Source organism: Siphateles boraxobius, unplaced genomic scaffold (genome assembly GCF_051911475.1).
Source record: "Siphateles boraxobius isolate OS27281-9 unplaced genomic scaffold, OSU_SipBor_1 31, whole genome shotgun sequence".
In the NCBI taxonomy this organism is placed as follows: domain Eukaryota; kingdom Metazoa; phylum Chordata; class Actinopteri; order Cypriniformes; family Leuciscidae; genus Siphateles; species Siphateles boraxobius.
The window spans coordinates 41,798-297,560 of record NW_027508931.1 but is presented as its reverse complement, the minus strand read 5'-3'; the positions used below and the strand labels follow the sequence as shown (position 1 = coordinate 297,560).

Here is a 255,763-nt window from a genome sequence, read left to right as displayed (position 1 = left end):
ATTTATATAGTATACAATACTCCTGATTGATCCATTAAGCAGATCCATGGACTAGACATGGCTCTTCAGATATTTATAGAGTCTATTTTGTCCTGTTCTATTTGATTCACTATAGCATTTTGTTACCCAACAGCAAAGTGACAGTCCTAGGACAGGAGAAGATAACTGCTCTGTCACTCTCCATCTGTCCATCTGATTCTTTCTCCTTTTCTCTATGAATAATCCTCAGTTATTATCTGTATATATTCATACTATGTTCAGTGTAATATATCAGTAGTCCCCTCAACATTCAGTGATAAAACAAGCATGCATTTAGTGCAAAGACATACATTTTCATAAATCTTATCACCTATTCTTTTATATCCATCATGTTTTGTTGATTTTATTTTATGATTATTTCAGGTCGGGAGGTCTCGATCCCGGTCATTCCTGTATATGCACAGAGTCTCGTCTATACCGCCTCCAAAGGCCTAAAAGACAAGGCTGTCTTACCTGTAGGTAGTGAGTGTTTGTATGGGAAGTGAAGAAGTATTGATTTGCACTGAAGAGAGCCGCCCACACACACCGAGAGAGATACAGAGAAAGAACGAGATGAGCGGGAACTTGTATTCAGCTCTTTGGGAATAAAAGGGTCATAGCCTCATTTTTCAACCAGACCTCCACCTTATATAATGACCATGAACTGTATTCATTTGGCTGAATGGTAATGAGGTCCACTTATTGTTACTTGTTGGCGTGTAGATGTGTGTATGTCAGTGTCAAAGTTTAGACTCCTCTGTAAGAGGGGGCATTTTTGCTGTCAATGAATGCTGTTTACTTCAGTGTGTTTGGCTTAGAAATATTTATGAAAGCACTCAAATTAGTGTCCTTAGAAATAAAATAGCTAAATTAGTTTGTCTGCTTATCATAAATACTTTAATATTCAAATGTCAGGCTAGTCTGTGACCAACTCTAGCTCTTTGTCTTGTTATAATGACCGTCCTTGACAGTGGAAAAGGTGTTCATTAAAGAGCAGCATACTTGTTTGTTTGTTCTGGTTGGTCTTTTGGCCAGGATATCCTGGAGCTTTGCTTGGCCTTCGTTCCTGCAGGGCTCTTGTTTCGGAGAGCTCTAAGTGGCTCTTGATGCTGGTGGCTGGGCTGGCAAGGCCCTCAGCAGACCCTGCTTATTCTCCTCTTGGCAGACACCCATAGTCTCGCTCACTGGCTTCCTAATTTAGTAACGGCGGGTAAAAATATGCGCTAACGAACAGGGTCTGGTATGTCAGGCTGCCGTCCAAAAGGGGTGAGTGGGAGAGAGAGAGAGAGAGAGAGAGAGAGAGAGGAGGGAGGGGGGTGGGGGTTGGTTCGGAGGAGGAGGGGGTTTGAGATCAGGCATTCCAGAAGATGGCAATGCACAGCAAAACCACAGCACAGCACTGGAGTTCTATAGCACATCTGTTGTTATAGTCATAAAACAGTTTGAATCGAATTATTAAACAACAATATGTAACTACCTCACTACCAGTGTTGGGTGTAACACATTACAAGTAATGCGAGTAATCAGATTAAAGAAAGTACTAGTAGCGCATTACTTTTAAATTCATAACAAAAGCTATGAAAGCTGAGCTACTTTTTCAAATAAGTAACGTAATTTATTTTGTTTTCCCATTTGACTGACAGCTCTCCTGTCCCCATGTTGAAATCAGGAGTAATCAGGAGTAAATGTACATGCATGCACTAAATCTCACTTACACAAAAAGAGTGAAATAAAAAGTCAGAATATTATAAAAACCTGCAATAATTAAATATGCTAAATTACACAAACATACTTAATGTATTTAATCTCACCTTATTAACCATGCTGACCTCACGCATGAGCAAAAATTACTTTACATTTGGTTTCACTTTTTTATTTTTGTTTTTGCTAACGAAAGAGTGTTGAACTCCTATTTTTCTGCAATCCAGAAAGGCAGCACCGCTGAAAGGTTTTTTTGAGCTGCACCCTCTGCTGTACAGATGTGAATTTGTATTTCCTTCAGCATGAGGCTTATTCATAGCACATTACTTTCTATAAAATGTATTTAAGTGACACAATTAGTGTTACTAGGGAGTAACGCAATACTGTAATGCATTACTTTTAAAAGTAACTTTCCCCAACACTATTAGCTTACACTAATGGAACTCATTCATAAAGGTCTGAAAATTCCAATTTAAACTTGAAAAGTTGTATAGGATTCTGAAACATTAAACAAAGAAACATTATGATGTGAAATAAATCAATATTGAAGAGTCCTGGTGTCATTAAAGCAAAATTGGACACACCAAATACTGACAAATCCAGAATTTGAATTATATTATTAAATTAATTATGTATTCATAACAATTTAAAATGTTTAAAAAAATATTTTATATACACTACCGTTCAAAATTATATATATTTTTTAAATAAATCTCTTATGCTACAAAAAATACAATAAAAACAAATATTGTGAATTATTATAACAATTTAAAATAACCTTTTTTCTTTTGTAATATATTTTAAAATGCATTTATTCATGTGATGGCAAAACTGATTTTTTTAAAAACAATTTAAAAGTGTTTATTGTATTTAATGCATCCTTGCTAAATAAAATTATTTTTTATCAATCTTTTTCTAAATATTTTGTAATACATTTTAGTGACCACAATTTATATGTATATATCTGTAGAGAAGGAACAAAACACATATAAACTGTAACAGGAGAATTCTTCCTCCTTAATGCGCGACAGCTTTGTGTTCCTCACACCTAACAGTTCTTGTCTCATTTCACACTCCTGTCACATGTTAGGGGCCTCTGTCTGTCTCTGTCCCAAACCTGTCCTTACTAATGAAGACAACATGAGGAGCAAAACATGTGCATGCAGTTCACCTTATTATTGCAAATAGCCTTTTTTGCATAAATGTGTTCTTCAGATGAAAGTGAACAAATCAGCCTTAATCTTTCTGAGCTGATCTTTCGTGCAGATGTTTAGTTACGTGTCGATCAATAGCTGCTGTTAGAAAATGGAGATTGTCAGGAGAATTGAAGAGATGCATTTAAATTCAGCAGCTTTGCACAATGTGAAATCCACATGTATAGAGGTGCTTTTGTGCGTCATGTTTTTAAAGGCAGCACCAGATATACAAAGACTAAAAAAAGGGCAAGGGGTGATGTTGTGGGCCAGAGCGTGTGCATGCATACACGCACATGCCTATTTGTCCAACCTTGAATTCACAAATGTGTGTGTGTGTACAGGTCTTTCTCAGGAAGGATGTGTGTTGGTTGGTCTGTCTGAGACCTCAGGCTTGGCTGTGTCTGGGGGCTCTGAGTCATCTGTTCATGTCTGCACAGCCGTGAGACGATGGAGGAGACCAGCAGCTGACACAGGCTCTCAGGAGCCCCCTTCATACCTCAAGACTCTTGACTGTGCTTAAGAGGTGTACCGCTTGGAATCCAGACAACTTGAACCATGCATCTTATGAGGAGCAGACAACAATTAATTTATTCTTTGTGTGCTTTTTGCTGGATACCATCATCTTGACCTTTGACCTGCAACCTTATTTGTTTGCAACTATGGAAGATGCTCTGTCAGATCAGAGGGTGCTTTCGTTAATTCATTAGTATTTTGCCTCTTCTATCGTTTTGTCAGTGTGTTGTTGCCTTGATATATGATAATTGATTCATTGACCTGGGCAGCTAGTGTGAGTGGGGTGAGGTCATCTTCAAGAGTGGGTGATCATGATGTAATCTCACTGAACTAAATGGCCTTCTGTGTTGTTTATCTTTTAAGAAATAGTTTGTCCTTAAATTAATGGTAACACTTTAGTTTAGGGTCCAATAATCGCTATTAACTAGATGTTATTATCATGCATATTAGGATATTTGCCGTTTATTAGTATTAGTATAAAGCCCATATTAATGCCTTATTCTGCATGACCATATTCTACATCCTTAATCCTACCCAATACCTAAATTTAACAACTACTTTACTAACTATTAATAAGCAGTATAGGAGTTTATTGTGGGAAAAGTAATAGTCAATAGTTAATTAAAAGTGAGAACTGGAAGCTAATCTAAATCTAAAGTGTGACCAAATTAATGACTTACTCTCTCTCATATATTATCCTCATTTTGTTCGACATCTGTATGGCTGACTTATTTCTGTGGAACATAATGAAGAATATTGTGTCTGTTGAGCTCCAAAAAGGATGCAAAAGCACCAGAAAAGTATCTTAAAAGTTTTCTGTTCACTCCTAAAGCTATATTATAATTTGTTGTTACTTGCAATCATAACCTCCATTGATTGACCAGATCACTGAGTAATTGAGTTCTTAAAAATCGTGATGTAAACTAATCTTTTATACTTGTTTTATGAACTGGATCAGCCAATTCATTTAAATATACCAGCTCAAAAGAATGATTTGTTCAAGAACTTTGTTCATGAATGCTCTAAATTAAGAGGGATGTCATGATTTTCTGTGAGCAATGACTGAAATTTCAGTGTGTTTGTCACACAAACCTATTTTGTGGTTTCAAAATATTTTAAGGTAACACTTTATAATAAGGTTTCCTTTGTTAACATTAGTTATCAATATTAGTTAACATGAACTAACAGTGAACAATACTTTGACAGTATTTATCAGTCAATGGTAATTTCAACATCAATTAATACATTTTTAAAATCCAAATTTGTATTTGTTCGCATTTGTTAATGCACTGTGAACTAACATGAACAAACAATGAGCAATTTGATTTTGCCAACAACAAAGATTAATAAATGCTTAAAAAATATATTGCTCATTGTTAGTTCGTCTAATGCATTAAATAATGGTTGCAAATGAGACCTTATTGTAAGTGTTACCGATTTAAAATATGGTGCAAACTTTGTCGGCTGAAGACCAAGTTTGGTTTGAATGCATGGGCTTGGGTCTTCAACCAACAAAGTTGAAATCCGGTCTGGATAGCGCACTTCCCAGAATAAATACGCTGCAGGTCAATAGTTGGAGAGTAGGAGGTCTTTTGTGGCTGTTTGAACGCATTCGACCACAAGAGTGTTTATACTACGAAAGCAATCAGGTTGAATGCATTTTCGACTACCTCTGGAAGTGTTCAAACGTGAACACGCTCAAAACGTTTTAGACCCCATTTACACCTGTATTTATCGTTGTCCACTTGTGATCCAATTGACCAAATCTCATCTTAATACAGGTGTATAAGAGGCCTTAATAACAGGTACCAAGTCACCAAGACATTCTTCCAAAACCATTTTCACATTTTCAAGAAAGACTTAAAGATGAGTAAATAATGACAGAATTTTTTCTTTAACAAATGCCACTTTGATAACAGGGCCAAGGGGAAAAAAGCATTTCTGGCTTTTTCTGACATTATGACATTACAGAAACTATGAGGACTGTGGAGAAGTGTTGATGCTTTATGTAGCTTCATGTGGCTGTGAGCTCATTAAGGGGAAATTTCTACAGACTCCAAAGTCTCACACACTGCCTACCTAAGTTACACATATTTTACCTACATCTTTAGTTTCAAATTGAAACCTTTACATGATGACTTTGATCGAGGCAGAGATTGTGATAAACGTGTGGTTTGACATGCCACACCGTAGTCTAGTCACAGTCTCAAATTTGCCCCAGCATGCATGTGAAAGTGCTAAAAAACATGACAAAGGCTAACTAACCTACCTAACAAAGACATGAAATGCTACTTTAGATGATGTTCATAAACCATACATATGGATGTAACAACATAGCCGTGTTTAATTTCTAATATTGGAAATATTATATATACTAGAAATGCATTGGGCCTAGGATGGTGGATGGCTTTTCTCGAGTTTGTTTAAACAGAAGTACTCTGTGTAAATTATCCACATTTATGTTCTTAAGTAATTGGCCCGATATTATGTGGCTAAAGATTATTTGTGTTTCAACAGTTCACCTTAGTAATATAATAGTAATCACTGATCTGTTCATAATTTTCACAAGGGCTCAAACATTTAATAGACAAATAACAAGGAACTTGATACCGAAATGTGAAATATAGAGCCTAGAAGTACAATATACTGTACATAGACATGTAATAAACAGCAAGACTGTAAAGAGGCGTAAACTGAAGCATACTTTCTAAATTTTATTTCATTTATTTGCATTATATTTCTATATTATTAGTATTATGTACATCAAGACTGTAAAGAGGCTTACTGTATATTGAAGCTTTATGTCTGTTTAAAATGAAAATTTTAATTTGTATTCATTTTATTGCAGTTCTATATGTTGTTGTTATTATTAATTAGAAATATTTAGGTTTATATTGCTGAATGTACTGTATAGCAGTATGCTTTTATGAGAAGAAATTTCTAGTCTTCTAAGATTTTAGTGTTCTCAGTCATATTGTAAACATCATAGATGGTGTTGTAATTAATCTTATTGAAATGTAACATGCTATTTTATTTAGCCCTCATGAGGCTGATTAGTTTTACAAAATGTATGGAATTTAGAATATCAAGAGAAGCAAAGCCATCCACACTACAGAAAATATTTTCTGGCCTAAAGCGAAACAAAAGCGAGGGCAGGAAACTCCAGCTCTTCTAAATGCACTGACCTCGTATCACTCCACGATCCCTCGATCTCAATCTTATGATTATTCATAATGAACTGCAACCAAATTTTGGAACGAGAGCACAGTTAGTTGGCTGTAAAAATTGCATAAGTGGTTTAACACTTCAACAAAGGTGGCTTATTCTGACTCACAGCACGTATGCTAATGCATTCACAGCTGCTGCACTTCTGATAAAGACTGCTATTCACAGAGCAAGCGTGCAACATTTTACCCTATGTTTTAAACAAGGTGTTTGTGCAAGTGAGGAGGTAGTTAAGAGGAACAAAATCAGCCAAACACTTTAGCCATGGGCTGTCACCAACCCTGCCACGCTGCTCGCAGAAATGGTTGTGATAGCTACAATGAGATAAGCTGTGTTTTTCTCTACGCAAAGCCAGAATTCCATTCCAGCTTTAAAGCTTTGCAATAGTTCAACATTCAAACTCCATTTGTTTTAGTTTTTTTTTGTTGCATTTCTCGAGTCTTAGATTGCTTACAGTTCTGTTTATCTCCTAAAACCATATCCTAAATTTTGAAACATAAGCAGAGAACAAATACCCAATTGTTTCCAAACCAAAGCTCCAAACTCCATCTCTTGGTTCGTGTCAGAATGGAAGATTAGCACAAGCTTTCAAGGTGCCATTGTCTTCCTGTACGGCAACAATGGCGCAATAAACCAGCCACTGTGTTTTGTTTTCTCTCTGTATGTAAATGCTTTTGTGAAAAATACTTTTAACATGCTTGGAGAAGTGCACATGTGAACGTCTTGTCAGCAAGTAGACGCTTGTTTACTGAAGCAGGGCTTTGTTGAGAGAGCCAGCCCGCTGATTCTACACCTCAGGCAAGTCTAACAGCAACATCAGCAGAGCAAGGAGCTCTTCGTCTTTGAGTGTTTGTTCTATCTGAATCCCTGTCGAGGCAGACGTCCAGGACCGGGCCGGTGAGTTCTGTGTCCATGTGTCCTCATGGCCTTGTGTCGTTGTGGTGTTAGCCACAGACAAATGTGAGTGATGCTGAACCAGGAATTTGCAGTTTATTGTACTTGTGCCACACCATCAGGCTGGCTCATAGAACTTTGTTTGTTTTGCCTCGGCCATGGAAATGTGCTGGAATTCTCTTAGGCGCAAAAAAAGATTTTTCTTCTCCCCTCATTTCTTTTTGGAAAACATTCAGCAACTGGTTTAGTTTTACAGTCAGTTTGTTTAACAAGATCTGAGGGAAAGGTGAGATTAGGACCTCCTATGCATGGCAACAGAGCAGAGTCGCAACTGCATGGTGTTACCAAGGAAATTGAGCGTTCTCAAGAGGCTGGGTTAATTTGTTACCTTGGCGAAAACTGCATGCTTTTTTTTTCACCTAATATGCCAGATTGAAAAATGCAGATGCCATTTTTGAAGTAGCATCATTTGTGGAGCACACCTTTAGGGCTTAGAATCAAAGACAAATATGAGTGTACATGATAAGGAAAAGAAAATCTTTTAAGGCTGGTATAACATATGTGTCACATTCACAGCAATGTAATCCTTGTATTCACTTGGTTTCATATGTGTTTTGAAAAAACTATTTCAAGAAAAGTTGGTGTAGCCATCAGGTTTTTTGAAAAATGTTGGTAACCAAACAGTTTTGATGACCATTGACTGCCATTGTATGATAAAGGAGTGTGTTGTGATGTAATTGGTGCTTTATTGACCTAAACAATCACTAAACAATCCATCCTTTTTAGTACAAAAATGCATTTCCATTTTTAAGAGATACTTCTCTTTGAGTAGACAATGTGCAGATATGACAGATATGTTTTCGTCTGATTCTCGTAGGTCACATGGCCAATAGGCGAGACTTTCAGACTAAAAGTCTGCATGGGGTTCTCTGACCTTTGAGACTCCTCTGCTGTGGTGCTGGAGGTACGCTGGAGTTGTGTGATGCAGAGGTATCAATAATAGAAAAAAGGGGCCTCCCTGCTGTAGGGCTGCTATGTGGGTCAGGAGAGGCTCTCTACGGACGGGAAGAGATTGATGAGGAGCACCAGGGAGAGCGCCCGAGCACCAGACCCAGCGTCACACATTCACAGCCAGGCTCCCCGCACACACTCCCCCTGCTCCCCTCCAGCACCACACAGCCTGGCGCTCTTTAAACGACCTTCACGTTACCCTTGTTTTCCTGGGCATGACAAACCTGCAGGGCCTTCCTAGAGAGACGCTTGTTGATCCTTCTGTTGGCCGGTTCCTTTGCGCTGATTTTTCCTTATATGTGCTATGCTCTATTTTGATTTGCATTTGGCTTTCTGCTGTGGGGTTTGTTAACCATCTGATTGTCTGATACAGGACCGACTGGGGATCAGCCTGCGGCAAACCATGAAACTTCCATGTAAAGTATTTTTGGTGTCTGTATCTGATATGGTTTCATCGCATTGTATAAGTGAGTTAACATCTAAAGATCCAGAGGTGCATTGTAATGGTATAGTCTGCAAACAAGTTTTTCTAAAATAATGTGTAGTTGCAGAAAATCATTTCTGCCTTTATTGCCTTCAAATTTGTAAAGATGTGTATGTTGAACACTTGGGGTTTCAGACTTATTTTTTCTTAAATAATAAATAGTCTAAATTTCCATTCACAGACAATACATATACAGATGAGCCAAAACATTATGAACACCTGCCTAACGTGCTGCCAAAACAGTGCTGACCCACCGAGGCATGGACTCTGAAGACCCCTGAAGCTGTGCTGTGGTGCCTGGCACAAAGACGTTAGTAGCAGATCCTTCAAGTCCTGTAGGTTGCAAGGTGGAGCCGCCTTGGATCGAACTTGTTGGTCCAGCATATTTATATTGAGATCTGGGGAATTTGGAGGCCAGAGCAACACATTGAACTCTGTATCATGTTCCTCAAACCATTCCTGAACAATGTGTGCACTGTGGAAGGGTGCATTGCCCTTCTGAAAGAGGCCCCTTCCACCAGGGAACACCATTGTCATGAAGGGGTGTACCTGGTCTACAACAATGTTTAGGTAGGAGGAATGTGTCAAATTTACTACCCCATGAATGGGTGATCCCAGGGTTTGCCACCAGAACATTGCCCATTCCCATCACTTCCCCAGGTCAATGGGGCACACATACATGGCCTTCCACGTGATGTAAAACAAAACGGGACTCATTGGACCAGGCGACCTTCTTTCACTGCTCCAAGGTCCAGTTCCAATGCTTGCATGCCCATTGTAGGCCCTTTCAATGGTGGACAGGGGTCATCATAGGCACTCTGATTGGTTTGCAGTTATGCAGCCCCATTCGCAGCAGATTGCGAAGCATTGTTGTTGTGATACATTCCTCCTGTAACCATTATTAAAATTGTGTGTGACTTGTGCCACAGCAGACCTTCTGTTGGCTCAGAGTAGAGAGGATCGATGAGCCTTGGGCTCCCAACACCCAGTCGCCAGTTTGTGATTTGTCCCTCCTTGGACCACTGTTGGTAAATACTCACCACTGTTGACCAGGAGCAATCCACAAGCCTTGCCGTTTCAGAGATACCCAGTTGCCTTGCCATATCAATTAGGCTCTTGTCAAAGTCGCTTAGATCTTTATCCCTTTCCATGTCTCCTGCATCCAACATATTTATTATGAGTTATTATTTATTGTTTACTTACCATCTAATCTACCCAGACCTTAATATGTGGCCTTGTTAGAAGGTGATCAATGATATTCGTTTCACCTGCGACTGGTCATAATTGTCACGTAACAGAAAATAAAAACTCGAATAGAAACGAGTTTACTAATCAACGACAGGGAGACTAGGTCACAGAGGGCAGAACTAAAAACACAATAAAAACACAGGAAAGACCAGATATGTTACAGTTCGCCCCCTCCCGGGAAGACACGTCCTCGCAGCGCAAAAACTAAGTCCAAATGAGGAGGGAGGGCAGGGGCTCTCTCACAACTTCTCCATCATGTCACTCGCTGGTGTTGGAAGGCTGGTCTCTGGGGGTGATGGAGTGGGGCTGGTTGCGGAGTCATCCTCCGCGGGGCCAATGGTGAAAGGTGAGTTGTTTACCAGCACCCACTCCACAAAAACGGCGAAATCTTTAGGTCCCTTTAGACCCGTCCACTAGAAGGAGTGCCTTCGATCACTCGCTCAAGCTGGCATGGTAAAAAACACAGAGCGATCAGGGTAGTGCATAAGGCACGCCAGATGGATCAAGTGTTCTTCCAGTGAACGGTCTCCCTTCTCCAAGCAGTGAAGCTGAACTGCGGGAAGGTCCATGACAAAACAAAAATTGAAACAAAGCAAAAAGGAAAGACTCCGCAAAGAAACTGTTTTAAGTCCGTTCTTCTGTCACGTACTGATAATAGAAACTCTCACGACGATTTAACTAATCGACAACAGTGAAACTAGGTCACAGAGGGCAGAACTAAAAACACAATGGAAACACAGAAAAGACATGTTACAGTAATGTTTTGGCAGATTGTATATAATCTTGAAATAAAGTAGTTAGCATATTTAATGTAAATTATTATTTAAATAAGAAAGATACAAGAAAGGTATCTAAAAATAAAAATGTTGAAAAACTGGAAATTGTTTATTTGTATTATTTTCATTTAGTTTTACTTAATATGTGGTACTTATGCTCATGAAGCCTGGTTCACACCGCAGGATAATTAGGCTGATTTACCCCTTCCGACAATCTTAAGGATGCTCCGATTATCGTAAAATAATCTGATCAGATATTCCTGCCGTGTGTGGTGTGTTAAGACTGCTCTCGTCTGCTCCGAAGGACGTCGAGACGCTCCGATCTCAAATCGGGGATATCCAACATGTTGGATTTTTTTGGCCCGATTTCTCCACGTGTGTGGTGCCCCCCGGGGCCAAACGAGCACGCACCCTGTGGACTCTGGCGTGTGGCCAATAAGAAAGCGAGGCGCGGAGGAAGCACCGGGAAACAAAATCAAAACAGCCGTCCATGCTCGCGTTGTCTCCACTTCTTTGACCATCGTCTTTTCTTTTGATAACGTTTTTTTTCGGTTAAAAACAAACTACAAACTATCTTCACTGCATCCTCTTCGTCCGCCATGATTGATTACTCTGAAGTCACGTTTGATCTCAGGGATTTTGCAAGATTTTCCGTCTGACCTGGGAATGCTCGGGAGTCAAATCGGTTTGTGTGTGATGTGTTGATTTTGCCGTGTGGCTGCGCACCACACACTGTACGAACAAAACTGTTAGACCCGTGATTTTTTATCGCCGTGTGTGGGGTCTCTTAGGTTTGGAAAATCGGCCGACAATTTTAAAATCGTCCCGTGTGAACCAGGGATTAGTTGAATCGTTTTTATTTAATCGTTTAATAATGAAATTAAAAATGTTAGATATAATAAAACAATTTATGATAATTATTTGGTTGTAAAAATCCACAAGTATTTCGTTTAGATGTATATGAGTTACGTTTATTTAATGGTGCAATGCTCAAATATTTAGTTGTGTCTACATTGTAACTATGTAGAGTAACTTACACATCAACACACCTTTCTTCAGCCTGCACTAACATGCCTGCCTGTAATTTTGTTTTAATGAATGATTGTTTGATTAAGGTGGGATCGAAAAATGTACAAAACAGAAGATCTCCAGGAACAAGATTGATCTTATGGACCTTTCGCGTTCCACCTTTCTTTTTTTTTTTCCACGGCGCAGGCTTTGTCGGTTCACCATCCAGATCAGAGCTTGAAATTTGCCCTGTTGAGTATAAGGTAACTTTTTGTAAACACATGACTCACTAGTATTTTCACTAGTCTCTTATCATCACTGTTTTGTTCTTTTGTTCCCACGCAAAATGTTCAGATAAATGACTGAACCACATGTCTGCATATCCCAGTATGCATCAGAATAAGATTAATACACATCATCAACCAGGCGATACAGACGTGAAATCTGATTCTCCAAGGAAACGACGTGAACTCTGTGGTTTGTACTGTTTGCTTTTAAAAAATGTTTTGTTATGCTCTTACTACTATCTCTCAGTAGTAAAGTATCTTCTCACCATCATTGTAATATTACCTCTGTTCCTTTTGCACATCTTAGACAGCAGTCGCTGTCTTTGCTCAAGCATGCCTCACAGTTTTTGGACGGATAATTGTGTGTGAAACCGCTGAGAAGTGCCTTTCCTCACCCACTGTTAGCTTCAACAAAAACACCCTTGAATGTAACTGATTCCTCCATCTCTAGAGGTGTTTTGATGAGGCAGATGTTTTTCTGTCAGGATGAATATTACGGAAGAGGCCTATTGGGGGGAGAAATTAGGATTAAACGCCCTCTGTGTGCCGAGCTCTTGAGGTTTCTTTGCCGGTTGAGTCTATGCCAGAGATTTGGAGCTCATTCTCCAGCTATTGAGATGGAAAAATCAGAGAGAAGGCTATCGTTACTCTCCATCAAGAAGAGGGAAAGTGAAAACAACGAGAAGGGGGAAATCGAGCTGGTGGAAAACATAATAAGTCATCATGTAGCGGAGGAGTAAGAGAAATGGTGTGAAAAGAGCCAAGTAGACAAGCAGAGGCTGTCTGTGACGGATGAGTGCAGGGAAACTGGGCTTGTCTTTCCAGAAGGGCAAACCCAGTCTGATTGATTAGGGCGCCTCTTGAAAAAGGCCTGGTACCCAATAGTGTTTCTGAGGCATCTTACAAATGCTCTCTTGCGCTTTTGAGAAGCTTTCAGTATGAAATAATAACTGCAATGGTGGAGACCAAGGGATGGTTGTAACACTTTTATAATATATCTCTAAATAGTGTGAATTTTTGTGTGGTTCAAAGAGTCCCGTTGTTAACATTTTGTACATGCATTCATTTTGTGAATGAATCTTCCTTTTTTTATTTTTATATAATCTTTTTACAAACCACCATTAAAGGCAGGGTAGGCAATTTGTTTCTAAAAAACTTTTTGCCAATTTTTTTTTTTGCCAACTGTCTTTATATACTAATACATATATAAAATGTAAGTACTCTGAAAAAAGAGTATAACTATAAAAATAGTGTCTATAGTCCTCTCAGGGCTGCAATAAACACAGCTCATTATTCCATTCGGACCGAATGCAATGATTGACTAGGCGACTGTCACTCTCCCTCCCTCACTGCTATGGCTACCAGCCCTGCTGCAACAGGAGCTGCCCACATGCGCGCACTCGGTTGACTCGCTCATTTCGGAAGAGGAGAGGCGCGTACCGACCGCAAGCCACAAAGTCTCACAATTATGGCAGAGAAAGAGCAGTCAAAATTCACAGTACCGCCTGTACCTGCATCTACAGTGAACGCAGGCAAACAAGAGTGTAGTCCTCATCAGAGCCTACAGTGCATTCATCATGGACGCTCTAACATACAAAACACCGTATACGTCCTGAATCTTACACGAAATTCACTTTCGTCACAGTTAGCTAGCTAGCTCGTTACAGAATCAAACTCAATATATTTTACACTTTACCAGTATCGATATGATAGCTTGATAGTGAGAACTAACAGCCATGTTGGTTGTTTATATTCATAATGATAAAGTTAAGTATTTTATTACCTGTGATTCTGACATGATGTCACTCCATCGCACTGCACTCCCCTCCACTCCGCACTGGTAAACGCGTACTCCAGCTGAGCGGTTGGCATTGCGCGTTCAAGTGTTTTGGGGGTGTGGCTTTGGAATGAGCTCAGTAGGAAGGGGGTGGGAGTTTCTCTGTTGGATACTTTCAAAATCCAGCAGCTTTCTGCTAGTTTCTCCAACTTACCTACCCTGCCTTTAATCCCTCCCCAACTTTTCCAACTAGTTTGCTGTTTTAGATTATTTAATTTTTTACATTTTAATTGAAAAAAATGGTTAAATACTTGAATCTTTGTCCTGCAGAAGTGAATACAGAAAGTAGTGTTACATCCTTCCCTTTTAGCATCAAGGTGAAAGGTTTGAGTAAATATTATATAATTGATAAAACCTATTCAGATGATTTCAGTTCTGCCATTTAATGTCCCTGAAGTGAAATTTTTATTTTCTTCTCTGAATTGTTTGTATTTGTACACAGAAACTTACTGTGGTCAAGCATAATGGCGATTTTATTCCTGTACCTAATTTTTAGGGGTGTCACGAGACAGTTAGCTCACGAGACGAGATACGAGATTGAGTACACGAGAGTGAGACGAGTTGAGATTTTACACAGTATTTTTAAGAAATCCTCAATGACGAAATACATGACTAGAAAAATAGTCTGCAGCTGCATTTTAAAAATTTTAACTAATCATATTGTAATGAGTGTCCTTTCAGTTCTACTTTCTGAGAATGATTTATCATATGCAGTAAAAGACAACAATATACAAGCACTGTAAAATGTTTTGCCACAAACCCAACTGACTGACTTCTCTCCTGTATGATTTCACATGAGTCTCTTCAGACCCTAGAACTGTACATGATTTATGAGCTTCTGCAACTTTTGACCTCCTAACTGACCTCCTTTCCACAAATTGATCATAGAAATAAAAACAGTATAAATAAAACTAAATAACAGTTTTCTCTAAGTCTTATTAATTGCAAACAATAATTGTAATCATAATCAAAGTACTCAAAATCTCAATATTCAAAGAGCAAATAGAGACCAAATTTTTTCTTCAAGCATGATACAGAGCAAAGAGATTGTTACAACTACACAGCCCAGCCCACGATAGCTTTCATATTGGAGATATTCCCATGCGTCAGGGAGCCGCTTTCCAAATGCGGGGTATTGAAATAGCGTTGGACTTCGCTCTCTCGTTTTCATGATCGCATGTACGTTGTGAATGGGGAGCGGCGGTGCTGAGTGCTCATTTAACAAGATAAGACAGTTGTCAGATGCGTAGGCTCTCTGTTGTACAACGAATCCTCCGCCATGTTCTTGTCAGTCATCTCGTTACTTACTCTCGTCACGTGATCAGTGAACTCCGATTCCTGCTGCACTATGTACGATTTGGATGTGTTAGATTAGCTGGATGGAATTGAAGCAACCGTTATCCAACTAAATTAAATGGTTCCCAGACATAGTGTCGGCCCAGATCCAGCCCATGCGTTGAGTCCACATGTACCAGATGTGGTCTGGATCTGGGCCAACAATATGTTGCTGTCTGGGTTTCTATTTCTATAAAAAGCAAAATGACAGTGGAAGCGTAATGTAAATGTAGCTGTGACATATTCTATCCTAACTTCACCCACACACTCCATCATGGCAATATCGCAAGACAGCTTTTCACCTTAACAAGAAATCTCGTCACATTTTAAACTCGTGAGATCTCGTGGCAAGAGATCTCGTCACACCCCTACTAATTTCTAAGTGGGTAAATTAAGAATGTGTTAAAACTTACCCATATTACAACCATCACCGTTGTCCCCTACTAAAAAAACAATCCTTCTAAAGTACTAAAGTTGTGTGTTGATGATTATAGAAAGTGATTTCCTCAGTTGGAAAGAGTAACCTGAAGAGACTTTTCCAAATTATCCTGTAACATAAGCATTTATGATCTTTGCTCAAAATTGGCAAAACGTAACAAATCTCCTTCCAATTCACTTACATTTTCTCTCAGTCTGCTCAAGGTGTAAATGTATTCAACTCTCTTCCCTTTCGAAACATGTGCATGGCTGCCCTTTGCTTGCCGTGAAGCTGCGAATCACATGTAGGTCTAGTTCTACCGAGGAGCTTGTAGCCTAAGATGATCTTATTGTAAGCTAAGCTGACATTAACACATGTGCCATAAGCCCCCAGTGTACGGACCTCTGCAGGGTCATGTCCAGATCTTGACTTCAAGCGGCTTCTCTCCACACAGGGAGAAACTGTTTGTGGCTGTGATCTCATCTTCATAGCGTTTCTGCTTCTGAAGACCTATTGATTAAGATGAGACCCTATTGATTTAGACAGCGCTCACTCATTTAAACGCCCACCTTTAGCCGCTCTCATTATTATACATCAGCATTGTAGTTATGTGCCCAAAAGGTTACCATTGAATGGCTCTTTCTTTCACTCATGATTACTATTTTTTCCCCCTCTTCTTTAGGTTCACGTTTAATCTCCCAAATCTGTCTTGATTTCTCTAAAGTTTTGCTCCAGGCTGATTATCTATGCGCTGGGCTATTTGTGACATCCTGGGAAAGCATTGCTGCCTTTTAAGAACCCACAACCACTTTTGCATTAGGCTAAGTGGGGTTTGCAGATTGTGAGATTACAGCAAAATCATTTTTGAGGTACATTTATTTAAGAAATGGAAAATAACTTTCTTTTCACATGGTTTTTGCATGCTACCCCGCACTTCCAAAGCATACACATTTGCATAATCATGAGCCAGCGCACTCTAATAAATCTATTTACTCTGAAGGTCTCTTCTGCGCACAGGGGTTAGGAGATTTTCGGGCTACGACGTTTTCCCCTTCTATTCTATTCTCAAGGGGAAGCTTGTTAAATGGGTTGCTTCCACATTGTACTCTAAATCCACACTCACTTCTTTTGAAGCAGCTTCAAACAAAAGTATGAGTCGACTACAGTGTGGTTTTTGTTCCCTGGCAGCCATGTGGATGGCATATGCTAATGGTATTGGGTGAAGAAGTAGTGTTTTGTAAGAATGGGTCCAGTAGTCGCTGGTCATAGCCCAGGGAAACGGCAGCTTTGAGTGGCATAGATGTCTGCAGTAGAAAGGGAAAATGAAAATGTTTCAGATGTGAGTGACGTTTTTCACAGTCACCACCACATGAAAAATAAGGCCATTTGTGGTTTGTGCTCCAAGTCGTCTCCACAGAGATGGACAGCTTCCGCCTGTTGTTAAATAATCACACCTCTTCCTGTCCAGATGTGCATCACAGGTTGTTTAACAGAGCACGGGTTGAATAGCAGCTTTGTAGATTTTGGTTTTCTCTATGCCACACAAAGTGTGTGTTACATATTAACAATTTTTTGTTGTTGTTGTTGTTATTATTACCCCACATGTTCACACAGCTCAAAAAAGCACGATGCAAGCTATAACCTATTCCTTTATACAGGAAGCCATATAGCCATAAGATACCAATTTGTTTTCCATAAATTCAGATTTGATGGCAGTGATGCCAAATGTCATTGGCTCTTACATGTCTTGTAAAAGATGCCGTGCCAAGTTTGAATATGCAAAAGCGGTAATATTTTCTGTGAATAATTATTATTTGGCGTGTTTCTCTTTAAGAAGTATTGTATAGCTTCAGATGACTTGGAATATACTGTCTCACAAGCAGGATTTTTATTGTTTTAAAGTTTTAATTTAGTTCTATTTAAAATGTCTTGTTGGTTTTTTTTTCTTCAATTTAAGCTCTCAAGCTTTTCCAATTTTGTAAGTTTTCACTGTTAGTTTTAGATTACTATTTTTTTTTTTTTTTTTTTAGGGCTGCCAAAGTTATTGTGCTAACTTTTATTATGTAAAAAAAAGAAAATGTAAAAAAATTGTAAAAATGGTAGTGCCATTTTCATTTTTAATGCCGGTGGGTCGTAAGATTTTGTTCTAGTTTTTGTTAACAATAATAACACAAAGATTGCCTAGAATATTTTTGGTGCATTTTTGAGCTTGAAAACCCTTGTTTATTTTTTATTGCTTGGAAATGAGCAACATGAACATTATTTTGTTTTCAACGGAATAACAGGAATTTTGGGATGATGTGAAGTTCATTTTGTGTGAACTATTCCCTTAATGTCTTACTTAGCAATTGGCAATACCCAGGTTTTAAGGGCAGACCTATAAGGGGAAGTGTGCTCCATTGCCATGGCACTAAATCTGACAGCCAAGTGATAATAGTTCAAAATGTCCCTATTATGGCCTTTCATTTTTATCCTCCTTAGATTTTATGTAACACCAGAAGCAATGAAGCATCTAATTGCCTTACCTTCTCTTCGTGAGAAATCACTTGGCCCGAGTACACATGCAGTTTCACGGCACCCTCCCCTCTCATTGCCCGTCCACCAAAGCATATCGTTTTCTCCGGCTCTGGATGAACCGCTGCCTCCCTGAGCCAGGATAATTGACTGTGTGGCTTAACAGCTTAATGGAAAGGGGGGCAGTTACTCATGCAAAACGCAGGGAGCTTTGCTCTGAAGCGTGCTACAGGTCGCCCTACTTTGTGCAGCTGAAGGGAAGGATATGGAGAGTGCGCTTAGATTGGGAGGATAAGATTTCACAGTAAGATGGCTTCATTTTCTCCCAGGGGTCTTTGCCTGTGGGATGCTAATGAGTCTGATATGCTAATAGGGGTGGAGCTTTTCAGCAGTTTCCCCCTCACTCTGCTTCCATCTTCCTGTCCTTGTCAACTATCCCTACAGCCCTGGACTTCAAAGACGTTCCTACACGTACTTTCCCGCAGCATTTGCATTTAGCCAACACCAGTTCTCGAGCGATATGAGACGCCTCGACAACAAATAAAGAGTCAGCAGTATACTGTTTGACATTTAGCGGAGCATTAGTGAATTTCACACTCCCTGTCCTCTCGCTCGTAATTAGCAGAGTGAGGCATTACACTTCACTGTATAGTGCTTGAGAGTGGCATCAAGGAGAACATCATTAATGGACACCTGGAGATGAACAGCTTGTGGTTGCTGCTTGGTGTGACCCTGAGCAGGGCGCAGGCTGCTTCGTAGAATCAAATGAGGTGACTGATGTAGGGGGATAATTTGTCAGATCTGGGGCAGTCCCAAGAGCTGCAGTTTGTCTCTGTTGACAACCGCGCTCACCTGAAGGGCTACTCATCCTGTGTATGCCGAAATGTGATCGCGCCGTAAAGGAGACTGATGCCCTCTACCACGTCTGCCCCGCTGTCCTCTAATGCGTCCTCTTTTCTGCCTTTCATCATGTTTCTGATTGGGCTTCTCTCTTCATTTGTGTCCTTTCTTGTCCTCCTCCACTTTTATACCTCGCAAAAGCCACATTTACTCATAAATGAAAAGATATTTTGAAAAGATCTTCTTTTGTGTTCCGCAGAAGAAAGAAAGTCTTATAGGTTTGGAAGAGGAATAATCATTTTCATCAATTCTCCCTGTATGCTCAGTGTTAATTTATCTTTAGCTTTTATCTTCAGTTATCATTTTAATTTTAGTTTAAGCAATTTTGTCATGTTTACTAGTTTAAATATATATATATATATTTCTATTTAGATTTATTTATTTTTAGTTTAAGTAATTAAACAAAAAGTTTACATTTACCATTGGCAACTAACTGAATAAGTTAACTTTTTTTAAGTTTAAGTTTTTCATCTAACTTGGTATATTTTATTTTATTTCAGTATGACAGTGAGGCACTTACTATTGAAGTAAATCGGGCCAATTTTGTGGGATAATTTATCAAATATTTAATTTTTAATGCATTGTCATGGTGACAAGGTCAAATTCTATATTTACAAAACTCTACATAAAATGTTCATCTTAAGAAGCATATATTTTCCATCTTGTGGCTAAACTATTTAAAATGGGTATTTGAATGTGTGCATATTGGCCCCATTTACTTCCATTGTTAATGCTTCATTCACTGTAACATGGATATCTGTGTACATGGAAATAAATTTGTGTTAATCAACATTAAGCCACACATTCTGTTGATTTGAGCTTAACTTGTACTGCACCCGTAATATTCCTTTAATTCCAATTGGATTCTCGTAAGTATTATTTTTTTGATGGATCTACAGATTTTGCTTTCATTACAAGCCAAAAGACTTGCCATTGTTCACCATTCTAAATTCACCGATGCTAAATAATTCCCCTATCCATTTCGCTCCTTCAACAGAGTCCAAGCAGGATATGAGAACCATCTCTCTGCTAACAGCTACAGTAATATTGAATGGATTGAACCTTGAATGCTATATCGACATTCAGTGGCTGGGGAACAAAGTGAATGAGAGATGATACGAAGGACACATGGATCCAACAGGATGCATATGGAACAAGACTGTGTTTTGGCTCGGACACACATCCTTTGGAAATGAACGGTGATCATATGTGTCCCGCTCATAACAACAATGGAATGATGTTATCCACTGAGGCTGGCCTCAGAACCCATAATAGTAGCTAAGTTGCCGTTTTGTGTTGCTCTATGACCTTCCTTTTTGTTTTCTCTGAAAGTTCCCCATTAGCGGTATGTTCATACTGTGTCCCCTAAAGTAAGCACAGATATATTATTTATATCATGTGTGGGAATCAAGCACAAAGGCTGTTTTCAGGGAATAATCACACCGAGGGACTGAGGAAAGAGCCTTAAATCACAAAGGGAATACTGCTTTTCGTGTAATGTTTATCATCCCTTCAGGCAACCATGGCGTGAAATGAAAAGTTGAGTTTTTGACCACATGTTGCTTCAATATGGGTTTTACAGGTGCAGATTGTAGATCTTTGGCCACAGTGCTGGTACAATTATCTTCTGTAGCCCAGTCAACCACGAGGAATTCGTTACAGTGGAACATCTCATGTTCTGTTGGAGAAAGGTTGTCTGGGAACAAACTGGAAAAGATTCTTTCTTTCTTTCTTTCTTTCTTTCTTTCTTTCTTTCTTTCTTTTCTTTATAGTCTCTGATTCTGTGCAAAGTGCACAGATTACAACATAGGGTCATTTCGTACTTGGTAGTTTATCCTAAAAAAATCCCTTTTTCCCTCCAGGGGTGTTATACAATATGGCACATATACAGTATGACTGTCTGATTATCCAACAAGCACAAGGACAAAGCAATATTTTTAAAATAATGTCTCTAAAAAGGAAATTTTGAGTCTCTAAAGCCAATACTAAAGTGTGAACATCATGATTGAAAATGTGCAAAATTCAAATCAGATGGCACATTGTATCTCCTTTTATTGTGTGGATCTAACTTTTCGTGAGTAACAATAAAGATTCTATATCATATATATTTTCCACCATGTCTGTGTAAAAGTTTTAAAGTGGTCATTTGCTTTCGAGCTCTCCTACAACCGGTTTACATGAATCAAAAATTCATAATATACATTGCACATTGCTGGCTGTACATTCTATTTTCAGAACAAACTAAACTTTTTTAACCCTTAAATGCATAACTTGGGTCTTTAGTGACCCGGGACGTCTTCATTACCCTGTGTAACAGTATATTTTTTCTGCACAACAATAATTAAATCTCTGATGACTGAATAAGTGCAATTCACCTTTATTCCACAAGGTGGCGATGTCTAATATAAAAGTATGAAGTAACGTTTCACTCATAGTTACAGAAAACAAAAGAATAGGAAGTATCAGCAAAACTTGAAATGATTTAGCGTGCAGAGCAAGTAATGAACGCAATCAAATATTAGTGTCACTGTCACTAGATGGTGGATCTGGTGAAGAAGTTGTCAGCGATCAAAATATTGACTTTGAAGAATTTGCAAATGATAGTTTTGAGAATAAGTTTTGAGATCGCGAATGTGAGTCAGATTCTGAATGTACTGAGACATTCATCCGTATATTGGATTGCGTATATTCATCCGTATAGAATATAGCACGGATGAATGCTATATTCTAGCATTTTATTCTAGCATTTATCCGTGCTAGAATATAATGATTGGCGAAACATTCGTTCATTTAAGGGTTAAAGCGTTTCTTTAGCTTTACATAATGATTTTACTAATTAGAAACAATCATTTTATGAAATTATAGTAGTCATATTTGAAAAAAATTATATCGTATTGTTACATCTAAATTGGATTTAGTATGTATATTTAGTAGTGGCAAGGCCACTGTTTAAGCCCTCATTCGATTCTATCTGAATAATTTTGTCATTACAACAGATAGGCCTATACTGTAATCAGACAATGACTGCACACCCCTAATATTTCCCCTGCCTTATTTTATGGAGCATATCAGTGATTCATATCAGTGATTCCACCCCCTAAAGAAGTAAGAAACAAACAAAAAAAAACTTTAGCTGTATCATGTTTTATGTCTGTTATACATGTTGAGAGTCTCTCAATAACACCATTGTTATCCACTGTCATCATCAGGTGTCTGTTGAAGCTCCTGTGGCGTCTGCTGGGATAGCCATGTTTACCAGCCTCCACCTCAGGCTCTTCCCCACTGAGAGCTTCATGCCCAACGAGGGTGTAGCACACCGAATCCCCCCTGATTCAGGAGCACACATAAACAACCTGCGGGCAGCACCTCCTCTCCCCAGACTGTCCCCTGTTACTAAGATCTCATACTGCTCCCCTGAAGAACACCTCCAGATTTCTCCAGAAGTCACCTCAAGAACTCAGCTGAAATGCATTGTGTCTTTACCTTTATTATAAACTAGGAGTGTGCAGTGAACAGTGTTGGGGAAAGTTACTTTTAAAAGTAATGCATTAAAAAAAAATTGCGTTACTCCCTAAAAAAGTAACTAATTCCCTTACTTACTTAGTATCTTTTTATGAAATGAATGTATTGCGTTACTTTTTCATTACCTTTTTTCCTGGGCTGGGCTTGTTTGTTTTTTAATAATTTTTTAAAATATATTTTTGGCAAGCGAAAAGTTCTCTTACGAGAGGTTCTCTCGTATTGCGTAAGTTTAGCTTACGCTACGGGAAAGATTCATCTTCTCGAGATATTGAAGCCAAAAAATTATCCTTAATTTTGTATTCATTGTCAACGCAGTGCAGCAGCTAGCAGACCTAGAGCAGAGGCCGGGATGAGAAGGGCCGGGATCCAGCTGCGGTTACAGACCTGAGAAGTGCGACGGATCTCTCTCTCCACATCACTAAAACCGCAGCTCAAGCCATTGGACGAGCCATGGCCGCGTTGACTGTAACAGAGAGGCACCTCTGGTTGGCGCTCGCGGATATGAGGGAAACTGAGCGAGCCACCTTCCTGAACGCGCCGCTCTCCCCCACTGGTCTCTTCGGCCCAGCAGTGAACGGGATCGTTGACCGTTTTTCTGAGGTACAGAAGACCACGCAGGCCATGAACCTCTTCCTGCTGCGACGCTCGAGCTCCGCTACAGGCCGCTCTCGCGAGAGACAATGCCAGCCTTCTGTGCGAGCCAGCGCCCAGCGTCCAGCACAGCCTCAGCCTTCGCAGCGACGTCAGGGCGGCCGCCCTAGGTCGCGTTCAGACAGCCGTCACAGACCGCCGCCCCCCAGGGGGCCTCGGCAGAAGATCACGCTGAAGTCTGAGCACGCGAAGCCCTCCTAACAAAGAGAGAGAAAAGACGCGTGTGTCCCGCTGCGGCCGGACCGCCGTCAAAGTTTATTTTCCTGTCAGTCCCCTTCCAACAAGCTACTGCAGTGCTTCATTTAGCAGCCAACGAGCCGGTTTGTTCACCCTCTCGCCTGCACACAAACGCCGTTTTCACGGCGACCCAGAGAAATCTCAAAAGAGTATAATGTCTGGTCCGGCTCACGCCGTCTGTGTTTTAAGTGTAGTTAAAGTGCCCACGCCCCAGTGTTCACCCCTACACACAAGCACTTCGAATCTCGTGTCACTCACAGAGCACACTCTCATAAAGCGCAGAAAAGCCGCTCGAGTGTTGAATGTAAGAAATGTGTCCAAAGGTCTGTGCCCACTATCTGCCCGCTCTGTTACACGATCAAAAAAGCAGGTTATGAATGTAAGTCTCGTGCCCGCCAGAGAGCGTTCACGCTTGCTAACACAAACCTCCCCCTGGACTCCGCCCGCGCGTTTAAGTGTTATCAAAAAACGCAGGGCAGTAATAAGACGCTCCCCATCCATTATGATCGGGGCGTCAAATACACTTGTAAGTCTTGTGCCTGCGCTCACGCTTACAGGAAGCTTTTTCGCCCGGAGCGCTGCTCGCGCGTCAAAAAGTGAAAAAAGAATGTTCCCCATCCCTTATGATTGGGACATCTCACATAAATCAGCCGGTTTCGGCTTTCAGCGAGCAGCCATTGCCCAGAACCGAGAGCGTGCACACCGCGCTTTCGGCTCCAGTTCAGTTTCACAAGCCCGCAAATGGCGGCGATCTGAACCCGGAGGCCATTTGCGCCCTAGCGGCTCACATAGCTGCGTAGGAAACTATCCCAGGGATTTCAGAATGGGTGCTGAGCACAATAAAGCAGGGCTATACACTTCAATTCATTCGCCGTCCCCTGCGCTTTCAAGCCCAGACCGCGACGATAGTGAATGCGGAAGTAGCACACCTATTTCACGCAGAAATAGCAAAGCTGCTGTGCAAAGGGGCTATAGAAAAGGTACCGCCTTCTCTGAGCGAGATTTTTACAGCCAATATTTTCTCGCGAAGTGCTTACGACCAGGAAAATCCTCGCACACGTTCGCCCGAGGGACTGGTTTATTTCTCTAGATCTGAAGGATGCCTATTTTCAGATTCAGATAATACCCCGTCACAGGCCATTTTGGAGATTCGCCTTCGACGGTCAGGTATATCAATACACCGTCCTGCCGTTCGGCCTGTCCCTAGCACCCCGTACATTTACAAAGTGCATGGACGCGGCGCTCGCCCCCCTGAGAAGTCAGGGGCTGCGAATAATGAACTATCTGGACGATTGGCTGATATTGGCACAGTCAGAGACAGAACTGCTATCTCACAGAACAGTGCTTCTCAGTCACCTGGAAAGCTTGGGTCTCACGGTCAACTGGACCAAGAGCTCATTACTACCCAGCCAGTCAATTTCCTTTTTAGGAATAGAACTGGACTCGGTGACCATGACGGCTCGTTTATCGACACAGCGCGCGCCGTGTTCGCCACCTAGCCGCATCTTTCCAGAAGGGCAGCTTTCTCCCTTTGAAAACATTTCAAAGGATGTTGGGCTGTATGGCATCAGCTGCAGCGGTGCTTCAGCTGGGCCTACTGCGCATGCGCCCGCTCCAACGCTGGTTGAATGCTCGCGCGTCCCGCCGAGCCTGGGTTTCTGGCGGCCAGAAAATCAGAGTGACTCAGACCTGCATAGCGGCTCTGCAGCCCTGGTTAGTAGCCGACTGGTACCAGCAGGGAGTGATGATGGGAATCATCACTTATCGGAAAGTCATTTCGAAGGACGCGTCCAACTCAGGTTGGGGCGCGCTGTTCGAGGGCAGACCGGTCTTCGGCCAGTGGTCTGACCAAGAGAAGTTTTTTCACATAAACTGTCTGGAAATGATAGCGGTCGAGAACGTGCTGAAGCGCTTCCTCCCATTCATACAGAACCAACATGTTCTTGTCCGCTCGGACAACATGTCAGTGGTATCCTATTTTAAACCGTCAGGGCGGTGTCAGATCCAGAAATCTCTGCAATCTGACGGAACGCCTCCTTATTTGGTCTCAGATGCACCTGCGTTTGCTGAGGGCGGCGCATGTGCCTGGCCATTTGAACGACGGCCCAGACAAACTGTCCAGGGACAATGTTCCCCCAGGGGAATAGTCCCTGCACCCCCAAACGGTCCAGAAGCTGTGGCGCCTATTCGGCAGAGCGGAAGTCGACCTATTTGCGTCAAAAGACAACGCTCAATGCCCGACGTTCTTTTCGAAGGACGAGGACGCGCTGGCCCAGGTTTGGCCCAGCCTCCCGCTATATTCTTTCCCTCCAGTCTCTCTGTTACCACAGGTGATCAAGAGATTCAGGGAAACGCGCCACTCTGTGCTCCTCATAGCCCCGCGTTGGGAGAATCAGATTTGGTTCCCGGAACTAGCCCGGCTGTCACTTACAGCTCCGTGGCCAATTCCGGTGAGGGCAGATCTCCTCTCTCAGGCTCGCGGCGCGATCTGGCATCCCCATCCAGAGCGCTGGTCTCTGCACCATGGTTGATCAACGGGTACTCGTTGCCCTGCCAGAAGGAGTGATGAACACAATCACGCAGTCTAGAGCTCCGTCCACGAGAAGGCTCTACGCGTCTAAATGGTCGGTGTTCTCCGGATGGTGCACCGACAGAGATCTGGACCCACGGACATGCGGGGCGGCGCATCTGCTCACCTTCCTACAAGAGCTGTTGGATAAGGGGAGGTCCCCATCCACGCTCAAAGTATACGTGGCGGCCGTGGCAGCGTTCGCAGAATCGACGCACGGCCAGTCACTGGGAAGACATGAGTTGGTCATCCGCTACCTTAGAGGAGCTAGAAGGATGAACCCGCCGCGCCCCCCGTCGGTTCCTATGTGGGATCTTTCATTGGTCCTCGAGGCCCTGAAAGCCTTTCCATTTGAACCACTAGACTCCGTGGGGTTGAAATATCTATCACTGAAAACCATCTTTCTGACTGCACTGTCGTCAGTAAAACGTGTGGGGGACCTGCATGAGCTGTCTGTCAGCGCATTGTGTCTTAAGTTGGGGCCGAATGACTCTAAAGTCATCCTCAGACCTAGACATGGCTATGTTCCTAAAGTGATGGGCACTCCATTCTGCCCTGTCAGGGCGCTGAGATTTTACATTACACGCTCCGCCTCCTTCAGGCGTTCAGAACAGCTTTTGTTTCATTTGATGGGCGCACCAAGGGTCTCGCCTTCTCGAAACAGAGCCTGTCCAGATGGATAGTGGACGCTATAGCAGCTGCTTACGCGTCAAAAGGTCTGCAATGCCCTCTGGGCATCAGGGCTCATTCCACGAGAGGCGTGGCCTCGTCGTGGGCGTGGTCCAGTGGGATATTTATCCATGACATATGTGTAGCGGCGGGCTGGAGCTCTCCGTCTACCTTTGTCAGGTTTTATAACCTAGAAGTTCCTGCCTTGCAGGCTAAACTTTTGTCAGTTTGAAGGAGAGGTGTATTCTGCCCAGATCTCCTGCTCAGATCACTCTCACGTGACTCAGCTCTCCTGGTTGAGCTGCACTAGTACGGTATGTGCCATGTGCCTATACAGACCGGCGCGCTGCTCTGTATTCCCTATGTGTGCATATGTACAAGTGATGGCCCGTGTGGCTGGCCACCTTATTTTTTCCACTTATGGGGTTCCCCTGAAAGTTCGGGGTCTCATGGTGGATGCTTGGCGCGCACGGCTTTGACAAAGTGTTCCCGTAGCGTAAGCTAAACTTACGCAATACGAGATAACCTCTCGTAAGAGAACTATACTCGGTTACTAAACGTAACCTTGGTTCTCTCTAGAGAGGGAACGAGTATTGCGTAACCGGCCGTGCTCGCGCCACGAGCGACTTCGCTTCAGTCGACGAAAAACCAGGGAAGTCAGGTTACAGCCCCTACTTTTATACGCTAAGCCACGCCCATTCTGGCGGGCTGTGAGGCTATGAAGGCGCGGGCGCCCTTCATTGGGCGTGGCATCACGCCGGGCTCACTGGTATGCTGCAGCAGTTGCCCGCAGGGCAGCCAATGAGCACGCGAGTTGGTCTGCTCTAGGTCTGCTAGCTGCTGCACTGCGTTGACAATGAATACAAAATTAAGGATAATTTTTTGGCTTCAATATCTCGAGAAGATGAATCTTTCCCGTAGCGTAAGCTAAACTTACGCAATACTCGTTCCCTCTCTAGAGAGAACCGAGGTTACGTTTAGTATATCATTTTTACCGAGTATCATTTTCTCACTTTCACACTAAAAGGGAAATGAAAAGGCTATTTGTTTACTACTGATTTCTCTCAACATGGGGACAGGAGAGCTGTCAGTCAATAAATGAGACAACAAAGTAACTTCTGTTACTTATTTGAAAAAGTAACTCAGATTTTTTGTTGTAAAATTAAAAGTAATGCATTACTTTACTAGTTATCTGTAATCTGATTACGTAACTCGCATTACTTGTAAGGTTTTACCCCCAACACTGGCACATCTAATACAGGGATGTACTGTGTGTGTCTAGTGTAGGGCTCCACAATATATCGAAATTATCGAAATAACGCAAATATATATATCGCGATATGCATATCGCAATGGCTTGCAATAACTGGGGTCATGAACAAAAGACAAAGAGAGATCACTCACTGCTCTTGGCTGAATAACTTTTGTAACTTTAATAACTATCTGTGTATAACTATCTGTGTATATATATATATATATATATATATATATATATATATATTTAATTCATACAGTGAAAACTAAGCAATTTTATTTTTATATTTCATTATTCAGTTTCTGTTGTTAAATAATCCTAATGTAGGCCTTCCTGAAACCATAAACCCCGTGGTTTACACTGATGTTAAAATAACACTTCCTATGCTACGGTAAAATGCTGCTGTTCACTTTCAGAAGTTGTAGGGATGTTGTCTTGTCACAAAATGAATGTGAAACGTATGTAGGTTATGTAATTGAAAATATATTTTAAAGATAATTTAAGTTTATTTTCCACACTTTAAGCATTATCGTATCGCATATCGAATATCGCATTATGTAATGAGTTATCACATATTGCATTTTTCTTCAATATCATGCAGTCCTAGTCTAGTGCAGTGATAGAATTATTTGTATAAAAATTCAGATAAAACAGGATGTTGGCAAGACTTTTTAATAAATTATTTAATTCAGCAATGATACATTATCAAAAGTGACAGTAAAGACTATTTAATATTGTTTCAACTTATTTGAACTTTTTATATTCTGAAATAACTGTATCACGGTTTCCATGAAAATAATGAAATTATGATTTTTTTAAAATTGAAAAAATTCTTACTGTACCAACCCCAAACTTTTGAATAGTAGAGTATTTTTTAATAAATGAAAGACAATAACTAAATATTTTATCAATTAATTTTTTTTCAATGTAAAGAATTTTAAAATATTTTATTTCATGTGCTTGTTGAATACCATTTATTTATATTTTATACATGTATTTTTTTTCTAAGTCATTCATGCCTGAAAAAGATATTCAGCCTCAGGCACATCATTAGAAACGGCTCTTTTTCAATATCCACTAAAATTCCTCTCTTCCCTCTATTACATCCAGGAGATTACATGCCTCATTGCTCCTGTCCTCCATCACAGCCTGAATTTAGCATATGCATGGTGTTGCGCTGTGTTTACCACAACCGAACCACAAGGCCTCTCCGTTACAGACGAACTCTGTGATGACAGGTATTTGAGTCCCTGTTATAACATCTCTCCTCCCTTCTCCACCCACCTGCTTCATAACGCCAGTCCTTGACTTAATGTGGCCGTCATGGTGACTGTCTAGGGCAGATGAGAGTTAATTGAAATAGAAGGCTGCTTCTCACTGATGGAGACTGACAGCACCCCCTCGCCAGAAGTGACTGTGCCACCCCATGCTGGCAGTTTTCACAGTGAAAGAAAAGTGTGCGGTGGTGAAAAAGGCAGGCTGTGCTGTGAGTGCTTGGGCTGCCTGCCAAAGCCGCCGGATGAGTTTATTAGAAACAAGAAGAGAGATGCATATATTTCCATTTTTTTCTTGTTTTTACCCTCAAAGAATTAGAATAAGGTTTCCAGCAACGTGCTTGCGAAGGACTGACCCTTGGCGACTTAAAATCAGAGATCAAGACGATGAGTCAGGGCACGGGGATGGCGTGAACAGCACAGCACACAGTCTAAATAATTTCACATGCCGAGCCTGTCAGGTTTGATGTAATGAGCTCTGGTTTTGTCATCCAGCGCTGTGCAGATAGGTTAATCATTTTCATTAACACCAGCTCCTCTGAGAGACCTCTTCCTCTCAGTGCTGTCAGTGGTACGTTGGCTTGGTGAGCGCTCAGACCCCTCAGATGTTTTAGTCTAGTGCCAAGAAAGACTGAATCGATGCACGCAGACAGGAATGGACCCCTCAGTGGGCCCTGAGTGGACGACTGTGATTACTGCTGACAATAATTTATGGGCCTTTCTGATTGAAAACATGAGAGATGTAGTTAGAGTTGCAAGGGTGATTAGGCAGCACCTTAAGATACAAAGATGGTGTCACAGCTGCTGCTGCTGGGAGAAAGTCTGCATCAGTTGGTAGAAAGATATTAGTATGTAGATGCAACATAATTCTATATCAGCTGCAGTCATGTGGGTTACTCATTGTAGTAACCATAAAGTCACAATGTAACGGAAATAGCGACATGTCTTTCATATTGTTACATACATCCAAACGAAACAAATTTTTGAAATGTTGGTTCTATATGCTTTGGCCTTTTTTTGGATAGATGCAGATCAAAGTCAAGTTTGCAGTCGATTGCTGAACAGTTGGTTTTCTGAGTGAAAAAAAAGCAATAGCAATCAGTATTACATCCAACTATAAGTAGTGTTTGCATGTTTGTTTGATTAATCTAGCTGTTGAATGCAGTATTGGAGCCTCTGTTTTTTTACGGTCAAATACGATACGGCACAAATACGGTCAAGGTGGGTCTGAATGACAAAGTAAACTAAGTTCCACCACATACAATATAAACAGCCACATAGCAGTTTCAGCGCAGTTCTTTATCATGCTCAGAGTATTGTTGCCCTGCAAAGTTTTCACGAAAACAAATGGCAAGTAATTGGGTCATTCATAGGGGCTATTCCCAAGGTGTTGGCAAGGGATGAGAGATGGTCCATGTACAAATCCCTCTTTATGGTGAAAATCTCTGGTGGCTTGGGGCAATATCAGCCCCCCCCCCCCCCCCCCCCCCCCCCTCCCTTTTTGTGCAAACAATGGATTGCATTAAGCTTGTACGATATAAAAAAAAAAAATTTAATGTCCCCTTTTATCCACCACAGTGGAAATCAGGTCAACAGCATAAAGCAAAATCACTGCTATCTGAAGATTTTGACTAAACTAGTTAGCAAAAAAGGATAATAAATTAAGTATGGAAGTCATTTTGAACTTTTGCTCCCTCCCATTACCACATGTAATAGCACATCCTTGTAGACCTGCTGATGGATCCCCCTTCTGTTCCTTGAATACCTGCAGGATTTCCGTCACCTAATCTCCCATGATTAGCCTTTGCCACTGGGTCCAGGTCATTAATCCCGTCTCCTACACTGAGTGACAATAATCTCTGCTCACTGGGCAGGAGAGCCAGCTCCATTTGTCACTCTGTCACCCAATGGCTCTCACATGGGAGAGGACAAGGACCATTTATCTGTGGAATGTGCTGCAGTAACTGCAGGGCGGCAAAAAAAAAAAAAAAATCCATCCTTCCTTAGGATTGTACGGTGATTTGGAGCGAAGATAAAAAGCTTGATTCTCAGGATATTTTCATGGTTTATTCTAAGCCTTTAAATACTGTACTTCAGTAATAACCCATTGTGATTTTTTTTTTCTTGTCTTTGAAAAAGCGATTGCTAAAAGTGTCTAAATGGGACTACAGAGATTATCGGGAACATTAAACGTCATCATGGCAAACAGGAAAACTCTTCCACTCACTAGTCTGCTATCACAGCCTAATCATTTTGTTGCAAAGTATTCAAACTCAAACTTTCAGGGAAAACGTTTTTTAAAATAAAGACTAAAAGAGTTGCCAGAAGCTTAATGGTGGTGACGTTGACGTCATACTACCACAGTGTAGTTTGTTTATCTTTTTACTTCTGGCGCAGAGCAGAGGTATAAAGCATTTGAGTAGATTATAATTAGTGGCTGTACATCAGTATCTTTTTGGATACTTTGTAGTTTTACTGAGTATCAAAGATATTAGCAACTTTTTCTCTCTACTTAACAACATATTTGAATAAGTAGGCTATGTACTCTTTACTCCAATACATTTGTGATGAGTAGAGCAATTACTTGTTACATTTTGCATGGCACCTAACTTTTTCTGCAGCAATTTATTTCTGCTGCAAAATAAGTGATATAGCCATCTACAGGCCATTGAAGGTACTATATGTATTCGTTTTGCCCTTACACCCAAACTTGTCAACAGGGCTACTTTACACGGATATGAGGTCATCAGCAGGCTGTAACTGAATCATAGGTGTTTCATATATGAGATGAGGACGAAACCAGCACATCCAATGCAAGTAGGCTTTGACTATTTGATTGTACTTATATTGAAGAGTCCTTTTTGAAGTATGTACGTTTACTTATGCCCATTTTGAGACTTAAGGGTTTGTAGACATTTAAGACCTTGATTTATTGCAATATTGAGGTGTTCAGTTTTATTTTGATTTTAGAAAATAAACATGAAGAGGGAAGATATTCTTCAACTTCCTGTCTCATGTCAGCTTTGCGATTGCTCTCCTCACAAATCAACTGTTTCTTGTGTTTTACTGGTGATGACTAGTGTGTCTTAGAGCCTACATTCAGTACGAGTAAATTTCATAAATACTGTTAAAATCTGATACTCTTAAGACTTTTACTCAAGTTGTATTGTAATTGGTAACTTGTAATTGAGTCATTTTCGCGTAAGGTATCTGTACTTTTACTCGAGTATGGTTTTCAGGTACTCTTTACACCTCTGTTTTGGCAATTGTATTTAAGCTTCACAATTCATAAGGTGCATTCCTTTGTGAAGATTAGGCTATCCTGATGAATGTGTGTTACAAAACCTGTAAGAATCATAAACTTTTGTTGGTCACACTGGAAAATGGATTCCAATGGAAAAATCATATCGAGTTTTTGCTAAGGGAACCTAGCCTGGCTAACGTCAGACCTCGTCTCATTGAGACGTGGGTCTTGGAACCACACGTTCATTTTCTCATATTTGAGGCATGGTTTACGAATGCCCAGAGCCATTTATTGGGTGCTACGAATGTCTATCAAATGCGCCTGTACGTAGCTCATAACCAATCGTTTCAATTATACCAGATGACATAAGTAGATCGACAGAAATTAGACGAGGAAGAAGACGATGGATCAGAGATTTATGTGTACACGATGGTGTTCAGCCACTATTGACTATAGGCTGCATCAAAAGGTAACTTTGCATCTGCTGCCATGTTGGATCCATAGGTATAACAAACTGCTTCGGTGTGTCGCATCGACGTCGTCATCGTCTTGCTGCTCCCTCCCCGTTCTCTGATTGGTCCCCTTGCTGAGGCGAAAATCTGGTCCATGGAATCCAGGCTGCCTAGTAGCGTGAATAAAATCGAGCTGCGCGCAAGGCAGCATGGGGAAACCCAGGCTAAAGGGAACCAGGGTTATGTTAACTTACAGGTTGGCCTACAAAAATGCATAATCCCTGCAGCACACTAATGGTTGTGTCAATGGTGCAATATCAACAGCAATGCTTTGATAGCGCCACAGAGGCAAAGCGTATATAGGCTACTTTTCAGGGAAATTGGCCTACTCGGCTTAGTTGTCTCTGCCTGTATAAGTAACTTTTCAACTGCATGTCAACTAACTCTCATTAGAATATTAGTTGACTGTCTGCTTAATATCTGCTAACTTTATTGTGATAGTCCTCCAACAGATATTCTATGGACTATTAGTAACTTTACAACTAAATGTCAACTAACCCTACCAGTCTACTAATACTATACTAACACTAATGAGAGTTTGTAGACATGTAGGTGCATTGTTACATTAAGTCAACAGAATGTGTAACATTAAGTCAACAGAATGTGTTAAAGGGACCATCAAAATAAAGTGAAACCGAAAATATTTTATCATTGAAAAAAATTACAAGCTTCAGCTTTAAGTAGTTGTCATTTCCCTTTGCACTAGTTGTTTACCAGTGCTGAGTCATTTGTGTGCATTTCGATCATTCAATTTACCTCAGACTGTGTGTCATACAAGGAAACAAATCATTGTAAGCATGATTGACTCAAGAGGTGTGAGAAGAGCTTGTTAGTTCTCCCTCTCTTGCGCTTCCTCTCTCTCTCCCACGTGCTACCTGAAGCCACAGAGCCTCGGTAGACTTTCAGATGAATAAATTTGTATATTTTAAAGCGTAGTCCTCTGTGCTGAAGAATTCTCTAGAGGCCTCTTCCCTTCTTTTCTCCCAAGTTTGCCTCACACCCTATGGAGTCATTAGTCTTCTTGCTGTATTGAATCTTTAATCATCTGTGTTTGAGGGAGATAAAAGAGGGAATATTGCTCTTTAAAATTCAAGTTCAGCCATTCCCACTTTGGCTTTTTTCTTTGAAGTGTGCAGACTGGTTGAACTATATATTTCTTGCTCCCTCTGAATTCAGCATCTGCAAATTGAGACATTACACAATTGCTGCTTAGAATGGTGTGTTCCCAAAGGTGAGTGGTGGTCTTGTTTGGGCATGTAGTTTTCCTTCATGCTCTGTACAGCCAAAAGCTCTGTGCTGTTTTTCTCCAGTCATTTATCTACAGATAGATATTGGCAGCGCTTCTGCAGAAGGACAGCTGGCAGCAATTGTTGAACTCCTCTGCCCAGATACTGGATACCACGGCACCCTTTCCAGTTCACCCTCATATCACCTTGGATTGGAAAAGGTATAGCACAGCTGACCTAGAAACAGTCTTTTAATTGTTCATATGGCCTTCTGACCAACCATACACGGCAACACACTGCAAAAAGTGAAATTGTGCAACTGTTGCCTAAAAGAAACAGTCTTCTGTGGGTGTAATTAGTTTGTTTTCAGTAGACTAGAACAGACTTGATGCTCTAAAGCCACCTTTCCACTGTCAGGAAAAACGATTCTCTTTGCTTCACCTCGAAATGAAAATTATGGCATCATTTACTCACCCTCATGTTGTTTCAAACTTGTATTGTATGAATTTCTTTCTTCTTCAGATGTTTTGAATAATATCGGTAACCAGACACTTGATGTACCCCATCGACTTCCATAATAGGAAAACAAATACTATGGAAGTCAATGGGGTATCAACTGTTTGGTTACTGACATTCTTCAAAATATCTGCTTTTGTGTTCAGCAGAAGAAAGAAATTAATACAAGTTTGAAATAACTTGAGGGCGAGTAAATGATGAAAGAGTTATCATTTTGAAGTGAACTAATCCTTTAACCGTTCCATTCCATGTCGATCTGGCCCAGTATATTCCTAGTACGGATATGGTTTCATTTTCCATTGTGGGACTGATAACAGTGCTGTTTGGAATGTAATAGTATGAATGCATCAGTTGTTGCCTTGGTAAAGCAAGAGTTTACTGACGATATGAGATGTAAATAGTAACTGTGTTATGGTGATTGGTGACATATGGTGACATTTTATTTTTAATTTGTTTTACATTGCTGAAATAGCAACAGACAAGTGGCCAATTCTGAGTTGCGATGTCATTATACCATTCTACCACATAGGGGTTGTTCACACAGAACGTGTTTTTCCATTCCACTGCGCTACTTTATCTACTTTATGCTCGAGTCGGTTCACTAGTGTGATAGCGTAAGCTTTTGTTGTTGTACGTCACACGCATCATACACATGATCAGCGTCGGCCAATAGTGAGCCTACGTGTGACGTAGCTCTACGCGATCACACTACGCTAACTGACTAGAGGCCCACAGAAAAGGAAATGAATAGTTGAAATAAAGTCGTTAATTTAGTTTTTTTGCGCACAAAAAGTATTCTTGTCGTTTGATAAACTTAAGATTGAGCCACTGTAGTCACTTGGACTATTTTAACGATATCTTTAATAACTTTTCGGGGCTGGCAAGTTTCAATCCCTAAAGAAGCCTATGGAGGAGTGATCCAGCTCTCAGATTTCATCAAAAATATCTTAATTCGTGTTCCGAAGATGAACGAAGTCTTACGAGGTTGGAACAACATGAGGGTGAGTAAATACTGACAGAATTTTAGTTTTTGGGTGAACTAACCCTTTAACTGTTGCGTTTGCGTCTCGCATCTTTTGCAGCATCTCACGAATAAGCGCCGTGTTTTTAGAATGCTGTTAAAGACGCATCTCAAGACCTTGCGATTTTTCCCCATTCCAATGCCCACGTTCTATGTTAACCAATTTACACATGCATAATCTTCCACTGAATTTTAGACAAACACTTTTAAACTGCCATAATCATCTGGAAAAATTACCAGAGATGCACTTTTTGTAATACTTAGAATTGACTAAAAAATCCCATGTTCACCATGACACTTCTGCCTGACAAAGCATTTTGTATCATGCACTCACACATACACAGACTCAAATATTTCCCTGCTTTTGTAATCACAGATGTCAGTGATACACAACAGTGTGACCTCATTGAGATTGTTCTTACAAAACAATGGCAGGCCAGCCCGTCAGACCTGCTCAAAACGTCACACACGCTTACAAATATACAATAGATTTGAGGTCACGAGCAGGAGCTGTGATGGGAATTCCCAGCTTACAGGAATAACCTGAAGACTGCAGCAGTTTGAAGTGGTTAACATATGATGTACATATGATGGTGTTTTGTTGACAGGTGCTCTCCTTTGCCTTATTCATATTCCTCACGATTAACAATCACAGGTCATTTGATTATTTAGCAACAACATCATTTATTAATGTTGTTACCTGGGAGGTCTGAAAGGAAAAGCTGTAATAATAGAAGATATTTTCCATGGAGAGATTAGAAATTTCTTCTTTGTTAAAAATAACTATGGATATTTGGCTGCGTATCCGGCCTTTTATATTGCAGAAGTGAATCGCATCAAGCCATGACAATCTTTGCCGTATAGACCCTGGCCCTTGTTTCTCAGTGCTATCTCTGTGCGGCCTGTTTGCCTCATCTGTTCTCCTCATTACAGAGAGCACGAGTGAGACAGAGGGAGCGCATCTGTTTTCAACACTTGTGTCAGAAGCTTATTGAGCATTATGCTCAACATTTCTACTTCTGATCAGAAATGTAATCTACCACAGCACATTTGCACAGTTTAAAAATCAGCAGGGGGCGGATGGGGAGGACAATTTCCATAGGCTCACATGCGGCGTTAAAACGCATGCAAAAGTTACAGAGATGTTGCAGAAATTAAGAAAACAACTCATAAGGCTGTTATTGTGTATGCAAGTCTCACTAATGGGGCCGTCTTAAATGCAGAAATGCGGTCAGCCAAACAACCCTGGTGGCAAACTCAAGACCCCACTTGCCCTCTGTGATAGTCCTAATTTAGCTTCCGAGTTTGATATAGCGCTGCAAATATTTGCCCGTGCACACATTAAATCTGTTTGCTCCGGATGTTTCAACAAACAAACCGCAATGGTACATTAAATGAAGTAAATGTTCAACAGTGTGTGCGATTATGCACTACATATATCTGACCCTCCACAGTGAAAGAGTGTCTTTGTGTTCTCTGGTCTTGTTTGGACAGATGGTTATTCTTCTAGTCTTGATGTTATGATAATTTTTCTTGCATTAGATGCCTTAAATGAATTATTTACACAGCGCTGTGCTAAACATTTGTCAGAAATGTTTTGAATACTTTGAACTGCTGCTGCGGCGTTTAGTAGGCTTTTCAGTCTTTCACCTATAGAAAATTAGTTTTATTGTTGTCAAAGACTTCCTTCCTGCTCATATTCATATTTACCTATATTAATTTATCTTCTGCTCAAGGGTCTGCTATCAGAATGTCCATGAAGTTCCTGTCCTCACCGGTGGACAAAGAAGAACAAGAGCAAGGAGGTACAATTCATCTAGATATTTGATAGATCTTTTATTTAATTTAGATCATATATCTTGGTATCCTTAGAAGTTTCAAGGTTCTCCCGGTTTTTTAATCTCTGTTGTGAGTATTTTGTGTTATGGTACTTTTTCACATCAGAATTGCAATAAGATAATGTCCTTTTTAATTTTAAACAAAGAATAACATGTTGTTTTTTATGTAAATTCGGGAGGAATATAACAAGCATTCTGTCAGGCGTTGAGATCTGCAAAATCCAGAAATGCCATTTAAAACATTTTAACCATTGTGCCACTGGCTGACACGTTTTATCTGAATATATTACAGGGATCTTTTGAAATGCAAGAGGGGCATGAAATGTGAACTGACACAGCAGTTTACATTCAAACTGCTGTTTTTGGTAAGATGTTGGATGAATAAAGACCTATACTGTATATTATTTAATTAGATTCATGCATGGCTTAAAGGTGAAACAAACAATAAATTTAATAGTAAATATGTAATATAATATAATTATTATAATATATTATAATATAATTATTATAATATATTATATAATATAATATATTAATATAATATAATAGATAACCAGGAGTAAATTTAGGCCTGGTTTCACAAACAGGGTTTAGATTAATCCAGGAATAGGCTTTAGCTCAATTAGTTTAAATAGCTACAATTTAAGTAGCTTTTATAAACGTGCCTTGGGTAAAACAAAAACATTACTGGTGTACATCTTGAGACAAAACAATGGCACTGCCATATTTGAAGATATGTCAGTGCAAGTTGCTTTTTGTAAAAACAGCTCAAATATGCATTTTAGTCTGGAACTAACCTTAAGCCTTGTCTGTGAAACCGAGGGTTATTGTATGGTTAAGTTGGGAGAAACACAAAGAAATACTGACTACAGCGATTTGCCAAGAAATTTGCCCTAATGCCCTTTAATGGCTTAAAACCTTAAATCTTTTTAGGAAATCTGCTATTAAACATGATTTGTCAAATCTAGTTTCAATAACAGAAACTGAATTCTGGACAACAGAAATCAAAATAAACTAAATAAGAGAAGTTAACTTTAACTCAGAATGACATAGCATTAAGTCCCGGGTGTTTGAGTGCTTACTTAAATTTTTACACATGAATAATTTAAAGTTATATGCAAGACAGAGTGAGAAGTGTTGGGCGTTTTAAAACACAAACCATTCATTATCTAAAAAGCATGCTCAATCATATTATAGTCATATGACGTTGGCCTCCTGGTTCCATGAACAATGTCAGCCTCAAGGACAACCTTCCAGCTTTGCAATCTCAGAAAACACAAGAGGGCATCTCGAAACACTCTAGAAAGACTAGCGGGCCAGAAATAAAAGTGGAACCAGATACTGACCAACTAGACTTGAGTTTACAATATGACATATCCAATTCTGATAAGATCCCATGCACAATGCTTTCATGGTGAGGTAGGAGGAAGACGTGTCTCTGTCTTCGACCAGCTCGAAAAATTAATTTGATAGACTGCAGTGATTGGATCGAATCACGGCTGATTAACTTTTCAGGCCTAATTTACTCTGCCATTCATTTGCTCAGGGTGACGAATACTGGCAGATCTTCAGAATGAAGAGTCGGGGAAAGACCAGAGGGAGAGTGTCCTTACCTCATGTCTGTTATTCTTTCAAACCTGGTGTGCGAAGAGAATATACTAACCGAAGTGAACCTCCCTGTCCTGAGGGAGCAGCACAGGGCTCCCAAACACCTAAAGAGGGCGAGACCAGACCGAAGACTTTGATGCAGTTTCCAGGCAACACGTAGTATGAGCCTGTGGAGAAAAGGTGGAGGAGGCGCACCACGGGCCGAGGCGGCTCACATGCACACAGGGCCCGGAGGCTTTGGTGTGATTAATGGCACAGGTATGCGCTACAGCAGGCATCCTCCGAGAACCTACAGATCAGTCTTCCTGTAATACAAATCCGACATTGGCTCCCCTCCCCTTTCTCCACCCCACCCCACCTGCTCCTGCAACACCATCATCAGAAGCTCAGCTCCTCACTGCCAAGTGCATCACCGGCATCACGCTCATAAATCATTCCCAAACAAAACACGCTTAATCTGTGACACGCAGGCCTGACACACAAATTTATTACCTGTGTGAGATGCACAACATGTCCCTAGCACCTTCTGTCTGTCTGGGAGAAGAAAAAATAATATGGACGGGAATGGGGAGGGAGGACAATTGCTAGTTAAAAACTTCACACTTGGTGCAGTGATGCTTGCTTCTGTTTGTTGAGTGTGAGAGACAAAGCATTTACGAGGCTGGTTGATTTCAAGCGCTTATTACAGCACAGAGAGTCCTTTCTTCTGCCGCCTCCCTCTTGCCAAAGGATTTTACTCAAGCACATTTGTAAGACATGAATACATAAGTCCTTTTCATGGATTAGGTTGGCAATGAGATGAATGGTCTGTGGTATGAGTCAAATTGCCTGATTGCAACTGGCTGTTTTGAATGTAGGAGGTTAATGAAACAAAAGCGTACCTCTCTAATCCCTCAACATGGAAAGAAACAAATGTAAACTTGCTTTATGAGCTTATCATAATTCATATTCTGCCCGTTCAGCAGCAAGGATGAGAAAAAATGGATAGGAAAGCATTGGTTTTAGATTTATTTATTTTTCTTTAAATTAAAGACACTGGTTAGTGTCATGATTCAGAAGAATGATATTTTTTTACATCACAAATATGATATGTGCATGTTTTTTTGCAACTCCAAAATGTTATGTCTGCTGACGTATTGTCTTTGGAAAAGTGTTACAATACCTCTATACTTTTTCTGCATGATTATTTGATGTATTACTTCTGGGTTTAATATTTGGAGAGCAGACAAGCGATTCCACAGATCTTTCCATCAGCAGACAAAGCCACAGTGATTACAGTCAGGTTATAAGAGCAAGTGAAAATCACATGGGAGTTTCCCCTGGGGATCTGACCCCCCTGCATTTTACACGACTTTCAGACTTGAATCAGAAACTTTGCTTTTGTTTGCGCTCAGAGTTTAGTTTGAAAGAAACATTGTAACTGTATTTTTGTGTGCTATGTGTTATACAGTATATAAATACATATACATACAGTACCGGTCAAAAGTTTGGAAACATTACTATTTTTCATGTTTTTGAAAGAAGTCTCTTATGCTCATCAAGCTTGCATGTTAGCAATCTGCATATTAGAATGATTCCTGAAGGATCATGTGAAACTGAAGACTGGAGTACTGATGCTGAAAATTCAGCTTTGCATCACAGAAATAAATTATATTTAAAGTATATTAAAGATAAAAAGCATTATTTAAAATTGTAATAATATGTTCTGTATTTTTGATCACATAAATGCAGGCTTGATGAGAATAAGAGACTTCTTTCAAAAACATTAAAATAGCAATGTTTCCAAACTTTTGACCGATACATACAGTAAACACGGAAACACACATATATACAGGTCCTTCTCAAAAAATTAGCATATTGTGATAAAGTTCATTATTTTCCATAATGTAATTATAAAAATTAAACTTTCATATATTTTAGATTCATTGCACACCAACTGAAATATTTCAGGTCTTTTATTGTTTTAATACTGATGATTTTGGCATACAGCTCATGAAAACCCAAAATTCCTGTCTAAAAAAATTAGCATATCATGAAAAGGGTCTCTAAACGAGCTATTAACCTAATCATCTGAATCAACTGATTAACTCTAAACACCTGCAAAAGATTCCTGAGGCTTTTAAAAACTCCCAGCCGGTTTCATTACTCAAAACCGCAATCATGGGTAAGACTGCTGACCTGACTGCTGACCAGAATGCCATCATTGACACCCTCAAGCAAGAGGGTAAGACACAGAAAGAAATTTCTGAACAAATAGGCTGTTCCCAGAGTGCTGTATCAAGGCACCTCAGTGGGAAGTCTGTGGGAAGGGAAAAGTGTGGCAAAAACCGCTGCACAACGAGAAGAGGTGACCGGACCCTGAGGAAGATTGTGGAGAAGGACCGATTCCAGACCTTGGGGGACCTGCGGAAGCAGTGGACTGAGTCTGGAGTAGAAACATCCAGAGCCACCGTGCACAGGCGTGTGTAGGAAATGGGCTACAGGTGCCGCATTCCCCAGGTCAAGCCACTTTTGAATCAGAAACAGCGGCAGAAGCGCCTGACCTGGGCTACAGAGAAGCAGCACTGGACTGTTGCTCAGTTTTGCATCTCATTCGGAAATCAAGGTGCCAGAGTCTGGAGGAAGACTGGGGAGAAGGAAATGCCAAAATGCCTGAAGTCCAGTGTCAAGTACCCACAGTCAGTGATGGTCTGGGGTGCCATGTCAGCTGCTGGTGTTGGTCCACTGTGTTTTATCAAGGGCAGGGTCAATGCAGCTAGCTATCAGGAGATTTTGGAGCACTTCATGCTTCCATCTGCTGAAAACAGGTGCGTGAAAACTGAAAACTGATGCGTGAGAAAAAGATGGCGGCATCGGCAGCAGTACAGGTAGCTAGCAGCAGCAGCTTGGCAGGCGCTGATTTTTCACCTATCCTAAAGACATCTGGGAAGCTGCCTGATATAAGAACTGCCGTAAAAACCAAGACTTTATGGCCATTGACAAAAGATACAAATGCCCGGGCCTTAAGTGTGCTAATTGTGGTGCTTTACTTGATGGCTCTCACTACTACACAAATGTTTGGGAGCTGGGTAGCTGCTTGTGAACGTTCAACTTCATCTGGCGGTGTGCCAAAGACGATCGCTGCTCCACTGGACTCGTGGAGCCAGTATATAATCTACTCTAACGTACTGGACGGTGGGCGAGCCGTTTATCAGGATAAACACAGCGGTCAGCTACGCGCACGGAGAGTAGCTCGTCATGCAAAGGTTCAGGAAGGATATGCGTTGATTCTTTGCATTATGCTACTACTATGCGGGGATGTTCATGCAAATCCGGGCCCTATGGTCGTACAACATTCACCGCAGCTGAATACATCCACGGCAACACCAGTGACCTCCATACTACAAGGTAACATATCAGCATGCTGTGCGTCCAAAACTGCAGAATTAATCTCGCTGCAGACTATTGTCACCTCCAAACAACAAAACACTAAACTCTTTCAAACAGTTAATCACGCATCGGTACTCTGGAATCCTAAAACAAAACCAAAAGGAATATTTGGCGGACATATAAACATACGCAGTGTGATTTCAAAAACGGAACAATTGGAACATCTACTTTTGGACTCAAATCTTGATTACCTGTGTCTTACAGAGACTTGGTTAACATCCATGACTCCTTTATCCGTGTTTTCAATTCCTGGATATAATGTTTACAGGCGGGACAGAGGGAAGGGGAAAGGAGGCGGAGTCTTAATCTTTGTGAAAGACAGCATCAATAGTCATCAAATAGACATTCCAGTGCAAACCTTGGAGTGCGTCGGTGTTACTATAACCCTTTCAGCACAAATGTCATTCATTTTATTTGCTGTATATCGACCACCAAATGCGACAAATGAATTTTATCTTGGCTTAGCTGAAATACTTAAAAAATATGAAAGAAAAGAAACTCTGTTAATGGGTGATCTGAATATAAACTGGCTTGATAAAATAAGAAAGAAAAAACTTAAGGATATTACAAACTCGGTACAAATGACTCAAATGATAAACAAGCCAACTAGACTAACAAAAAAAACTCAAACTTTGATTGATCTCATATTTACAAATAAACCAGATAGGGTTACCAAAACATATAATTTAATAACAGGTTTGTCAGATCACAACCTTACTCTAGTTGCTAGAAAAATAAATAAATCCAGGAATAGGGACAAACAGCAATTAAAAAATCAAAATAAAATTCTTCATATTCCTAAGAGAAATCAAATTGCACTGATGAATGATTTAAATGAAATTGATTGGGAGTGTAAAGTTGACAGTAAAGGCTGTGAGTATACATGTAATAATATTACCTTAACTTTACAGGAGACCGTTACAAAATATACAGAATTAAAGAGAAATAAAACTAATAAAAAGAAATTGCCATGGTTTGGTAACTCTCTCTGGGATCTAATGAAGCAGAGAGACCTGGCACTTAAAACCTTTCTTAAATCAAAATTGACCACTGATCATTATGTATATAAAAGTCTAAGGAACAAGGTTACCTCGCAGCTTCGAAAAGCCAAGGCAAACTTCTATCTAAATATGATTAAAGACGCAAAAGGCAATAGTAAACTTCTCTGGAAAAGTATGGACAAATTACTTGGTAAAGAAAAAACAAATTGTGATCATGTACAACTTAAAATAAATGGAGTTATTCAAAATGATAATATAGAGGTGGCAACACATTTTAATGATTATTTTTTAAATTCGGTGCGGGATCTGGCAGATATGTTCCCGAAACCAATTTGTATATATAACTTTAATTGTGATGAGTCATTCTTTAAATTGTCTCATGTAGATGAAAGGACAGTTTTGAAAGTAATATCACACATAAATAATAGTAAATCTAAAGACATTTTTTCCATTGATTCTGTGTTTTTAAAAGAGCACAAGGAAATTTTAACTCCAGTGTTAACTAAAGTTATAAATCAGTCTATAAATGAAAGTATCTTCCCCACATCTTTGAAAACAGCTATAGTAAAGCCTATACACAAGTCAGGAGACAAGCTCCAGGTCTCTAACTATCGACCTATAAGCATTCTTCCTACTATCTCCAAAGTCTTTGAAAAAGTAGTTGCAGCACAGTTAGTGGAACATCTTGATTGCAATACTGCATTACATCCTCTCCAGTTTGGTTTCAGAAAACGATACTCAACGGAGACAGCATGTTGCTACTTAATAGAAGAAATAAAATCAAGTTTGGATAGTGGAGGTGTTGTAGGGGCGATCTTTCTTGACTTGCGTAGGGCTTTCGATACAGTAAACCATGAACTACTAATGGATAAATTAACACATTTCTCTATTAGTATAAGTACAATAAATTGGATTAAATCTTTTCTTAGTGCAAGGCAACAGTGTGTATCAATAAATAATGTATCATCTCCCTTACAAGCATGCACTATGGGTGTGCCTCAGGGCTCTATATTAGGGCCCTTGTTGTTTTCTCTTTATATTAATGATTTTCCGTCTGTGTGTATTAATGCTAAAATGATAATGTATGCTGATGACACAGTGGTGTATATTCATGGCAAAACTGTTATGGATGTTGCTCGAAAGTTAACTGAGGAAATGAAAAATATCTCCATTTGGCTAAAAAAATCTCACTTAACTTTGAATGTTGACAAAACAGTTTCTATGTTTTTCACAAACCGCCGCAAGTCCTCGCTATGTAAAACTGAACCAAAAATTATTATTGAGGGTCAGGAAATTTCAAGGGTTGACCAAATTAAATATTTAGGAGTCATTCTTGACCCAAATTTAAATTTTAAAAAACATATTAAAAAGATAACCAACACGTTGAAAATGAACATAGCACATTTTAGATATATTAGGAACTCTTTGACCATAGATGCATCTAATTTATATCTGAATGCGATGATAATTCCGCACTTTCGATACTGCATGACGAGTTGGTCACAAGCATGTAAAACAGCACTAAGGTCCCTGGAATCATTGTACAAAAGATCTCTTAAGATTCATGACAAGAAATCTAGGTTGTTTCATCATTGTCATATTCTTAAAAAACATAGTATTTTAAGTTTTGAAAATACAGTCATATATTCAAATATCTGTCTTTTGTTTAAGATAATAAATGGTACTGCAGGCCCTCCGTTAAAAAGGTTTATTTCACTGAGCTCAGAAATTGCAACTAGAGTCACTCGATCCACTGTCCGGGGCGAGTGTAGGATTCCTCAGTGTAAAACAGCATTCGGCAGCTCAGCTTTCTCATGTGTGGCCATCAGACAATGGAATCAGTTGCCAACGGAGCTGACCACATGTGTACATTTTAGCACTTTTTCAGACCGGGCCAAAAAATGGCTTCTTTTAAAACAAACATGCTTGCATAATGTATTGTAATTGACGTGTATGTGAGAGGGTATTTGTAAATGAATGTTGAAGAATGAATGAAGGGTGTGACTCTTTTTCTTCTTCTTTTATTGTGTTTTTTTGTGCTGTTTTTGAGAGGAATGATTTTATTAATATGTGTATCTGTTGACATCAGCCTGCCCAGGGACTACAGGTGAAAATTAGCACAAGTGCTATAACCTGGTAAAATGCATCTCTCCTCTTAAGGTTAATGTATATTTTGCATTGTCCCTGTTTAAAAATAAATAAAGGAAAAAAAAAAAAAAAAAAAAAAAAAAAAAAAAAAAAGCTTTATGGAGATGAAGATTTCATTTTTCAGCACCTGCTCACAGTGCCAAAACCACTGGTAAATGGTTTACTGACCATGGTATTACTGTGCTCAATTGGCCTGCCAACTCTCCTGACCTGAACCCCATAGAGAATCTGTGGGATATTGAGAAGAGAAAGTTGAGAGACGCAAGACCCAACACTCTGGATGAGCTTAAGGCCACTATCGAAGCATCCTGGGCCTCCATAACACCTCAGCAGTGCCACAGGCTGATTGCCTCCATGCCACGCCGCATTGAAGCAGTCATTTCTGCAAAAGGATTCCCGACCAAGTATTGACTATTGAGTGCATAACTGAACATAATTATTTGAAGGTTGACTTTTTTTTTTGCATTAAAAACACTTCTTTTATTGGTCGGATGAAATATGCTAATTTTTTGAGACAGGAATTTTGGGTTTTCATGAGCTGTATGCCAAAATCATCAGTATTAAAACAATAAAAGACCTGAAATATTTCAGTTGGTGTGCAATGAATCTGAAATATATGAAAGTTTAATTTTTATCATTACATTATGGAAAATAATGAACTTTATCACAATATGCTAATTTTTTGAGAAGGACCTGTAGTGTTTGGGGTAACGCATTGCAAATTACATTGGTAACAAAATCAGATTTTATTTTTTAAGGAACAAATAAAGAATGCCATGTTAAACTGAAGGCTGGAGTAATGATGCCGAAAATTTAGTTTTGCTATAACAGTAATAAATTACATTTTAAAATATAAATAGAAAGTTATTTTAAATTGTTATTATTTGTATATGTTATTACAACATTATGGTTCTTGTAAATTCTTTACATTTAACACAAAAACTTCTATTGGTTACCTCAGCAGGGTGTTTGGTCATATAACTGTAATTTCACCTTGTAAATAATTTGGTTAAACTCGCCCGTATGGCAGTATCTATTCTTAGTGCCATATCACTTTTGCATTGAGTTTGAGCGGTAAGGGATGTACAGTATTCTGTCAGGTGTTCAATGAACATCTCTTCTGGTCTTGTGTTAATGATTTTAGTACAAGGTCTTTGTGAAGTGATAAAAGCTTCTGTGTTTTAGTTCTGTGTTTGGCCTTATTGATCAAATGCTTTTTATGTTGTCTACCTTTACCATCCTAACTTAAGGACCTGTAAAGTGCACAAGAATATTGATTGTTCCTATTACCCTTTTTGTTTTTCTTTTTAAATCAAGTTGTTCAATATTTTGGTTGATAAGAGACTGGATTAGATAGAGGGCACTTGAAAACAAGTAGAGGCCATCCGACCAAAACATTATCATGAAGGCTGCATCAAGGCAAACAGAAATGATTTATTATGTATTGTATATTGGAGATTAGATTGAATCTAAAAATAACAACAGCTGAAAGCATGTTTATGCAGAAATATCATTATTAGGTCTCATTTTGTTTTGTTTTATTACATTTAACTACTCTACAGTAAGTGAACAGTTTTGCATTATTAAGCTAATTTCTGATATTTGCTTCTGAGCTTCATAGATCATTGTGGGGATAAAAATCTCTGGAACCTTACTGTAGTTTAACAAGAGATAAGTTCTGTTGATGTGATTTAGTTTCAATCTTGTTTATCAAGTAGATCTCTAGTCATGTTACCCGACAGCTACGTGTCAAAGTGAATTAATTTGAGGCCATTTTCCAAGATTAATTAAATGATTCTTGATATTAAGGACTGAATGAAAAATGGGAGGAACAGTTTCATTTCTGACCTTGCTCAATTTTTAATGAACTCGCTATGGCTCGTACAAAATGGCTCTGTCTTATAAATGGTGCTGTACAGTAACTTCAATAAATGGTGTGCAAATTAAAGAGCTTTTATTGTCTCTGGAAGCAGCTGTCTGTAAATCTTGAAACCGAGATAATGTGAAGGATACAATAACCTACTGATTTTATCAGGTGTAGGGGAAAACATGGAAAATAAAAAGTTGTGAGAATGTCAGCTGTATAATTACAAGCTCAGGTATTAGTTACATTAGAATAAAAAAATAGTTCTTCTGAAAAAGTAAAACTTCTGAGGTTTTGATTAGATATGTTTCATAGAAGCATGAGCATGTGGCAGTTGTGTGCGCTGCTCAGTACTGGCAGGGCATGCTCAGTGTTAATTACGTGCGGTAATGAGAGAACAGAGTCAGACTGTGAGACACAGGGTATTTTTAGAGCCTCTGCAAAGTTATCCAATGCACAGACTCAATCTGTACCATACTTTTGCGCTATTCCAGTTCCTCTCTCTATTTTGTCATCCTACCTTTAGGCTCTGCCTGCTGTGGTAAAGATATTTTCGCCAAGTCCGTGGATGTAAAAAAAAAAAAAAAAACACTACATAAGGTTCAGTTCATTAGTTGTACCATTACCTGACCCACTGTATCGAAATCATCGTTTACACTAATACATAATACACTCTAAAAATAATCCAATATTTTTGGAAAGTCAGATTATACCAGAATCTACCTTTGAGGAACCATTTCTGTGCACAAGTTGGGAACTGTGGACAATGAGGGAGATATTTGAAGTGGTTTGGCTTGTCTAGTTCTGGATATAGATCTAACTGTAATGATGTGTTAATCAAGAATCTGGCGTCAAAACAAACCTTCAGTGTGTTTGAGTCCAATGAGTGTTGTTCAAAAAGACTCGAAGAAAGTTCAGAACTCTAACTGTAACCATTGTGCTCTAATAGTCTGTTATATGAGCGTTATTATAATATCCTTTATTTAATTGGTGGCATAGTATCTAAGCAGTCTGGAGCTATTTGTGGTCTGGTACAATGCTGAAAATGTCAGCTGTCTTCTATTTGAGTGTTTTATAAACCCTAGTGCAATTCTTTGGGTCTTTATGACCTATCAATACAACATTTTAACTTCAGCTGGCAGCCCTTGCAGGCACATATGAAGTGCTTCAGCTGGCTTATTTTGTTGAACCCATGGCCATTTGAAATTTTGCTATTTGGTATATTTAGACTTCTATTGGCAATTAAAATGATACTTGGAAATACTGGTGGTGGCACTGGCAAGGCTTTATTATGAGAAAGCGAACCATCTTTGATCTCTTGTGAACAGTCAGGCATTGTTGTTCTCCCATCGCTTTTATTAAGAATAATAAGAACACAAAACACATCTAACACCCTCAGTATTGGTGAGTGACAGCTGCGGCTGGTCCACCACTCCCCTGAGCCAAGCCCTGTCACATACACGCATGCCCAGCATGTCAGCGTCCATCTGGGATCCTACCCTTCAAACTTCTGTCGCCCAGCTCCCTTCCGGCAGAAAGACCCAGGAACAAGAGTGAGAAGTCAGGCCTCACAGGGGCAAGAAGAAAGCCGTCCAAAGCCAGCTGGTCTGGCTTTGAGGAAAGCAAGAGAGATAGAAAGCACAAGAGAGAAAGAGGAAAAGAGAGACAGAGAAAATTAAATAATAAAAGGGAAATTAAGAAAGTAAGAGTGGCACACCTGAGAAAGATACCTGAGGAAGGCCTTGGCAGCAGGTTCTGTGAAGGTAATCGATCATCTCAAGAAACGGGTGAGATACACAGAGGGGGAGGGGCAATGGGGCAGATGTATTGTATACAAAATATTAACACATGACTTGACTGCTTGTGATCGGTAAGTAATAGATAATGCAAGCAGAGAAATGATGCTGCTATATATATATATATGTATATATAGCCTATATATATTTAAACTTGCTGCAATATTTTCTGTTATTTTTACTCAGTCTCAAGAATTTTATTCATAATAATTACACTCAACGTCATCAAAAAAGCTCAACAAACGTTTCATTGCAGGTTGTGGCCTTTTTTTGCAGGATTGCACCACTTTCATTTTATTTGAATAACATTTTCAGAAATTGTAAACAGGAAACTAGGAGGATTTTTGGTTCAATTTTGTCAATGTCTACTGCTTTGCCTGCACCACACTGATTTTTTTTACACTGATTGCTTTAAACATATCAATTTTGCATTTCATTATAATCTTTTCACTACTTAACGGTTATTATACAAAATGTTCAGTTACAGCTGATTAAACACTAAAGTAGATGTAAGAAAAACAAAATGTGTTTCTTTCTAGCAAACCTCTTGATCACAGGTGGCTGGTGTTCATTGTGGTTAGGGTTCTGGTGTCAATGGGTGTTTGCACAGGGGATCCGGAGTATGCGCCTAGCCCTGATGGGACTATTTTTATGCACCGCTCCAGCTTTAAAGGGCTTCAAATAGAATGTGAAAAAATGTGAAGTCACAGAGGCCATAATCAAGGATTTCATCAATATCCATAGCCATTTGCAAGGGATTACTTACTACGCGAGTTTGCTGTGGATTCTGTTGCTATATATTATATTGTAGCTTAGTTATTTCAGATAGCACTGGCATAGGAATTTGAATTTATAGTTTTTTTCTTAAGAAATTGTTATAATGAAGTACTTTTACATTGACATCTGTGTTTGTCTGACTTGAGACTGTTAAACTTGTCATGCTGGTTGTGATTTTTTGTCATTGTGCATGTAATTGATGACGACAATAAGGCAAAAGTCAAATTGCACAGTTTGTAGTTTTTAAAATATAATTTAATTCAATTAATTTGATATGCATTAATATTCACATACTTTAGGTTAACTTATGGTAATGGTGACATAATAACCAGTGTTAAAAAAAACCAAGCATAAGGTTGATCTGTTCAGCGAGGACAATACTTTTTTATCTTAAAAAATGATATTCATGCTGCAAACATCTGTTTACACATGGTAGCTTGCAAAAAAAGTAAATTGTAATTGAAATTAAAATATATAATGACTCATCTGCCAGTTTTGATTTTTTTAACATCCATTATTTTTGTCAGCTTCAATTTGAAGCTCAAAGACAAACTCTGCTGTGGATTAGAAAGTTATAAAAGACTCACTGTAATAAGATAGGACTAGTAACAACACTGATTCCAAAGGAAAACAAACTGAGTTTTATAAATGTAAATCATTTATGAAGGGCCCAAACTAATTATTGTAATTTTTTTATCTATTTTTCTTTTTTTTGTTGTTGCATTGTTTTAACATATTGTAACCCATTTGATACCCTGCCTGTCCCATTTTACATGTGGCAAAACGGTGGTAAAACAAATTGCCTTCAAGTCCCAGTAAAAACAACTCATGTTCAGCACCACACCTCTTCCACAGATCTTACAACTACACGTGACTCCGACACATGTAACGTAAAACGCAGCCAGCCTCTTTTATCTGATTGGTCAGTGACAAGCCACTGAGGGATCGGATTGGATGAGAAACGTGTCACTTCAAATGTACTGACCCTATTGTTACTGTTGTTTTATAGAATTTACGTCAATCGTATCTAAGGTAGTGCCAGTAACCACCATACTAAATATTACATTGCTCGGCACATAATGGGCTTTTAGAAAGCAACCAACAATCGTTGCTGTGGCCTAATAGTGACTTCTTTTTTTGACTTTGTAACTTTTTTTTTTTGCGCGACAGTGCTTTAACTACCACTTCCTCGATTCGATGACATGAACATACTATTCGGGTTGTTTCCTCGCTTTCTCATACTGTTCAACATGGTGATGTCATGGTGTGGCGGTAGCCTAGTCTCCTTTCCTTCTCTCCTTAACTGGCGCGCTCACTTGTTTATCGCTTTAACTTTTGACAAAAACACAATGTATGAGTTTTTTCGTGATGTTTTCATTTAGCTTAAGTCGGAGTTCTTGACTTTTTCAAATTTGTTTTTAAACTAGAGATGAGACGAGTAGAGTAGGAGGTGGAGGATGAGGAGGCGGCGTTTTATGGCAAGCCAAGATATCAATTATTCCTTTAGAATAACAACAATCTATTGTATACTATGTATATTTAATTACTACGAAATAATCGAATAGTGACTAGTTTTACTAGTGGCTCTTCTACTTAAAAGATTGTATGCATTCCGCCATATTGCACATTGCAGATTCTCCCATTCATAAAATAGACAAGAGAAGCGGGCAGCCATCTTTAGATTGTTGTGTTTGAACTTCTGCTTTTGTGGTAGCTCTGCATATTTGTATGGCATGGCTGGTGAAGTGTAATTAGCTGGAGAAATGGATTTAGCTACTTATTGTGCAGTTAACGAAAGTTATCATGAGCATTGTAATATTTGAAGTGGATAATATTTGTTATTGGACATGTTTTATGTCAATTGTACCAGGAAGATTTTAAAATGAGCGGTTCATTCATAATGTGTAAGATTTTGCCTTCATGTGGTGTAAATACATAGCCTGGCTCTGCCCTCCTACGTTCTTCCACTCAATTTTCATTTTCCTTCAGTGGGCTACTATGTCTGCTGGGATTGTGCTGTAGTCTTTGGTTTTCTCTGGTCAATTTTTTACTGGGCCAATCAGCGAACAGATGGAGTGGCTGAGAACGATGACGTTGATGTTGTGCGTTATTTTGAGTTGTAGTTCAGTAGGCTAATGGCAGCGGAGAAAGATGTGAGCGAAGCCATTTGGTCCGCTGTGGCAACGCTGCCGAATATCAAGAGGTTAAAGCCGGAGCAAGAACAATCTTTGCTTAGTTTTGTTGTCGGCCATGATGTTGTGGCCCTCCTCCCCATAGGGTTTGACATGACATATGTCACGACCAAACGTCAGCGATTGGTTATGGCAGATCCAGAGTGACTCTGGGCAGATCCAATAGTTTTAGACTTCAATAGAGTACCCGCCTACAAGGAAGTTAACGCTTGCTGAGTCCGTCTATGGAGAGTCTTGGTACTTCCTATTAGCCCCGTTGTATATCATCTTGGTTGCAGTTCCATTAGAATTCCACTGGAGGTGATCGCGGGGGAGTGCAGAATGAATGGGAGTCTATGGAGCTAGACGGCTAAATGTATCCCTTTCTCCTGATTGTCGTTGAATCAACGTAGATTTTATTGTTGATTCCGCAAGTTCAATATAGATTATAGACCAAAAGTCGAATGAACGAGTACTTATGTCCTTTCGATTTCTTACAGGTTAGGTCGTTGTTGGCCGGAACACGCTAGCATTCTGCTATTATGTGACGTCATCACATTTTTTAACAGATTTTTAGAACAGATAAGTTCACTTAAAAATGCAATTTTCAGCTGAGTGCATTATCTTAGTCGTCCCCCCCCCTTTTGAATGCAACTTTCAAATTATTTGACAAAAAATTACATCATGAGAAAAGTGGATTTCTGGGGGTGAAACCCCACAGACTCCCATCCATTCGAGCGCCCCCACATGGACAGAGTCGTCTTACTGCAGCCAGTCCAGAAACCGGAAGTAACCAGACAGTGCCAATTCTCCCCTTATTAGACATTCTCTGACGCTTGTCAATGGAGCGGTGCCAGACTCTATGTACAAATGAAATGTACAAGAGTCTGGTGGGACCAGGCTAGTAAATACAAACCAGAAGACAGAACACAATGAGCGCAGCTCATGAAAAGGGGTGGGGCTACACAAGGTCTATAGAAGTGAACCTTCTTTCTATAGTCTAGTCTTTGCTAGTAGCCTGTGTATTTTTTTAAACTTTTTTAAGTTTTACTTGTAACTTCTTTAGGAGCTACTACTTATATTTTAGTTAGGACTATTCCAATAGGCCTACTAGTATTCCAGTTTTCTTAGTAGCCTACTAGTAAAATAAACATTAGTATTATAGATTAGACACTAATAGCCTATGCATGTCTGATAATAGTGATTTATAATATATTTAAGACTTTTAATCAAGCTATAAAGTAGGCCTAGTCATTATATAAAACAAAGCCTAATTAAAATACTATATTGTAAATCATGAGGGAAGAAATTGACTAGTAACAATTGGGATGTATAGGCCTACTAATGTATCAAAAATAGGTAGTATCTATTTAAGTAGGCCTACAAGAGCTGGAATCAGTTCTAACTTGAGCTTGTTAATAATTAAGTAGAGAGAATTAATAAGCACAATTTGGCCTATAAAGGATAGGAACCTCACTATTTAACCTTTTTAGTTCTAAAAGGAATGTATGTTAAAACGGCTTGCCGTAGGAGGTTGCCTCCGTCTAGTCTAGTGTTCGTCATATTGGGGGAGGAGCTTGTGTTGTGACAAGAGCGACTGCTGCTTCTTCTGAGTTTGTCAGCCCAGCTCCCGAAAATAGAAGCCGTGTGTCAATGTGACTGAAAATACATTTATGTCACAGTGTATCCACGGGAGTCACTGATACACAGTATCTATATACAGCGAGGGGGACCGCGAAGAAAAAAAGGTGAGTCGCAAAAATAGCAACAATGTTAGACAGCAGTCAGAGAGCGAGATAGAAAGAGGAGGGAGTCGTGGAGTGAGAATGGATGAGCACAAATTAAACGCGTTACAATTCGTTTGGGAAGCTAAACATGTTTGTCATGTGTGTCTAGGGGTCGGCAACACGCCTGGAAGAATTTGATGCCGAGTTGCGAGCACCTGATTAAAGGACAACAATATTTTTCGTGCTCGTAATTCTCTGTGAAGAGCTCGTGCGTGGTTTTGGGTTCAGTCCACTTTGACACTTGGCATAGTTGCGCTCTAGTCTCGCATCATTTTCCGGGCTGTGTTAAATATTTCTGGAGGGGCGATTCAAAATTGAAGATATTAGTCAGGAATTTTAAGCCAGCGGATTTTAAGTTATTTTTTTTTTACTGTAAGAGCAGAGTTTTGTGTGGATATTGTAGTTTGACAACCGTTAAGCTTTCGCTTCTGAATATCACTGGTTGAAGAGGGTCACCTGCAGAGATTCAGAACTTCAAAACCGGGCAAGTTCAACTTCAGAACTCGTGCGACATAATGTTTCTGGGCTTTGTTTTTGTCTCCTAACGTATCTGCAACTGGTTAAAGTTGCACGTCAAATAGTCAATTTATTCCATTCTAGCTGGCTTTTTGAAAGTAAAGGTTGTTTAAAGCACCCAAACTAGCACAGACCACTAAATATACTTATATGCCGTACTTTAGACAATATAATTTGTGATAATTCAATTGTTTTAGATTTTAAGACATTCTAACACGCACAGTCAACAGGGTTTAAATGTAAGACATAACCCCCGTATAGCCATCTTAACAACGCCCGACAACTTTATGAATATTATAAAAAGTTATTGATCTTTTGTTATGCATACCTTTGGAAGTCGTTGTAAATACTTTTCTGTCTGAAATCTAGATGGTGCTGGTCTCTTGCAGAGCTTTGGATAGTTGAAACTATAGGAACAGCACGAAGTGTCATATTGGTGAAGCGTCGCAGGGTTTATTGGAGACTCTCTGTACATACTGTATGTTAGTGAATAAACTGAGACAAGTGTAAATTGATGCCATCAATTATTTTATAATAGCATATTAATTTAACTTGTGATTTAATGTTATTCATGAGGTCACAATGTCTTGTTACAAACTAGTGAGAGGTCTAGCTATTGTGTGGTACATGATTGTGACTCATTTGCAAGGCCATACTGATGGAAAGTTATTCAATTAAATATAATTTCAATTTTATTTATTTTATTTTGAGCTTGTATTGCCACTAATCGACAATTGGGTAATTCCCTTTTTATTAGTTATAAAAAATGGCATGTTTTGTGTATTTTCTGCAAGAGCTGCTGACTTTGACATGCACAGTGAGGGAACAGCCAAATCACCAGAGAGTGTTGTGCTTGTAAGATTACACATGCCCTGTAGCCTGCCATTTAGTTATCAGTAAAGTGTATTAGACTTGCCTTAAACACAACATTACGAGATGACGAGATGACATGTAATTTTGACCTTCACAAATGTTTTAGGTGTATCAATTATAAATATTTCACATTGATAAAGATATAAAATTGACCAAACTAATACAAAAGTAAGCCGTGTTGTCTTGACCTGTAGTCCAAAGGCTAAATGAGGCTGTGTTCCTAGGGTTGCTCAGTGCTTGTGTCTGACAAGCATTGTAATTACGAGCCACACGAGGCAGGCAATCAGGTTACGGTATATCATCATGAAAATGACCTTAGGAAGAATGTTTGTCTGTCCCTCTGATTGTTTGGCTTTTAAGAGGCTAAAAAGCCTCAGTGGTCAATGCCCAACAAATAAGTTTATTGGTTAGTTCAATATTTCAAGCTGCTCAGAGAGATGGTATAGCCTTCTAGACAAAAAAACAAAAAAACAATGGTACTTTCTTGTGCATGTTTGTGATTTGGGCTGGAGCACATTTATTTGATGTGTCCAGGTATAACATAAGTAAATAAGAATTTAATAATAATAAAAAGAAAATCAAGCTTTGGACTTTAACTACTATGTACTAACATTTAAATTAATAATTTGATATGTATGTATCGTTTACATTTTTGTGATTTTATACTGTACACATACACATATTATGTTGCACGCACATCTGTAATTCATTTAATAAAAAACAAGTATTGTGTATATACTGTATATGTAAGTACATATTAGTTAAAACATCTAATATAAAGTCATACAGAAGCTTGACATAATACTATAATCATATATAAAGTATGTATTTGTGATGGACAGAGATTTATTCAGCCTTGGTGTTGGTTATCAGAATTGGTTATTGTTTGATTAGCCCATTAACAGTACGGATAACAGGCATTGAAAAAGTTTTGTTGCTAACCATGTTAAAATATGGTTTGAATAAATGTGTTATGCTGCCCTCGTTTTCATCTGAGGTGCATAGTAAAGATTTAATATCCCAGTCAAGTGTATAATATACCATCGCACTTTTTTCATCTGGCCTTCTGTGCGACTTCATTATAGTTTAATAAGCCCAAACTAAACATGGGTGCAAATTCAGCTCTGAAAACATCACACTGAAATTCAATAGCTTTTTGTTTACACACTTGACAATGAATTAGTTAGCGAAGAAATTCTTTTAATATTCTGATTGCTGTTCACCCGACATGCCCCTCTATAAATCCGATAAAGCACAACATCACACTTGAAATTGGTGTCCTGCTGTGCTCTGTTAATAAAGTGTCTTTTGTTTAATATGTTTTGTTTGTTTTTTTATCACTAGATACTGATACACCAGGGGGTATTTTTTATATGAAGCTTCTATTTCTGATATTTTATTGGGTTGTTTTCTTTTGTACATTAATTGTATATAAATCACTTCTCTTTTCGACTCCAGTTTCTGCTAATGTAGTTGAATAAAGTCCATGCAATCAGTATCTAATATGATTTCCAGGTTAGACTCAACAGCACTGGACCATGGTTAAATACATTCTGAAATGTGACTTCTTGTGTCTTACAGCTTGAGATCAGAGCGCACTTGGGCTGTAGAAGTTTTCTCAGGGCCACTTCTTAATATTTCTCCCATAGGCTTGCTGTAGACTGTAGTTTACACTTCATCTGGATTAATGCATCAAATTTATAGCGTATGCTATATGGTGCACTTGTACCTCTTCTGTCAGTATGCATCGTCCCATGGGCGTCAGTCCATGCCTGTCCTGTTCTTGTGAAAGAAAGTCAGCCGTGGTGAAGTTGAGCTCCAGAGGTGGTGATTGGTGTTGCCCAGGGTGGGGGTTAGAGCATCTCCCACTGTGCTGTTCATAGCACTCCAATCTCACAGCCTGCTCTCAGCTCCTTCCAGGAGAGAGCGAATAGAGAGAGTCTGGAGTGTGTGGGCGAGTCTGATCTGCAATTAACGCTGGTTGTCAGAAAGAGAAGGCTGGCGTTTACACCATGCTTCTGAATCACTGAGCGAAACACTTTTCCTCTCTTCCCTTCCCCCTCGAACAGGGCATTTTACCCGAGGAGGAGAAAGCACCAGGAAGCTCCAAGTAGAGAGAAGCATTGAAAGCAAAGGAGGAAAGAACGTAAATAAGACTTGAGCTGGATATTTTGGTTCCAGGGCTGAGGATTGTGCTGCTTCGTTTGTTAGGGTAAGCCCAGCTCTTCTTCTCTTCCTGTCAAACAATGCTGCATCTGTTTTAATTACACAGAGCCTCACTTTTATGTATTAAATCTAATGAGGTAACCATGATACAGTGCCATATGGTCAGTTGACATCAAATGTTGATTGCCTGCCATATACTCTACATGCACAATAAGATTTATATGGTGAAACTCAGTTGAAAACAAGTTGTTGGTCTTGTTTCAAATAGGAGTTTCATTGGCATTGCAGAAGTTGTAGCGTTTAATTTGAAGGTTAATTTCACGTTAGCTGAATTTAAAGTGAAACACCCTGTTCTTAAGTGTCGTATTTGCGTCCGCTGGATCTGGCAAAGGATGCATTGTTCAGTCTCAAAGTTAGCCACAAATGTTATTTAACAAGCAGAGGCTGGAACTTTTCAGAACAAGGGAACTGGTATGTAATTTTGTTAGTCTTTACATTTAAAAAAAAGAAGAAGAAAAAAGAAGAGAGATTTATTCATTTATTATTTGCTGCTGAAAATGTGATGCAGTTTATTATTTTGAGACCAAGATTGTGGAATTCTGTTAAATATGTATGTTTTGTAAAATAAAAATACTGCTTTTTAAACTATATTGTCAATTGAGCTTAAGGATCTTAAGTGAAATGTTTAATCTTTGCATCCATTCGCGATTTAAACCAAATTAAGTAACAACAAAACCACTCAATGAAATATTTAATAACACATTTGTGCAATACTTACTGGACGTTTTCAGGGGACGTCATTGCATTTTACGCGTCTTGCTCATTACTTGTTCGAACGCTCCTGTCGCAGGCCCGTTCTTTTTCCCAGAGTGTGAAGACTCTTTAGCAGTCCTGTTCTAAATATTTTTCAGATCAGGCCTATGGAATGTGCCATACTTCTGCACCATGTCCATTAAATCACGCTCGGTTTTCTTTTTATGCAACGGCTCTCTTTCACGCTTGCTCAGAGCAGCGTGATTCATTGTTTATTGGAACCCTATCATTGAGCTGGAGATTCCAGCATTCTCCCGTGAGACCTGGAGGCAGGATGCAGAATCTTGAGCCCAGCAGATAATGTTTGAGCCATAGTTTGCTTGTGTGGGCAATGCAGACCTTTTTCCCTCCTCTGGGAACATCTCGAAGGATTTTTTTTTGTTCAATAAAAGGTGTATAAATTGGCTGCTTTTATCACCATAAAGGGCAGAGTTATGAATATGCATCCACATGCATATATTCAGTTGATTTTAGTCTGCGCTGACTTCCCTCTCTATTATCTGTGGTGTTTGGATCAGCTCTCTAACCCTGTGGAATGTACGATGTCCCAGCGGGGTCACCCCATAAGTAGCAGCTCCAAAACCAGAAACCTTTGGCTGCCTTCTATCCCCACCACCACTCCACATTGCCACACTTTTGATTCTAAATATGTTACCAGAGGATATGGGGAACATGTTAGGCAAACAGAAAAACCATAATTTAGGACGTGTATCAAAATATTAGCTCCTCATTTAACTTGCATGCACACACAACTGCGTCTGTTGCAAGCTGTAAATAGGTTTCCATTTCACTTGCCAAATAAAACCATCTATCAGGTTCTTAGGCTCCTCAGTTTTAGCTTTATTAGGCAGCTTCTTAATATGTAGTGATGATGATTTCCAAACCATTGGCTTGAGGATTAGCATCCAAGTTGGCACAGGCGTCCTCACCACATGAAAATACAGCTCACTTTCTGACATGTGGATAAGATTTCAGAGTTAATATAGGTTAAATCGTATTTAAAGTGTATAGCCAGGGTTGCAGAATGGCTGGGGCAAAAAATCATGCACAAAAGTATAATTAAATAAGAGCATGTGAGAGGGACTTACAACTGAGAATTATCTGGCTAGACACACGTCAGCTGAATGTATTCCTGTTTCTCTATTTGTCACTCCCTAGAAAAGCCTTCGGGTCTGTCTGGGTCATCAAGAACTGAATTTAGGCAAGAATGGTGTGATATGTAGTCAGTGTTACCCAACCAAAATGTTTGTGAACACAAATACTTCCATCTTTGTAGTTTTAAACCTGTTGTAAATGTACAAGAACTTTATTCAATTTGTCAATAATCTCCATTTAACTTCTAACATTCATTACAGGATATTAAATATTAATGCCTGTCCATCTGAAGTTTAATGGAGACTCTGTAGTCCCAGAGTGCCATAGCCAAACTGTATCAAATATCTATTTAAACAATATCAATACCATTTTTAATACAGTAAGCATTTAACTGAGTGGGCAAAGTTTCCAGGGAACATTGTGTTGCTAGGTTGAAATTGAAAATTTACAATTTGGACCTTCCCTGCATAAAGACACAACTTAACCAATGAAACCCAGTGTTGTCTGACCACACTTGTTCGATGTAACAGCATTTTGAAAGCAAATGCCATCTGTTGTGAATGATCTACTTCTTTACTGCTGCACGATCGGAAGTCTACGCCTGCGTTGTCTAAAGAAACACTTAATGTTGACCTTTCAACTGCCCTGCCCTTGGCTTTGACCTCTGGTGTTAAGCCACGCCATACGGTCCACTCAGCACATGTGCTGCTGAACAGTAGAGAGCGGCTTAAGGATCGTCAACCTCTTTCCAGTCTCATTCGCCCTTCCCGAAGACGCGGTCTTGCGCGAGCACCTGGTTTTAGGTGTCCCCTCGGCTCTAGGCCATGGCTGGGTCCTCGGCATCACGGGTGTGAGACTGAAGCCAGAGCAGCCCAAAGCTGCTAATCCTCTTTCTCTACTGATCCTCTTCCTCTCTGCCTCCTCTCCCTGCCACCACGCCGCCCTCTCAGGGTTAAAAGGGCAGCATAGACAGAAGTCCCATGTTACTCGACACCAAACCAAAACAAAACAAAACCCCTCAAGTGCTGAACACTAATCCGTGTAGTCCATGGAGGGTAACTTACCGTAGATTATCTCATTTTGTGGGTCAGCGATTAGCCTTGACACAAGCTTCATTATGAACTCCTATGAGTGCCGGTTTATCTTGAAGTGTCACTGTGATCAGGATTATGTCTTTTATCTGTTGTTGCACTTGTCATCAGAGTGCCTCTTTATCCTCCTGGGACCCAGCAAATCATTTTTGTCCTCTGTTGGGGACATTTTTTTATGAATATCGCAGAGAACCCATATTTCAAATGTGTGGTGTATAAAAATCACATCCTGGGATTTTCAGAGAAACCAAATGTTTGAGGCTTTGGCCATAAAGTAAAACAATAGGTTATTATTATATAATTGTTTTAGTTTTGTAGGAAAATCAGTTGTATTTGATTTATTTATTCAACACTACTGTTCAAAAGTTTGGGATGATTTCTGAATAATATTTCACAATATTACTGTTTTGCTGTATTTTGATCAAATAAATGCAGCCTTGGTGAGCATTAAAGACAATAAAAAACAATATAAACAATAAAAAACAATATAAACAATAAGAATCGTACCAACCTCAATCTTTTGAATGGTGTATATAAATTGTTTATGCGTTGTAAATACTCTTTTATGATTACAATATTCTTTGTATAACAAGGTGCCCAAAAAGTATGTAAATATATGTTTGTGTGTTTCTGTGTATATATCAGGAACGACGTGTTTTTTCATTTTTCAATTAAGTTTAGTGGAATTTCGAATTTCAATAACTTTTTTTTTCTTTGCTGCATGGGCCAGAAAGTTAAAGTTCCACACTTGTCTCAGTTGTCTCTGAGTAGATAATTTTCAATTTCCCAATTATAATTATTCATTGGAAATACTTTGCACACTTTTGCTTGATTAATACTAATTTTGTTTAGGTAAAATGTCCTCTAGCAAAATTACTTTTGAAGGTGAGACTGAGCATATGGGAAAGAAAAGCGTTTAAAAGCTTGTGAAAGTCCTCTCTCTCAGCCCTCCATGCGTCACGTGATGTCACCGAGGGTGCGCTCAAGCAAGTGTGGCTTCTGAGGTGGGCTTGTGTGAACGTGTGGTAGTGACAGGCACTGCTGATGGCTCGGAGGAGTGATGCATTCTGCACCTGTGTTCTCTCATTACTGCTCTGTGGGCACTGATATGTGCTTCAAACTGCAGCCGTGTGTTGCTCCCTGTGCTTAGGATATCAGCATTGGATGTTATTGTGGATGCACCTTAAGAGAGAAACATGTCTCAGTGGAACCATAATGCCGCGCTTGTATCGTTTTTAGGCAACATGCCTTCTGGCTTGTTGTTTTTCTCCTATATCATAGTAGATGGTTTTTGAATGTGATGTTGTTTTCATGCCACATTATTGCTTTCTATCATCACTGTGTTTGTAGTTTTAAGGAACTGTTTTCGAATAATGACACATCGTCTGTCATTCATTAGTGTTGTATGCAATGTGTGCCTGTTATGCTTTCAGCTCTAAGACAAGCTCTTCTTAAGTGCAAGATACAACACCACCAATTTTTTTACTTCCTTCACAATCAGTGATGGAAAAACACAAACTCAAAATCGCTGTATTATATTGTAGTATAGTATATTAATGATATTATCTCATCTGTCTATCTGTCTGTCACAAATTAGATATTAAATGTCTAATGCAAAGTCAAATTCAGTGCATTTAGTTACACATACAATTTAGATAATATAAACAAGGCATATTTATCAAAATGTTCAATAATTGTGAAAAAGTAATTTATTTAAAATTAGTTTATTTAAAAACTTTAATTATTTTTTCAACAATATAACAATACATAATCATAAACAACAATAATTATCAACATACTTTTTTGGTAAAACAAAAAAATTAGTCACAGTCTGTCACAGAGACTATTTCTTTGGCACATTAATATAACTCGAATGCATTTGACATCAGAGGCTAAATAAAAGGTTCATTAAAATCATCACAATGTTTACAATGTTGCTTAATTTTATAGTGCCAGGAAAAGCATTGTGAATAAATTGTGAAAGTTCGATAAATTGCCCAGCCCTATGTGAACTGTGAACTGAAAGCATGTTTGGCATGTAAATCATAATAGCAAAAACATCTACTTGTCCTGGGTGTGTCTTTTTTTTAACAAGACTTTCCATATTGCCAGAAATGCAGTTCTCTCTTTAAACTCTCTTGAACTTTACAGAATGATAAAAAGATAATTCTAGTTAGAGTAATTCATTCACTTGTGAAGGAAATACAACTATGATTAATTACTGATGGAAAAAGATCATCCCAAAAGAATGTTGTTTTAATTTGTCACACTGTATCAGTTAATCATGAATGTGCATTGTTGCGGTTCAAGTCAAGTCAGAACCTGTGGCACAGTAGGAAATAATGCAGCTGTGCTCTACAAACAGGAAGAAAAGGGGCCCTCATCCGTGTTTTTCCCAGTTGTTGGAGAGATGTGGTGAGTTTGTGGCTGCAAAAGGTTGTAAAATATGATACATGGCAATCAGAAGGCCATACTGTAAATTGTTATTGGTTATTGACTTTCCTACTTTGTTTTTTTATGTTAGTTTACTCTTTTACTTAAGTTTAGGACTGACCTATTCTGACCACGAGCTACTGTGAGAAGAAAGAAAACATTGAGGAACCCATGCTGGTGATTAGGCATTTATATCATTGTAATGACAGGCAGATCTGTTCAGATTATAAAACGCTAAATTGCTGTCTTTTGTACGGCGTGATTCCTCCCTAACCCTAAACACATGTCCGATCTGGCTGTGAACCCTGCCGATATGCTTTTGGCACACTGTCTCATCTATCTGTGAGGGAGTTTTAAATTACCCTAATCCCCTGAATTTGCAAAGACGTAATTTCAGTAATATATGGCTCCAGTGATTTGTCAAGGCCACCTGGAATATTTTCCATCTTTCCACTGTCTGTAGAAGGACTGATAGCAGGATGTCCATGTAAAAAGCTCCATCCTGGATGTAAATGGAGCTCTTTGTCTTAACTGTGCTGAGAGGGAAATTGCCCATGCTTTTAGATCCATATTCAACACAACGCTATTTCAATGGGTCTTTTATTTTACTGGTGTTCAGCTGAAGAATTCGACTATAGCAGGGTCCTCTTCCATCTTGATTTTTATTCTGTTGCCGGATGGAAACAATCTCAAGCTTCAGATAAACATCAGCCTGCTTTCTCTCCATAAGGACCATTCAGTTAAGTTGAATTCGGCACTTTTCATTGCAGATCCTTATGATTTAAAACCAATATGTCATGACTTGGCTTAGAACATTATCTGAGAATTTCAGAGTTGCTTTGGCTGTAGTTGAGAATTTCTCTCAATAGTCTTGTACCCCATTCTGAGGCGAAACCGAATATTGTGAATTGTTAACCATATATCTTTGTAGCTTGTGCATGTTTTATTAGGTTTCCCCTTTCATTGATTTTGCACATTGATTAGATTAACGTTCACAGGTCAGCAGCGTCTGTCTATTTATCAATCGGCTTGCCATACCAATACCACGAAAACGTATTAAAGCAGAGAAAACATGGCGAGATGGATTCGGGCTGAGAGGCTCATTCGTTTGGGAGCTGATATGAAGTAGTTGACCTCTGCCATGTAAGGAGAAAGAAGTGGAAGCCAGGACAGGGAGGTATCAGTTTTACAGGCATGACATCACCCTCCCTCTAGTGCTGGCATTTTACGGTGAGGGAAAACATGACGCCACTCCCTTAGTAAAAGTCTGAGCAGTTAAAACGCAGCAAAGTACACAGGACAATAAGATGTACATGTCACTTTTTCTCGGTAAAGTGTTTTACGAATGTAGTGATATGGGTCAGTCTAGAAATACGGTCTCTGGCTAATGTTGAAATTGGTTGAATGTAAATTTTTCTGGTTTTAATGTTCATTTTAGTGGAGTATTTAAGTCAGAGAGGCTAGAAATTGAGGTCACTCTATACATTGATTGATTTCGCCAAGTGTACTATGTCATGTCACTGTGTTCTCAAACTCTTTGGTTGTACTACACCCGTAAGTGCATAAAGTTCTGCTTGTTGCCAGCTTTCTCTCTCTGCTGATCCAGGTGAAATAGTACTCGGGGCCTGGTATCTCAGCTGCTCTGTGGCCATACTTGGCCAGCATCTCTGACACCCGGGGTCTTATCTCTCACTCGGCCACCCCCCTCTCCCTCTTTGCCAATCATCTGTCTGTCAGTGGCTTAGCTGCTAGCCTGCTTCAGAGCACACATGGGAAGAGAGCTAGGCCGTCACTAACCACCCAGTCAGGCCACAGGCTATCAGAGAACAGTTGTGCTAAAAAGATTCCTGGGAAGGCAAACAGCAGGGCTTCATTCTCACTAGCGCAATGTCACACTAGACCCCTTTGTCTCTGTATTTTATTTTTAGAACCCTCTCTTTGTCTTTAGGTTAGTTTTATATAGGGCTGGGTATCGTATCAACATTTTCAATACCAATATCGATACGATACCTTAACTTCGATACCGGTTCCTGAACGATACTTTTATCGAAACCAATTTTATGAAATCCGTTTTAACAATATTACATTACCTAAAAAAAACTTTTTTCAGCTTGTTGACTTTTTTACACTCATATTTGGAGTCTGTAAAAAAGCACCAATGCTAAAGTTTCTTAATCATTTAACAACATGTATTCTTTACTTCAATGAGCTCAGTGTTTCTGCTTTAACTTAATGCATTGTTTAACAATGAAACTGAATGAAAATGAATTGAAATGCATTACACACAGTCACATCTGATAACAGATCACTCTAAATTGAAATTTAGACGCATGCATTTTCTGTAAAGCTGCTTAGAAACGATATGTGTTGTGAAAAATGCTATACAATAATGTGAATTAAATATAGGCTACTGGGGTGCGGGATATATGCCTCACGCTCAGCACACATAAAGCTTGCCGCAAAGCACTGGCAAAAGTAGCCTAATGATTATGGATGTGTCGGGAAAAAACAGCAAGGAGATATTTTAATTGTTAATTAATAAACAAGTGTTTTCTGAGTGTGTTAGCTGCAAAGATGATTATGGCGATGCTGACTCGTCATTCCTGCAGTAGTGAACACGCGCACGCCTATATGGATTACATAAACTATATATTTCTAATTGTTCCGTTTAAAAGTAGACATATTTTGACCATGTATAGGCCTATTTCTCATGTCTGTGAGGCAAGTATCCTATACGCTGAGTTTCGGTTTATTTGTGACGCGCTCCAGCTCTTGCAGTCGAAGACGGATAAACTTTCGACTCTCAAGTGTCTTCTATGCGCGTTTAAGTGCCTTATCAGATTTATCGTGTTGCCTGTCTTGGCAGCAATTATCTTGTCGAAAATATTGCATCGCGTGCTTCTGGCAAGTCTGGTTCATAGGTAGGTACACTTCTGATTCTTTTCCACATATTTTCTATCTATCTGGGTTAGGACGCTTACACTTACACACACACACTACAGCCTCACGTGCGACAAGCCACGTCTCTGGGCAACTGCGTAAACTAGCGTTTTTCCAGCATATCCAATCACGTTGCATGCTTATTGTTTCACTGACGTTGACGAGATGAACCCCTCAGGTATCGAAATTTGTTACAGAAAAACAAGACATGTTTCGATACTCGATAGTATCGAGGGTAACTAAAAAGTATCAAACTCGATACCCAGCCCTAGTTTTATTGACATTGGCGATGGAAACGGGATACGTCGCAGGTCAGATTCAAACCTGCATTTCCCATCAACCGATATGCCACATCTCTGGCCCCTTCTCTCACTCACTGTAGCATATGGAGTAGCGGTATGTAAATCCTGTCAGATTCAGTGATGAATTAGTTTATCAGCCACTCTCCGGAATAACAGTATCATCTCACTGACCCAATATTTGCACTTTGTTTCTTTGCATATTTGAGAGCTCATTAGAATAAAGCAACTAAAAGATTTGCCTTACTACAAGAAATCATTATTTGTTATGCTACACAGATGAGAATTCCCGCTAACCAAAAAGCACACATACACAGACAATGCATATCTGTGCACTTCTAACATTAGTTCATTGTGTAGAGTTAAGAGAGACTGCATTTAGAGTCCATTAGTTAAAGAGCAGCGTTTTCTAAAGAAGTGCCTCCATTGTACAGTACATTGCATAAACACTAGTGCAGCTGCAAGCAGACGTTTATATAAGAGCATATCTATATTTTAAAATTGTTTTTTTTGTGCTGAATGGAGGAAGTAAAAATCATCACGGCAGCCTCTCTGGAGCATGTATACTACAGCAACATTCTTTTCTCTCTTTTCATCTCCTCTATTTTCTCAAACCGTTTCTCATCAGGCGGTCTTGTACTGCAAAACAAAGAGTCAGTGGTTTGAACCGCCTGCAAAACTTAACAACAGACTCCAGCTAAATAACACAAAGTTGATTCTACTGTTTCAGCCCATAATGAAATTAAGAGAATAGTTTGACTTGGCAAATATGTTTTTTTGTTTTTTTTTGTTTTTGGTGACAGGCTCTCAAAATTGTAGGGTACTCTTCAATTGCATTTTTCTTCAAGGGCCCCAGAGAGACATGCAGCTTATCGGTCGGGTTGCCATCATGTCATTTTGAAAAATCACACAAGGGGAAGCATTTTTATCCCAAACAGCTTTTTGATGTAGATTTCAAACAAATGACATGTAGCTGGTTTGGTGCTGCCTTTTTTCTTTAATGGAATTTTTTTTTCCACGCTGTTTTATATATATATATATATAAAAAATTTCATCAGTTCACAACCTTTCCCAGTTTATGAGTCATTGGCATCCATGCTGCCCGGATTGCATAAACCTTTTACATAATGGAGTATTTTAGAACAGTGGGACTGAAGAGGATTGAAATGTCATAGGGAAAGAGCATAGTATCAAATATTTAGTGTAAGCCGTTCTAAAGTTTTCCTGTAAAAAGCTTGCAGGTCAAGCAGAGGAAGGCATTTGGTGTCTGCCGTGACAGCTGGAGTGCTAAAGATAGGATTTTTTTTGTTGTATTTGGGTGCAGAGATTACCTTAGTCATCGTAGATGGTTAGTTAAATACAGAATTCTAGTTTTTTTTAAATACATTTTAAATAAATTTTTAGATTTTAGATTTTCAGTACTGGTGCTTTAATTAGCATGCTGACATAGTCAGCCAATTCTTAGTCGTTTGCCAATTTGCAGGGTAAAAACCTCTTGGTTTTGTATTTAAATTCATCCCCTTTACGGGAACAATATTTACGATTTTTGGGTTAAAATATCTAAAAACCTTTAGAACAATGTTATATATTTTGTTGACATTATCCAAACTGTTTCCCACAATGTTTAAATCCAGAGAAATCAGCCATTTTTAACCAGTGTAACGGCTTGTGTCATTGTGTTGACTAATGATATCATATCTACATTACCCTCACATTCCAGTAATGCTTCCATAAAAACCATATTATGATTTATTAGACAGATGAGCAACTGTTAAAATGTCTTTATTGACCAAAAACGAATCATTGTTATATAGCTCAACACAGTTATTCATGTTGTTTGAATTTATAATATATTTTGTACCGTGCCTCAGAGACAACACTATTTTGTGGCTAACATAGCATAATCAGAATGAGCTTCACCATACAATACATTTTTTAATTAATTGCATACCATTTAACAACACAAGTCATCAGCTTTTATTAATATGAAATAATTCTAATATCGATCAGCAATGTGCAACAAGTGTCTCATACCAGCCACGAGCTAACGCACAGAGTAACGTTATTAACATAGCCTAACTTTCAACACACTCAAATGTATTTTTAGTATGATTGTATTGACTAAGTAAAACAGCGCTGCAATTTGTCAAGTTAAATAGAGACTCATACATTCTGTTTAACTCATTTGTGCCCCATTCAGCTGTTTTTGAACTCAAGAATTTAAATTAGGTTAATGCCTCCTAAGAAACACATCTGATGTGGACCAGCATAATTATATGATTTTCTTAGGACTACAGGTACTTGTTGTGGCAGTCTCCAAACTAATTGATTTTAAATAGTTTTGCAGATCCACATTAGAGAGCATTTCTGATGTGTGAAGTAACAATAGAAGGTTTGAATGTGGCTGTGATGCCCAAAAGTGTCGTCTAGGTAGACAGCTCACAAGGTTTTGAAACGCAAGTCACAGTATTGTGATTTTTCAATGATTTAGCTGTCTAGAAAATGTTACTGTGAGTTGTGTGCTCATGTTATGCATTAATGCATGGCATCTTTAATACTCATGAGCCACTGTTCCCTGAGGAGGAAAATCTGTTTATCATTTCTGAGCTGAGATCTGCGCAACATCAAAAGTCCGCAATGCCAGTTAACATAGCTTGAAGGGTGGTTGTGGGCAAACAGGGGGTAGTTCTGAGGGTAGGCAGACACTTCTATGTACATCAGTGAGGGATTAGTTATATCTGGTGATGACTCTCTTTCTTTCTGTGCTGATGGACAGTCATGCAAAGAGAGCCAGGAACACATGCCATCACTTCATACAGTCCGGAAGAATTCTTTTAATGCAAACATCTCATCTAGAGATCACACACACTGTGTGTGCGTATGTGTATAACGCTGTTAGTGTATGTGAGAGTGGGTGAGAGAAAGAGAGGAAAGTAAGAATAAATGTTTGTAAAAATCATACAATTGAAATGTTTCATTTATCAAAAGATTCATTAAAAAAAGCATCAAAGATCTGTGAAATATGAAAGTTTTTGTGCCAAATTTCACCCTTTGAATTGTTGCAATTTCACAACCTATCGCCTTTAAAAAAAAAAAAAGTCAAAAAGCCATTTGTAAAGTTTAATAATAACTACTCTTGAGGAACTCATCCAAGTGGGGGAAAAATCCTATGCTGACTTTTGTGTCAAGACATTCTCTCTGCGCATTGACATACTGTCATAATGAATCTCGGTGATGAAATTATTTTTCAGACAAGCTCACAGTTTTTTCTTTTTGATTTCACTTTTGATGGAGATGTTGACTGAGCTGGTGTAGATATGATGTCAAAGACGATCACACATCAGTCAAAGACCCTGGTATTATGGTGGTAAACTGTGCTTTAAGTTACATACCTAAAGACAACATGAAACTGCATTCGCAACTCATTTTACTCCTGCGATGTGACACTTTTCTGAGTGAAATATTATATTCAATTAGGGGAGGGGGAGGCTTAATTGTATGCATCAGAAAATGTTTGGGTCGCGACAAGTGGGCTTTCCAGAACTGATTGTGAGTTTGCAGTCTCTTTTTAATCTTAAAAGAATATTGTAAAAACATACTTGTTTTTTGTAATTTTTTCTATCTAAATGTAAGAACTTTCTCCAATTTATTGAAATGTATTGTCTGCGGATGTTACAAATGTCATTTGGATGAAAAAATACATTAAAAAATATTCTATTAAAAAAATATTTTTGATAAATTTCCCACTGATCTGATTCTGGTTAAATTCGAAAATGTCACATAATGGAAGCTAATATCAATCGAGTGTCATTTTGTGTTGTGTTTATTGTATCATGTTAAATAAACTATCATATCACTTTTTTGCTAGAAGTTGACCGATATATAGATAAATGTTGAACATCTAACCCTAACCCATCTGGTTCAAGGATTCAGTTGTTTAGTTGATAAAAGACATCTGGACTGGCTTGGAGTTCCATCACTTTTATTATAGACTCCAAAATCCCTGATTCCTGTCACAATTAGTCGCAAACGTTCATCCACCCAGCACAGTGGTCTTCCCACATGAAATATATCTAACTGTTCAGAGAGGGTCATCGCTTTATCCTTGAGAAACTGAGAATCCATTCATCGGCTCGGCTTGGAAACCTGACTGACGCAAATGGATCACTGGGAATATGAGTGTCCCTGCAGTAATTATGTTACAACGCTGCTACCGCACACGACCAGAGGGTGGGGGATGGAGGGGGCGGTAGGCGGTGGTGAAGAGTATAGTGATACTTCTCTTGTTTCATTACAAGTTTTTTTCCCCTCTTTTGTCCTTTTCTTATTGCCTGTCATATTCACACACACACACACACACACACACACACACACACACACACACACACACACACACACACACACACACACACACACACACACACACACACACACACACACACACACACACACACACACACACACACACACAGTGCACAACGAGTGTCTGCTTTAAATCAGTCATGACATTTACCATGTGCTGAAGAGTGAACTTCACAGTAGCACGTCTCACCTAACGACTGTGCAATCAAAGGGTAGTTTTGAGTGAGGCTAGTTGCACTACTTCTTTTTGATCTTTTCTGCTCATGACTTTCTACTTTTTCAGATGTCTTTGTCATAAAAAAAAAAAAAAAAAACATTTAGCAAAAGCTGAAAGAAAATGATGTAATTGATGATCAAGGAGGGGACAGTGGTGGGAACTAGAGCCATATTGAAGTTTTCTCCATGGCTTTTTCAGCACAGCCCCTAAGGCATCTTCTCACTCAAAGTCACCTTGTGTAGTTCGCCCCTCTCCCAGCTCTCGACCTTGCTTAAATCCTTGATTGATTGTGGGCATGTCGAGTGTGCACTTGGCATTCTCTCACTTTGAATGTAGCATATCTTTATTGCTTTTATAATTTGAAGCAATAGACATTATATTTGTGACAATAGCATGGTTTCTAGTGTAATTTTAGATGCAATATAGTGTATTATTTTGTATTTTGTGATATCAGTGGGTTTGAAAAATCATGTTGGAAACACGCGGCTTATATTTCGCGGAAAAATATAAAGGTTGATAAACGTCCATCCATCCCAATATTGGGTCGCAGTTAATTTTAGTTTTTTAGTTAATTAATTATTTGTTTTTTTAATTTATTCATTTATTATTTTTTTATGAACTATGAATTAAGTAATTGATTACATTTTAATAAAATAATCACAATGGTGTAACTCCAGTGGTTATGGTATTAATTTATATTTGTCTGCTTTTATTGCAAAGTCTAGTACATTTTGAAGCATTAAAGCCACAAAAATTGGATTTAAACAGATTAAGAAAGTTTAAAGCAGACAAAGCGACCGCAAATCGTTTAATTCAATGATAATTTGCGCTTTGAAATTACATGGATGATGGTGACCATATATACACCTATGTATTGATATGAATGAAAATTGTAACGATATATATATATATATATATATATAACGTATTAATCCGGCATTTTGTGAAGTTTAATCTCGTGGGGGCGTACCTGCTGTTATTACTTTCGTTCAAGCCTGAGAGAGTTTGGATGTGGTGATGGCATTTTGTTGGTGAGAAGTGGCTTTCTTGTCCTTACCTTCCCCCTCTGACGCCAAGTTCTCGCCTGTTATAGTTCTACACGAGCAGTACGGAAGATCGTCTCATCTGGCATTGATCCGAGCAGGGAATATAGCACGGTCAGAGGAGAGCCGTTGAATGGAGCATGCAGTCATTAGCAGAGATTAACCACCCAATGGCTGCCTGTTCAGCAGTGCCAGAGAGCTACCCATCAAACAAACAGTATATAAACATCTACATCACACTCTTAAATCCAAGCTCTCAGAGTATAATACATAGATAATGAGAGAGATCAGACTGATGAGAAGCAAAGCAAATTTAGACCTGGTAAACATATGCAGAGGGTTCAAATGAGGGTTTTGATATCCATTGGGTAAGGTTATATGCGTAATTTTCTTGGGAATGTCTTTTTTGGGGGTAACACATGCTTTTGTTTCTCATAACTGCGCTTGACAGTATCCAAATAAAGCTTTTTGAATGGGTCAGCCAAGGACAGACATGGTCTCCAGTCACAAATGTAGTAACCGTGAGCTCTAGGGACATCATATTTCACAAATAGTATAGTAGTAAGTCCCCTTTAAGGAAATATTTACCTACTCTCTCATTCTTTATGTGTGAAATGAAACTTGTTTATTTTTAATCACATCCTTCTTTGGTTGTGATGTAAGTGGCAAGTTTCCAGATTCAAGCATGACATCAGTTTCGAATGACAAAATTCAGTTCAGAATTAGTCACATGTTTAACATGTTTTCATTGACATATAGGCTTTAGCATGCCAATGTGGCCTTCTAATTTTTATTGTGTCAATATAAACCACGAAATATGTCAGATTGATCCCATAGCGCATAATTTAGTCATATTTCTCTGAGGGTGTGTGAGATTTTATATAGAATTCTTTAGTTTTACTCCAAGCATTATCTACACACCCTGCCCTATTCTTTTATTCTGTTCTCTTATTATATTTTGCATAATGAAGTGCTGAAATATAAATGTAGGAAATCTCACGCCTGCGTAAGATTCCTCATATTTCAGTCTTCCCTCCAGGGCCCTTTTTTTTGTTGACGTGAACATATGTACCATTTTCCTGAAACAGAGCTCATATCCTGATCATCTCAACTTGTGAAGAATGTATTTCGAAACTCATTTGTCCTGCCGCGTAACATCACCTTAAGCCATGTTTTAAAAAAGGAAGTTAACATGGTGTGAAAAGTTTGTTATGAGTGAGCGCGGGCAGCATTATTCCATCTGCGCTCGCACACTCTCCTTCTCCAAGCCTCATTTTCACTCATTTCTTCACGCACTCCCCTTTGCTGGATCTTATTAATTATATCTCATTAGTTGCCTTGGAAACAGAGGTGAGGGAATGTGGAGAGAGGAAACTGAGAGACTTAACAAGGGAAAGAATGAGAGGATGAGAGCCAGAGAAAAAAGAAGCAAAAAGGAAGCAAGACAGCAGAAAAAAAAGTGTGAGGAGGAAGAGGGGAAAATGGCATTGCCAGATTAGCATCGGGAGACATTAACAACGACGAAGCTGCCGGGACCGGACTCTTTACCCTGGGCTGCTGGAGAGGAAGATAAGCACACGCTCACAAAGGCAGACACCAGCACGCCTCTCCCCATCCAGGCCAGGTACACATCCACCTCTTAGAAGCCAGAGAACAAAAGCCCAGGCTCTCCGCCCTCCCCGTGTGTTCTTATGTCAATGCGTCGCTACAAATGAACCTTAAAGTTTCCCCGCCAGACCCGCAACTGTAACACCACACTAAATGGAGGCAAATCAGTTCCTTTGTGATTTTAATACGCTGGGCTTTTGTGGTCGACGGTCTGGTCATTTGTATTTGAAAGTTTTAGACGGTCTACTGCAGATTTGTCCCGTTTTATGGCTTTGTCCTTCTTTGGTGTGTTACCGATTGGTGATTCATAGTTATGTAAGCTGGGAAGGTTTGAGCTTCTTATCAGCGGAGGCCAAAAAAAGGGAAGCCTCGTGCTGCTTTTTTAAAAAACAAAAACAAAACAAAAAAGGAATGGAAAGAATAGAAAGTGAGCGAGAGCTTGGAAGAGCGTGCTTGAAATGGCCCTGGTTGTAAACATAATAAACATGCTGGGAGAATACACAGGAGATGGACTTGTGTAGTTGTTTAGTCTCCAACAGACAGGAAGATAACAAGGGGAAGGATCAGAGCAGATGCTTGTCCCAATGGCTCCTTTTTTCCCCTTTCTTCTTCTCTCTCTCTCTCTCTGTCTCTCTCTGTCTCTCTCTCTCTCTCTCTCTCTCTCTCTCTCTCTCTCTCTGTCTCTCTCTCTCTCTCTCTCTCTCTCTCTCTCTCTCTCTCTCTCTCTCTCTCTCTCTCTCTCTCTCTCTCTCTCTCTCTCTCTCTCTCTCTGTGTCTGGCTTTCTCTTTCCCACCCTGTCTAGCTCTTCCTCTAATGTCTGTCGCTGGCTGCTATTGGTCATCTGAAGGGGTTTGAAAAACAGGAAGTTGAGGAGCAGGATGTAGGGAGTGCGCTCTGCCCACAGCTTGTCCTGGTTTGTTGAGCTTTCAGGGTGGAAATGGCGCTGTCATGGTGGTGCCCGAGATTCTGGACACTGCCTGAAGTCGGAAAAGTAGTGACCCTCCCTATTTTTCCAAGTGCTATCACTAGGTTTCCCTTTACACCATTAATACCATCTTTGAAGTAAGGAATGGACACTTTCACACTTGTTGAGCCCTGTAAATATACAGCACGTAGAAGTCTCTTTGTAGTCCATGCAGTCGCTTATATTCTTAATATGTTTTCAATACAGCTGAGGAAACCTCAGTTTATACAGTTAAGGGATTAGAGGAACACTCTCCAAAATGACAGGTTTGTTTGAAAGAGAGGCAGTTAAAGGTTTGGCGGACAGATGAGGGAACGCAGTGTGCGAATGTGTGTATGTGTGCGGTAATTACAGTGGGAGTAGGGCATGTTTTATTGAGTGTGAAAAGGCCTGACCCCAGTACCAGCCCTCCCACACTCTCACATTGGCACGTTCCGAAGGGAGAGAGAACGAGGGGCCTATCACTAACACACGGCTTGTGTGCTCACACCCACTCGCACATGCACGCACAGCACAATCATTTACATTTATATAGACCCGCTCATCATGGGATCATCTCAGTTACAATACACAATCCTCCCAGGCAGTGTGAAGGACATGGGAGTTTACTTGTTTATAAGACAAGGGAGTGTCAGCATGTCAGGTGGGGCCTCTTCTCTCACATTTTGAGGTGTGTGCGATAAATGCATGTTTCATATCTCAAATGGAAACCAAATATATATTACGTTACACAAGAGAAGATTTTTTTTCTCTCTCTCTAGCTGTGTGCGAGTGTGCTTTGCCCTCCGTATATGCACCTGTGTTCGACCGTGTGTGAGTGAACGACCTCTGTGCAGCAGGGTCAGGGTCAGCACAGTGAGCACATGGACATGTCTCACTAGAGATCGGCTTTGCTGTGCACATTCTGTGGGTCATGTACTCCTATTGATTTTCATGTCAGGCTCCGACAGTTGCTCCTATAGAGACATATTCCCTGCTTATCGATCACAGTGGCTGCAAATGTTTAGTAAGCAGCTTTCAAAAATGCTGGACTGGTTTAAATCAAAGATAAACTTTTGACCAGGTGCATTACATCAAGGGAGCGCATTTGTAATGCATTTTTTGTGAATGCATTATTTAGTCAAGAACTGTATTCTTGCCACAAATTACATCACACGTCAGTTATCTTAATGTTCACTTAGTGTTATATTCTCTGCCGTTCATTTTTGGCTTGATAGCGTGCAGTGAAAGAGTGTGTAATATTTCGGAGAGCTGATGTAATCGGCAGTGGCTTTGGACTGCTGGCTCTTCTGTCCTGGAGCACTGGAGTGATCCAACAAGCTCTTAGTGGATCCCTCCCACAGCCAGCAAACCCCACTGCATCCACCCTACTTTCCTATAAACCCAGCTCAAAGAGATCTCTCTTTTTTTTCTTTTTGCAATTTTGCTCTGACATTTGCTTTGGAATTTACCTATGAGGGCAGTATGTACAGTATCTTTTCTCTTGCTCCGAGGTACATTTGCTCATAATTATTCACTTTTAGAAGAAAATGCTCTTTTATAGAACCTTAAAGGGTTCTGTCATGTGCTTCATATATAGAACATGTATGGTTTCCCATCATGGCATTGTTTTATTGATTTAGTTTTATTGATTTAGTTTGAAGTCATTTAGTCATTAGAAAATAAATAACCAGTTAAACATTAAAGTCTTGTGCAATCATTTAAGACATTTCTTATTATATAGATTCTTTTTTGTAAACCACACTAATCACCCTAATCACAAATTGCTAAAGACAAAAAATGTTTTGTTTCATGTAATATTTAATAGGGTTGATATTAAAGAATGCATTGATATTAAAGCTCTGGCCAGTACCGATAAACTGATAAACCGATACTCTCAAATTTTAATTATTTAACACTATTTTGTCTATATACTGCGAGTGAATTTATTCAGGCATCACAAAATTTTAATGTACAGTGTAGAAAATTGATATTCATTTGGAGATTTGCTAAAAAAAAAAATAGCCTGCATTGAACTTTAATAAATTATTTGTGTGTTTTTCTGTGGAACACAAACAATATTTTGAAAAATGTATTTTGCCCATATACAGTGGGGCCCAGTGTTGTTTGAACCCTAACATTATACTTTGTGTGTGTGCGTGTGCGTGTGTGTGTGTGTGTGTTCTTAAAAAGAAAGTTAGTCATACTGGATGAGAGTGAAAAGAAACAATTATTTTTAGCATGATTTTTGTCAGATTTTATTTTTAAATGAATGTGTATTTAATTAGTGATAGAAAGAAGGGCTTGAACACAAGACTCAACTCGAGCTTTAATACACTCTCCTAAACCTGATTAATGATAGGGAATAAAGGTGAAATGAGAGAGGAGAAGGAATGCCTGAAGTGTTGTCATTGGAATGAGGTTTAAGCAGACGTTTATTTATCATTAGCATTGTGATTGACAACATTAAATCATCATGCTCTTGGCACTCAATAAAGACCATAAAGAAACTCCCTTTTGTCAAGAAAGCTAGTATCTGTCACCAAGAACTGCTTGGAGGTGAGATTACTCACACGTGCACATTATGCCAGTTCACCATAAATGTGTAAAACAAACATTGTTTCTATCAGATACACTCACATAGCTGCTTTTGGTTAAATGTGACTGTAGCAGATAAGCTTTGTACAATATATCATCAACACAGTCATTACAGTGAGATAATTTGAGAACAAGTGTTCATAATGAACTAGAATGCACCAGACATTCATCACTGTTTGCATTTTTCAGCGTCCTGACAATTTCCATCGGTTAATTTCTGCACGGTAGTATCTATAAAGTCAGCCATCTTGTTTTTTTTCAATGTAATATTGCAGTAGCCTATTTTTTATAATTGATTTATACATGCACATCATTATTTGCTCATTATATCATTATTATATTCTCATCACTTTGACAATGATCCAATTAATTCCGAATGGACAACATCAAGTCCTGCCCTACATTTTTCCCTGTTGGAGAAACTTTTTAACCTGGACACAGATCACAATAGGGAAGAAAAGGCAACTTCTGTCTAATGCCGACTTGAACTTTTTTTAAAATATAAATCTGTCTATAATTCTATAAATTATAATGAATTCTGTAATTGTAACTGTCTTATAATTTTTCTGAACATGTCTCTAGGCTTAATATTCAACAATATTATTGATCTCATCTGACTGTACTGACGCTGTTGTATGAGAACTGAACTGAGCTGGACGATAACATACTTTTTTTTCAGAACTGCTTTATTGAAACTAATAATTGATGATCTTTACAACGGAACTGAATCAACACTGAACTGACTTCAGCTTAACAACAGCCGAAATGCATAATTTTCCTGTTAACTCTGTAAAGCTGCTTTGAACAATCTATATTGTTGGTAGGGATGCACCGATACCACTTTTTAAGGGTCGAGTACGAGTACCGATATTTTTTTCCTGGTACTCGCCGATACCGATACCGATGCCTGTTGTACTGGGGGGTTTTCTCGTTTTATGTGGCAATTTTCTAAGAACAACACAATGAGACTAATGAACAAATCAGCATCTTTATTTTCAACAACTTAAATAAACTTAAAAAAATAAATCATTCTTATTGTGCTTATCACAAATTTTCAAAGCCCAAATTTCACAGTGTCCAATAACCTCCAAAGGGCAAAACCAAGGACATAATGAATGTAATTTTTACCTGCCTGTCACAAAGTTGTCAAAGTTCTAAAGAAATCACAGACAACAAGACAATCAAATTTGTCATAAAGTGCCAAAGAAATCACAGAACAAATGTTTAACATAACACTGAGTAACAATGTAATCACAGCCGAAAGTGTAAAGTGAAATATTAGAGTGTACTATTAAATCTAGCAACACTATAACTGCAGGAAGAGTGCTCATAAGAATTAAGAAATATTTAAGCTAAGGATCTACGTGAGGTATCGGTCTTTGGTATCGGGGTATTTTTACGAGTACGAGTACAAGTACATGAGCTTGGTATCGGGCCCGATACCGATACTGGTATCGGTATCGGTGCATCCCTAATTGTTGGGGTGGGGGAAAAAATCGATTCTTAGATGCATCGCGATGCGGACGTGGACGATTCTGAATCGATTCACAAATGTCAAAAATCCATTTTCAAAAAAATATTTTTAATTTTTTTTTGATATGTAGTCTATTTATAATGATGTAATATTGACAGAACGCAAGAGACCGAACTCTGAAGCGCGGAAGTGCAGTGCCAAGACCGTCTGTCTGTGGCGTGTGCACATAACAGAGACGCGATGGCTGAGCGCGAAATCCAAACACCCTCCTCGTTAAAAGCTGACGTGTGGAAATATTTTGGCTTCTATGAAGTTGAAGGGGGAAAGGAGCTGGACAAGAGCCACACTAGTTGCAAGCTTTGTAGAATAAAACTAAAATATTTCGGCAACACGACAAATATGAGAAGCCATATGACACGTTTCCACCCAGAGGAGGAAAAACACTCGGCTGTACCAGAGCCGTTTCTCTCTATGGGTCTGGGCTGCACCGGTGTTCAGACGATTTCTGCTGCGTTGTCGAAAAATGCTACCCAAACGCGAATCGATCACAGATAATGTTGATTCATTCTCTATTGTTTCCATAATGGTGTAAATCTCACAATATTATGACATCGTTATTTCATTTTAATCAGGGTAAGTGTATGGGGAGCATATTTTGATATTTTAAATGAACTAGCAATTATCACATTTGATATAACAAGTAAAAATGATATTATTATAATAAATAAAATTATAATAAAATTTGAAGTTAAGAGTACAGTATAATGTACTGTTTTTATTTTTAAAACTGTGTGAAAATTAAAAATTATCATCAAATATTCATCTTTGACCTGTCAAAAGTTTCAGTACTAGTCTCCACAGCAAGGACGCATAGATTTATGGGCGTGGTAAGCAGAAGAAAAATGAGTCTGCACATGCGCATAACCTGTAAGTAGCACATCTCGATGGGTAGCATGAATCTTCAGAACACCTGTTGTTGTTATATTATTAATTTACTACAAGTATGCTGCTAGTTCAGGCACACATTTATTTTCCTGTTGGTTCTTTGCAATGTTAATAAAATATATTGTAAGTTAATTCTTTATGGGTCATTACTTTGTACTTTTAAAGCAAAGCATTTATATTCACACACACACACACACACACACACACACACACACACACACACACACACACACACACACACACACACACACACACACACACACACACACACACACACACACACACACACACACACACACACACAAAAAGATTCAGATAATCGATAATCGCTTTAGAATCGAATCGCAGGCCCCTGAATCGTAATCGAATCGAATCGTGAGGTGCCTAGAGATTCCCACCCCTACTATATTGTATAAAGCGCTATATAAAAAAGGTGACTCGACTTGGCTTATGGAGAAGCTGAGTTAAACCAGGCCTTGTGATACAGGGCCAAATGACATCCTTTCTTCTGTATTGCTGTACAAGAAACTACCACTCCACCAGTGTGCCAGACTGTCTCAGGGACATAAACAGAGACTCACGATCAACCAAACAATAGAGTCCCGTTCTGGCTTGTGCAATACAAGTCATTCAGAGCTTCACCCAGCTTGCCTGCACTGCAGGGCCGTAGCTTGTCTGTGTCTGTTAAGTTGACAGAAATGTCATGACACAATGCATTACGCTTTTGGACCCACAGTCTCCAAGACTGGCATGACAGCTCACAAATACGATTTAGAGAACAAGGATACATGCAATTATGTTTTGCTGTGTTTGAATAAGCAGAGCGGCATTGTTATGTGCACACAAACACAGATAAAGTCCCCAACTTCAACCATGTACATTTTCAATCACGAAGCTCGTAAGCTTCGAATGGTTAATCCAAATGTTTTCATTTCAGTTTGACTGATTGAAAAGCAAATAAATAAGAAACTGTTTGGTTTTAATCTCTCGAGTTTAAAAATTATTCATCGGCAGTGAATAGAACATGATTTTAGAGCACATGCATTTTCCGGGCGCATTGTAAATTAATAATCCCTCTGTCGATCCAGATTTTTGAGCACTCCGCATAGTTTCAGCCCAACGCAGATCATCTCGCAAAACTCCCATTGTTGCAGGTTTTCAAAACGCATTTCCATAATGAGGGTTTGAATATGGCACTCGAACCAGACAATATGCACATGTCGTGAGGGCGAGCGCCGAAGGAAGAGCCAACCATTTTTCCTTCCTGCTGGGGGACATGGTGACTGAGAAAGAACAGTGTCGGTCTCACAGCCCTGGCGTGATGCGGTATAGGGAAATGTCTGATTTTGCCTGCCTGTTGTCAGAGTTTCCTTCTGTGGACAGACAGCGTGATCTCACTCCTAATAGAGACCTGCAGACACCTAAACACCCGTTTCTGTTCAGCAAGTAATTATAGTGTTTATTTCCTGTGGGTCACTCGCAGCCTCCTGGTCATCAACTTCCACATCTTTTTGCTAGCATGGTGTGGCTACAAAGCACGCCGTGGTCTTTCTGCCTCTCTGGAGGAGAGAGTTTCTGCCCTCCCTCAGCGTCTCTCAGATGTGAGATGTGGTTACATAGGCATTTTCTATTTACGTGTTCATCTGTGTCCATGCTGGACGGAGATGATGAATGCTTCCTCTGAGAGCTAGCCGGCTCTTTGTGGGCAGGTTAGCAATGGGAGTCAGGGACAGAAGACGGAGCGGGGAGCGACTCGCGGGCTCCCCGGGGGCAAACTTTGCTCTGAACCTTCTTGACTTGGCTTCCACGCTCTCTCTCACGTGTGAATTGCCTCATCTGGCCCAGAGGATTTAAACTTATGTCAGCCTGAGACTGGGTGCACTCTTAATCATCTTAGAAGTGAGAGCTGGCAGCAGCCGGGGTTATGAGAGGGAGAATGAGGCCTGCTTGCTGTCTCCTGAGATGCTGTGCAGAGGCAGGGGGTGTGTGCTTGTGTCCTAGGTTGTGTCAGATAGAGATGCAGACAGAGAGATACGTGGGAAGGAGGGAAACAAGTCAAGAAAACGGAACGAGATGACCAAAGTGACATTATGCACTGTGTGCATTCTGAAACCAGACAGATGACTTTATGACCCGGCTATTGGTGTCATATTAGCTTATCTGCTAAGGCTCGCTTCTCTTTAAGCCTGAAGTCAGCAGGAAGCATACACATGTTTTTCGTCTTTACTTATTAGTCTGCTGCTTACTTTCATTCTGTTAACTGTCTGTCACATAGTTGTCAATCATTGTTAAACAGCTACAGTATGTAACTGCAGGGATGATACTTAGTAAAGCCTGTTTTAGGGTGTCTACACACTAGAGAAAGCTCTGATGGAGTGTTTGACAGATAGGATTTGTTTTATGAAGGGTATGCAAAAAGTAGCGCTGGAATTTAGAACGCAGCAATATTAAAATTCTATCCATTACCAATAATCAGGTATTTTCTTGTTATGGCTGATAACAGAGAAAAGTATATTGAAATTCTATAAGATTTGATCTGAATAAACACAAAACAAAACAGGATTACATTGTATTCATCATTATATTATAATATAAGACAATTATTATATTATACTATACTATACTATACTATACTATACTATCCTTAGGATGGTTAAAGATTAGGTCAGTGCTAGATGTCAACAAAGGTAATATAAATGTAAAAGTAGGGGGAATGAGCATAAAAAACACATATCCATTATCCAGTGTTTTAGCTTTTTAAACTAATTATAAATGTCACGAGTGGGCCAATCTCCAGCTGTTGAAGAAAAGCAGGTGTGAAGATAAGAAATCATTGTGTGTCTCAGTTTTATATCCTTCCTGCATGTATCAGGCAGTGGAACACGCTGTGTTCGGTCGCTTTCATCTCCATCAGACCTCCACTTTTGAGTTTTCAAATTACAACGGGTTTTCTCTCTTTTTTTCTCTTTCTGTCTCTGATCTTCCTTTCTTTTTCTCTTTCCTTCTCTAATTCTGTTTCACAGATCGTGGTGTGGACACCTCAGGAAAAAGACATAGAGAGAAAGAGAGTGAGAGAGAAAGACTCGAGAAGAAAGAGTGGAGTACAATGTGCTAGGGGAGTGAAGGCAGACAAACTCTCGTGTTTTTCTGATATTCTCGGGGTGTCAGAGAGACCAAGCAGGACGCCAAGATGGGACGGAAGAAGATACAGATCACACGGATCATGGATGAGAGGAACCGGCAGGTCAGTAGTTGTTATGCATATCATCCTTATCGTGCATGCTCCATTTCTTCTATTTTAACATTTTACGAAGACATTAATGCTTTTATTCAGCAAGGACTGATAAAGATGTTCATAAAGCTACAGAAAGATTATATTTCAAATAAATGCCGTTCTTTTGAAATTTCTATTCAACAAAGAATGAAAATTATTTTAAATTGTAATAATATTTCAGACTATTAATGTTTTTACTGTACTTATGATCAAATAAATGAAGCCTTGCTAAGCAAGAAAATCTCACCGACCCTAACATTTTGGTCTACATGTTATGGAAGAAAAATCTGAATCCCTTCATGATTTTGTACACAGCAAACACAACGGGCCTGAAAGACCCATTTGATTTTTGCTTAGTTTGGGCCATCTGTTCATTGGCTAAACATGTTGTCCCAGCATTCCTGGATAGACACACAGCCATAAAAAGGGACTGGGACACATTTCCAGTCATATTTACAGACGCAGCTCCCACACACCACCCTGCAATTTTGGTCCGGAGATGTTGATGAGGCAGACAGAGCTGGTGCAAGTCAGTTGGTGTGGCAGCGACACGCAGCAAGGGGTGGCGAGTGAATTGGGGCGACTATGGCCTCTCCCTTTTTCCCCTCTCTCTCTCTCTCTCTCTCTATCTCTATCTCTATCTCTATCTCTATCTCTATCTCTATCTCTATCTCTATCTCTATCTCTATCTCTATCTCTCTCTCTCTCTCTCTCTCTCTTCACACTGGTGGGCTTGTGCTGGGGCCGGCAGGGCCCGTTGCTCCTTGCGGTTGCAGCTGCTTGGTTGTAATTAGGAGCAGCCACTGCACCTCGACACCCTCTCATTACAAGGAGGGACCGTAGGATACACTGTGCCCATCTCTCTCTCCGTCTCCCTATTTCTGCTTCTGTCTCTCGCTATATATTCCTGTCCTTTCCCCAGAAAAGTGGCAATGATCTGGCCAGCGACAGAGACAGACTGGAATTCACCCTTGTCTACTCACGCTAAATATAAATAACATAACACAGCCCCGTCTGGTCGCTTTCTCTGACACAGTCATTTTAGAGAAGGGAAAATCCACGTAAAAAACAAATGTGAGGCACTGACAGATCTGCTCAAACATACATGGCATGTCTAATATCCATTTGAAAGAGGAAGTCACTCCATTTGTTATGTTTATAGATTTGATAATGAAAAAAAGTATGCATCAGTCTACGTCTCTCCAGCTAGACTTGATGCACCCATTCACACCCGCTCAAAATATCATTTGCACTGTCTCGTCGGTGAAATAACTTTCTTGCCATGCTCACGGAAAGCTAATTGAGGTTTTGCTCACTCTCCTGAGGGTGATAACATAACAGCCCGTGCCCTCCTCCCTCCCTCCTTGCCCCCAGCTCTCCTCCCACCTCTCTGACAGTTACTGTGGAGGTAGCAGTTCAGCCAAGTGAGAAACTCGAATTTACAGGACAGGCCAATTATCAGCATAACACCAGGTCCTGGGTGGGATCCAAATAGGAAGGCAGGCAAAGAGAAGATGTCTACTAGAAACATCAGCATCTGCACTATCCGCCCAAGTCTACAACATCAGCAAAAAGAAAAGGAAAAAGCAAAAGAGTGGGCAAAGAGAAAGTTACTGTAAAAACACTGTTTTTTTAGTTCAGTGTATTTAATTCTACCAATCTTAATGGGATAGTTCACCTCAAATTTTTTTGTTTGTTTATTTTTGGACATTTTTGTCTTTACTGGGACAAAAGTATCAGAAAACCAAGGCTATGACTATGAACAAGGTCTCGAAACTGATCACTCAAAGCCTATAAATGCCTCTTTCATTCAAAGCGTATCACTCATCTCCCAACAAAAAATTTAATTGTCATCATTTACTCACTCTCATGTCCAAGACAAAAAAGGTATTTTGAAAAATGTCTCAGGTGTTGTTTTGACCGTATAATTAAAGTCACTTTTATCTAATGTTGTTTTATACCCCATTGACTTTCATTGTAAGGACAAAAACAGTTTCACATTCTTTAGAAATTCTTCTATTATGTTCCACAAAAGAAAAAAAAGTCATATATTTTTGGAAGGACATGAGGGTGAGTAAATCATTTGAATGATCCCTTTTAGAATTTATTCACCCGCATTGACTTGCAACTTTAAACGTATCACAATACAGCTTTCTCTTTTCCCTGCTGTTATTACAGAGCTTGAGAGACAATATACCACACAGTAATTAATTGCACTCTTGTCTGTCCGAATCCGAATTTCATGGTGCTCTTCGGAGAGAGTGGTTATCAGTGGCACACAGGCTCAGCCATGAGTGTGGTCGACTTGCCCAGCAGAGAGTTCTTGGAGACAAATGGAGAACGATGTAAGACGTAAAGCCCTTTTATTAGCCACATCCCCCCCCCCCACTAGCATGAACCCGGTCTCCTGCTCGCTCTAGGGTGCTCCCCTCACCCTGGGGAGATGGCCATTAGCATACTGGGCCCGTTGAAAGAAGACAATTAAAATCCTTATCTGCGCGGCTGTGCCGGGAGCTATCTTTATTCATTGCATTAGAATGAGAGAATGCCTTAAGTGGCCTAATTAAATACAGTGGCGGTTCTGGACGCAGCACAGGCTTCGGCAGGGGCATCTCGAATCATTATGTGAAGGGATCTTGAAAGCCTGTTGACCTATCAGGATTTATTTAGGAGAGCTTAGCGGGGGTCGTGATGTCCACAATTGCAGTATCTGTCAAAACAATGGGTTCAGACGCAAGCCGCAGGACGTTCATTGTGCCGTTCCTGCACGTATCCTGCAATATTATTCACCCCCAAGAGGTTTGTAAGATCTTAGTGAGCGTCGGATCCTGCTCTTCGATCGATTCGCCATGAAATTTGCCAGGAAAAAAGACCGAAGGTATAACAGACGTCGATTCAAACATTGATTGAGTCCCATCAGTGGAAGAAAGAGGTATGAATTCATTATTTTATGAGAATGAAGGCAGAGCATCTCTGTTCTTACTCGGCAGCATGCTCAAACTCTATGAAATATAGAGGAGCTGGAGGTCCTGTCATGCATGCATCCCTGTCCTTCTGGGGCTTTCCACCAAAAGCCCCTTAAGTGCGGCCTGTAGGAGGAGGAAGGAGTGACAGCGAAAGGAGAAGAGGAGAGGATTTGGTGAGCCTCACTGAACAGCTCAGGCTGACATGCTAATTGCAAAGCTGTGTAAGGGGGACGACTGCCATAATAGCACAGGAGGACATAATGATCCCGAACCCCCCCTCCCTTTCGCAATCCACCTGTCCATCGTCCACTCAGTGCAAGTTCTGATTTCCTCTACGGCTCTTAAAACCTGTAATTATTTGTCCTGATAATGTCGTACACCTGTCTCATTTTCAGCGCATGTGATAGTGGTAGTAACATGCTTTTGAATTACTCCCCTAGTAGAAAACTTATAATTGCGGTGATGGTCTCAAAGGATCCTAATGAGAGCTACCTGTCACTGTGAAAACAGCATCACTCCATTGTAGCTCTGATTGTGTTGTGACTAGGGCTGTCGCGATAACTGCAATATTGCAGTACCGCGCTACTGACAGGCCAACCGCAGAGAAAGGCAAGTAACCGCAGCAACCGCGAACCGCGTTTTCTTTTTTCATCAGGCAACCCTTCGTAGTTCGTACCATGTGTATTGAATGTTAAATAAGTTAATAATGATAACAAGACTGTTTATCATGGTGATTTGTACAGAGGATTCGTGGATTTGGACTTGTGCCAGACAGTGAATGTGTTCGACTGAGCGCGTGCGATTACCTGCGTCTGTCTTTGAAGTCAAGTCATGTATATTCGTGAAAAGGTTGCCGTTCCCAAGGAAAGCGAAATATTTGTCGTAGGCTATTATCCTTTTAACGTGTAAGGGTATTTACCATGAATGGCGTAAGCGCTGGTCAGCATTGCACAGCTCGAGGAAGCCGTGGGGGGAAAGCAGCGAGTCACGCATTGAATCAATGCCATTGGTCTCTATTAAGTGAAGCATTGCTTCAGCTTTGCCCAAAAGTGAAGCATTGCTGGCCAGCTGAGCCTTGAAAAGTGGAGCTCAAAGTTAAAAAAATAATTAACACCTTGTTTCATTACATCTATCATTTAAGGAATCAGCTTTTTGAACTTTTTGTTGAATGAACGGTTTAATGACTCACTCAAAGACAGTCCGTTGGCATAACAACTGCGCGCTGAGTGACAGTCTTTCAATGCGTGGAGACGCTGTTTAGTTTCGGTTACATTGGTTACATTGTTTTTGTGTATGCTGACCACATCATAACACGTATTTATATAGCTAAAAAATATAAATAAATAAATGGCGGTAAAACCGCATATCGCGCTATTGAGCCACTCAAAATTATCGCAAGGGAAATTCCTTCACCGCGACAGCCCTAGTTGTGACAGCTCTTTGAATCAAAGAGGATGGAAAGTATTATTGTGAACACAAGAGTAAAGACTCAAGGGAAGAGTTCTGCTAAAGCACGCACAGGAAAAACACCTTGTTATGCAGAGAGAGAAAAATTGTCGCTCGCAATTTCATCAGGTATCTTTTGGCTTTGTTTCCATACAGTCGACATGCACTCTCTCTGCGTTTGTGTGCGAGTGTGTGCGTTTGGACCTCTGTGCCTAACGACGTCCGCTGTACGCCATTAAGCAGGCTCACTAGGGGTAATTACCCAAGTCATTAAAAGTTTGATGATTTCACTGCTGGGTGGAGTGTCACCCGCCCTTGCATTGGCTTACTTTTGCTTCCGCATGTCGCATGTTCAGGAGTGCTGAGCCTCTTGCTCTTTTTTCTTTTCTTTTTTTGTTGGCAGGAAAAAAGTGACGTGTATCCTTCCCTTTTATTAGACTCCTCTTCTTTCTCTCTCCTAAAAGGTTTTGAGAGAACACCATTATTCTTTAATGATAAAAAACATGGTTTAGAAACCAGGGAGTGGAAAAAAAGAAGATTTCAATAAAAGTGCCCTTTCTGATATTAGGTGTCCTTAAATGATTGTAATTGCAGCTAAAGTGGATTATTTAAAGCAAAGGGAGTTTTGTTTTTGGTTTAACTGCATTAGAGTTTAGCTCTAGGTTTGTAAGGGGAAATAGTGTGGGAGGTTTTCTGTCTGTAATTCATGTTTGATGACAACAACAATGAAATGCTCAGAACAATGAAAACCTGTCTTCAGTTATTCATCATGGTGGCAGAACATCAACAGAATGAAAAGTCATGGAAATACAAATGATCTTTATATCTGAAAGAATCTGTTCATTGATTTCTTTTTAGGTAATGTTTGTTGGCCTCATTATTCATTTAAGAAACTAAACAAGTACTCTGTTCTAACACCTAACATATTTCCTACACCTAGCATATAGCATAATCAACATTTGTCCACCATCTTTGATTTACATTTTTTTATAAATCAAACTGACCATGTTGCAGTGCAATTGCAGTACTGAATTACAATGAAATTGTACAGTATTATTTATTCAAATGATATACAGTATATTGAAAAATAACATTCATTATATTAAATAAACATATTAATAGATACATTTATTTCCTTCATTATTATTTCATTTAATAAACACCTGTATATTTCACCAAGTTTGTAATTTCTGAAGCATTTCATGGAATGTGATGCATTCTGTGTCTGCCTTCTTTTTGAATACAATTCAAATTTGGACAAATTTTATATTAGGTGTCAGCATAATAAAATTGCCTACCTATTAGAACAGCTTTAATGTCATGAGTATGCCTTAGAGATCTTTAAATTTAGTCTCCATTAGTCTCCATTGGCATCTCACTAGGTTATGGAATCACATTCTATCAGAATACTTCCTTTAAAAGTATAAACATTTTTTCCAGCTTGTTTTGCCTTAATTGCTTTGCTGTTTTTCAACAGAATATAAGAGACAAATTATCACAGGTGAAGTTCATGTTGTGAATGAGTGTGAGAGATAAATGCATAGAGATAAGTCTAATTACAAGGTCACACCGGCTCAGCCCCAGCTGGCTGACTCGAACGCTCAGAACCCAGCATTGAACTGTGGACCTGGGGCTTCCTCTGTGTCCTGTGAAAGCTGATCCAGCCGGACAGGAGGGAGGGACCGCTGCCTGTCTCCCAGGCCTGAGTGCTCTTTGCTGGGAAGCAGGAGCGCAGGAGCCAGGGGGCTTGGGTCACTCTGCCAGCTGGTGCTATGGCAGAGAGTCTCTCTGGACCACACAAACCCCCTGCTATTTGGTATCGAGATCATTGAAGCTGACATGCTGCTTTCAATTATATGTCACCACTGGTCCCTAACTATGCTCTCTATTCGATATAAGAGGCATCACCTTCAATGCCAGAGAACATTACAGGCCCACATGGCTTGTTTTTCCTGTTGACTCCCCTCCCTAAGGACAGCCTGTGATGAAGCCTTTGACTGATAAGCCAGACATTGTCATTTTTCTGAGGTGAAACACACACACACACACACAGATTTACATGTATTCACGTATACCCTTAAAATACTTGGGTACACTTCTTCATGATCTATTTCGTCTCACCACAATCCACAACAAGGAATTCCTCAAGATTCTGGTCACGTAAATGCATTACTCAACATTTTTCACCCACACATTAGCCCATTTCCTCTTTATGGGAGCAAGGATTTCTTTTTTACTTACATCCCCATTTGCTTTGATTCACTGGTATCTTGAAATTCTAAGAAGCCACAATAACCAACGGTATAGAAGTCAGCCCAGTGCGCTGCCAGCAAAAAGAGGACAGACTGAAAAGTAAGATACAAACATGGAAGAGATGATGGCAGAGCAGAATTAGTACCCCAGCAACTACCTGATATGCTGAAAAAGTTGTGAAAAGGTCAGCGTTCTTATTCCTGCTGTACAATTAGATGAGAAATGCTAATATAATTACTGGATGGCTGGGATAGAATGACCTTATCAGAGACTGCCACAAGTTGAAGAGAACAAAGGGAAGTTTGGAGCACAAAACATGACTCATAACATTACTTCCTCAAACTTTAGTTACTGTGGGTGCTGTGTTGAGGTGCTCCCAATATCGGTTTGTGGGATTATTCTTACCAATATGTTTTTGTGTTGACATTCTTTATAATATATTTATATTTTTGACTACTATTAGGGTTGCACGATTTGGGGAAAAATTCTAACTGCAATTTTTCTAATAAAAAGTTTGCTGCATTTCATTGTAGACCTGCACAGTTTGGCCCAAAGTTATGTCGTCGTACCTCTACAATGTGGCAGTTGATGACTATAAAATAATGATAAAATTACTATTTTAATTATTATATTTACAATTATTACACATATTAAAAAAAAATAATATTGTAAAATTTAACTGTAAAACAAAAATGGAGTAGGCTAGTTAAGGCGAGACACGGCAGGCAAAAACATTGTTTTTTTTCACTGGTCAATTTTGAGATTTTGGGATATTTTCTTCAATAACATGTCTTCTTTCAGACTTGTGGTGAAAAAAAGTCTGAAATACACATTTAGGTCTTTATTTTACTACACTTTGTCTGTTTGCGTCTGTACATTTCTCATAAATCCTTCATCATAAGTTGTCGTTATAAATCATCCCTCTGCTCCGCGATCACGATCTGCAACCTGTCATCACACACACCGTTAGAAAGCTCTCTCTCTCCTGTACAATACTGACGGATCCAAATATGGTCATTTCCTTTTTATCAGCAACCAATCGTGAAAGTAAAAGGGGGGATTTTACTCTAAATGCACAATTTCATTGGCTGATGCTAAATCTTTAAAGCCCGTTTTCTCAAAATGACTTTTCTCTCATACTCCCAAGTCCGAAATCTCCTCTTCAGTAGCACCTATATACACCATAATATAACCAGGTACACGACTGGAAAGTTTGAAGACATTTACTGAGGGATTTGTAAATATATATTATTTCTTTCTAGCCTGATTACATATATAACATTTTATTCCAAAATACATGGCGAAAATATTTTTTTTTAAGGCTATTGGCAGTATATTCTGATTTACAGGATAACAAAAGTAGATATCCATAAATCCCGCTGTAATTTTTTCCAATCTATGTGAACACAATGAAAAAATAATTTTGAACCTGGCTTTATCCAATACTCAGATTTTGTTTTTAAAATATATGCAAATTAGCGCATATTTAATTAAATAATGCCTCATTTGCATATTTAAAAATTAAATTACAGAAAACTTGTAATACATTTTTTTTCTCATCTTAATGTAGGTAATCAACTGGCAAAGTTTCATTGTGATATCTGCTAGTTAAAAAAATACTCTATTCACCTGTAGTGTCTCATCTTAAAAAAATGTATTTATAATAATCAAAATAACTTTTGTTAATTATTATTAAAAATATGGCTGTATTAATTTCTTAATTTTTAAACGCAAAACTATTGAGCTTTTATTTAGGTAAAAAGCTTCTCCTTTGTTGACAACAGCTGGTTTATAAGCACTTCTCATTACAACAACGGGAAGATGTTGGCATTCCCAAATCCACGTTATAAACAACCCAAACTCAGAGCAGATGCATAGATGAGTTTGTGTGGAGCAGCATTTGATGTGAATTGAGCCACTCTGTGACATTGAAAACACTGGATCATGAGCTGCCCACGTGTAAAAAAGCACAGTGCCGCACTTTACTCTGAAACTTGTAGTGTATATATACTTAATTAAATGGCAGACTTTGATAATCACATTAAGCCATATAGATTTCTGTTTTATTTCGATAAATTGTGCAGCCCTAACTCGCATGACAGTAACTAGATCAGTAAATTACAGTATGAAATCAGTCAACTACTGTGTGAGTGTGTTTCTCTGTGAGCTGGTAGGCTCCAATGATCTCCCACATGACCCTAGATTTCTCAATGGCTTTCCACTGTCTCAGTGACCCGGGAGACTGGGGTTGTTGTTTGGGGACTCACCCAAAAGCCCTTGTTGCAGCTAGAGCGCTTATTTGTGGCATTTTTAAACTGTGGCTAGTAGGCTGTACTTATCGTAAAGATAACAACTGCGTTTGACATCACTGCCGTCACAGGCGTGCATTGTGCTGCCCAAGGCTGAGAAGAGTATAATTGAAAATGTAATACAAAATGTTTAAAGAAGTTAAACATGAGTTAAAAGCTCTTGTTTGCATGCGGATGGTTTTATGCATGTCTATGCGAGTGTGTGTGTGTGTGACCGTGTCCTGCACTGCAGCTGGAATAAATCGTTACTCTGGGTCAGCAAGAAACTACTCTGAGTGCCCTTAACAGCAATTGAGTGGAACAATGTCACAGAACACACCATACAGCAGGGCCTGTCCCATACTAAAGGTGACATTTTCTTCTGCTGCCTCAGAGGTCAACTCCAACCTGAACTATGCCACCTACTTGGGCTATAGTTCCCATCTCTTTTTCCACTATTGAGTTGTACAATTAAATCTGCCATTTATGGTAGGATAGAGAATTTAATAATGATATACTTGGAAAAGGCTTGTCCAGGGAGATTTTGGAGGCTGCTTTGCCTGCGTTTGCTCTGCAAGAGAGGCAAGAGGAGTCTAATGACAGCTGGGAGGGAGTTGCTCTTTGTGGCTCTGGGAATTCACACTGCTGTCTTCCTGAGCTCAGCTTACTACTCTCTCTAGTCTGCTCAATTGTACAGTCCTGCTCCTCCAGCACACTCCATTCGCTTCCTGTTTATTGATAATGAAAGCCGCTGTGTGTCATTGCCTCATGTCATTGGAGGTTGAATGGATTTAGATTAATGTGTTATGTATGCCCTGTACAGATTTGATTTGGTTCAACAGTTCCTTGGGTAGCTGACATGGAATTTTAAGCAGTGTCTACAGTCTTGTGAAGTGTGGCATGCTTGTGTAATTATCTGAAGGAATTTGTTAATTGATTTTCATACATACATGCATATATATATATATATATATATATATATATATATATATATATATGCAAAATCTCCCTGGATATATATTTCTGAAGCATCATTTGACACTGAGGGCTGAGTAATTGCTGCTGAATATTCAGCTTTGCCATCACAGGAATACATTTTTTTTCTGCACGTTGTGTTATTCTAATTATTTTTAATGTTGCTTTAATTAATTCATTATATATTAATTATTTCATTTTAAATGAAAAAATATATCTATCTACCTCAATATGAGGTTTATCAATTGAAGAATATCAATATGATCTCTCTCTCTTTATATGCATAAATCGAGGGACCAGATGTATGTATTGTGTTCAACTGAAAACATAATTAAGCATTATAATCACCTGTAATGCAGAACATGTGAATCTCCACAGTTGGACAGAAATCAGTATATATTTAAAGATACTGTGCTGCTCATTGGATTATATTGCATTGTACCGTTTGAAATGAGGGTTTCTGCAAGCTGTGACCAATTAAAGTTGAACAAAGCCAGCTCATCTGCTCAGCTCTGCTTTGTAGGTCAGTGAAATTGGCGGAAGTAATCATACAGCTCTCTCTCTCCCTCTCTCTCTCCCTCGCATAGACACACTCTCTAACTTCTTTTCGCTCTAGGCACAGCTTTCCATGGCATCTCTGTAAGTTTTGCCATGTGCACGACACATCCTGTTCATCTTAAATGTTCATATGCTCATCCATGATGTCGTTCTGATGCTCCCATTTTATGAAAGTAAATCTGCTGCTATCTTCACTGTACAACACTTGTTAAACATGGGAGCTGAACAAATGCTTAATTCATTTTCAGGCTTTTGAAGGCTCCTGAATGCGCTTCTTGTGGATAATAGGACACATGCTTGGCTTGGCTTACTGTATAGCCAGATCTAAAGCCAAGCATATAGCTTGGTGCAAAATGGCCGGTCATCTCTTGAAAAGTCAGATAGTTATGGGTGTGTACGTGCGACCTGCAGAAGCACACATACTGGCTCGTGTTACAGCGATGGTCCTGCAGGAAGAGGCTGTCAGGGGATGCAGGCAGGAGTGATGGAGTCTGCTGTCTCCCTAATGGGCTGATTGCACTGGCTGTGGAGCCTCTGTTGTGTTCCTTGCACTGACCTTCTGTCTGACCTGCCATGACATCAGTGTGGCATCTCTGCTGTCTGCTCGACTCATTATCTCGCAGTAACATGGCCCAGGATAGATGAAGACCACTAAAACAATTAGACTTTTAGCAGATCTAAAATCAGTCCAAAACCATTGCAAGGATTCCCACCACCATAGTGAGAGAATTGTTTTTATTTATGATACAAAGTCAGATCTCAATTCCGGCAGGAAATGACTGAGGTGCCCTTGAGCAAGGTACCTAACCCCAAATCCCTCCCAGGGCACCACAGCAAAAATATCTGCCATCCATCCATCTATCCATAATAAACTAAGTGCAATGCGGTGTTGTCAAAAATATATATTTTTCGATATGTGTCGATACTGAAATATCTGAAATGCTTCCAATACTCATTTTCTGCATCATAGATGCACGATTCCAGCTGCGCTTTCTCGCTCTCTCATCTCTCTGACAGCGAGTTGACACACAAACCCACCTTCACTCACTTGTTTCATTTCACTCCGGATGAATATTGTTGGTGTTACAGGGCTTGAATTTCAGCATTGGATTACACATAATTTTACTCAATCCCACAGATTTTGTGCCCACACCCAAAGTGCGTGCATATAAATGTAGTTCTTTTTTGCTGAAAATGCATGTGTAACACTATAACGGGTCCGTGCGTCAGGTCGAATGTAAAGTGACAGCAGCCTAATACCTGCTGCAAAATTATGAGATAATATATATAAAAAAATCTATATGGCAGGTTTTCCCCATGATATCGATGTCAAAATTGTGGACAGTAAAAATGCTGAGTGGCTAATAACTTTGGAAAACCCCTAGCCACAGTGAATGTTGAGCAAAAAATTTAGTGTCAAGCTGTGTCTGTGTATAAAACAACATTTTACTGAACATGTCTTGTTATTTTCTCTGTTTCCTAACAGGTCACCTTCACAAAGCGGAAGTTTGGTTTGATGAAGAAAGCTTATGAGCTGAGCGTGTTGTGTGACTGTGAGATTGCCCTGATCATATTCAACAGTTCAAACAAACTCTTTCAGTATGCCAGCACTGACATGGACAAAGTCCTACTTAAGTACACAGAATACAACGAACCCCACGAGAGCAGAACCAACTCTGACATTGTAGAGGTGAGTTTGGCCTACTTCTGATTCCTGTAATGACCAGTCTTTGATGATTGAAGGATTTTTACATGTACTGTAAATGTCATTTTTGATGTACTAAGCCCCAAAAGGTAAATGGACTTTTGGACATTGACTTCAAAACATTAAGTTTAAAATGTTTGAATTTCACTGCATTAGAAAACACAATATAAAACCAAGTGGCTTTTGCAAATAAATTATGCTGGAGCTTTTCTCAGAAATATTTTCACTTCTTGTAGCCATTTTTCCCTTAATTTTTACTTTTAACCAACCAAGATAATATTTTTGTGAATGCATGAAGTAAGTTCCCCTCAATTTGAACTGCCAGTTGTTGTTTTTTACATTTTGTTATATAATGCAAATACTCTATATCAAAGAATGAGATATCATCTCAAACTATGTTGTCGTTTGTTAATGTCTAACACAGCAATCAGTTTTAAGGTGAAGTTTCGAAATTATCTATTCACAAATGTTCAGCATGTGTTGTTCCATAGTACCATGGGGGACAAACTGATGTCTGGACAGCATGTAACAGTTTCCTTCTCATTCGTGCTTAGATAGAGTTCAGGACGTCTGCAGTTACTGATAAGTCCAAACGTTTTTGAGTACCACAACTGACAAAGGGGCATAGATCATTTAACAGCCCCCTTACTGAACTGGGCACATGGCGTCTTTTATTTTGTCCACCATTCATGTTTGCCTCAATTAATGAGTGTGTAAAAAATGTCCCATTTATATAATTCGTAAAACTGTGTGCTCATCATAAAGCCTCCCCAGCTGGCCATATGAGTGCTGTGCAAACCAAAACCATACTACTGTAGTGTTCAGTTCACAGAAAGTGGGATTTGCCAAGCATGCACTGTCCTCATTTTTCAAAAGCAACATTTCAGTTTGATAGGTCGAGACCATAAGTGAGCTAAGAACAAAAATGCATTCGAAACGTCTCTTTGACGTCATTCTAGATTTTTTTGTATCAGTACTCACTTACTAAATAGAAATAAAAAATGTCAGTGTAGCATGCGTAATACAGACAAAAAATGTTTTGAAAGGTTTTATCATAAGTAAATACAAATACAAACTGGCATATTATGCATAAATAATATTTGTAGTCTTTCAAAAATTCTTAGTTGTCTGCATGGTACTTTTGAAAGCAATCTCATTCACTAGATATTTTCTGTTGTAAAGCAAGATTTGAATGGAATTCACAAAATCCTATGAATTGTTATTCAGTTTTAGACATTTAAAAAAAACATATATTTAGATTTTTTTTTTTTTTGAAAAAAATTTCATCATTTACTCACTCTCATGTCGTTCCATACAGTACCTGTATGGCTTTCTTTCTTCTGTGGAACACAAAAGAAGATGCTCTGAAAAATGTCTTTGTTTTTGTCCATATATTGAAAGTCAGTGTGGTTTCATTTTATGGTCAAAAAAGTTTTTTTTTTTGTTGTGTGTGTGTGTGTGTGTGTGTGTGTGTGTTCTGCAGAGGAAAGACATTTATACAGGTTTGGAATGACATAAGGGTGAGTAACAGAATTTATAACAGATTTTTTATTTTTGGGTAAAGTATTCCTTTAAAGTCTTTTACTTAAAAAAAAATGTCCAAAACTGCATAAAAGGAGTCAGCTGGGCCAAGTTATCTTTTATTCATGCTGATGACACTGCTGGTGAATTACCTGCATGGCAGAACTGCAGAAGAATGCACAGAGCCATCCACAAGGCCTGAGCTCTCCATCAGTGGCCCATCTGCTCTCTTTTCTGCAACGAGAGGGCCCTCACCTGCATTAAAAATGAATGGACACACTCTCCTCTTATGTAACAGCCACCCCATGTCAGCTTTACCTCTTTACAGCAGCTTTTAAAGAGGTTGCTGATGCTGTGCCCCCTCTCAATGGCTTTGTGCCTTTCCCTCTGTGAATTTAAAGAACGAGAAATCACTGTGTTCCGTGTTGCAAAACGTCCTCTTGCATGACTAAAGAGCCTCTTTGCTGTTGTAAATTACATTCGACACCTTTTTTTAAGTGAAAAAAGGTTAGTTTTATCCTGCAATTGTCTTGTAGGACATCAACAAACACATGCAGGACATGTATATCTGTACAATCAGGCGTCAGCAGATTTCTTTCTTACGCTTACTGATGTGGAACGCAAGCTGGTGGCAAGCTGCCGCATTTCCCACTTCGGCCCTCCGGCCCGCTGTGTTTGAGCCTGACCGAATGCATGAAGGGTCCCAACAAAGCAGCCTTGTCCCTGCTCAGTGGGCCAGCGTCTACTCGTAGCTGCAGAGATCGCCCACAGCCAGCTCTCTTTCTGAGGCCATGATTCAGCCGTAAAGAAGCAGAGCAGAAATAAGCTATTGAAGCCTCCACTCTCTTTTCCTGCCTGGCCATGTTTTATAGTGGTGGAGAAACCAGGAGCAGATATATGAGCCCTGGACTTCCATCAAAAGTGCTGTTGACTTTGATTTTGGATGAAGGCAGTATGTCTCCATAGAGACGCATGTAAAGATCTGTGCAGGAGTTATACAGTATACCAATATAACCAACGGATATCAGTACTCATCAGTATTGATTTTATCCATAACACAGGCCTGTGTTCTCATATTGTACGGTGTGCAGTTCTGAAAGAGGATACCATATAGTGATATTATTAATCGAATGGCTTGTACAAAGAGGAAGTAACCCAAAGCCATTTTAAGATATGTCAGTCCACTCTTCGGCCATCTTGGCAACACCCCGTAAAATAAAGGCACTCAAGTTCAGCTCCTGTTTTAGCTAAATGGTGGCAAAATGAAATCTCCAAATTTAAACCAAATTTGACCAAAAAAGGCATTGTAAAGTTTGCTGCTTTATTTGAAATCAAGCTACACTGAAAGCTGAAAACTGTATTTTTCTAGTGATGTATGATATATATTTTTTTGTCTTTAGTTATTAAATTAGTTATTTGTAAAAAAAAAAATATTATTATGTATTGGTATTGGCTGATATTAGATATTTTAATTGTGCAATTATTTCCTTTTTAACATATGGATGACTTAATGAATTGATCTTTTAAAAACACTACATTTATCAATAATAGTGTTAAATGTAATCTTTTTAAAAGACAATTTTACAACAAATATTTTTTTCATACTCTACATAATTTTCTGATGCTTAAATTTAATCTTTAGTTTTTAGTGTGTCATTTTTTTTACACAAAATAGTACACAATTTGTTAATATTAGATATTTATTAGTTTTCACCCAACATAGTATTAGCCTGAATTATAATTCCTGAAAATTAAAATTTTTATAAGCTACAAAAATTTGGTTCTAGAGAATCAAGACTGTTTAAAATGAAACAAGGCAAATTGTGGGAGTTTGATCCATTTCCTCCTCGTTGTACTGTTTCTGAAGTAACAGCTATATATTGTCCAGCTATATGGAAACTGTTAGCTTGTCAAAGAATAGGTGAAGAGTTAAACATTTATTTAACATCTCTAAACCTCCCATTTGTGTTTTTTTCTCTTTCTTCTTGACTTCTCTTGGTGAAATGGGTTTCACATGGAAGGCACTTACACCGCACGTATCTTAATAAATAAAGTGTGTTAAAGTGATAAATGCCACACAAACAATCACACATTTTTTTCCTCATTTGTCCTTTTTTCTGTCCTCTAGAACAAATGCATCCTTTGCTGCTTTTTCATTGATTTGCTTAAATTCCTGTTTCATGTAAAAAGTCAAATCAAAAGTCACATTCCTACTTGCCACCACCATCTGTAGCAAACGGCCTGGCCTTGCATAGTCAGGGGAACAGATGTATTGCTTTCCACAGATGGATGTGTGAGTGGGGCACAGTGTGACGACCAGGCTCAGGGCTATGGACTTTGTCTCAAGTCTGGCCCACAGTCAGTACCGGAGCGCTAGACCGAGATCACCATGCCTGAGCAAAGAGTAGCATGCGTATGTGTGTTTTCGGTGTGTGTACGACTGTGCGCCCGCCGCACCGTGGTTCAACTTCAATAACACTCCAGGCGACAGGTGAAGCGTTGCGTGAAATCTCCCTTTGTGGATCCTGTCCACTTCTCTGTCTGATTAAAAGTGGCCGCGATCCCATCTGTGTCTCCCTTTTCAAAGGCTTTGGGTCTGAAGCAAGCCCTTTTATTTACTGAGTAGCAGTGCAGGATTGATGGAGCGTTTCCTCAGAGCATGTCCATTCAGCATCTCACAGGGGTCTTTAAGGACCACTGGTGTTCCACGGTATTGGGTCTCCACTAGCACACTTTGTCCTTGTTCTCACCTTTTGCATTGCTCAGAGAATATGAAAGGAAGTAGAGTTGAAAGGACTTTTCATGTATGATGGACCTCAGTGTAGAAATTGTGTAACAGCCCCACACATTTCACTTGTATAAAGACCGTGGAAGTTCTCTGTCCTTTTGTGAAATAAGTCAGGTTATTGATGATATTTAAGGCATATTCACTGTTTATGGTTTCAGAATATGTCATGCTGTTAGCACATACAATTATTTGGTCTTTAATTATTTAATTTGTTAAACAAAAAGTGTTTTATTTTACTACAGGGGAGTCTACGCTGGAAAATATTTTCCATAGGGCTCATATTTTTATAAAATGTTTATATTAGTTACTGTACATCATAAATGCATGTATTTTTGAACATTTTTTGAACATGTATTCAGTGAACTCCATATTGTTCGTCTAATTATTAGTTCCCTTTCAGTCGATAACGTCGGACGTAGTCGACGCGACTGAAATGGGATCACGCTAGGGAGCCTATCATCTTCGAGTACTATTGAACGAGCCAATGTAATTGGCGTGCGTGATTCGCATCACACACTCCGCCCCCGCGGCGCGGGTATAAATACGGAAGTGGATGCACGCACTAGTTGCCTTTCGCTTCGGAGCCGATCGTTTGATGTCTCTGAGAGTGCTGTTGTCTACAACGAGCGAGTGTGTCGGTGTTCTTCAGGAAGACTCTCCCAGTGCTGGTGTTCTACAGCGCGAGTGCAGCGGTGATCGCGAGCTTTGAGCTCTCAACTGCTGTTTTAACAGCAACAAATTTCTAAATGTTTGTGTGTGTTGATGGCTGGTTAGAGGGCGGAAAAGTGAGTGCTTCACTGTTTCAGTTCTCTGTTCAGTGTTGCCGCGGTCATTTCCCTGTGTGCTCCGGCACTGGTGACGGTCCTATTTTCTGAAAGAGCAACACGGGTGCGTTTGCGTCTTTTTCAAGATGTCATTCCGCCCGTGCGTTTCTGGGTGCGGTCGTTCCCTGTCTCTCTCTGATGGTCACAACTGTTGTGTCACGTGTTTGGCTTACAGCACGCTGAGACAGCTTTTGTGGACAGCTCATGTTTTCACTGTGGGAACATGACTGTCGCAGTGTTGAGGGCGAGACTCGCCTTCGTTCGCGGAGAGCGAGTCCCCATTACCATGCCCCACCCTCGGGTGCTGTGTGGGATGGGTGACCGGAGGATAGTGTTGGATGTCCCGCCCGGTAACCATTCCCTGTGGGCTCCTCACTCCTCCCTTCCACTGCAACCACTGGAGCCTCCTGTGTTGTCTGCTGGTCCATCTGTAATGGGTGGGCCAGCGGTTTCACTCGGGGCTCCCCTGGAGGACAGGACGCCGATTGCAGCATCAGAGGGTGAGCTGACTTCTGGAGATGATGACTCGGCTGCATTGTCTCCCTCCGGGAGTTCAATGTTGCCCGAGCCGGATCCAGAATTATCAGCTATGCTGAAACGGGCCGCCGAGGCTGCCGGGCTCGAGTGGAACCTCCACCGTGTCCCGTTCAGTCTCGGTTGGAATCTGGAGTTTGGTATCTTGGGGCGGGCCGCGCTGGTTCTCAGCTCGCCGCCCCAGTGCCTTTCTTTCCTGAAATGCATGGAGAGCTTATCAGGTGGTGAACAGCATCTTTCTCTGCCAGAAACTGCCTGAATAGCTTTTCCCCCTCATTACCCTTGATGGAGGAACGGTGAAGGGTTGCGAGGTGTCCCTCCATTGGAGCGGTCTGTCGACACAGGTGCACCTGTGTCCGGCGGCCGCTGCCTTTTGGGGGGATCCTCGTCTCCCCCCTAAGGCCTGTGAGTTTCGTCCGTTCCGACGGGCAGAGCTTACAAAGCCTGTGGGCAAGCCCCTTCCTCTTGCGTGCCATGGCGTTGCTGCAGGCTAGGGCACCCATGGCATGCACGAGGGTAATCCAGACCGTGCGCTCATAGGTGAGCACCGCACTGCATCCGACCTCACCCTCCGGGGTACGGGTGTCGTAGCGTGCGTGATCGGTCTGGCGATGTCCACCTTGGTGGTCCAGTAGCGCCTTCGTTGGCTCAGCCTGGTTGGTATGGCGGATGCGGACAAGGTTCGGTTCCTGGTCTCCCCAATTTCCCAGGTTGGGCTGGTCGGCGACGCGGTGGAGAACTGCATCAAACAGTTCTCTGCCGCTCAAGCGCAGACGGAGGTCATCCGGCACATCCTGCCCCGGTGGCCAGCTGCTGCCTCCACCCGCCGCCGGTGGCAGCTCCTCCGCCTGCTCGTCGCCGTGGGCGTTCTCCGGCCGCCGCTCCTGCTGGGCCTCCGCAGCAGCCTCCACCCAGGCCTCAGCAGGGAGCCGGCCGCAGTAGAGACGCCCAGCCCGCTCCAGGCGCTGCCAAGCCAGGTGGCAAGCGACAGCGAAAGCATTCCGGAGCGGGCCGCCCAGGAATGGATGAGATGCTCTTGGAGTGGCACGATCACTCCCTCCCCCCGGGTGAGGGCCGGGTGGAGCCTTTGTTTGTGTGTGTGTCTGTTCCGCCGCTGGCTCCCTAAAAAAAAAAAAAAAAAAAAAGCGGAGCAAGCGGTACCCACACTTCAAAGAGAGAGCAATTTCATCTGTTCCTGGGTCCCAAGAGGGCCAGTCTGGCGGGTGTGACCCTGTATAGCCTTACACCCCTCAGCTCCCCCTTGACCGCCAGCAGGCAGCTTGGTGCGTTCGAGGACCCGGTCATCCGCCTTCTCACGCGCCCCCTGCCGCTTGTGGAGACAGGTAAGTGTTGCACAGCACACTAACACCACTCTCTCTACTTTGCTGCCCCACCTCAGGCTCGGCTACCCCGCTCAAGTCAGTGATAGTCATCACATTAGGTGTTGAGCAGACGTGCTCCTGAAAATTCAGTGATATTCATCACACCGAGTGTTGAGCAGTGCTCCTGACTTGTGCGTGCTTAGCTTATCCTGCTGGCGAAGGATTTGATATAGCCGCTCCTCCAGCCGGTACGAAGGCCAGTTGTAAACTCGTTCTTCGTGCTACTAGGTGGTGGGTCGTGACCATCTTGGCCCAAGATTGGTCTGCAGCTTTGACCTGAAAGACATGTGCTTCAGATCTCTACCTCCCGCACCGCAGGCCATCCTGTGTGTTGCGTCTAAGGGTGGAGTATCAGTACAGTGTCCTTCCCCTCGAGTGCTCCAGAGCCCGTTGGGTCTTCAGGTCAACTGGAAGAGAGTAATCTCGCCCACGGGCTGAGTATCTCTTTTCTAGTTTTGGAGAGGTACTCGGTCCAACATGTCTCTCCAATGAGAATGTGTTCAGCTGGTGTTGAAGTGAGAAAGGGTCCCACTGAAAGAACTTTCAGAGGCTCCTGGGGTATATGGTAGTCGCAGCCTTTGGCTCCCTCCATATGTGACCGCTTCAGCGCTAGCTTCACGATCGAGTCCCGAGGTGACCGTGGCAGAGCAGCTCACCCTGTGTGACTATAGTTCATCCCGGTCTGCTGCCAAACCCTCTTCAACAGAGCGGCCATGTACAAAGGGCGTGTTTTAACGGGGGCCTGGGCGACCCCCGACTACACGGGCATTCGTGCCTCGAGTTGTTAGACATTGCGACCGTTGCGCAAGCTTCCCCTGCATGTCACAAACTCACCCGTCACCTCCTCCTTGGAGTCAGACGCTTCTGAGGGCGCCTTATTCCACTCCTCCCGCTTACTCAATCGTGCCGCCATCGAGCCTCACGACAGTTATAGCCAGGGCAAGTGGAGACTCCATCCCCTGGGTCCGGCTGGGTCATGACCATTCCGGGGCCGCTCAGTTGCCCCCCCGGTTTTATTTTTCCGCCAGTGTTTGGGTAAAGCGAGCGGACTACCCTTGGACAAACACTGGGACTCAGCGGCCCCAGGGGGCCGCAGAAATGCGTTTAACCCCAGTGAGCCTTCTAAAAGTGACTGCGACTCATGGTCGCCTTGCGCCTGCAAGTCAGTGAAATCATCACTCTTCATGTTGAGCAGATTTGCTCCTGAAACTCAGTGAAGTTCATCGCACTCTGGTGTTGAGCAGCAATGCTCCTGTAGCTCAGTGAGTCCATCACAGGTAGCTCAGTGAATTCATCACACGCAGTGCTGAGCAGAAATGCTCCTGGTGCTCAGTGAAGTTCCTCGCACTCAAGTGTTGAGCAGAAATGCTCCTGAAGCTCAGTGAGTTTATCACACTCAGGTGTTGAGCAGTAATGCTCCTGAAGCTCAGTGAACTTGTCACACTCAAGTGCTGAGCAGAAATGCTCCTGTCGCTCAGTGAGGTTCTTCGTACTCAAGTGTTGAGCAGAAATGCTCCTGAAGCTCGGTGAGTTTATCACACTCAGGTGTTGAGCAGGAATGCTCCTGAAGCTCAGTGAACTTGTCACACCCAAGTGCTGAGCAGAAAATGCTCCTGAAGCCCAGTGATCTTCACATGTTGTGTTGAGCAATGCTCCTGTCTTTTGCGCCCGTCACTTGCACCTACGTGCCATGTCAGGAGAGGAACAGGTCTTCATAGTTGCCCCTCATTGGCCCAACTAGACCTGGTTCCCTTCAACAGCCTTCCTGACTTCCCCTGGATTCGGGGACGGGGCACGATGGCACACGCGTTCTTCCCCCGGAGATTCCGGGCGGTCTTACATCCGAACGCGGAGGTTCAGGTGGCTATCACAAGAACATGTGTTAGTTACCATCACTTTCTGCGAGCACCCCCTAGAATTGGGTAGCGTGCTTACGCCTTTAGAAGTGGAACCTAATCGTTGAGTGCGTCTTCTCCCCTGAGGAGATCCTGAAAGCTTTCGATCACTTCAGTGCTCTCTTTCCTGCAAAATGGGTTGCAGTAGGCTGTTTTCCTAAATCACCCTCAAAATGATGTTGCCTCGGTGTTTAAACGACGCTCATCGTGTTGCAGAAGTATGCAGAAGCACGTTCTGATCGTCAGGTTCCTGAGGAGCAAGGTCTTGTAAATCCTTGTGTCCCTCTTTATCCTCTTGGGCCTTGTCCCTGGTGCGACTGCACTGCAGAGACCGCCCCTGAGCCACTGCAGGTAGTGAGTTAAAAATTCTGTTATATCAGTTCTCCTGCTCGCGTGGTCTCTACTAGAGGGTAGGGACTTGCTCGCTTTCGGTCAACGTATTGTGCCTGGAGTCTGGGCCGGCTAACTCTCACAAGCTGAGACCCCGGCTCGGATTGTGCCCAAGGTTCCTACCTCTCCCGTAGTAGGAGCAGGTGGTGAGCCTGCAAGCGCTGCCCTGGAGGAGGCAGATCCAGCCCTGGCTTCTCTGTCCGATTCGCTTGGACGTGTACAGAATGCAAGTCATAGACCTCAGACCAGCTCTTCAAATATCTGTTGGAATTCAGCAGAGAGGGAAGGCTGTTTCCATGCAAAGTTGCACTTAGTGCTTGCCTTCATTTCGGCAAAGATCCGAGATGCAACATGTCCACTTAGGGTTGAGCTCCTCTATGATGAGTGTAAAGTGCTCCGCCTGGGCGTTGACGATATACTTTGCTAAACAGATTCTAGAGTTGGGGGCTGGACGACACCTAGTTGAACCGCTGCTTCCCGTGGGCTCCCTTCTCATGAAGCCAGTTTCACCGTGAGCCCGGTTCAAGTGTCGGCTTGCTGCGCCATTCCCCTCCTATGGACTGGATACGTGCGCCTTTCTACTCCAGTTGAGTTCCCTTAAAGTTGAACCCTGTTGAGTTCCTCCACACCCCTCCGACGTCGGACGTGCGGGACGTCTGGTGTTAGGCCTACCACTCGTAAGCAGTGTGGAACCTGTGTTAGGCTGGGTCCATATGTTGCGGTCCCTTCGGTGACCCCATATGTGTATTCTTCCACGATACGGCTCCCTGCGGTGAGCCCGTGTCTTCCCTCGGCAGAGTCTCTCTGCCGTCACTGTCCGGTGTGTCTCCCCCCGTCTTAGGCTGGAGCCACCCCAGTGACATTCCATATGTTAGACTGCCCGGTTTCCGCCCAGTTCATATGTGTATTCTCCACATTTCCTCCCTCGGGTTGGATGTGGCTTCCGCAGCGTCCCTTCCTTCCAACGTACGGGGAACGCTTTCCCAGTGGTCCTGTAGGAACAGCAGTGACTTCCCTGGCCTAAGCCCTGTCCTTCCCCGCCTTAAGTTTGCGGGGGCATCAGGAGGCTTTGGTTTAGGCACTGGAAGGTGGCAGCGTTAGTGGCGTGTTCAATGGTTGATCCCATTTCAGTCGCGTCGACTACGTCCGACGTTATCGACTGAAAGGGAACGTCCTGGTTGCGTATGCAACCCACCGTTCCCTGAAGGAGGGAACGGAGGACGTAGTCCCCTTGCCACTACCGCTGGACCACCGCTGACCCCGGGTTACTCTCGGCTCCTCAGCGAAAAGCAACTAGTGCGTGCATCCACTTCCGTATTTATACCCGCGCCGCGGGGGCGGAGTGTGTGATGCGAATCACGCACGCCAATTACATTGGCTCGTTCAATAGTACTCGAAGATGATAGGCTCCCTAGCGTGATCCCATTTCAGTCGCGTCGACTACGTCCTCCGTTCCCTCCTTCAGGGAACGGTGGGTTGCATACGCAACCAGGACGTTACTGAAGTAATTATTGTGGGTGGAACTAGGGATGCACCATATGTTAGTACCATATTGTTAAATTAGGATATTAGAGTTCTTTTTTAATTATTGGTATTGTCGATATTTATTTGTGCATGATTATTTCCTTTATTTTTATTAATCTCACAAAAAAATTATAATTAAAACACTACAAAATTAACAATACTGTAAAATATTATCTTTAGCGAATACTTTTTCATGCATATTATATTGTTGCGATGCCTAAATTCACTTGTAACATTTAAAATGAATTAAGTTTTTAGTGTGTTATTTTTTATTTATTAAGACAAGTAGTAGATTAATAATAATATAATTTTGATATTTTCCATTTATCAGTTATCACCAATGACATTAAAATAATAATTGGTCTCTTTCTGGTATCTATGCACTTTCAATGCGATATTTACCATTTTTTAGTGACTTTACATGATCATGACTGAAGTTCATGAGTTGTAAAAACTTTTCTATCACACTGATCTCAGTTGACATGCTCAACAGAAAGTTTATCCTGGCGCAATATTAGTGTATTATTCTACACGTGATATTTCCTTCTTTTGACAAACTGAGGAACAAGCTGAAATACTTCTCTGCGGTAATAGAGCTTAACAAATATCAATACATTCCTTTAATTCCTTTGAATTTGACTCGTTATTGAATTTCCTCTTACTGTACGTCAATTTCAATTAATAAAAAGGTGGACAAAGACTGAATGAGAGAAAATACTTAACAGTTGTCCTGTCTAAAGAAAGTCCTTATAGTTCCTGTTGTGTTTCAAATTGAATTCTGTTTGTGCTCCAAATGAAAAAGCTGCTGCAGGTAATTAAAATAATTAAATCATCCTTTCTCTTGTTCCTCTCTAACTGGAGGTAATGAAATCTCAGTAGCCCTTCGCTGGTATTCTGAATACAGGCTTCTCAGTGTGCACATATGATTCCTTGAAATCAGATATCAACTTCACAGCAGATATGTGGCGTCCATTTGTCCCTTTTTTTTACCCCCTCGCCTCTGTTAGATACTCCCGAGAGCATTACTCAGCCATGCTGATATCAGTCCATTCTCATTAGCCCATATTATCATGGTTTGAACACATTAGTGACTCCAGCTAACAGCCTTTCTGTTGAATGCTGGGAGAAGTTAGGCTGCAGACTTGCATTCACATGGCGTACTGTATGTTTGCTTTGAGATTTACATGTATGAATTTTTTTCCACCACTCTTCACCATGTTGCAAATAACCGAACCGGTGGGTGTGCTTTTGTGAACGGGCGGCTGACCTTTTGCAATACTCTGGTTGTTGTCTGAGTTGTCATTTACCTGGCTCAAATAGTAAGCAAATCAGGGAATGATTCAGGCAAATGTTTTAGGCCTCCATAAGAGGCTTGCATTGTTGTGTGTGGTTTTAAAAAGCAAATGCTTTTTTCTTTCCTGAAGAAATATTCAAAGGCCAACCAGTACAGTAGGCTGTATCACTGTAACATATCAACAAAGAAAGCATATCAAATATAATACAATCATTTTATAAGGGACCGTTCACCCAAAAAACGGAAATTCTCTCATCATTTAAATAATAAATGTTGAAACAATTTTCATATTGAGTGAACTGTCACTTTAATTAATTTACACTTAACATTTTTGAATGTTAAATATTTTGAATTAATTGAGACAAAGTTTTTGAATTAATTTTTGAAAATTGCCATCTTAGTCTCGAGAAATTCTTTTGAGAATTATTTCCTGGAAAAGGCAGGATATGTAAATCTTGACCATTCCCAAATGTCAGCCCTTCTGTCTTTTCTGCATGAGATTCCTGTTTTGTTCCGTGTGAATAACACCATTGTTTTATCACAAGCATGGGACCAAAAGCAGTCTCTCTTGCTTTTCATTTGAACCTTTGAAGCTGCAATCGGCATACAAGCGCCTCCAAAAAGCCATGCAACTGTATTAGCTATGCTAAGCATATTCATGTTCGTATAGAAACACTTGAGCTCGTAACAAGAGCTCGCTCACAGTTTCTATTGGCTCTGGATGTGGATGTAGTAAGGAGCCTGTGTCTGGGGAGGAGAGGAAGGAAATGAGGCTATGCTGTGGCACTGGGGGAGGGAGATATTTTTGATAAGGGACTTTTATTCAACACTCTGGTTGAAGGGGAAGGCTGATGTCATTGGGTCTGGGGATTTTTGGGACATTCAACACAACACACGACTCTGTGTTATATCAGTAATGTTGCCAAAGCTGTTAAATCAATCGTCATTTTATCCGAGCACTTTTGTACGAGTGCTGCAACGCCTCTGTAAGACTTGTGAAGTTTCTTCTGAAAATATGCACACTTTGCAAGATAATTACATTTATTTTTATAGCTGCTGAGCTGAATTTTACTGTTTTGTTGGGAGCTTTGCATTGAATTGTTTGTGCTGTCAATCAAAGCTTGTGCAGTGATTAAGACCCGACTCTGCCTTAATGAATGCAAATTGGCACATCTGCTTCTGTGAGCTAGCTGGCCAGACTGTTCAATTAGCATGATTGATCAATTATCCTCCTCCTGCTGATGTGAGGATGGAAGGAGTGTGGCAGAAAGAAATAAAAGCAACAGTGCGAGAAGGGAGAGATGGAGATGAACACTTCGGTCCAAATCCCTTAAGTCTGCCTATTATAATATGGTCTTTAGATTTGATTAGTCTAAATTGATAGTGATGGAATGATTTAAGTCATGCTTAGACTTTAAGCAACACAGATGTAAAATTGACTTTGACAAGACAAATAGTAATCATGGCATTTTTAAAGAAAACTAGTCTGCGATTTTTGTTATGAACTGTTGGGAAAAGTCCCTTGGATCCACCATTCATTGGCGTTGATGTCCATTGATGTGTAATTTAATTACACTAAATTTGGCCATTTTATACAGTGAATCAGCCCGTTTGTCTAATTTTAGAAATTAGCAGCTATACTGCCATTCAAAGGTTTGAGTTGGCCTAGATTTTTGAAAGATGTGTCCAATGTGTCCAATTTGATTTATCTAATCAAAAATACAGTAAAACCAGTGAAATTGCGAAATATTATTATATTTTAAAATAACATTTTGTTTTTGTTGCATGTCATTTGTCAACATTTAGCCTGCTCTAATGAAGAGAGAACTCAGTTGTCTCTCAGTATGTGTTGTTAATACCATGAAAATGACAAATTCATCCCTCTCTTAGCAGGCTTAGGTGGCAGTCTAATGGAAGAATTATTTATATGGCCCTGTTGATTAAGACTTAGCTGCTAAGCTCATTTTCCAAACATTAGCGGCAGCGTGTCTCAGAGGGGCCTGTCTGGGATGTTTCAGAGACAGATCAGGGCTGGAGTGCTGGTATCTTTAACGGTGACATATCCAGATAATAGAGCCCTGCTACCAGGCACCATATTCAGGCCTGAGTGTCCTTCCAATCACATTTGCCCTGCCTTACTAGGGGGGAAACCAGACTTAACAGAGCTCTTTCTGCTCTCTTGTTGTCAGGATGTTATCGTTTGATACTATTGGTAAGACGACTAAGGGACGAACAGGCATAATTTATCTCGTTTTGACCTAGTCCATGTTTTTAATTTGATTGTCATTGTTTTAACAAGTAAATGAAGTAACTTTGAGAGTTCATGCAGCGATCTCCAGCTGAAAGCAGGGGCATCCGAGTCCTTCTTTGAGATTTTGGCAGGCACTGCACTAAAGGATCACTCACTCGCACAATGACGCCACTCACCTCACGCTCTGGCGAGGCAGACGACCCCTACGGTTCTGGACTATTAACCTAGTCGGCAAGGATTAATCTAAAAAGGGGCTTAATTTGAGCTTGATATGCACAGACGACAACACGCAAGAAAAGATTGCATTTTAATTGGCTAGCGCTTAACTTAGTGGCTTGACTTTGGGCTGGCCAGGGGCCAGATTGACTGTGTGATCTGCTAAAGCCATGTTTGACATTTGAAAAGGCTGAAGGGGGATGCATGGTCAGTTACACTGCTCGGCACATCCTGGGTGGCTCTTTAAACCACACACTCAGTGTCCTCAGTTTTTCCAGAAATACATTGAGTAATTGCATTTTTTATTTATTTAACTTTTTTATAAGCAGCTCCATAGCATTTTATAAAAATAAAATAAAATATTACATTCTCAGGTCTTCCAAAAAGCTGTTTTTTTCAGTGAAATTAAATTGGTACTTTTTTTTAGTTAATAATTTTTGTTATATTCATTGTCCTTTTTTAGCAGCTGTCAGTCACGTCTGATTTTCACACTGTTTTGATAAACTACTTATTAAATCTAGTCTAATTTCCCTTATGATCTGTAACATATCACTTCATTTCAGTGATCTCCGTTTCTCTCTATTCTCAATTCCCAGTGCTCGGTCTTTAATGTCTCATCTACTGCCACTCTCTTCCTTTCCTTCCTTCTTTTTTATATTTTTACATTTTTTCCGTTATGCCGCTTACTCGTACATCGAGCAGTCTTCATATTAAAGTGCTTATTAAGTCAAACGAAAATGTCAGCTGTATTGACATAAAGGAAAGGTGTCTTCTTTAGGATATTCTGATATATGTGCAGTATCTCTCCAATATGATTCTTAATAATGAGCTGACACTCTACATTATAATTGTTGCATAGACTGAGGAGGAATTATTTTATTAGTCTGCCTTTTGTTTGATTTTCTCATCATTTCATATAGCAGCTCCATAGCATGATGCCATCACCACCAAACTTCGCTCAACGCGATTTTGAAGTGTGAACGTACACCACACATATCATTGTGAATTTTGGTGAATATGCTCTATCTTGGTCTCATCTGACCACAGAATCATTGCCCTCATTGCAACTGGGTCACTTTTTTTGTGCAAATTATAGTTGTGCTTTCCCACATTCTCAGTTGTATGCTGTAGATCCTTCAGAATGATCCTTGGCATGTTCATGCATGGATTTAGGGAGTGTTTTCTAGGTTGTGGATGATTTGATGTACTTTTAACTTGCTGATAATTGAATAGTCCTTCCATACTCTTTAGTCATTATTTTCCATATCCTTTAGACTTGCAACCTGAATAGTTAAGCTTTAACTCTTTCACCGCCAGCGGTTTTAAAAAAAGTTGCTAGTCACTGCCAGCATTTTTAATAATTTTCACAAAACTTTTATGGGCCCCAGAATATGTAGTTGTAGCAATATCTGAACATGCAATATATCAAAGGAAAGAACAGAGCCTCTTTTTTAAGCTTCATAAATTCTTTTTTGCATTCTTTATCAACATTTGAATGTGGGTAAGTTTCAAAAAATATTTTAATGATTCATAGGTAGAAGCAATTGTTATTTTATATAGATTTACATTAGAAAATTATCCACTATAATTTTAGGGTTGTTAGATATTTTTCTGTTTCAAAATGACACAACTCTGTTTGTGACAAGAAATGCCTTCTGCATTCGACCTTGTACATGAAGATTTTATAAGGAACTTTGACCTCATCTTAAAGAGGCGGTTTACCTAATAAATAGTTCAAGTAGAATTGTTTTCTTATCACTAGGGTAAATCAATGACCAAACTGTGGCAACACCTCCACCAATGCTTGCTTAAATAACGTGTTTTGTCAATCTGCAGACTAAAAACAAACACTCCTCTTCTCAGAGTCAGCATAGTTCTGGTAGTTTCTGAAGGAAAGTGTTGTCATTTCTGCTAATTTTAATAAGAGGAGTCAGGAATGTTAAATACCAGCATGTAAAAATATACATTTAGGACTAGAAGGAAGATAATATTACAGAGAAGATCTTAAAATATCAGTTGTTTCACCCAGCACTGAAATGACTCACAGAATAAAATGATAATATTGCGGTAGTCTCATGCCCCTCAGATTTTTTCTTTTCTAAATTTTAATATGTTTAGATTCTCCAAGATAACAACGTCTGTAATCAGAATTTAGTTTCAGTGTGAACTCAAATATGTCTGAACAAGTTCTTCTAAGACCACATAATCTTAGCTAATCTATCCACATCCATTTTATATCTATACAATCCTACTATATGTCACGTAGTATTGTGTTCGTTTCTGTTTTTTTATTTCTCCGATTTTTAAGAGAAACATCTGAGAAGGTGCTGAAACATAACTGAGAATTCCATTATAATTCTAAAAGAGCCACTTCTGAGCAATAAAACTTTTCTTTTGGATGCTAATGAACGAGAGTGTGATTTATTTAAGAGTTTGAATTTAACCAGATGATTTTAACATTAGTGTCATACAAAAAGAGTCAATTGTTCTTTGCAAACATATTTAATAAAATAAAAAGTACAACCTTATTATTTGTGCATAGTTTTCTGCAGTTTGTGCAACTAACTGTTCTCAGGTTGAAAGATATACATTTGAAATATTATGCATGGAAATAAACATCACACATTTGATGGCCTCATAAAAAAAGTCACATTTTGTAAATGAATGGCCTATTTTTACTGGAGTGAAGTGCACATGTCAGGTTAAAAAAGCACTGTCTTTATATTCCACACTAAGAGCTGCAACAATAATGGTGTTGAATCAAGCCTCCTGCAGCTTTTCAGAGTGCCCTTTTTTATAGGACAAGGACTCGCTTTCCTCTGGGTTTTCAGTCTACTCTAGAACAAGAGCACAGCCCCACTTTGGAACATGCCATTTTCTCTCTTTTCTGAAACAAAGAGCTACATGTGGTTCATTCTTCTGATAGCCACTCTATAAGACCCTGTCTCTCTGACAGCTCTCTAGGTTCAAGGTCTGAATTCGTGTAATTGTTGTTCTTTTCCCTCTCCCATGTAAAGTGTGACCAGGTTGCTGTGGAAACACAGTTTGGTGTTTACCTCACAACAGAGACCAGCAAGAATCAGTGGCAGCAGAATATTCTTCTTTCACTTAAAGTATCTCTCCCGGAAGCGAATATAAAGGACATGCAACGTTAAAGGATTTAAAGTAAGACTGCGCGCCACATCAAGCCAAACATTATGCTTCCAAGCAACCACATAAGTGGAAAATGGACTGTACACGGCCATATTATCTATGACGTATCAGTTAGGAGAGTGCATTTTAGACGACTAGGGGGTCCATGTGTGAACTATACATATTGATGAACTCTAGACACTGAAGCGAATGTCTTGTTCCCTCTCACTGTGCTCTTTGAGAACGTCCCTTTTTCCTTTGAGCATGATGCTTGTTACCTGGTTACTGCCAAGAGATTCTTGTTTTTAGCACGTGTCGTGCCTCATTGACGTCAGAACGACTTTTTTTAACCCCCACCCCTTCTTTTTATCTCTCTCTCCCTTTCACATTTTCTAGCAAAACTGATATTTTTCATTTAAAAACCAGGCCTTCTTCAAGAGGCTGAATTAAAAAAGAGACAAAGCAACAAAAGGCCCAGAGCGAGGTGGTTCTTTGGTAAACATTAGTCTCCAATGAGACTAATGAGCCAGGCTCTAATCTGAAGTGCTTGAACATAGATGCGCTGACTCTGAGCAAATAACCCTGGTGCTTATTCACAGAGGAAACAAGAGGGGGATGAAGCATGCTGCAAATGAATGACTAATTCTGAACTATCATTTTCACTCTCAGCTCACTCGATAAATACGCTGTTTCTCATCTGCGTATCGATACTGTTCAGTAAATCAGTACTTCATGTTTTATAAATGTTTAAAATGTGGTCGAATTTTTTTATTCTATTCTTTTCTATTGTAGTTGTCCCCCTCGCTAAAGTCATTTGTTACAATCTAGTAGTTCCTACAAAACACAAAGCTGAAACTGTTGTTTAGGCTTTCCAAGGAACATTAGGCAAATTGGTGCCCACAATATTTTCCTTGTACTGGCCTACAACCAGTTGCCTACATATTTTGACTATTGAACTGACTGAAAAGTGTTAACTAGTTTTGAGACAAATGATATATTTGGCCATTTTGAGATTATTGATTTGAAAACATTATGGAAATAGTTACTGTACTGTAGCGAGCAAGACGAGGCCGAGGGAAGCATAAAAGTAGGAGCGACGACAGTGGAGATCGAGAGAGGAACAGCCCTGATTTTATGTTGCGTTTTGTTTCTGTTTTGTGTGGCCAGCAGTCGTCCGTGAGGGGCTGCTGGCTTATACTTTTGTTTTTTTATTAGTTTTATTTTAGTATTTTTTTTTACCGGTTTGCGCTTCCTTCTTCCCTGAATCTTAAACATTGTTACAGTTACATAGAATCTCAACCTGGTTTTGGGATCGCAATGATTTCAACCTTGAATCAGAACTCCTACCATTTATTAAAGGCCAGTTTATCAACTGAACTAATCATTGAGTTTAATCTGCTGATAGCTCAGTGTAATGAACATAAATCAATAAAGCCATCCTTCCAGTCAAGCGAAATTAACTTAGAACAAAACTTTAATTTGGATAGTTAATCCTGCGTAAACTGTTGGATTCTTTCTTGATATTAATGTATTTAGTTATGAATATTTAATTATTAGTTCTTCTTACCAACAATGAGATTATATATACATATAAAGAAATATATAAATTATTCTCATATTTTTATTGGTTGTAATTTCAATAGATCTATATAATGTTTGGTCATGCCTTGCCAATAGATAGTAAACCATTTATATATACGGCGTATTTATTTATTTATTTATAATTTTTTTGAGTAATTTTAAAAAAAGAAAATTTTGTTTTTATTTATAACTGGGTGTTTTTGAGGTGTCCACTGTCTGCTTTTGCTTTTTTTGTTTAACTTCACATGTCAGATGGCTGAATGAAAAAGAGTACAAGAGCAGCCACATCTGGCGGCTGTCTTCACCCTTGTGCTCTCTGTCCTGTTAAGTCTTGATAGGTGTGTCTATGTCAGATCCATGCCTGCCCTCTCCTCTATGGGTTCTCTAGGTCCTCTAGGAAAAAAAATCATATTTACAGACAAATAGAAAATATTTCTGAGTGATACATCCCTGTATTCTCATAATATTTATGAGACTTTACAAACTTACTGTATGTTTTGAGAGAAATGGACATGACAACAATTTTTTCCGGGACCGGTATTGGAATCGATAGAACTTTGCTTTTCATGGTATTGGTGCTAGAATATCTCAATGGTCTCAATTAAGAGGCTTTCATTCATTTCCAATGCTTAGATGCAGAACATAGCAGTGTAATGAAAGCAAAAATGGAAACAATGAAGTGCCCAGTCTACTTGAACTTAACAAACCTCTCCCCTCCCTCCCTCCCTTCTTTTTCCTGGTTACCATCAGAACCATTCCCTAGATAGCAGGCACAAAAGCTAATGGAAGTGTCCTCTTTGACTATTGATTACTCTCCAGTTGGAGGGGGAAAAGCATCTCCGACGCAGGCAAACATGATTGAATGTAATTCAATAAGAGCAAGAATGGGGGATTCTCTCTCTCTTTCTCTCTCTACCTCAGATACTGTTCCATGGTTCCCAGCTCAACGATCTGGCACGTGTTTGCCAATTTCAGCCATGAATTATTCTCAGATGACGTAAGACCAAATAGCCTCTGTAATGATTTCAACACTGTTGATGTGAAAGATCATGTTTACTTACTCCGGCTCTTCTAATGTAGAGGGTGCAGGCAGTCCGGCAGTTTGGGGAAATTATTATTTGGCGTTCGAGAACTGGCACATGCAGCGATTGTTATGCTTTCAATTAAAATTCTTTCAGCGATGTATTGTTTGTTCTTTGCAGGAGTGGGTTGAATTGATCTCAGTGGTGATTTGGACCGCCTGAGGAAGGATTTTAAATCAGTTGACACTGCTTATGGTTTGGTTTTTGCATACGCTTTGATTCATTGTAAAAACTTGGCGGCTCACCATGGATTTGACTTCAAAGAAAGTTTGCTGTATAACACATTCCCAAATGTCTCAAAGGTGTTTATGTTGCATGTACAGTACATACCTTATTTTACTAAACTAATTTGCAATTGCAAAACAAGAAATGATTTGGAATGCAAGGAAAATGAAGAAGTAGACACCTACTCTGTTTCTTCCTTTCCACTTGAATTAGTGTTAGGACAGCAACACAGCACAGAACACCTGATTTACTGAAGAGTAAAGTGATAACCTCTCCCATAATGCCCTCCCTTTTCATGTAAACCAGTTTTTTTCTCTATCTGAGTCATGTGTAGGAGGCTTGTCTTCTTTCCACGAAAGACAAATGTGTACTCAAGGTAAAGTTTCATTGCTGTACTGCAGATCATCCCAAACAATCATTATAAGTATGTGCGCTTCACTTAAAGGCTTATCGAGATTACAGACACTTGTAGGTGTATTTACAGCATCTGTATCCAGTGTCTTTTTAATCAAACAAAGCGTACTTGGCGTTTTTGCGTGCGACTTGTCGACCTGAAACCACCGTGTTTTGAGAGTCCATGAAATTATTTTGTTAACAGTTGATGACCTGAAAAATGGTAAAACCACCGACCACCTTATATATAAATGCCTGTGTGAAACAGTCCACCACAAGCCCATTGGGCTGTTTGTTAAATATGTTTATCAGCCCATTCGTCACCTCTGTGTCCCTTCTTTTGACCTAACATACCACACAATGTGAGTATCAAGGCCGCGGTCAAGGCCGGTGGTTTTCATGAGGTGAGGTACCTGAGGAGAGGTGCGCTCTCACAGATTGATGAGGCCTGCTCTGTGGCAGGGGTATAGAGTGTTACAGAACAGACGTCCTGCTGGCACGACCTACCCTCTCTGCTTTCTCCTCTCTGCCTTATCGGAATTCCTAATTGACCTTATGAATATTTTAGAGGAGAGCAGGAACGGAGGGGTTCGGGGCGGGGCGGGGGTGGGGGGGGGCTCTATTGTTTCAAGGGCTCTGATGGCTAATGATCCAGTCTGTGGGTCAAGACGGGTGGGAATGAAAGACAGGTAGTGAGAAAGAGAAAGACTAACGGGCTCAGGAGGAAATGGGTATTGGGAAAGGATGAGGAAAACGATTAATTTGTCTCATCGAAATCTCTCACTTCTTTCCTCCCTTTGTTCGTCATTAACTGTAATAGTTTTACTGTAGATGAGACTGTTAAATAGATGAGATCATTTATTTAGGCCAGTGGGATTGGAGAGCAACATCGTTGCAAGGAAACTTGAGCGATGACTTTGATATGCCTTCACCTCACTTTTGGTTTCAATTCCCAATCTGCTCTCATGTCTCAAAATACCCTTGATTGTGAAAGCGTTCCTTCCCTCACTGTGGCTGCTAATAGCTTGATCAAACCCGCCAGCCTACAGTCTGCGAACATCTGCTTGTCTTTGTGGGAAACTATTGCTCCTGGAAGTGTAACACACTCTTACTAGCTAATAAGAATTGGTGTATTCATATAAAAGCAGCAATCTTAGCGGTATTTAACTATGGTATGGGGCGAAAGAGATGCACCCGACGTGAAAACGACTGTGGATTTTCTCGGGTGGGGAGGCGCATTTCACAGTATATTGTTTTTTTCTAAACAGCTGCGCAGAAATCATAATTACCGCTTACTGTAAACGAGCCCCTGCTGTCCAGCTTCCTCTGAGAGGAGCACTCAGACAATAGCACAGAGGCAGGAAGGACACGCATGAGGTCACATCCTGGTTTTTGACTCGATAGCCCATAGAATGAGATCTGAAGTGCAGCACACTGAGAAATTTCTTAGTATAGCTATTTTCTTAACCATATGCATTATTATAAGGGCCATTTATTCTATTATTGGTTTGTTACGTCATGTTGTTCTGATTGAATAGGCATTAGTGAGCATGTGAGGGACAAAGAAAGTGGAAGTGCAAGTTCCTTGTAATGATAGCTACTGACTATATAGAAAAATGGTGTAGGATTTACTTTGAAACCATTTTCACTCAGGAATTGCTAGTGTATTTCACAAACCACCTTTTCACAAAGTAATACACATGAATTTAGTATGAAATTTTTAAGTAGAAAAGACTGAAATAGTATTTCCCTTTCAAGGGAACTTCGAGCTGCGTCAAACGCTGCGGGAACGCCCCTGCGTTGTGCGTCATGAAGCACGTATGGAATCAGCCCAATGGAGAGATGAAACGTCATAGGCGGGTGACGTCATCGACCAGGAAACTATAAAGCACCCCAAAAACACAAGCGCATTAGCTTCTGTGCTTTCAGTCGCGCTACATGTGAATCTGTCCCTGTGTGATATTGTCTGTCTTACATACCCTGCACCACACAAACAATTTATCCCTATATATATATATATTGAGAGATTATGGCGGACGAACAGCAGTTTAGAAAGTGTGTTCCTCCCTGCTCGCGTTATTTAACGAGCGGGGATACACATGATCTTTGTGTTGTTTGTTTGGGAGTTCAGCATGCCCAGTTTGCTCTCGAGGGAGCAGACTGTGAGCATTGCGAGCGTTTGCCGTTAAGGACGCTCCGCTCCCGCCGGTCGCTCTTTGAGGAGAGCGGTTCGGTGCGCGCTCCCCGCGGTTCGGGTCCCGCTTCTGCCGAGGCAGAGCGGCGGCGCTTATCGTGGGGATCGCAGATGGATCTCACAGCGGGGTTTGAGACGGGCTCTGCCTTATCTCTCCCTTCACCTGTGAGATCCAGTGCCTCAGTCCCGGGTTCGGAAGCACGCGCTGCGGTTTCTTCCGCTCGGGCTGAGGCACCAATGCTATCCAGTTCTGAGGAACTTGATGTTGTTAGTGTTGAGGGAGATGTGGAGGATTCGCCACCCCACACTCCTGAGAGTGATGAGCTTTTGGAGGTGTTAACAAGAGCTGTTGAAAAACTTAATATTGAATGGCCAGTGACTAGACAGGAGTCTGTTTCTAAATCAAAGTTGGATGAGAGATTTTTGCCGTCACGTGTGCAGCCTCCACGCCGGTGCCTGCCGTTTTTCCATGATCTCCACACCGAGGTGTCGAAATCATGGAGAAAACCGGTGTCATATAGAGTGTTTAGTCCCCAGACTTCAACATACGCTAATATTATGGGAGCCAAGGCTCATGGTTATGGTGCGTTGCCTCGTGTGGAAGAGACGCTTGCGAGCCATCTCTCCCCCGAAGCAGCATCATCTTTTAAGGCACCGGCATTACCCACCAAGCCTTTAAGAAACACTTCGGCTTTGGTGGGTAAAGCATATTCGGCAGCAGGTCAGGCCGCGTCATGTCTGCATACTATGTCAATCTTGCAGGCATACCAGGCTGATCTGCTAAGGGACATGAGTGAGAGTGAGGAGGTCAGTACTGACGTAGTTCGCGAACTGCGTCAGGCTGCTGATTTATCCCTGCGTGCCACCAGAGAATCGGCCAAATTAATGGGTCGTTCTATGGCAGCTCTGGTGGCCGCAGAAAGACATTTGTGGTTAAATCAGACTAATATTAAAGAGAGAGAAAAAGCTTTTCTTTTAGATGCTCCTCTTTCTCCCATGGGGTTGTTTGGTGATGCTGTGAATTCAGTTATCGATAAATTCCAAGAAGAAAAGAAACAAACTGCAGCTTTTAAAAAGTTTCTTCCCCTTAAAGTTCATGTCCCTGGGGCTGCTGGGCGGGAGCAGCCCCGGCCGTCTTCGAGCTCATCACATAGAGCGCAGCAGAGGCAGAGTGTCGCGTCTCGTGCTCCCCCTGCTGGACAGTGGGCTCAGCCGCGACACTCTCAGCCGAAGCCTTCTCCCAGTAGAACTGATCTGAGGACAGTTATATTGGCTAAGAAGGCTTCGGCTAAGAAGAAGTCCTGACGCCAAGCCGTTCAGGATGCTGAGGGTGGTCCCCACCGAGGCGGAAAGGTGTTCACCTCTTTTTACGGTGCCCATTCCTCCTCGGTGCCCTCAGGGGCTCGTTCTGCCAACCCCGCCTTTATGCCGGGGCACAGACGATCCCAGCGAGCGCTTTCCCGAGGGACGCTCGCTCCCTCTGAGGAGGGTCTCAGAGCGGTCAGACCAGTTGTTCCCTGCCGGTGCGCCGTTACAGGGCGCTGCGTCTGCTGCTCAAGTTACACCAGAGGCCAGTCTCGAGAGGCTGGTACCCTTAGTAGAATTTCTGGCAGAGTGGAAAAGCCTTCCAAAAATATCTCATTGGGTCCTGCAGACAGTAGAAAAGGGTTATGCTATCCAGTTCAGGTGTCGTCCACCAAAATTCAGAGGGGTTCTGCACACAGTGGTGGGCCCCGAGCAGGCTCTGGTATTGGAACAAGAGGTGAAAACGCTCCTTCAAAAAGAGGCTATAGAACGGGTTCCTCCTCCCAGTTTGGAGTCAGGTTATTACAGCCGATATTTCATCGTTCCAAAGAAGGATGGGGGGTTGCGTCCAATTTTAGACCTGCGCATATTGAATCGCTCGGTAGGGAAGCTAAAATTCAAGATGCTCACTATCAAGCAGATCGTGTCTCAAATCAGGTCCGAGGACTGGTTTGTCACGATAGATCTGAAGGACGCATACTTCCATGTGTCCATCCTTCCACAACACAGGAAGTTCCTGAGGTTCGCCTTCGGGGGCGAGGCGTACCAGTACAGGGTTCTTCCGTTTGGCCTAGCTTTATCTCCCCGCACTTTCACGAAATGCATGGATGCAGCACTAGTGCCTCTGAGGCTTCAGGGCATTCGTATTCTCAATTACATCGACGATTGGTTGATTTTAGCTCAGACCGAGCAGATGGCGGTTCGGCATCGAGATGTCGTCCTCGCTCATATCAGAAAGTTGGGGTTGAGGCTGAACGCAAAGAAAAGTGTATTATCTCCTTCCCAGAAGACCACTTTTCTGGGTGTCGTTTGGGATTCGGTATCGATGCGGGCGCGACTCTCTCCGACCCGCATCGCTTCGATTCTCTCAGCTGTGAAACAAGTGAAGCTAGGCCAGCTACTCACTGTCAAGCAGTTTCAGAGACTGTTGGGTCTGATGGCAGCAGCGTCCAACGTTATACCTTGCGGCCTGTTGTACATGAGACCGCTACAGTGGTGGCTCAGGACCAAGGGATTCTCCCCGAGGGGAAATCCGCTCCGCACGTTCAAAGTCACGCGGCGCTGCCTTCGTGCTCTGGTCATGTGGAGAGAAACTTGGTTCCTATCCAAAGGTCCTGTGCTGGGGGCTCTTTGTCGTCGCATAACGCTAACGACGGATGCTTCCCTCACAGGGTGGGGGGCGGTCATGAGTGGTCGCCCAGCCCAAGGTCTGTGGCAGGATCATCATCTTTCGTGGCACATAAATTGTCTAGAGATGTTGGCTGTGTTTCAGGCTCTGAAACACTTCCTAACAGACCTGAGAGGCCATCATGTGTTAGTTCAATCAGACAACACGTCGGTGGTCTCTTATATAAATCATCAGGGGGGCCTGCGGTCTCGCCGGCTTTACAAGTTGGCCCGTCAGATCCTCCTGTGGTCCCAAGGGAAGCTACTATCTCTGAGAGCAATGTATCTCCCTGGGTATTTGAATGTGGTAGCAGACTCCCTGTCGAGGCAGGGGCCGAGGCCAGGGGAATGGAGACTCCACCCCGAGGTGGTGGAGCTCCTTTGGTTGAGTTTCGGTCGCGCCGAGGTGGACCTATTCGCTTCCAAGGAGACCACTCATTGTCATCGGTGGTTCTCCATCACTCTTCCAGCCCCCCTGGGGTTGGATGCTATGGTGCAGCCGTGGCCGAGGTCACGTCTGTACGCCTTTCCCCCGATTGCTCTGTTACCAGGAGTTCTGGAGAGGGTCCGCCGGGACGGGGTCAGTCTACTACTAGTAGCCCCGTTCTGGCCGGCCCGAGTATGGTTTGCGGACCTGATTTCTCTCCTGGACGGTTCTCCTTTGGAGCTCCCGGTCAGGAGGGATCTACTCTCCCAGGCGGGGGGCACGATACTTCACCCCCGCCCAGAATTGTGGAAACTGTGGGCTTGGCCTCTGAGGGGGCCCAGCTCATAGACTCCGGTCTCTCAACCGAGGTTGTTGAGACCATTCTTAACTCCAGAGCTCCATCCACGAGGAAGCTTTATGCCTTGAAGTGGAAACTTTTCACTTCTTGGTGTGGAGAACACCTGCAGGACCCAGTTAACTGCCCAGTGGGTGCAGTGCTGGAATTCCTGCAGGAGCGCTTCTCCACAGGGTTATCCCCCTCCACACTAAAGGTGTATGTGGCGGCACTAGCTGCTTACCACGTCCCTTTCAGTGGAGTTTCTCTTGGGAGACACCCGCTTATAACTCGTTTCCTCCGTGGCACTTTGAGGCTGAGGCCAGCAGTTCGTACGAGGGTGCCGACTTGGGATCTGGCCATTGTATTAGAAGGTCTTTCCCTAGCTCCTTTTGAACCTATCGAAGAAGTTCCCGAGAAGTTTCTCACTTTTAAGACTATCTTTTTGCTTGCTATCTCTTCACTAAAAAGAATCGGAGATTTGCAGGCTCTGTCGGTTTCACCCTCGTGCCTGGAATTTGCACCTGGCATGGTTAAAGCTTTTCTGCATCCTAGACCAGGTTACGTTCCTAAGGTTCCTACTAATATTGTTAGACCTACGGTTCTGCAGGCTTTCTGTCCTCCTCCATTTATGTCATCGGACCAGGAGAAACTTAATTCACTCTGCCCTGTTAGGGCATTAGACGCTTATGTCCACAGAGCTGCCCTGTGGAGGAAATCAGAACAACTTTTTATGTTTCGGGCCACCCAGGAAAGGGTGTCCGGCGTCTAAACAGAGAATGAGCAGGTGGGTGGTTGAGGCTATCTCACTTGCTTATGAGTCGGCTGGCCAGCCTTCACCTTTGGTTGTCCGAGCTCACTCTACCAGGAGTATGGCTGCTTCTAAAGCTCTTTTGTCGGGGGTTTCCCTGAGTGATGTTTGTGATGCGGCTGGATGGTCTTCACCGCATACTTTTATTAAGTTCTATGACCTAGACTTAAGCTCTACCCCTGGGGCACAGGTGCTCTCGTCCTCTGTGCGCTAGTCTCACATGACGGTCATTTGGTCCTATGGCGACGTGGGTATTCGCGTTCCCGCAGCGTTTGACGCAGCTCGAAGTTCCCTTGAAAGGGAACGTCTCGGTTACGTATGTAACCCTAGTTCCCTGATAGGGAACGAGACGCTGCGTCGCTCCGCCATACTCCCGGCACTCCCGTTAGCGCTTCCTTCAAGCCTATCAGAAGCTAATGCGCTTGTGTTTTTGGGGTGCTTTATAGTTTCCTGGTCGATGACGTCACCCGCCTATGACGTTTCATCTCTCCATTGGGCTGATTCCATACGTGCTTCATGACGCACAACGCAGGGGCGTTCCCGCAGCGTTTGACGCAGCGTCTCGTTCCCTATCAGGGAACTAGGGTTACATACGTAACCGAGACGTTTTCATGTAAAACATACTCCAGTAATCTTTGTTTTATTTACAACTTTAATTTTTTTTGTTCATTTTCCTATTGACTTCCTCTCTGCTCAAAGTTTTAAGAGTACTGCTCACTCTCCGCTTGGATAATCATGATAAACAAAATGCACTGGACACAGTGGTGATGTCATAAGGATTAGCATGCTGCTCAGTGTTGCTACAGGGACGACTCTGTAGGACCAAAGATATGGAGATGCCTGCTAGAAATGAGGTTAGGACAGATTACAGTATACCAGTCGCCCAGAGAGAAACCATGCCTCCATTTTGAATGCAACAATATATGATTGTTGAGCATGCAAACAACTTCCCTCTCTCATACGCTCTCTGACGAGTCACTGGAAAGATTACTGGAAAGAGAAATGCTGTGAAAAACTTACAACATCTTGAATAAGAAAGCAGAATTAGAGTCAAGTTTAACAAAAAAAGACGTGATTTGCAAGAAATGTCAAACAGGAGAAGGTGTTTACCGCTAGGGATGCTCCAATATTAAAATTCATAAAGCCATAAAGGTTATGTCAACTCATTTTTACTCTTTAAAGCACATGCACTCTTAAAGAGATAGTGCTCTTGAAGGGTTATATACTTAAGCTTACAAGTTAGCATGAAATGATTGCAAAGTAATCCGAATCTAAAATAAGAGGAAGCTACATTTCTAACTAGAAAATACCCGATATATCGAAAAAAAGCGGAATAAGTAAATAACTAATTTTGGTTGATAATCAACACACACACACACACACACACACACACACACACACACACACACACACACACACACACACACACACACACACACACACACACACACACACACACACACACACACACACACACACACAAACTATATATTCTATCCTGTAACCCTACCCCTGAACACAACCTCAAAGAACACTTTCTTACAGCAATAATTAATTTGAATATATTTTAATGTATTTATTGCAAATCAATTTATTTTGAAGTTTAAATATATTGTCTAAAATCACAAAGTTGATTGTAATAACGTAAATTAAAAATGCATCTTTGAATTTTACAGTATACCTCGAAAAAAACATTTCACTCATTCCCCTGTTCTGTCAAATGTCTTTTGTATTTGACTTATTCATGTGCTGCAAATGGATAAAAAGGAAGATTAAAATATAGACGTAAATTGTAGGCCTAGCATTCAAAATAAAGCAGAACCGCAAGAAAAACTGAAGAAAGAATGGAGGATGATGATAGAGTGCGAGCTGTGTAATGGGTGGAGTGAGGGTGGAGAGCTTATCCTCCATTTCTGATTAAATCATACAGTACGGTGACGCAGCTGTGTGTGTGTGTTGTGTGGAGAACAGACTGAAACAGAGGTCGCGTTAGACTTTCTCATTGTCCGTCATTTTGACGGACAGGGTCATACAAATTCTGTCATTATCACTTATCATTTCGTTTTTCATAGATTAATAATAAACTTTTAATAGCTTTTGTTTTCATACATATTTACATTTTTCAGATGAGCATAGACTGTGTGTCATTTTTCATGTTCAACACCACTCAAAGCAGATGAATGTTAGTTTTTTTTTTCTCCAGCAGTGACAGTGGAGGCCACTAATACACAACCTTTTGTGCCTGAACAGTCAAATATGAACAGCGCAATATATTACCAAATAAAATTCCGATTATATGAAAAAGACTTAAAAAAATTAACTGAAATAAACTCAATCGGAGCTCTGCTGCCTGAACACAAATCTTCCTCCTGGTCCGCATCAACTTAAACTGGATATCAAACTCATCAAGGGAGACTGATGCAGAGACAATTGTCATTAGAGTTTGCGTCTTTGAGACGACTTCTCGTGGCAATTTAAATTTAGTTTTGGAGGCTGAACCCAAGCTCTGCTGCCACACTGAAGCACATTCACCAACTGGACATGGGTATTACAGTTACAAGTTACAATATGCATCACCCTCAGTGTAAACTGTCAAAATGACGGGCAGCCTTCAGATTATTCTGTCACTGTGTGTTATAGAAGTTTTTTAATTGTTTGTTTTTTAAGTATGTCTCTCTTTCCCTCTCTTTCGTAATTTAGTTCTCCTTTTATCTCAAACACATACACACAAACATTGAAATCCCTCACTACATAGTTATGTCGTGCTGGCTTTATGCCAGTCTCTCATTTTTTGTGCTGATTGGCAAAGTTTATCAATACAGGTCTAGCGAGCGTTCTATTAAATAATAATAATAATAATGGTACTAATATTGGCAGGTGTCCCACTGACTCAGAGCTATACGGGACATGTTGAACAGATTACACAATATGAGTTTTCAGCTCCCTCTCCAGAACTGCTTACGCCAGCACTGCCCACTCTCCCTCTTTCACACTCACAATCCAGTCTCACACACACGTACCCCGAATAAGCCAGCCATCTCTAATAACAATATGAGTTCTTTCCCCCTGGCAAAATTTACCGTATTAGACAATATTAGAACATTAAATTAAGCAAATGTTTGTTCAGATGCTCAAAGCGCATCTTTAATACCCAGAAAAATGCTGTCTAGAGGCATCTCACTAGATTTTCAAACACAGCCATAATCTCATCTGATGCTGTCTTTACAAAGAATATTTTTTGCGAAGGTTGGAAGGATGCTGCATGCAGTCATCACTTTGGCCTGTTGATGAGAGATCATGACAGCCATACACTTAAAGGTGTATTTAAGAATGCAAATTATCCATCGTGATCAACCTCATGCCCCCATCTGTGCTTGTATTTAATGGATTCACTTGGATCGCTCACTGGCAGCATCTTTTATCTGCTGTAATGCAGCACTGACACGATGTGACCTTCTATGGCCATGCTGACATGCAGAGGCTCCTGATTGGCTGGATCGTAAGGTGAAGGGTCTGACAGGTGTTGGGGAGAGGGACACCTGTTTGGACATGTGCTGATTTAGTGATCCAATTACTAGAGCTGCGGGCAGTGTCTGTGGGACATCCAAAACATGCCAAGCCTTTTAAGAAGGACTTACCAGCGTGCCATCCCAGTCCTTTAGACTTTAAAGCACGGCATGGTGCAGTCTGGGAATGTGCAAATGTAGCTCTTTTGCAAGACAAAGGGTGTATAAAGTGCGATTGTGTTGCTTCCTTTTGTCAAACTGTTCATGATAGTGACCCAAGTACACACTGCATCTAAATTCGGTTGTCAGTTCACCTTTTATTGCTTAATCGTATTCTGTACACAGAGTTCAGTTCATGGGAGTGACAACTGCTTTCTACAACTGAATTAACTCCCGAAAAATTAAGGTAGTGACAACTGCGTTTACAAAAATGATGTGCAGTGTTTATGGAACAGTTGTTAATAACGTATTTAAACACACATCAGAGGTGCTTTCATCCGTGTACAATTTAATATTAGTGGTGGGGGAAAAATAGATTCTGTTCAATATCGCAATATTTTGCGCACGCAATTATATACAGTAGCGCAAAGTATTGCAATATTCAATTTTAAAATGATCTGTTTTACTTTAGGGTTTTCACTGATCATTTATATTTGCGTATTACATCCACAAGGTGGCGCTTGTTGAGGTGCTTTGTTGTCGTGCATTCAACCAGTAGCGGTTTTAGGCACGGGCGAACCAGGCAGTCGCCCGGGCCGGCATTTTTTCATGTCACATGGGGGGCGCGACGAGCAATAAAAAAAAAAAAAATCCTCTGCGCCGCAAAGCGGTTTTCTATCATCTATCATTTCCCCCACTGTGTGGGGAATTGGCGCCCCTGCTTGCTGAGAAGGTGCCGTCCATGACGTGTGTGACGCCGGTTTCACACATAGACAGTAAAGGTTTCACACTGCACGCGTTAGCAGCGCATATTTTTTTCGGCGCCCAGCATTCACACACCGCACGCAGAGGCGGCTTGGCAGCGCGTAGCAGGAGCACTGTATCAGCAATACTCTAATGGAATTAGTTGGCTAAAGTCAGTCACACCACCTCGACTTTCTTCCAAAATAACGCACATTTCATTCATAATATTATAATTACAGGCCTATAGTTCCTTTTTTTTAAATTGTTGAAATGGCTAATAAAAATAAGTAATACAAAACGATTATGTGGGTCACCTCACCAAGGTGAATTGGTTTAGTATTGACTCTGTAGGTAGTTTCAAGTCATATATACTTTTCTTGACCACAACTACAGTGGTACAATGACATTTTAATGACAAATTCAATTTTTACCTCTGTATTTGAGGTCAAAAAAAATATTCATGACACAGTTATAATGCCCTCATGATGACAGCGAATGTTCTGTTCTTAGTGCATTGGTGTAATAATTAGATTCTCTTTAGTGTGTTTTCACATTTGTGTGATTACGTATTTGTGCTATAGAATATTTATTCTATATTTTATTTGTATATTATTCTTAATGTTTTATATTATTGTTGCTTTCTGCTCTTGTTAATTTTTTATATACCTGATTGTATATATTTTTGGCACATTTATGTATAGTGTATATTTAAGTTCTGATAACTTACACTGTCATAGTTTGTGCAGAATTGTGTTCATTGTCTTTTGGCAATGTTGAATGTAATGAAGGATTTATGCAATTGAGAAATATAATTTTCTCTTTAACTTATGTTTTTATAATAAAATATGACTGTTTGTGGATCACCGCTCTAAGGTGATCTCGCCCAGGGTGTAATTCAATGTAGAACCGCCACTGCATTCAAAGGCAATTTCAAATTTCGGTTTTATGATTATCCTCAGGCTTATGTTACTCATTTATGTCTGCTTTATGTTACTCTATTGTATTGAAATAATTTTAAGTTATGTGCTGGGAGCTCACCATTCATGTGAGAGGTCTTCTATTCAGAGAATAATTACGTCCTCCTGTCCTGTGATAAGGTCCTGTGTCCTGAATGTTCAAGAACAAGTTTTCAAGTTTTTGCACTACCCTCCTAACTTTTTGCACTTCAGTTAATGTGTAGAAGATAATGATTACAGAATTAAATGTGACATTTGAAGTGAGTTGAGCAGTCTTATGTTCCTCCTTTTTTGTAATGCCTTTGAATAATATGGGGGACATGAATCACAATATATCGCAGAATAGAATCGCAATACTTGCTGTATCACAATATGTTAAGAATTGAAATAATATTGAATCTTGGCCCAAATATCGCAATACTATCGAATCGTCAAATGTTTTGCCAATTCCCACCCCGATTTGATATGACATCTACTCTGATTAAGGTCTACTCTATAATGTAGTTCCATCACATTCCTTTGTTTGGAAATGTTGTTTTGCTCATGAGCACTGTGTGCCCATGAGGAGGCTGGACTGGCGGCCAAGATATCCCCATGGGCCCCTCCCTGCAGACTCAGGCCCCAGCGGACGGGTGTGTCCCTAGGGTTACTGTGGAAGTCAGCGGCCCTGCCCTGCTCACACAGACCTCGCTGCCCAGCTCCAGCCACAGCGCTTGCCACATAATGAGCAGGTTGGGACAATAATTTGCAGGTCCTGGTGGAATCTGTGGCACTCTGGGGGAGAAAGTGCATAGTTTCACTGGTAAACACAGTGTTACAGAGATCCACATAGGGCCCTGTAAACAGGAAATGACCCGGGAGAGAGAGCGAGAGCCACCTTCGGCACCACAGTAAAAGGCTTTATGGTTACAGATGGTCCCAGAAAAGCCATATATCTGTAGATGTAAGTAGTATACCAATTGCATTTTGTTTTTTTGCTTCGACAGCGCAGAGCAGCGCTCATTGTGCACATGTATAGATTGTTTCTGTGCATCTGTACGAATGCGTTGTGATGTTTGACTTCACACAGTGCTGAGCTCGGTTGCACATGTTAGATAAAGTAGATAAGGATCAACAAAGATCTCACTCTACAGTCACAGAAATACCAGAGGACAGCAGCTGCACTCTAAAGGCACACTCACACACACCCACACGTACCTACACTCTCACACACATCGTGATAGATACAACGACTAAGGGGCTTGTTAGTGTAGGGGCTTCACTTCCTTCAAAACATGACTATTTCATCTGAAAGAACATGTGACCTCTGCTGCCAAATCACCCTGAGATAGTCTTATTACAGGAGATCTATCTAGTAAGAAACACATCAGGGCATAAAATGAAGATTTCCCTTTTTGGCAACCTTCGCTGTTATCTTGTTGATGCAACCGGTCTGATTGGTAATGGAGAGTTTGAAAAATAAAAGGTTAACAGTTTACTTAAAAACAATAATCAGTGCATTTTGCATTATGAAGGTATTCGTAATGCCATATAGTGTTATTGCAAATGCATTATAAATCGTTTCATTAAATATTAATTTATATTTAATTATATACATTTTATTTACACGGATAAGTTATGTAATATTACATTTATATTTTCCAAATCAATTATAATTCAGAATGGTGCATGAAATTGTGTGATGTATTTTATAGATGATCATTATCATTATGTTTTGTACATACTTATAACAGGCTACACTACAATACAATTTTCACCTATTAACACTTTTTCCTTTAAATGCAATAATGCATGATGGTATATTAAATTATGTATTGTGATGATGCATTTTAATGCATTACACTATTTTTAGGACCATCTATAAATAGATAATAAAAATCATTATACTAGCCTTAAGTAACATGTTACCAGTAGATGTTACCAGTAGATTCCCCTCTGACAAAAGAAATTATTCCGCTCCTTCAGGGTAAAAATGGCTATTTTTACATTAGGTGCTGTGCCCCTTGCAGTTTCCTCTTAAAATAATCAGTCCTCTTCACACTTAAATGCTAGTGACCGGATATGTTAATTCATTCAATTTGTACATTGCATTCATTCTGATAGGCTTCTGTGAGTGACAGGTGTGCTGAATTACAGTGAAAGAGCTTCTAAAGCGCTGCACTGTGGGATCCTCTTATGTGTGTGTGTCTTCCAGCTGGGTGGCTTATGATAACTGAAAGATAATGAAATATGAATCGCGACACACACATGCTGAGGGAAATGTATGTTCCTAAGGAAGAGAGCAAAGAGGAGAGAGGGAGAGAAACGCAGAGAGAGAAAAGACAATCTGTTTTTTTCCCAGCCTAATGTTTTTAAGGGAAAGGATAAGGAGTGACAATTCAATTTCCTCCCCAGGGGCTAATGCAATAGGTATGATGCAACCATCAGCGTATTACCTCTTAATGTATTTGCCGAATTATCCATTGAACTGTTACCAGTGCAATTTCAACATCCTGATCGCAGCTCCTCTGTGTTTTCTAAGCAGCATGCAATTGTAGTAAAGTTCAATAACTGTATTTCTTTATTAAATTCTGTGAATGCATTTTATCAAAATGTTCTGCCTCATATTATTTAAGTAGTTAATTATCATAATTACTAACCAGTCAATTGCTTTTACATTGTTTAAATAAACCCAACGATAAGAGCTAAACAGGGTTGACATATGTCTATGTATGTGTGAATTTTCCAATTTCATTTTCAGAAATTAAGAAACAAAGGCCATAATGACTGTCCCAGTCCTGATCCAGATGACTGTTTCGGTCACAGTCCCCTCATGGACGATCGTTTCGGCAAACTAAACGAAGAGAGTGATTTAATGTACAAGCGCTGTGGTGTAAGTACTGCTTTCTCCCTGCCTTTTTGTGTTGATCCCTCTTTTTATGTTGATGTTTACTACAGGCGCTTAACAAGAAAGAACACAGAGGCTGTGATAGCCCGGATCCTGACGCCTCATATGTCCTCACCCCTCACACAGAAGAAAAATATAAAAAAATTAATGAAGAGTTTGATAATATGATGCGAAATCATAAAATCGTAAGTAAATGCAATGTTTTTGCTTGGCTTTGTGGCAGAAAGGATACTCCCCCCTCTCCCCCTTTTTTCATTGCCTCACCCTGCAACCACTGTCAGCACCTAAGGACCTTTTTTTTTTAAAGCATACTCTTTTTTTTTTTTTTTTGTCCATTGGAAGTGCACTTTTTTTCTCTTTAATTTTGCAGCCCTTTTCTCTGACCCTAATAAGATCACATTGTTTGGAGTTATTAACCCCCCCACCCACCCCCACCTTTTTTTATACATTTCTAAAATAATAAGATACACTACATAAATACTATACAAGTGAAAAGTTGAATAAAAACACCCACGGATGTGCTTATTTGATTAGTGACCTGAAATACTGCAAAAACAAACAAACAGTAGAGGTGTGATGTATTTGTGGTATTTTTTGGGGGAGAGAATGCCTCGATGTCCAGGTAATTGATGTGTTCATCTCAGCACTCTCCCCAACAGATCTGGAAATTGAATCTTTTCTCTCTGTGCTGTGCTCTGTTCAAGTCATGTGATGGAAAAGATTTGCCATTGTATAAAGATGGAGCGACTTTCTCACCGTTTCTCCTCCACACATTAGAACTGATTTCTTTTTGTCTCACTCTTCTGGTGGGTGGCAAAACCTGGGTTTGTTTGTTCATCTCCCAGGACAATTTCTTCAGTCCTTCCAGAACCCAGAATCCAAGCACAATCAAAAAACTGAACCTTTTTCAAGTTCAAGCTAGTAATAATAGTGATCTTATTAGGTGATGACCATAAGATTCTGCACCTGATAGATGGTGTCAGACGATTATTTTCACTGCACCAAATGGACATTAACAAAGCTAGAGTTATTAACATACTAATATACTCACTAACTGGCTCGCTGCACTATTAAGTGAATTGAGTGGCCTCACACTGACCCTGCTCACACTCACTCTGAATAACTCTATGGATAGTCAGCAATGCACTGCCTGTTCCTTTGATTAAGGTGCCACTGTTGCTGTCGTATGATTTCCTTCTTGTTTGTTTTTGTATGTGATTTATTTGTTTTGTTCTGTGAAAACGGCCAAGTGCAGTGCTGGCTATAGCCATACTTGACTGGAGAGCTATTTCAAGAAATTTCCCAAATTTGCATGCCTTCGTAAAATATTTTATCTCAAGATGTTGTTTTATGTATTGAGCCTGGGTAAAAAATTGGTGTTCAGAGCACAGTGAAAATGACTCCCAATAGTAGAATTGTTTTCCAGGAGTATTTCTCACTTAATGCCGGGCTTTTTGGACAGCCCAAGGTGATCCGTAGATATTCCCTCCTGAGATTACATTTTTCCACCCAGCAATCTATCTCCTGTTTTCCTCCATTGTATGATAAAAGCACCAAAGCTCAGGGGTCATCTTTCACTTCTGGTAGAGGCCTGAAGATATGTGCAGTGCACCATTATGGCCCATTCTACCTGAAAATCCAGGCTAAATGATTATATCGTTTCTTGTTGAGATATGACTCTGCAGTTATCTGTCTGAATGTCAATATTGATACTGGGATACTTAGATCAAATATCAGTTTCTAATGCCTCTCACATAAAAGCCATGTGTGTGTCTCTCTTCCAGCCGACGGCCTTGCCCCCGCAGAACTTCTCCATGCATGTGGCTGTGCCAGTGACGAACCCCAATGCCATGTCCTACAACCCCGGGGCCTCTCTCAGCAGCCAGAGCCTGTCGGTCGCCACTGCCTCTCTGAGTGACGGTGCCATGCTGTCTCCTCCTCAGGGTTCTCTGCACAGAAACGTAGTGTCTGGCGGGCCCCCACAGAGGCCCCCCAGCACAGGCAACGCAGGTTAGTGTTATTCCCTCAACATTCTTTCATTACTCCCAGCAAAAGTGGGGCAGGCACAGATCGGTCATGGGATTCTGCTATTGTAATGACGTATATATCAAGAGATGTGGTTTCTGTCTTATTGCTTTGCTTTTAAAATTCACTACAGATTTTTTTTGTTTTTTTCTCACATTATAAGATATCTGTAATAATGGAGAAGTAATGTTGTTTCCCAGCTTCAATGCACAGACATCTATATATTTCTTGTTATGCTTTGTGTTTCACACCTTCTCAGCACTAACATGAGTGAAACGGAAGTGAGATCAATTAGTAGTCTCCTGGAAGTGGTCTCCATGACAACTGCAGGCTTTAATACCATCTGATCTTTAAGCTGGTCTGACAGCAGTGGGCTCTGTGACTGGGCCACACCAACCCAAGTGTGAAAAATGAAAGACAGACAGACGTACTGATAGTGAATACACTTGTGATGTGTTTCATAAACATTTTTCCTGTGACAATATATGAAAATGCAGCGAAAAGCTTTTTAGATTTACACTGAACTTTTATAAGGAACCTTGCAACCTGAAAATCCATAAATAGCTGTTTTGCATTTGGCCCTTGTGTGGCTTATACGTCCTCAAGATGTAACACAAGTGTTAAATGCATGTTTTTCTGCACTGGACACATTAGTCATCCTTTTATCTCTGTTGCTATGTAGGAGGGAGGCATGATGATAGTAGAGTGCAAAAACACTGTTGCGTTGCATCGCTGCAAAATAATGTTTGATGTTCCAACAACAGCCATTACTGACCTCAACACCACCCAAACAACACTAGTCCTCCACAGGCCAGCACACGCTCTCTGGAGGTTGTACTCGATAGTGCAAATGCTGTTTGAAATCATGATGGCAAAGGTTTGATTGAGAGTATCTTGTGTAGTTGACTTAGGGGAGATTCTGTGATTCAGATTTTTTATGTTTACATTACACTGAAAAAGTCTGGATTCACTGGGCCTATGCAGTCGTACCCGAAATGCAGAGAAGTGCAAGTTTATAATACTGTTTGAAAACAGAAAACGCTCTCAATTAGTCGTCATCTATCAAAGGGAGTTAGATACACACTTCGTTTGGGGTCGGCATAATTTTTTAAATGTTTTTGAAAGAAGTTTCATATGCTCACCAAGGCTGCATTTATTTAAACAAAAATACAATAAAGCAGCAATATTGTGAAATAATATTACAGTTTAATTTGTTCTATATTATTAAAATTTAAAAAGCAATACATTTTTGTGATGGCAAAGCTACATTTTCAACAGCTATTATTTTACATGATCCTTCAGAAATCATTATAATATGCAGATTTGGTGCTCAGGAAACATTTCTTATTATTATTAATGTTAAAAATGGTCGTTCTACTTAATATTTTTGTTGAAATTGTGATACATTTATTTTCAGGATTCTTTGATGAATAGAAAGGTTTTTTTTTAGCATTATAAACATATTTACTGTCATCTTTGATCAATTGAATGCATTCTTCCTAAATAAGGTTATTAATTTATTTAAAAAAAAAAAATATCTCACTGACCCCAAACTTTTGAACAGTATTATTTGTTATATATAATTAAGGTATACAGTTCAGAAAATGTTAGGTGCTAAAGAATAACTAGTACATTTTATTTCCTGCCAGGCGAAAGATGTCAGCTCACTTAGATAAGTAATACAATTTGCAAAAACATTCATGTCCGTAGCACAAACAGTGTATAATATACACTAAATCTTTATAGTTAGAAATAAGGGTTTGTTCAAAATCAAATCCCAAAGTATGAGATGAGCAATAGTTATTATTGCCTTCGCAAGCAGTTTCACTCCTTAAAATTCCGCAACATTGAAATTTGTTTGACACACTAAAGGGAGCAGAGCGCTGTGTGTGAAGGCTGGCCTGTCACACACATGTACCCACACACTTGGAGATAAAAGATGCAGATGGTTAATCATCTCATTTTGTGCATCTCATTAGGTGACATGCTGGGTACCCTCACAGAGCTCCCAGTGCCAAGCGGTGTCGGCTCCAGCCCTGCGGGCTAGTCCTCTGGGGTGACTGCACCAGCTCCTGTGTCAATAGATGTTTCGCTTTGCAGGGGTTTCTGAATCCGGTTTCTGTTTTTATGATTGATATGGTTGATTTGTAAGATAGGCTATCTTTTTTTCAGGAAGTATGTTACCCTCTTTCTTGGTCCTAACGGAGTAGCACCATCTTTACCCCTGTGATCAGATAAGCGGTTCACCCTCATTCGCTTCTCCTCTGCTAAGAGTATAACTGGCATGTTACAGTAGCACACCACCCCCTTCTCTCTTGATATTTGGAAATCTAGGCCAAATCGTTATGAGCCAGTGATGGATGTTGAAGTGACTCTGCCCTTTATGAGGACATCAGAAGGATATTGTCAAGGGTTTTTTCTATGGCTTCTCATGAAAAAAAGATATATATATATATATATATATATATATATATATATATATATATATATTAGCATATAACAATTATCATTCACAGTCAATTATCATTCACAGAAAACCGGTGCTGACTTGTGGGTTCAGGCGTTTGATAAAGCGGGTGTAAACAGTCATGTGATGATGTAAAATGGCGGCAGCTGTGAGAGTCTCTGCCCTGCTGCTTGTGTGTACACACACTTTCAAGTCACCAAGGACGCACACAAGGTCATGTGTCCAACTGTTTTTCTCTGACAGTTACAAATACAAGGGTTGCCTCCATTCTCTAGTGGGCCGCTCTGTCTATGTCAGCTGTAGACCAGGGCTACTTTTTCAACATTACAAAGCATCCGAGCACAAGAGCATGACTGCTGGAACAACAAGCTATGAGATTCATGCTCTCTCACATGATCTTGAAGATTCCTCCTGCCCTAATTTGCTGGGGTTTTTTTTTGTTTAGTTTATTTGCTGGAAAACTTAAGGCACTGATATACTTCAAGCTAAAACGAATTAACTGGTGTGTCATTTTAAACAAAATCAGGCCAAAACAAAGTTCATTTGGAGCTCATATCGGGTGTTCAAAACCGCCTGCCAAAGCAAACTTTCTGGAAAAGTTCACTCTGGCTGGTAAACACTTATATATTGTACAAAATGCTATATAAACAAGCATGACTTGACATATATATCCATGTCGCTATGATCAGATGCTTTCTTAACTGCTGTTTTCTAACCAGACATTTTTTTTTGTGTGTTTATTTTGTTATTGCGAGGAAATACGCAGCTTTCTAGCAGCATGGGTGGATTCGGTATATTCCCTATGGTTATACAGCTGCTCAGGTAATTATTTTTAGCCCTAATCGAAGAACAAAAAGGAATTTTGTTGTGAGTATATCGAGGTCTTAAAAGTAAACCGGAAACGTTAGATGTAGTGCAGGTGCAGCTTAGATGCATCTCAGCAAGAAGTTCCTATTTGTCTTTGTGTCTGTGTACGAAACGGTTAACTGTTCCAGCAGCTGATTCAGACAGGCAGGTAAATAAACTCAGCATTTCCTTTAAGTCCTCGACCCCCTGCCTCCATCCCTCCCGGCCCCCTCGAGTTTCCTTCCCCCTATTGACAGGTGCATCTGTTTTCCTGGTACTGTGGCAGTCCTTATACGGCTGGCGTAAGCCTGCTAAATGCCTGACCCAGCAGAACCCTGCAAGCATTCGGACCATGACATCCCTCTAAGACTGTTGTGCACAATGACCAGGCAACCTGTCTAAAGCATTCTGTGGCAATGAAAGGCAGAGACAGGTGGTATTTAACCATCTTTTTGCCAACTACACACACACTCACACACAGAAATGCTCTTACTGAGTGCTACTGCTAAGTGTCCGAGACTCTCTTGATTGAATGTACACAGTGGGAGATAATATTGGCTTTTGAGTCTCTTATGAGATCATGTACAGTATAGCATTTGGAGCCTTTTGGTAATGAATACCTCAGAGTACTTTTTCAGTTGCATGGTGCAGAATTCATTGCTATTATGCACCCGATGCCTCTCATCAGTCTTTGAATAATTGTCAGACATTACTGAGCCAGTCCCCACTAGCATAGTTCCTTTGCGACAGTGGTGCAGAGTATCTCTTTAGAATCAATATTTAGAGATTTGAAACAAGGATGTCGGTCCATATAATTGACGTCCGGGCTTAGCCTATTAGTGCTATATCATAATGCAAAAATACCTACATCATTTAAATCAGAATTCAATATTTTAAAGGAATTATAACATGTTTATTAATGTTGCCATAAAGGTATGGTATTTTCATAAACATTTAATTAAAAATATTATGAAATAATGAAACATATTATAATATAATACATTCTGACAGAATTGTGAAAATCATATATTTTAAATGTATAAATACATTTGTAAACAAAATTTTTATTAATAAATACATGTATTATCAAATGTTATAAAAATATAAATCAAATATAATAAAAACAATTGTATTATATTTGTATATGTTTGTATATATATTTAGGTGTATATATATTTATATAATAGTCACATGGTTCATTGGGACAGTTGTATTATTTTATTATGAGGTGACAAAGGTCATCAGTTTATATATACATTACATTTGAAATATTTTATTATTTTAATTGACAATTATTTTATTGACCTATACTGAACGTTTCTAATATAACCTAAATTTTTGCTCCGAGCGGGTGAAGAGACTGTTCCCATAGGTACACAGATAGTGAGATGGGGAAGCGAAGTATAGCTCCGAGAGAGCGGGCGCAGTGGCGTGAAACTGTCGCAGATGAGTGATAGAGAAATGGAGTGTGTGAATGTGTGCAGGGATGGCGCCCTGTGCCGCCCATGGGAATGCTGTCGTTTTTGCAATCACCGCTAATGCCAGACTCCGCCACAAGTTTTGACTTTGAGAGAGAAATGCTATGAGAAATATTATGAATGTTTAGGCTTGTTATTAATTAATATAATTTTGTATTGTGCAGTTTATTAATTACCCATAAATAATGCAATTGCAGTTAAATTACTTTATCTGTGCACTTCTTAATCATCCAGGGCTATCATTTGGGGCTCTAGGTTTAGTCACCGCCCAGGCTAGAGTATCTGGGGTGTATTTAAGGTCCTGGACGTACAGTGCTTAGTTCACAGGGGCATTATTTGGTGTGGCAAGGAGCGTGTGCCCAGAGGTCACAGTCCTTTGGCTCTGTGGTCACATAGCGTAGCATTTGGCTCTCTGATCGCATAGCGCAGCTGTTGTTTGTTCCAAACAGCTTCGACCAGCGTGGCTGCCTTGGAGAGGAACCACTTTAGTGCTCCTGTCAGATGGCCATTCCTTGCATATCCCTTGCATTCCTTGCATACAGAGCAGGGACATCTCAGAGCAGAGCCTGCAGGAATGCAGCTCAGAGCACACTTCCTCTGCTCTTTCCCCTGTGTAGAGCGACCTCATATTGCCTGAATGAGTTCAGTGGAATGCTCTCATCACCAGTTAAGCCAAAGGAATAGTGAAGAGGATCTGAACTATAATCCAAGCACATACACCGGCTCTCCTCTTCAGGGAAAGCATATTTTTCATCAAGTTGACATGCCCAGCTGGGGTGCAAATGAATCTTTTTGTTCGTGAAATATCAGGCTCGTGTTGTAGCACGATTCTTTCTCTTTTGAAGCAATTCGGTGTTACCTAACTATTTACAGTTGCTGGAGGTCAGGATGAATCATCAGCACTGTGAAACAAAATGGCTTAGTTTCCTCTCAGAGTTCTCTGATATGGAAGCTCTGCACGCTTCCAGCTGAATATTTTGCTTCGGATCATCTTCGTTTCAGATTTTATTTTGTTGTTGTCTTGTGCGGGGAACAGAAGGCCTAGTTTCTGTCAAAGTACCCAGATCTCATTGTTGACTAACAAATCATTGGCACTGTTTTTCTGTTGATGCAAGAGAAAAATATCTCTTCCCACATGGTGGATTTTTCAAATCAAACCAGACCCGGTCTTTAGCAATCATTATACAAAGTATAACATAATTGTATTGTTTATTTCATTTTATTTTATTATGTAATTTAATTACATTTGATTGCATATATCTGTATATATTCATACTGTTTAGTTTTATTTAATATATTTTTATATTATTATATATTTTAAAATGATTGTATGTATCATTATAATCAATTGTATTTATTTGCTGTACAGTTGGATGACTGAAATCTGAATGCGAAAGCTCACAAGCTTAGTACATTTTAAGCCTGAATGAAGCAACTGACGGCTCTTGCTTGGCATTATCAGTCCTGCAGACAGTACCCTCAAGATTTAGTTGAATTTTTTTGTCAGTTGTCCCAACATACTTCAGCACCTGTCTTGTCCTTAAGCACAGGTCCCGTGTGTTTATTTGTGTGTATGTAAAGAAAGAAGGGAGACAGCCCAGCACAAATCACTTATGGCTGAAGAGCCCTCAGCTCCAGAAGGTGAACAAGTCCTTAATGCTTTGTGCTCAGTCTCCTTTGATCCGAGATATCACTCGATCATCTCCATCTTAACAGCACCACTTCTTAGGTCTGTCAAAGTGTTTGTGCTTCATAAACTGGGAGTACCGAATATGTTAGAACCTCGTGTTTTCTAATAATAGTAGAGTGTTAAATATAACATAGTTAAATTGACTTGTATTCAGTGTGTTCAAGCAGCGAAGTTGCTGGTTTAGCAACTATCTTAATTTAATTAAAAGTGAAATGATAGGAAGTCTTGTAAAGCTAGAGTGCTTTCATCATGGGATCACAGAAGTGTGGCTGATACATTAGAAGAGCAGATCCCACACATTCAATTTGATTATTGCAAACAATTTGGCACTACTAGTTGAAGTGTTAAAGACACCTTGTTCAAGCTGACAAGAGCAAACTCTCAGCTTTGCAGATTATGCCAAAGTTCACAATGCGTGTTCATGCACAAAGAGGAATTGATGTAAACGTAATGTTTCCAGAAATACATGATACGTGTTTTGATCAGCACCAATTAGCAATCTGATGAGACGATCTTTGAGGCGATCTCGAATTCAGTTTTGCGTACAACGCAGCGTACACGGATGTGCTTTTGGGCCGTTCGGGACTGTCTCAGTTAAAAACAAGGGTTTGTTTGGAGTTGTATCTCTGTTATGCAATGTCCCTAGAAGCTGCACAGCTTCTTTCATTAATACTGAGGAATTATAAGCTGGTTCCTCGAAAGAGCGTTTATGTGCCAGTTACTTTACTATATCTTGAGGTCCACGGCGCCATCCCGCTCCAGTGCTACCGGCCTTTTTTTCATTTTTACTCTCTCAGATTCCTCATGGAGGCATAACAAATGATATTTTTTTTTTGTACAAAAGGGTTCTCCAAGTAAAATATGAATTGGATTTTTTGGCACCAGCAGTTGGAACTCTTTTCCCAGCTCACATTGTTCCTGTGCATGATTTCCAGAGCCAAAACAATATGGCTGCACTCGTTAAAGAGGTACTGTTCAGCCTCATTAATTAAGACTATAATTAGAATTTGGACTCTGTTCCTCTTAATCTATTAGGAAGGCGAAGCTTTGATTCTGAAATCCATTAGTCTTTTCTCATTCATGCATACTTTGCCCCTTTGAAGACACCATGTTGCTCAAGGTAATGACGATTTATAAATGTTAGGACTTATCTGGTGCTTTTTATCAAAACAGCCTTGCTCTGAAAAGAAACAAATTATTTGTTTTGTTAAAGCGGGTCATTATGTAACCATGCTCCCAAAGGATCCTGCATTACCCAGAGCTGAGCGAGATACTTATTTTATGAGGGTAAGCAGCATTGTTCAAGACAGCAATGTAATAAGGCATTACTCTTCCGTATTATGTGTTCATTTAGGAATTGTGACACTGGGTTCACTCTGTTGGGTATGAGAGGATTCAATGTGGGACTTACATAGACATGGTGTTTCAAGAGCAAGAGGGGTGGGGACACTGCTTACAGCTCAGAATGAGAGCAGCTTATGTCTCAGTAGGGCCTCAGTTACACATTCCGCCTTTTTGAGAACAGGCGCCTTTTTCAGAAATTGGGAGCATTTCACCGTAATGATATCATCCTCCCTCCTTTTGATCATTATCAGAGTAATGCACTGACGCTGTGCTTTTTTTTACTTTTACAGTAATTACAAGATATTTTCCTCCCTCTCACTGCGGGTTCACACATTCCAGTGCTCACATTCATCGTATATTTCCTGTCAATTGAACAAACATTCACAGTACCATCCAAAAATTAAGACGCATTCTTTATTAAGTACTGTTTTCCTCATTTAGAATAGTAGCATCAAAGTATTACATAATGCAAATTATATTTATGCATTTCATTTCATTTTTTATATATTTATATATAATTATATAAAGCGCTTTATATATTTATATATACACAAGATATCTGTAAGTGCATTAAATGTGTTATTATATTTCTGTTTGTCCTTATGTATGCAATGCATTATGTATTGCTGCTTCCACTTGTATTGAATTTTTCCACTTGTGTTAAGAGCATTCTCAAAATGAATAAATGTTAATGTTATACTTGCCAAGTTTCATGAAAGGTATTTATTTGTCCCAGACAATTGATGAAACAGCTGATGCAGTGCTTAAGCTTTTAATTACAACCTGCAAAAAGTTTGCTTTTGTTTGCTATTCCAAGTTAGATGGGTGATATTCATTGAGTTTTATAAGTTAGTGAACACACATAACTGCATGCAGATTTAGCTTCAACTGACATTCTCTTACAATCTGACAATAACATCTTGGAAGTTGTCTGAGTCGTGACCTGTTGAGTAGTGCACTTGCACCGACATGTTATTTGCGGGTGATCCTCGTTCAAATCTCGCTTGGATCATTTTCCAAACACACTTCTCTCAATTGTTTACTGTCTGATTATGAGTATTTCTGTCCAGAGATGTAACCAAAAAAAGAGCATTACGTGTGTATGTCCCTGTCAGCAGAGGTGTGTTTTAACAGAGACACAGTAAGGTCTCTGCTCTCTGTTTCTCAGATGATGGCCTTCTCTCTCGCTGTCCCACAGCAAGCACCCACAGGAAATGAGCATTGGGTGGGGGGCAGAAAAAGCCCCATGACTAACATTTAATTAAGCTGCTGTTATTGAGTAAACACATGGAAATGACATTGCACTTTGCTGTATGCACAGTTCCAAGCAAATGGAAATGAAATGGACCTTTTCTCGAAACCAGAAGACATTGCACTTGTTTGCCTGATGGTTGTTGTTTAGTAGCTCAGCATTTTTCATACTGACGACGAGAGAAAACATTGAAACAGAGACCTTAGGGGGAATTGTGATTTTGGGTTTGAATGTCGGCCAATTGTAATTCCTGTGTTTGTCTTTGGAGGTTACACATTGTGTAAGTGACCCGTGATTGTTAGAGAATATTTCAGATGGTTGCGTGAAGGAACTTGCTAACAATGTGAGCCAGCAGATGGTAGAAAGACATCTTTGTAAAACTCTGAAGTTCACATGAAACCAGAAACCCGCAATATATATAGTATACTGGTGTGAGGTCAGTCAGGTGCAGACTTGATGGATTAGCCTGTTAGTTCTCATGTGGTGACATCATTCGCGCACAAACCTTTTTAGTATTTATTGTTGATGTTCAACAGACTGCCGTTCAGTCACACTGGGTTCCTCTCATTGTGCATGTGCAAACATTTAACATGCACATTTTGAATGCATCCCGTTTGCTCTAGTTCAGCAGTTCCAAATAAAAGTGTCTGTTGTTCAGTTTCGAACTAGGAATGGCAAAGTACAGCAGATGTAAACATGCCATTGACACTCCACCAAAGTTTTAAGATTTGTTCTCCAAAATGGCACTTTAATTGCCTTTGAAGTAGTGAATGGCTGCACTCAGTTGTAATGACTTTAGCCATTCCTTCTTAAAGAGCTCAGGTCACACTACATTTGTTAAACTGAATTGCTTTTCTCATCCTGGGACACACGAAAACAGCTTTGACGCCATTGTACACCAACAGAACCAAAGGCTCATCAATTTCAAAATTTATGTTTTATTTTCGTTAATGTGTGGGATAATTACTAGAACTTTCCCAGAGGGTCGGGAACACTTAACGTTGCGTGCTATGAGATTCTACGACTGCAGCTGGGAAATGGCATGTCGTCCGATCGACTGATAGCTGTTGGGGATTGGTTGATTAGAGCACAATCCCATGATGCTTTTCGCCCATATGTGTGTCTCAGCAGGAAACGGCTTTGTTAACCCGAGGGGCTCGCCGGGGCTTCTGGGTACACCCAGCGGGAACGGACTGGGTAAAGTCATGCCTGCGAAGTCACCGCCGCCACCGGGGGGCAACATGGGCATCGGTAGCCGCAAGCCAGACTTGAGAGTCGTCATCCCCGCATCCAGCAAGGGCATGATGCCACCCCTGGTGAGTCTAAAATAATATATTCTGCATTCACACATCCACAAGATTGTTGCTCCAAATCAATGTTGATCAGCACGCGCAAGCGTTTGAGTGAAATTATGGTCTTTAGATCAGTTCGCTCACAGTGAAATTAAACTGAAATGGTGTCAGCTACACAACAAGCTGAGGAGCGGAGCGAAATATCTGAGATCCAGGTACCCTCACTCCTTCTATTATTCATCTAGAAATTAGAGGGCCTCTCAAATGATTATAATTAAGGTGCAGAGAGCTCTGGCCACATTCAGCACCTGAGGCTATACCCGGCTGTCAGCCTCATTAATCACTACAACATGAAATGGGAAGCAGAAATAAAGAATATTATTATTATTAGATTTAAATATGGTCAATAATTATTTCGTTTCAGCTGTAGAAGCTGCGCTGGTTTCTTCTACAGCACTGCGCGTGTGCAGAATCTTGTTTGGTAAATAGAGTTGGGTTACGCAGGGCTCTCTTATCTCAGTGTAAATATACATATGCATATGAGTGTATGGAATACTGGAAGCGGTACAGTTTCTTACCCACCATGAATCAAAACAAATCCCACATGCCAAGCTCGTGGTATCTGAAGTCATCAGTAGTAAGAAGCCCAGAGCATTATTCATTTGTGTACATTTGCGTTTATGGTGAGTGTCCTTTTTTTTTGTGTGTGTGTGTGTGTGTGTGTGTGTGTGTGTGTGTGTGTGTGTGTGTGTGTGTGTGTGTGAATGAACTGCCTCAGACAGACAGACTAAGGCAGAGCCTGTGAGTGTGCCTGCAGACAGGCTGTCATTAGAACATAATGGTATTAAATTAATCACATCGCAGTGTGACGGAGTGGGGATGAAGGCTTAATCAGAAGCCCATAGTGTGAGCCAGATAATATCTTGTCGCCCTTGTCGTGTCTCCCCACTGTTATTGATTGAGTGCTGGTATTAAGACAGCACTGGTCTGGCACTACTGAGAAGAAAGCTCAGCGTCCTCAATTCTGTACAACTCCATGCTTTCAGCTTGCTTTGAATAAAGGGATATATGCATATACATATGCAAAAAGAGACACCCTAATGCCATAAATAAGGTTTTTTTCTTCCAGAAGTGAAAAAGAAGAAGAAGAAAACTGGTTACATTTGGGCCAAAAGTATCGAGAGAAACTGAATTACGGAGTTGACTAGCACTTTGCAAATACATTATGAGAGAAATATACAGAAACAACAGTTATATTGTGAAATATTATTAGAATTTAAAATAATCGTTTTCTATTTGAATATAATTTAAAATATAATTTATTTTTTGTGATGCAAAGCACAATTTTCATCAGTCATTACTCCTGACTTCAGTGTCACATGATCCTTCAGAAATCATTTTAATATACTGATTTATTATAAATGTTGGAAACAGTTGTGCTGCTGTTTTATAATGATTTTTTTTAGGATTATTTAATGAATATAAAGTTTAAAAATAACAACATTTATTTAAAATAGAAATCTTTTGTAGCAATATACACTACCGTTGAAACGTTTGGGGTCAGTAATTTTTTTTCTTATTATTTTTTTGGGGGAAAAAAACAACTTTTATTCAGCAAAGATGTGTTTGAATAAATGCTGTTCTTTTAAATTTTTTATACATCATTAAACCCTAAAAAAATGATCACAGGTTCCAAAAAAATATTAAGCAGCACAACTGTTTCCAACATTGATAATAATCAAATCAAATCAGCATATTAGAATGATTTCTAAAGGATCATGTGACACTGAAGTCCATATTATACCAATATTTCACAATATTACTGTTTTTTTTTTCTTTCTGTATTTGTGATGAAATCAATGCAGGCTTGATGAGCATAAGAGACTTCTTTCAAAAACATAAAAAATAGTAATGTTTCCAAACTTTTGACTGGCTCTATATATTCTATGGACAGTATTTATTACAACTTATTTCCAGCTAATTGTCTATATACTCTATATCATTTATCCAATTCAATTTATATAAATTATAAATAAATATGATTTAAAATGCATTATTATATTACAAATAAATATTACATGCATGTTAAAATGTAACACATAGTTCTTATATTCTCACGAGTTCTTAGCTACATTTTCTCTCTCTCATTTAAAGTAGTGTTTACTATTCCACTCTGGTAAATAATCAATTAAATCAAGTGGAGGACTGTGCCAATGAAAGCAAAATGATTGATGGAGCTATTGGACACACAAGCTCATGTATGGATGAGTGTCTGAGGTGAAGGGTTAAGCACATCCTAGCTGTGAGGTCAAGCTTCCCAATGATTTGTTTTTCCCCTAAAGACTTAAAAACCCCACTACTTTTCTCCCTTACTCCACTATTACTCTCCCTTTGTTTTGGATTTCGCACCTAATTGCTGTGTCGTACAAACCGCATGGCCACGAGGAATGAAAATGTTGTATATTTAGTGCCAACAAATTTGACTTTTCATTTGAATTTGTCTCCGAATTTGAATTTCCAGTTTTATGTGAAGTAACCTGAGGCAGCGTTTGGTTCACGCTTTAGTCTCTGAATTTGAATAAGTTAGTTTAAAGGTGAGCACGGGGGGTTGACCCAGCTCAGCTTAGGTGTGCCACCTGGCTCTTTACTGACAGCTTCGTCTGCTCTTTTCTGTTGGAAGCAGTCGGAGGAGGAAGAGATGGAGTTGGTGAGTTTCACAGAATGCCTTGGGAAGACTGATATAGCTTAGTGAGATGATTCCACTGCTTGCGTAAAGATACACTAAACCCAACCTGAACTGGGTAAACTGAGTGTTGTGTGGATGTCTGGTCTGGGTTGTGTGTGACTCACACTGCATGTACTGAGCCTTTTTAAGGAAGTTTGAAAGAGCCACAGTATGTTCCGAAATGTACGTGTATGTGTGTTTGTGCTAAAGAAAGAGTGTTGTGGGTGTATTGGAAGAAGAATGATGAATCCACAGAATCCCCAAAGATGCAATCATTAGTAATTAATTAATATTTGCCTAAGACCTCACCAATAAGTCTGGTATTAGTTTTATTATTAAAGCAACATAAAAGCTTTGATCAATCAAAGGTAATTTTTAAGAAACACAATCCACATAAAACATGTTCTAGCAGTCAACATATTTGAGTATTACCCAAATTCTTATTCTCTTGTGTTTCTTGTTTTTTGGCCTGGGCAGTGATTGCTTTACTTATGATGATGTTGTTAAAATGGAGTTGAGTCCAAAATGATGACATCAGTTTAGGAGAACGCCAAATGCTGTCAGAGAACATATTTTCACTAGCAAATGAAACAAATGTGAATGCATTTTACAATATTGAAACACTACTGTTACTGTACAATATTGAAAGAACACTGTTCTGTAGCATCTACATTCCACATTAGTTGAGAGACTACGCAATGTCCATCTCAAACTCTGTATGTAGATATTCATCAGCTAATGTAAAACTGAGCAAAATTGCTTTGAATTAAATATGCTTTTTTTAAGTTATTTTTCTCTAAGTGTGTGTGCGTGTTTGTGTGTCCACACTCTGCATGTCCACACGTTTGGCTTGCGGTGACTATTTTATTTCACTGCATGCTGGATGCTGTTTGGATAAGAGATTTACCTTATTCAGTGCATCACTTTTTCGGATCCAGTAAATAAACTCTCTTTAATATCAGTAATATTAATATCAGTTGTGTCTCCTAGGCAGCAGTGGCATTAAATGAAGTGCAATTTAAGACGTTTCCTTAAGTCAGCTGCCTCTCATTTTTCTCTTGAGAAAAAGACCAAATTTATCTCATGTGTCTCAAACTGCTTTATCAAGATAGTCTTCAATCAAACTCTTTTCAATGAACTCAAATATTTCTCAGCAAATTATACCATTTCCTAATAATTCTACTGCTCTATACTCTTAACCATTGCTTTTAGTTTTAAGGTATTTTAGTAGAAACATCTTAGACAAACCTGATTATCTCATAAGAGAGTTTGGTTTTTCTTGTCAATGACTGTTTGCATGTGGATTTCTTTCTAGAATGAATCTGCAGCACCTCTTATTGGTCAAAAATGGTATTACCACATCATTTCCACCAAACCACATTATTCTAATGACAGTGCTTCACATGGTAGGATAGAGTATGCATGCATGTCTGTGATTGGATTTCTAGCTCATTAACTTTGTGTATGTGGTCCTGTGTGCAGAACACTCAGAGGATAAGCAGTTCCCAGGCTCTGGCCACACCAGTGGTTTCCATCACCACCCCGAGTCTGCCACCACAAGGCCTGGTCTACTCAGGCATGCCTACTGCCTACAACTCTGGTGAGTTTAACACACACACACACACACACACACACACACACACACACACACACACACACACACACACACACACACACACACACACACACACACACACACACACACACACACACACACACACACACACACACTTCTACAATAATTGTAATGTATTCATTCATTCATGGCTTGATTTAATTTTAATTCATCTATGAGTGGCTTGATAAAAAAGAGGAAGACCCTACGTTTCATGACACCATCCAGCTCTGAGCTAAATAATAAACATAACACAAATACTTGAAAGGCTCTACTGTGTGAGTGCAGAGGCTATTGAGTGACTCATAAACTCTGTTGTTGATTGTTGTGTGTTGTTTTGCTCTAGAATACTCCCTGAGCAGTGCTGAGCTCTCCTCTCTGCAAGGCTTTGGCTCTCCAGGGCTCTCTATAGGCTCAATGTCGGCATGGCAACAGCATCAACTGGGCCAGGCAGCTCTCAGCTCGCTGGTGTGAGTAACATAGATGTGTGCAGTCACACACACACACACACTCACACACACACACACACACACACACACACACACACACACACACACACACACACACACACACACACACACACACACACACACACACACACACACACACACAGACACACACACACACACAGGTTTGCAGAACACTAACTAATGTGCCAGGGCATGAGGTCAAATGCATTCTTAGTTGCCATACTTTTTCATTTTTTTTTTTTTAGAGAGTGGAATGAAAGGATTGATGGATGTCCAGGTCATAATTAACTCTAAAAATTAAAAGAACAAAATATGAAACTATATTTTGCTTAAAACTGAAGTATTTCAGACAAACCAGACAAACCAGTGCCATGCGGTTAGGATGAGACTATCTGTTTGGCTGATTTGTGTTATTTTTTCCTGAAAAAGGGTCATATCTTAATATCTTGTGTCAATTACACAAGATATTAAGATATGACCCTATTAATGGTATTTAATTTAAACAATAATATTAATAATAAATAAATAAATAAATAATGTGTTACATTAAAAAAATAACAATTACATTTAAAAATTGCAAGACACATAATGGCAGGGAAAACATGCTTAATTATTATGAAAGTAATGTCACCATAAATCTTAATGGTCCTAAAATAGGCTTCTTTTTCATTGTGCAAAATGCAATTTCTTTTTCTTTTGTTTTTTTAGATAAATAGATAGATACAGTAGATACATAGATAGATAACAAAACAACTGGGTTGTGCCGCACTATACATTTATATAATTATATGTTTGTATAGTTTCACTGTAACAGCAGAGTGCATTCCTCACAGACAGAACAAAAATAATATAAAAAGAATCTAAAATGTTTCCAGAGCCTGTGAATGAAAGCTTTCATTTAAACGCAGTGGTTGTGCCATCAAAACATTAGTGAACTGTTTTTGACACATTCTGCCAGGCATGCTCTAATTCGATACCACCCTCTAAAATGATTCAGGTGCTGTTATTGCTGCAAGCGCCATTGAGTAAACAGATGGAGGGTGGGATATTATTATTATTATAGTGATATCTTGGTCTGTATTTTAGCGTCACATAGTTGCTGTTGAGTTTAGTCATTTTTGCAGTTCATATGTATATAAATGTTTTTATGGGTAACACTTTACAATAAGGTCTCAATTGCTATCATTAGTTACTGTTAACTAACATTACCCAGCAATGACCTATACATTTGTTACAGTATTTGTTAATCTTTGTTAACATTAGTTAATAAACAATACAGTTGGTCATTCATTCATTGTTTGTTCATGTTAGTCAGTTGACAGTGCACTAATGTTAACAAATACAACTTTTGATTTTAATAATGTATTAGTAAATGTTGAAATTAACTAAGATTAATAAATGCTGTAGAAGTATTGTTCATTCTTAGTCCATGTTAACTAAGTGGTTAACAAATGGAACCTTACTGTAAAATGTTACCGTTTTATACACTTGTACTAATTTGTCATTTTGTTATTTCCACTCTTTGTTCAGAGGTGGCCACTTACCTCAGGGCTCAAATCTCTCCATCAACACCAGCCAGCATGTCAACATTAAATCGGAGCCCATCTCTCCTCCACGTGAGCGCGTGACCTCGTCCGGCTTCCCACCCCAGCAGCAGCAGCAGCAGCAGCAGCAACAACAGGCTCCCTCTGGCCGTCCTGACATGGGCCGCTCGCCCGTCGACAGCCTCAGCTCCTCCTGCTCCTCTTACGATGGAAGCGACCGAGAGGATCACCGGCCTGATTTCCACTCTCCCCACGGCCTGGGTCGACCCCCCGCCGCCGGGGGCGAGGAGAGAGAGAGCCCCACGGTCAAGCGCATGCGCATGGACACCTGGGTGACATAAAGCTGTCTGGAGCTGGACAGCCAGTCAGTCACACGCAGGGCTGGGCAGGGGGAAAGGGAGAGAGGAGTGACAGCAGGGAGGGAAATTATTGTTATTATTCTATTGATATAATTTAATGTCATTTCACTTTTTTTGTAAGTAGGTGGATGGGGAAAGAAATCGAAAATGTCCTGACATATCGAAATTCAACAGATGTGAGGAGAGGGAGAGCGAGCGAGAGAGAGAAATTCTCAAGTCAAGCAGTCAGAATGAATGGTGTACTCAAAAAACAGGTGTTATCAGGTACTTGATGCAAATTGCATTGTGCGATAGTCCAACGTATGAAGAAAACATTTCGATAATTGTTGTCACTGGTGCAGTTTGACACTTGTAGCTGTTTTCGCTGTTGAATTTGCAAACAATCAAAGAAAGTTTAGGGGCGGCTTTCTGTCCAAAGGCTCCTGCCTGTTGGGCTCATGTATTAAACAATCTGTATCTGCACTCGCCCTTATATGAAGTATGTCACTTATTAATTTATTTAAAGGTATTTGATGATAGATTCGGATCAGTTTTACGAGGGAAGGCTTGTATCTAAAATGATATCACATTTCACCTCAGTTCAGACATTAAGTCAAAGAAATGAAAATGTCTCTAAATTTATAAGTCAGCAATTCAATTCTAAATTCTTTTTTTTTGCCGTTTTTAACAAATAGGAAGAGAAAAGGTAGCCGTCATTGTACATTTATGCAGCTCCAACAACTCAATGGTAACGCAAGCCAAAGCCTCTATGTAATTTTGTCGTACTGTAGGTTGGGAATTTTCAGCATTTCTCTCTCGATGTTTGTTTCATATTAGTTCTGTCATAGTGTGCGTTGTTACAAACCTTGGAAAACGATTAACATGCAAAGCAGATCTTGAAACGATATCTAAAGCCATGAACACTTGCTGTTCTGTTTGTAAATTAAAGATTTGAGCCAAACCTTTTTTTCTTTTGTTATGTACATAGCAACTTTAATATATATCACTTTTGGTGTAAGTACGTATGTATTGTACCTTCACCAGATTCAAGAAAAAGTATATTTTTGTGGATTACTGCCAAGTTTACAAGGCGAGATCCTTATTAAGTAGAGTATTCACTGGTTAATATTTACTATTTTGTTAACTATACTGTACTTTCTTCAAATCTGACTATTACTGGTAATAATCAAAGTGTTTTTTTTTTCCCTAGAAGGTCATTTTTGGGTCGTTTACCCTTTAATGGTGGTGAATGTCTGTCCATAAGAAATTGTAACAACAGAGCTGTATGATTCAGGCTCAAGTGTCTATTTTGTTTTGTAAAACGATACTCGTCATGCTAAGAAAAAAATCTGGTTGCATTTCTTACAACTGTTTTGTGAGGGATTAGCCTGCAGCTGCTGAATACACTGCCTACTTTAACCCATCACAGCTTAGATGCACTATTCACCGAAGACACATTTCTCTTTACAGGCTTTCCCACAGTTTGTAAAGAAAGCTCATTTTGTTGAAACCATTTCGAACCGAATTCCTCGGAAATTGTAAATACCATATCTTTAAGTAACCCTACTTCACACATACATGCATACTATGTACAGAACACCTTTCAAGTTCTTTTGTGAATTGGCTCATCTACAGATTTCCTAATGTAAAGGAGACACCTTAAGGAGGCATCAGTTCTGTATTGCTGGACAAGAGGGGGTGCTGTAGCTTTCTCCGGCGTCGCGTTTCGCTCTGTGTGCATATCTTCATGTGTGGCTGTTTGTTTGTGGCCTCTGGCTTGCATCACACCTTACTGCCCCTCAGGTGGCAAAGCGTCAGGGGATTCAGCAGCTAAAGATGGAAATACTAGACAATGCAAACAAGCTTGGACATGATATCTGTACTGGATTGCACAAAAAGTTTGTATGTTCAAGTTTGCCATGGGATGCTCTCCTCTTCAGATTTGTTATGTATTCGGTCAGTGTGCGCATCCTCCCTGCCCTCTCGAGCACCACAGCAACTGGCAATAAGCTGATGTTAATCTATGCAGTCCCCAACCCACACATAGCCAGGAGCACAAAGCATTCACATTGAAAGTGGAATTCTTAATAAAAAAATAAAATAAAATAAATTGAGAGAAGAAAAAAATAAAAGCATGCATATTATATTATCACATACCCATTAATCATACAATGTTGCCTAGTTGATGAATGAGAAAATGACTGTTAACCCTTTGTCCTTAAGTGCTTGCATATTTAAATAGATAGTTCACCCAAAAATCCTGTCGTCATTTACTTAAATGCCTTCAAGTCATTCCAAATTTGTATGATTTTTAACACTGAAGATGTTATTTTAAATAACGTTTAAATATTTTTTTTTTTGTTGTGCAATTACAGCTAATGGGGCCCAAAACAGTATCGACTGCATTGATATTCATTAATTGAATTCTCATTTTTGGGTGAACTATCCCTTTAACTTTACATATAAAGGCACACTGATTAAATATGACAACCACAAGAGCCATGCAAACACTGCTTTAGGTATAGCTTTAGATTTAATCTCAGATGTACGAGCTTTGTTGTCTCAGCTGAATTGAAACCCAAACTCCTACGATGTCTGTCAAAATCATTTAAAGTTGATCGCAATCAAAGCTTTTCAGGGTAGACGAGCAATAATGCCAGCCCAGTGTTCTGAAAGCACTGAGGATCAAAAACATGCAGGATTTTCATACCGTGGTGAATGCACACACAAACACTCAACATTAGTGCTGGATTAGGAATCAGGGAGTTTCTCTGCTACATGCACAATTAGAGCCTTATTCCAAAGAGTTGCTAGTGTTCCGAATCAAATCTGATGTCACTCATCACATTTTGAATTCATCGAAACAAAATCACCCTCGCGTCAGGGGTGCCTATAAATGCACATGAGAAATACATAAGAGATCTAAGGGGGGAGGCCTATCCTTTGGTGCGGAGTGCTGTGTCACAAACTGTTGAATGTGAAAGGAAAGGATAAAGAGGAAACAACAACTGTTTGTTGCTTACTTTCTTCACTTTGCTGTGCAAGAGTACACTGCTTTGCTTTATGGCTTTTCTAAATCAGAATTATGTATTTGGTAATTGTTTGTAGTTACTAGTTCACTTCAAGAAGCTGTTTGCGGTTTGGACGCTCAAACCGTTTGGCGGCACAAGCTGGACTTTGTTGCCATAACTGAAACAAGATGTTTCAAAAATGATTTAAAAAAAGAACAAAAAAAAAAGTAAAACATGAGAGAGAACTTTAATCTGCATTATATTTCCCTTGAATGTGTTGTTTTATCTTCATTATACAATAAATATTCTAGTGAACTTTTTATTGAATGACTAAGATATTATGCTAGAGATTGTTGTACAAATTTGTATTCTGCATTCACTAAAGTAAAGATATTGGCTTTTATTGTGTAACATAGGTTCTCTCGCTTATTCTGTGCAAACTGAAGTGAACAATTCTTTGAATTTGAGTAGACTTTGTCCACATGTGAAGTCCCAAACATTAGAATCTGTCCGCTTTATTAAAAACCTCATTGTACCCTCAAATACTCACTCTATGTGCCTTCATACTGCATCTCTGAGAAACACACAGTCAGTGCACATGGAACTTCAGTGTAGAAGATGGGTAATATTTTGTCCATGGACTAGTTTAGGGTTTTATAAAACACGTGGACCAGAAAATAAACATTAACAGTAGGCTAATATAAAAACGTATTTGTTTATATTATTAATTTAATACACATACTTTATGAAGTCATGAAGCAGCTCTTCAAGTTTCAACTCTTAAAAAAAACATAGCCTAAAACTTGTGTGCCAATTTAAGAATAATAAAAGTTACATAATTTTAAAGGAAAATGCTTTTTATTAACTCATTTTTTAATTACAAATGTCAATACATTTTCTTAAGGTTTCTGCATTTTCAATGGACATAAAAAGGTATGTAGGCTATGTATCATATATGTATGTATATATAGGCCTATATATACATGCCTATATATCATACCTATATATAAGCCCAGAAAATCCACATTATTATTAATCATAAGAAGCATACTTAATTTTTTTTAATTTTTTTATTTTGCGTAGATCCGGACAAAATGTGAGCATCACGTCATTGACACATTTACATGCAATATGAAATCGATCCAGCAGGTGGCGCAGAATTTGCATGCAGACCAAACCCAATAGTAAATGGACAATAACGATACAAGCAATGCAAGTTCAATCCCGAGAAGCATTGGAAAGGAAATAGTTATTTCACATATTATATTTAAGGTAAAAAACAAAACAAAAAAACAAACCATAGGCCTACAGCCTTCATACAGAGCTTAAAATGTCAATGAACACCACTAAATATATATATATATATATATATATATATATATATATATATATATATATATATATATATATATATATATATATATACTATATGCTATATGAAGACATTTTAAAGTAGGAAGTAGGAAGAATGCAAACAAAGCGTTTTACGGTAGTACACGCTAACAACCTGAAACTCCGGTAACTGCTGCAAAACTAGTCATAACTCCGCCCTGGAGAGGCAAACCGGTCCAAGCAGAAATGTCTCTCTGAAGACATCACTACTGATACAGATGATGTGAAATTTAATGCAGTTGTCAGTCATGTCTTCTACAAGAAAACACGTCCAGTAGTTCATCTGGAAAGAGGTAAGAGCTTGTAGTCATCTTCGTCAAATACTTTTTCATGATAACATAGTTTCTGTCAAAATACATCTGCTACAGATGTTGTTACTGATGTAAATCCATAATAAATCACTGATCTACTTCAGTGTGCCAACTTGAATATTTAGCTATTTGCAGTAATGATACAATCACAAACTTTCTTTTTGCTTTAAGTTGTCGAATTGTCCTAATAATTTAAGCTGCCAATAACATCAACAAAAATGTAAAACCAGCCTAACACACCTCTGAAAACAATGTACATACCTCGTGAACATTAGTAGCATTATATGGTGCAATCAAAATTATAATTGTGAACTATGGTCCAGAGAAAGAATGTGTATTCATACAGTATATGTACACTCTATATTCTTATTTCTTATTTTAACGGTTGCTGACAAAAGAGATGTATAGAAAGTCTCTTGTATGCTTTGCTGTGGAGTGTATTTGCGGAAATGTGTTCTTTACTGAAGTACTGTTGAAACTTAAACCCTTGTTTTTACATTTCTAAGGGAAAAATGACACACTGTGACAATGATATGATCTGAAGAAGTCATGGCTCCTTGATCATATCATTTTCACAGTGTATCATTTTTGCCTTAGAAATGTCAGATCAAGGGTCTTTCTTTCTTTCCTCCATTACTCATCTAAAGAATAAACTACTTTAAATTTCATTTTTGAAGTAAATACGAGTTCAACTCCATTTGAAAGACTAATATAGCTTTAAAATTAGCTGAAATTACTTGTACAGACAATTTGATTAATCTTAAAAATGTACATTTAATTTTTGCTACATACAATTTAATTTAGACAAAAATCCAAATACTTTTTTTTCTCACTCCTCCATGCTGAATCTGCTGCTGAATTAATTGCAGTCAAGACTCTTTAAAATCTGGTGTGTTCTGAGGAAATATGAAATTGGTTGCTTTTCAAACTTATTTAATTAGAACATGTCCTCCATCTCTTGATTTGATCATTTTCAAAACCTTTACTTTATATGTGTATATTATTATAGTATTATAATTAAACGGCAGAGTTTTTTTAAACTTTCACTCTACTGAGAGTAGTTTTACTTTTTTTAGTACCCATACCATGACTAAAAAAACTGCTGATCTAGACATGGAAAGCATGTTATGGTCGGCATTGTCATGTGATAGTCTTCAGATGTGTGACCATTTTTTGAGAAACATCACAGTTCGACCACGAAGACACCGGCATGGTCTGTAAGTTGACAATGTAACAGGCACTTTTTCTGCATACTTTGCAGTTGACTTATGGGCCATTGTGTTCTACATACACGCTGTTTCGTGTCAAAGTGTGAACCCTTGATATTATCTGTGTTTTTTGGCGGTTTCACCTGAAAACCAGTGTCCAATCCGGCTCCTGGAAGGCTTATTGTCCTGCAGAGTTTAGCTCCAATCCAAACAAACCTGAACCAGCTATTCAAGGTCTTCAGGATTACTCAATACTTCCAGACAAGTGTGATGGGCCTTGTTTGAGCCAAACTGTAGGACGTTGGCCCTCCAGGAGCAAGATTGGACACCAATAATATGCTGTACAACATCTGCTTGAATGCTCTTCAGACTCGATACTGTACTAAAAAAATGTGTATACGCTCAGAGCTACTCAAGGAATACAAAAAGAAAGCTAAAAATTACGATCTGCTCCTTCAGCCCAACATCATGCGTTCATTTACAAACAGCAGTAGTTCACTACATATTCTTTGCTGAAAACTGAGAATCATGTACCCTAACAAGTAACCAAAAACGCAAGCTGACAGGACTGTCTGTAGATTACCACCAGTGCATAAAAACAGTTGGTGTTAAAGAGATGGTTTACCCTGAAACAAAATGTTTGTCATAATTTTGTCATAATTTACATAATCTACAAGTTGTTCCAAACCTATATGAGTTTCTTTTTTCTGTTGATCACAAAAGAAGATATTTCAAAGAATGTTGGTAATCAAACAACATTGACTTTCATTGTAGGAAAACAAAAATACTATGGAAGTCAATGGCTGCCGTCAACTGTTTGATTACCAACATTCTTTAACATATTCTCTTTTGTGATCAACAGAAGGAAGAAACGTGTTCAGGTTTGGAAACATATGAGGTTGAGTAAATAATAAAATTTTCCTTTTTGGGTGAACCATCCCTTTATCAATTGTAGGAAGAAAAACATGAACATGATTTATGTCTTATATAAGTGGAATTATAATAAACACTTTAATATCTAGATTAAATAAACATAAGATGTAAATACAGGTGTGCACATTACAGTATGTATTACAGTAGGGGTGAAACAACTGATTATTTTGATAGTCGATTAATCAACTAATCAATTATTTCACAGATTAATCTGCAGGCTTTGATCGATTAATTAAAATATGGAATTATAGGCTTCTGCCGTGCAAAGGCAAAAGACCGGAACTTAATTTTTGGTCTTGATATTTTTGGCACATGTATCTTGTATCTTGAGTCAATTCCGTTGTTTTTTTGAGGAAATAAGGGGTTGTCTTTCTTGACAGTAACTTCCAAAAGCCAATGAGAAACCAAGGCAGAACACCGTAACACCAGTTACCGCTCTTTGGCTTTGTTTTGGAACGTATGTCAATATTACTGTGCCGGCGTTCTATCAAATAAAGCTACTGATCAGATTGTACGGTGTTCTACCTTTGTTTTACTCTCCATTAAAATTGAAATTACGATGTTGCCTGTGTACTTTCCACAGCTGCCATCAGTCCCTGTAATCAGAGTGCAGTCTGGGCGATTGGGGCGGGCCACACATTAAGGCGTGGGGACACGTGTCGCTCCGCCCACAACCTATTATATTTGTTTATAATAGCAATCTTATTGGTGTAGACTTGAGACATGAGCATGCACTTTCCTTTATGTATGAGTTTATGAATTATCTACTACGCTGTTTGGCCGTACTACAGAAATATTAAAGGGTTAGTTCACCCAAAAATGAAAATTCTGTCAGTAATTACTAACCCTCATGTTGTTCCAACCCCGTAAGACCTTCGTTCATCTTCGGAACACAAATTAAGATATTTTCATTAAATCTGAGAGCTGGATAACTCCTCCATAGGCTTCTTCAGGGATTGAAACTTGCCAGCCCCGAAAAGTTATTAAAGACATTGTTAAAATAGTCCAAGTGACTACAGTGGCTCAATCTTAAGTTTATCAAGCGACGAGAATACTTTTTGTGCGCAAAAACAAACAAAAATAATGACTTTATTTCAACTATTCCTTTCCTTCTCTGTGGGCCTCTAGTCAGTTAACGTAGTGTGATAGCGTAGTGCTACGCCACACGTAGGCTCACTATTGGCCGACGCTGGTCATGTTTATGATACGTGTGACGTACAACCATAGACTGTAAAAGAATATGGACGTAGTGTCCATGACGTCACCCATAGGTTTCTGAAGAGCGTTTTTGAAGCCTAAAGTGGGCGGAGTCGGCCGACGCCATCTCCCGTGTCACTCCCGGATAAACAAAAATGGGCAAAAAAGGTGGGTTTTGGGTGGAGTTGAGGTGCCTGGATGCTGAAACGCCCGGCTAGCTCGACATGATCGAGTTTGCTGCTCAGGCTAAGGAACTAATGTGCTACTGGCCTTGCGCTAAAGTGACAAGCCAATAACTAAAATGTTAATGTTTTTGCCCTTCGAAATACTGTAATAGTTAAAAGACTAAACATAATGTGACTGTGTCTATTGTGATGTATTATTATTCTGCTAGATAAAAATGTATTATCATGCAGTAACTTACAATATTTGCTCTGAGCGTGTGTGTGACAGTGATTCATGCGCATACATCTCAGTCAGCGCGGCATCGCACGTCAAATTCGTAGAGAGCTTTATTCAGTCCATTTTAAATTCTGATAGATATTACCTAAAAAGTAAATGCACTAGAAATCCGCGCTCATTTAAGGGATGGAGAGAAAGCACTGACACCTGCAGGATTTCATGGTACTTTTTATTTAACACTAAAGCCCAATTTATACTTCTGCGTCGAACTTACGCCGTAGCTACGCCGTAGGCTGTGCGTAGCGCGCGTACCCTTCGGCGTACCCTGACGTGCACCTCTCCAAAAATGTAACAACGCGTCAATTCTACGCGGACGCAAGCGCTGTGATTGGTCTGCTCAAACCGCTCCCTCGGGTTTCACATGCTCCCTCTGCGTGCGTCAACGTGGACAACGACGCAGAATTATAAATTAAAACCAATGCGTAGTCTACGGCGTAGAGGCTCCGCCGTATGTCCGACGCAGAAGTATAAATCAGCCTTAAAAAGTTAAGTAAGCATATTATAGTCTATCTGCTCCGTAAGATCAACGGCACCGCAGAATGAGTGTGGCCTCTATTTCTTAGACGTTTTTAAACCTGAACTCCAAAAAGCAACGAAATTGACTTCCATAAGTGCATGTTCACAGAGGAAAACAACTGAAAAACAGCGCTGGTTGTTCTTTCGATACTCGACAACGACGGAATCCAACGGCGTGGGCGAAGGTATAAGGCGTGTAAAAAAATTTTATGAAATAATCCCGACAAAAGTATAAACACGGTAGAGATGGCAAGTTCAGCAGGTGAGGTGACGTGATGGCTAACAGAGAGCAGACAAACGGCTAGACAGCGACAATCCACCTGTCACTCAAGTGGCCACACCCTTGATTATGCAGCATTTTAATGCTTAATATAATTTAAACGGATGAGTTATAAAAAAAATCACCCCCCTCACAGTTGTCATGAAGGGCAAAATTAGCTGTATAGACCAAAACCACTTTAGACACCAGGCTGTAAACATATTTTTTTCTGCTGTAAAGTTGGGCATTTTAACATGGGGGAGATACAGATTTGACTCACTTTTGCTGCCAGCCTCAAGCGGCCAGGCGATGAATTGCAGTTTAATTCACTTCCGTGTTGGTTTCAAGAGAGAGACAGGGAGGTTGCCCCTTGCGTACAACACAGAAGCAGTACGCTATTACACTAGTGAACTGACTCGAGGCTGACTTCGATGAATAGTTGAAATAAAGTCGTTATTTTTGTGTTTTTTGCGCACAAAAAGTATTGTCGACGTTTGATAAACTTTAGACTGAGCCACTGTAGTCATTTGGACAATTTAAACAATGTCTTTAATAACTTTTCGGGTAACAAGTTTCAATCCCTTAGAAGCATATGGAGGAGCGATCCAGGTCTCAGATTTAATAAAAAATATCTTAATTTGTGTTCCGAAGATGAACGAAGTTCTTACGGGGTTGGAACAACATGAGGGTGAGTAAATACTGACAGAATTTTCATTTTTGGGTGAACTATCTCTTTAAGTGATAACCATAGCGATTTCAGTAACGATCAATTGGATAATGTTTGGATGAATTTACACCAATCAAGTTAGATTAAGTAACTGTCAAAATGTATTCGTAAAGTGCTCATTTCACATCGTTTCAAAGCTGCTTTACAAAGAGTCATATAAGCTTTAATATTGAGCAGTTTTAGGGCTGGGCGATATCACAAAATACGTTGCTGATATAAATGATCTATCATTGATCTACCCTATAGGCTACTGTTTGATATTTAGCCTAGCTATATTATATTTAATAATTTACCCAGCAGATAAATCAGTCTCACTTTGGTGGGCAATGAGCATGACTGCATGAAATATGCCATACTGACATTGCAAAGGATAGATATGTTATAGGCTGAAAATATTTTCCGCATGTCATGCAGGGCTCCGTAATTGTATCGATCGTTTATGCTTCTTCATTTTTCTATTAGGGTCAGTGAATAAACACAAACTCGTTAAAAAAATCAACAATAAACGGTCGTCAGGACACGTGCGCCCCGCCGAATTGTGTCGCCCCGCCCCAAACGTGTTAGTCGTCTAGGACGGTAGTCCAGAACGCGCTCCCCACTGAGCCTCAAGGGTGAAAGCACTGCGTTCGTATTCTGTAGGCTACTTTTCGTGAACGTATGAGGAGCGTGACACCTTCGAACACGAGTTTCAGTCCCCTGGTCGAATGTGCGCGAGGATCTCTTTTAACAGTTGTTATGACGATTTGTGCTGCCATGTCGAAAAATGCTACCGTAGCGCGAATCGATAGCAGAGTCTGTCGATTTGTGCTGCCTTCTCAAAAAATGCTACCCATGCGCGAATCGATCACAGAGAATGTCAATTCATTCTCTATTGTTCCATAATGGTGTAAATCTCACAATATTATGACATCGTTATTTCATTTAAATCAGTGTAAGTATATGGGGAGCATAATTTGTTTTAAATTAACTAGCAATTATCACATTTGATATAACAAGTAAAAATGACATTATTATATGAAATACAATTATAATAAAATTCGAAGTTATGAGTACTGTATACTGTACTGTTTTTTATTTTTAAAACGGTGTGAAAATTAAAAATTATCATCAAATATTCATCTTTGACCTGTCAAAAGTTTCCTACAAGTCTCCACAGCAAGGACGCATAGATTTATGGGCGTGGTAAGCAGAAGAAAAATGCACATGCGCATAACCAGTAAGTAGCACATCTAGATGGGTAGCATGAATCGTCAGAACACCTGATCATTTTGAGCGCATGTTTAGCAAGTCTTATCCCACTCCGTACCAAAGATAGCCTAGGCCTACTCTTTATCGCTATGGAGGTATTATGATGTCTAATGTATTAACTGCCACCAGAAAGCAACCAAAGCACGGGATAGCAATACGTAATTGTAAATAATACAAAATAAATGCCATGATCACTAGATTTTATACAGGTGTTACTATAATGATGTTAATTGTGATCAGCAACCAAGTATTGATAATATTGCAAATATTGATAATGTGGAAGTTTCTGCTTTTTGCCTCGGCATGACTTCTCACTTTTTGTTGACAATACAAAGGCAGAGTACAGTAACTTTAAAATAGTGGTCAAAAGTCAAGTTTGAGCTCAAGATTCTTTTATGTAGATAATTTTCATTACTAAAACATCTAATTGGCTGATTTCCAGTGTCCTACCCATAATTAATTTGGCATTTAATTTCGGGACAACTAAAAAATGTTAAAGTCATTTTTCTCAGTTCCACACCAAGGTCTTTTGCCTTTGTAGGGCAGTAGGCCATGCCTATTAACTAAAAAATAAAACGGTTACACTTTACAATAAGGTTCATTAGTTAACATTAGTTTAACTACCTTAGTTAACATGAACTAACAATGAACAATACTTCTACAGCATATATAAATCTTAGTTAATTTTAATTTTAACATTTACTCATACATTATTAAAAATCAAAGGTTGTGCTTGTTAACATTAGTTAATGCACTGTGAACTAACATGATCAAACAATGAACAGCTGTATTTTTATTAAGTAATGTTAACAAAGATGAACTAATACAGTAAGAAATGTATTACTCATTTCTAGTTCATACATGAACTAATGTTAACTAATGAACCTTAGTGTAAAGTGTTAGCAATAAAACAAGGAAATCACTTTGAAAATGTCTTTTTAATGAACTTTGAGCCAACACTGAATAGACAAGTATCCTTCAGGTTTTCTGTCCTTCTCAGAAGTCATCAATAGGCAACTACTATGACTGGTACTGTGCTTTTATCAAGGTTCGGCATTGATACAAATTTCAAGGTTTGATTTCTAAGCTTATGGTTAGATTCAATTTGATTCAGTATAGATTCTTTTATATCAGGTACAGTACATGTACATATTTCTCAAGGCAAAAATCTCTCAACGAATGTTATAAAGTTAAACTAGATGAAACCCTCAACCCAGTCAGTTGATACTATAATATTAAAGGTTAAAATTAACAACTCACTTGCATACAATTGCATATAATACAGTTTTTATAATAATAATGTACTTATTATAATTTTTTTAATGAGAGTAAATATAGAAACATGTAATAGTGCTTATAATATGTTTTAAAAAAGAGCAAATACAAGAAAATGTATTAATATAGTGCTTTTCTTTAAATGATCCTCGCTAGAGTTCATTTTTCTAGATAATTTACAGTTAGAACATTTTTAGAAACTACACTTCTGTTAAAAAGTTTGGGGTAAGATTTTTTTTAAATGTTTTTGAAAGAAGTCTCTTATTGTCACCACCAAGGTTGTATTTATTTGATGAAAAATACAGTAATAACAGAACAATTTTTAAATATTAATACAATTTAATATGACTGTTTGCTGTTTTATTATATGGTAAAATGCCATTTATTCCTGTGATGGCAAAGCTTGAATTTCCAGCAACATTACTCCAGTCTTCAGCGTCACATGAAAACAGTTGTGTTGCCTAGTATTATTTTTGCTAAAACCATGATATGTTTTTTTTTCTATGCAGGTTTTTTTTAATAGATCATTCAAAGCAACAGCATTTATTTTAATGTCACTTTTGTTTTGACCATTTTACTGTTGAATAAACGTTTAAAATTTCTTTAAAAAAAAGATCTCACTGGCACCAAGTTCACATTATTTTACTTTGATTTTTTAAACTGTTCTTTTGTAACGTGATACTTTGGGTTTTTCTTTTAATTAAACTGTCTAACACACATTGCTTGTCTTTTACCTGACAGTTGTTTAATTTCAGCTGAAGTGCAGTCTCATCCACAATCACAATGGAGCAAAAGAAGAAAGTCTGGCCCAATTTCCGCGAGAAAGCAAAGTTAAATCTGTTTGGAAAGAAGGGTCTTGGGAAGAAGAAAAAGACCCCTCTGAAACACAGGAGGAGTATGTCAGTACCAGACATCAGGTTTCATCCTCATGCCATGAGGACGGCTTTGCAAAATGATCCCAGTACACCAGGTCAAGACTCCGTTTTATTTGGAAACCTGGGGGGTCCAGGTGACTTGGATGAAACAGCAAGTGAAACCTCCAGTCTTGCATTGTCTGAGCAGTTCAGTGTCACTGAAATGCCATACTCCTGCAGCCCAGCGCCATCAGAGAAATCAGTTCCTGCAGACTTTTCACTTCCAGTGGAAACTGATAAGCGGCCAAGAGCCACGAGATGGTACATAGATGAATTAGATGCAGCGGCTGGACCTTTACCTCCACCTACAGAAAGAGTGATAACACCTGTGCCTGCAGAGAGGAAATCGCCTGGTCAGAGACCAAAGAACCCCTCAGATAAAGTGGCTGCCGCCCTTAGTAGAGCCGGAAGACTGATGCCTCCTGCGCGAGCATCAGATGAGATGTGTACATGGACCAACACAGAGTCAGTCAGCACTACTCCATCTGAGGAGAAAGCCTGCTTTTCTTCTACTGAGCATGAGATTTTTTCTCCAATGGAAATGTTCATTGCAGGGTCCGCAGAGGACATGGTAAGCCATCTCAAAGTTTTCTAATTATTATCACTACATCAATATGCACTACTGTTCACAAGGGTGAAATCAGCAATATATTATTGTATCATTTTTTTTAGACAATTAAAATATTATAAAATATTTACATTTCATGCAAATGCTGTTCTTTTAAACTTTGCATTCATCAAATAATTCTGAAAGAAATGTATCGTGTTTTCCACAAAAATGTTAAACAGACCAACTGTTTTCAACATTGATTCAAATAAGAAATGTTTCTTGGGCAGCAAATCAGCATATTAGAATGATTTCTGAAGGATTGTGACACTGAAGACGTAAGTAATGATGCTGAAAATTCAGCGTTGCCATCACAAGAATACATTACGTTTTAAAATATATTAAAATGGAAAACATTAATTTTAAATTTTTATAATATTACTTTTTTTACTCTATAAAAATAGCTAATATTCAAGTGGCGTGCTTTGAATGAAATGGTGCCAGGGTTATAATATGTGTTCTGTAAATTTCAGTACAGATGTGGAAAATAACTTTATATTATCTGTATATTATAAATTTGTAGACTAATTATAAAATGAAACCAATGATCTTCTTTATTATGATTTGTTATGATTCTAATATATATTAACATGAGATGAATTTGGGATTTTGATCTTCAAAATCACTCTAATATGACATTATTAGACCAATATATTTTCAAAGACTGAAGATTACAGTATCGAGTAGAGTGGCCGAGGGCTGATATCATACTGAAATATGTTCAAAAGTCTGAGAATAAATAGAATATCTGGATTTTTTTTTTATTATTTAAACCTGAGACATAAACAGAATAAGTTTAAGCAAAATGTTAATTCTAATTCTGCTATTAGACATTAAAAACGCATGTTGCCAAATCCTCAATTTACCATCTATTTGAGTATAGCAGAGGTAAAGTAATGTAGAACTTTCTAATTTTACATCTCAATCTCTCCCTCAGGACATTCTCAATGAAACCAGTGACTTTGATACGCTTTCCTGTACAGAACAAGAACGAAACGTGAGTATTTTAAATAGAAAAAGTGTTGTGTAAAGACAGATTAAAATATCTGGTCCGAGTTTATATTAAGTGGCTTTAAGTACTATGTACTTACATTGAAAAATACGTACAATGCACTTATTGTGTTGATGTTGTATTGTAAAACACTTGTGCTATTGAGGTGTGATACGGGTAAGGTTAGGGTCAGGTGTGGTGGTATGGGTCGGTTTAAGGGTGGGTAAGGTCGGTGTAAGGGAAGGGTCAACAGTGTAATTACAAATGTAATTACATAAATTAATTATAGCTGTAATTACATGCAGGTATTTTTAAAATATAAGTACAATGTAAAAACATGTATGTACACAATAAGTCCATTGTATCAAATTATTAATTTCAATGTTAGTACATAGTAGTTAAAGCCACTTAATATAAAGTGGGACTAAAAATCTTGATAATAATATAATCTATTTTTCTTGACCAAGTCTTTTAAACACTACTTTTCAGATCTCAGAAGGGTTAAATGACAGTCAAAGTGCTCTAACCCAGCAGAAGGTCCAGTATCTCCTCATCATCAATCTAAAGGAAGGCAGAAACCTGGTTGTCAGAGACCGCTCAGGTATTGAACTCTGAAACAATGACTGACACAGATAATTAATCTAGGATGGCACTTGGTGGTGTGGTTTGATCATAGGAAATTAATGAATGAGTAATGTTGTTTGTAGGTCATGACTTTAAAATATTTTATTCAGCACTATGCCTCATTTAAAAATCCTGATCTTCTTCTTGAGAATTTTGACCTTTTAGTTTGGCCTTAGACACTTTATACTGTAAGTTTTCTTGTCATGATGTTGACAACTTCCATTTCACATGGTTACAGTACACTGACCCCTGAACCTAGTCTTGCATACTGATATTAAATGGTATTACTCAGCTGGTAAAGTAACAAAATCATAAAACAGGATTTACACCTTTCATTATTGTGCTTGAAAGTGCAGATGCTCTAACCTGCATAATTCCACATAAAGCTCTGTTAATTTCGACATTAATGAAGTTCCCCTTATGTGTTTCATTGTATTAACAGCATAACTTTCTTATACTGTTAATATAATGTAATCACTAAAATAATATTAGTTCCCCCTCAAAAAAAAAACGGTAGCTTCTCTCTGAACATTAGAAATCATTATAAGGAACATTTCTGATAACAAAAGAAATAATGTAGACATGCAAGATTTTTCTATGGCAGTATTCGACAGTGTTGACATCTTCGAGCCACCATAGGTTTCCTAGATCGCAACAAGTTAAATTCCAATCATTTAAAAAATGTAACAAACACATAGCCAATACATCAGATTACATTCACTTGCTTCTAAAAATGAAAGGTCTCTTTTACATGCTACAGATGTTTCTGATGGTTGGTCTAGTCTTGTATCAGTGTGTCAGTATCTATCTATTGGCTCTGATATACAGGATACACAGTAGAGTGGCGTGGGGCATCGCCCTCAAAGATGCCATGCCTTGGGATGAGCTTTTGCCTTTTATGATGTTCTCTTGTACCACCGAGTTCTTGATGTACAGTAAGTCCTCAAAGTCTTGACCTTGAGTTACTGTAGGCCACTTAAGTACTAGTGGGTGAGGTTGAGTCATATTCTTTCTTGTGGGTCTGCCTGGATCTGGAAAATTGGATAACATCCAGTGTTTCCCAGAGAATTCTGTGAGACTATATATACTATCATATATGGAAAGACATGTTTCCATATCTTGGAAACATATCTTTATTTACAAGATATTGCACAAAGCCATATCACGTTTTCAGTGTAGTTTGTTTGATACATTGTTTTGCGCCACTGCTTTGGCAAACTATATAAGAGACCTTTTATGTTATTATGATACATTTTAAAATATTTTCAGTTCATTATGAAACTGTGTCAGAACAGATTAAACTATGGTGGGCCGTCAGAGTCAATTAATAGGAAACACTGACATCTCTGCCTTTGCTGTCTTTTTCCATTCCCTTCTGACATGTGTAAATGCACTTTACAAAAATAAGCAATGCTACAACAAACGTGATTCATAGGAGTGAAGTACCATGAAAAGTGTCACAATACAAATTTCCAGAATTGCTCAGAAAATATCACTTGTACAGATATTCAGGTGACCAAGTGATTAAATACATTTTAATAGAAAAAACTTATTTTAAATAGTAATATTATTTTACAATATTCCTGTTTTAAATACAGGCTTGGTGAGAATAAGATACTTCTTTCAAAAAGTCCAAAAATCTTACAGACTCCAAATTTGTTAACGATAGTGAATACATAATCTGATGCATTGGCTATGTGTTTATTACATTTTTATAATGATTAGACTTGAACTTGTTGCTATTATAGGAAACCTATGGTGGCTTGTAGATGTCACTCAGCTGCTACCGTAGAAAAATGAGTTTTCGTGATTCCCACTTATTTTTATTAAATGCTGAACTTGACTGAACAGATTCTTCTGTCTTACTGTGCATATGGATGACAGTATGCTTGGGATCTTGCATGTCTACATTCTTTCTTTTTTAATCAGAAACCTTCCTTATTCTAATGATTTTAATGTTCAGTGAGAAAACTGTTTTTTGTCTTTACTTATGGAGGGGGGAGTAATATATTATATTAACAGTATAGTTGAATTAAATAAACAAATATAACACACACATAAGGGGAACTTTTTTAATGTGAAAATTAGCAGAGCTTTATGTGGAATTATGCAGCTTAGATGGTCATCACCACTTTCCAGCACAATAATGAAAGGTATAAATCTTGTTTTGTGATTTTGTTACTTTACCAGCTGAAAGTGACACGTGATGGCCAAGTATGGTAACCCATACTTGGAATTTGACCTCTGCATTTAACCCATCCAAGTAAGTGCACATTTTAACTGCACACACATTAGGAGCAGAGTAGTGAGTAGTGAACACACACTGCAAACGTGGATACATACCCCCGGAAGCAGCCGGCAGCCTTGAGTGGCGCCCTGTGAGCGATTGGGGGTTAGGTGCCTTGCTCAAGGACACCTCAGTCATATTCCTGCCGGTGCTGGAATCGAACCAGCAACCTTTGGGTCACCAGTCCAACTCTGTTACCATTAGGCCATGACTGCCCCAGCAGAGTCCTGCTTTAATACCATTACTCAAAACACAGCTCTAGGTTCAGCTGTAATTGTACTGTAACCATGTGAATAAAAACATGTCTTGTTTACGGAAGTTCTGGTATCTAATGAATGAAAAATTCTTTAGATTGTGAAGATTGTTCAAATTCTAGGTTCTTCTGTTTAATGTCAAATAATTTACTGTGAGTAGTAGTGTTTTTTGATTTGGAATGCTGTTTTTATCATCATTCATCTCAAATTTAAACTTTGACTCAGGTATCTTTAACACTTTCTGTAGAAATATAAGATATAATGGAATCTAATATAACAAAATATAGAATAAAAAATAGAATCTTAAATAAAAAAACACATTTTAAGTGCTGTAGTCGTGTACTATTTTTGGTTTTGGATTACATTATGTAGCCTAATGTATTATTTATAAGTAAATTTGACTTATCCCACAGCTGTTTTTGGTCATAGAGAATGTACTGTAGCAGGGAGGATTGAGCTTGATAGAGATGGAATGTTTCTAGTCAACCAGCTTGTCTAGTCCTCCCAAAACTGCAGAATGCGGTCGGACCTGAATGTCTTTATGTAACTTTTGTCTGGCTATTGTTACCGTGTTACATTTAAAAAAAACAAAAACCTATTTTTGGAAGTTGTTATTTACTGTCTTGCATTCAAATGTTGTACGTTGATAGCACAGACGTCACGGCAGTTTTATCAGGCTAGTGCTGGGAATCAAATGAGCTGGCCTTGTTTTGTGTTTACTACGGCGCGGATGCAAATAGAGTCGTGTTGAGGTGTTGTTTCCTAGAGGCTATACACAGTCCCTGGGGTCATAATGTAAAACGTGTTGTCTGTTTTATCTCTTTAACTATTTGCTTATGCGAGAGAACTATAGATACAAAAGAGAGAGTGAGAAAGAGAGAGAGAGAGAGAACAGAGGTTTAAACAACTAAGGTTTACTGAAATCCTACAGGCATATGATTGTAGTAAATTTCCATTTGATACCCAGAGCGGTTCTTCAGACATAATGCCAGTGTACTGGCAGGCCTGAGCAAGCTGATTGGGCAGCTTGTTTTCATGTTCAAAGTCACAGGTGTATGCCCAGAGGCTGTTAATTACCATCTCTACCTCATTATTTTTCATAATTAGAATATATTCTAGTGATATTCTTCTCTGCCAACAGAATCTAATGAAATGGTCACGCACACTATAGACTGGTGGAAGTTATTGGTGGCAATAGCGTGCCAGATATCCTGTTCAGAAATCGGCCATGCACTTTCTCAAATCCTTTGTATTGAAGTCCAAACAAACTGACAGTTACCAAAAATGATGGTCTCTGAAGTCGTTTCTTTTTCTTTCAAAGTTTGTTTGTAACTTCCTTTTTGTACTGTTAAATCTGTGAATTAAATGCATAAATATATGAGTTATGAAATGGGATACATTGCCACCTGCAGGAGAAAGTGAGTAAATAAATAAATAAATAGTAATTTAGTTGTCAATAGGAAACTGTATATTAATCCCTACATCATATCATGTCCATATGAATTGAGTAAATTATATTGTAATTAATAATATTAATATATAATGTGTGTGTAATGGACACTGGAATGTCAAGTGATATCTTTTAAATCATGAATTTCAGTTGTGACCAAACATAATGTGTAACCTTATGGGCAACTTCCTTTATCCACATCCTTTGCTTGATGGAGAAAAACATGGCAGTATGATGAGAAAATGAAATTTTGTTTTATAAACACCTTTTTTTCTTTTCTTTTTTTTTTCAATCCAAGCTCATCTCCATGTACACAGAAGGGGCAGTGACTTTAGTAGTTTCAGGATATATACTGCCGGCTGTTATCTAACGAAATGTTTTTTCTGTCCAAATCACTGACAAACATCTGAATCTTAGTCCTTGCAGAGAGTGTTCTCAACCGTTTGGTCATATATTCAGTATTTGTGACCAATGAAGGGAAAGCTTTTCCCTGAGATAACTGTTCAGAGCTGACATATTTTTTTAAAATGATATTAATATATATTGTCTAGAATAACTGTGTATATATATATATATATATATATATATATATATATATATATATATATATATATTCTAGACAGTGTTTCAGACTTTTTTTCTTAGCACTTCTTGTTGCCTACTTACTGTAAGATGAATCACTTTATTGTATTTGTAAGTTTCTTTGGAGAAAAAAAATGTCTTATGAGTAATGTAAAAAGATTAGATTTAGATTTATTTATTTGTTGTGCAGAATTGTGACCTCGTGTGGTGGTCTTTGAGAATGACACATCATCTCATGTCTACAATACAGTATGATAGAGTGCATTACTCTAAACTTTTTGTTACCTACAGCAAAAGAAATGAATGAAGCAGGTGCAAAGTCTTTGGTCAGACTTTAACTCGATGGTCCACTTTAGTCATTCTACTAACTATAAGTAACTTTGCAACTACATGTCAACTACCAGTCATTAGAGTAGCCTACTTTAGTAGACTGTCTGCTTAATATCTGCTAACACTTTATTTTAATGCTCCCCAATGGACTATCAGTAACTTTGTCAACTTATTCTACTAATTCTCGGTTAATGTGTAGTTGATAAGTATAGTTAGTAGAATGTCTAAAGTGGACCATTGAAATAAACCAATGTAACCAATTCTTCTTTACATTGAAATAATTTTCCTCTTTCAGATTCATTATATTGTTTGTCTTCTTCATTGCAAAACTTCTAAGTCTGTGTCCAGAAACTTTTTGATTATCAGACATTTTGCGCTGATGGATACAAAAGCCTTTATAGTGCTTTGAGTCTCCAGTGAACTAATAGTTATGCTGGCTTCGTTTTACTCCTCTTTCCATCCCATATTTTATTGATAAGATTCAGATGTTCTCTGAAAAAAATCTCTTTCGGTCTGCAGCCATTTACATTACTAGTTGAGTCCTCAGTCGGCGTGACACGACAGCATTCCCCATCTCGTGTGTTCTCCAGCACCTGTATTTGCCTAACAATTAACGGCCAGCTCGCTCCCCGACTGACGCTACACGGGAGAAGCGGCCCGCGAGTCCCCTCCCCGTCCTCCATTTTCCTTGTGTTAATTTCCGCCGTCAGTGTTTTGTCTTCCCCGGCTGCTCGAGCCCCTTCCTCCTGTCAAGCTGCCTGGAGGTTTGCTTGTCAGCGTCTGGCAGGGAGGAGTTCCTCCTGGAGATGTTCATTTGGAGAGGCGAGCTGACAGGCCTGACAGCCCGTCCCCACAGGGCTTTTGTCATGTGATTCCAGGCTCCCCGCAGGTTCTCTCAAGCACTCCTTTATCCAACCATACAAATGAAGCGATGGACTCTTTTTCTCTCATATATTTTTTTTCTTCTTCTTACTAGCCAATCTGCATACCACAGCATAGACAAAGACGGAGCGCTCGCCCGTCCCCCCCTCTCGCAGACAGACTCAAGGCAGACTTTCTTAACAGGCTTTGGAGATTAACACTGCTTGCTCCCGGTTTCTGGGGTTTTAATACACCGGCATTAAATTAACAGATTCACGCTGGCTATAATTTTTACTCTTTCACAATCAGCCAGCTCCCATCACTCTGAAAGAGACAAAATGTCCGCCTCCATACGCTAAGAACGCTTGCCTAAATAATGAGTTTTATTCAATGTCTGGAAGACCATATCTGTGTGCTTGTACAGTGTGATGATATGAAACGCTTTTTCACCATGTTTTGTCATTAAATGAATGTACAAACAATGATCAATCATCAGAATTTGTGGCTTACGTATGACTGAATACCACAAAATATAATTTTGACTTGTTCCCTTAAAAATGCATTTGCAAACATTATGCAACAATTACTGTTGATTTAGATGTACATGTATTGAGTCATTTTTATGTTAGTAGCATACTGATAACTGTTTGTTTTCTACAGGTACAAGTGACCCATTCGTCAAATTCAAATTAGATGGCAAAAACATCTACAAAAGCAAAGTTGTGAACAAGAACCTGAATCCCACCTGGAACGAATGCTTTTCCTTCCCCGTCAGAGACCTCGATCAGACTGTTATTCTCAAGGTAAAGTTACATAATGCAAATAATTGCTTAATTATGAACTTTAATATCTCTACTTTAAGTCATTAAAAAAAAATGGTTCAAACATTTACAAAGTATGAAGAAAGGAATGTGTACAATACCGTGGCAAGCAACTGCAAAACAAAAACAAACAAATTCTGTAATAATAATAATAATAATAATAATAATAATAATAACATGTGTTGATTTATATGATAACCATTTTCATTGCATTCAAAAATTTGAGTTGCATTCAAATCCAGTCTATTTGCCAGGGTATTCATAATGTTAAAGAAAGATTTATATCTTAAGATTCCTCAGTTAATGGTACATGGAAAAGAATTTATTCAGAGTAAAGTTGGAATATGGAAGAATTTATGTAAACAAAAGAAAATAATCTCTATTTTTTTGTTTGGTTTTGTGTGTTAAAAGTTTGTAACACTAATAGTCATCATCATCTCACATTTACGATTGATGCAGGTGTATGATCGTGATATAAGATCCAATGACTTCATGGGATCAAGCAGCTTTCCTCTCCAACAACTGGAATTGGACAAGTGAGGAAAACTTTGTCATTGCATAACTTCCATGATATTGTACTGTTAAAATTTCTCTCATGACTCCGTCAAAGAATTTCTCCTCAGAAATAGATAAACGAATAAAGGTTTCTTTCGGCAGAACAATTCCGATGACTTTATCTTTGGAGGACCCCAACAGTGTGGAGAGCGACATGGGAGTGATCATGATAGAGACCTGTCTGTCCATCCGAGAGGAACCTGCAAAACGAAATGTAGGACTCATGAAAATACTTCAATTCAAATCACATTTATTTGTATAGCGCTTTTCACAATACACATAGTTTCAAAGCAGCTTTACAGAAAATGCATGAGTCCACATTACAATTTAGACTGATCTGTTCTCAGAGGTAACTGTCTAAGTTATGTATTTAAGAAATGTACAATTACAGTTACCTAAAAATGTATTTATTGAAACAATGTAATAATTTAAGGGAGAAACAATGGGCTCATTGAAGTAATGCAAACTTGTTTGTTGATAAAATAGTCTCATTTTAGTGGAAACAGTCAAGAGGCTTTCTAACATAATGTTCATTTGCCACCCATTTTTCAGAAGTGGCTACTAAGAAGAAAGGGAAGCTTTAATAAGGTAAGTCATGACACATTCTCTCCATATTACTTCTGTCCAGCTGCCTACAAGAGAGAAGAGCACCCACACAGTATTTGTAACCAGGCCAAAATACACAAAATACATACATTTATTTGATTAAATGCACTTGGTTACACAATCTAATAAAAGAGACCACAGCAATAAGGTTATTATTGTATCACATCTGTCCACTGGAGGGCAGTAGATGTTCACCATCTTCCCCACAGATACTTCACTGCTGTTTTGTACAAGATTTATGCAAGTTTCTTGACTTTACCTTACCTTACATTCACTTTCACTTAGTTAGTGAAACTTCAACAAAGCGAGAAACTTTTGTTTGTGTCTGCGACTCTCTGATGTCATGCTGAACCAGTCAATGATTTCCAAAGTAAACACCATGATTTAAACAAAGCACACAGTCTGTTTAGCATTTTGTGCCGGTCAGTTCATAGATGAGAGCTTATTTACCTTACAGCCGTGAAAGCTTGCAATTTAAGATTTGTCCAAACAAAAGCTCTTCCGCATGCTACTGTAGAGTCGGGTGCCAGTGCAGTGAATGTACTTATAGTATACTGTTTTTTTGACCAGCAATTCATTTCATTTCTGTATGTCGTATAACTGTATATTTATATAAGTTATAACCTGTTTGGATAATTAATACACTGACAAGAACTACTTTAGATAAGTTTAGATACAGTATTGTGTTAAATTGTTAGACAAAGTCTTGTCTTTTAAAGAAACTTCTGGGTTAGATTTTACCTCAAAATTAATATAAAATCAACAAATTATATTTTGTGTAAAAATAATGGGCTACTTTTGGGAGGAGATTGCAAGATTTTTGCTTTGTGACATTATTTTTTATAAAAAAAAGTTAATTTGTATAAAATTCTTGTTAATGCAGAAATAAAAATCACACTTTTTAGCTTTATTGAAATCAGCAAAATGTTCTCATTTTAGTGGCAGAAAGCAGGCAAAGTATAAACACACAGTTTCATACAGAATTTTCATTTGTCCCAAAATCTGTTTTGTACAGTAGCTACATTGTCCACTTGAAACTTAAAATGAAACTTTTTTACTTATGTTTTATATATATATATATATATATATATATATATATATATATATATATATATATATATATATATACACACATATATACACATATATACATATATTTTGTCAAAATATCTTTCTCTTTATTAAAATCAGCTACATTTTTATTAACTATCATGATGCATATTTACGAATGAGCTTTAAATATGTTACAATTCATATATACATATATATATATACAAATAAATATCAAATTATAAAAATAAAATCTGATTTGCATTAGCAATAGAATTTGACATGGGGGTTAAATGTGCTTAAATTAATGGCAACAATATTGTAGCTTCAAAATATAATTTCTTGCTTCTTTCACTTGATTTAGGTTAAAATATCTGAAACAAGAAGCCAGTTTTTGACCCAAATGCACACGTGTTGTTAGTTTATGTGATCAGGTATAGATCAGTATGTGTTTTGTTGGTGTTTCCACTGCAGTGTCTTCTGCCAAATCAACTGAGATCTAGTTCTATTTGACACCTATCAGTACAGGCAGAACATGTCTCTCAATTCTTACCTCTCCTCCTCTCTCACACTTCGTTCTTCACAGCCATGCCACACTGTCTTTGAGATGGAAACGGGCAGCGGTATTGGCACATAGCATGTGGTTCTTCTTCCTGACAGTGTCTGGAGTGTGTGTATGTGTGTGTAGTCTTTGAGGCACTATGCCAGTGTAAGATGCTGAGGATATGTGTGATGGCTCATTCCCAGGCATGGTGAGCTATAACCCAGATGTTGGGATGTAATATCACAGCTGTGGACGGACAGCACTGAAGCTCTAGCCAAATGGGTACGGCTTTGGGCTTGTCCCCTTGTCCCCATGCTGCTCCACCATATGGAGTCAATCCCCCAGCTCTTTTAGCACCAGGAATAGCCTCTCTTTAGGGGCCACTTACTCTTAAGCGGAATTGTTTTATTGGCCACGCCGATCACAAATTTGTCCAAAATAAACACTTGGGAAGACTTGGCTTGGATGAATATTATATTTCTCTCTCAGCTCCCTCTATAACTACCCCCCTTATCCCTCACTCTTTCTCTCGCTCTTTAAAGAGGCTTGTTTATGGAGATGTGGCCATTACATTAAATGTTAATGCTGGTTTGTCTGCTGTGCTGTGTGTGTGTGTGTGTGTGATGCTAATGGAGCAAAGGCTCAGTCACACTCTCCGAGGAGCCAGGTGGGAAAACAGCTCTGGTCTGTGATTACTGGCAGAACAGACCAGCCTCTTCCTGATGCTGTGTTTTTTGAAAGTGCAGGGCTATCAACCCACAAGTCATCTCTGTACTGTGTACTTATCCATCTGCAGTCGTGTTTATGGACCTGTTTTCTCTCTCCGAGGTGTGGGGATCACCTGCACATTTCAACTAGCAGTTTTTAGAAGGGTTTTATTTCGTGATATATTTTGTTACAGAAACAGAAATAGAACTTTATTTAAAGGTCAGGTTCGGTATTTTACACTTAAAGCCCTGTTTTAAAGATCGTTTTTGATGAAATAGAACGGTTAAGATTGAAATTTGGACAAATGCTGCTGTCCCGAGAATTTTCAGTTTCTGTGGTAGCACCCCCCCCCCCAAAAATGGTTTCATTGGGGCACTCGAAGAATCATTCATAAAACGCATTAAACTTTAGTTTACAAAGACGTGAAACTCACCGAGTGGTCTGGGGTGTTCACTGATATGCTCACACAAAAAATGCTGCAAAAGATGCTTTCCAACAGGTTTTATCGTAGTTTTGGTCCAATTCCATTGACTTGTATTGGATGTTCTGTGAGGTACGGTATTACTCCGCCGCCGGAGATGGAAATGGGGTTGTTTGTATTCTTTCTGTAGTTATCCAGTCGCGGTATCGCAGGCTACGCTATCCAAACATTTTGAAAAGATCAAAGCTATCCATGTCAACTTGGAAATGGATTCCGAGACATTTCTATGGGACGATGATGGTTTTGAGATCGATTTTGATGGACAGGGTTACAGGTTAAACAGGTTAAAGGTGCATTATCGCCACCAACTGGGCTGTAGTGTCTATTATTCAAGCTCTCAACGGAAGAATGTCCGGTTGTGAGGCGTTTGGAAAAATAGGTCCACAGTTTTACAACGAATGGTAAAACACCTGTTGGAAAGCATCTTTTGCAGCGATTTTCATGTGAGGATACCCCAGACCACTCGGTGACTTTCACGTCTTTGTATATACAGAAGTTCTAAACTTTTATAACTAAAGTTTAATGCGTTTTATGAATGATTCTTCCAGTGCCCCAATGAAACCATTGTGGGGTTGGGGGGTCGGATGCTAACACAGAAACCGAAAATTCTCGGGACAGCAGCATTTGTCCAAATTTCAATCTTAACCGTTCTATTTCATCAGAAACGATCTTAAAACAGGGCTTTAAGTGTAAAATACCGAACTTGTCCTTTAAAATGTGTTTTAACTTGCCATATTCTACTATATATGCATACATTTAATTTATTTATAGTAGGTCATAACTCAGAAGGAGAAGATCCCCGCTTCTAAATGTTATTTCTCCCTTTGCTTTTAATACCAAATTTTAGCTGACAGACAGTTTTTTTTATTCAGCAAGGACACACTAGATTGATCACACGTGGCAGCAAAGACATGTATTACAAACTTTCTATTCACCAAAGTATTTTACATTTAAAGAAATAAAAAATTGGTGAAATGTATCACAGTTCCAAAAAAAATTAAGCTGCACAACTGTTTTCGACATTGATCTAGTAGTTGATAAGAAATGTTTCTTGTGCAGCAAATCAGCATGTTAGAATGATTTCTGAAGGATCATGTAACTGAAGACTAATGTAATGAGTAATGATGCTGAAAATTCAGCAGTGTGTGTGTGTGTGTGTAAATATATATATATATATATATATATATATATATATATATATATATATATATATTGTGTGTGTGTGTTTAAATTCATAACCACACTATTTATGTAAAATGGTGTATGCTACAAAACATTTATTTACAGTACAAACATGTCTTCAGTTAGAACCTGGTTCCAAGGCTATCACAAGTCTTTCTCACAATTTCGTCAAAACCTCATCTATGTGAGCCAAGTATAATATGTTACCATGGTAACATATTTAAATAAGCAGCAATGAAAAAATACACCAAAAACTGAATGTTTAAATTTGCAAAGCATAAAAAAAACATGTTTATGATCAACAAAATGAGCTGAGAGAACAACATTGGCCCAAACATCGAATGCCTTATTGTATATGTTGGCTGTTCCAGGGTCAGCCGGTAAGCCAGGCGCAGGCTGGGCGACTCATGAAGAGTCAGGTTTGGACTGGAGTTTACACCGTCATCCTGGTGGAAGGTCAGGACATGCCCGACTGCGGTCAGGGAGACATCTACGTCCGCTTCAGACTGGGAGACCAGAGGGTCAGGAGCAAGGTGAGCTCATCTGTTTGCTTCTCTTGCTTTCTCTTTTTCCCGTGCTCATTACATCATCGCGTCTTTTTCTTTGTTTCTAAACCTCTATCCTCTTTTTCTCTCAATACCTCATTAAACCCTTCCCTCCCCCTCTTCCTCCTCCCATACTTTCTTAGTTGTTCACATACCTCGCTTTAGATATTCCCGTCCGCTTTACACACCTTCCTCCCCCTCTTTCGGATGGCTTCTCTCAGGCTTCACTGCTCTGGTGACAGAGGAGGCTTCTCATTAGATCGGCCGTGTCTGGCAGGGCGTCTCTCCTGATGCTTCTTGTTCGGCTCATTTGCATACCCAGAATACCTTGCTCATCTACCTCCCGCCCTCAATGGTTCCAACTAGCTAGTCTTGTATTCTCATGTCATCTTTTTTCTAGAGCCCCCTGGCTCTGTTTGGGCATGTTTGCTTGTTGAACAAAACTAGTTCTAATTGGATGCTGTCAGAGTTTATAATCCCAGCGAGAAGAGAGGATGTGTTCTCCTAAAGACGGCTGCTCCTCCTCCACCACATGTCTTATTGAAGTCTTACTGAATAATGCTTAATATACCTGTCATGTTAGCTGTCTCTGTTTTGAGAGTCCCTTAACATTGACACAACTTCCTCTCTCTCTTGTTCCTGCTGGTCTATCTTTCTGTCTCAGAATCTGTGTATTAAGGCAAACCCACAGTGGAGAGAGTCTTTCGACTTTAACCAGTTCCAGGATGCACAGGAGAATCTCGTGGTGGAGGTTTGCTGCAAGAGGGGCAGGAAGTCAGAGGAGTGCTGGGGACTGTAAGTTTGCCGGAGCCACTTAGCATACTGTTTTAAAAGTTCAAAAGTTTTAAAAGTTAGAAAAAGGAGGAGGAGTGGGGCAAGCTGTGTCAAATTTTGCTTCTTGGGTTGTAAAGAATTTTCATATTGTATGTTCACCAAGGCTGCTTTTATTTGCGCAAAAACACAGCAAAAACAGTAATAATGTGAAATATTATTACAATATAAAATTGTATATATTTCATATAATTAAACATTAAATTTATTCCTGTGATGGCATTCTGATATGCTGATTTGGTGCTCAAGAAACATTTTTTTTCAGGATTTTTTGAATAATAGACAGTTTGAAAGAACAGAATTTATTTGAAATATAAATATTGTGTAACATTAATGCTTTTGTCACTTATGATCAGTTAAAAAAACAAAACAATCCCATTCCAAATGTCTAATTTTGCTTCATATCTTTAACATTTTACTAACCCAGATATTTGGAATATTTTATCTAGTGAAATTTTGTATTAGTAATTCATTTGCAGACAATGCTTTCTATCACTAGTAGCAAGACAGCTTACTCACTGACACATCTTACCCCACTCTCTCATATTGCAGTGATCTGATGGCCACAACCTAAAGTATTGCTCAAACGCACAAATTCATGCTTATCCATTGATGAAATACTAATAGGCTCTACTCTTCACAGTCTGGATATTGACCTGACCAGACTTTCGGTCAATCAGAGGCAGTTATATACTCATTCGCTGGACCAAAGCAACGGTCGACTGGTGTTTTTGGTCACACTGACCCCGTGTTCTGGTGCATCCATCTCAGACATCCAGGCAGCTCCATTAGATGACCCCAAGACCTTTCAGAGGATGCAGGAGCAATATGTGGGTATTACATTGATTGATTTTTGTTACCTTCCAACTCCATGTAAAGTAATATGATATGAAATAAATATGATGATATGTTTTTACATTTTTTAAGATAAAAGGTCATTTGTATTTACAGAGACCGATGAACTTCCTGCGGAACTTGAAGGATGTTGGCTATCTTCAAATCAAGTTAATAAAAGCCACAGATCTTCCATCAACAGATTTAAGTGGTACTTATCTGAATTAAATATTGTGTCATAATATATGTAAGGGATATTGTACAGTTATTAAGCAAATTATTGCCTATTATAAATATTTATGCAGTCATAATAATGTCAAAATATTTTAACTTAATCAGGTAAAAATGACCCCTTTTGTACCGTTGAGCTCGGTAATAGCAAACTGCAAACTCCCGCAATATCCAAAACCCAGAATCCTGAATGGAGAACAGCCCTAACATTGTAAGTTAAAATGATAGATGTCTCAGTATGTCATTATGCATGCTCATGGTATTTCTTCACATTGATTTTGACATGTCCTTAGCCCCATTAAGGACATCCATAACGTTCTGGTGCTGACAGTCTATAATGATGATGGGGACAAAGCCCCAGACTTCCTGGGAAAAGTTGCCATTCCTTTGCTGACTGTAAGTACCACACAAATAAGTAGTTTTTATAATAATTGTTACACAGTTTCTATCAATGTGCCAATGTTAAACTACAATATCTTTACATTGCCTTTAGGTTTCTAATGGCCAACAAATAACCAGAATGCTGAAGAATAATAATCTATCAAGGGCGACCAAAGGAAGCATCACTGTGGAGCTGGATGTCCTCTACAACCCTGTAAGTGCATCGTATAAAATAAATATGAATATTTATGAACATTATGAATGATATCAGATGCTTTGAGAGTCCTTTACTAAAACAAAACCTTATTCTAAGATAATTAACTTTCTGATAAGATTATATTCAAGTTCTTAAAAGCTGTCAAGTCAAGCTTTTTTCTTCTTCTTTCCCAGATCAAAGCAGGATTCAGAACCTTCCAGCCGAAAGAAACAATGTTTGCAGAGGACAACCCAAAGTTTAACAAAAAGGTGACCTTTATCAACAATTACAGCCCCATATTTTCCACTTTCTCTTAATATTAGCTTTGTTGTTGGCACCTTCAGAGACTCATTACGTTCAGTTTTTCCTCCAGCACCGCCTAAAGCTCTTTAGACACCAACGATGACTTGACTTATTAATATTTATCACCAATGAACCTTCAGTTTAAAAGCCTCTTTACACCTGAGTGAATGTCATGTTGTGAGCATTACGTCCTCCGGCAAATCTTGCTAACTACTGCTTTGTCCCCATTAGCTTTTAGCACGTAATATCTATCGAGTGAGGAAGATCAGCGTGGCCATTCTCTATACGCTGCAGTATATTAACAGCTGCTTCCAGTGGGAGAACACACGGAGGAGTATTACAGCCTTCCTGGTAAGACTTCATACCACTGTTTGCAGGGTTTCAACTCTGTGGCCCTTTTAGTAACCTGAGGTCAGTGACCACATCTGAGTAATCCTTCTTTGAAGGAAACGCTCTGCTCCTTAATAGCAACTTTTCACAAGACGGAAAACAGACCGTGCTCATTTGGCCCTGGCCTGTCAAGGTGCAGCTTTAAAGTGTTGTGAATCAAAGATTTCTTTTTTATCTGTTGATTTTTTAAAATAAATAACTGTTATTGAACACCCACCACAACTTAATCCACATTACGAGATTTTTTTTTGTTGTTGTTGCTTTTCTTAGAATAAAAAAAAAAAAGAAGTGTAAAAAGTGATGTATTTGGAGTCATGGCTGAGAGGTTAATAGTTCTCATTGAGTGTCTCAATTTGATTCTGTCACGGTTTCCCATGTAGAGATGCGCGGATGGGCTATTATTTCATCCGCAACCGCATCATAAAACTCTTCATCCGTCCGCCATCCATCCGCACCAACGTTTTTGACCAATTTTCCCGCCCGCCATCCGCTGATACAAGGCGCTGCTGATTACAGCCGCGAGACTAGAAACCGCCCGCCACCCGCCCGAATTTAATTAAAATATTTTTTTCGTCACGTCATCCGCCCGATCCGCGGTTTATCCGCAGAGTCCGCGGCTATAACCGCCAACCGCGCATCTCTATTCCCATGTGTTTTCAGTTCAAGGACTTTTATTTTGATATTCTGTTGCCTTGCTATTTCTGGTTTAACTTCCTTCGGTTTAGTTCCTGTTTGCCTTTGTTTCATTAGTTGCCCTTGTTATTCACCAATCCATTAACCACAGCTGTGCCTTGTTAGACTCTTGTATTTATACCCCTGTGTTTCAGTCTTAGATTGTCAGTCGTTGTCTTTACATCTCTGTTGTAAAGCTGTTTGGATTATTCTCGTCTTTCTGTTTGGATTTATGGTTTCTTGTTTGGATTGTCATTTGTTTGCACTGCCATTGATGGATTTTCTGTATGACACAACGCTATTACGTATTTTCTGTAAGAGTAGAGAAGCTCTGGATCAAAACACAGGCAGAACAGGTGCAGAATCAAGTGATAGCAGCTTTGCTTAGGCATGTTGTAGTCTTTGAAAAAAATAATGTTTGTTCAAAATGTTGCTTTTTTTTATGAAACTTGCTGACATTCAAGTGTTGATAAAAAAAGGGATGCACAAGAATGTTTAAAAGCAGAGGTTCTGTTCTTTCTTTTGATTATATTGAATGTGCAGATATTCATGTAACAAAATATTCTGGGGGTTCATGAATGTTTTGTGAAAATAATCATAAATGCTGCCGTTAGCTGGCAAGTGGCAACTTAAAAAAAAAAAACGCTGACAGGGAAAAAGTTAATAAAGTGCTTTCGAATAGATTCTCTTCTCTTCACTTCTAACTGTGACAGATTTAGGTTTTGGCAAAAAGTTCAAAAAAAGTGTGGTGGAGTAGAATCAGATTTGCTTTCCTCCATTGATCTGTGTGTTAAATACACTACGGTTCAAATGCCAAGAATGCATTTATTTGATCAAAAATACAGTAAAAACTGTAATATTATTGTGAAATATTACTATTTAAAATAACTATTTTCTATATATTTGAATGTATTTTCAAATGTAATGTATTCCTGTGATGGCACAGCTTTAGCATCATTACTCCAGTCTTCAGTGTCACATGATCCTTCAGAAATCATTCTAATATGCTGATTTGGTGCTCAAGAAACATTTATTATTAATGTTGAAAATAGTTATGCTGCTTAATACTTCTGAAAACTGTGCTATATTATATTTTGCAACATACATGTCTTTACTGTCACTTTTGATTAGTTTGTGTGCTTGCTGAATAAAAGTATTAATCTTCATTAAAACAAAAAATCATACTGACCCCAAACTTTAGAACGCTTGTGTATAACATCGACACTTTATGCTAAACTTTAATGCTTAAGCCCTTCCGATGTATGTGCCAGCGAGCAGATCTGTGTTTTATTGTAGGAAGTAGGTAGCATTTGAATCCATGCTATAACACACAAGCAGTTATTTTTCGAGGCTTTCTTGAAGCTCAAATATAATGTGCATTCTCCCGTGCCGCTGCGCCTCGCTACTGGAATGAGCAGTGCCCCCTGAAGGGAAGTCATCGGAGGTGTGTGTGCGCCCATCCACCTGAGGGGACGGGGTGTCAGGCTGGGAAGAGGCGTGGGACGTCCCGTTGTCCGCTCTATCTTTGTCTGCACACGTGGGGTTGAGAACAGAAAGAATATCATCTCTTCTCCAATAGCATGTGGCCTGTTTCCGCACCACTGCGTTCAAAGCTGTGCAGGTGATGCTGAGCTATGGAAATGACAGGAAAATTGAAAATATGGCACCTGTGTAAATCGCCTCGGCTTTAGAAACAGGCCGGAGGGGTGAATCTCAACTATGTGTTTTTTTTTTATAGCTTTAAAGACCAGTTTCATGCACTTTTGTACTCTCTCACAGCGTTTAATTACCTTACATGTTGCAAGGTGTATATAAAACAGCACGTAACCCACAAGGGTTAACAAACGCATATCTGTCTTTCTCTCGCTCTATGTGTGTATGCATAGGCTGCCGTAATAAGGTAACAGAGTCAGACATTGACAGATGCTTGCCTCTAAGAAGAGCATAATTAGAGGAGACTGTGCTTTCCTCGACGTGTTCTCATCCAATCCATGTCATCGTAGTCATGTCAGCCGTTTAATTTATAATGTAGGCCTGTATACTTGGAATGTAGTACACAAAGTAGCCAGTGGAGAGAGGATACTATTTACTTTACAAACATATATTTAAAATACATTACAATACATTATTCATAGAGTCAGTGGAGTCTCTGTCCTGTAGCTTTTTCACTTTACGCAACTTATAATGCATTTGTGGTGCTGCGGTTTCTTTGTCCAGGTCTGTAGGTTGCACAGACAGCGCCTGTTCCCGGAACACACTCCCACCCCAGTGCTGGAAATCCCAGAGGTCATCACCCCGACCTGCACACAGCAGAGCGCATATACATGCTCCCTCTCGCAAAACACAGCTTTCATCTGTGGAGAGTGGGATATATGTGTGTGTGGGTGCATGTGTTTTCGTTTGAATATCCTCTGCTTTGTGCATGTGTATATATATATATAAATGCACAAAACTTTTCTATATTCTTTGTTATGCAAAGAAACTCTGATTGGACCTCTGAAGGAGGGAAGTTAAGTTTAACATAAGTGCACCTGTAAAGTCACTAGTCGAGTGATTTGGCGTATAACTTTGAATTGTTCAAAATCACCTAGTGTGCAACAGCAAGCAAAACACTGCAAAAATAAATTACTTAAGTATTTTTTGTATTGTTTTCCAGGAAAAAATTTCTAAAACCTTAAACTCTCTCTACCTTAAAACAAGATACTTTACAATAAGTACGCATAAGTGTAATGATTCTTCCATCATGTTCTTGATTTTACTAGTCTTGTGGCAGGATCATGGCAGAACCATGTTTTGTGTACAAGCGCATGGCCTGTTGTTTGGGCCATGTGCTTGTGTTGTCTCGTTAGATACCCCGCCCCCTTGTTATCCTCGTCTTGTCATTATTACCTAGTCTGTGTCACCTGTTCCCCTCATTAGTTTCTCCCTATTTAATCCCCTTGTGTTTGCTGTCCAGTGTCGGTACATTGTCAACTAATGCGGGTAGCTCTTTGTGGGTACTTTGTCTGAATCCCGTATTAAGAATTGTGAGTTTGTGTAGCTGTTTGTTTCTTTTGTTCTAGTCTTCAAGTCAGTGTCTAGTCCTAGTTTATTTTCTTGTCTTAGTCTTGGTGTACTGCCCTTCAGTTCTGTTTTGCCCCCTCGTGGGTTTTTGTTTACTGTTTTGTGCCTCAATAAATCCTGTGTGTCCGCATATCGTCTGCGTTTGGGTTCTCTCCTGCACCCTCATGACAATAAGAAATCAGACAATAGGATATTGATATCATGATTAAGATAAATGTCATGATTTAAGTTATTACGTTTGGAAACATTTTATTTTACTGTGCCTGTACCCCATGTACATACTATGCAATTATTATAGTAATTACAATAACTGGTTAATAACTAGGTAATAACGCATGTGGTTACCTTATATTGCCCAGTACTTTCTTAACGTAAGCGCAAGTACCCTAAAGTAAAGCGCAACCCTAAACCCAACCTTAACCGTATAGTCAGTACATGTTAATTGTATAATTACACTATAAGGATATTACCTCAAAATAAAAGCTTAACTTTAAATACATAATATTATGTATTTACGTAATACATTTGTATCAGTAATAACACGTATTACATACATTACTTTTTTAAACTTTTGTGAGGTTTTAGTGGTTATGCTGATTTTTATTGCATAAATCCCACTGTAAGTGTTCCATTGAATTTTTTATGCATGTCTACCCAAGGCACTGTTTTTAACACTTCCAGTCTCATTAGGAGCATCTGCATATGCATTTGAGAAAAAGCGCTTAATATATCTCCCAAAAGCATGCAGCCGTGCTCTCTTAACCAGACAGACTGCTTACATAGTTGAATATTTTTTTATTGCTTGTTTATGCAACAGTAATGAGCCTAGAAACAGCACTTATAAAGTCCGACAACTACAGTAAGTCCAAGAAGAAGGGCCGTGTCAGATAAAATCTTTATAAAATACCAGTTTTTAGATGTGGCTTGCACTTACTGAGAAAGATGAATGTGGCATACATCAGTGGAGACTGCAGAGGGGTCACACAGAGTTCTCTGCTGCATGTCTCACTGTGGCCTGTAGATGGAGCTACAGCACTGTCCAAACATGCATGCACACACTCACACAGGGCCCACGATGAGATCAGGTATTAGTCGAGAGCAGGCCGATGACAGTTCGGATGGTAAGCATAAAGCAAAGTCATTTCTTACAGCGCATTACACAGAGCAAATAGACTCAAAAAAGTTTCCACCACAGGCTAAATGAGCATTACCCAGCCAGGCTTTAACTGGCCAAACTTGCTGCTTCTGAACTCCGTAGTTTCAAGCCTTTTCGATTCAGATGAAAGGGATCGAAGGCTGAGGAAAAAAGAGATTATTTACATTTGAAAGCTGATTTGGAGCTTTTCTGTCATTAGAGTATTTTAAGTGTTTAAGTAGAATTAATAATTTAACATGAGCTTGCTTTGTCTGTCAGTAGTCTGGACTAGAAAGGAAAACCTGCACGTGTGTTTGTGTGTGTGAGTGTGTTTAAGATTTTTTCTTTCCCTTTTTGACACTGCCAGGTAGCAAGCGGTTTCGACATCATTTGACAGGCTGTGAAATGCTGATTGCTTCACATCACAGACTGTAAAGATGGCATCTGATGAATGTTTGATGCCGTGCAGCTGTAAACACAGTTGGCAGCTGTGACGGAGCGTTCTCTCTCTCTCTCATTCTCTCTCTTCCTGTTTCTGTCTAGCAGAATCGCCAGCACCAGATGATAGCAGGACGGGGTCTAGGCAGGTTTCTGGGTCCCGAGGGAACGCTATAAAGTGGCGGGCACGGTCTAAGCTATTAACTGGCTTACTGGGACAGCCAGGATTAGACTGATTATCAGCATTTCCACGACCCGATTGGTTATTTCAGTTAACTCGTGTAATGTCCTCAGGAAAACGCAATGATCTCCTGATATTGAGGGGTTTTCCTGCATGGCATCTCATGTCTGTGCTAGGGCTGTCAATTTAATGTTAATTCAGTACAGTTAATTACTTTGTTAAAAAAATGTATGCACTTAAACCAAATTAATACTTTTAATTCTAATTCCCCAGCAAGGATTTTCCCTTCAATTTGAGCAAGGTTTCCACAAGGTCACACCCAACGGAATCTCAACACATGTGTTTAAAGTTCAACTTTTTAAAAAAAACATGGTGCAGAACACTAAAAAGGAGCAAAAATATATTGCCCAAAGCCACCTGTCTGCATATATGTAGACAAAAAATTAAAAATGAGCGCAGATAGAATGCAACCACACTTCCTATGTGAACTAAGTCAGCCTAGCTGTACAATATATTGTCTTCTAAAGCTAAATGGTTATGTCTAAACAATAATTTACTTGGTTCAATAATTTACTGCCAATCTTTAGAGCAATATAAACCCAAACAGGGTGATCAGTACATGACCTATATTTGTACACAAAATGCCACGATGGACCAATCAGAACTCTGTAGCAATCAGTATTGTAGGGAGCCGAACCCCCCCCCCCCCCCCCCCAAAAAAAAAAAATGAAGAAATTGTAAAATAAAAAGGTTTAAGGTTTTTAAGCTTTTACAGAGTCATGAAAGAAACAATATATATAGTTGCTTCTGTGACTTGGGTGTAAACATCTAGCTTCAGACCAGCAACAGTAAACAATAAATTGAAGAGAACTTTTGCACATGACGTGCAACAATAAGATACATGCCTCATTCATTCTATCTAATATCTATTAGTAATATTAAAATTCATCATTTATTCACCCTTATGTTGTTCCAAACCTGTATGACTTTCTTTCTTGTGTGTAATTTAAATAAGATATTTTGAAGAATGTTGGCTACCAAACCGTTCTGGTTACCATTGACTTCCATTGTATGGTCAAAAATTCTTAATTCTCTTCCTATGTTCCACCATAAAGAGAAAGTCATAGAGGTTTGGAACAAACATTAGGACGAGTAAACAATGGCAGAATTATAATTTTTGTCTTAAAATGCCATCATTTATATGGAATTAATTTGATTATTTAATGAACATGTCACGCACTTTATTCACTTAAATGTTTTAATGGATTGACAGTCCCAGTCTTTGTGTTGGATCTTTGTCTGTCAGGGTTTTCTTTGTCCCTTACCTTTGTTTCGCTTCACTCTGAAACTTTCCCTGGACAGCTACATTGAAATGAATGTGCGCTTATGTGTGTGTGTGTGTGTGGGTCCCGCTGTGTGCCTCATGGGCTTTAAGAAACTGTCAAGGAGTTTGTGCTGCGAGTATGACAGGAGGGCGAACCCTTGATAGTGATATATGTGCACGGGCTCTTCCTGAAACTCCGGAGGAAGGGATTAATAATTAAAGAGCTGGATTTGAGCGTCCGCTAACAGTGCAGTGATGGCTGGAGATTTGACAGTGTCAGTGTTGTTATTGAGATGTGTATGCTCCGTGTCTTCGTTCGGCTCCTGGGGCTCAACGGCGAGTCTGCCTTGACCCCGCGCGCATCCCTCTTATCCTTCACACTGACAGTAGCGCCGCTGACAGCTCCTCCCTTCACTCCGCTTGTGCTTTTTACATACGACTGTACATTTGTATCATCACTCCACTTAAACGTGCGCATGCAGTTTGCATGTTTACATATTCATTGTTTGCTTTGCATAATTTGTACATATTTTTTTTATATTCTCCTTCCATCTGTGCATAAACATGCTTTAGCATAAACAGCTTGCATTCCGCTCTCATTTTTGTATTTTATTTTTTGCCTATTACTGCCGGCGAGCAAACATGCTCCGTCTTTAACCCTGATGCACATGTCTGTGTGCGTTTGTGTGTCATAATGACCAGCACTACCACGCTCGCCACCTCCACAGTCACAGAGGACAACTCTCCCCGGGCAGCCGTGGCCGACTGGCTGTGACGTATGCGCTCGTATGTGTGTGTGAGCTTCCGATGAGCCGAGCTGACACTCGGGGTGCCGTCTGCCCCAGGGGAGAAGGCTCGCATGGCAGATCTGTCACCCGTGAGGTCGCTGAATGTTAACGCTCCCAACATGGATTAAACACTGGTGGCCAGTGCGGCGGGGTGAGGTCGCTGTGCCAGCCGCTGACAGGCACCACAGGGCTCTGTGCACTGGCCTCCACACCGCCGGTGACAGAGAGACTTTATCTCCCTCTCTCGCTCCCTCCGGGCGAGCACAGTCCACTCCAGCGCTTCACTGATAAGGACATGAGCCGAGAATCACAAACATGTATCATACACTCACAGCCTGCAGTGCGCTTGTAGGATCACGTTTCAACGCAAGTTTTATGCAATGCTACAGTTAATCTATTTCAGTATGTCTAAGTTTGGGAATTATAAATAGAATGTAATTGTCTTCATTGCGGAATTATTTTTTTAATGTTTTATAATAAATTGTTAATGATATCCAAAATAGCAAGATTATTTTGAAATAATTTAATTAAAACAGTCATCATTGCATTTAATTTACATTCCAACAGTTTCAATGTTTTAATTGAATTAATTAGCCACCAAATATCCGTTGATATTATGAAAACGCATTATATTTCAAATATATTTAAAAAATAGATTAAAACTTTAAAAAAAGAATCACATATTGTCAAAAAATTACATGCTTTTAAAACTTTCTTTTTTTTTTTTTTTTTTCAAGTGTCTATATTTGTGAATAGCAGAGATTATTTAATGTAGATATATTATATGTATAAATCGAATCAAATTTGATCTTGTTCAGAAAAAAATGAACGAAATAGCAATTTCAATGACCAAATACCTCGTACACGTCGACAAAAGCAATATTTGAACATGTTCCAAATAAGAAAGTCATTATAATGCAGCCAAAGATAAATTATGAGGAACACAAATGATTAGTTCACCTCCCAAAACTTTTGTTCATTTGACACATAACAGAAACAATGAATGAATCATTCATGAATGACCCATCAATACCATTTACTCAGTTTACTGGACATATTGGTGAATAATATAGATGTTGTATTATTGTAGAAATAGTTAAACCTGATCTTTGTCACACCATTCACAGTTTTGAATCCTGAAACTCTCCAAACTGAACACAGCTCAACGGGTCTTGGTGTGCATTTCCTGTAGCTGTACACAAGACACAAGCTTCTCCATGTATCTCAAGCTCTTTTTTTTGTATCGATTGCTTACTGCGAACATGTATGACACATGTAAGCCCACTGGGGCCTTTGATTCAGTGCAAATGTTGTCATTTTTCTGTGTTTTAATCAAGACAACGATGTATGTTTCTCGCATCGCCCTACATTTCACCTTGGAAAAAAGCCAGAGAAAGAGGGAAAAGTGTGGCAACGCTGTAAGGAGCCTCTGTTCACATTAAAGTTGCCCGGTTTCATCGGCTCTCTCAAACACACGCATACGCATTAAGCCTGCAGCCAATAGTCAGCCTTGTTAGATTTGCACAGATACGTTCATGTAATCTGGCATCCGTCCGCAGCCCTTCGTCTGACCCTCATAAGGCACTGCTGCCGTTGTTTGCGTCTCGCTACTGCGGAAGATAAATGCATGAGAGGGACACAAGAGACTCAAACTTCCCCTCATGGTTTAGTTAGTGCTCACTTGCTCTGAGAGGATCCACACACATAATAGATTTCCCAGTCAATGTGCACAAATCCAATGCTCCGAGTAGTTACCTATGTAAAGTGCTTCAAAATAATTTGTTCAGCGGTCATTGAAGAGATTGGTTAATATCTTTTTTATTTGCCTTAAATCTTAATTGTTATAATGTCAAGCCCTCTGAGACTTTAGTTATTTTGTTTGGCTGTGTAATAGCTCAGAACGGTTTTGAATTTTTCATATGCGTCTTACAGGAGCCCAATATGTCCGGTGTTATCTCGCTAATTCTCCCCACATTGCCGTCCAGTTTTGATGATTTATGGACTTAAGACTGCTTCTGATTCAAACACCATCTTTACTGGACATGATCCTTGCTCAGTTTGTCTTTCTGTGTTCATTAATACACTGACTGAATTTATATTGCTCTTATGAAAATGCTTTTAGTGAAACTAATCTCCCTTTATAAATTCGGGGTAGTTTTAGCCACTCAGTGTTGTGTCCTTTTCTATATATGAAGTACTGTAGTTGATTTACAGTGGGATCCAAATATTCAAAATTCAGGGTCAATAAGAATTTTTTATTGAACAAGAATGAATTACATTGATCAAAAGTGACAAAATTCTATTTAAAATAAATGCTATTCTTTGTAACAATAATAAATAATAATAAATGTTTCTTGAGCACTAAATCAGCATATTATAATAATTTCTGAGGGATCATGTGACACTGAAGACTGGAGTAATTATGCTGAAAATTCCACTTTGCATCACACGAATAAATTAGATTTTAAAATATATTATAGAAAACTGCAGTGAGAATAAGAGACCGACCGACCCCAAAAATTTGAACAGCAGTCTATACAAAATAAACAAAATATTAAAAAATGTGACTGATCATGAGAACTCCTTTGTACAGGCGGTCAGATGCTTTTTGCATCATTCTCAGAACATGCCAGAGAATATGATCATCATGTTTGGGACTTTAAAGATAGCTTGAGTTCTGCTGTCATTAAAGCAAAAGGTGGACAAACCACATCCTCGCAATTTAACGTAAATTAGACTAATGAAATATTCTGAATCATATAAAGTAGACAAAATATACCCATTTTCTTTAGTTCACTCAAACTGTTGCACCCTACTGTAAAGTACAGTAAGTATATATGTATTTTTATTCTGCATGTTCTGACTTTGAAATTCAGATGGATGGAGGTTATTGGACTCCCACAGTGATGCGTGTTTACATTTAGCAGTAGCTGTGGAGTGTTTGTTCCCAGTCCTCCACACCACTTGTGTTTAGTCTGTCAGTAAGTAGTCTGATTTGGTAGCCTCTCTCCACCCCTTTGCCGTTTAATCAATTTGCAGGATTGTATAAACTCTTAGTGAGGGCGTCTTTGTCCTTTTGTTCTCCTCTCCCCCTCCCTGGAGAGCGTGGGTGGCGTTCTGCTGCCAGTCGGGCTTCGGCTCCAGGACTTATTTTATTCACACTTTTAATCGCTGAGTGCTTTATTATTAGGTATAGGAATTCCTCTGAACAGGGGATCGTCTAGAGAGGCCCCAGAAATACATTTAGTGCAATCATATTAGCTGCACGCTAAAACAAATCCGTCAGGCGGTTCTTATCCCCCTGTTTGGCCGGTCTGCTGGTGATCCGTGTTGGTGTCTAAAGAGAGGGCATCTCCATCACCTACGGCAATCCACAACAACACACTCTTAGTATCATTCCAAATCCTCTTTCCCTCTTTGGACGCTTGACATATTTAAATCTAAATTCATGTAGGTTCATATGGCAGTAGAATGTGTGTACAAGCTTTGCTAAATATGGTGTATATACAGTTATAAACTGATGATTGCAATATTGCAGGGCTCACACCTGCATTTCAATAGTGAGTTTGGGAAATGTGTTCTGTGTGAGTGGAGACAATGCTGGACAGCAATGTAAATAGCCTCTTTGCATTGTATACATGCTTGTCTGTTACGTGTGTATCTTGATTTTTTTTACAAAAAAAATTGTCGATGGGGTCGGAATAACTTGTAGAGTCGGAGATGAGCTGTGTCAACAGTAGGTTTTGGACTTGCTGTGTGTGGTCAGGGCTCAAACCAAAGTCTGGGCTCATTGTTGCCAGATCTTGCTTGAAAAACAAGCAACTGGGTATGACAAAACAAACCCAATATAACTCACTTTCCTTACCAAATAAGCCTAAACAAGCCCAAGTTCACGATTGTATTCTGGAAATAAGACCAAAAACATTGCAACCACTCAATGAGCCCTAATATGCATATGGTCAAGGCAACACTCCCTTTGATATATTTATAAAAAAAATAAAAAAATAAAAGCCAGTTGTGAGGTGTTAACTAAAGCCCGGGACACACCAAGCGTTGGGCAACGTCAGATCGTTTTTGAGCGTCAGCCAACGTAGTTTTCCGATCGGTGAACCGCGAGCAAAGAAGTCAAAACGGTACAGATAGAAGGCTGTTCTAATGTTACGTCATCTTACCTGAGTGTTCCTTGGTGAATATTTCAATATTGACATGAGCGGCGTGGAATAAGAAAAGTGTTTAGCAGGATTGATATTCAAAACGGTAAGCTCGCCATCTTTCATGTTTATTTCCGTCACTGTCACTATGGTTACTGGTGTTATTCATGGCTGTTAAAGGAATATAAAAGACCTGACTTCAGTTGCTCGTAGTAGTTCCAGCTCAATTGAATCACGGCAGTTAATGTCTCTTTTCGTGTGGCCTAGCAGTGAATGCTCTTTGTGGCCCTCATGTGGAAGGCACAGGTTTGATTCCAGACGTGTCATGTTCTTTGTAAAAGTCGCCTAAAATGTAGTGCTACATTTACATTTATTCATTTAGCTGACGCTTTTATCCAAAGCGACTTACAATTGCTATATTTCAGAGGTCGCACGCCTCTGGAGCAACTAGAGGTTAAGTGTCTTGCTCAGGGACACATTGGTGTCACAAAGTGGATTCGAACCCAGGTCTCTCACACCAAAGGCATGTGTCTTATCCACTGCACCATTACCACCCTACATAGTGCTATGTAGCTAATACATGTGACAGTAAGAAAAATGAGCAATTCTGTTTGCACTTAATATACTTAAGCAGTAAAACATCACTGTGTTTTAAAGGTAAACCAGTATACAGCTGGATTTCTTCTTCAATATAAATTGACTCTAAAGGAAAGCGAGGACGAGGTGAAACCTGACAGATTTTAATCACTGCACTAATAAAACACAAACCACTTAAGCCGGGCTCAGACTACAGGAGTTTGTAAATCTTAACCAATTGTGAAATCTGGTTGCATCATGCACATAAGGAGAATCTTCACAGATTTTCTTCTTTCAAAAAAAAATAAAGCTTCCCCTTTCACGGCGAAGCAGATGTAAGCAAAATGGATACTGTGTTACGGCAACTTGCTGTATACATTATATGAGGAGACATTATAAAGGCAGTCGTGTTGTTGCCACATTTCCACCAGACTCGTACAGCTGCTTGTTGTTTCGTGGTCACCATTTCAAAAGGTCCATCAGTCTCCTTGTAGACTTGTCTCTTATTGGCGATTGCCAAGTACTGATGTAATCATAATCATCTCGATTTAAAATCCTAAATATAAAATGTGTTTGATTATGTCAGTGCGACCCCGAAGTATTTGCGAGCAGATCGGGACGTTTAAGATTTGATCTGTAAACGCCTCACATTACCAGATAATCTGGGCCGAACATTGAAACCAACCAATGCCCTGAATGCGAAATTCCTGTAGTCTGAGCCCGGCTTAACTCTGCTTATTAACTCAAGGCTATCGGACACTGCCTTCACACCGAAATCAGAGAGAATTTTTCCAAATGTTCACCGTTCTGTTTTTATTAGCACTGGGGAAAAGGCACGTAAATCCAGCATGCTTCCATATTCACACTGTTGGGGACGAAATGAAGACATTTCTGACAGGTTTTGTTTATCCAGTCATTTAGATGCTACATTTAGACACAATACATTTGACTGTATTTCTGTGTGCTTTTATCTTGTCCACCAAGCCTGCGAGCAGTTGAGCGGAAATTTGCATTAGTGGACGATTATGAATACCTGTGACAGATTCTCTCTCTCTTTAGACTCACAGGCTGCAAATGAATGGTCTCCTACTGTTGACTCGCATGGGAAGACAGGGACCAGGCAATTAGACTTTAGTAGTTAATGTAGAAGCTTCTGCAGGAAGGGCAAGCAGGTTCAACATTCCTGCTGGGCTGTCGCCAGGTTTTTTTTCCATCTCGGCTCTCTCACTTTCTCCCTTACTTTGGAAGGTATCACTTATGACAGCCAACCTGTTGATAAGCCCTTCGAGTTTATCTGAGGGTGAGGATGAAGGCGGGCCCCTCCGCGTGGGGTCCCACAAGTGGAAGCGACTACAGCAGGATGCTGCTCGTATTCAACCTTCACAAGCTGTAATACGGTTTTCAGCTTGAATCTGTGCGCTAGTACAGATTGAATAAGGAGTTAAAGAGATTCAGCCATCTCCGATAGTATAGTGTGACTAAATTTGTAATAAATTGTTAAAGAAAGACCCAGATGTGTGCACTGTTGTTGTGCCTGCGGGGTTGTTGTCCAAGTGCTCTGTGCATTAAGCATGATTCTCATATCCCTGGTGGCTGTGTTTGTGTGTGTGTGTTTGTGTGTGCGTGCAGGCATGTGTGAAAGTGAACCTAGCATAGGAGTGGCAGTAGGTAGACTGCCCAGAGCGCGATGTCTGGCCACTGGCTGATATGACAGGAACATGCTGGTACTGTACTAGATTTAAAGTAAGGCCTGCAGGCCCCCGTCTAACTTAAGTCCAACATATTGTCTCTAACAAGCCTCCAGCATGCTATGGAAATGCAAGCCTGTTGTTCTGTGTAGGTACAAGCTCGTTCTTGTGACCTTCAAATGAAATCTACAACGTTTGCGCAGTGTGTGACATTCAGATGTATTCATTTAAATTCAGGTTAGACAGATGTGATGTGCATTGTTCCAGAAGTTTATTGTGGTAATACCCTGGTGTAGTGCAATTATTATTTTATATTTTATTTATAATAAATATATTTTATTATTGTGGCAAACAGAGCAAGGCTATGCTAGTTAATGCATTAACTAAAGTTAACTTTTTCCCCGCCAGCACAAAATCTGATCTGCCAGCCACCACCAGAAATTTTGATCATTTTCACCAAAAATGCATGGCCACCACCAGAATATTTTGTTGTTTGAATATCTGAACATGCAATATACCACAAGAAAGAACAGAACGTCAGCTTTTTAATTTATCCTATTTGTAACAAAACAATTTATTCTAGCTTCATGCATTCTTTTTTTATCAACAGTTGAATCTGGGTAAGTTTCATAAAAAAAGCAACATTTTACATTGTTTGTCAAGCACTGCAACGTGCACAAAAGCAATGCTTCAATCTCTTGTTTCTGCTGCTTTTTTACCTGTGTTTTTTTTCTGGAGATCCAGTACTCTTTCAGAAGATGTGTAATAGTGCCCCTACCGTATAACAGTGAAAACAAGGATTGCCGGAAAATTTTGGCAATGGCAGGGAAAATGTTAACTAATGGGACCTTATTGTAAAGTGATTTTATTAAATATAATTTATATAGTTTTTTACATGTTATTTCTTATTGTGTTTTCCTTATCATTAAAACATAAATACATTTTTAGGGCATAATTCAAAATTATGAAGGTGGCAGCAAAGGTAATCGAAATATAAAATAGACAGAATTGAGTGTGCACAATTAAATACTCACTATCAGCCGATATATGTCAACTTTTACAATACAAATACAATATAAATGTCCCTGATAAATATTACGCATCCCTAGTAATATTTTGCATCCCTAATTTTCTTTGAATAAATGTTTCAGTTATTTATAGCAGTAAATTGATGAAATCTGCTGACATAAATGCTCAAGTGTAGATGTTATGTTACAGATCGGTTGAGTTGTAATGTGCGGAGTGCATTTTTATAATAATGTTCCCTGAGAATGTCTGTTTTTACAGTCATCCCTGTGCGTCCTTATTATTTCTCAGGCTCATTAAGTTGCCGCTAGCTGGCTTTAAATTCAGCCGACCAATTAGCGGCGTGCTGCGCAGTGCTGTGGGTGTTGTGCACCTATTTCTCTTATGGAAATCTGAAGGATTATTCATCTTATTTCTACCAGGAGTGTTCGCAGTCTCTCTCCGCAGTGGTAAAACGCATACGAGTGCTTTAGGTCAGGAAGGAATGCATTGCAGTCAGGAAGCATTTGAAATGCAGTACATCAGAGCAAGTGTGGAGGACCCGGTCCTGTCAGATGCTCCGTTTTGTCGCATCCGAATTACACACCAGCATAGTGTTAATCAATTGCAAATGGGTTTTTGAAATATTAAAATCTCCTATACCACGACACACAGATTCTGGCACGGGCACCTTTATGAGGTGCTGGAAGGGATGCTTGGACTTTGCACTACAGTTTTCTTGTTATGACAAGGTTTAGAGTCTCTGTGTCAAGTCTTTTGATTTTCTAAGTTAATTTCCAATGTAATATTAGAGGAATGTATGTGTGCATGTGCATATGTGTGTGTATGTGTGGGCAGCATTGCCAACTGTGCTGTCTGGGATCCTCATATCCTGTTTAATACCATCTCTCTCTCTCTCTCGCTCTCTCTCTCTCTTAGATATTTGTGTTGACAGTCTGGCTTTGGGAGCTGTTCATGTTGCCCCTCTTCCTCCTCCTGCTCATTGGCTGGAACTACTTCCACATCACACCAGGCATGGCCAGCTCCAGTCAGGACTTGGTGAGTGCTGTGATGTCGCCCACTCAGCTGCACAGAAAATGGTCCTTAATAAGTCAGAGTCTGTGCTGGTGACTCACAGGATTTAGAAATGACAAGCATCAGTTTTAAACCTGACAAATTTACTGAAGAATGGTTAAAAATATTAATAGACGTTCTGTCTACAGACATCTGATGTCATATACAGTACCTGCCAGAAGTTTGGAAACATTAAACATTTTTATGTTTTTGAAAGAAGACTTTTATGCTCACCAAGGTTGCATTTATTTTAAAAAAATACAGTAAAAACAGTAATATTGTGAAATATGAGTACAATTTCAAATAATTGTTTTCTATTAAAAAAAAATGAAAATGTAATTTGTTCCTTTGAATACAAACCTTAATTTTTCAGCATCATTACTCTAGACATTTGCTGCTCAAGAAACATTTACTATTATTATCATTATCATTATTATTATTAAAACAGTGTTTGCTGCTTAACATTTTTGTGGAAACAATGATACCATTCAAACATTTGCGATAAGATTTTTTTAAAAAGCAAGATAAATTAATACTTTAATTCAACAAGGATGTATTAAATTGATCAAAAGTGCCAGTGAAGACATTTACAATATTACAAACGATTTCTATTTAATAAATGCAGATTAATAAATGTATCACCATTTCCACAAAAATGTTAAGCAGCACAACTCTTTCAACATTAATGATAATAGGAAATGTTTCTAGAGCAGCAAATCAGCATTTTAGAATGATTTCTGAAGGATCATGTGACTGAAGACTAATGTAACGATAAAAATTGTGCTAAAAGTGTGAGAATACGACTGTGGGATGATATGAAACAAGCACAGCAATGTAAGAAACCCGATATATAGTTTATATATGATGGCAGTGGTTCTCAATCCTGGTCCTGGGGACCCACAGCTCTGCACAGTTTGTATGTCTCCCTCATTTAACACACCTGATTCAGATCATCAGCTCGTTAGGAAAGAGCTCTATGAACTGACCACTCAGAATTAAGTATTCCAGAGAGTCATTAGATCATTTACAGCACATTATACACCTTAACAGACTGAGATCAGTCTTTTTTAGAGTCTTTTCACAGCATTTCTAAAGACATTAATTGGTCAGCCTTTCCTAATTAGATCCATGTTATCTATAAATTCAACATTCACAAAGGTTAAGATGTCTGGAATGCTCCTATCACCCTTGGTCGTGAGTTTGAACGTAGCAGTTACACTTTGAGTGACCTTCATCTCCAGTGGGTTGTGTAAACTGCATTTGAGTCTTTACCCAGAATGTATCAGGTCTTTGTGCACCACCAGCCCATCTCAGTGCCGTAACTCAGGCTCGGGACAGGCTGTGCGCTCCTGCACCTAGCGGAAAAGAGTGCCACAGTTACATTCAATAGCCAGAAAGGGTCAGGGATGACTTAAGAGCGGTCTAGGCACCCGAACGGCCAAGATTAAATGCATTCCTTTTGGTTTCAGGTGCATGTGTGAGTGTGTGTGTGTACGTGTTTGTTGTGAAGAAATTAGATTGCTTGGTTGTGACATCGCTCTTGTGAGTAAGGCCCTTCTCATTCACCTCCTCCTTTTGTGTGAGGTCACCCGAGAGGCAGTTGCTACGGCAACAAGGCCTCTCCCAATGGGGGTGTATATACAAGCGAAGGTTTCATTACGAGGTGTTTGTTAAGAAAATGCTCCATTGCCCACGTGTGTCTCAATCTCATCCGCTCTCTGTCTCTTTCTTCTTCTTTTACAGGAGAACATGTCCGTGGCCGAGGACGAGGACGAAGATGAAAAGGTATTTTGCCAGTGTCATGCGTGGTTTTTGATTAACCGCTGACTTTTATAGAGCCTCTCTGAGCTGTCCTTGGGGTTCCGCATAGATGGTCTGTACGATGTACCTTTAATAATGCGTTTAACTCAGGACTGCAACTTAAATACGTTCAAAATGAGGACAGACGATTCAGCAAGCACATTTTCCCTCCAGTACTTTCACACCAGTCCTCTGGGAATCCTCGCTCATACAACAAATGGATTTGGTTGCTTTGCTGTGGTCCTTTGAAACGCAGAAATAAGCACAGAACGGCATCATTAATTGAAGTTTGCCTTTCGCTGGGGAATAGAGGCATTGTAAGGATTTTGAGGCAGGCATGGCTAAATAGGGGGGCTGGACTGCAGTTGAACTCCCCCTTTTAGCATTTTATTTTTTATGCTTAAGATGAGTCATTAGACTAATTACAAATTCTCCCAAATCTGCTTAGATCCAATTATTCTTAAAATATTCAGTCATTACAAAAAACAACAAAAGAAACCGTACAGACATCCTTATTTTTTTTTTGCCTTTAAAAAAAAAACATTAAAGCTGGTATGGTTTTGTTGTCTGGTGCGTGTGGATGGTAAACCGTCATAATGGTCAAAATCTGAATGCTGAATAAATTCATAATAAGGCAGGTCAGGCTCATAATAATTTTAGGCCACGCTGTCTGTTCCAGAGAAGAATGAGTTAACAGGAAGATAATGTGTTATTGCTTTCTGACTTGGATGTGCGGAAGTGCGCAGCTCTAAGCCTCCGAGCGCTGACCCTTGCGCTGTACGGCTAGGGCCTAGGATTCATATTCATAATGTGCTCAATATATTCTGCTATGATGACCGCAGGCTAGCTTCATCTGTTGAGAGGAACCCCTCTGTTAAAAACAGCTCCCTCTTCCAAATCCTATCCAAGCCAAGCAGATAATTCACGGATGAAACGCATGATGTGTGTGTGCATGCACATTAGTTTACGCCCAGCAGCTAAACAATTGTAATATATCTTGGAGGGAGAAACGAGTTGGTGGTAAAAAAAAAAAAAAAAAACTACATACAAGTCTTATAAATATTTGAATTTGGGAAAGTGCACATTTAAATTAAGATAATGTCATACAATTATATTAGTTTTATTTTTTAAAACATTTAATTTGTATAATTAGCTTGGAGTATTGAATTCAAGCAGTAAAAATTCAACCTTGCATGTCCGTTCTTGGACTGCCTTTGCATTTATTTATTTGTATTATTTCATTATAATTACAAGTAATAGAATTAACCGTATTTTTCTAGTGAGATATATTGTGTTTTTACACCCTTTCGCGTCTTGTGTAAATTAAATATCTCCTTTCATTTATCAAATTACCCAGATGTCCATGTTTATTTTAAGTTGTCAGCTCTAATTTAGGGTGGCTTGTTTCAAAGTCCTGTTATGTTTTTTCACTTTGACTTCAGTTTCACGCAGGCAAATCAAACAGTGTAGCGTTACACTTCCTATCGAAGTCATAGCAGCTAATGTTTTGGGGTTGGAGAATGATCGGTGTTAAATTTGATCACTTCAGAGGTGCCGTTTTTTTCCTACTCTTTGGTTAACATGGGGATAAAGGCTGTCCCCTCTGAGGAGGTTACGATTACCGCACATTTCTCTGTGTGTTTTCCCCTGGAGCAAGAGAATATGTAAACCTGCAGCTGCGATGGAATGAAGCTTAAGAAAGTTGATGGGAGAAGCCGCGATACTGCAGAAATAATAACAGATCTCCTCTACAAGCATGAATCTGTCCTGGGGGAGAGAGAAATTTACAAATCACGCGCGGCGATGTAACTTCCCTTCGGCTTTCGGTATCAATTGTGTTGAGCAAACAGACACTGGTTTAAATCAGAAAACGAGAGGATAGAAAAGAAAACAACCCCCTGGATGCGTGTCCCAAGTGACCGAGAGGCCCTGTTCCCTGGCCACAGGTCACCTAAGAGTACTAGACATTGGCTAGACCCCCCTCTTCCACCATAGCCCAGGGTATCATCGGTGCTCTTCTAACCCTCCAGCCCTCTCCCCCCTCACATCTAACATATCACCTTCAGCACACAACACAAGGACAGAGTGTTGATGTCATAATCACTGTGTATTCCAGAGTGCACAATCCTGTGACATATCCATTAGGGAGCGCTGGGTGTTTTGTGTTTGTTTGTACAGTGGTTGTCGGCTTTAACAAACCCATTTGCAACACATTTAGCCAATAACGCAGGTGTTTTATTTAGGTGCGTTCCTCTGGTTATTCCGTTGTGGAATAAGCGAGTCGTGAATATTTGCACCAGCTTTGAATGAATATTCAAATTTGATGCCATTTACCCAATTACAGGAATGTTAAATGAACCCTGGCTTGCGTTTTTTTTTTTTTTATTTGATTGTGCCGAGCATCCCTGTGAAACTGCATTTTCTGTTTGCCTTTGTGCAATCTGTTCCCTATTAAGCCAACATAAAAGTTATGTGACAATTTCATTTGAATTGAGAATATAATCTGACACAGGTTTTCTAATCAGTAGACATGTAGCGCGGATAGTTTATTTATGGTGAAAAAATTTGTTTCCACCTCAGAGGCAGAAAAAAAGGATGTCTGACTTCAAGGGGGTTCAGAAAGATGAATTGTAAAAGTCCAGAGAACTTGTATATCGCACTTCTACGCATGCTTTCACTGTCATCCTTTGGTCTCATTTAATATGAATATTTCATATTTGTCATTTTAAGACTTATCAAAGCAATCTGTGAAAAACGTTACCTCACATGTACAGTGAACCCAAAAAGGTTATGGAAACTAAAAAATATCATTAGATAACATAATATTAAAGCAAGTTGACAACTGCAACACAGAACAAAACAAAATGTGCAGTTCATCACATTAACTATGGGCATGATCACACTTTATTTTTGAACAGCATCGAACAGATCTTTTATAATCTTTCAGTCTTTCCTCAATACAAGCCACCTAATATAAAGTGTTGTAAACTGTAAAAGTCAAAACTGAGCTTTTTATACTACTCAAGCTCAATTGTGCTCATACGTATGCAAATATCTGTTCTGCCAAATAGCTTCATCAGAAAACAAAATGCCAATATAATTTTTTTTAAAAAGATAATCATTCAGATTTGCAATGTTAAAATAGAAAAAATAAAAAGAAACATATGAGATGTAGAAAGAACTAGATTTTTTTTCTTAGCAGTAATTATTGTTTTTTAAATAAACTAGCAAACCTAGAAAACATCTTGTTTTGCTCGAAAATAAACGTTGTGATCTAGTTCTTTTAAATAATCACCACTTGATTTGATATTTTGTTATCTATTATGTGACTTAAGTGTTCAAATATTTTTTTGGGAGCACTGCAAGTTCATTTTTCTTGCGGTTGGTCGAGAGTCATTTTGCAAAGAAACACACAGACATTTGAGCTGAAATCAAACAGTTGATACACTGAAATAATATATCATCTTCTGCACTTTATCCTCATTTGACACTTTCCTCACAAATGAGGGATTTTAAATGACTCATCACAGGAGGCATGTTGATTTTCTCTTGATTGATATCCTAGTGTCCGTGTACGGACATGCTGTGTGTCGCTGGAGTCGACGGGTTGTGCTGAGTGGAGGCATGACTGGCTTCCCATGGTTCCCTGTGTCTGGGGCCGAATGGAGAGTGACAGTGGGGAGTCTGGGCTGAGCTTTCCCAGGGGCCGACTCACCGGGCCTGCTGTCTGGGGGACGGTCACTTACACAAACATATACAGCGCTCGATCACACGTTTGTCTTTACCCCCACCCACCCATACTATCCATCATTACTCCTGTCATTATTCCATCCTTTTGATGTGAGGGCTTCTCGTTTCTCTCTATTTCTCTTTCTTCTCTTCCCCCTTTGGAGAACTATACTCATGGGCTCTTATGCTGGAGGATTTTTCTGATGTGATCATGTTGCTTTGGACGTTAGATTACCCTAGCAATCTTCTTTAAGTAAAATGGAATAGAATTTCTCTCTTTTTTTTCATCGAAAGTCCATTTAGCCCATGTCTCTGAATTACATGGCAACCCAATACTGTGTGATGCATCAAAATACAAAAAGACAATGGGATTTCCCATCTCTCTTACAAGAAGTAAAAACATTGCTTTGTATAACATGATTACACTCAGACATTGCAATCTTTCTCCCACGAGCTCAGATACAGAAAACGATAAATCCAATGATTTCAACCCTGCACTCAATCTTGCAATAAGGTGGGCAACTCTTGAGTTTCTCATACGCAAAGAACTGGTACTCAAAAAAGCTTGCACCCTAGGAAACGAGCCAAGACTTGCCCGGCAGAGACTCGTGGATTAGACGACCTCGCAAGTTGGCGTCTTACGCCGTCTGTGTTCTCTAACTCCCGAGTCAGTCTCTCTCTCTCTCTCTCTCTCTCTCTCTCTCTCTCTCTCTGTATGTTTTCTGATTGCCATTTTTACATCTTTTTCCTCCTCCGCTTAATCTTTGATTGTGATGCACCTTTATTGTTTGCGCCTGACAAATGCTGAAATACTCCTAGATTCGTGACAGCTCTGGAGGAGAGGCTGACACATTTTCACGTCTGAGGAGATGTTACAGAAGCTCATTACAGGCCATTGACTAGATGAAATACTGGTGATGGCACTCTGGAAATAAACTGCTCTTTCTTTGTAGGCTTCTAGCTGCTGACTTCCCTCATCAGTCTCTGTCTTTTTTTCTTTCTCTTCAGGAATCAGAGAAAAGAGGACTGATGGAAAAAATCCACATGGTTCAAGAAATTGTGCTTACAGTTCAGAACACTTTAGATGAAGTGGCTTGCATCGGGGAAAGAGTGAAAAAGTAAGAACAGAGCATTTTATACCTCTTCTGAAGCTCACACATGCAGTTGTGCTCATAAGTTCTTTGTCAAATAGCTTTGTTAATAAAAAAACAAAATGCATTTTATGTGTCCTTTTATTATGAAGACTGTTTAATGCCACGTTTAAATAAAATAAATGCATAAATAGAGAATAAATCTATAAAGTTTTCAGAATTAAGTCATTATTATTATGAGATGGATGCTAATGATAACTGATATACCAAAAGTAAGGTTCCCTTCGGATGACGACGAATGGGGGTTTCGCTTAGAACACCTATCGACTTCGAGTATTACAAAACGAGCCAATGGCGATGAAATGGCATGGGTCTGCGGAATTTGCATAGCGTATCTCCGCCCCACCGCGTGGGTATAAAAGGAAAACGCCGGCAACATGCAGATATGTTTTCGCTTCGGAGCCAAGAGTATTTCTTCACTCCACAGCCATCTCTGACTTCGCTCTACGAGACGAGCTTCTCTCTCCGGTGTTGGTGTGACGGCGATCTGCAGCGAGCTCACAGTGCCTGCTGATCTGTGCAGTGATCTGCCAGTGTGTGTGTGTCTCCCTGTGCGCTTCAACATCGCAGAATTTTTCTCCTCTCATAAAAGAGCTCGCACGCAGCACGTCTTTTTAAAGACGGCTCGCCCTTGCATTTCTGGTTTCAGCGGACTGGTATCGGACTCTGATGGGCACGAGCGCTGTCTAGTGTGTTTGTGCTTTGATCATGCTTGAACAGCGCTCGTGGATGACTGATGATCTCTATGGGAACGTGATCATCGCGTCATATATAGGTCGAGACTCGGTGAACTCGCAAGAGTGAGAGTCCCCTCATCCACCACCCGATCTTCGGCTGGTGGCCAGGGTGACCTGAGGGTGTTGGTCTGGAAAAAGGGGCCAACTCTGTGTCCACGCCCCAGCCCCCCCTCTTTAATGACGGTGCCCGCTAGCGAACTGATGATTCCACGAGTCTACCCTCGGGTGGCCCGTGTGTTTTCATTTGAAGCTACAGAGGATGATGCTGTGTCTGTAGCAGCATCACTAGGTGGGCTTGATTCTTTGGAAATGATGACTCGTCACAGCTGCCACCTTCTGGTGTGCATACGGCTGTGCCTGAGTCTGATCCGGAGATGACGGCCATGCTTTCCCGGGACGATTGGTTTTTGGGTGAGGCCGCCGACCCGCGTCCACGTCAAACCCCAATATCTTTCCTCCCAGACGTGCATGATGAGATCATGGGTCCTCTGGTTGGTCTCATCCGCCTTTCCTCCCCTCAGGGGCCGCTGCCCATGGGTACACTGGGGTTCCCCCGGTTGAACGCTCGGTTGCCATGCTACTATGTCCTCAGAGTGCTTCCCGGCGCAATCCTAGGCACCCGTCCAAGCATGTAGTTCTTTTCGTCTACACTAATCTGTGGTGAAATCCTATAGTGCCTCAGGACAGGCAGCTGCCTCACTGCATCCCATGACCGTTCTGCTGGTCTACCTGACCCAGATACTCATGGAGATGCAGGAGGGCGGGACTGACCCGAGGCTCTCAGTGAGCTGCGCTCTGCCACTGACCTTGCTCCCCGAGCGACGAAAGTGGCCGTATGCTCTCGGAGTGATGTTCACCAGTCTGGCCCATCTCCCAGGTCGGCCTCTTCGGCGGTGCGGTTGAGTGGTTCTGCCCAACAGTTCTCAACCGCCCGTGAGCAGATCGAGGTTATTCTGCCCGACGGCCCTGCCATCCGCTCAGATCCCTCAGTCTGCCCACCGCCGAAGGCTCCCTCCCACAGTTCCAACCCCGCCCATTCACCAGGGCCTGGCTCTGGAAGACCATAGGTGGGATGCCACAGCCCTCTCCAGCCCCGCCCCCTGCTAAACGCCGGTTGAGCGGCACTTTTGAGATGGGCTGCTCAGAGATGAGACTCAGTTCTTTCCAGGAGTTGGTAGCAGGGCCACTCCTTTCCCCGGTGGAGGGCTCGGGAAGAATCCTTATTCAGAAAGAACTGACTCTCTTGTCTCTGAGCATACAGAGTTCTCGGACGACACAGAGCGCCGCCCACAAGCCGTGCTCTCCTCGTCCCCCTTTGTCCCAGAGGTGGTTGACACGGCGTGCCGTCTGCGGACCGCTTCGCCCCTGTCCCCCTCTGTCGCCAGACCCCTGACAGAGCAGGCCCCCGTGGAACGCTGGTCCTTCCCTGGCCTCCTCTGTCAGGGTGCGGTTATGACCTTGCCCCCACCGGGCCGCTATGCAGTCCACGTCTGGTCCGGTCATCCCACTCCGCTCAACCACCGGGGGGACGTCTGTGGTTCTTGACGCCGCTGGCACAGTTGGGAGCCTGCCTAGAGCTTCCCTATCTGTTCCGCTGGGTCGCGCGAACCATCGGCTATGCGATTCAGTTCGCACGGTCTCCTCCCCGCTTCAGGGGAGTCCACTCCACTTTGGTGGGTGGCTATGCCCCTATCATGAGAGCGGAGTTTGCTACCCTACTGGCGAAGGGTGCGATTGAGACTGTCCCTCTAGCCGAAATGAGGTACGGATTTACAGCCCCTACCTCATTGTCCCGGAGAAGTCTGGTGCGTTAAGGCCAATCCTGAACCTACGCATCAGAACCGCTCCCTTCACAGGCTGCCGTTCAAGATGCTCCTGGCCAAACGCATTTCTGAATGTGTGCGGCCACAGGATTGGTTTGCAGCGATCGACCTGAAGGACGCCTACTTTTATGTTTCCGTTCTCCTTCGACTCAGACCATTCCTACGGTTTGCTGTCAGGGCGCGCACATATCAGTACGCTGTTCTCCCATTCGGGCTAGCCCTGTCTCCTAGCGCCTTCACAAAGGTTCTTGCGGCAGCCCTTGATCCTCCATGGGAACACGGGGTTCGCATCCCGAACTATCTCGGTGACTGGCTGTCTTAAGCTCACTCCTGGGACCAGGTTTGCGAATACAGGGACCCAGCGCTCCGGCACCTAGCTCGTCTGGGCCTTCGGGTCAACTGGGAAAGGAGTAAACTTTGCCCCGTGCAGAGGAGCTCTTTTCTCGGTATGGACTTGGTCGCCTTCTCCACTCGGCCATTGCTGACTTGCCTGAGACTATCATGCGCAAGAGTGCGGTTCCACTGAAGTTTTTTTTTCAGAGGCTCCTGGGGCATATGGCATCTGCAGCCGCGGTACGCCGCTCAGATTGCTTCATATGAGACCGCTTCAGCTTGGCTTCGCGACCGAGTCCCGAGGTGGGCATGGCACACTTTGCAGCCGACAAGCTGTCACGGTTTCGGCCCGTCTCCGGCGAATGGCGACTCCATCCCCAGTCGGTCCAGCTGGTTTGGGACCAGTTCGGGGACGCACAGATAGACCTGTTTGCCTCCCACGACTCACGCCCTGTATTACTCCCTGTCCGAGGGCACCCTCGGCACGAATGCACTGGTGCACAGCTGGCCGCGGGGCCTACGCAAATTTGCGTTTCCCCCAGTGAGCCTTCTCCCACGGACCTTGTGCAAGATCAAGGAGGACGAAGAGCATGTCATTCTGGTTGCGCCGTACTGGCCCACCCGGACCTGGTTCTCCGAACTGATACTCCTCGCGACAGCACCTCCTTGGCCAAATCCTCTGAGGAAGGATCTCCTTTCTCAGAGAGGGGGCACCCTCTGGCACCCTCGACCCGATCTTGGAAGCTCCACGTGTGGCTCCTGGACGGGACGAGGCAGGTTTGAGTACCCTGCCACCAGCGGTGGCGGCTACCATCACTTCCGCTAGAGCATCGTCCACGAGACATGTCTATGCGTTGAAGTGGAACCTCTTCGTCAACTGGTGCTCTTCTCGCCGAGAAGACCCCAGGAGATGCTCGATCAGTGTCGTGCTTTCCTTCCTGCAAGATGGGCTGGAGCGAAGGTTGTCTCCCTCCACCCTGAAGGTGTATGTGGCCGCTATCGCCGCATATCACTAAGCAGTTGAAGGTAAGTCTCTGGGGAAGCACAACCTGATCGTCAGGTTCCTGAGAGGAGCGAGGAGATTGAATCCTCCTCGCCCTCCTCTCGTTCCCTCTTGGGACCTCTCAGTGGTGTTAAATGCCTTGCAGAGGGCTCCCTTTGAGCCTCTGCAATCAGTTGAGCTTAAGTTCCTGTCTATGAAGACAGCGCTCCTGGTTGCATTGGCCTCCATCAAGAGGGTAGGGGACCTGAACGCATTCTCCGTTGACGAAGCGTGCCTGGAATTCGGGCCCGGTCACTCACACGTGATCCTGAGACCCCGGCCTGGATATGTGCCCAAGGTTCCCACCACTCCCTTCCGGGACCAGGTGGTGAACCTGCAAGCGCTGCCCCTGGAGGAGGCAGACCCAGCCTTGGCACTGCTCTGTCCAGTACGCGCTCTCCGTGCTTACGTAGACAGGACGCAGTGTTTCAGGACCTCAGACCAGCTCTTTGTCTGTTATGGTGGGAGACTGTAGGGAAAGGCTCTCTCAAAGCAGAGGTTGTCCCACTGGATAGTGGACGCCATTGCTTTGGCTTACCAACAGCAAGGCCGACAGTGCCCCCTTGGTGTGACAGCCCAGTGTACCTTGGTATTCCTGTGTTAAGTAGGACTCCTTCGTCCGTGCCAGTATCACGACAGGGGGATCAGACTTGCGCAGGGCACTGGAAGACAGCTATGAAGGTGGCGTGATTTCACAGGGACCCCCATTCGTCGTCATCCGACGTAACTCGGAGTGACTACGAAAGGGAACGTCTCGGTTACGCATGTAACCCTCGTTCCCTGAGTAGGGAACGGAGACGTTACGTCTCCCTGCCACTTCTGCTGTACCGCTGGGTAGAACGCCTGAGTTCAGTCTCGGCTCCTCAGCGAAGACATATCTGCATGTTGCCGGCGTCCTCCTTTTATACCCACGCGGTGGGGTGGAGATACGCTATGCAAATTCCGCAGACCTATGGCATTTCATCGCCATTGGCTCGTTTTGTAATACTCGAAGTCGATAGGTGTTCTAAGCTAAACCCCCATTCGTCGTCATCCGACGTAATGTCTCCGTTCCCTACTCAGGGAACGAGGGTTACATACGTAATCGAGACGATTTCTTTGTTGGCAAACTATCCCAAAGAATGATCTAATTCTTCAAATCCATTTCTTGCATTTGTGCTGCTACTTGGGGTGAACTATTGTAATTATTCATGCTGTTTCATTATATAATGTCAATTTTTTTGTCAATTTTATTTACGCAATATTATGCCTTTAATCTCCAAATTTTATGACTTTATTCTGATAATTTTATGTTGTCTTAGATTTTTATTTTACACTAAAACACTGTTATAGCAAGGAACCTGAACTGTTAATAACTTACATGTCCAAAAATAACGTACATGTATTTATTCATATATAATTTATGAAAAGTAATGACTTGTCTTTTCATTGACAGCACATTCAACTGGTCTGTGCCGTTCTTGTCATTCCTGGCCTGCCTGGCTCTGTTTCTGGCGACTACCGCCTTGTACTTCATCCCACTGCGCTACATAGTTTTAGTGTGGGGTAAGTAAGTGAGACACCATGTGTAGCCCTTTCACCCAATCATGCGTGATACTCCAGTGCTGCTGTTAAGCTGTCTCCACTTTCCTTTAAATGGAAGTCATGCAGAGGTGTTTTAGAAAGTATCACACTTTACTGTCTCTGAGCTTTGAGCTCGAACTCCTTTACTGACGCCTGACGAAAGCTATTTAAAAAGTGATCCATTTCCATAACTCTACCTATGACAGCTGATCAGAATCATGAACATGATCCGCTGTTGGCTGGGAAGACCAGCTGCACTGAGGCTTTGCAATCTTGTGAAAGTTTGATGTATGTACAGTTAGAAAGAAAGAATTAGCGAGCGCAGGCCTTTTTCTGCCGTATTAATGCCCCTAATGTCAATTAGAGGTTTCACGTATATGATAAGTTTTGATGACTGGAAGTGTGCTGGAAAAAAAAGAAATTCACAATGTTTCTTGTCTTAAAATATGGAATTATATATAATATGTACAAGTTTGGGGTCAGTAAGATTTTGTAATGTTTATGAAAAAAGTCTCTTGCATTTATTTGATCAAAAATACAGTAAAAACTTTTCTATTTTAATATAATTTAAAATTAAATTTTCAGCGGCTTTTACTACCCTTCAGTGACATAATCTTTCAGAAATCATTCTCATATTCTGATTTGCTGCTCAAGAAACATGTATTATTCATACCAATATTGTAATTATTTGTGGTGCTTAATATTTTTTTGTGTAAACTGACACATTGAATAGAAAGTTAAAAAGAACAGCATTTATTTAAAATATACTTTTTTGTAACATTATAAATGTCTTTACTGTAGCTTTATTTGATCAATTTAATGTGTCCTTGATGAATAAAATAATTTGTTTATTTAATAATAATAATAAAACATACTGTAATGACCCCAAACTTTGTTAAAAAAAGTGTGATGCTATTCAAAGTTGCGAAATTAACTTGTGCGCAAAATTGGAATATTGCATAAAACATTTGCGAATAAAGCATAGTTTCCATCCAGTGAGTTGAAGAGAACAAAATCTTCACTTCCTGATAAACTGTTGCCAAATATCATTAAGAAAAATTCAAATTGCTGCAGCAGCAGAAGCCACTGTGGGTATTTTTTCGTATATAACAAATTACTTGCACCTCAGAGCACGCAAACAAAACACAATAAAAGCAGTGTGAACCGCGATATACCGTATACTCTAGCAGACCGTGTGTATTTATTTATATGCACTTCCAATCACATAGCAGTATGAATTACAGCAGATAAAGTGACAAATGTTTGTTTGGTCAAGGTTTGTTGAGCCAGTAAGACACCTGCAAGTGCGGCTATTTATCAATGCATGCTTGTTTTCACAGGTGTTAACAAATTTACCAAGAAGCTTATCAACCCATATGCCATTAACACAAATGAAATACTGGATTTTCTCAAGAGGGTGCCTTCTGATGTTCAAAAGGTAAGGGTCCCATTTTACATTTAGAATGACAGGGAGGGACTGAGACGAGGAAGGAATTCCCTGAAGATGTCTGCATTATTTGCTCTAACAGAATTCCCAAGTGTTACCCAGGATATTTCCTCTGGCTGTGTTTGATTATTAATGGACTCGTGCCTTTAAAGGCGGCCCCTGGCCCAATTATTTCCCAGCATGTCTTGATGGAGTCACCCGGCTGCCTGGATGGGGTCTGCTCTGATCTATCCTCGGCCGTAACGCTTCAGCCTTGTCGCTGATTATCAGTTTTGTCGGCCTGTGATAAAAGAAGGGTGCTGTAGAGGGTTCAGGGATTGCTAAGGGGTCGGTGTCTGCACACTGGCAGTGTGGCGGCCCCCGTCACATCAGGTTGGAGGACTCGATTAATGAAGTGTTGAGCCAACGCTGTCCTGCTGGGCGCCATATGTGATGAAACATTATCCATGGCTGATATGTCATTCAGGGTTACATCATAAGCCCGCGGATGTGCAGCCAAATGCTGAGAGTCTCGTTCTGTCTTTCGGACCCTGAGTGTGATTCAGAAGTCGGGATCCAAAGCAGGTCCTACTGTGACAAAGCGTTCTGCATAGGATGCTTTTCTCCATCAACATGGCTATTTAACTGTTCTCAATGCCTTCTGTCCTGCTCAGATATGGAGAACTTGAGTGATTGGCTCAGACAAACCTCCTGGGATGAACCTCTGCAACTTTACGTTAACATATGTCTGTGTGGATAGATGAAGCCAGCATGACACACTGGTTTTGGCATGTGGAAGCAGCAAGTTGGCAAAACAAGATGGAAACCATTGCTGAGTTTTTAAGCCTTTTGAAGTATGTTTTCATGGTTGGATGAACTGCCTGCTGTTCATTTAAATGGAACGCACCAAAAATGGGAAGACAAGAATGATCTTTAGCAACAAAAAAAAAAGCAAGCCACTTATTAAAGAACAAAATGCCAATAAAACGGCACAGTGGTCATTAACCATACCAAAAAGGTATGCAAATCCATGCTGTCCCCGTTAAGTTTACAATGTTCGAACCTTAATGCTAAAAAAAAGGATTGACCAAATAAACAGCACGTTACAAAAGCTCAAATTGACTCCTGTCTCATGGTTTCCGAAAATGACTTGGCAATTAGTGCCTGTGCAGTTCTTCAAACACAAACCCTCAAAACTGGACTTCATACAGCGGCCCTCTGTCCTAAAATAAGCAGCATCTGTCAGTTCTGAGGACAGTTTCATGTTCTGAGGCTGCCGCGTCTCTTTGTTCCCTTGTGCTCCATCTCCCATTCTCATAATCAGGGCCTGGTAATTAGTGTGCAGTCCCTACCTTACAGATACACCTCCAGGTTATTGTTTCGAGGAGAAACAAACAAGAAAATCATTTGGACGCATTCTCCACACTTTCGAGTCCCATCAGCCTTATGCCATATTTAATTATTAGTCGATTCTGTGCATCGTTTGGACTGAAGGGTGGCCTTGGACAAGAAAAGATGCCTTTAATGCCATTTTCAGAGGCTGATGTTACTCTTAACTGTGAAAGGAAAATCAGAGTGTTTTTGGAGGATTGCGATCCAGGAGCACCTGGGCTTGATAATGTGTCTGAAATGCCAATGAGCTTGCTGTTCAACCTTCAAATACTTGGCCAGTGTTTGCTGTAGTAGTTTGTAGCTAGCTTTCAGAAATTCCCCACCTTCCCCAGCTCCACCTGTATAAATTTGCTATGGGTAATTAAAGGTGCTCAAAGCGATGTCAGGCGTTTTTTTTAGGCCAAAACATTTTTTGTCACATATAACAAACATCTCCTCACTATCTGCTAGCTGCCTGTCCCCTGAACACACTGTAAAAAAACACGGTCTCTGCAGACACCTCAGGCTCCACAAACAGCAACAAAAACAAACTGGGCTTAACCGCACCACGAAACATAACAAACTGTTCCAGCCAATAACCGATAAGAAGGGTTTGGGGGGTTAGTGCACGGATGAGGAGGGAGGGTCTAGCTAGCCTTCGTTTTGTTTGACAATACTTTAAACGTCAACAAGAAGTGATGTCACCCGAAATCGCTTAGAGCACCTTTAATGTATGTTATATTGTAAAGCAGCAGCATGTCTTACTTGCTCACAGCAGCGTGTCGTGTATGTACTGGCAGTAGCAGGTTTTGCAGTAGGCAGTACTTGCTCTGCAGCAGTAGCATTGTAGCAGATTTATTCTGCCAAGACCAAACATATTAACATTGTCATATCAATTACCATGCCAAACACTCAGAGTTGTCATTTCAGAAATAATTTAAAAAACAATCAATATGGAATAATTTGAAGTTGATCAAATATAAACCTGTAAAATATTTATACTTTAGATAGCAACTTCTGGATTCACTGTAGTTTGCTTGGTTTGTGGAAATACATATTAATTAGAAATTCAAAGATTAATTTAAACAATGATATAATTATATAAATGCATTTTGCTGAATGCTGACCGCATATGAGAAAGTACTACAAGGTTTGCCTTTCTATCAGATATAATACTTTTTCATACACCGTTTCTCTTCTTTGTTTTAACAGTTCTGTCTAATAAATTATTAGAAAACATAATAAGCTACAATAAACTAGTGAAGATGGAGAAAGGGATTTTCTGTGCTTTTGCACTCAGGCGCTGGTTTACCCAGCACTGTCACAATAAAATTCCTGGTGCTTCCAACCTCTTATTTGCCAATATTGGCTGATATATTGGTCAAAACTAGTTAAAGTTTTTAACTGAAATGCAGTTGCATCTGGAGTGTAAAACTAAATTTGGTACATCAGCCCATTTATTAGTCATGGGATAAAGTGTCCTTATCACATGCTGAAACATCACATTATGACATTTTGCGGAAAGAGAAGGGCTGACTTTTCAGTCATATAGCAATTTCTTATTAATTGAACACACAATGTACTTTAAGTCCATATCTATTTGAATACCAGAACTGAATATGTTTAATTGCGGTCTAGAAGTTGTATCTGGATACGCTGTGAGCTCCAGGAAAAAAATCTTTATTCAGTTTCTCATACCTCAGTGAAACTCTACTTTCATCACGCCGACCTTCACCTCCGACCTGAGTTCACTCCCTGCTTTAAGTAAAGTAAACAGCATGTTCATCTGAAACGAGGGAAGTGTGTGATCATCTGTAACCGCAATGCCCCAGCCGGAGCCATACAGGCACTTACTCCTGCCTACAAGCTGCTATAATTAGTCTCCAACAAACTTTTCTCAGGAAGGACACAACTCGCAACTCCTCGGTTTGCGAGGACCTAAGACAGCGGGTCTGCTCAACCAGTATAGTTCCCTTATAGGTGGGGGTGGTATAGTCACCGCTGTGTCGGTACGGAACCCTTGACTTTTCAAATCTTTCCTCCTTATGATTAATCCCCTCTGCTCCTGTGTTTAAAACATGATTCATTACAGCCGCGCCCGCCTGGCTTTCCCCCTGCACCGGCTCTCCTCAGGGGAGCCATTACCGTGAGCGGGCCTCAGCTCCGATTACCTGCGTCTGACCAAAGAGCTGTTTGTTTTTACAGGTGCAGTACAGCGAACTAAGAGCCGAGCTCGGCAACCAGGGCCCGGTGAAGAAGAAACGCTTGCGCTGAAACCCCATGGACGTGTCGGATGAAAGAGACGGGCGGCATTTCAGGACACGGTCTGTTTAAATCATAATGCCCTGTGCGAGTGGAGGAGGAGCCCCCTTGTGCCAAGCCATCCGCATTGCCACTGAGGTGTATTCATCGACTGTGTTGTACTGTGTGCTTATATTTGTGTGTGTGTGTGTGTGTATGTGTGTGAGAGAGCGTGAGAGAGAGAGAGAGAGAGAGAGAGGGGGGCCCCTGCTGACGGGGTCTTTGGCCCTCACGAACTCACGGTCACAGTATCTGAGCATATGAAGGTAAAGGCGGGCTTCACCAGCCTCTGCATGTGGTCACGCTGAAATGCAATGAAATATGACACAGCCTAATCATATATTAAAGTCTTTTTAGAAACCACATTGTGGTTCATTTAACAAAGGAAAAATTAGCCACAAAACATATAGCTCATACATGCTTCCTGTTGCTTGTTTACAGCAGGAAATATTTAAATGAGGGTAAAATATTTATAACTCTTAATACAATGGAAAATACAAAATGTCATTAAACATTTTTATTCATGCAAAGGCAGCTTACTGTTCAAGATGTTTTATCCTGTAATGTTTGTTTTTTTATATTAATCTTCCACGTTTTGTACATTTATGCTGCAGATAAAGATGAAATGAAGAAGATAACTAAAAGTTTGACTTCTTAAATGTGTATTTCTTCTCTCGCATCCTTAACTCCGCATTATTTGTGAAGGATACACAGCATTATTACTCGGGCCACACTTCAGAAGAGGATGCTGGTCACTGTTGGAGGAAAACATCAAAGTCTCAGTGTGTCCAGAGCAGTCAGCTAATGCACCGCTTTTGTAGTTTGCTGACAATAACAAGGTCCAGATGAGAGAGCTCATCTCTCATAAAGAGGGAGGGAGATTGAGAGAGGAAGAGAGAGAGTGAGTATATACACTCCATACCCCGCACTTAGCGTCTCCCATTTTCATTAAAATCACCTCCAGTGCCTAATGGCTCTCTACTAGACCCATCACTCTCTAGTGTTAGCACCAGTGATGGGGCTTCAAGTAGAGCAAATGGAGATTTCCTGCCTCATCAACTTATTTATTCATATTACAGACATATTTCAGCCTCTCTGCTATCAGAGAGTCATTTTTATAGAAAGCAACATTTCCAAAGTGGTGCATCTTGAATGTAGGCATTCGGAGTGTTGATTTGAAATAAATATTAACCAATTATTAAGGTATTAACCAAGTTAACAGTGAAGGCTATGGTCATTTTTTTTACAATTTGGTCCTTCGACTGATTTACAAGGAAAAGTTTCTTTCAAAGAAATGTAAAACCGAACAGAACTTCCTCAGAAGGTGTCGGCTCGCTCAATAATTTAGCGAGCGAGGTAAATAACCAAGCGGACGCTTTGTAAAAATAGCCGTAGCCATACAGATGAGCCCTAGACCCCAGCTCAGGGAGTTTGTTCAGACTGATTGGAGTGCTCAGCATCCCAGCCTGCCCCCCTCCGTCTCTCCCACCCTCCCTTCACTCCTCTGCAGTTTGGTGCTGGTGAAAGGGCATCGGTTGGTGCAGCGTGAAGAGTTTGATTGGCTCTCAGGGACCTGCCGGAGCCTGGGGCTATCTCTTTTGACAGTCTGATAGAGACATCACGGCACTCTCCCAGGAGCTGCCACCGGGGGTCCGATTCAAAGCGAGGGGGAGTGGAGGTGACCCGCGACGCTCTGATGAGAGAAATCCCACACACAAACTCCTGCACCGTCTCCGCTGGGGGGCCACAGAGAAGGGAGAGGATGGAGGGGAGGGCCAGTGTCCCTAAGCTCAGTAAATGAGACCCCATCAGATGTCTGCGTGAGGTGAAACCAATTAAACAATGCTTGCAGGAACGCTCTTGTCGTCGGGTTAGCACCAAAACTTGAAAGCGAGCCTCTAAGTGGATGTGAAGTGTTTGTGCTGGAGGAGAGAAACGGTCTTCAAAAATTCAAGACCGTCTCCAAAACGCAGATGAAATGAGAGGCTGCCGATTGGAATCTCTCATAAAGAGAGCTCGTGTTGACAAGTGTTTTTGGGTAAACTGCCTTGATTATAAATCATGCTTGATGCAGAAGACATTTTAAAAAGTCAAATTGTGGGCCTAATAGACAAAAATGAATACACAAAATATTAGTGCTCCATCTAACATTCAGTTCTAACAAACTGTGAATCACATTTTTAGTGAAAATCACATGGCCCGTGACATGGTGTATAACTAAGAAGATACGGTTAAGCATATTTAGCTGTTTATTGCATTTTACCATCAAGAAATAAATTAAACAAAAATCCTGAAAATAAAGATGTGTTTACTAATCGAACATTGCTAATTATTAAATGCACTATCCATTAACTAACCATTTACAGTTTATGAATTTTTGGATCACAAAAATATGGATAGAAACACCAAGATGCAAATAAAAAAAAATGTATACACTCACTTGAGATGGATATACCTTTTCTGACAATATGCCCAGAGAAGTGACTATATTACACTCTTGAAAAAATAAGATATAAACGTTGCTTTAAGTGTTTTTACAATATTTAAATTTTTCACAAATTTAATACGCATTTAGAAATTAGAGGTAGTGATCGAAGACAATGGACACACTATGTAATCTTGTTTCCCCCTCTCCTTTTGTGTTTTCTAATAAACAAAATCATGTTTAAAAATGATCAGTTTGCCTTGGTCTCCGGGGATTGGAACATCAAATCTCTATAGATTACTAAAAAGGCAATATGGTCCCCAAACTCACTAATGAACATCTCATCCACACAGCAGTTAGCACTGCTTGCATCATTCTCTCTCTCTGTTTTCCTTCAATAGTTGTTGTTTTGCTGGGTATGAAGCTGATGTCTTCATCAGGCTGTCAGAAAGGAAGAGCCTGCAGCTGTGGCAGGTCCCCCAGAGCCTGTCGCACTCCTTGTTTCCATGGTAGTCCTTCAGGCAGCACCATGGGCAGACTGTGTGCAAGGACCCCTACAACCTGTTTTTTTTCCCTTTCCTGATATGCAGCCCCGAAGCGGCATCAAACTACAATGCCAAATAGTGAGAGTGCTGCGATACATTCTTTGTAGGTGCCGCATTCTCTTTCAGAAGCAATGCCAAACAAGTTTCATTAGAATAAGATGCCCCTGTTCCTCAATGATTGTTACAAGGGGGCTTTCACAATGAAACGACCCTCCCTCGACGAATCTTCATAAGCTAAGCCTTCTTGTTAATGTAAAGATGTCTCATTACTTTACTTTGTTTTCCTTGGTACTAAGTCAAAATAAGAAGACATCAGAGATTCGTCGTGTTGCTGTGGGGCTCGCCATCGCTGTATTTTCATCGCTGAGGTCAGGCCTCAGTTCCAATAATGTGAAGGGCTTTCCTGGAATCACTAATGAGATCCAAATGACAAGACTGATTGTTTTTACTCTTATCAGGGTGGGCCGCACCAACTGAGGACCTTAACCTACATGCATAGCCTGTCGAAGAGATTCCCGCTTCTCCTACTTTTGAAGGAAAGCCACTGTGGCTCAATCCGCAACGTATGTAGATGAACAAACACTAGCCAACGTGAGAGCAAAGATTACAACCAGTAGCGGGTACAAATATTAATTATATTTTTAAAGTCATGACTGCAATTGAGCCTGCGGGTGCTCGCCGCTGTTCTGTTGGCATGTTATTTATACAGTGGGCGTATTACGCTCACTGACACTGAGACGTAATTTCTCGCAATACATCAAGTGTGCAGGGGGTAGCCTTTAAGAGCTTAAATTAAGTCGCTGGCCTTTAAAAGCATCTCTCTTAGGGCCCTGTCTGGATTAATAAATTCAACTGATTTGGCTTTAATATTATTCGGAGTGCATTAGAATGTAGCTAACAGCTGGGGTGGTGGCCAGTCTCAGGGGCTGAGATACGGAGTGCGAGTCTGAGGGCAGCGTGGGGCCAAAGGTCCCTCTTGTACAGGTCCGGCCCTGACAGGCTCGGCTCTAGGATCAGAAAGGCCAGGCTTAGATGAAAGGAGGATGAGGAGGGCCGCTGACCGCCTCCGAAACAAAGTCACCCTTTCTGCGACTGCAGCGGACAAGCTCTCAGCACTGATAACTGGTTGCGTGCAGCGTGTTGACTTTACATCCTTTTCTTTCCCTTTTATCGTCAAAGCAATGAAATGTTAAACAATCTTAATAGAAAAGGACAGCCCTCTTGGTGACGCATTATAACAATAATCAAGAAAAAATGTAGCTTAATAAACATGGGAAATCTCTTTTTCCCCTCTAGAGTGAATTGCGTCGCACACCCTTGAGGTTAGACCTTGAGAACAGAGCGCCGAGGAAGTGGAAATTGGTGAAACGATAGAAAGGAAGATATGGAGACGGAAAGAAAGAGAGAAAGACACCTTTGTTAGCTATCTGCTGTCGCCTCAATGGTCTGCATTTAGCGTGCGCACACCCCGTCAGGCAACAATACACAGAATAATTTAACCGCATATTTCATTTTAATTAACTGTGATATAATGCAATGTGACTCTCAGCCTCCAGAGGAAAGAACACAATATTTGGCTTGATGAATCTACTGGAGCCACTCGCAGTTTCTCTTCTCACCTCATGGGATTCAGGTATCATTAGAGATAAGAAGAGATCTGCTTTTCGTCTCGCATTTAAAAAAAAAAAAGGTGCAGACACATGGGTGACTGCAAAAGTGTTCAATATTAATAGCCTTTCATCAAGGACACAATTAGGACACCTCTATTTGACACATTCCATAGGAGTCAGATGAATATGTATATCTGGTGTTCTGGAATGTGCCACTGCACAAAAAGCGACAGGGTGAAATCAGACTTGCGCGGAAAGACAATGGCTGATTGTTTGTTTTACAATTCAAGCCGTGAAGCACAAATAATTTTTAAGCAAAGTTGCAGTGTAGCTGCAAAAAGTGCTTTCAAAACGACAGTGATTCTACCGAGTAAGAAAACTGCAGCTCTATACAAAATAATAATATGATTGCCTGGCAACTACATTGAGTATTTCATTTAATAACAGACATAACTTATTAATTATACACTGAATGAAACCCAAAAAGAAAAACAGCTTAAATCGTTTGATTTCAGTCATATATTGAAAATATTAATATGCTACTTTTGTGTCTAGTATGAAGCAGGCCTAATGCTATGGTTAAAAAAAGTAAGATGATTTACAAAAGGGTTAACATTAAAAATGTATGTGCTTTATGTAGCAAATCTCTGAATTAAAATGTTGTTTTAACTGACTAAATCAACCCGGCGACAAATAAGGTTAAACGAACAGAAGTCATTTTTAATGGGTAGTAAAAAAGTAAAAAAGATTTTTTATGTAACAATTTTAGGTTACCCCCTTTTTAGTGTAGAATATACTAATTTTTAAATATACAACTTAAGGCATGTTGCATCAGTGTACTTCTGTATCCTTAGCCTTTGTTTCCCCTTTTTTGCTATGAAAACAATCATATAAAAACATGCACTCCCTCTTACCAATTACTGTAGGGTTTGGTCTCACTTCCGGTCTCATCTCTGGTAAAAAAATAATAATAATTGTTACATTTGTCTTTCCTTACAGTGTAAAAATCAACTAAGAGTTATTGAAATTACCCAACATATCAATTATAATTGGAGACTGAGGTGTACAGAGGTCTCTGCCCACTGCCACTGATAGCACAGTCAATCTCCAGGCATGCTTTGCCTCCTCTTTCATTAACAAGGCCTGGTAATTACAGCCATATGAACTATCCTCCAGATCTAAAGCGTGGCACTGCACACATCGTAATTGAACACACCATTGATATATATATAAAAAAGGGATTTAACTTCATTTAAAGCTCCCGACTCAGATTAATTAGATGTGGTCCTGCATTGGAACCACTTTGCTCTGTGATCATGGTTTAAAGGGTCCAGTTGTGGAGATATTGAAATGATGTTTGTTTTGCTCATGAGTCGACGATGTCAGCCACCAGGGCCCAATTATCCAGCAAGCAGAAGCCTCTGTTAGTTTCTCCTCTTTAGCTTTGACAAGCAGTGGATTATAAGCCGTGTGGTTATATTTCTCTTCTTACCCCTATGCTACAACTGCGCTGTGCTCCTTACACTGTTGAGACATGTGGTGACAGTAACATGTAGTCAAATGAGAATTCCTGGATTAGAAATATATCTGTCCCTCTTCAGTTCAGAACTGCGGTGTAAAATGTGTATATGTATTATCTGTCTATTGCAATAACATGGCTTTTTCCATGGCTTGTTGCATTAAAAAAAAATATTGGGAATCAAATGAGAAAATATGCTATTGGTAAAGAGGAAATTTGAATCAGAATGAATTAATTTGTAAAAAAAAAAAAAAAAAAAAGAATTATATATTTTAATAAATATTTTTGAATAATAAGATGCCTGGAGTGTTCCAATTTTTGTGGATATTTTGATATTTATACAATAAAATGTTTTGTATGCCAAACTGGTAGTTAATGTAAATCCAAAAGTAAGATGATTTAGTGCTTGAAGGTTTCTCATAAAACTTGTTAAACGTCCAAATCATCATCTTCCTTCCTTTGCGGCTGGAATACACTTTTAGTTCTTCGAGACAAATGATTTAAAACAAACTTTGAAGAGACTGATCATTATCCAGGTTGTAGCTCGGCAAGTACTGCATACTTTCCATGATTTGTCATATTCTGAATGTCTAACAAGTTTATCATCTGACAACAAAGACTTTTTTTATTATAGGGATAATCCATCCATCCTACTCCTCCTCTTTACTCACGTAATTTCCAATCTGTATGACTTTCTTTCTTTCTTGCATGGAACATAAAAGGAGATATTTAGCTTTAGTTATTTTGCGTTTCCAAGCTGCTCTTCTACATTGAAAGTCAATGGTGACCACAGCATTCCCAGGTTTCCACAGACTTTCGTATTTCTATGGACAAAAGGAAGCTTGAACATTCTCCTTTTGTGTTCTGTTCAAGAACTGCTTTGTACTGCAACAACAACACAAGGGTGAGTTAATAATGACTGTTTTTTTAATATTTGAGTGACTATGTCTTTAAGGACTTCGACACTGTCTGTCAGAGAGATACGGGGTGGATGATGGCAGGAGGGGGAGGAGTCTAGGCGTGAGACAGACAGGGGGAAACAAAGCCATCATCTCCCTGTGCTTGCCCTTCTTTCCCCTCTCCTCCAATGCACCAATTACTGCCTCCCCTGCTCACCCATCAGTATGCAGCAGGGCTCACTCTCAGCACCACTCGCCCCGGGCCATTGAATACGTTACCTCTGCTGTGGGGTGAGGGGCTCCAGGGCAGTGCGCCCCGTAACCCTGTGGATAATTTGGGATTCCTGCTCCCACTGATGAGGAGAGGAGCGGTAAAGAGAGAAAACAAATAAAGGAATAAGGTCTGCGCAGACACCTACCCAGAGATCTACTGATTTATTGATTCCTTCATTCTTTCATTTGATTTGTGTGAAATTGTAATTAAGCTAGCTATTTATGAGCTCTCCATGGCAAGACTCTGGCTAACACTATATTGGTACCCACAGGTAGAGCCATTAGCAATACATAATTAACCCTTATTTGTTCTCTATGGAATAATAGGAGGAAGATACTTGGTCCAGGCGTATGCCTGCTACAGACTGTGCAATTTCGGCAATCTTATATGATCATTACAAATCACACTGTACGACGTGATTAAACTTGGGTACGACATGCATGTAGACTGTACTATGATGACACTTATTGAATCATAGGCTATACTACGCAAGTTAGTATAGATGAATAAAACGTCATCAGCATGCGCTAGTGGTAAACAAATAGAGCAAGATGAATCGCACTTTAACAATTGTGTTTTTTGTGTGCGCTGAAAAAAAGAGAAGGAAACGAAAGAGGAGAATATGGAGGTGGTCGTGGCTAGGGAAAAGAGGCCATCTTGGCATGCCATTTTTGCAAACTGAAGTAAGTTGTTTTAAGTTTTAACGCCATGTCATGTGTTGATCAATACGCCATTTTTATTGGCTGTCAGTAAACGTATAGGTCGTAGCAGCAAACACACTGTGACGCCGGTTTCACACTGCATGTGTTCGAGCGGAGGCATTGCAGAAGCAGTGTGTATGGTGAGCGGGAGCAGCACACGCACGCTCTGCTTCACACTGGCAGCGTTTGTCGCGCGCAGCTGAACCGCGGCTTGTGGACAGGCTTTCGAGGTTGTGGTCTAAGTACTTTGACAGATTTTGTATATTTTTTTTGAATAAATAAATATTGATAGGTAATTGATACCTGAATTAAATGTATTATTATTATATATTATCTGCATATTTATTACATATTAGCACTCATCTCCATGAAAAGCGTTTTGCAAAAGGAAAACTTTATGAAATCATTTAGATTGTTGAAATATCTGATACACATCTAATTTACATTACATCAAACATTACCCATCATGAACATCTTAAAGATAAATCATAAACGTCTGTAAACAGCAAAGAGTTGAGTTGTTCACTCCTGGGCCAGGGAAAGGTTGTCAAAAACACTTTTAACTTACTTACAATCGGCACCAAGAGCCACTGCAACTTCAACTTTTTGCTTTGCCTGCCAAGTCTTTATAAAGCACATTATGTGGATCATAAATAATTTTACGCTTCTCAACCTCCACGGTGAGACGAGTGTCGTCCATTATTGTCATCTTTTCAGGTGCACTCTGAAGACCACCGCCTGTGACACCACATGCATGACATCTGTTCTAATGCCTATATAATATTAGGCATATAATATAATAATATACATATACATACATACACACATACATAATTAAATTAATCTGTAACTTAAGCTAAACTGGCAGTATACATTTTTTAAACTTGTTTTTGTAGTTTGGGTAAAAAACGTTTGTTTTTGGACATTTGTTTTCTTTTTAAATTGCTGAAGGTCATTTGATTGACTGTTTAAAACACCATAGATATCATCAATGCACTTTTTGGGTAAAACTGCTGTGTATTTTGGCCATGATCAATGCATTGTCACTTTAATTCAACGGTTACGGCACTGCTGCTTCTGCTCTGCCGAACCGCCTCTGCGTACGGTGTGAATGCTCTAATCTGTTATGGGCGCCGAAAAACATACTCGCTGCTTACGCTCTGCTAACGCGTGCAGTGTGAAACCGGCGTGAGACGATCATGCTAAATTTCTGACAGTTAGAAAATTATGTCAGGCTATCTTTGGTCGCAAGACTGTGACAATGGCCGTCTTTGAACCTCTCACTTTATGACGTAGGCTAGGACCACCGTTTAGATCACAGAGATCCTGATTGGTCATCTTTCTTAAAATTGTACAATGTGTATTGGGCATTATGATGAACCAGAAATGTTAATGACTTGAATTGATTAGTGATGCGTTTGAAGCTTTTGGCTTGATTGACAGTGATGTCGTAGACAAAAACGATCTCAAACTGAAAAGTTTAGTCTTTATAAATTACAAACCACAGTATTATACAGTAGAATGGAAAATTAAGGTTTGGGTTACCACGGCCGTTTTATATATGCTTCATTTGGAATTAGCGGGGTTACTCCTCAACTTTTAACGGAAAGGATTAAGGCCCATTCACACCAAGAATGAATGATAAACATCACTGAGGAATGATAAACATGTGACAGCCAATCAGAATCCACCATAGGCTTCTAAATTTAAGCAGCACACCACAGAATTGCAGCACATACTTATAGTAAACAGAACATTATTAGAATAGAACGCTATTATAGTTATCTTTAAAATTATAATTTATGGTGTGAACAGGCCTTTAGTATATCAGATTAAACACAATGTCCCGTTAAATCAAATAGCAGGTCATTGTGGTTTCTCAAAAGCTGAAAATATGGTCAATGCTGAATCAAAATTGTGAACATTTATAGATATTCTAGTATGGTAGGTTGTATTTTCATATTGTCGCATGTATGTTATTTTATATATAAAAAAAAAATTATTTTGTTTTGTGTTTCCCCTTAACATCAACCTGCAAAAGGGACAACGGATGAAAATTACCCAGTGTTGGCTAAATCTGGCGCATTTTGGGTTATGTACTATTGAAGTGTACTGTCCCTGATAAAAAAGCAAGAAAAAAAAAAGCTAATTATCGTCAAATTAAAGCTACTCATTGAGGCTAATCACGCAATAAATACATGGACATGAAAAAATGATTTGGGTTGAAATATTTTTTAAAGGCTAATTTTGACTGTATATTAACTCAATGCTTACACTGTACAAATCAGAACAGCAAGAACTCCAATGAAATAAATGTAATATTATATGAAAAAACAATTGAGCAGCCAGCTGTGAAATCGCAGAAAGAAAAAAAAACCCTTTCAAAGATATAATCCTCTGCACTGTTGAGTTTGTTTAGTGCAAAAACTCAGATTAAAAGAAGAAAAGATACTTTTAAATCGAACGCCGTGTCCAGTTTGTTTAGGACATGGTGTGACGCAAGAGACATGACAATACCGCTAATTTCAGTTATGGCAATGGTGAATATCAGAAAATACAGTGCAACATTGAAAAGTATAGGCTCTTATTTTTTTTTTATTTACAGGGAAACTTATTTTGATCAATAACTTATAAACCTTTAAAGACATATCTACTGTGAGCTATGAGGTAGTTAATCCATGCTATTTCCTTCTGTTGAAGCTGAATATATATACATATATACACACACACACACATATATACATACATACATACATATACATACATACATACATACATACATATATATATATATATATATATATATTAGGGGTGGCACGGTTCACAACACCCACGGTTCGGTTCGTATCACGGTTTTAGAGTCACGGTTTTCGGTTCTGTACGGTTCTTGTTATTTTTTATTTTAATCTTTAACACTCCAGAAATGTACTTTAGCATATGATATAGGCTATACTGTAGCTTTATTATCCACAATTTAGGATACAGTATTAAAAAAAAATTTATATCATGTAATCATGCACAAACTTTACTTGAATTTGACTTGACTTTAAGCACATTATTGAGATCATCTCTGAGGAAAGCTAGGTGACATTTTGATACAGCAAGAGACAAGACATTGATGAAATGCTTTTGTTTATTTGGCAAAAAAGGAGAATGTGTAGGCCTATTGCTATCTCTACAGGGATCTTTTAAATAAGTCAAAATTGTTACACATAATTGCCAATAATGAGGCTATAACAATACTGCCCTACAAAGCAAAAAGGCAGTAACTGCATTTTTGGTCAAAAATGAGTTATTATCATTTTCATGACATTCAAGGCATCCTTTGTTATGTGACAAAACATCTTATCTCAAATGTGTGTTGTTTTGGAGAAAAATGGTAGTCGTTTCTACAGTAACTGCAAAAAGCCCTAGTGAAACAAAGCAAGAATACAGTAACATCCATTACTGTATTCTTGTTATGTTTTACCTAACAAAAAATAACCGTGTTGCTGCGCAGTGTAGTTACTGTTGCCATGGTGAACACACAGCTGATTTCGCGGCATCCTCACGGGACGGTTTTAACATTTTTACCCTTCTAACTTCACACAAATTTTGTTTGAGATGGCACAAAGCCGGGGAAAGAAGATGGTCGAACTGGCGTTGAAAAGAAAATACCCGGAGAATGGTAAGTAAGAGTGACAGATTAAACATTTAGAGGCTAGGCTATCACAATATAAACTCCTGTCAGCCGCCAGGGCGGGACTTCCTCTCAGAGGTCCATTCAGATAGCATTATGCTAATTGACAGGCGATGTTTTAAATAGCTTTGCTAACCTGCCCCTGATCCTCCCTGCTTCGAGCTGTAACTTTATTCTCTGTAACTTCACATCATCGCCGATGCCATGTCATCATTTTGTTGTTCATGTCACAAAGTTATAATCCAACCAGCGGTGAAAAAATATTCAATAACTAGAAAAGCACTCGGAGAGCACTAACCTCTGTCAAGGTAGCCTAATAGGTCACTGTTTTTGCAATTCCAAATGTCCCGTGTTCCGGATCACCACCAAAATGTAGTAATCTGTTCCTTGTCCTAATACCCATGTTGTCCGAAAATGTCATCCAAATTCGTACAGTACTTTTCGAGTTATCTTACTAACGAACAGACAAACATACACAGCACCAAAAGATAACCTTTGGGCGGAGGTAAAACTTCTTAAGGCATCAGGCTATCCCATAACATCCAAGCAGTCAGCGTGATCTTCTTCGCTCTTATTAGCCTACATGAACGGCGTCTTCTTTTTTCATAGGCTAATCATTCACAGCGTTGTTGTCCAGCAGGAGAATATATGTGTCCATAAACACAGCTATCGGTGTAACAGTTATTCTTTAACGTGACAGGTGTCTGTTCAACTTAAAACACACTCTCTTCGCGGCCGCTGTTTGAAGACTATGTCCGCTGTTTAGATAAGTTAGCAAGTTGTGAGCAAAACTGACATCTTTCTCTTTACTGTTGTAAGCATCCATGCTTTCAACAAAAACAAACTTCTGCAGACAGAGCGAGCCGGCAGGTATTTACACCCCCCTTAGCGCTAAGGCTCAAACACATTGGTTCCTGTTCCTAAGCATTTATTTATTGCACGGTTTCTTCTTCAGAATATAAAATTATATATTTAATTTGGATTCCCCTTAATTATATTAACCTATGAAAATGTTGTCCCTCTGCATGAAAGCAAGCTTCTATGTTTTATCCTATTATAGGCCTAATGTAACTTATGAAGCCAGGCTGCTTTTTGTGTGTTGGCTTTTCTTTCTTCATTTTCATTAAGGGTGCAAAATTATTAATTTATTGTGTTAGCCTAATTCATCCATTATTTTGTCATGGACCTAATTTAAGTTATTTCCTGTACAATGAAATATTATGATATACAGACATCAATACATATATTGATCAGAGTGAAGATGCTGTCCTGTAGGTCCATATAATAATAATAATAATAATAATAACAATTTGTTTCAGTACACAGACAGACAGACAGACAGACAGACACAGACAGATGTGGATTTACATTCATGCCACTAATTTTCTCTCTTTTTCATTTAATCTGTAGTTACTGCCTTTTTCCTTGGTATTGTGCCACGTTTTTTGTTAAGTAATACAAAGCAAGAATACAGTAACTGCAAAATAGGGGTAAAATATCAAATTAAATATGAGGATTGATATGTACAAAGAATAAGCTAATATAAAGTAACAAAACAGCCACATGTCCAATAATCTACCTATAACTACTTAGGCTGGATAACAGGATAACTTTAAAGTCATTTTTCTCAGTTCTGCACTCTGCGTAGTTACTGCCTTTTTGCTTTGTAGGGCAGAATAGCAAAGGCCATAACCATAAAGTGAAACCTCAACACTAAAACAGTATCAACAATGATACATTTTTTTCACTTGAAATTAAAGTGAAGTATTTGGAAACATATGACTGGAGTTCGTATCTAAACTTAGTGTCACTGTATATATTCAAATATCATAGGTAACATATCCAAAATGTTCCCACACACCGGACTTGGCTATACGCTGGCGCATCCTTCAACTCCGGTTAGCCTTCCTTATCTCTCCCACTTTCCATTTCTATACGTGACCTGAAGCACTCCATACTCCACTTTGACTGTATATAGGCTTGTTCGACTTGAACCGGCGCTGCACAGACCGATCGGTTTATGACATCAAAGTACCGCGAGAGTGATTGAAAAGCATACGGAGCCGTTGCTCTCGCGGTACTTTGATGTTATTCATCGATCGGTCTGTGCAGCGCCGGTTCAATTCGAACAAGCCTAATATGTATAACCATTGTCCACATATCTCTTATTTCGCGCGAAAAGTAAACACACTGTCTGAGGTCACAGGCACGAGGTTACATTGCGCATGCGTCGAACCGTGCGACGCACACACTCACCGAACCGTGACAAGCAAACCGAATGGTTCGGATGTTTTTTCATGTACCGTGCCACCCCTAATATATATATATATATATATATATATATATAAAATCAACATTTGTAAATGAATAGTTTTATATTTATCATTTTTAATTCAATTATGCGGTTTGCACTAAACCCATTAAGTACACAGTCTTGTACATTTGTCTTTTTGTCTGATTTTCAAATACTTTTTTGCTTTAAATCTGATTGGTTCATTGCTTGTAACTCTTTAACAAAGACTTTAAAATCCCTATGGGGAAAAGAAGAATGTAGAAAATACTTCCGGAACCAGCGGCACTGAAAAAAGGGCGGGTACTGTTGCACTCTATATCTGACGGCTTAAACTGCAACTGACCAATCAGAATCAAGTCGCTCAATTGCTTTTAAGGTGAGGGAAATTTAAAAGTTTGCTAATATAGGCCTACAAAGTGGATCAACACGCAAATATGTAGTCAGATGTTTATTCATCTACTGTAATACAATGCAGATCCGTTATTTATTTTCATGCATATTCTGTGTATATACATTGCACTTGTCCACTAACAATCATTAAAAGTTCATTATAACCAGCATATGGCTACCAAAATTTTATATTCTGTTCAGCATAGAAAATTCCTGGAAGACAAATTAGATGAAAAACCATAAAAAGGGAAGCTGTTTGTTGAAGCTGCTTTGCATAGCCTCTATATGTAAGTTTGACTCCTACACACTGGCCTTCAAGCCTAGCCAGGGCTCTTCCCACTCGCCAGCCAACAGATGCATGGGCATAAATGCCGCCCCACAGAGCTACTCTTCATGTTGGAATAAACGGTGCAATGAAATCTTGCAAAAAGGGAAAAGCGATCCAGGGAAACTTTCCACTTCATTGTGCTGCCTAACTAAGTTAGCAGCCGAACGAGCAAAGAGGAAAACGAAAGGGGAAAAATGCTAGAAGCGCTTATCATCAGACAAAGCTCACATTGCACCCAAAACATTTTAGAGCCGAGCGGCTGACATAAATGCCTTTTTAATATGCCACCGTTTCTCCCTCAAAAAACAGTTGGAATAATTGATTATTGCGTTAGTTAATGTAGCGATGAATCAATTATCAAATGTGTCAGTCCTAACTGGGGAAACAAGGGAGGACAAGAAGATGGTAGACAGTGAATGTTATAGCGCCACGGGGAATTATGGGACTATTCAGAACGCTGTATTCATTGGCTGCTGGAAGAATTGTTTCTCTCTGTGCTGCTGTGGTCTGAGTTGAGAAAGGGCAAGCCGAGGACATTAAATCAACCGGCCAAGAAATCTCACGGCATGATAGTTTCAAATAACTCTGGAACAATTAATTGATGAGGTAAAGTGAGATGAGGTAATCCACTTTGAATAATTGAGCAGCCAGCATGATATGTTTCATAAAGGCAGAACAACACTGGTTAAAACAAACACAATCATGAAATGTAGCTTCTCTAATTCATATTTCAAACACTCTAAATAGAAAAGTATAATAAAACGGTACGCTTTATGCCAGGTGCATACAATATAGTATAAACTGCTTGACACAGCTAATAAATCAAGCAATAATCTAAAAAACGGACCATTAGCATTTTTAATTATTCCTATGCATAATAATCAGAATGAAATGTTAGATATCAGGCAACATTACTAATTTTTACCATTTTAAACTTGCAGTTTAACTTTAACTTAAATGTGTAGAAAAAGTGTGCCTACATATCTACAATGCTGTGGCTGGTTGGGCTCTTCAAGACAGATGATTTAGAGCAAAGAAAAAGCTTTGACATAGATCATTTTCCAGGTTGTCTCTCAGTGAGTCATAGAGCAGCATGACGGTAGGTAGTGTAAACACTGTGGGTCTGTGGTTGGACGTGTAGGGGAAGCTCTCTCCAGCAGAGGGGCACCTGCTTCTCAAAGCCCAGCCGCTTAATCACTTTCATCTGGGCCCCCTGCTGCCTCGCTAACCTGGTCTTGCTTTAGAAAGCAGATCTGTCTTTCACATCCTCACACACGCCTCCCCTTCTTCTGCTTTCAGCCTCGGTTGTTTTACCTTTCTAATTCGGCCCAGATGTGAGGGCCCGCTCGCCGCCCGTTCTTCTCCCTCTCCCTCTCTCGCCCACCTGCTCGCTGACCTGCGGACCCCACACCCAGACTCTCATTTGATTTCCCTTCTCTGGAGTGAAAGGGCTGTTCTGTAGCTCATCGCAGTGCCTCTTTTTGCTTCGCCCCGTACAGAGTCGTTGTGGAGAAGCGCTGGCAGACCCCCGTCTCAGTCGCAAGCCTTCATGGCTTTTGTTACTCCTTCAACGACTCAATCAGAAGCTCCATGCCTGTGGCCTCTGAATAACCCACCTCCCATGTAGATGGCTCTAGACCAAGGACTCGTACAGGCAGTCTTTGAGCACACACACACAATAGCAATGGTGTTATTTTTGACTACAAAGACGTAGAACTATTTCAATATTTAAAAAAAGCACTCATACCAATTACCATCTGAAGAAATTTCATTATAGGAAAGAAAGGGCTGGTTTGTGGAATCATCTTGGATTTAATTGGATCAGTCCAGTTGGACATCCCGACTTGATGGACAGCCCAGATCTCTCTAGACCAGCGCAAGTCTGCGTCTGCCTCTGTTGGACAGGCCCCAGTAAATAATCTCTCACTGCTAAATGCTCACTGTTAATTGTGTTTCCTTTTTTCCCAGATAATTACGACAACACCTCTGCGCCTCAGCTTGAAGGACGCACTCCGCCAGGGCCTAAGCAGGTGCCTCTTACTGACTGACAAGAGCTGTCAATCACCCGTAAAGAGCTCTCCACTTTCCTTCAGCTGTATGCTGCCATATTCCCTTTTGTCAGTTTATACCAAACACGAAATGAAAAAGCCAGGGCTTAACCAGGTAGCAACCAGGCCCCAGACTGTCAAAGGGAATTAGAGTGAGCATGTCTGCTTCTCTCCACTCTATCTATGAGGCACTCGCAGTGCTGTTCCTCACACATGATAAGGGCTTTTACTTATGGGACCCGCCGTGATTAAGAGTCCCTGGGTAATAGAGCCTTGCTGCCGCTGCCGCTGTTACAACAGTCGATAAAATTACCAACATCTTTTCAGTTACAGACCGGTTTTTCTTATCCGAGAAGGTTAACCATGTATTTAAAGGGATAGCTCATCCAAAAATGAAATTTTTACTCACCCTCAAACCTGTATGACTTTCCTACTTCTGTTTGCACACAATAGAACATTTTAACTTTGTGTTATGTGTTTTTCATCTATGGAATGAAAGCCGATGTTGTTTGGAACCCAGCAGTCTTAAAATAAAGTATAAAGAGAAGTCATACAGGTTTGAAAAGGACATGAGGGTGAGAAATAACCATACTGTAACATTATCAAAAACATCCCAGAATTCCAAGTCCCAGTATGCCTTTTAAAGGAATAGGATTATTTATAGCAAAATGTCCATACTAGCCTTTTCCATTCAAGTGAATGGTGACAACTGTCAAATTGTCCATGGGAGAATTTACTCAAATTTCATCTCCACACAGAGCTGTCATATCACTTCAGAAGGCATGGAATATAGCGAACAAGTCATTCGGCTTGACAGCTCCTGGTCCCCATCCACTTTTATTATATGCAGTAGATTAGTTCAGACTTTTTCTAAACAAGAAGGTGAGTAAATAATGACAGAATTTTAATTCAGAAACCACTTGTTCCTCTAATCAAAGTTTGCCATTTTAGAACAAAAACCCTGGTCAGAGAGAAGCAAGCAGTACAACTAATAATAATAATAATAATGATAAAGAAGCATCTCTCATTTGCTCACTCTCCACATCTTCCACTCGGGCCATTTGCATGGCCACAATTAAGAATGCTAATAGAACAATCCAGACCCGCCTCTAAGGAGGATGGAAAGAGGCAGCCCTATTGTTATTCTTATACCTGACCTGGAGGGCGCTGTCACACTGTGCTGAAACAGCCGGCCTCTCAGGAGAGCATAATAAACTAACCGAATCAAAGATGGGCACGCTGGTGTGGCCTGGCACTCCTAACACCGGTCCTTGATCAGTTATATGAGCTGGAGAGATGGAGAGCCGGCGGCCATTCGTGCAGAAGTGGCTGAGGCTGAGTGGGAAAGCAGGTCAGAGAGTCAGGGTCGCTAAGCACCAGTGTGTTATAGAGCATCTCTGACAGGACAGGGCCAACAACAGGGAACGGAGTGAGGTTTAAGGGATGGGAAGCCAAGAGCACCACTACAGTTTTTTATTTAGTACTGGACGAGGGTTTCGGGTGTGACATGTTATAGTGTGTGTTTGGAATATGGGCTTGAATGTAATACAGTGAATCTTACAGTATAGTCAAAAAACATGAAATACATAAGTACAGTATGTGGTGAAAATCAAACAGATATCACAATATGTTTCATCATTTGCCGTGCCATATTTTAGCCTGAAATAGACAAGCTAACTTTTTTAATTCATTAATCACTAGGCATTTAGCTCATAACATTGTGATGTACAATTAGAAACACTTGAGCATTTCCGGCCCGTATGTGCACCATATGTGCAGCTCTCAGTAAATCATATAAAATTTGCTTCAATTTAAGTGGTCAGCTCTTTAAATCCGTGACCTCATCAGTGAGATGTGTCCTAGTATCGATAACCCATTAATTCAACTTTCGCGAGACATTTTCCATTGAGAAGCCGTTTCTGACACACATCACAGTGCTGGAGAGATTCCGAACTCTCTCTGCAACCTAGCAACCCGTCACACATAGACAGGATCTAGACAGGCACTTTAGGGGAATTCAATTCACTTGTCCTCAGTGAATAAGATTGAATCACTTCGACATCTGAGGTGATTTAATAGTGTTAACATACGTAGCGCCTCAGCACAATGACACAGGGAAAAAAGGGGCTCTTAGGATTATTACATTCACTGAAAATAAGTCACTTTCCTGGGTTCGCAAATATCATTTTTCTTCAAGATATTTCCCGGATAATAGCAGATAACTTGAGAAATTTCCATATTACTCATGTCAAAGTGGTCCTATTGGACATATAATGCATGTTAAGCAAAGTACATACTGTACATCTAATGTACTTACACCTGTTACCAAATAATATATGGGAGAATATCAAAGAATATGGAAACACGTCAAGCAGAGATTGAGTATTGACTTTCTATGCGGAGTGCAATTCAGAATAGTAGTCACAATGTATTCAGTATACCCATCAAGTCTCACACACACACACAATATAAAAAAGTATTCAAAACAAACAAACTAAAATAATAACCTAGTGTACTTTCTTGGAATATGTTTCCAATACTTCACCAGATTGCAATTGTCTTTTTAGATGTTATGCAGAACAGTGGAAAAACAAAAACTAATATTTTTTCAATGAAGCCATCAAAAGTTTGACAGTTCCTTAAACACCTGGAGAGCGGGACAGCAGCCGCAGGACGTCTGTAAAACAGACGAATGAATAAACAAATGATGGAGAAACAGCGGCAGAGATGAGAGGATGTGAAGAGCGTAGGTGGCCTGGCCAAGACTTCCTCACAGTCACTCTTCTGACCGTGGGAGGATAAAAATCTGGAAACATACTTTGGCTTTTTTTATTTTATCATCATCTCTCTCGCTCAGTCTCTCTCTTGTTCTTGCTATCTTTTTCTTTACTGCTCATGCCATTATAGGCCTGACCGAGCCATATTCTTGGAAGATAAATGAAGTCTCAATAACTGCACCCTTCTCCAGCTGCTCTCCTCTTATGATATCCTTTATTTTAAAGATATGGAGAGGCTCATCTCAAATGAATGATGCATACATAGAATTGACAAAAAGATTATTATTTTTTAAAATTACTATTTTAATGCTTGCACAAGAATACAATGGGGGGGGGAAACGTAAAATATGTGCTGGTTTAGTGTATATATTTTCATATTTATGAAGCATTTATTTATGCAAGTAAATGCAATGATAGCAACCCTGTTGGGACTGGCGTTTTTATTTTTGTGCCCATAGGTGGCAGTATGCCACCACAAAAAGAGCCACAAGCATATCTCTGCACCACATGGCAGAAGCAAAGTCTGAGCCTCCTTCACAGATTTAATTAGACAGAAACAGATACGTACATGTTCAGACTTCAGCTGCCATTCCTCATTATTTTTTCATCGTCTGCTAAGAGGAGAAAAAAAAAGGCTAATCCTCTTTTGGTAACTTTTACCGCAATCATAAAAATGAAGTTGAGCTTTTCAGTACGGAAAGTCAAGTGTTCAATTTTTTTCTTCACACCTCTGAATGATCAAGATGATTGTGGTCAAAAATGGCAAGTTAAAGCAAAAGATTGTAATAAAATTATTCATCTTTTTTTCTTTGGAAAATTATTTAAAAGAAGTGTATTCAGCTACCACAGGCCAAGAAACCCATATAAAATTAAGCTAACAGTATGAAAAACCATACATAGACAATTGATGAAAAAAAAAACATTTTAAATGCTTAATTACAATTATAACTGTCTAAAGTAATTACTTGCTGTAACGTTGGGATTATTTGCCGGTTACATTGCTTAAGAGGGAATTCTGGATTGGTTTTAAATAATGTATTAGTTGTTTTCATTGGACAAAACGCCGCAAGCAAAATTCTAGATTTTCAACAGCAAGTAATTCGATATTCACAAATGCCTTTTTGAGTGGAAGGACGTAAAAGTAAAAAAAATAAAAAAAAATAAAAGATATCAGAAAGAAAAGAACTCAGTGTAATATCCCACACACCCTGATACGAATCATACGGCAAACGATTTTAAATGAAAACGGCCTTGTCAATGAACCCACACAACCTCCAGCACACATATGTATGGTTTTGCACAGAAGTGAACCAAAAAATAGTCCACCTGTCTACAAGGCACAGCATGCAGAGAGCTTACAAACTTTGGATACTGTTATGACAGACAGAGGACGAGTGAACAGGACAGAGATACGGCCTTCCTCTTTTCACATTAATTAAAAAATGGATCAATTAAGAGCGATGAAACCCACAGCAGAATACTGACTAGCTGCTAGTCCAATCAAGCCTTGAAATGCAGAGCAGTTGGCATGTCTGCTGTTTCTTTCCTTTTTTATCTATTCAAACTTAATTGCAATTTTCCAGCGTAGAATGACGTGATGGAAATGACCGGGTAAAATTAGCATCATATGAATAACTATTTACAAGCTATTGACAAAACACTTGCATTTGCTCATTTGTGATTTGGACATTAAAGTGTGTCCAACACTGGGCTTCATGCTTACGAAAGGAAATATTATGCGGATTGAAAAGGGCCTCTTCATTTCTGTGACTATTCTTCTTCCCCCTTTTCCATCTTTCCATCCACCTTTATCATGGAAATTCAGAGCAAAGCCGGGCTATTACCGACATCAGCTTTAGCTTTTGCTGACTCGCAAAACGTCTCGAGCTGTGGACGATTTTGCCCTTGCAGTCGTGCTGGATAAACACAATATGGTCACAATATGGAAAATGGATTTAAGACTTGATATTGATGGCTCTTATAAAAATTCCAGCAATAGAAATAAAAAAATGATGACTTTTCAGAAGTATATTTATCATACAATCAATGCACAGAATGTGGGAATTTAAACAATTAAAGAAAAAAAATGTGTCATACTTCACAATAGTGTGATATCAAATATGATATCAAACTAAAGTTTAAAATTTAGATCAGCCCTACATTTGGAATGCAACAAACAGAATGACATAAATATAGTTTTACTGCTAACCGTTTGCACTATTAGACCTCCATATAAACAATTGCAATCTGCATTAAGCTCAAGTCACACACATACACACTATTTGAAAACTAGTGCAACATTCACAAAGCCCTCTGCACACTGGTGGTCTCAGGATTATGTAGTCATATATTTGCTTGTTTTTAATAATTCATTCAGTTATTATAACAATATTAGCAAAGATTAAACACAGGGGCGTTGCTCATTACGTTGGGAACACAGCACACCAAAAGCTCATTTCCTGTGGAGGAAGCCCGACCAACCCTGCCTGACCCCTACATACTCCTATTACCATGTTCCAATGTTTAAGGCTAACAGAGCTATAGCTCTAAGAAATGTGCAACCTTTCTTTCTTTCTCTTTCTTTCTTTCTTTCTCTTTAACATCTGCAAGAAGGTTAGGAGAAGCGTTGCATCAGACATTATATAATTACTAATTGAAGCGATGAACCTTTTGAGTCTATGAATTTCATCCAAACAGATGGGAAGGACCAAAGCATTAGTAAAATCCTTTTAGCAGAGTTTTGAGGAAAGTGCTTATCTTCTGAGGGATTTGTATCATCTGTGTCTTGATGAAAATTTGGTGCAGATCATGCTTACAAAGTAGTGTCAAAAAGGTAGCTTCACTTTGAGGTATGCGACTCATTTATTTAATCTGTTTTTCTTTGAAAGCTCATCCCAGGGGAATATTTATATCCACCTGTCAATACAGCTCGGCAACGAAAGTATGGGACATTATCCGTCCACATGGTCTTTAAAATAATGTTTTCTTCCAAAAAGAGGCTCCATAATGGCCAATTTAAGACACGTAAATCTTGATATACTTCCATCCGCCAAAATCAAAAATCAACCATTAGTGACTGAAGCATACAAACAACGTACTGAAGATCTTTCATCTTGATCGGTGGCTGTAAAAATGTGTTTAGTCTCACAAGATCTCCAAACAGAGCGCTTGTGGAAAAGCAGAATAATATCTATGCAATATGTAAATTTTCAAATTTGTAAGATGACAGTGAAAACTGAAGTCTCTGTATCAGGGGGATACTTGAAAGCAGAATCCACTATTAGACCTATTTTTCCCATCTTTATTCGCGCTCCACGTCTGTCCTCCTCGAAACTGTTGACAGTTGTGGCAGAAGCAGGATGTATGCTAAAAATATAACAAATAATCGCCAGACTTTATAAATAGGGCCCATCACATTATGACAAGAAAGGAACAGATTTGATCCAGCCATATAAATACAACTACAGTAATGCTTCACCAATATGTGTCTTCTCCAAAGATACAGACATGACTGTGATAATTATCTCAAGTCATTGAGACACCTGAGATAGACAAGCACGATGACAGGAACAATGACTCTAATGGGTCTGTCCGAGCTAGAGCTACGAGCCCGAAACAGAATGCAGTCATTTATTTCAAAATGGTAACATAATGCAATAATGGTAAGCAGCGGTTGTTTTGATTGGGGAAAGGATACCCACTAAAACTGCAGTTACAGCGTGAGAACATAATATTAGCGTCTGTCATAGAAAGGAGCTAACAGGGTTTCGGTTTCAGCTCTTTCGGAAATCAAATTAGTCAGCCAGACATCCAATTAGTGTTTTTGTTTAGTTACATGTCGGAGCTGCTCAGTAGACTGTTAAGGGGTGTGGTGGTAGTTGGGGGAGGGGGGGGGGGGGGGGTGTACCCTCTTAACCAAGCTTTTGGAGTTACGTAAACTTCAAGCATAAAGCGCCTTACAGCAAGACATACGGAAAAGCGCAGCAACAACAAACCGTGAAGGTTTTGAATGCAAGGCACCATTGCAGCCCTCGGTAAGTGTTTGCTAAAGCCATCAGCCGTGAGGCAAAGAATAGATGTAGTTTGTAGGGAGATTTGAATCCACAATTAAGGCGAGTCCCTAGTTTCTTAAGGGCTAAATCATATCAGATAGACTATCGACAGCCTCCTGTCAGTGAGTGAGCCCTCTGAGAGATAGCTATTTACACATTGACTGATTGACTGCTTTTTAATAGACACATAATTGGTGACAAAGACCTTCAAATGGAGTGTCATTTGCCAGAACATTTGCGATAATTCAGTCAGTCTAATTTTCCATTGGACACAGTCCCAATGACAGGGCAGCAGATATGGCTTTATAGCAGTGACATGAGCCCAGGGAAGTGTTAAAGGAATGTTTATACATTTCAAAAATCAGATGGATGGATGGATAGGAGTACTGTAATCCCCATAATTTCAGAGAGATCGCACATAAACGCAGCTTTATGTTATCATAATAATATTACAACATAAATTTACGTACTATGCCTTTACCATTATGTGACGGAGCAAAGAATAATCATGTAAATATTACAGTTGTTTTTCTTTGGTGCACGACAGGTGACCTTCACATCACCTTGAGCTGCCAGCACTGCCACATGCTTGATATCATCAGTAGTCATGGCACAAAACGAAAACACAAGGGAAGAAATAAACACGCTACAGATCTCGGAGCATTTCAAATAGGCTTGGCTTTTCGTAGCAGCTGCTCGGAGGATGTTTTTAACATCTATTAATGCTGAATTACTCCAATTACAAGCTTTCTTTACACCCAGGCCCCCTTGCCTAGCCCATGTGAGATGGCATCCACCTCCAGGAGCCAATCACAGTCGGCCCCAACCACCAGCAGCAGATGTAAGCAATTTACTTCTGATTTCTTCATATTCAGTGTGAGACGAGCTCCTGATGACCTGCGACCCTGGAGCCTGCAGGATTCTAACCCTATCAAATTAAAGCTCTCTGCTCACTTATCCCCCAGCGCTCCTCTGCTGCTAAGCAGCCATCTCGCTGCATAGCAACGCGGGGCCGGGCGTGCTGGCTCATACGCCCTGCCTCATCAGCCGCTATTAGGGAAAATATACAGTGGTCTAATTGGATGAGATTCAGCTAAGGAAGTGCAGTTAAAGGTCATGAAGCTGCCGTGTGTCTTCTGCTCTTCAGAATAATTTTCAGTGTCCTCCGCTGTTAAACAATAGGGCCAAAGTTGCAATCTCTCTCGTTCTCTCCATCTCTCTGAGCTCCTGTAGGAGGAGCGCCGGCCGCCGTGATGAAAGGAGAGACCTGAGAATCATGTAAACAAGATGGTGGGGCCTTGACTGATGTGCTTGGCGCCACCTGTGCATTCGCCCGCTCCGAGCATCCGGGCGCCCATGCCGCGGCCTTGACATTAGCCAATTTCATACATTTAGAATGATTCGTAAGGCCACATCCTTTCTCTAATCAGTCCTCCTTTTGTTGCAAATCCTTAATCCATGGTGCTAATTCTCATGGCTAGGTGCTCCCTAAGATATTTTCATTCAATTTATGATTAAGGCAGTAACTCCGCTTGGCACAGAGGAGTTTGATGTTTATAAGACCAATCCCAAAAAAACAAACAAAAACACAGTATAGGTTAATGGCATTTTTATGCTCACATACGTTTAACTGCAAGAATTCTAACCAGATCATTTCAATTTTAACAAGCAATTTTAAGAGTTCATTTCTCATTATTAGGGCAATTGTTTTTCCATACAGATAAACGTATATGTGTTTTCAAGACAGTGATCTTTTGCAAAATTCAAATTTAAATTGAGTCCAAGTCTAAGCTTTAATAATAGTTTTTAAAAGTGTTGAACACACAAGCTTTTTATACACACAAGCATGTATTTATTCAACATATCTGTCATATACATATACAACATATATGACCAATAATCTATTTAACATTACTGAAAGAGCACTAAAATCAAGAAAATCATTTACTCAGCCTCACATACTTTCTTCTATGAAACAAGATGTTATTTTGGCCAGTGCTATTTTAATATTTTAAATTAGCTATTATAATGATTGGCAACTATAGCTGAAATAAAAGTGAAATGAATATATAGTAAAATATATTACAAAACTAAAATTACAACTTACAACATTAAAACACAAATAAATGATAACGTGAATGTATATATATATATATATATATATATATATATATATATATATAGTGTATGTATATGAATATATATATATATATATATATAAAATAACATGAATATATATATATATATATATATATATATATTCACGTTATTTTATTATATATATATATATATATATATATATATATTCATATACATACACTGTATATATATATATATATATATATATATATATATATATATATTCACGTTATCATTTATTTGTGTTTTAATGGTGTAAGTTGTAATTTTAGTTTTAGTTAACTTTGATTATCCTGGTTTGGACCCCATTGACTTTCAATGTATGGACAAATACACGTAAAAAAAAAATTTTAAGAAAATAAGAACAAATAATCAAACTACAAGCATCAACACAAAAATATACAATGCAGCAAACATACAAATAAAAGAAACAGAGCTTTTCAGGTTTTTTGGGTATCTAACAGTAGTGTTCAGGTATAGAAATTGAATAAATCACATGTAAAATAACTAGTGGTGGGCCGGATATCAGCGTTAACGTGCTGCGTTAACGTGAGACTCTTATGGGGAAATAAAAAAAATAATCGCCGTTAATCTATTCTCAAAGTTGAGTTGGGAGCTGGGTCTGTACTACGCAAGCTATGATGACTTTCACCTTGATATTTTAGCGCGGATGTATACCTAGCCGAATTGCACTGTAGGGGACAGGGATGGGAATTCCACTCGAGAACCGGTTCTAAGTTTTACGAACCATCGATATTGTATGCCCTCGACGTTAACGATTCCTCTTATCGATGCTCCTGCTCCGAGTCCCAGCCATAATATACAGACCGTGAACTCACAACTTTCCCTTTTGTCCTTTATCGGGCACCATAGCGCGACGTCCTATACGCATCTGTGCGTCATTCATGATGTCAAAGCGATTTGAGCAGAGGAGGTAAACATGGAGGAGTGGAAAAGACGATATAAAGCTTGGCTTTATTTTACTAAACAAGATAGATTATGCTGTTTCCTGTTTGCAATAACAGGGTTTTTCCTGCATTGAATTTTTTTTAGCGCAAAGTATCCCTTAGCTAACGCGGTAGATGCCGGGCCAAGCACTGATGTAGCACAGGGGAAGAGTTGTCGTCAAGCTACTGTGTTTGAGTGCAACCGAGGCAAGCCCGTCAGCACAGCTCTATCAGTTAGTAAACCCAAGTACATCTGATTGAACATGATTTATTTTCATCACCAATTATCATAGTAGAAAAGCTTTCTCAAGCAGTTTGTGATGCATTTTGGAAACAGGAGATGAGCCCCTGGTCTAAAGTAAGTCTTTGAGTCTCAAGTCTCAAAGACTTACTTTTAGTCATTATTTGGGAAGCGCACATATTCTGAATGCCTTTGGCAGAGTTCAAATGAGCCATGTTAATCTAGATTAATTCCAAGATTCCAGTGAGATTAATCTAGATTAAAAAAATTATCTATGCCCACCACTAAAAATAACATTGCATATAATCTCCACTGTATAAATTAAATAAAGATGAATTATTATTAAAGTTACAAAACCTATACAGTCAATAGAAGTGAGTGATTTCCTTGTCACACAGACAAGCAGGAATATTAAACTGTTGTCACTTAAAGACAATGCACGGATCCAAAATTCTGATAGGCGTGTTGTCTCTCGACTGTTTAAGTTCCCTTAAGACACATTCTACTATGTTTGCTAGGATACTAGCCAAGACGGGCATGTTGACAATTTTTGTGTGAATTTGTACGTTCAAGCGCAAGACTTGAAAGAACTCAATATTTGTGCACTGTCTGAGACGCGGCTTTCTGTGTTTGCACTTTGGAAGAGTGCGCACACATATCTTCTCACAAGGCTTAAATGAGTTTAGTTTAAACCCAGATTGCAATGTGTGCTGTTCAGGTCTCACCTGCACTTGCGCTATCAACACCCGGGTGACATACACTAGTCGAGCTCTGTCTGTCTGTTTAACGCATTGTTTTCATCAAACCATATTACAGATGTGTCGTCAGATTTAAGATGAACCGCAGTGGAAGTGCGTGCCAAACCGTGGGTGGAGAATGGTATGGTCCGATTTTACGGTACGGTTCGATCAAAAATGTGTGATAACGGTTGTGGTTTGGGGAAAAGGCATGCTTGCTTAAGGGGGCAATATGGCCTGGTAAATGCTGCAGTTGTGTGTGTACCCTTCTAAGAGAACAGGGCTTTAGAGTTTCGCTGTCAGCCAATTTTACAGCTGGAAAGGCATTCTGGAACCGGCCAGCTGAACCGAGTGGCATAGAGAAAGCCGGCAGAGTGGGCCGCACACACCCTCCTACACCGTCTCCCTATCTTTTATTCCCCAGAGAAAAGCTCCTCCACCCCACAATGCTTCAATAACCACGATGTGTTTGCTGTTGGAAAAACCTGATTAAAGTGGGCAAGACACACACACACCGTGGAAAATACACATGCCTCCGACACAAACATGGACTAAGCCCATCAATGTCTCCCACCTTCCCCGTTTGTTCCCCACTCCCAGAAGACCCGGTATTGGTCCTGGCAGCACGGGAGCTCCAGGAGAATGCCGCCATCCATTGATCTGTGCCTGATAAAGCCCTCGGCATGGTGTGCACGCTACTTCATGGGCTTCATTCCGCTCAGCCGAGTCCATTTCAGGGAGCTGTGCGGGAGCTAATGTGGGCTAGGCCGCACTAGGCACGGCCTTTGGGATTTGGCCTAAGTGCTGTTTGCTCTAACACTTTGCTATGAGAGTCTGAGGGACAGTGGAGGAGTACTTTCACACTTCCCCCCGGGCTCCTCCACTCTTTAAGATGTCTGCACTGAGCTGAGAGAGCAAAATATGAAAGGAGAATTCGAATCAGACAAAACGCACATTTGCTTTCTTTAAAAACATCAGATACACAGGTGGCTCAGCTTAGAGACATAGTTTAGGAAAATAGTTTTGTGGTTTGTAGTCATGTCTATTAGCTTTGGTCATCTATATCTCCTAGTGTACATCTGAAAGTTGACCAAATTAACTTTTAGCAGATTTAAAATCTGGATCAAGGATCAAAATGATAAATTATCACATTTAATTTATCACTAATCACTAACACACATCACTAATCAAATGCTTTCTACAATGAGAATGCCCCACCTTTTAATACCACCTCCCAAAAACTGGCAAGTAGCATATCATGATTCGTGGCTTTGACATACAGTACAGTTTAAAAGTTTGGGGTACGTTTTAGTCTCCTATGCTCACCAAGGCTGCATTTAATATAGTAAAAAAATGAATATTTATGATTTTTTTTTTTTTTATAACTGCTTTCTATTTTAGTATATTTTCAAATGTATTTATTTCAGTAATGGATGTCACACATGATCTTCCGTATGTTAATATGCTGATTTGAATGTCAACAAATGTTAATCAAATCATTATCAATGTTGAAAACAGTTGTGCTACTTAATATTTTTGTTGAAACCATATAAACATTTTTTTTCAGGATCCTTTGGTAAATAAAAAAGTTCTAAATGAACAGCACTTTTGATAAATTATCATAATCTTACTGACTGACCCCCAAACTTTTGAACTGTAATCCCTAATCCCTTCACACATATATACACATTTTATATATATATACAAATGTTACAGGTTACAGGGACTGGATCACACTGTGACCTTTATTTTTATATATATATATATATATATATATATATATATATATATATATATATATACACACATACATACATACATACATACATACGCACGCACATGCGCGCACACACACACACACACATATATATATATATATATATATATATATAAATATGTGTGTGTGTGCGCGCATGTGCGTGTGTATGTATATATATATATATATATATATATATATATATATATATATAAATAAAGGTCACAGTGTGATCCAGTCCCTGTAACCTACATCCAAGTATCTTTAAGAGATGATCTACTCTACGAATGCTGAGCAAACAGTCTTGTCTGGCTGATGTGACAGATGCTCAGTGGTCCCTATTGGCTCTGCTCTTGCTGCCTGTCACCTTTCACATTTTTGTGCTTACAGAGGTGACCCTCAGAGTGCCCTCCAGCTCCATACGTTATCGGCACTAACCCAATCGAACACAGATTTCTGCTGAGGGGGTGGAAGAAGAGGCCAAGACCCAGAGCACAGAGAGAGCCAACCAGCACAACCCCTGTGACCTCCCACCACCTGAAGCGCGACCCTCATTTACAAGTGGGTCACCTTTGCTACAACTGCATTTGCAGAGGGTCAGGTTAAGATATGTGTCCTCAAAGGAGGCCTGATCAGAGGAGAGGTCTTAATTATGAAGGGTTCCCTGAGAGGCAGGCCTGGCCTGCATATGGGCACTCTGAGAGAGCTAGTGCATGACCCTGACTAAGGCAAAATTATAGTTATTTACAGCCAAGCTCAACTCGAGGTACTTGAGGGTGCATTGTTGCAAGTCATTGAGGTATTACTGCCGATCTTCCACTAATGCCATGTGGTCATACAAATGTTTGAAGAGCAATAATCTAATTGGACAGTACAAACACTGTGCGTTTTCCTCTTAGCCCATAATTTGTCTCTGTCTGATAGATGCTTTCATTTTTAAGAATGAGATATGTCCAGATCCAAATAAAAAATAAAAATAAAAAAAAATCTACCAACTGTGAGCCAAACATCATCAATCTGTTCACAAATCCAGTGTATCACTCATGTCAAAATTATGATCAAAACATCAGCGATCCAACACAAATCAAAGTTCTCCTCAACAAAGTACACGATTTTAGCTTCAGCCAACATTCCTCTCTTTTCTGAGCACGGGGACATCACAGGCTCCTCTGACCGCAGTGCAATGGGAGAGATGAAAGACGTGCACAGAGGTTCATTGTGATGAAGCCTCTCCTGGAATACAGCTGTTCTGAAACAGAGCTCTTTTTGCTGAGATGTCTCAATAAAAATGAAGATGAGGTCTCTTTTTGTGCTGACCTTCTGGCAACACTAAATGGCCCTAATAGGGCTGACATAATGCACCATTTTATGGTTAATCAAATTCCCACGGAGCTCAAAAGCTGCAAATCAGCCTACAGTTGGAACTTAACAGATGTTGGCCAGTGTTCATCTGCTTCACGTTAAATAGATACGGACTTATTATGCCAAAGAATCCGAATGTTCATTTCCACTGACATTGCAGTACCATAAGTCTTAAATGGAGAAATTAAGGAATATTGTTCCAGCTCTATTAGAGTTTGAATCAGCTTTGCTATAGTGAATTCGTTTCCAACAAAAGATTTAAGCATTGTCTGTGTAATAGCCGGCTTCAACATATTTTTTCTTTCTGTTTGTCAGTATTTCAATGCTATACATATAATATTTAAATATTTTAACTATTTAAACATTGTCTGTGTAATAGCAGGCCTTAACAAACAAGATTTTTTTCTGTTGATTATTTTGTATTTAGTGTTGATTATCCAGTATTATTTTTGATACAATGTATTTTAATATATATATATATATATGCTATCTTTCAAAAGTTTGGGGTCAGTCTTTTTTTAAAAAATTTTTTCAGCAAGCATGAATTGATCAAAAGTGTCAGCCAAGGCACAGATACAACATTTTCAAATAAATGCTGTTGAATCCTGTTGACGTCCTAGACTAAATTTTACACAAAACTATGTTGGTCAGAATTTTATTTTGGTGACAAATTTAAATCAACAGAATTCACAACAAAAATTTTCAATTTAGAAAACCAAACGATTATGTTGGAAACCATAAAAACAAATGTACATGATTAACGAATGTAAAACAGTGGCAGCACAGAATCAACTATTGTTGATAATGAATACATGCATTTATGGTTGAGCCCTGAGTGTAAAGGATAAAAGACATGACAAAATAAGCAAGTTGTTTTATGGCGAAAAATGTTCAGATTTGGCACTAGACAGATACAGAGGTATTTGATTATTGTATTTGATTTGTTTGACTTCATGCAACAATCTTTATCCTAAAGCAATAGAAGACTAATGATAAAACATTTTTAAATAAAAAAGACAGAAACCTGTAAAATTCAAATGCAAAAGTGAGACCAACACACATTTGCATGTGCACATACACAGACAGTGAGTGAGAGCGAACAGAACAGATAAAGAGAGAGTGAGTGAGTGAGAGAGAGAGAGAGAGAGAGAAAAGGGGTCACGTCGACCGTGTGATGGTGGCTGACACAGAAGTTCACAGTGCGGTCAGGGTACGCAGTTGAGGCTGGAGCTAGAGGCACAGGCCAGGCTCTGTGTGCAGGTGCCCTCTCACTGCCCCGCTCACTTTCATCCCTCCTCCACTCCCACACCGCCCCAGCCGCCCCGCCTGCCGTCAGCCAATCGGATTGCGAGGGGGTGGCGGCACAGCGGGGCTACATCAAAGGCCCGGAGCGGTGAGAGGCTCACCGCCTGATGCTGGCACACAACAAAGTCTCAAACAAGAGAGAGACAGAGAGGGAGCAGAGACGGACAGTTTTAAAAAAAGCAGTCCAAACTCACCCCTTCTCATAGAAGGGCATCAGCAGAACAAAACAATTCATTCTCCTCCCCAAACCAGCATTATGCCAGTCTCGTTTCCAACAACCCAGACGAGATTCTTTTCCCCCCTTGCTCGCTTTTCTCGCTCCCCTCGTCTCCTTCTTTCAGCGCCTACAGCCAATGGCCCCCTTGAGTGTGTGAACAAGAGAGATAATTTAATAAAGAAAATCCAATCTTCCAGTTTGGGGAACAAAGTTAGATTTGAATGGGTGCAATATGCCCCCCCCCCCCCCCCTTTCCTAGCCCCCCCCATCTCAAATTATAATTTAATTTTGAACATATCAAAGAAATGTTGAGGCTCCTTCATCTTTTGAAAGACTAACCTGAAAACGCACCACATTCGCTGGCTTCTCTCTCGTAATATGTATTCAAAATCCTTTAGGGCCCTGGGGCCAGTTTATGTGTCCATTTATTGAATATAAGCCTAACTGTGATGAGTCATACATAAATGCATTCGCTTCGCATAATGAAATTCTCACATTATTAACTGTATATTATCATTCGATAATATCTGTTGGATCAAATTTCAGGTTCAATATTGAATGGACTCCTTGCATTGTGCAATATTAACTATGGGTGTTTGTCTTCTAAAAATAGAGAAATTATTTTTTACATCTCTGACAAACCTAATTGAACATTTAAGATTAATGAGACTGCAGTTTTATACTTATAGTCCTGTAAACGGACTGCCAGCTATTCAAATTACCAACTAACTCACTTATGATGTTTTCCTCTTCTCCTGAGACTACCTCCTCAGCAAACTTTGAATGACTTTAAATGAAAATCATTTCAGAAAAACTTTCAAAGTATGAAGCACCCTCACACATGCCGGTTAGCAGCCAAACAGAGTCATAAGAAGTGGGCTGCTGAACGAAAGTGTGTCAAGTCCCGAATTGATTATGCTGTAAAATCCGGTGCTCTCTTACATATGTATAGCATAATAATGGGCTCCTATGGGGAACATGGACAAAAGCCTGAAACTGAGTTTTGACTAGGGAGGGAGACATAAATTAGACATTGCAACAGCCACGAGTCACAACAGACTCAAAGAATAGAGTAAAATGAACACATGGATATTTACATGACACATTGATGTTGCTATATTAACAATTTCAACTCTTAAAGGAATGAACACAAAACTACCACTTCAGTAAGCGAGAAGGTAACAAATAAATATTTTTTAAGAGAGCATTTAAAGTTTTAGTTCATTCAACAATTTAAATTCTGTCCCCATTTACTAACCATCATGCCATGGCAAAAGTCATCATGTCATTGCTTTACTTTATTCTGTGGATCACAAAATATATATATTTTTTTCTCCATACAACACTCCATAGAACCTTTTTTTTAAAAAAAACTTTTTTATAGTGGAAAAAGGTTATTTAGATTATTAAAATGTTATTTACACTGAGAAACTAAGTTATTTTAAGTACTGTTCACTCAAAGTTTCTTCTGTGGCAGGGGTTCTCAAATCTGGCCCTCGAGATTCACTTTCAACTTCCTGTCCTCTGAGATACCTTCATCTGATCGATTTTTGAAGGCAGCATAGAAGTATCCTTCGCTGCCTTTGATATCCCACAATCCTGTGCTTTCCATTCTGTGACCGTTGAGCTAAACAATAAATTGCGGTTTGAATGTTGCGGTTGGTGGTCAGTTTTTGTGTAAATATAAATTTTTGACCAAAGTTTTCCACTTCTGATGTAATTTCTAGTGTGCAATTACTATTGTAGTAATTCATTATTTGCTTGGTTATCACCAAAGCTTGCTCTATTTGGCCTGTAGATCATTAACCGTTACGCTGCCTCAGAAGTATGTCCAAAATTAGTTTTGTGAGGTACCTTCGTGCGTAAAAGCTACATACAAAGTCAATATGGATGGAGAGCACATACAACAGATCAATACAGAAGCCAAACAGTACAAACCAGCGCTCTTATAACTGGAAATAAGTGAGATGGCAAAGTGTTGCTGTCTGTTTTCTCTAGTACACTCGAACAAACGCTGCATGGTCTAAAATAGCCTTTCCACATTGCTCCATGAGTCAGCCAAGCATGATGGACTCAAGGGTCACCGTGAACATTAAAACCACCTAATGTCAGAAAACCAAACAAACAAAAACAGCCAGAAAGGTGTTAAGCCCCAGATGAACACAAACTAGTGGGTGGCCATAGTTGCTCATTAGCCCTATATGAACTATCTGTCAAGGCAGCACTTGAGGTGCTAAAACTATAAGAGAAGAAAAGTCCTTATTGATGGATGTCAAAAATATGAGACAGCAGCAGAAAGCTCTCAAATAGTGCTGCTTCATAATTGTGCTGCTGGGCACCACATAAGGGCTAATATAGACAGAGCAGTGCATCATAATGAAGACTTATTGATAGCCTGTGCTGTTGTAATGATGCTATTGACTAAGTGTACACACCTATTATTTGAGTTTCTTGAACAGCTGTAGGTGTGAATATAGAATGAGTCGTCGTCTTGACACGTGTCAATCATGCAGAACGTCCTGGTTGCGTATGCAACCCACCGTTCCCTGAAGGAGGGAACGGAGGACGTAGTCGACGCGACTGAAATGGGATCACGCTAGGGAGCCTGTCTTCTTCGAGTACTATTGAACGAGCCAATGTAATTGGCGTGCGTGATTCGCATCACACACTCCGCCCCCGCGGCGCGGGTATAAATACGGAAGTGGATGCACGCACTAGTTGCTTTTCGCTGAGGAGCCGAGAGTAACCCGGGGTCAGCGGTGGTCCAGCGGTAGTGGCAAGGGGACTACGTCCTCCGTTCCCTCCTTCAGGGAACGGTGGGTTGCATACGCAACCAGGACGTTCCCTTTCAGTCGATAACGTCGGACGTAGTCGACGCGACTGAAATGGGATCAACCATTGAACACGCCACTAACGCTGCCACCTTCCAGTGCCTAAACCAAAGCCTCCTGATGCCCCCGCAAACTTAAGGCGGGGAAGGACAGGGCTTAGGCCAGGGAAGTCACTGCTGTTCCTACAGGACCACTGGGAAAGCGTTCCCCGTACGTTGGAAGGAAGGGACGCTGCGGAAGCCACATCCAACCCGAGGGAGGTAACGTGGAGAATACACATATGAACTGGGCGGAAACCGGGCAGTCTAACATATGGAATGTCACTGGGGTGGCTCCAGCCTAAGACGGGGGGAGACACACCGGACAGTGACGGCAGAGAGACTCTGCCGAGGGAAGACACGGGCTCACCGCAGGGAGCCGTATCGTGGAAGAATACACATATGGGGTCACCGAAGGGACCGCAACATATGGACCCAGCCTAACACAGGTTCCACACTGCTTACGAGTGGTAGGCCTAACACCAGACGTTCCGCACGTCCGACGTCGGAGGGGTGTGGAGGAACTCAACAGGGTTCAATTTTAAGGGAACTCAACTGGAGTAGAAAGGCGCACGTATCCAGTCCATAGGAGGGGAATGGCGCAGCAAGCCGACACTTGAACCGGGCTCACGGTGAAACTGGCTTCATGAGAAGGGAGCCCACGGGAAGCAGCGGTTCAACCAGGTGTCGTCCAGCCCCCAACTCTAGAATCTGTTTAGCAAAGTATATCGTCAACGCCCAGGCGGAGCACTTTACACTCATCATAGAGGAGCTCAACACCTAAGTGGACATGTTGCATCTCGGATCTTTGCCGAAATGAAGGCAAGCACTAAGTGCAACTTTGCATGGAAACAGCCTTCCCTCTCTGCTGAATTCCAACAGATATTTGAAGAGCTGGTCTGAGGTCTATGACTTGCATTCTGTACACGTCCAAGCGAACGGACAGAGAAGCCAGGGCTGGATCTGCCTCCTCCAAGGCAGCGCTTGCAGGCTCACCACCTGCTCCTATTACGGGAGAGGTAGGAACCTTGGGCACAATCCGAGCCGGGGTCTCAGCTTGTGAGAGTTAGCCGGCCCAGACTCCAGGCACAATACGTTGACCGAAAGCGAGCAAGTCCCCACCCTCTAGTAGAGACCACGCGAGCAGGAGAACTGATATAACAGAATTTTTAACTCACTACCTGCAATGGCTCAGGGGCGGTCTCTGCAGTGCAGTCGCACCAGGGACAAGGCCCAAGAGGATAAAGAGGGACACAAGGATTTACAAGACCTTGCTCCTCAGGAACCTGACGATCAGAACGTGCTTCTGCATACTTCTGCAACCCGATGAGCGTCGTTTAAACACCGAGGCAACATCATTTTGAGGGTGATTTAGGAAAACAGCCTACTGCAACCCATTTTGCAGGAAAGAGAGCACTGAAGTGATCGAAAGCTTTCAGGATCTCCTCTGGAGAGAAGACGCACTCAACGACTAGGTTCCACTTCTAAAGGCGTAAGCACGCTACCCCATTCTAGGGGGTGCTCGCCGAAGTGATGGTAACTATCACACATTCTTGTGATAGCCACCTGAACCTCCGCGTTCAGATGTAAGACCGCCCGGAATCCCCGGGGGAAGAACGCGTGTGCCATCGTGCCCCGCCCCTGAAGAGTTTTCAGAGGGAAGTCAGGAAGGCTGTTGATGGGAGCCAGGTCTAGTTGGGCCAATAAGGGGCAACTATGAAGACCTGTTCCTCTCCTGACTTGGCACGTAGGTGCAAGTGACGGGCGCAAAAGACAGGAGCATTGCTCAACACAACATGTGAAGATCACTGGGCTTCAGGAGCATTTTCTGCTCAGCACTTGGGTGTGACAAGTTCACTGAGCTTCAGGAGCATTCCTGCTCAACACCTGAGTGTGATAAACTCACCGAGCTTCAGGAGCATTTCTGCTCAACACTTGAGTACGAAGAACCTCACTGAGCGACAGGAGCATTTCTGCTCAGCACTTGAGTGTGACAAGTTCACTGAACTTCAGGAGCATTCCCTCACTGAGCTTCAGGAGCATTTCTGCTCAACACTTGAGTGCGAAGAATTTCACTGAACGACAGGAGCATTTCTGCTCAGCACTTGAGTGTGACAAGTTCACTGAGCTTCAGGAGCATTACTGCTCAACACCTGAGTGTGATAAACTCACTGAGCTTCAGGAGCATTACTGCTCAACACTTGAGTGCGAGGAACTTCACTGAGCACCAGGAGCATTTCTGCTCAGCACTGCGTGTGATGAATTCACTGCGCTACCTGTGATGGACTCACTGAGCTACAGGAGCATTGCTGCTCAACACTTGAGTGCGATGAACTTCACTGAGTTTCAGGAGCAACTCTGCTCAACATGAAGTGTGATGAACTCACTGACTTGAGCAGCGCAAGGCGACCCTGAGTCGCCGTCACTTCTTAGAAGGCTCACTGGGGTTAAACGCATTTCTGCGGGCCCCTGGGGCAGCTGAGTCCCAGTGTTTGTCCAAGGGTAGTCCGCTCGGTTTACCCAAACACTGGCGGAAAAATAAAACCGGGGGGGCAACTGAGCGGCCCCGGAATGGTCATGACCCAGCCGGACCCAGGGGATGGAGTCTCCACTTGCCCTGGCTATAACTGTCGTGAGGCTCGATGGCGGCACGATTGAGTAAGCGGGAGGAGTGGAACAAGGCGCCCTCAGAAGCGTCTGACTCCAAGGAGGAGGTGACGGGTGAGTTTGTGACATGCAGGGGAAGCTTGCGCAACGGTCGCAATGTCTAACAACTCGAGGCACGAATGCCCGTGTAGTCGGGGGTCGCCCAGGCCCCCGTTAAAACACGCCCTTTGTACATGGCCCCTCTGTTGAAGAGGGTTTGGCAGCAGACCGGGATGAACTATAGTCACACAGGGTGAGCTGCTCTGCCACGGTCACCTCGGGACTCGATCGTGAAGCTAGCGCTGAAGCGGTCACATATGGAGGGAGCCAAAGGCTGCGACTACCATATACCCCAGGAGCCTCTGAAAGTTCTTTCAGTGGGACCCTTTCTCACTTCAACACCAGCTGAACACATTCTCATTGGAGAGACATGTTGGACCGAGTACCTCTCCAAAACTAGAAAAGAGATACTCAGCCCGTGGGCGAGATTACTCTCTTCCAGTTGACCTGAAGACCCAACGGGCTCTGGAGCACTCGAGGGGAAGGACACTGTACTGATACTCCACCCTTAGACGCAACACACAGGATGGCCTGCGGTGCGGGAGGTAGAGATCTGAAGCACCTGTCTTTCAGGTCAAAGCTGCAGACCAATCTTGGGCCAAGATGGTCACGACCCACCCCCTAGTAGCACGAAGAACGAGTTTACAACTGGCCTTCGTACCGGCTGGAGGAGCGGCTATATCAAATCCTTCGCCCGCAGGATAAGATAAGCACGCACAAGTCAGGAGCACTGCTCAACACTCGGTGTGATGAATATCACTGAATTTTCAGGAGCACGTCTGCTCAACACCTAATGTGATGACTATCACTGACTTGAGCGGGGTAGCCGAGCCTGAGGTGGGGCAGCAAAGTAGAGAGAGTGGTGTTAGTGTGCTGTGCAACACTTACCTGTCTCCACAAGCGGCAGGGGGCGCGTGAGAAGGCGGATGACCGGGTCCTCGAACGCACCAAGCTGCCTGCTGGCGACCAAGGGGGAGCTGAGGGGTGTAAGGCTATACAGGGTCACACCCGCCAGACTGGCCCTCTTGGGACCCAGGAACAGATGAAATTGCTCTCTCCTTGAAGTGTGGGTACCGCTTGCTCCGCTTTTTTTTTTTTTTTTTTTTTCAGGGAGCCAGCGGCGGAACAGACACACACACAAACAAAGGCTCCACCCGGCCCTCACCCGGGGGGAGGGAGTGATCGTGCCACTCCAAGAGCATCTCATCCATTCCTGGGCGGCCCGCTCCGGAATGCTTTCGCTGTCGCTTGCCACCTGGCTTGGCAGCGCCTGGAGCGGGCTGGGCGTCTCTACTGCGGCCGGCTCCATGCTGAGGCCTGGGTGAAGGCTGCTGCGGAGGGCCAGCAGGAGCGGCGGCCGGAGAACACCCACGGCGACGAGCAGGCGGAGGAGCTGCCACCGGCGGCGGGTGGAGGCAGCAGCTGGCCACCGGGGCAGGATGTGCCGGATGACCTCCGTCTGCGCTTGAGCGGCAGAGAACTGTTTGATGCAGTTCTCCACCAAGTCGCCGACCAGCCCAACCTGGGAAATTGGGGAGACCAGGAACCGAACCTTGTCCGCATCCACCATACCAACCAGGCTGAGCCAACGAAGGCGCTACTGGACCACCAAGGTGGACATCGCCAGACCGATCACGCACGCTACGACACCCGTACCCCGGAGGGTGAGGTCGGATGCAGTGCGGTGCTCACCTATGAGCGCACGGTCTGGATTACCCTCGTGCATGCCATGGGTGCCCTAGCCTGCAGCAACGCCATGGCACGCAAGAGGAAGGGGCTTGCCCATAGGCTTTGTAAGCTCTGCCCGTCGGAGCAGACGAAACTCACAGGCCTTAGGGGGGAGACGAGGATCCCCCCAAAAGGTAGCGGCCGCCGGACACAGGTGCACCTGTGTCGACAGACCGCTCCAATGGAGGGACACCTCGCAACCCTTCACCGTTCCTCCATCAAGGGTAATGAGGGGGAAAAGCTAGTCAGGCAGTTTCTGGCAGAGAAAGATGCTGTTCACCACCTGACAAGCTCTCCATGCATTTCGGGAAAGAAAGGCACTGGGGCGGCGAGCTGAGAACCAGCGCGGCCCGCCCCAAGATACCAAACTCCAGATTCCAACCGAGACTGAACGGGACACGGTGGAGGTTCCACTTGAGCCCGGCAGCCTCGGCGGCCCGTTTCAGCATAGCTGATAATTCTGGATCCGGCTCGGGCAACATTGAACTCCCGGAGGGAGACAATGCAGCCGAGTCATCATCTCTAGAAGTCAGCTCACCCTCCGATGCAGCAATCGGCGTCCTGTCCTCCAGGGGAGCCCCGAGTGAAACCGCTGGCCCACCCATTACAGATGGACCAGCAGACAACACAGGAGGCTCCAGTGGTTGCAGTGGAAGGGAGGAGTGAGGAGCCCACAGGGAATGGTTACCGGGCGGGACATCCAACACTATCCTCCGGTCACCCATCCCACACAGCACCCGAGGGTGGGGCATGGTAATGGGGACTCGCTCTCCGCGAACGAAGGCGAGTCTCGCCCTCAACACTGCGACAGTCATGTTCCCACAGTGAAAACATGAGCTGTCCACAAAAGCTGTCTCAGCGTGCTGTAAGCCAAACACGTGACACAACAGTTGTGACCATCAGAGAGAGACAGGGAACGACCGCACCCAGAAACGCACGGGCGGAATGACATCTTGAAAAAGACGCAAACGCACCCGTGTTGCTCTTTCAGAAAATAGGACCGTCACCAGTGCCGGAGCACACAGGGGAATGACCGCGGCAACACTGAACAGAGAACTGAAACAGTGAAGCACTCACTTTTCCGCCCTCTAACCAGCCATCAACACACACAAACATTTAGAAATTTGTTGCTGTTAAAACAGCAGTTGAGAGCTCAAAGCTCGCGATCACCGCTGCACTCGCGCTGTAGAACACCAGCACTGGGAGAGTCTTCCTGAAGAACACCGACACACTCGCTCGTTGTAGACAACAGCACTCTCAGAGACATCAAACGATCGGCTCCGAAGCGAAAGGCAACTAGTGCGTGCATCCACTTCCGTATTTATACCCGCGCCGCGGGGGCGGAGTGTGTGATGCGAATCACGCACGCCAATTACATTGGCTCGTTCAATAGTACTCGAAGAAGACAGGCTCCCTAGCGTGATCCCATTTCAGTCGCGTCGACTACGTCCGACGTTATCGACTGAAAGGGAACAAGAGGATATTGCTGGATGCTGAAGGGTTTTTTTCTTCTTTGTCTGGTGGAAATCACAGTTGAGTGTTTCACAGTTCTTAATATT

General features: G+C 40.2%; 2 protein-coding genes and 1 long non-coding RNA gene across 54 annotated transcripts; all 3 read left to right on the top strand.

Annotated features, from left to right (window-relative positions):
* The first annotated feature begins 34,435 nt into the window (after positions 1-34,435).
* LOC143697033 (uncharacterized) lies at positions 34,436-40,032 on the top strand. Of its 2 annotated transcripts, XR_013186149.1 has the most exons (4): positions 34,436-34,529; positions 34,609-34,745; positions 37,798-37,866; positions 39,446-40,032. It is a non-coding gene; the product is annotated as an uncharacterized LOC143697033 (long non-coding RNA). The 2 variants fall into 2 exon arrangements; XR_013186148.1 differs by having other exon boundaries at positions 34,488-34,745.
* Positions 40,033-49,346: 9,314 nt separating this feature from the next.
* On the top strand, positions 49,347-153,743 carry mef2aa (myocyte enhancer factor 2aa). Of its 50 annotated transcripts, none has more exons than XM_077248721.1 (12): positions 49,462-49,736; positions 57,939-58,081; positions 82,921-83,141; positions 95,144-95,347; positions 130,957-131,088; positions 131,154-131,288; positions 132,888-133,113; positions 143,337-143,521; positions 146,181-146,204; positions 147,705-147,822; positions 148,184-148,307; positions 149,838-153,743. In XM_077248721.1, exons 3-12 carry the CDS (start codon positions 83,088-83,090, stop codon positions 150,190-150,192), a joined length of 1,557 nt encoding a protein of 518 aa, XP_077104836.1. In that variant the 5' UTR covers positions 49,462-49,736; positions 57,939-58,081; positions 82,921-83,087; the 3' UTR covers positions 150,193-153,743. The 50 variants fall into 50 exon arrangements, with proteins under 50 accessions (XP_077104848.1, XP_077104856.1, XP_077104861.1 ...); XM_077248715.1 differs by having other exon boundaries at positions 143,334-143,521; positions 146,178-146,204; XM_077248717.1 differs by having other exon boundaries at positions 49,483-49,712; positions 143,334-143,521; positions 146,178-146,204.
* A 1,013-nt stretch (positions 153,744-154,756) lies between these two features.
* On the top strand, positions 154,757-215,301 carry mctp2a (multiple C2 domains, transmembrane 2a). Of its 2 annotated transcripts, none has more exons than XM_077248711.1 (23): positions 154,757-154,885; positions 163,470-164,213; positions 165,187-165,246; positions 165,730-165,841; positions 172,289-172,431; positions 172,909-172,985; positions 173,107-173,218; positions 173,557-173,592; positions 177,947-178,108; positions 178,785-178,915; positions 179,595-179,781; positions 179,903-179,996; positions 180,125-180,227; positions 180,310-180,412; positions 180,510-180,611; positions 180,788-180,862; positions 181,128-181,247; positions 197,247-197,366; positions 199,125-199,166; positions 203,919-204,028; positions 209,432-209,541; positions 210,900-210,997; positions 214,562-215,301. In XM_077248711.1, the coding sequence occupies exons 2-23, from the start codon at positions 163,512-163,514 to the stop codon at positions 214,628-214,630; spliced, it is 2,868 nt and encodes a 955-aa protein (XP_077104826.1). In that variant the 5' UTR covers positions 154,757-154,885; positions 163,470-163,511; the 3' UTR covers positions 214,631-215,301. The 2 variants fall into 2 exon arrangements, with proteins under 2 accessions (XP_077104826.1, XP_077104828.1); XM_077248713.1 differs by having other exon boundaries at positions 154,767-154,885; positions 163,484-164,213.
* The last annotated feature ends 40,462 nt before the right edge of the window (positions 215,302-255,763 follow it).

What these genes read in the sequence shown, in the direction of transcription:
- mef2aa (XM_077248715.1), top strand. Translation starts at nt 83,088, where the DNA reads ATGGGACGGAAGAAGATACAGATCACACGGATCATGGATGAGAGGAAC. An exon ending in CCAACTCTGACATTGTAGAG is followed by an intron (nt 95,348 to 130,956) that starts GTGAGTTTGGCC and finishes TTTCATTTTCAG; the next exon opens with AAATTAAGAAACAAAGGCCA. An exon ending in CCCCAGCACAGGCAACGCAG is followed by an intron (nt 133,114 to 143,333) that starts GTTAGTGTTATT and finishes TGTGTGTCTCAG; the next exon opens with CAGGAAACGGCTTTGTTAAC.
- mctp2a (XM_077248711.1), top strand. Translation starts at nt 163,512, where the DNA reads ATGGAGCAAAAGAAGAAAGTCTGGCCCAATTTCCGCGAGAAAGCAAAG. An exon ending in GTACAGAACAAGAACGAAAC is followed by an intron (nt 165,247 to 165,729) that starts GTGAGTATTTTA and finishes ACTACTTTTCAG; the next exon opens with ATCTCAGAAGGGTTAAATGA. An exon ending in TGGAGAACAGCCCTAACATT is followed by an intron (nt 180,228 to 180,309) that starts GTAAGTTAAAAT and finishes ACATGTCCTTAG; the next exon opens with CCCCATTAAGGACATCCATA.